At 40.2% G+C, this 286,672-nt stretch overlaps 2 protein-coding genes across 13 annotated transcripts; both read right to left on the bottom strand.

Annotated features, from left to right (window-relative positions):
- Positions 1 to 49,088: 49,088 nt before the first annotated feature.
- Positions 49,089 to 197,408, bottom strand: mast2 (microtubule associated serine/threonine kinase 2). 7 transcript variants are annotated; one of them, XM_031743846.2, is made up of 32 exons: positions 196,549 to 197,408; positions 174,545 to 174,695; positions 173,624 to 173,808; positions 120,297 to 120,328; positions 98,055 to 98,146; positions 87,139 to 87,214; positions 86,137 to 86,157; positions 84,868 to 84,946; positions 83,578 to 83,732; positions 76,714 to 76,789; positions 74,667 to 74,876; positions 69,249 to 69,350; positions 67,610 to 67,742; positions 67,429 to 67,496; positions 67,052 to 67,155; positions 66,753 to 66,961; positions 66,533 to 66,671; positions 66,130 to 66,262; positions 65,647 to 65,812; positions 63,876 to 63,977; positions 61,793 to 61,915; positions 61,600 to 61,709; positions 61,118 to 61,272; positions 60,195 to 60,343; positions 59,669 to 59,848; positions 59,201 to 59,443; positions 58,782 to 59,008; positions 57,242 to 57,364; positions 56,824 to 56,960; positions 56,347 to 56,534; positions 55,632 to 56,182; positions 49,089 to 54,721 (listed from the first exon to the last, which is right to left on the bottom strand). In XM_031743846.2, the coding sequence occupies exons 1-32, from the start codon at positions 196,627 to 196,629 to the stop codon at positions 53,171 to 53,173; spliced, it is 6,051 nt and encodes a 2,016-aa protein (XP_031599706.1). In that variant the 5' UTR covers positions 196,630 to 197,408; the 3' UTR covers positions 49,089 to 53,170. The 7 variants fall into 7 exon arrangements, with proteins under 7 accessions (XP_031599706.1, XP_031599708.1, XP_039456646.1 ...); XM_031743848.2 differs by having other exon boundaries at positions 59,201 to 59,440; XM_039600712.1 differs by having other exon boundaries at positions 120,297 to 120,325.
- Positions 197,409 to 199,992: 2,584 nt separating this feature from the next.
- LOC116320837 (phosphodiesterase 4D interacting protein) lies at positions 199,993 to 286,143 on the bottom strand. 6 transcript variants are annotated; one of them, XM_039601064.1, is made up of 44 exons: positions 285,678 to 286,143; positions 279,838 to 279,881; positions 278,288 to 278,355; positions 250,992 to 251,102; positions 248,083 to 248,159; positions 244,860 to 244,983; positions 244,622 to 244,773; positions 243,961 to 244,075; positions 241,695 to 241,730; positions 233,184 to 233,321; positions 232,709 to 232,828; positions 232,470 to 232,562; positions 232,088 to 232,297; positions 231,820 to 231,978; positions 231,420 to 231,518; positions 231,087 to 231,224; positions 230,815 to 230,994; positions 230,516 to 230,710; positions 230,178 to 230,432; positions 229,863 to 230,028; positions 227,920 to 228,005; positions 227,617 to 227,783; positions 227,025 to 227,319; positions 226,698 to 226,878; positions 226,409 to 226,525; positions 225,297 to 225,750; positions 223,401 to 223,636; positions 223,204 to 223,249; positions 211,929 to 212,197; positions 211,514 to 211,651; positions 211,195 to 211,389; positions 209,898 to 210,182; positions 208,947 to 209,078; positions 208,647 to 208,766; positions 208,300 to 208,489; positions 208,008 to 208,132; positions 206,755 to 206,871; positions 206,518 to 206,622; positions 205,886 to 206,073; positions 205,474 to 205,605; positions 204,510 to 204,648; positions 202,782 to 202,828; positions 202,468 to 202,591; positions 199,993 to 201,746 (listed from the first exon to the last, which is right to left on the bottom strand). In XM_039601064.1, exons 1-44 carry the CDS (start codon positions 285,701 to 285,703, stop codon positions 201,598 to 201,600), a joined length of 6,543 nt encoding a protein of 2,180 aa, XP_039456998.1. In that variant the 5' UTR covers positions 285,704 to 286,143; the 3' UTR covers positions 199,993 to 201,597. The 6 variants fall into 6 exon arrangements, with proteins under 6 accessions (XP_039456998.1, XP_039456993.1, XP_039456995.1 ...); XM_039601059.1 differs by lacking the exons at positions 241,695 to 241,730; positions 243,961 to 244,075; positions 244,622 to 244,773; ... (4 more) ...; positions 279,838 to 279,881; positions 285,678 to 286,143 and adding an exon at positions 235,450 to 238,179; XM_039601061.1 differs by lacking the exons at positions 241,695 to 241,730; positions 243,961 to 244,075; positions 244,622 to 244,773; ... (4 more) ...; positions 279,838 to 279,881; positions 285,678 to 286,143 and adding an exon at positions 235,450 to 238,179 and having other exon boundaries at positions 205,886 to 206,070.
- Between the last annotated feature and the right edge of the window lie 529 nt (positions 286,144 to 286,672).

The following is a 286,672-nucleotide window of genomic DNA, read 5'->3' as shown; positions in this document are numbered from 1 at the left end:
GGAAAATGTATTTGTGCAGTTACAAACCCAAAATACAGGCCTTTCTGTACACCTGGGGTTACAGTGACAGAGGTTAAGAGGGTTAATGGGACAAACCAAAATATTGTCAAGTTTACTTTTAATGACTGTTTGGTTGAGTTTACTTCAGAAAACTCAGCATCAACTTATACAACTCCAGGGAACAGATTTTAGGTTCACCTCTCAGAAAATAAAGGTACATTTTGATTCTAACAAAGGTGCAGGCTCAGTAACAAAAAGGAACAATAACTCCACTGTTACCTTTTTTCTGAGTGTTTATACTCACTATCATTGCAGGACTGTTAAAACAGCAACTGTCTGTTATTCCTCTACTACTATTATTAATACCACTAGTACTGCTACTACTCATCCTTAAGCAGTTCTGCAAAGTTTTATTTGCAGCCAGGTTTTAATATGTTTTGTTCTTACAGAGGAGTTGTGTTGTGTTCTGACGAATGCTTAACTGATCACAGCGCCCAGCACAGCTTTGGGGAGTATCAGTTTCTTTAAAAAGAAAAAAAAACTTGGAAAAAAAACTTTTAAAAAATCATTTTTAAAAAAAGGTTATACAGCATCCCCTCCTCCCTTCTATGCCTTTTACCCCTTTTTGGCATACGTACAGATCCAGCATGCATATTTGGTACTATTGACGGTTTTCTCTTGTGTATAAAAGAAAAATGGTTTAAAAAGATGTCTTTAAAATCAAATGTTATTTGTCTGTTTATGGTGTATTGAGATCTGAATTTAATATAGCAAATTTAACATCACTGCTTACAGCTGTAACAAGTTATAGTCCTTTTGTGTTGGTTGTTTAATGGTATAACAAAACTGAGAAAGAGAACCAAAAATGTGTGCCGACCATTGGTACATCACATGAATAAATAATAAGCTTTGAATATTTTCAGTCCAAATTACGGCATTAACTGTAGCCCAGTGTTCTTTTACAATAAATGATCAAAGATTTAAAACATCCAGTATGTGTCATTCATAAGACGTTTGCACAATAAAAGAAAAAATGACAAAGTGCTGATTTACATAACAACAGAGAACCACAAACTTGTACCTTGACTGAATGAAACCGTCCCATTCAGTTCGGTTGACTCAAACTGGTCTCTTTCTCAGCGTTACCCTCAGCCATACCTGCTTTTGGCTTCTCTTGGTATTCTCTTTGAAATGGTTTTTGGTCCTTCACCATTACACTACTTTCTTGTGTCCGTTGGAAGAGTTTGATTGTTTATGAGCCATTTGTTTTATGAGCAAAACCCACATATGATTATCAGTGGAGTTACAACATATTTGATTCTCTTGCAGAATAAAGGAAATATTTTGTTCACTTACAAATATGTGATTGTCTTTTTTGTAACTGTTTCCATTTCAGAGTGTACTCTCACTAGGTGGTTTGTAATGTGCCTGCGCATACCCCAAAATTCATTTGATTAGTGTGATCACTACATGCCATATCTAGTTCAGTTTGACCCTTGCACATAACACATGCAGTGCGGCCAGTATCATTGCTAGCCATGGATTTGCAACCCTTACTCAATAATAGCTACCTCTGTAAAAGTTGTTTTAAGTAATTAAGACAGAGACACCTTTCCTGATATATCATCCTGATGATACTGCAGCCACGCGAGCCGGGTTACCTAACAGTTCATATTGGCTTCACCAGGTCGTGGCATCCAGTTCGCACTGGAACAGTTTGCAGTCAAGTGTGAAGTGGCAGGAATGAGAATCAGCACCTCAAAATCTCCGCCGGAAAAGGGTGGAGTGCCCACTCCGGGTCAGGGACGAGTTGCTCCCCCAAGTGGAGGAGTTAAAGTATCTCGGGGTCTTGTTCACGAGTGACAGAAGAGGGGAGCAGGACACTGACAGATGGATTAGGACTGCAGCTGCAGGTATGTTTATGCACAGTTTATGTTTTGGTAAAAAGGGACCTGAGCAAAAAGTGAAGTTCTCAGTTTACCGTGTGATCTACGTCCCTTCCCTCACCTATGCTCATGAGCTCTGGGTAGTCATAGAAAGAACAAGATCACAGATGTAAATGGCGGACATGAGCTTTCACCGAAGGGTGGCTGGCCTCTCCCTTTGAGATAGGGTGAGGGGCTCAGAGTAAAGCCGCTACTCCTCCGCATCAAAAGGAGCCACTTGATGTGGTTTGGGTATCTGACAAGGATGAGGTAGTCTGGACATGTTCCACCAGGAGGAGGCACAGGTCATGCTGGAGAAATTATAACTCCCTGCTGGCCAGAGAACATCTTGGTGTTCCCCCAGAAAAGCTGGAGGAGGTGGTTAGGGAGGAGGTCTGCGCTTCTCTGCTAAGGCTGCTGCCCCTGCAACCTGGACTCTGAGAAGCGAAATAAAATAAATGGATGGATGCCATGTTGCTCCTCCACGTAGGAAACCTACTCTGAAAAAGGACTAAACCTTCTCCAGCTTGAAAACTAATCAGTTACCATTCTTTCCATAACTTTACACAGTATAGCTTGGCCTGTAAGACCATGCAAGACCATGCAAGCAATGCAGCCTTCCCTGATTTTAGTGCTGGAATGACTATTGCTTGCTTCTATGAACTGGGGAGAAATCTCTCTTTCCATATATTATTCATAAGAACCAATATTTAGTCCAACACTGGTTCACTTATAGTCTTTTCCCGATAATAATTATTAATGTCATGTTATCATGCTGGCTTCCTCTCTTTTTTCAATAGCCCTTTTCAATTCTTCTAGCAATATTACATTTGTGTTGCCTTCACCAGTTCCAAGTTTATATATGTGTTCTTTTAGTGTTTCTTTTCTTTTTCTTAGTTCTTCCTCACCCATGTTAGCACCTCTGAGAGCAGATTTAAATTTATTATTAAATAGTTTTGTACCCCCCAAGTATGGAATTGTGTGGACTACTCATAATTATTTCACAAAGACTCTCTAACACCAGCTGGTATTGGTTCTGCCCAGCAAAATACTGGGTAGAACCAAAAAATGGTAAATAAAGAACTGGGAACTGAGAGTTCCCAGTTCTTTAATTACCATTTAGCCTTTCCAGGCTATTACTGCCAGTGGTCTTCATAGCTGAAGATGCATGCTCACTCACAGCGTGCATCTTCTCTCTTCTCCCAGCATGCAACTGAAATAGAGGAGGCATGAATAGATGGTGGCTGCCTGCTCTCTGTAAACCTCCTTCCCCTCCTCCCTCTCTCATGAATCTTCACTTTTCGCTTCATGAACTTGTGTAACTGCTCTGGACCTAGATTAATTCCTTCAAGGAATCTTTCTGCAGCATCAGCTACTACTTTGATTATATCTGTCCTGTTGGATTGATTCCAAGCAGCTGACAGCACATCGACCATAAATGCAAAAAAATAATTGAGTTTCTATGACTTGCTGAGCTGCCAGTGGCTGTGAAGAGGAGAAGAAGGGTTAGACATTTCCCACTACTTACCCAGTTGCCTATTGCACTCCTTTAACTTTCCTCAGTTCATCTGCACATGTTATTTGACTTTTAGGTTGAAGCTTTTCCTCTTGAATAGCTCATATTCGCTTGATGAAGACATATGGTTTCTTCCACAGTTACATCATCTAATTTCTTCAGTTTGAGATTCAAGAAAAAACACAATCTCGTAATCGCAATCAAGATCAAAAAGGGAAGAAAAAAAAATTATTATTTTTTCAGTCAACAGTTCAACATCCACTTCTGGAATCAGTTACCACTTTCACTTGTGGTAACTAACACATTTCAGTTCAATCTGTCATTTCAATTTTATTTATATAGAAACAAATCACAACAACAATTGCGAAGGGCAATTTGTATTGTAAGTTAAATACCGTAAAATAATACAAAGACAGTGAAAACCCCAACAATCATCAGACTGAGCATAACATGACTCACTAGTGCTTCTAAAGTGTGAATTAGCTCCTATGTCTGTTTTCTGTTTCAGCCGCAGTTTCCTGAGCAAAGCTGACCTTTCAGTTTGTGTGAATCTTTCTCTGGAAAAATACTGAACAGTACAGTAGCAGAGTACATGTTGTCCCGAAAAAGCCAGTGTCAATTTTATATCTATCCTGCTATTAAGTATGTTGTATTTAGCAACATTTATATATGCCTTATTTGGGAGTACACCTTACATGGTTACCAACTGAGTTAAATTAGAGGTTCAGATTTGGTCATACACAGTCAAGAATACATATTTATTGTCCTAATATAAAACTGAAAAAAACAAACATCTGATCTTATTTTTACAGGTACAACATTGTCACTGATTTTTTTGTTTTTTGTTTTTTTAAATTAATCAGTTATGTTATGGTTTATAATAGTATAAGGTGTGGCAACAGTCGCTATTTTCAAACTTTTTCCAAAATGTGACTAATTAGAGTGTGTGTTTATATTTGACTAAGGCAAATAGTCCTTGAGGTAGGTGAAGAGGTTGTAAGTAAATGACAGGATGTGTGGTCAGGCTGATTCATGAAATCTTAGTAACATTGGGAAAGAGAGCTGACCCAGTCATCACCATCAATGCCCCTCCTGTTAACCACCACACACACAAACACACACCTGAATGGACGCCAGTGTACTGCAGGGTGGAGATGTGCACCGTTGCACAACAAAGAGAGAGAGAGAGAAATGCAGAACGAGCAGGAGGCAGATTAAATGCGTTTATATCTACTGGAAATTCTATTTTATGACAGAACAACAAACAACAGTCTTTTGCTGACACACAGTGCTACACTGGTGAGCATTGTAAGCTGGTGCAACTTAAACAGACGTTTTCTGCAGCAGGAGAATGATGGCATGCTGCACCAGATGGCCTGGCCTCCACAGTCACCTGACCTAAATCCAATCGAGATAGTTTGGGATGAGACGGACCACAGTGAAGGCCAAAGGGCCAACAAGTGCTCAGCATCTCTGGGAAAATGTTTTGGATTAAATGAGAAGGTGTGCCAAACTTTTGACTGGTAGTATACACTGGCTTTGAAAGTCCTCCGTGCAAGTTAATTTTTGTCTCTTGTAACTTAAGCAGAATACTTACTGACATGAGCTTTTTACATTTTCAGAATTGTAAAAAGAGAGACAATTGATATACACTACCGGTAAAACGTTTTCGAACACCCCAATTTTTCTAGTTTTTTTTATTGAAAAGTATGCAGTTTAATGTCTCATTGCACTCTGAAATGAAAGCATACTACAAATATAGTACAAATAAGCAATTGGAGTTAAAAAAAGAAATCATGGAATCAATTTATAGACCAAAATGTATTCTAAACTCTTGACTCATCAACGTACCCTCCTTTGGGAGATATAACAGCTGAACACACCTGTGGAATTCTTTCTACATCATCATCATTTATAAAGCACTTTAAAACAACCACAGCTGACACAAAGTGCTGTGCATTGTAACTAAATGATAAAATTACATAAGATATAATTAAAAGCCAAATAAAAGAAAAAAGTAAAATAATTAATTAATTAGTTCATTATAACTAATTTAGGTCAGGTGACTGTGGAGGCCAGGTCATCTGGTTCAGCACTCCATCACTCTCCTTCTTGGTCAAACAGCCCTTATACAGCCTGGAGGTGTGTTTGGGGTCATTGTCCTGTTGAAAAATAAATGATGGTCCAACTAAACCTGATGGGATGACATGTTGCTGCAGGATGCTTTGGGAGCCGTGCTGATTCAGTGTGCCTTTAATTTTGAATAATTCCCCAACAGCAAAGACACGGCGGGTGAAACCAAAGATCTCAAATCATCAGACCAAAGCACAGATTTCCATTGGACTAATGTCCATTCCTTGTGTTTCTCGGCCCAAACAAATCTCTTCTGCTTGTTGCTTTTTCCTTAGTCGTGGTTTCTTAGCAGCTATTTGACCATAAAGGCCTGATTCACGGAGTCTCTTCTGAACAGTTGAGCTAGAGATGTGTCTGTTACTGGCATTTATCTGGGCTCTAATCTGATGTGCTGTTAACTTGCGACTTCTGAGGCTGGTGACTTGAATGAATTTATCCTCAGCGGCAGAGGTGACTATTGGTGATGATGGACGGTTGTTTCTCTTTACTTAGCTGATCTGTTCTTGCCATAATATGAGTTCAAACAGTTGTCAAATAGGGCTGTCAGCTGTGCACCAATCTGACTTTTGCACAACACAACTGATGGCCCCTCGTGTGCTGAGAGACAAAGAAGAAAACTGCAGAGAAATTGATTTTCTTTTATACAACGTAGAACTGTGACCACTTGTCAGTTATGTTGAAAGTCAGTCAATAATTAAAGTGATCCTGGGAAGCAGGATCAAGATAACAGACAAAAAGCTAGAAATTGTGTCTGGCCAAACATTAGTTGCCCCTATGCATCCTTGCATCTCACTGACACCACAAATCTCAACACAAACATACCCAAAATGTTTGGGTGATAGCATCACCTGACAACAGAGACAAAGACAAAAACATCCTGAGAAATAACTGCACAAAGCCAAATGTCTTTCTTTTCGTGCAAAGAAATATAACTATTCTGAGGGTGGTCAGGTGATTACATCCATTCTCTTTCGGTTATAGGCTGGAGCCCATCTCAGCTACCATAGGGTGAGAGGTGGGGTACCGATCACCAGCCTGTCACAGGGCTAACACAGAGACAGATGCTTACATTCACACCTATTGGTGGCAATTTAGAATTAACAATTAACCTAACCCCACTAACTAGGAAGCAAGAGTACCTAGAGAGCACAAACACAGGGAGAACATGCAAACTCCACACAGAAAGGCCCCGAGCAGGTGGTGGAATCGAACTCAGGACCTTTTTGCTGTGAGGTAACAGTGCTAATCACTGCATCGCCTGTTTTTTGTCTAGTTTGTGGATAGTTGATCATTTAGTTCGTTTATACATCATGGAACGTCATACAGGAGAAGAAAACTTGTTCTGATTTTTAATGTACAGCTGCTGCTCAAGCCTCTTATAGTGAAGTTAACATTATATAACATCAGATGTGGCCTGAATCCTCTCCTCACTGACTCGCCTCCATCAACTTTTCACTTTACTTTTAGTTCATTAACTCTCTAACCGCTTGTATACTCCCACAACCTGGCTGCAAGATTCACACAGGCACACACTAACACATACATTCACACTGCTCATGATGAAATCTGCACACATGACAGTTCTTGCCCATATATGCCCACAGACTATCACAATCGGTCACAGATTAACTACATGAAATGTTTAAATAAAGATCTGCATCGTTAATATTTTGCTAATCAAACTGACACCTCAGTAAATTTATGGATTGATGGATAATATGGTTAATTACTCCTTAAGGATAAATTGAGGCAGCAGTTTGGGAAGGCCTCAGAGCGGATTGGTGACAGCTCCCAGGCCAGGCAGATCCTCATGTTCTGATGAGAAGTGAATTAATTGGAAAAAGGAGGGACATGAACAGAGAACAGGAAAGCGTGTGTACGGAGGTGTGCACCCACTCCTGAAATTCAGATAAATTTTCTTCAATTAAGAAAACTTCATGCTTCGCTGTGCTTCAGTCTCTTAAATGGTAAGTGCAATAACAGCAGTGAAAAGAGACTTTAACAGCAGGCAAAGAAATGAGCCTATAAGTGCACATAATTGTGTGTCCTCATTTTCTTTTCTTGTTTTCTCTGTTTGATTTTTGGTCTTTGATTATGCTTATTTGAAGCAATCATTGTAAAAGATATAAAATAGCTTAGAGAACTAGAGAAAGGACCAAAGTTAAAAGCACTAAGGCTAAGTTTTAAACAAAGAATGACAGGCATGTACAAGACTGCTGTTTGACATTCACTTTCCTCTTCTCCTCTTGTTACAATTGTTGTAGAAGGAAGGAAAGCATTTCTCTCGCTGTCTTCCTTTCTCCTAGAGTTCATTGCTCTGCAGGGAGCTACAGGTGTACGCCCAATGTCCTTGTGTGTCACCCCATGAATGTCTGAAGGATGAAACACAGCATCACAGCAGGATTTCTGCCTTTGCATTCTGGTTCAGTTCTGAGCTCAGTGAGAAGGTGCTAAGTGCTTTAAATTCTACTTGGTAAACAAGAACCATGTACAGTATGTTGCAAAATCATATGTTGATAAAGGATGGGCATTGTTTTTATAACTAAAACTTTTAAAACAAAGTAAAGGTGTCTTAAACTTTCAAATTGACATTAGGGAGGTCTATATGCTTTAATGGAAAATGCTTAGATTGGGCGTAGGTATTTTGACACATATGCATATGACTATTATATAGACCAAAGTCTGAATCTGCCCCGATCTATTTCTTGTGTGTTTTCTAAGGAAGATAAGGGAAAACATAAAATGGGTAAAATGTTGTTTTCCTGGTATGTAAGCCCACCTCCATCTCATCAGAAATACCAAAACCACATGTTGTAAATTTAATGCACAGTGCATTAAAAACTTCACTATCAATTCCATTTATTGGACTTTCATTGAGAAAAAAATCAGTGTGCAGGTAGTTGATTTAAAACATAGACCAGATCCATAACTGCCTGTTGTGCCAACTTGACAAAGCACAGTAGCAGCAACACTAGTCTCTCCTTGTTGTAGAAAAATAAAGCATGAATGTCTCAATTACGGATTATGTATGTGTGTGCACCAACACTGTGTTATGTGGCAAAGTTTACCACTGTCATTTTTGTTGACGTCTGCAGCTCCACTCAGTTTATGCCGTGTTGTTCCATGTCTTAGCTATATTAAACACAGGATTCATGTGTTTGCAGTTAAATGTAGGAACGTGCTAAAGGTCTGAATGTGTGGTTGTGATGCATTTGAATAAATGGTCTGAGCTGACAAGAATCCAATACAGTACATCCAGAAGTCACAGCATATAGAGCTGTGGTTTATTTTAATAATGTTGTTTTCAATTATTAAAATACTCATATTGCAGCACATAGAGATACATAGAGAGTACATATTCTGAACATGTGTGTTACACAGAGAGGTGTGGAGTGGAAAACAGCAGACATCACTCTGACTTGACTGAACAGTGTGTCTCCACACCTCTCTGCATAACAATGTGGATGACCATAGTGTGTAAAAGCTGACCATTTATCATTTTAACAGCAGAGGGAGATATTTTATATCAAGCCAACATGAAAATAACCAGAGGAAAACAGAAGACATTATAAATACATTTACATATAAATACCTATTAGCTGCCTAGCTTAATTGTTTTTGGTGATTGAATTGTACTTCAAACGATTTTGCTCACTACTGACGTCTTGGTTTTAAATATATATAATCTCTCTCCTGCTGGTAATGCAACTTCTGCATCCACCACCATCTGTCACCTGAAGAGAAATTCATTCACTCTACACTTGCTTGTTTTTAACTAATCTTTCAACATGATCTGACCCTAATACAAGTTGATTTCGATTTTCCAATGAAAACCAACTTTCACAGTAAAATGTGTGCTATTGAATGGAACAGCTCTGAGTAAGGTCGCCTCAGTTGAATCACACTTACTAACAGATAACACAGCATCTTCTCTCACTGTCACTCTGAATGCTGAAAGCTGATTGATTTTTGCTCTGCATTGGTCTAACTGCTGAAATTTTACTTAAATCTGTAGAAGCTGATGAATGCTTTCAATTGTACTGCAAGTCAATTGTCATAAAACCTGAAAGCCAACGTTTATTTGCACAGAAGCAGAAAAGCAATTACATTTTATCTGCATTTGATGGAAAATCTCAGACATGTGTTGAAACATTTGAATTTCAAAATAATTTATATATTTTCAAAACCCTGTCACTCATACAAAGACAGCTAAACAGCTCTATACAGCAAAGACACAATAATCCAAAAAATCGAATGGAGAGTTATTTGAACTTCTGGAGCTTCATGAATCTGCAGTAAAATTTGTTCCACCTTTTAACTACAATCCGAACTGTTCTGGACGCTTTTGCTCCATTAAAAATCAGGTGGCCAAAACCCAGATCAAAGCCTTCAGACGAGAGTGTAGAAGAGCTAAATAGAGGTGGGAAAAAAACAGGTTGCAAGTTTCTTTTGAAATGTTAAGAGAGAGTTAGTGCTGTATCAGAAATGATGAAAGCTACTAGGTCAAAATGTTTCTGATATCACTGATTCAGTTTTTAATAATAATAATGTAATTCTGTTGACTTTGTTGCAGGATTGCCTCCTGCAGACACTCAAGTGTGAAGGGGTGGAGGAAAAGGGCGGGAGGATTTACACCCCTACTCTCACCTATGATCACAAGCTTTTGAGTAGTAACTGAAATAGATGCATGGTGGCTGGCTTCTCCCTTACAGATAGGGTGAGGCATTCAGTCATTCGAGAGAGGCTCAGAGTAGAGCCACTGCTCCTCCACATTGAAAGGAGCTAGATCTGACCTGGATGTCTCATGGGCGTTTACTGGATAGGTGTTCCGGGCATGCCCCACAGGGAGGAGGCCCCAGGGCAGACCCAGGACACACTGGGTCTGCCAAACATCTCGTTTGGCTCTCAGCGAAGGCGGTCGCACTTTTCTCCTCTCCTCCTTTCCCCTATCTTCCCTGCTTAGCTGCTTATGTCCTTGTCTTGTCTCGTGTTTTTTTTTTTCTCACTTCCCTGGAACACTCTCTCACAGTCTGTGTCTAAAACCTAAAGAGAACTATAGATTTGATCAACTGGTCTCTGAATGCTATTGACACCCTTTTCTCAACGAGAAGTCTGGGCTCGGGAGAGCCCGAGTGCCCTGGAGGGACTTTCCCTGCCGGATACACGATGGATGGGTGGCAGAAATGGAGGATCGTGTGCCTGGCGGGACTGTCGATCGAGGACGCTGAAGATATCTACCTATTCGGAACCATGATAACAGGGTTATTGCTGATCAGAGCTGGCTTGGCCCTGGCTTATCGGAGAATTAAGAAAGCGGAACCGGCCGTTCAAACCCCCACAAAGCTGCCCGCTGAGATTGAATTGACGGGACGACGTGCGGTTTTTCAGAAAGGGCTCACAGACGGGGACATGGTCAAGAGCTTGGAGGCAATTGCGGCTGCAGTGAATACTCAGAATAACATCTCTGAGGGGATATTGGGACACATCAGGGAAGAATCCGCTCAAATCAACACCTGTGGGCGGAAGCTGGAATACATCACGGATCAGTTGGCTGCGGTCGTGAGGTCTCAGAATCTGCTCTGTGAGCAAAAGAGTGATAAGACCACGGAATTGAGGGTAAATAACATCATGGAAAAACTCGCAGCTATCCAACGGGAGATGGAGAGACCAGTGTTGGAGTGCTAAAAAAACAGCTTGAAATTCTCATGAGTTGTTGGAAGAAAATCGCCATCATAATGCGGCTACCCCTCCAGCGCCAGCCGTGGGCTCAAGGCTGGAGCCGATCAAAACACTCCGATAACGACTATGTTGAGACTGTTCCTTCCCATCCCATGCAAGGCCACCTGGGTTGGCTGGTAGACTGTTTACTTAGCCTGGCAGGGCGAAGGACACTGTCTCCGCTGAACTATGGACACGCACACACATACACATACACTGATAAGCACACACTCATCCCCCTCCCTTTCCAAACGCCTTCGATGCTTGTTTCCTGTGGGGGAACACGCCGGGTCTACGTGCTGCGCTGGAAAGATAGCACTGTGCGAGGCGGCTGCTGGGTTCGCTTCAGATTACTCCTCACCCCCCACCCAACCCTGTGGCTTGTTATGTCTTCACAATGTTGTGATGAGGACATTTATGTGCTTTTCTGTGCAGAGGAGTTTTTTTGTTTCCTGTTCTCATGCTGTCCTACCATGGAAGCACAGCATGAGAAGGGGTCTCTTTTTTTCCTCTTGTACTTTCCCATTGTAATGTACATTTCAATGTTTTTTTCCTCCAACGCTACCAATCTCCGACTTGTATCCCCATGTAACGTCTGTGTTGTGTATGTAAAGTCGGGGGGGGGGGGGTCCCATTTCACTGCAGGGCAACCTGCATGTGACGAATAAAGCTTTGATTGATTGATTGATTGATTGATTGATTGATTGATTGATTGATTGATTGATTGATTGATTGATTGATTGGAGAAAATACATCTATTGGCTTTCCTGGGAACACTTTAGTGTTCACCTGGATAAGTTGGGCAAGGTTGCTGGGGAGAGGGAGGTCTGGGCATAATAATAAACATTAACTGTTGAGGAGTACTTGGGGAGGGCTAGTTCTTTTAGGTTCAGCAGCTAACAAGATGGTGTATCGGTCAGGATACAGGAAGGAGGACAAGAGGCTTCCATTTTGCTGGATTGTCACCGCCAGCTGTTTTATTGCCACTTAGATGCTCAGTGTTGCCAGCAGTTTCCAGTCATGAACTTAACACTCGGAGCATCACCGTGAAGGATGGCAACCAGGAACACAGCTCGCGTGACGAGGCAAAACAGAACTAACACAGAAAGAAACAATCTCCCCTTCTGGAGTAGCAGCGTGGTACCCCCAAACTTCTACCTACGTCATTTCCTACGACTCCACCCCTCACAATATTGCAGAACATAGACATAAAATCCAAGAGCCTTTTATACAGCCACCCCCAAATGTGGTTACACATTTGCTCCGCTCCAATGCCAGGTTGGTAGGCAAACTGAAGTGGGTCCAGTGATGAGCTCACCAGGCGCCGAAGCTGAGCCAGGACCAGCCGTTCCAGGGTCTTCATCAGGTGGGATGTCAGAGCCACCGGCCTGTAGCTGTTGAGGTCCTTGGGGCGTGAAGTCTTTGGCACTGGAACAACACAGGAGGTTTTCCAGAGCTGTGGGACTCTTCCCAGCCTCAGGCTCAGGTTGAAGAGGTGCTCGATCACCCCACACAGTTGGTCCGCGCAGGACCTGACGACCCTTGAGCTGATGCCATCTGGGCCCGCTGCCTTCTTGCCATTAATCCTCCTCAGTTCCCTCCTAACCTGGGTGGTTGAGAGAGACAGGCTGGAGCCTTGTGTTGATTGTGTATAGGATGCTGTTGTTGGGGGTGGGGAGGAGTGAGCAGGGTGAATAGAGGAGGTGTTCCTCCACCTCAAAAGAAGCGCGTATTCTCTGACTTTCCGGGAATACTTTTATTTTGACAGCGAATGCACACCTGCAGACCACTTATGTGCAGCCCTGACTATAAATCATGTATGTTACTGTGTAAAAATTAATTCTTTATCCATCAGAAGTGTAAGTGGGTCAGTCAGAGTTCCTAAGAATGAAAGTTTCATAGAAGATTCCATAGGAACTGCTTGGGGTCATTTTTGACCCCACGTGTGGAAGAGTGGGGTAGTGATACAAAAACTGCATTTTTTAAAAATTAATGAAAAAATAAATAAAAATGCAAATGGCCTCATGTTACAAACATATTTTATGAGGAATACCTGGAATATGAATATATTACAACTTTGCATTTTAAAGATTTTGAAGAAAAACAACCCGTGGGGTCATTTTTGACCCCACATGTGTATCTAAGGGTTAAGAGCCTCCTCGCTCTCCTCCGTCCATCTCTATACTGTGCGGGTGGCTGGTGGCTCCCTGCGCACTAAGAGCTCATACACAGGGACAGGGTGCATCAGGTTGTGATCAGATCTGCCCAGGGGAGGGAGAGGTGATGAACTGTATGCCTCTTCAGCATTGGCATACAGTAAGTCCAGTATTTTATTGTCTCTGGTTGGGCAGGTCACATACTGGGTGAAGGTGGGCAGTGTGGAGTTCAGTGAGGCATGATTAAAGTCCCCTGATATTATGAGAAGGGCTCTCGGAGATTGTGTTTGCAGTCTGCTGACCACAGAGTGGAGAGAGTCACAGGCTGCATCCATGTTGGCTGAGGGGGGGACATACGCTGTTAACGCGATAACATGCGAGAATTCCCGGGGCAGGTAGTACGTACGCATGCTAACAGCTAACAGCTCAATGTCTCTGCTGCAGAGTTGTTCTTTCACAGTGATGTGCCCGGGGTTACACCATCTGTCATTCACAAACACTGCCAGTCCCCCTCCTTTCCTCTTACCGCTCTCTCTCGTCCTGTCCGCTCGCAGCATCTGGAATCCCGGTAGTGTCACGCTCGTGTCCGGAGTTAGCGGTGTTAGCCACAACTCTGTTAGCATCATGATGCTACATTGCCGGTACTCCCTCTGTGACCAGGTTAGCGACGTGAGCTCATCCATCTTATTGGGCAAAGATCTTACGTTTCCAATAATTACAGAAGGAAGAGATGGTCGATAACGTCTCCTTCTCGGGCGACGGCGCTCCTTCCCAGCACGACACCCCCGTCTTTTCTTCCTCAGCTCGCTTGGAATGTCGAGTCTGTCCGCCGGCAGTACCGCTGTGGGACACATCGCTAACAGCTGATCCTTACTGTAAACAAAGGATCCCTGCTCTGGGTCCCCAGACACGGATGAAAAAAGTAGAAAAAAACTAAGAAAAATGACCAGAACTAGCACAAAACGGTAGAACATGGTTGCAGAGTCTAATTACTAATACGTTAGTTATAAAAATTACAAGAAGAAAAAAGATAAGAAAGAAAGAAACTCAGAATGAGCAGAGCTGCTGTAACAGGCTGCCACACACGGGGGGGCGCCGGCAGGTAAAACCACCAACCGAGCAACTGGTCTGGTGTAAACCCGTCCATTAATGTTCACATCAGCAGATCTGACAAGTCCATCATCACTATGATGAATCTTGATCACAGGCCCGAGGCAGCTGCGGATCTGCAACCATAACAACTGCCTTGTCCAGAAGTTCAGGAGGAGTTGACTGCCACTTCTGCCTTGCCTGTAAGCCAGGTAAGTATTCCTTGATGAATCTTGCCCAGAACTGATCAGCAAGAGTCTGTGATAGCCTCCAACGTCATCGACTGAGGTTCTCTGTCTCTGGGTAGACCACCTGGGGTAGTGATCCATCAGGCCGCCCCATGAGGAGACTATTAGGTGTCACAGGGTCCACATCGGCCACGTCGGTGGAAACGTAGCCTAAGGGCTTCACGTTAAGGATCAATTCCACCTTCAGCAGAACTGTAAGGAGTACCTCCTCGTGAAGAGGTTGGGAACCCACACAGGTGCGGAGAGCTGACTTCACTGAACGGATCTCTCTCTCCCATACACCTCTGAAATGTGGGGCTGCCGGGGGGGTGAACTGAAATCTGATCTTCTGACGGGCGAGCCTCCCTTGCAATGTCTCTGACATGTTGGCAAAGGCTTCTCTGAGTTCTCGTTCTCCCCCTTTGAAATTGGTCCCACAGTCAGACCATAACTCTGCCGGTGTCCCTCTTCTGGCTATGAATTGCCTTAGGGCCATGAGGAATGCATCTGCGTCTAAGCTACTTAAGAGATCCAGATGTACCGCCCTTGTCGTCATACACTTGAAAATGATTCCCCAGCGTTTCTCGTGCCGTCTTCCTACCTTCACAAACATAGGCCCGAAACAGTCAACACCGGTTGAGTAAAAGGCTGGTTTGTACAGTCTAAGCCGAGCAGCCGGAAGGTCAGCCATCTTGGGAACCGAGGGTTGTGCCCTCCAACGCTGGCACTCAGGACAGGTTCGCTGGTGCTTGCGAACTGCCTCTCTTCCACCCAGTATCCAATAAGACCTCCGCACCTCCGCGAAGACCCATTCAGGGCCTGGATGATGCAGATCAACGTCGTATTTCTGGATAAGCAGACGTGTGAAAGGGTGTGAAGGATCCAGGACAATCGGATGCAATATAGGTCCGTCAAGACCTTCTAGACGTCGCAAACGACCCCCTACTCTGATGAGGCCCGCTGAGGTATCCAGTTCAGGTGCCAGGGTAAGCAAGCGGCTTCTGGATGAGACAGGTTTCCTTTCTGAAAGCAATGTGCACTCCTCTGGAAATGACTCCTGTTGAGTCTGCCGAAGGATGGCCTGTTTGTAATGACGAACTTGAGCTCTTCCGGAGCTCAAGCTCGTCATTACTGGGCTCGGAGCTTGGGTTCTCTGGCCATGTATCAGGACTGTTGAGCAGAAAGGGGGGTCCATTAGACCACCGATTAGGCACTTTGAGCTTGGCCAGAGCCTTCCCTCTTGTCAGGTCATCCGCTGGATTACTCTCTGAGTCTATGTAGCACCAGGTACAGTGTTCCGTCAACTCCTGTATCTCAGCTACCCTGGCTCCAACAAAAACCTTGTAGCGGCAGGACTGTGAGCTCAACCAGGTGAGAACAGTGGTCGAATCAGACCACAGGACTGTTCTTTCAATCGTTGAGGTGAGTTCCCTATTCAGGGCAAAGCTCCGCAGAGCTCGAGGCGGGGAATAGAGAGAGCTCGTTTGGGGGCTACATGGGAGCGAGCTAGGATGAAGGTGAGGTGAACTTGCCCATCCTGTTCTACAGTCCTCATATAAGACACCGCTCCGGAAGCATCCGCAAAAATGTGGAACCTCACGGATGGCCCCCTTTGAGTTAGCACTGGCAGGAACATAGGCACGTAGGAAGGTAAGGTGAGGTAAAAACTGAAGCTCTGCCTCCCAGTCAGACCAAGCTTGCAGGAGGGTGGAGGGGAGATTCAAGTCGTCCCAACCATGTCTCCAAAAGTTGAATCTGTTCATCTGGACGTGGCGTTTTGTGGGAGAAACGTTTCGTCACTCATCCAAGTGACTTCTTCAGTCTCAGCTGACTGCAGGTTTCCTGAGTCAGGTTTCCTGCAGTCAGCTGAGTCAGCTGAGACTGAAGAAGTCACTTGGATGAGTGACGAAATGTTTCTCCCACAAAACGCCACGTCCAGATGAACAGATTCAACTTTTGGAGATTTACTTTCCTGGATGATTGAGAATGCATCAAGATGTCCCAACCATGCTTCTTATCCCATAGCTGCCTGAGGAGGAGCTTGGCCCGAGTGGTGAAGGGTAACAGATAGCCCAAAGGGTCGTACTGTGAGGCTAGGACTCTATAGATGTTTCTGAGGGTTGGCATCTCATAGGATACGGGCCTGTGCTTATAACCCAAGGAGTCAGTATTCCAGTCCCAGCTGAGCCCGAGCGTGGTCTCTAGCGGGTTGGATTTGTCCTCGGCTAACCACAGATCCAGACTCTGTGATCTAGCTTCTGGAGGCAAATGGCTCAGGACACTTGGATCATTACAAGCCCACTGACGTAGCTCGAAGCCAGCTGATTTCAGCAACTCTCTTAGCCGATCCACCAGATCTCGAGCTTCTTCCGGTGAGCCAACACTCTGTAGGCAGTTGTCTACGTAGAAACACCTCTCGATGGAGAATCTCAGGCTGTCGTCAGGCTGTGTATGCTCCATCACATGACGCTGCAGGGCGAATGTGGCGCAGCAGGGGCTTGAAATTGTCCCAAATGGCAGGACCTGCCACTCGAAGATTTTAGGTGGTTCATTCACCTTTAAGTCCCACCAAAGGAACTTCAACAGGGGCCGGTCTTCAGGGAGGAGCAGTACCTGATGGAACATCCCCTTGATGTCTCCACTCACAGCTATGGGGTGTTCACGAAACCTGACCACCACCCCCAGCAGGGAAGCTCCAAGAGTAGGGCCAGGCAACAGGAACTGGTTCAGGGACTATCCAAGGTATTTATGGGAACAGTTAAACACCAGGCGATTCTTCTCATTATGACTGACAAGATGATGCGGTATGTACCAGTTCTCCTTGGGCAAACGCTCATACGTAACTTCCTTCACGGCTCCTGATTGGATCAGCTTCTGCATTTCTGCCCTGTAGGCATCAGCCCGACTATGATCCTTTAACGGGCGTCTTTCTGTGCTTCGAAGCATGGGCATGACTGATTCCTTTGGTGCATTCAATGGTGGCATCTGTGGGTGACGGAGTAGAGGTGTAGCATACCTGAAGACTCCATCGACCATCCTGCGAGTTGTTCTTGCCTCGAGCAGGGCCACAGCCTGCTGATCCTGTTTTGACCGAGTGACCTCTTTCTCGGATCGGTAAGGCACTACGTCCACCTGCCAGAGCCGCTCCACATGCTTGAGCAACTCATCTGATTGGGCAGATGTATACAGGGATAGGACAGGCTGGGTCTGCCGCCCCATGAAAAGACTTGGCCCTTGAAGGGTCCAGCCAAGCCGGGTGTGGACTGCTGCTGGGCCTCCAGGTGGGCCGAGGCGGACTGGTTCTATGGGGGTGATCAGGTGTGGCTGGTCTGAACCAATAAGGAGCAGAGGCTTGGCTTCCTTCAGGGACGGGATCCAATGCAGGTATTTGTACTTCCTTCTCAGCTGATCGATAGGATAGGTATGGTGAGCTAAGTTGAGACGATCAGCTGTGAATGCTCCGTCAATCTTGTAGTAGGATCCAGGGTTGGTAACAGCAGAGACGCTGAAGGATACGGTATGTCCGTGAAGCATCTGAATATCTTGGCAGACGGTTCGTAATGGCAGGTCCTCCGGGATGCCTGTCAGACCAAGAGTCTTTGCAACAGCGGGAAGCAGCATGGTCCTCTCTGAACCGTCGTCCAGTATAGCAAAGGTGTCTAGAGTCCGCTCTCCATGGCTCAAAAGCACAGGTACAATCTTTAGCATGACACGATTGCCAGCCCCATGGCGATCAAGGTAGAGTGAGCCCGAAGCTGAACTGGTTAGGCAGCTTTCCTCCTTTGCAGCCATGCCAGCGTTGTTTCCTTCTGTCTTGGCATTTAGCTCGTGAAGAGCCAGCAGATGTTTGCCCTGGCAGAGGCTGCAGGGTTTCTTTAGCGTGTGTTACACCACTGAAATGATGGGCCAACTCATCTCCCATGCAACATATTTATTTTTACAGAAAAATGTAAATACAGAAAAATGTCTGATTAATCAGTTCTTTCGGTGCGCGGGCCGTACGCTGCCTCCTCACCACTGACACTACTTCTTCTAGTGTAGCTGACATTACTTTATACAAGTAACTTATACAGTTTAATATTCACATGCACCACTTTTGTAAGCTGCTTAAATCACAAAAATACATTTTACTATACGCATGAATAACATAGTGAACTCTCATTACAGTTTTATCTTGTTTTTACTAATGTTTTAATCTATTTATGAACCTGTCTTCTTAACTGTATTTATTAAACTAGATCTCTTTCAAATAAATGTTTTTCTTAACATATTTTTACAGCATTCACTTTTCATGAACTAAACATACATCAATTCACATTTTCTCTTATTGTGCAAAATATATATCTTGTGGCTTCAACCCAAAAATACACATGCAAACTCACAAACTTTCGGTACAGTCTAACACTTGGATCGGCACAGGCTAACAACTGGACCAACTTGGAAATTAGATCTTTAGCTTAACATTCGCCACAAACAAAACATTTATCATTAATCTCCACTGCTGTCTGTCACTTTTATAACATCTGTTTTATATTATCAACCACCCAGCTTACCTGTAAAGACAGAAAAATGTCTGATTAATCAGTTCTTTCGGTGCGCAGGCCGTACGCTGCCTCTTCACCACTGACACTACTTCTTCTAGTGTAGCGTCAGCTACCCATGCGTACAGGACTGAGCGCCCTCTGCTGGTGGAACTTATACAACAGTAAAATTGACATTACATTGGCCTTACTAAAAGAAAGTGTCTTTGAGTATAAAATAAAATGGGGGCTACTATTTTCATGTCTCTGTCTTTAACATAGTGCCACACGTGCACTGAGCAGCTAAATGAGTTCGGGCACAGCGCCAGCATCGTTTGTTAACCTGTATCCAGTCCTTTATTTCCTCTTTGGAGAGCTTGACTACATCATCACATTGGCTAAAATAGTGTTCTGTGCTCTCACAGTAGGCACAGTAGGCTTTGCTCTTGACCTTCCCTCTAGCTCAACTCTCCTTCGCTGGTGGAAAGGTGTGTTCTGATGGCCCCTTTAGGTTATGTAGGACTGTCACGGTTTGTCGGCCTGGGCGGGCCTCAGCCTTTACACTGGTCCTTTCTCTACTGTTTCTTACGCCTGCTTGGCCGTCAAATCCTTGACACCAGGACTCCTGACGAAGCCATGCAGATAATTCATACAGAGTGTAGGTGCTCCCGAGCTGCTTGAACTGGTGTCGACGAAAAGCAGCTCCCTGTTCGGCAGGGAGCTTACTTATTAGTCGGGCAACGTGGGAACCACAGTTCAACTCCACTTCTCCTTCCAATTCTAATGTTTGTAACAGCCCAACAAGTGACTGCACCTGAAGGGAAAACCTTTGGAAGGCTACTGTGTCACCTCGCCTTATTTCAGGACCATCCAGGACACTTGCTATCTTTCTCAAGGCGAGCTGATGAGGTTGCCCAAATTTGTCGTGGAGGGCTGCCATGGTGTCAGTATACGGCTTGGGTGAGTTCAGGTAAGCGTCGGCGATAAGTCGAGCTTCATCTAGCTTGAGGTGGTCCACAAGTATCTGATACTTGAAGAGCTCAGTAGCATTAGGAGGAGGGAGTAGGTTCTCTAGAGCCATGCGGAGCCTAGCAAACTCAGAGGGATCAGGATGAATGAACCTTGGAATGGTTGGGTTGGGCCCCCTGTACACTAGCTCAGCTGAAAGAGGAGCAGATGGGTTATTGCAGTGCCCACTGGTTACTCCAGTGACCGGAGAGGGGGGACTGGCTGGAACAGGCTTGGTTGGGAGCAAACCTGTCTTACTTGGTGCCCAGCAGGGGGGTGGCACAGAGTGTTGTGAAGGGGCATAAAACGTGTTTCCATCCTTAACCACAGGGTCCTGATATGGGGTGCAGCGTTGACTTGGCAGCGAAGGCTCACCAGCGAAATATGCTGTGTGGGGTAGAGGGTGGTACTGTACACCATCATCAGAGAATTGTTCATCAACCTTCATTTGGGAGAATCCTGTGTGCAACTCTTCCACCGGTTCAGGCCATGGTGGTGGGTCGGGCCACACCTCCTCATCCTCCTCCTGTGGCATTGTCTCAGGGGTGGTGTATACCTCTCCTGAACCGCGCTTGGGGGGCTGACTGGTGCTATACTGTGAGGCAGTCAGCTGAGCCATATCCTTCCTCAGCAGGTGAGCCACTTCAATCAGCTCTCTGAGGTCACTCTTTGCCTCCTTCAGTTCTCTGAGGCCCTCCTGTAAAACTTGCTGTGATTGGAGTGGCTTCTCTCTTTCGACCTGCAAGGCTTTGAATTCTGTATGAAATGGGTGTATTGAAGAGCCTGGCCAATTGGAAGGTGCAAATTAAGGCGAGAGGCTCCTATTAAGGTCCACATCTTGTTCACTTCTTCCCAGTGGAGGGGGTGTATTGTAATAGGTCCCATCCCTGTCGCTGTAGAGGGGTGGCGTATGACTATACTGAGGCTGAACTCTCCCGCTTCCGGTGTGAGGCGGTGGGGTGTCCCACTGCAGCATTCCCCTAAAAGGGTGGCCTGTATAGTTAACATCAAAGTCCTCAAACCGGCTTGGTCGACGTGTGTGGCGTTTAGGCCTTACATCAGGACATGTCGCTCCATCTGGCTCCATCTTGATAACTGCATCCGGCTCGAAGGACCAATGTTGAGGAGTACTTGGGGAGGGCTAGTTCTTTTAGGTTCAGCAGCTAACAAGATGGTGTATCGGTCAGGATACAGGAAGGAGGACAAGAGGCTTCCACTTTGCTGGATTGTCACCGCCAGCTGTTTTATTGCCACTTAGATGCTCAGTGTTGCCAGCAGTTTCCAGTCATGAACTTAACACTCGGAGCATCACCGTGAAGGATGGCAACGAGGAACACAGCTCGCGTGACGAGGCAAAACAGAACTAACACAGAAAGAAACAATCTCCCCTTCTGGAGTAGCAGCGCGGTACCCCCAAACTTCTACCTACATCGTCTTGATGCATTCTCAATCATCCAGGAAGGTAAATCTCCAAAAGTTGAATCTGTTCATCTGGACGTAGCATTTTGTGGGAGAAACGGAGTCAAGGAGGCCATTTACGTGAAAAGGGAAAGACCATCTCTGAATCGAGGAGGGGGCCTAAGGGTACATCCAGTGTTGGGAAGGTTACTTTTAAAATGTATTCCACTACAGAATACTGAATACATGTCCCAAAATGTATTCTGTAACGTATTCCGTTACGTTACTCAATGAGAGTAACGTATTCTGAATACTTTGGAATACTTAATATATTATCATGCTGTTTACAACTACATGAATGTCCTATTGCTGTGATTTATTACTGTTACTGAAGGTCCGCGGCTCCGAAACGTAGTAAAGGGACCTCTGGCTAATACGTCGGGTTCGTGTCGGGCTGGTAGCCGAAAACTAGCTTTACTTTGTTGTCTGGGTCAACTTTGCTTGCGGGAGACAGAGAGAGGCGTTGAAAGGCTTCTCCAACGGAACTTATTTTTTCCGGAGGAAAACACGAACACAGTGTACAGTTGAGTCTTAATAGCTTACTTACAGCTGGGCTCGTCAGGCACTCTTCTTGGCTGCTGTGGTTATTATTATATTTACAAGCTTCCAGCTCCCGCTTTTGCTCCGTGACAGCTCGGACTTTTCCTTTCTCTCCTCCCTCGCTCACAGACACATAACGGGTATGGTAGTCCATTCTCCCTGCAGCACGGACTACACTGCCCATCAGGCTACATGCTTTAGGGCCATGCCTGTAGCATTCTGCCTTTAGCTTAGCACAACAACAACAACAAAAAAAGCGCTCTCTCACCCAGGAAACACGCAGAGAGAGAGCGTCACCCTGTAACCATGGCAACCGTAACGCTGCCGCCTGGAACAACAGAACGTAGCTGTCAAACAAACCCAAACAGTCCTGACCCGCGACAATATGAAACAGGGAAGTACCGCTGTGTATTCCATTTATTTCAACAAAGTAACTGTATTCTGAATACCACCTTTTTAAACGGTAACTGTAACGGAATACAGTTACTCATATTTTGTATTCTGAATACGTAACGGCGGTACATGTATTCCGTTACTCCCCAACACTGGGTACATCTTTCGCCATCTTACAATGCTGTGATTGCAGCCATTCCCCAACTCTCTGTGAATGGTACTCATGGCCATTGATCAGCGTTCTTTGATCAGTGGGTTTTGGTCAGTGATTGTTGATCAATGGTCATGGGAATTTGCATAATTATGATTAAGGAACTGACCTCACAGCCCATTGTTCCTTCAGTGGGCTGGTTTCAGTCATTATGCAAATGTACTGTTTATAAGGTTTGGGGAAACCTGCAGTCAGCTGAGACTGAAGAAGTCACTTGGATGAGTGACGAAACGTTTCTCCCACAAAACGCTACGTCCAGATGAACAGATTCAACTTTTGGAGTTCTACCTACGTCATTTCCTACGACTCCACCCCTCACAATATTGCAGAACATAGACATAAAATCCCAGAGCCTTTTATACATTAACAGCAAAACATGTATAATAAATCCCTGAACTCAATAGAGAAAGGTTTTAAGAACATAACCAATAGACATAAATTAGAATTCAACATGCCTTTTTTAAGTCAAACTTAAACCCAAAGCGGTTTATTGTTTTTTGTTCAATTCATCATTCTTTTTTTTTGTATTATTTGTCACTGTTAAGGAATAAGGTAACACATTAAAGATAAAATTATGATAAAGACATATTCTTGTTTAAAGTGGCTCTTCATTGGTTATTTATATTCACGGTCAAGCACTTTGGCGACAGTGGGAAGGAAAACTCCCTTTTAACAGGAAGAAACCTCTGGCAGAACCAGGCTCAGGGAGGGCGGCCTGATAAATTCATAATTTGTTCAGTGATGACAGATATTAGTTTGACTTTCAGTGAGAGTATATGAACGATATATGAACCAAAACATGCCTTGTGCAAATAAACTATTTCGTGCTTCTTTATTTGTAAACTGTAACTGTAATGTCTGGCATGGATTTGGAGCGACATTAAATGGGGGAGGGAGGGATGTAATTTTTACAGATTTTAAATATGTGAAATACAATTACAAATATCAGTCTACACATTTCTTAATATATTTTTTTTCCTGTAACTGTAAATATAAACCACAGTGTGTGAAAAAGAAATCAAGTCAAAATTTAAAACAAATACCAACAACAACAACATTTTCTACACATTCTCACATTTTGCAACATAGTTACCTTCATACATTTCTCTCCTTTACATCATACCAACCCAACACCTCCTCATGACCCCAGTTAGTTAAATAGAACAGCAAAAGTAGAAATATAAAAGCGTTCAAATTCAGGTGAGTGCTGACACAAACACACGGACAAATTTGCATGTCAATCTTCCTTTAAGCTTCCAGCATAAAAAGATCTAAATATTCTATCCCTAACCCATCAGAACTTTAAACAACCCCCTGTGCTTAGAGTCGTGCACATTTGAGAACCCTACAGGAGAAGTACTTATAATTACCTGACTTCAACCCTGGGCCCGCTCACATGATGACTTGACAGTCATCCTCATTATGCAGACGCCCTGTCACTCACTGTGACAGATGAAGAGAGCTTCACTGCAACCGCCAGCACTGTCACTGCCACAATGCATTCACTGCTGTCACATCCTGATGTCACCAAAACATCAGAAATATTTTGCAGCAAGTGATGTGTCATGCAGCTTTTTAGCCACCTTTGCCTCAGATGTGCCTCATAGAGCTAAGAGTTGAATGCCTAGCCAGTATGTGTAGCATTTTTGTCACTGTGTGCTCAGAAGTCCTATTCAGAGTCTGGGTCTTTTGGTGAAGAGAAGGATGTTTTTTTCTGTTCACAGAAAAAATAGAGCCAGTGGCCGAACACTGAGAGCCTCTTGCCTTAGAGAGCCCCCAAGCTTTGGTCTGGTCTTCTGTCTGTGAGGGGTTTATTGTCAAAGAGTGAGGCCTTTCATGTCTCCATCTGTTAAAGGAGAACCAGCTTCAGCACTGCTCTGGTTTTATTTCCTGTGACAGGGGAGCAGCCTTGCACCCAGCTGATTAGGTCTGTCAGCAGGGAGGAGCAGTAACCTGCATTAACCCCTGCCATGTACGTTCCAAACTAGTGTCCTCATCCTTTCTATTCTAGCGCCCATCTCTGTCACTTGGCTCTCTCTCTTTCAGCATTCTCTGTCTTAGCCAACCATCTCAGGATTTCCCATTGTCACTCTCGAGATTCCAGCATTCACGGGCAGAGCTTGTGAAATAAGCCAAAACAAACGAGGTTCTTGTGATGAAGCTATAGCCCCAAAATGTACATGTGTTGTTTTTGATGGAAGAAGTCAAAAAACTAGATACAGTTTCATTTCGACTTTTTTATGTGTTTTGATTGTAACAAAGGACCTTTCTGTAAGTGTCAGGGATATCATAGTTATTTTAGGAATTAAATCAACAGCAGTAGAGAATTTCTAGTGGCAGCTTTGGTCTTATATACACACGGAAGTTCCTCCTGTAGTATGACTGCACTTTTATATATTACTACACTAATATTTATTTATCATTTCAAAACAAAAAAATCAAGATATTACAAGAAAAGAAATTGCGTCTGTTGTGGCCTCTGTGACATTTATAGATCAGTGTTGGTCCTGAAATGTTGAAAAAAGTTGATGGTAAGTCATTGTCCTCTACACAGATAAAAACTGCATAGCCTTGTTGATTTTGTTGCAGTCTGTTTCATCACAATCACCCCACAAACACACCTATACCCAGCAGAAACTCACTTTACACAAATGTCCATGAAGTCAGCCTGACAAAAAAATTCAGTTTGAATTGACTTCATATCCATGAACACACACACACATTAAATGTCTTTCTTTTTTTTAAATAAGAGGCTAAGACAGTTGCATACAATAACATTTACAGCCTCAAATATCTAACATATGGTACTCCACAGGAAAACACACAAAACAAATGAGACAATAAAAACGTTTTTTCATTATTTTGTTTCCTTTCAAGATACAGATGCTAATGTTTTGAAACATCGTGCAGAACATTTTGGATTCTTTTGCATTATTTTTTTGTATTGGTTGGATTTTGGGTTCACTTTCTAGTAAACACATTAAAGTTATACTGCAATGCTGAAGTGCTTTTCATGGTAAAACTACCTTTATTTTTAATGTTGTTATTATTTTTATAAAATATGATTACATTCTAAAGTGCATTGCATTCCACTGTTTTTGTTGTCTGTGGGCAAATTACTCATTTTTTAACATCGTGTTTCTATATATTGACATAGATCGACATTGCAGTGGAGAGCACTGTTGGAACAAAATCTCCCATAAATATTCAGTCAGGTTGAGATGCGCAGATGACCACAGCATTTTATTTATATCATTCTTATACTCAGCAAATTCTTCAGTGAGCTCTAGTGCTAAATGGATGAAAGCAATATCATCCTGAAAATCATCCTGTGAGGTCAGACTGTCTTACTTTGCAATGGCAATATCTTCTGAGTTAGACCGTTCTTATTGAAACAGTCCGATCATATCCTGCTTTGATATTTCTAGTCACATGAGGAAGAGTTATTCTTTTTTCATTACATACATTTACGACCACTGGAGTTATTAAACATGTGTGGAATATTCTCCATGTGTTGCATTGTGTAGCTTGTGTAGCTATTAAATATATCAATTTACAGATTTTAATTACTTCAACCGAGTTTGAGCAGATTCTCTGTGGGCAGCATCATCAGGACATTTAGAGAAGAGAACAGGTGACTGTTTCTTGCTGTATAACATTTGTCATATAGTATGCTCTACTGTAACTGCTGTAATCTTCATTAAAATGATATTTTTACTGGCTATATAAATTTGTAAGTCTATTGTCCCTTTTCTAAAATTGAAAGATGACCAAAAGAGGGTGGGAGGACTGCTCCTTTGTCCCAACAACAAGAAGCACTCGTTGTTGACATGGTCATTCAAAATAATGCCATCCGACCCTGTGAACTCCAGCAGAGAGTGATTGAAGACAATGTCAACTTTGATGGAATCCACAGCGTGTCTCTGTCAACTATTGACCGTGTCCGCCAATGCAACAGACTTAGCATGAAACAAGTGTACAGAGTACCCTTTGAGTGAAACAACTCAGCAAGAGTGTCTGGCCAGTGTCACCAGTGACATAGCCGTGGAGTCTTGTCAAGGCTGGGTTCAGCACACACTGGGTTCAGTTTCTCCCATGTTGCCTGGCAAGGTAGAATATTGCCTCTGATGTAGATAAAGTCCTCTGGACAGACACTGACAGACACGATGATGTGGAATCGATCTGTGAAATACACTAATGTGCATTTCATTTAGGTTTTCTTATAATTTTATTTATTGTTGTCTACATTCAGCACTTCATGTCACTCTAATCATGGTAATTTTATTGTAATACACTTAAAATTGATATTTCCTGTTAACTACATATCCTAGATTCTGTGTCTTTAATTATTTGATGTTGTTTCTTTTTTTTAATTATATTTTTATTGAAGAAAAAGGAAAAAGAATTGTTACAATAAAGTGCATCGACACCATTCAGTCAAAAAAACAAAAACAAACAAGCAAACAAAAAACAAAAAACAAAAAAAACCACCTTTTTCTTAGTCCTTTTGTTTTACAATCTAATAACAAAAAAATAAATAAAAATAAAAAAATAAATAAAAATAAAATAAACTCGGTGGTTTGACAGTGTGTTACATAATGCAGCATGTTTAACTTATTTACAAAGACTACATTAGGTACATATTATGAAGTTGAGGGTCAACCTGACATTGTACATGGGAGATACACCAATTCAGGGCCGGTCTTACCTAAATTCAGGGCGGATGGGGGACACAAAGCTAATCCATTTATTCCATATTTTGTAGAATTTGTCTTTTCGAATTTTTAAAAAGAATGTCAATTTTTCCATTTTAAATATTTCAAAGACCACATTAAACCAATCCTCAAGTGTTGGCGGAGTTGGATTAAACCACTTTCTGGTTATTGATTTTTTGCTGGCCGATGTTGTTTCTAACAAATGTTCTTCGGTGTAACAAATTTTAATGAAGATTTTATGATGGATAGGGCATAAACATGAAGAAAAAGTGTAGCCTATTAGTATTATTGGAAAGGGGGTGGGATTAAATAAGTTTATGCTTCTTCCTACTCCTTTATGAACATCTAAGTTATTTTTAATTATTATTGCTTGTTTTCCTTTTGTTTTGCTTTGTTTGTTTGTCTCTTTTTTCCTCTGTTATTGTTATTATATTATTTTAACATGCTCAAAATAAAGATACAGCAAGTAAAAATATATTCACGTATTGTACGTATTGTGTGTATGATGTCAACACATTGTTTGGTTTTGAACACAGGATAACTGATTCTGAGGTGATAGTTTGATTTGAGAAGCTTGAGAAGTCTGCCGTTTTGTGAATGTAGTTCAGATTTGTGGATTTGTGTTTAAGGTTTTCAGAAAATAAGTGGCGGTTTCAAGACATGTGTTTTATCAATTCAGAAAAAACTTTTTCTTTTTTTGTAGAAAAGCTAAAATATTTTAGATCCTTCTATATATTCAATCTGTCTATAGAGTACCTTGTTTTCCTTATGCATATGAAATATTAATTTTTCATTTTACAACATTATTGAAATCAAATGATAAAAGATCACTCCCTTTTTTAAAAGTCACATTAATTATTTAGAATTGTAATTATCTGAAATAAAATGACTCGTATTCCAATCAGATTACTTCAAGAATTATTAGAAATAGAAAAAGACAGAAGAGCTTTTGTTGTAATGAAATGTCTTGTACACTGTCTTGTTCTACAGCTCTCATCTTTTCCTTCTCTTTGTAAGAATCAGTTATTTTCAGGATCTGACAAGTGCAGAAGTCAAACTCCGGTCACCAGCTCCATGGCTGTGGGAGCCTGGGAGTGCTGCAAGAGCAAATCCAATTCACTGCGTTTCATTTCATCTCTCCACACACTGCGAGAAATTTTTGACACCAGGCAAGAAATAAAAAACCCTTTTCTTGGTGAATGCTGTGTATGTGGGTTCATCCTGAGGCCAGTGAGATAACGAGAGGAGAGAGACCGTTAGCGACTTGTTGATTATAAGCTCTCTCTGCTGCTCTGTTTTTTTTTTTTCCTGATAGTCTCAAACTCTGAAGTCTGAGTAAAGTCTGACAGGGGAGAGCTTGAAATAGCAATTAGAGAGGAATCATTGCTGTTGTCAGCGATTCACAATAAAATAATACAATTTCTCAGGTTATTAAACAGGCCTTGCTTTTTATTGTAAAAACCCACTGGCGCCAGTCAATGCAGAGTGCTCCAGACATTGCTCTCCATGATTAAATTATTCTTCTATCAATCAATAGAAAACATTTTCTTTTTACCAAAGCCAATCATTAAGAAGAGATAACTGACAACAGGGATTGTTATCTGACCGACTATCAGATGTACTGAATGACAGATGCTATAATGAAAATGGCTGCATTTACCGGGATGCAGGACAAATTTTCCAAACATAGCCCTTTTCTAGTTTCTTTGATGCTTCTCTTTCCAGATAACCATCCTTAAATAAAACATCTCTTCTGTTTAAATTGATCCCTTGTTGTAGAAGATATAGGAGTAAATTTCACAATCATGGTCAGGCAAAAATCATTCACAGTGCACGTCTACTTCAATCCCTCTAACCCAGCAGTTTTTAAGCAGACCTCAAATTACCTTCAAATTCTACAAAGTCCACAAGATTTTGTGGGAGTGGCTTTTTTATTTTATTCACTACAGGTTCTGATCCACCAAGCTTTGTGTCAGCTAGGTACATGGCATGAATAATAAAGAGCCCTTTTAGTAAGGCTTGTTCCCGCAGGCAAACAACTTATTTGGTTCTTGAACTGAAGAAGTTTAAGAACTCTGGCATCAAATCCTCTCTGATATCACTGATATACATTTATAAAGTTATTTTACTTTTACAGGACAGCAGAAAAATACCTAAACTTTATTCACTACTTCTCTAGTTAAGGTCTCAACATTAATAAAATCCCCTTGACAGGTTCCCTTGTAAGGAAACTAATTACTATGAATTTTTATAGAAAATTCTGAGTATGTGTATTTGATCTCAGTACGAGCAAGTGTTGCTCCGAGGTAAAAGAGTCATTCAAGCTTGACATAAGAAAGTAAAGTAAAGTTCTGAGTAGTAGAAAAGAGTAGTTAAATTTCAGAAGAAGTCTAGCGTTTGGTTTCTCATTTGAGATACTCATTTACCACTTTCATGAAATTGAGCTGACAGCTGTAACTCAGAGAAATCCCTGATTTTCAGAAGAAATTTGACACTTGCTTCAGTGCAGACAGGATAGTGAAATAACTGCCAAAACATACAAGATACTACCTGACCTGTTTCTCAGTGAATCTCCCTATCAGGTTATCCCCCAGTGTACATGACTCTGTGTGCTAAAGGCCTGCAGTTTATGCAAAAATACATTTCTGGATTATTTGAAAAAGAGCCAATTAACTGACTCATTGATTGGTAGATTAAAAAAATCTTAAATCCAGAAGTCTGTGAAGGGAGAATGGTGAATGTGCATTTTATCCTGTAAACTGCTAAAGTGAACAACAACTAAGTTGAGCTGAGTACTGCAGGTACACAGTGTATATATGTTGCGCTGTAAAATCCACTTCAATAAACAAAAACAATGACATTAATAAGTGATAGAACAATGTATGTTTAAAGCCAAGTGAGGTGAAGTCCCTCGGTGAACACTGGAGGAGGTAATTCTTTGATCACCTGCTGAATATGTAAGTTTGCTCACAAAGGGACTTAAATCAAAATGCAAGCTCTAATTCTTATACTAGTTTCATTTTAATGGAGAGCAATAGTAAAGTCAAGTCAAGTGGCTTTATTGTCATTTGAACCATGTGCAGTGGTACAGTACACAGTGACAACGTTCCTCCAAGACCATGATGCTACATATAACAGACAATCAACACGGGACTACATAAATTGTACGTATGCAAAAATTGCACACAAAAAAACAGTGCAACAGCAGACAGAACAAAACGATACAGACACAAGACAGCGCAGACACAACAGTGCAATAGAAGTGCAACAATGACAGTGGATTGTGCAAAAAGACTGAGCATTGTGCAAAAAGTAACTTCATGTATGAGGATGTGCGCGCGCGTGTGTGTGTGTGTGTGTGTGTGTGTGTGTGTGTGTGTGTGTGTGTGTGTGTGTGTGTGTGTGTGTGTGTGTGTGTGTGTGTGTGTGTGTGTCAGTCCAGTCACTGAGTGCTCAGCAGTCTAACAGTTTGGGGGAAGATACTGTTTCACAGTCTGGCTGTGAGGGCCTGAATACTCCAGTACCTCTTGCCAGAAGGCAGCAGGGTCAAGAGTCTGTGTGATGGGTGCACTGGGTCCTCCACAATGCTGGTGGCTTTGCAGATGCAGCGGGTGCCATAAGTGTCTGTGATGGAAGGAAGAGAGGCTCCAATGATCTTCTCAGCTGTTCTCACTATCTGCTGTAGGGTATTGCGATCCTATGCGGCGCAGTTACCATACCAGACAGTGATGCAGCCGCTCTCAATAGTCCCTCTGTAGAAGGTGAGAGATGGGCTTTTTTCAACTTCCTCAGGAAGTAGAGATGCTGTTGGGGTTTCTTAGTTATGGAGCTGGTGTTAATGGACCAGGAGAGGTTCTCCGCCAGGTTGACACCAAGGAATTTGGTGCTCTTGACGACCTTCACAGAGGATCCATCGATGTTAAGTGGACAGTGATCTCTCCGTGCTCTTCTGAAGTCAGGAGATGCTGTTACATATTCAGGCTGTTAGAGGTCTTTCTGTCAGAAAGTCCAGTCCAGTCCGGTTGCAGAGGGAAGGGTTAAAGTCCAGCAGGCTCAGTTTTCCAATCAGGTGCTGAGGAATGATTGTGTTGAATGCTGAACTGAATGACAAGCCTTTTGAAGCACTTCGTCATGATGAGTGTGAGTGCAACAGGACGGTAGTCATTGAGGAAGGACACTGAGGACGTCTTAGGCACAGGAACAATGGTGGTGGCCTTGAGGCACGTTGGAATGACAGCAGTGCTCAGGGAAAGGTTGAAAATGTCAGTGAGGACATCTGCCAGCTGGTCTGCACAGTCTCTGAGCACTCTCCCAGGGATGTTGAACCAGCAGCCTTCCATGGGTTAACTGTGCAAAGAGTTTTTTTCGCATCAGCTGAGGTCAGACACAGAACCTGGTCGTTGTGTTTGGGTCCACTCCTTAATGAACCTCAAGTTCATGACAGATGTAGTGTCTTTTGCACAGGTTTCTCTGTGTTATTTCGAGAGAGTTGGGAGTGAAAGAGATCGAAGTCCCTCCTTCTAACCTCTAATTACATCTAAAAACAGGGAAAACACAGACAACCACACTTCAGTGGCCCACAGGCTTACACGAGTATCCAGCAAACTGAATCCCCACTGGTCCCACAAGCAAAACTCCAAAACACACCAACAGGCTCTCCTTTTCCTTGACCTCAGTTTTACACAGTGAGCATGGTTCCCTTTTTGCTATTTCCACTGGTTATAATAAAACTATCTTTTAATAATTTTCTAAATAATTCCTAAAGTATAACATTTGACTCTATAACTAAATGTGCAATTGCATTTGACAGTTTGCATAACTTACAGAATTTGTATTGTTAAAAGAAAATTCCAGTCCATCACAGGGGTAAGACCACAGAAACAGATGAGTTTTTGTCATATTATTTACAATTTTATTTATTTTATAATACATACATATATATATATATATATATATATATATATATGTTGTATAGATTTCTTTTCTCATGTATATGAACAAAATGAACTCGTTATGCACACTAGCAACAACAAAAATCTCTTGGTTTCAGATGTAGTCAGATCATCTCACAAGTTTTTTCCATCTGATGATATGAACCATAACTGCAATACATAACTGCTGAGTATGTTGGGCTTAAATCCATAAGTAATGTAATTACCAAGAATGATTTAAAAACCTAGTAACATGAATGATTCATATCAACCTCAATGATTAAAGAAAAACACAAAAAAAGAAAAGCAAGAGTCGTATAAATGACTCTTTTTTTTCTACAATATTTCTCGAACTAGGAAACTGTGGTTAATGGTTCTTATTTAGCACTTTTTTACTGTACATGAGCATGTGATACAGCTTGCTTCATTCACTGAAGCATTCTACACTTTTTATATGTAAATTAGGGCTGTCACCGTTAACACACCATAACAATTAATGCAATTAAAATTTTTAACGCATTTAACCCATATGGCGCACAGAATAGACAAACTTTAGACAAACTGCCCGAAATACGTTGACAGAGACATTTCAAGGATTTTGAGTCATTCTGCGCTCCAGATGGGTTAATTGTGTTAAAAAATTTAATCGCATTAATTGTGATGACGGATTAATCCGTGTTAACGTGTTAAAGTTGACAGCCCTAATGGACAGCCCTACGGTATGATGGATGCATCAAAGATCAACTTGGGGTTAGTATCTTGTCTAAGGATAATGATTAGCATACAGACTGGGAGCAGCCAGAGATCAAACCACCAACTGTCCGATTAGCAGATGGCGTGCTCTACCTTCTCAGCTCCAGCCACCCTACTAGCTTGGTAGATACTCCATGTTGGAAAAACTTGGCCGAGTGGTGCAGAGTGGTGGAAAAACACCACTTCTCCGGTAACAGGCAGTGGAGTGAGATTAGGTTAGTGACTGGGATAAAACTAGGAATAAAGAGATCACTAAAAAGATTCAAAGTTCTCAGTAGCATGAGCGTTGATAACTGTGATCATCAGACCATTGGTGGAGCACGACTCTAGACTGGTTTTAACATGGATTTGGTTTTAATCCAAGAATGAGCTAAGGACTCATTGAATCACCAAGTTATTGACCCTGAAACATTTTCCCTGTCTGTCTGGTTATTTTAAATAAGTTAGAAGACCATAGGTCGAGTGTTAATGTTAATGTTACATGGGATGTTGTAGGGTTTAAGCTTGCAAAGACATAAGTTGTTCTGATGAAGCTCCTTAAGATCTGGAGAAAACTTCTTGACAAAAGCCATTTAAATAAGCACGGCAATGTAAACCTACCAAAGTTAAAAATGAGGTCATGAAAGATTGAGTCCTTTACTTTACAGCAGGGGTAGGCAACTCCAGGCCTCAAGGGCCGGTGTCCTGCAGATGTATCCTTGATCCAACACAGCTGATTTAAATGACCTCCTCAACATGTCTTGAACTTCTCCACAGGCTGGTAATGAACTAATCATTTGAATCAGGTGTGTTGACCCAGGGTGAGATCTAAAACCTGCAGGACACTTGAGGCCTGGAGTTGCCTAACCCTGCTTTACTGCATAGCAACCATTTATGCTTTTACTTAAAGCTTTTTCATTTACTACATCATCTAAACCAAAGACTTACTTAGAATAAACAATCTCTTTCTTTTAAGACATGTGGATGGTTTTTATTTTAATGACAGTTCCCAAAACCCAAAGATGTATTCAAATTAAAGTAAAAAAGTAGGTTCACAATCTTTTTTCAAAAACAAGAACATTTCTAAGAGCCCCCAAAATGTTGTGCAGTAGTGTCTGTATCCCAACAATAAATATAAAAGAATTTAATGATATATATCAGACCTGCTATGCCTTTTGGTTACATTGGTAAACATGACCCAACAGACAGATTTTATAATAAATCTGTAACTCATATGATCTTATCTTGAATAATTAAACTCCTGATACCCTAACAACAGTCTTGCCTATGTAGTTCTGATTGATTCAACATGAGCAGAACATACCTGGGCAGGAATGTTCGCTCTTTTCTGTGCTGCTGTAAGGAAGGTCATAGTGGTAAAAAGCATCTTCAATGTATTTGTGCTGTGGAGCAGGGATGCACTCAAGGACTCCATACACACTGTTAACAATAGAAATATTTTCAGGCACACATCAAACAATACAGAACAATCATGCACAGAGCACCTTTTATATAACACAAAGCACTGAAGTTATCATAGAATCCAGTTTTGCAGACTTCTGTTCAACATGTGAAGGAAAATAAGAGCTGAAAACATGTCTCACGGTCTTATGATGTAACACAAATAATTGGTAAACACTTGTTACCTTTGAAATGCAGCACAATAATAGCTGCTGGAGTTTACCGCACTCTGTCCATCCGAGACATAGTATTAAATAATAAAGACAGCTTTTATCTGTACTGCACTTTCAAAGGATTTCAAAGGAGTAAAATACAAGGACGGCACATCTCGCATCACAGACGAGCTGACCAGAGAGTGAGCAAGTACTTGTGAACTCTCAGAGTTCAGCACATCAAAATCAACTCCACAGCCAAGCACCTAGAAGAACAACACCTCCACACACACACCTACACAAAGACACATACACAGACAAGTATCGACAAGTGCAACCTCAATCTCACTGCCTCCACACCGGCACCGCAGAGATCCAACCTCCCTCACATGCCCTCAATCTACAGATTAACTGTGTTAAGTACGTGTGAGAACATTTTGGTCTTCTTTTTAAAGTGTGGAAAGTTGCTTTAAAAACCCTGCTAATGGCTTGAAAAACTGTGTGTCAGTATGCTGATGAGAACTAACACAATTTGAAATTATTTTTCTGTCAACTGCACAAAACTGTTCTTGGCATTACACCTAAAAGCAGTTTACTTTCCTTTTAGAGCGGAGGAATGTACATCACCAGCGTTTTAGCATTTCAACTTCCTACTTATTAACTGTGAGACCATTTCTAAAATATTAAATACATATATAAATCCTTCACAGACTCCTTGAGTTATGCTGAAGGCCTATGATAGGCCTAGGCTACTGGGGGCTTCCCATGATGCAATGAGTGTTTCTTCTTCACTCACTCTTTCCCCCTTTTTTTAACAGATTGTTGGGGTTTTCTCTGTATTATTGATGGCTCTTTCCTTTTACCTGACTCATTAAAACATGAGGTGACTGTTGTTGTTGTACTATAAATAAAACTGAATACACACAGGTGTAGTTTCATATGTACGTATTGATGGTAAATGGACTGGTTCTTATATAACGCTTTTATACTCTGAGCACTTTATACAGCTTGCCTTATTCATTCAATCACTTTTTTCCTATGCAGGTGCTTTCTATCTAACATTCAGACAACGGACACATCAGAGAGCAACTTGGGGTTAGTATTTTTCATGCAGACAGGAGCAACCAGGGATGAGCCACCAACCTTCCAATTAGCCGATTACTTGCTCCTTACCTTATGAGCTACAGCCACCCCATCTAGCCATTCATAAATCAGTCAGTACCGACAGGTAGTGGCCATAAATGAGTGTGTAAATGCAGATAAAACACTAAATTAACAGCTTTCTCTCAATCTAATTTAATTCAGTTTAATTTATATTATTTTATTCTATAGCATCAAATCACAACAACAGTTGACTTCTCCACTTGGGACAGCAACTTGTCCTGTACCCAAAGCTTGCATTACACACTTTCCTGGCTGAGAACCATGGCCTTGGACTTATTTCTTAACATAACGCAGTGGGATGGGAGAAAACACAGGACTAGAAAGGGTTGCATTAGAAAGAGGATCCAGCGTGAAATCTCTAAAAAACAAACAAATAATTCAGATCCATCCACTGTGGAGACGTTTTTAGAGAGAAAAGGAGTAACTGAAAATAATTACCTGCCAAAACTTGCTCCTAGAACAACTTTGGTCAGTTTCAGCTCCAGTCCTGCCAGAGCAGCTGATCGCAGAGCCGGGTCACACTGGCTGAACTTTTCTCAGGGATCCAATTGGTAAATCCCACATCACATAGTATGCACAGTTTAAGCTGCACCTCTGCAAGTTGCATGCAAACCACTTCACACAAGCTCTTTCTTTCCATAAGTGTGAAAGGAGCAGTAAGATGAAATCAGAATAGAGTTATATTGCCAAATAAAAATGACCGCTTATAGAAATGCTTTTAGGACCATAGCAGTCATGACTGAATTATAGTAACTCATATGTGGGATGATTTCTGGGTTCCGGTTCCTGTTTCATCACTCATTTTAGCTGTGTGCCTAAAGTGTTGATGGAAAGTGCTCATTGGCGAGGTATGTGATATCACTCTAATTAGGAAACAAAAGTGAGGTGTTTTCAAACTGAATAGGTTGGATTTGGCTTGTTCAGCTGCTAAAGTATTTCCGTAAAAAATCTGTAGAGTATTGCAATGCTTGCGTGGGCTGACTGGGCTCGAGTTTAATAAGCATAAAAAGGCAGAAACAAAGAACAAAAGCTGAAGTTAAAAGCAGAGTGTGTATATATTCTTTTCTGAATGTACAGAGGACAAAACAAACCACCATTTGGGACAACAGGAGTAGAGAAGGGGCTGTTTCATTTTGGCTGCCAAAGAGCCGGCAAGTTTTCCTGCTGATCAGAGCTCATCTCTCCCCTGCTATCTCTTTATCACTCCTTTCAGCTACTCCTCACATCTTTTTGACAGTATAACCAACTCCCCAGAGCTCCAGTTGGCGAAGCAAATAAGATATTCTGTATAATGTGCTGATAACAAGAGTGAGAAAAGTTCTCATGAACTGACATCCAAATAGATATTTTTGACATCCCAGAGTCTGTATTTTACAGTCATTAACTTTAACTAGCACTGTACCACCACTGTAAGCCTTTTTTGTGCTGGGCAGGAGTCACCACAGGCACTCTTGTTGGTTTGCAACTATGCAAGGTTTTTATGTTTTAAGTTTAGAACTAATTAATTCTAAATGCCAATTTAATCAATGAAGTGTAACTAGAAAAGGATACGTAAACCACACAGGGATCTGTTTGCTTCACTGTGCATATCCAGGCAAATGCCAGGATTTTAAGTCTGAGACATTTTGTCACTCTGGCATTTGCTCTCTGTTGAATGCCATTTCAAATATTTCATATATTTTTGCTTTAAGAGGATGTCTCGTCATTTCATCCATGAGTTACACGCTCTTTCTCTGTAGCTGGCTGAAACTTTTTAGGTGTCCTGACTTGATATTGTTCTCATATTCAGATGAATGTATGAAATAAATAAAGAGTCACTATAGCCCCAAAGAGGAAAATGTAAAACATGCAAACATATAAAATGAGATTTAGAGTAGACTAAAATAGTTGTGGGTGTTGTTATTAAATAAATATGACTAATCCACATTTTTGTCACAAGCACCTTCTATATCAGGGGTTCTCAAAGCATCCCCAGCATCTTACTGAGGGCTGCACAGGGAAAGAAGCACAAATGAAAAACTTTTTGTGACTCCCTGAATCTGGACCAGAATGACATTTACATAATACTAAATAAAGTTTCACTGACCTTTCAATGAGCTTCAAAAGACAAGCCGCATTCGGCACTTTATTATCCTTTGATAAATTATTTATCTGGCTCTCAACAACACTGTTAAATCACCCAATAGGCTAAAATGCATATCTTTGAACTACGTAACCCAGAGGAAACCCGCACACATACAGGGAGAACATGGAGAGCCCAGACTATTTCATTTTCACTATATAATTAAAATTGAATTGATAATGATGGTTTATTTGAACCATCATCATTATCGTTATTTGAAATGATGGTGATGATGGCTTATTTCAAATAAACCATCATCACCATCATTTCGATTCAATTCAATTTTGTGCTACAAGAATACGATGAACATGTTTGTGATAGATCAGCTGCCCCAATATCATCTCTGTTCAGATTCTTTCTTTGGTCGAGCTCCCGATCACTGTAATTGTGATTCCTCAGTTCACGATGTACTGCAACGAGGCCACCTAGTGAATCTAATCTGCACATGAATAGCCTTTACTCTGACATTTTAATGTAACCAGCGTAATTTTTCGCTGGGGAGTTGCAGCCTGAGTTTTGAATAAGCTGCATCACGATAAATGTGCCTCGTTCAGTGACAGTGAATCTCAACATGCACTACCTTTAATATTCTCTTTACTTATGGGTAGGGGAACAAATCTAATTGTCTTTGTTGTATACGTGTCTCTGTAGGGATAAAAAAGGAAGACTTTAAGAATACAACAATATGAAGATGATGAAGGTAATAAGATGTTAAACTGTGTTCAAGTTCATTTTGTCATCTTCAGGTCTTTATCAAGAGCAAGCCTCAAAGTACTAAATATATATAATATATATATATTTAGTACTAAAGTACTAAATACATATATATTATATGTGTGTGTGTGTGTGTGTGTGTGTGTGTGTGTGTGTGTGTGTGTGTGTGTGTGTGTGTATATAGAGAGAGAGGGGGGACTATATAGATTAAGTGTGTGGATCCTAAAGATCCTGTCTATTTTTAATGTGAATGTCTAATCATTTGTGTAGCACTTTTTAAATAGCCATCAGAGATTTAGCAAGTAATAGTAAAATAGGTAAATCTCAAAGTGTTAAATCACAGAATCCAGAGAAAGCAGACACGTGAGCTGACATGATAACATGTCTATGACTGCACCTGCAGGTTTTTGCAGGAAATTACCCAATAAATCATATTTAATCAAAAGTTAGGCTGATGAATTAGGTTTTCAGTTTAGGTTTACAGAGCTTCTATATATAAAAGTGTTTCAGTTTCTCTGTGTCACCTAAAGAAAGAAATAAAAGGCGAATTTGGCCACAGAGCATATCAGAGTCAAAGACCACTCCTGTGTCTCTTGCTTTATGGCTTATTTCTCTTGGAGTTTTAGAACCTCTTACAGTGTCCTGATAATTGTTGTATATTTACAATTTTGCATGCATGTCTATGTATGCAGCTTACTAAGCAAGCTTTAGCTTAGGTTGGGACTAGCATTAGCTGTTTAAACCCTTGTACAAAAATGTTCACTTTTGGCTTCAAAAATCTCACACGGTGTCACTCAGAATACTAACACTGAGTCCAGAATGCACCGAATGAACATGTGATTTGAATGTGATTCCCAAATATTAGTATAATCATTAGTACCTTGATGCACTTTACATATTAGAAGATCATTAATTTACTCCAAAATGAACCGAAATGTCTTCACTCCCTTGGGAGGGGTTCTTTTTTATTTATTCTAAGCACAACTGGTGCGGTAAATTTGAATATATCACCAAAATAAACTAATTAACAGTTTAGAGCTTGAAAAGTATTACAAAATTTTTATTTTTTTTTTAAAACAAAACACTTGTGCAGTGGTGTGTGCTCAGCTCTTTTTTGTAATAATTTTGAGAAGTATAATCTATAATCTTTATGAAGATCTGTGTGGCACCTAATGTAATCTAACAGTGCCCTCCTATGGCTTCATTTGGCAATCTACATTTTAATTCTTTTTTTCCACCAAAACCCTGCTGGTAATTTAATATCTACTTGTTTTATTGCTCAGTGAGTGACACTGATGAAGCACTAAGGTTGAGATTTGAGATTTGCCACACACTGTTACAGTCAGAGGACAGCAGCAAGCATGGATGTAATGACTGGACTGCCAGCTCAGCTGAGGAAAAACACAGATCTGAGCTGGGGCAGTTACAGGGAGACAGAATAAAGATGCTGATGTGCTGTTCTGATCCTGATGTGTTTGTCTTGCTGTTTATCTGATGACACTCTCTGACATCAAGAGAAGGATGGTGAAGAGAAGTGACCAAAACAGCAGGTGGAGAGATTGACGGAGTGGAGAATAATTAAGTTTTTTGTTACTTATTAATATATTTAAAACATTTTGACATTTGAAGCCAAAGTGAGGTCCACACAACCCCACAGGATTAATGATTAGTGTATAGATGGTCCTGCCAGAAAGGTTTGCAAGCCTTCAGTAAATCCAACAGAAATTCCTACAGCATATTGTACACAGCGTTGCAACATTCCTGGAAGCCTTGCAGTATTCACAATGCAGCACATTGTTGTAAATATGTATCTACAACTGACGCAAGTAGTATAAGATGTAACAAAACTTCTTTATTAACCCAAAACCAGAAAATTGACAGTGAAAACCGTCAGTCTAACTTTGGCTGGACGAGCCATGGCATCGTCATCCGCAATATGTTTGGGTCAAAAAATGTGCTTCTCCCATTAACAACGTCAGGGTAACTGTAGCCTACATATCAGCATAATGTGGCATGTGTAGCCATGACACATACCAATTTAAACAAACCTCTCTTCCCCCAGTGAACATGTTTTATTCATGTGGTTTTGCTGTGGGTTTGTTCACTGATAGCTTTGATAGAATTAATTTTTCTTTTTTTTCCTGTTAAATACTCTTTAAGATGTGTCTGGATCAGATATCACCAAAATATTTACTTTTTATTGTGAAAGGAAAATATCTCTAATAGCGGGCACTACTTTGTTTCTTCATGCACTCTCAATGTCCCTGTGAGTCAGATATGATTAAAATGTTTAATTTTCATTTTTAAAGTGGGAAAAAGGTAATGCTACTGCTGCACAGACTCGTTAGTCATGGCTCATTTTCAAACTGATCACACCCTGCTGTAACTGACTGATAACATTGCTGGTCCAGCTAATTTCTTGTTTTGAAAATCCGGCCCAACACACTTTATAATTGAATAGCTCTGCCCTAAACCAACAGCAAAGTCAGATCTTTGCACTGTGTTTTGTGAGGAATGAGCTTTGTCATTATGCTTCGAGTGAGGTATATACAGCACGTCCTGGCGGACGTCCTTTTGTTTCCTTCGCACCACCAGCTCACCCTCCACCTCTTCTTTTTGTGTTTATGCTGCTTTTCTATGGATGCATGTTGCTTCTGCAAACATTTATAAACGTTTTTAAAGAGTAACTGGCAATCAACTTATTCTATCATTTTGGTGTGTGAATGTGTTGGTCTATCGGTAGCTAGTTGGCTGCACTAACACGAATATGCATAAATGTTCTTAATTTTAACAGATGATTTCACTTCAAACTTTCATAAAAACTTACTTTTATAGAGTATTAATTGCATATTTCAAAGTCGTAGAAAGAAAGCAGAGTTCAAACACATGACACTAGAAACACATGAGGCAACCACTCAAGCAGACAAACAGTAGGACGCAGCAAAGAGCTAAGGAAAACTGAGGGCTTAAAAATCCACGAGGTAATCAGGGAAAGAGAACACAGCTGGGGAAAACAAGACACAGGTGAAGAGAATCTGGCTAATGAGACAAGGGAACACAAAACTAAATGCACAACAAGATTAATGCGCTAACAAATTAGAACAGGAAGTAACTAAACACGGAACACTGGAACATGAACTTTACATGGAGAACACAGATGGGCCGGAAACAACCTCAGTGAATAAACATTAACAAAACTACAAAACTAAATTTAAAAAATGTAAACCTAAAATATAATAAAAAACAGAATGTGAAGAAAATATAATAATGAAAAAACTGAAACATAAACTTGCAGGCTCAAAGACCCCACATCATGACACCTCCGTGTTGTTCCAGTTATGGACTTTGTCACTACCTAGACTTAGAGGCTTTTCACTATGTTGGAACACACTATATCCAAACCTTTAGATGGTCCTGTGTATATACTGGCATATAAATTTAATTGTACAATCTTAAGCATGTGTGAAACCTTCTGATGTATGTATACTATCTCTGCAGATGAGACTCTCATTGCTGTCTGATAGAGATGTCAAAGACATCAAACAGCTTCTCCTCTACACGATCACACAGAGATGAGGGAGGGAGTTTAAAAATGAATGGAGCAATGAACAGAAGTCAGAAAGACTGAGTGGGAAGAGGAGGGGGCAGATGTGAGAGTGGGAGACACAAGTGCGAATCAGTGAAAGCTCTGCTGTGAGACTTCAACAAGCAAAGCAGGAGTTCAAAAACTGAGAGAAAAAGAGAATGATAAAGTAGGTCTGAGAAAAGAAGGATTAGATGTTTGGATTTTGGAAATGTAGATAAGGAGAAAGCTGAAAATACAGATACAGCAGCAGCATCCCCTACAGGTCAAACAATGAATTAAAACATATATATGTGTGTGTGTGTGTGTGTGTGTGTGTGTGTGTGTGTGTGTGTGTGTGTGTGTGTGTGTGGAGACAGGTTTACACTAGCTGATGATTTGTAATCATAAATTTGCACTTCCTTAGTGTTTGTGTTTATACACATGTACAATGTTAAGCACATATGCTGCTCACATATGTAGATGAGGTTATGCTTACAAACTGAATACATGTTATAATACTTATAACAATACTATTATTATTTAAATATATTTAAATATATTTATATATATACCACACTAACAGATATTTTACATGGACTTATTTAAACAACCATGAGACTGCTTACACAATTTATTTATCAGTTTTCATAAGGAAAGCTACAAGTCTTCTGTCATAAAATCATTATCACTGGAGGGAGCTGTTAAGAAATGGGTGATTTTATACACGTGATTAAAAAAAAAATACTGAAATAAAAAACTTTTACTAACAAAAATAATTTTTATGCTTTACAATCCGATTAATAATTAATAAACGTATCCCTGAATCAAATTGAAATCTTCACAGAGAATATGGCCACAGAAGTGTAAACACAGCCAGGAGAGCAGGAGGCAGATCTGTATTCATTACAGGTATTCAAATCTGTGTGTGTCTGTGTGCTACTCTCTCCCCAAGGCATTGTGTGGCCGTGTAGAGAGGATGAGATCTTTTATCTCGGTTGACGTCCCAATCAATCAGCCAGACACTGATGGAGACCATTGTGCCCTCACTCTCTCTCTCTCTCACACAAGCGCGCGGGCACGCGCGCGCGCGCGCGCGCGCGCACACACACACACACACACACACACACACACACACACACACACACACACACACACACACACACACACACACACACACACACACGCACACACACACAGTGGTTCCTAACCCCTTCCTGTTAGTCCTTTGTTTAAAAGCATCCTTGTTCTTCACAGAATCAGGAGGATGTTCTAAGCCCTGATTGTGGGTCTGTGGTGCCCCTCAACGCACACATCTTAGAGTATCACACGCCTGATGAGGTAATTAGGTAAATCTTCAGTGAGGTCTTTGTGATATCTGCAATAGTGATCACATTTTGTAAATTTAATCTTAAAAGAATAGACAAGAGCAGGAAATACAAAATTTAGATCTGAAAAGATCTCAAAATTCTGAATGTAATGGAAGAGACCAAATTGCCTGCACCTGTTTGAAAAAAGAATTACACAAGTTAAAGCTTTGTCCCAAATATTATTGTTAAAAAATATATGCAAATGTTATTTTACCTGTCATCATGTAAAAAGTGGCTACATGAACTGACAAGCAAATATTTGCATCCCGCTAAAATGTGAAATGCTATGAGAGCACTGACGCCAGTTTCAATGCTTGTGTCTATAAAATGTGGGAAATGTAATTAAAATATTTGGATTTTGAAGCTCATTATGAATGTTAGAAGCAGGTTCTGTGACACAGTGAACATAGTGTAAAACTAAGGGAAAAACAAGGACTGAACAAGTTAATTTCTCTTAAACATGGCCTATAGAAACAAGGGTGCAGGCTTCACATTTTGAGAAACAGAAGTGGGCTTAGACCCTGGTAGACTCCAACAATGCTTGTGCATTTAAGAAATCATACTTGAACAATACCATAAAGAAACAAAGTTGCTGAGAGGTAAATCTGTCAAAACAGACAACAATATCCCAGAAAGCATTTAAATGAAAAAGTCCAACAGATGTGTACTTTCAAAAGAACAAAAATCATAACAAAATTTTATTAAAAAAAAAACAAAACAAACTGAATTTCTTTGGCACCTCTCATTGTTTTCAAACTATATTGATTTGAACCATCCATCTCTGTTGCTTCACGCAGTGGCAGCAATTTCATGCACTATTAGCCTCATTCGCATTATCATCGTAGGTGCAGCAGAAGAGATGCTAAAGTAGCCATACATCAGCCCACCACAGGCCTCATTAAGTACCTGGCACCTGCTACCTACAGAGACCAATTAGAATTCAGAGTGTAATGGGATGTGATCTCTCTCTGCCAGGCCTTAACCAATCACAGCACAGATTTAATAATGTCGGTCTCCTCATTAACGGTGATAACTAAAGTACAGAGAAAGCACAAATAATTTTCATCTCTTGTGGCAGAATGGGAACAGTAGCTGAGGGGAGAATGAGGAAAAATGTCTTTACTAACTGTTACTAACTGAAAAACAAACTCATCAAGCTGTCAATCACTGGAGCGCAAAGATTGAAATGTGGGTGAAGCAGGAAATGTCCCTAACAATGATTCTGATAATATTTTTTTCAGTTCAATTCAATTTTATTTATATAATACCAAATCACAACAACAATCACTGCAAGGCGCTTTATGCTGGAAGGTAAAGACCCTACGATAATACAGAGAAACCTAACTAGTTTTTGAGTTTCACTCTAAGACAGGATGTTTCTAATTTTAGAAAATCCAAATAGAAGAAAGCAGTTCTACAGGTGTTTAATATGTGCGTTGTAGGAAATATCTTGGTCAAAAAAGACTCCCAAGATTCCTCACAGTGTTACTCGAGGCCAAGGTAATGCCATCCACAGTAAAAACCTGGTTAGATACAATATTTCTAACATTTTCTGGGCCAAGAACAATAAACTCAGTTTTATCTGAATTAAGAAGCAGAAAATTCAAGATCATCCAGGTATTTATGTCTATAAGATATTCCTGTGGTTTAACTAATTAATGTGTGTCATCTGGCTTCATGGATAGATAAAGGTGGGCATCATCGGCATGGCAGTGAAAATGTATATTGTGCCTTCTAATGATACTGCCTAAGGGAAGTAAGGGAAGCATGTACAATGTAAACAGAATTGGTCCTAGCACAGAACCCTGTGGAACGCCATAATTAATATGTGTGTGAAGAGGACTCTCCATTTACATGAACAAATTGGAGTCTATTAGACATGTGATTCAAACCACTGCAGCGTAGTACCTTTTATACCTACAGCATGCTCTTACTCCTAAAAATCAAATATTATGGTCAACGGTATCGAACACCACACTGAGGAGTCCACTGTCACAGACCATTAAAATATCATTTATAACTTTCTTTAAAGGTACTGAGATGAGCTCTGAAACCTGACTAAAACTCTTCAAATTTCTAGTATATTAATGATTAACAGATTTTGTTTTGCCCTATATCATTAACATGATTGCCATTACTTGAGAAACCAACACAAGTATGCTTTTCATGAGTATGCTTTTCTCCATTTCAACAAATTTGTTAAGATTCAAATAAATCCTTCATGGGACCAGATGGATGGTAGGACTTTCCATAAGACAGTCAGATGAGCTCTAAAACTGCTTTCGTGGGTTCACGCTGGATTTTCTGTCAAGGTTTACTCCCTTAGCATGAAGACGTGTAGGTGGTTGGGCAGCAGGTGGGTTTGATTTCTGAGTCCCCTTGTCCTAGCCTTTCCCTGTAACGCCTTGCCCCATAAGGCAGTAGAGAAATTAAGAGTAGAGTAATGATAACTGAGGGGTCACTACACTCCTTCCCACAGGTTCATTTTATCTCAAGTGTTAGGGGGCTCAAAATCTATTTAATTTCATTATATGTGAGAACGTTTGTTTTAAATGGGGTTTTTCCCCCCTCTTCCATTTGATTAATAGTTAATTTAGAAAAAAATATAATTCCTCTTTTATTTTCCATTAGCTTATTAAATAGACTGAGGTCACTTGGACTAGTGGTGAAACGTTTCTCCCACAGAAAACGCTACATTAAGATGAACAGAATCAACTTTTTGGAGATTATTAAATAAATAATTATTTTATTCATTGAAAACCTGAAGGCATCCTATGCCTGACTGGACACAGGAAGTCAGTATATTTGGGTCTTGTTTGTTTCTGTTCACATTCCCCTGGCTACCCTTGTCTCCATCTCCCTCTCTGGCAACCTGGAATGAATTTTCTAACTCATGTAGAGTTGTGTCAGCGTAGGCTGAAGCTGGCAATTCATCACTGCCTGTCACTACTGCTGCATTTTCTTGTGTGTGTGTGTGTAGGACACCATTTTCCTGCTGTCAGAGCTTCTCTCCACTATGTGTACCTCCATCCACTTAGCATGTCTAGTGATGACTGAAAGGGGCCATTTCTCTCTCCTCTGCTCTGTCAGCTTCCTTTGGAATCAAGATCGTGAAGGAGATTGAGGGAGGAGGGGAAAAGGGACCCAATTATCCCACAATGCAGTGGTAGGTGGTGTTTAAATCAGGCGGTGCAACCCTTGACCTCACTCGACTGGCGGGAGACTGAGGTCCTTTAGAGAGAGGCTGTGTTAGCATAGAGCAAATGGAGATCCATTCTGTGGCAGTTTCTGCCTCAAATCGTTGAAGCCCTGCAGCCCATCGCAGATTAGTCATTACCCTCTACAAAAGCATTCCAAGGCCAGGTGAAGCTTTCTCCCAAGAACATTAAAATGTCTGAAATTTCCCACAGAGACAGAGTGAGATTAGGTACACATCCATAGCCGGTCGGGCCATTTGAAGCCCTGTTAGGGAGCTCGATGCTGCAAAACCACAGCTTAACTGAGTGGATGAAGCCACTTTACTGATAAACAACGAAACTGCTGGCAAAATGAGTTTACAGATAATTTACTGCCACTTTCCTGCTCACTCTTGGTCTCTAGATACACACCAGGACTTGAGGAGAACAAATGACTGGGAATCAACTGGCTGGCATGGAGACTCTGAGAACAGAGGGGGTAATTTAACACGTTTATGTGAAGCGGGAAAAGCTACTCTCACCCCAGTGAACAAAAATGTGATACACTGTAAAAAAAAAAAAAATCAACTCAGTTCTGTGTAAAACTTGGTTGGTTCAAGTCACTGCACGTTTTCTCAGATTTATCCATAGACTTTAAAGACCGATACAGCAGATATGCATCACACATTTGTACATTTCGTATTGTGAATCTCCACGGTTAATGTTGGGCCTGCCACCACGTGGCTATGTTTTGGAGCCAGAAGTGACCAACAAAGGATAAAAGGCAGAGTGCTAAATTATTTGCTAGCTTGGTGAACAAAGACATCTGTAAATGGGATGCATAGAAAAGCATACCTGCTAATTTAGTATGTAACAGATTAAAACACTTTATTTTCACTTGACAAAATTTAAACATAAGCTTGGTGGATTACATTTACAGGGATGTCAAACTAATTTTACACCGAGTCATATACGGCTCCCTTTAATCTTAAGTGGGCCAGACTATTGACCAGTAAAATTCCCATTAATGTCAGTTTGCAAAGTTTCTCTGCACATTTAATCTTAGAGATAGCACAAGTAAAAGTGCTGTTATAACCGCTGTTTTTCTACATGATAGACAAATGCTGCTGAAAGAAATGTGAGAGTCAGCACAGCTCTTTGGGTTAAAAGTCTAAGAAATAAATATGTGAAACTACAACTACTGAGTTCAGGTAGGTCATTGTACACTTACCTATAATTATAAACATGAAGTGTTTCGCTAATTAACAGAAATTGCTATCTTTTTATTACTTTGTTTTAAACTGTTTAAAAAAGAAAACTCAAAAAAATAGAAACTTTTATAGCTGACAAAAAAAGGACCATCCTTTTATTTAATTAATTAATTTGGTCACGGGAGTTTTATCAATAGCAAAAGCTTTAACACTTATGAAAATATAGTAAAAATAGAATTAATTTTGCTTGTTTTGACTGCATCACAGACAGACTATAACAGAAGGCTAAAGTGGCCATGACATCATCAGTTGGCTTATTAACATTTTGAAGCCTCAAGTTTCTGTTGTCCAAGTCCTCACAGTAAAGTCAGGCCCTTCATTACTTACTGCCCATTTCTTCCAAACTTCAAGAACTGACTCTTCACTTCCTGTCTAATGAATTCCATCTCTTGGCACCAGATAATCAATCTCATTCACTTCACCTGTCAGTGGTTTGAATGTTATACAAGTTCAAGATCAATGACATTACCCACCTAATTTTTTTTCTTTTGTTTCTAAAAGCAATCAGCAATTTAGTATATTAGAAACAAGATACATTCTAACAACAAAAATGATTTCATTTAACAAACATAAAAAATGAATTTTCTTCCGAGGACTCAGCCACAAAAATAATTTAAGATTGAGACTTTTTTGCAGTGTAGCTGTTGCCAGCAGCTTGGGGCATTGTTTAAACCTGGGGTCAGTTGTCATTTATTGGATGTGACTTTATGTGAGTTCAGTGGGAGAACTCTCCCTAAAAATCTGCCTTAATATAAAAAGCGTGATGCACCACATAAAAGAGAGCGAATCGTAAAAACACAATCAATCAGTGCACAATGCAAGCGTAGATTATGAAAAAAACTTTATTACTGTTGCAAGGTAACATTGACAACAACATGCTTTTACCACAATAAAAAATAAAAAGATATTGCACTGGTTTTTATTCTAGCAATGTTTTTTTCCCCATCTCTCCCTCTTAAACCCTTTCTGAAGCTTTTACAATACACAGCTAAATCTTCTTTCTCATCTTCATCACTCCTACAAGACAACACAAAGCGTGGAAATACTGCCCTTGTCTACAAGACTCGAGGCAATAAAAGTATTTTTCTTGCTTTACAGAGCCAACACAATCCCTTAATATCAGTTTAACGGATGTACGTTGAAACAGCACTGAATCTCATGAAGTGGTGGTTCAGTGGTAAGAACGCTTCTCCTCGTACCTCGTCATACCCAAAGTCACATGTTTAAATCATCTATATGCCTCATAGTAAAAGCTCGTCGATCCTTGTGATGCTCGTGAATCAGAAGTGCAGGGAAGCTCTTCAGTGACTAAATCACAATTCCACATGTTAATCAATCCCAGGGCTTGGGACGAAACGTGGGACACCATTAACAGGTCAGTATGCTCAGTTCGATCTGTGGATCTGTCAATCGGGAACTAAACTGCCGCATGAGAATAGAAGTTGTAGAGCACACTTATATTTTGTGGTCTGGAATCTCAACACGTTTATCATCTGTCATCTGTGGTTTACAAATGATGAAACTACAACATTTGTGTTTGCAATCATAGCAAAATGAGCTTGCTTCTTGCCAGCGCCAAGAAGTGCCCAACTTTGATGCCTATTTGTGAATGCTAGCTTTCAGATGATCAGAAGTCTGTTAACTGGAATTGGAATACAGTCTTTGCCAAAGACCGTTTTTGCAGATTTGTGAGGCGGCAGTACTCATATTTGACTGATATTGGTCAACATTTGTTAGTTGATATATAATGTAGATTTTTAATAAGGATACATGAAAACATGCTGTTGAAACGGACTCTACTCTAGTTCCAGTTTTTCTGTTAACAGAAAAATCCCAAACTGAGAACACAGTTAAAATAAATCCAACTACTTGTTTCTTGCTTCAGTCCACAGACAGAACAGTTTTTGGGCTCAAATCTTTACACATGCTTACAATCACGTGCTCACTTGCTCTAAAAATTAATCAGTGGTTAAAAATCTGCCCACAGAATCATTTCTGCTCAAGGCTATTCTCTCTCCCAACACCATTATCTTGATAATGCCACAGAAAGAACCAAAAGGTTTGGACTGTGTATAAACAACATCCAGTATGGTCGGATAATCTCATTGACACTAAACAGTTCAAGTTTGATGACGTACAAAAAGTTATCAACTCCCCGACTCTCGTCAGATCGGCCAGAGCGTTCTGACCCTCAGAGGGGAACGGCTCCGTGCCACTGATGCGTTCCACAGACAGCAGAGAAATGTGCTGAATCGCCATCATTTGCAAACACTTCATCACATGACACAATGTGAACCTATCACATTATGCTCACCTTGCTGATAATCATCCTAGCCTGTTAGAAGCTTGTTAGAAGTTCCATTGACACTCCCACCCCCCAACACATACACACAAACAAACATAATCAACATGTAAACATAATACAGATTACCACAGTCACTGTCAAAGTCACTTTTACGGTGTCCTTAATATGCAAACTGAAACGAGTGAACTCTGCTGCTCCCCCTGCAGTGAAACAAGCTCCACACAAGACACAAAACACTTTAAACTGACGAGAAGAGGCCATCCTGTGGGTTGGGCTATGTGTGCTTGAGCTCACTTTGAAAGATCAAACTAAAAACACTAAGAATCAAATCAGTTTGTCATTAAAGTGTAATTCAGAAACAAAAAACTGAAATCACTGAAATAAACAGGCTAAGTGCAGTTTTTGCTTTCACCTGCGAAAACAGTAGTAGCACTCTGAATCAGTGGTCAAACATCCAGACCAGCTCTCCTTTCAGCGACAGTTTGCCTTTCTTCCCAATCGTGCGAGATCAATGCAGAGCCTCATGCCTGACACAGACATGTCGACAGCCCAGCACATATACACAGGTAGGCTGCAGGGAATTCTGAACACACACCCACGCAAACAGTGTATAAAACACAACATACTTTGAAATATTCTACACAGACGATCATGCACAGATTCCTCCTTATGTGTTACAGAAAGAAAACTTTACAGGATGAACACAGCGAGTTGGTCCTGATACCAAATAAAAGCAGTGCAGCCTTCAGAGGCAGACGGGGGCCAAAAATAACCAGATGGAGACCCAGCAGAGCAGGGTTTCAGGTGGAAACTAGCCATGTTACTTTACATCACCTGAATTCTTTTATTTTTAAACGGTGCATCTCTGAGTGTTTCTGCTTTAATTGAATTCTGGTATAACTAAATGAGGTTTTTGTAGATGACTGAGTCAATCAAAGTCAGGCACATGATCAAATCCTTTGCATCTGCAGTGCCGTACAGCGGCAATCTACAATCCTATCTCACCACCAGGACCACTCACCAAATCTGTCTCCCTGTTACTTTGCACACAACAGAAAAATAAAAACGGAGTTGGAGGATCACAGTTTTGCCACAATGGGTGAGATCCACTGTCCATTTTGAAAGAGCAAGGGCCTAATGGGACAGCCGCTGACATCTATAAATAGCAGCGTCCAGGGTTTCCCATTTTTAAAACCTAATCCCACTTCATCTAAAATACTCAACCACTGATTATGGGGTCACGACAGTTAAAGGACATCTGAAGCCCAGCTAAGAAAACCTGCAACAAATTATGACTACGGCACAATCCTTGTAAAGAATACATGTATTTGTGTTTTCCAACAAAGCTGTTGGAAAAGGTAATCGTCTAAAACTGACACAATGTATGGATGTATATATCTGGTAAAACAAGAGGGGCAATATTTCAGTATTTGTACACATCCTGTACTTCACCCTAAATGGGAACATCTACTGGAAATCAGGACATTTCAGGGCTTAGACTATGTGAAAATGATTAGTTCAAACACTGAAGAGACACTGACTTGGCTGCATTCCTGTCCTGTCCCTCCAATACTTCACTCACTGTGAGCCAACACTGCTGTACAACAGCTGTGTTTCACAAAGTCAGCAAAAACCACTGCAAGTTTTCATTTTATTTATTAGATGCTCTTATTTTAAGCAGTTTTAAAGTTAAAAAAACAAACAAACTAAAAAACGTAACTGCGCATGATAGAAATAAAACTATTAAAAACACTGGGAACAGAGTGGGTTCTGAAATAATCCAGGAAAGCGATGAACTCTGCAAATGTCCAGCAAGTACACAATTTGCTGTGCAATAACAGAATAAAAGTTTCAGAGTCGGCTGCAGAGGTTGAAGCAGACCTACAGGGTCCTGAAGACCGACTGTGTTGGATCAACAGGGAGCACAGTGAAAGCAGAATTTGGCCTATTTGCAGGGTGCTGCATGTACAATGACGATGCTTGACTCTTACTAACAATTCTAAATGCATTTAAACAGATTACTGAATATAATGTTGTACTTTATTGCTCAGATACAACTTTCTGTCAATCATAAGTGGATGCTCAGAAAGGAGGGATGTGAAGAGGAATCGAAAAGACAGGGAGAAAGAGGAGTGCGTTAAGTAAGGCACGTCCTGATCTCTTCGAGGAACGTGTGTGGAGGCTCTGCTCGACATCAAGGTGAGATAATGAGGCAGCACAAGATGAGTGAAAAAGCTGTGCGTGTGTGTGTGTGTACTTTTTAAAGTAGTGTCTCCTTGGACTGCTGAGCAGTACTGTGTTTCTAGCCCCTTATATGTTTGCAGAAAAGCAAAGACCCCCAAACTCCTCATCACATTCTGTCAAGCAGAACTCTCATGAACATAAGATAAACATAAAGAGCACAGAACAGCTGGATTAAAGCTGGGACTACCACATCTGGCTCTGCTCTCCTGCTGTGTGTTTACTTTGCTTTCTGATTAGTGTGATGCTGTAAATGTGTTTTTTTCCCGAACATGCAGTTTGTCAAAGTTTTAAAACTTGGAGCCAACACTGAGCCCTGTGATCTTCATGTTTTATTCTGGTACTGTGGTAGGTTTGCTGCTACGTCTTCTTGCTGGTTGCTTTGTCTTGTTGCGAGGCAGCAGTGGTAGCTGTCGTCGTCTGGGGGTCTGACCTCTTGCGCTGAGGCTCAGTTGCTGCAGAAGTGGGTGGGGCTGTGCTAAGAGTGGACTGAGTTGCTGCTGCTGTTGTACCGAACCTCTGTGCAAATGCAGAGGTGGCGGTGCTGTCTCTGCCTGCAGACTCTGATGCTTGCCTTTCTGGAACATCTGTGCAGGATCGAGGTTGAGAAGCTGTACAGTCTTTCGGGGTGGTCAATTTGGCTGGTCTCATGTGGTTGGTGGTGGTTGGTGAAGCAACACATTGAGTTTTCTGCCTGTTTGGGGAGAGTTGAGGTGACTGAAGGGTCGGGACCTGTTTGGAGGGGAAAGGGACAGGGTCAGCAGGTGGGACTTCTGAGGCGCCACCTCTGGATGGTTTCTGCTCCTTGGTGTTGAATTTGACTGGACCCAGAACACTTTTAGCTACTGTTGCGAGCTGGGACACGACTTTGTCGACTCCACTTTCAGAAGGGGGAACTGGGGATCCTGAACTTGAATTAGAGCTGGAAGTGGATGAAGGTGAGGTGCTGAGACTTGCAGCAGCAGCTGCAGCTGCACACAGTCTCCGATTGTCAGCCTCCTTCTTCTCCTTAGGGATGCCAGGAGATGAGCAAGAAGTGCGAGCAGTATCGTGGGTGTCAGTGGTTTGGCACTCTGCAGTACTTGAGGTGGTCTTGGAGTCTGTGGTCTTTGGAGTACCTGTGGAGCTCTCTGTACAGGGAGTGGTGATTCTGGGGCTGCCGATCGTTTGGCCATCTGCTCTGCGTTCTGATGGTACAGTCTTCCCCATGACAGTCTTTGAGTCTTTTGGAGGAGCTGGCTTAATAAAAGTGTCCTTGCTAACTGAGATGAATGCACTGCCTGGTGTGGAAAAAGGAAGGGGACCCTGAATGGTATTTGTTGTACTGCTGGGCTCTAGAACCTTCCTCTCTCGTCTTGCATCGTCCTCTGTGGACGGGGCCAAGCTTCCATCTGTTGATCCTTGAGAGCAGGGAGTCTGACTGGGCTTAGTCTCTGCAACAGGTGGTAAAGTGTGCGAGGGGCTGGGTCTGCCTACCTGAGAGGGCCCTGTATGACTGAATGTAGCGTGAGGAGTGCAGGGGGAGAGGCAAAGGGATGGCAGAGTGCCTCCAGGACCTGTTCTCACAGTGGTGGGTCTCAGAAGAGGAGGTGGAGTGGACATATTCCCCCTGCGTCCATCCTGGCTGTCCTCTGAGCCTTCATCCGTCTCATCCTCAGATGAATCCACCTCGTGGATGGCATCTTGCTTCTGCAGAGACTCTCTTCGCTCAGCTCTGTCTTGCCTGATGGCTGACAGTTTGTCCTTCAGCTTGCTCTTCCCTGCTGACAGACCCAGCGAGCCAGACACCACACCGAGTGTGCCATCTCCTTCCTGCCGCCCTAACTTCCTGGATGAAGAAGAGTGTTTGTGCAGACTGCCTTTCTCCACACCACGTCCTGCTGAAGACAGCAGACCCTCGCTGGATGACTCCTAGTGGTCAATAAGCAAACAGACACAGAATATCCTTGTTAAAGCACTCACTGTTCTGAAAATCCCACTCTTTGCACAGTGAAGCGAACAGTTATCCTGAGATCTGCTGTCTGGGAAGCTAAAAAATGACTGTGTTGTGGATTCCACTGTTAGAATTTAATCCATTTCTGCAGTGTGCTGTGTTCAAAGTATAATGTGTTTTGGGGAAAGTTAAACCAGGTTACAGGCTTGACTGTGCTGGTATATAATACAACCTCTGCAATAAAACTTTATCTGCTTGTGTCTAAGAAAAAAAATGAATCTGAAACCCCACAGAGGAAGCAAAGCTCAGTAGAGCTACAACATTTCATCACCAGTTTACACACATTTTATTTTAGCTTTAACTCAGTTACCATTTGGGAACAATAAGTTCTACACATTTTATGAGTTTTCTCTTATTTATGCAGTTTTATTAAATTATATTGAGGTTTTTGTGTCATCTTTTGTGATGGATGTTTTACTTGTGTGAAGAATTATTGACTCCTACCTCCATGACATCACTCACACACACACACACACACACACACACACACACACACACACACACACACACACACACACACACACACACACACACACACACACACACACACACACACACACACACACACACACACACACACACACACACACACACACACACACACCAAATCAAAGGAAAAACCTTTGAAGACTTCTTTACATTTTAGATCTTATTTGGATCTTTTTGCCTATTTGTTATATCAAAATAAAAACTCTTTATCTCCCCCACAACAGATCTATTTCCAAATGTGAGAACCATAATACCTGCATGTCCTAAACAGACTCTCATTATTATGATTATTATGTTGATTATGTGTTAGACCCAACTTTGTGTGAAGGCAGTATCTACCTGGAGGCTCTGTAAGCTCGGCTCCCTCTGCAGAATCTCCTTCTTAAACTCAGAATGCGAGATGTCCAGGCTGTGTTTACGGCTCCCCACAGCTGCGCCAACTGCCAGTTTCTTTTCTGCTGCTGCTGCCATGCCCGAAGATGAAGGAGAGTTGGTGAGAGAGGCTGCTAGTTTCTCAGCTGACTGCACCCTCTTGAGGAGCGGAGAACGTGGAGGCTCTGCACTCTTGGGTCTGGATATCTGCCTCACCAGAGGAGGAGAGGAGTGGAGCTTCACAGGGAATGACTGACCCATGGAGGACTGGCCCAGAGTGTGGCTGGAGAGTGGTGAAGGAGAGCGCTGAGGAGAGCTACTCTGAGGGGTGGGAGAAGGTGTACGGGCCAGAGGGGAGAGGGGAATGTTGCCAGCTGACTTGCGCCGAGGGGAGCGGTACTGGCGCTGGAGCTTTGGGGCAAGTCCATGCAAGGAGCTGGGTCGAATGTGGCCGGAGCTTGCTGGAGAGTTTGGGACGCTCGAGCTGGGTGAACTGCTCTGGGAAGAGTTCCCACCCACTGTGAGACATAAAGGAAGAACAATAATGTAGCAGAGATATACCAAATATGATTCATTTTATTTTTGAATGTGTGTTTTGCACATGTAAAAAAACAAAACAAAAAACAGACATACACACACAGATTAAAAAGAAAACAAAAAACTATCCAAATGTGTGTCTCACCTGAATGCGTGGAGTCTGGGGTGGACCTGTAGCCCTGAGTTGGGCTCCGAGGTGACAGGTTGTGTGTTGGTGAGCCGGGCCCGCTTTCCCCTGAGGACAGTGAGCGGTTTAAAGAGGACAGACTGCGGCTAGTGTGGAGGAGAGATGCCTGTTTGGTGATCTTCCGGAAAAGAGATGTCCTCTTCTTACTGTCGGAGGAGAAACAATTAATTGATCAAGAACTGCGCAAATTGTCATGACCATTCATAAACAACCACTGATCAAAGGGCAAAAGGTGAAGAGTCCCACTGTCATTGTCACAACATCCCTGTTCTGGGACTGTTTTTAAACCAAAGAAGCTTCTTGGATGAGAGGTGAAATGTCTTCAACAAACTTAAACAAGTCCAACGGGTCTTCTTTATCTCTTAAGATTGTTCAAGAATTCTTTGCACAAGCACACTTGTTATTGCTCGACTTGTGTGTGTGTGTATTTCCCACCTGTCCTGTCCCTCCTTGTTCTTGGTTTTCTTATTTCGTCTTGCCATCTTGGATTTGTGGGTAGTCTTTCGAGCAGGGCCAACTTTGATGGACGTGTTCTCAAACGGGGTTGCAGAGATGGACACTTTGGCACCACTCTGAGTGACGACCAAGCAATAGAAACATTTCTTACTTTTAGAAAAAGATATCTTTACAAAACATGTTAAGTTGTGTGTATGAGGTGAGAAGTCAAAAGGTCTCAACTAAAATTCTGTTACCACATGTAAGGTCACAGAATTTTTGATCAGCTTGACTCGTATCTTTATTTTGCAAAGAATCAATTCAAACAGAAAGAATACAAAGAGAAGGAGAAGACTGATGTTTTTGCTGTCCACTCAAAAAGTTACTTTAGTGAGTACAAAAGGTTGTGATCCCGTACCTTTAGAATAAGCTCCACTACCTCTGTGTGAACCAGGCCATGGACTGGCTCCCCATTAACATGGGTGATCAGGTCACCCTCTCTGAGCCCTGCCTCGTGGGCCGGTCCACCTTCCTCCACATGCTGGCAGTGAGCAGAGAGTTAGAGGAGTGTAAGGGAAAAAAAGAGGAGGGAGAAAGTGAACGAAAAAAGGATGTAGAAATATTTCAGTCACTACTATTACTGCCACCTTCTGTCAACAACAAGACTCCTGCAAACACAGGGATACTATTACAGAGTCCTTTCACAGACATCTATTAAAACAAAGTGATAATGGGGAAAGAGCTACCAAACATGAAAGACAGTTTGGACAAATAGTTCAACAGCTTAAAACAAAAAAAACTAATTTTCATTGTTAAATCTGATACAAATTTCGTTTTCAGATATCTCAGTGAAAATAACAGCTGCATCCACAAACGTTAGTTAAAACTCTGCTATGCACACAACAAACAAATACGATCCAGAAAAGGAGCTACCGTCTCTGTGCCCACGCTAATTTAAGAGGAAAAGTTCAAAACTATCCTGTGGTCTGATCAATGGTCTGTCCTGTAGCAGAGACAGACCAACCAGCTTGTTATCTGCAAGCAGCTGAAAGCCAGTTGGGGTACATTAGTGCACATAGGATGGGTAGTTTCTCACATCTGTGAAGGCCATAGTGTATACAGATTTTGGAGCAATGTATTTTACCTCGTTTATTTCATCAACACAAACATGACTTTATGATTATATAGTAATAAAGCTGCAGATGCAAAACTGGCCTGCCTGCAGCCCGGACCTGTCAACTACAAACATTTATAAAGCCAAACACAATAAAGGGGGGCACTGAATGTTGAACACCTGAAACACTCTATCAAGTAAGAGTAGGGAAAACATTTAGCTTTCAGAACAACTTCATTTGTTCTTCTCAGTTTCTGAACTCTTACAGAATTTCTCTTAAAGAGGAGGATTTGCCAAACAGGCCTAAATGTGTCCCTGCCACAACTATTTTAAATGTGCTGCTGGCAGTTTCAACGAGTAGCCATTCATCTGCTGATATGTTTGTTTTACTTGATATACTTTATCAAGTATACTTTCCTTCATATCCTTAAAAGCAATGGCTTACAAATCATTACATTCTGTATTTAACTGACATTTTATACACCTAGTGTTCCACACTGAACACTGTTGTATTTTTGTAGCTTTAGCTTTATCCTTTTGTCCTATAGTCCACTGTTTTTAATTCAATATATATATCACAAACTTACAACAACAGTTGTCTAAACACACTTTATGGTATAGGTCGACCCTGCAGTATTTGAAAGTAAAGCCCAGCAATCAGACAAAAAGCAAATGAGCAAACACCTGGTGACAGCAGGGAGAAAAAACTCCCTTTTAACAGGAAGAAGCCTTAGGGAAGACCAGAATCAGTCAGGGGCAGCTATCTGCTGTAATCGGTTTGGTTTTATTTTTAACATATGGTATTTATCATCAGTATCATTACTAAATCTGGTGCGACACTCACCCACACCATGTGATGTACAGTGTAGATGTCAGAGTCACCCATGTACACTCGGATGGCTCTCAGAGTAAAGCCATACTTCTTTCCAGCTCTGTGGATGATGATGGCGGGTTTGACATTAGTCACAGCTGGAGACAGGTCCCGGCTTGGTGAAGAGTCTCGTGATGATGGATTGGATGACAGTGAGTGGGGAGACATCGGGCTGGCCAATGGGGAAGCGCCATGATGGTCTTTAAAAAAAAAAAAAGAACAAAACATGACGGATTATAGCTGATTTCATGTAGCATGGTTGCAGATTCATTCTACTCTAGTGCAAAGGACAGCAGCTGTCCACAATAATTCAAAAGACTATGACCAAGTTAATGCTGTTCATGTTGTCTTTTTGGTTTTAAGAACTTCATTTTTTAAATGTTTGAAAGTACCTGCAGGAATCATCAGCGACAGCGTTGTAGCCGAGGCCGACTTGATGACCTTGTTGAGTGGCCTGGTTGTTGCGTGTCTGTCTGCATCTCCAGACAGCATGCGATGGCGAGCCCTACGAGCTGCCAAGTCACTGATGGCCCTTGGAATCGAGGGAGAGTCGCTGTCTGCTGCAGCTTTGGCACCTCCGCTGGCAGCACCGTTACTGCTGTTGGCACGTTCGCACGCATCGCCTGAACTGCCTGCTGTATTTACATGGGAAAATTGAGAAATAACACCAAAAGTAGCAAATTAGGTCAGATCTGAAAACTTCAAAAGATCTGGAAACAATCTTTTTCGTTCACATTGATCTTCACGTTTGTAACATTTTCATGTGACCCATTTAATCCCCCTAAAAACAACAAACCACATTAGTACTGTTAGCATTAACATTTTTGTCTTTATATATAAGGTGTATAAACTACACTGACGAGTGAGTGTGGCTTTGCTCAGTTGGCTGGAGGTGGAGCTTGGTGTGGTGGGAGACTCGTCAAGCTTCAGCTCTCTTTCCACTGGAAGCTCTGGGATGGCGAGGGGCAGCTCTTCACATCGCAGGCCCCTCACTGCATTTGGGCCAAGCAGGCTGGGACTCTTTCGACTTCCAAGTGCACCTTAGAAATCAGCAAATTAGAGGCACAAATGAGCTACAACTTATTATATCTTATTACATCTTTTTGAAAAAAGAAAATAAAAAAATTATGAGTAACTTCTTTTGGGCTAAGCTACTCGCTGTGCTATGTGTACTGGACAGGCACATGAAAGAGCATGACCGATACAGCATATTTATCATAAGAAACTGAGGAATTTTGTGGCAGTCCTTCTTAAATGCAGATGCTGGTAAAAATTAAAAACTTCAGCAACAACTTGTAGGCAAACAGTTGTTTGTAGACTGTGCTGAAGGACAGTTTTGCCCTGAAATTTGGTTATTTCAGTTTATCAGAGCCAGCCTTTCTTTACCTTGCCCTTGGCCTCCTTCCTCCTCTGAGGAGATAGCAAAGCGCGGCATCTCAATAATAGCAGAGCAGCAGCGTCTCCTGACTGTCAGTGGTGGGCTTGAATCACTCTCTGTGTGGGAAGACTCAGAGACTGACAAACGCTTCCGCAGGCTGTAAAGGTGAAGGACAGGACAGAACAAACACATGAACAGCTATAAATAAAGCTGACAACATCATCATAATAATAATTTTTAACTAGAATAAAGCAAAAAGTACATAAACCAGCAAACATGCTCACTTGGGGCATGCAGGGGAAATTTGTGTAAATCCATATGGACCACAGCCCACTGTGGCCGCAAGAACTGGCATGAAATGTGGGGCCCAATTGGACGACAGTGGGAGATACCCACAGTATGCCCATTGTTTATGTGTGGGTTTAGCTACTGGAGCCACTAAAGGGCAAGACTGCTATGGACCATGAGCAAGCGGGCGATCGTGGCTCAAGAGTTGGCAGTTCGTCTTGTAATCGGAAGGTTGCCGGTTCGAGCCCCGGCTCCGACAGTCTCGGTCATTGTGTCCTTGGGCAAGACACTTCACCCGTTGCCTTATGGTGGTGGTCAGAGGGCCCAGTGGCGCCAGTGTCCGGCAGCCTCGCCTCTGTCAGTGCGCCCCAGGGCAGCTGTGGCTACAATGTAGCTTGCCGTGAATGTGTGTGTGAGTGGGTGGATGACTGAATGTAGTGTAAAGCGCTTTGGGGTCCTTATGGACTAAGTAAAGCGCTATACAAATACAGGCCATTTGCCATTTTTACCAAGCCTGGGGCCCACGTGGGTTTTTGTGAACAAGACCACACAACCACACAGCTCACCCACAGTTACCCACTGTGGATTTGCACAGACATGTCTGCTGGGAAATATCTGTTGTCTTTTGTGTAGATGAACTCACATCTCCGGAGATCCCACCATCCAAGATCGATCTCTGGACTTGAGTCCACTCAGGCTGTCGATGCGATCTCCTCCCTCCTCACTGAGGCTGCGTTTGGTGGGAGGAGGAGTCCTCTTTTCCTCATGCAGAGACAAACGTTCCATGCTGCTGTACACCTATAAAAACATTTCTCTGCATCAGACATCATCTTTAGAGCAGAGACTCTTAATCCTTTCTGACTCTGAATATATATGCAATGCCAAAATGTTTGATGGTCCTCAGGATCAAATGGTAAATGGCATTAAGAATATCCTCCAAGTGTATCAGTTCAAACACACTAAAACAATCAAAAATATGTCAGTATCTAATATTAAATTATCAAAAGGTCATTTATTTCACTGATATCTGTCATTTGAGGGTTTTGGCTTATTTACTGAGCATAACCTTCCAAATGAAGATTCAGTTGATTTAAAAGTACAAGACATGGATGAATCAATGAGTACCTTGCTGAAGCGAGGCGAACAGGAGGAGAATTGTCGTATCTCTACATGTTCTTCATCATTGGTATCTTCCTCCTCCTCTGAATCCACGTGGTGGTAGCGATCAGAACGAGCTGAGACAGACACATATTGATTGTAACGAGACTACATGACTTTCAAACAGCAAACAATCTCTGTAAGGCACTGGCAGACATACTGTCAAAGTAACTGGTGTCATCCTCTGACTCCAGTTGGGGGATGAACTCGGCTTTCTGTCTTAGCAGGCTGTTCCAGTCCAGATCTGTGAAGAATTGGTGCTGCTTCACCTCAAAGGCACTTCCTGTGGAGTTGAAGAATGAAAGAGAAGATAGAAAGGATGGAGATAGATATGGTGGGTAGGTGATGGGGGTGAAGGTGGAGGGCAGTAAGAAAAACAACACTATCTGTTATGGTGGAAGGTTGTCACACTTAAATTTTGAAGCTTTGAAGAGCGGGGAACACAAGCATCAAAGAACAACCTACAAGTTAGCAGAACGCATGCTGACAGCGTCTAACTGAACAGCTACAAAAAAGCCAAAGACAGTGATGCGGAACACAAAAGGCCTCTGAAACATGGGAAGAAAGAGAATTACATTCCAAAATTTTTTTTTTTCACTGTATACTACCAGTCAAAAGTTTCCACACATCCTCTCCCTTTGCTTTGATTACTGCTTTTCACACTCTTGGCATTCTCTCGATGAGCTTCATGAGGTCGTCACCTGAAATGGTTTTCCAACAGTCTTGAAAGAGTTCACAGAGATGCTGAGCACTTGTTGGGCCTTTGGCCTTCACTCTGCGGTCCATCTCATCCTAAACCATCTCAATTGGGTTTAGGTCAGGTGACTGTGGAGGCCAGGCCATCTGGCGCAGCACTCCATCACTCTCCTTCTTGGTCTAATAGCCCTTACACAACCTGGAGGCGTGTTTGGGGTCATTGTCCTGTTATAAAATAAATGATGGTCGAACTAAACCACAAACCGGATGGGATGGCATGTCGCTGCAGGACGCTGTGGTAGCCATGCTGGTTCACTGTGCCATTCAATTTTGAATAAATCCCCAACAGTGTTGCCAGCAAAGCACCCCCACACCATCACACCTCCTCCTCCATGCTTCACGGTGGGAAGCATGCATGTAGAGACCATCCGCTCACCTTTTCTGCGTCGCTCAAAGACACGGTGAGTGGAACCAAAGATCTCAAATTTGGCCTCATCAGACCAAAGCACAGATTTCCACTGGTCTAATGTTCATTCCTTGTGTTTCTTGGCCCAAACAAATCTCTTCTGCTTGTTGCTTTTCCTTAGTAGTGGTTTCTTAGCAGATATTTGACCATAAAGGCCTGATCTGGGCAGTCTCCTCTGAACAGTTGATCTAGAGATGTGTCTGCTACTGGAACTCTGTGTGGCATTTATCTGGGCTCTAATCTGATGTGATGTTGGTGATGATGGACTGTTGTTTCTCTTTACTTAGCTGATTGGTTCTTGCCATAATATGAGTTCTAACAGTTGTCAAATTCTACAAATGAACCCTGACAAGGAACACTTGTGAAGTGAAAACCATTTCAGGTGACTACATCACGAAAGTCACTGAGAGAAGGCCAAGGGTTTGAGGCACTGTCAACAAAGCAAAGAGTGGCAAAGGGTGGTGGCTGTCTCTACAATGTGGAACGTAGTGAAAATAAAGCAAAACCATTAAATGAGAAGGTGTGTCCAAACTTTTGACTGTGCAAATTAAATAAGGATAAAGCCAGACCCTGATCCTGTCTCCTCTGGCTCAAAGTCCTTTTTATACATGAAATGGAGAAGTTCAGCACGACATACAATGTCAGATAAATCCTACACTTTCTGTCACCTTCAAATCCTGGATTATTTATTAAAGAGTTGAATATGTGCATGCAGCAACGTGTATAGTAACAGTTATTTCTACATGACTAAAATGATAAGGGAGTTGAGATGAATGAGTTCCAACACAATATAGCAATTTCACCCAGTGGCAAAGGCAATGCTACTGATTTCTTTGAAGGTAACTTTTCAGCAACCAAAGCAGTTTTACTGACACACTGCCAAGGTCAAAATAAAAATCTGGTTAAATAATTCACACAGGAATACCAGCACACTCCTATGGTCACATAAATTTGTATATTTTATATTATATTTATATTTTATATTTTGTCTTGTCTTATCTTAGTGTAGCACTTCTTTGTGGTAATGTTTATCTAATTCTTGAAAAACTATTTTGGTAAGAGTTGTTTTACAGTGCATTACCTGTGCCCAGTCTCTCCAGAGGATTTTGTCTCAGCAGCTTGGAAATAAGGTCCTGTGCATCCTGAGGCAGAGCTTCATCCCCCTCAGGCCAGATGATCTCATCTAACACAGCACAAAGACATGCACATGACACTTTGATCTTACCGAAATTAGTCTGCATTCATTCACTTTTAGAAAAAAAAGATCAAATTCCCTCGATTCTCAGACTTTTTGTCAAAAGTATGTAAAAGTATGTACTTTTGTCTACCATTCAACCAACGTTATCCAACAATGTTGGATAATACCTCCCACCCACTCCATGACACGCTGGTCAGTCACAGGAGCATGTTCAGTGAGAGACAGAGCACCACAAAGCACCACTGAACCACACAGGAAATCATTCCTGCCTGTGGCCATCTCTCTGTACAACTCATCCACTTAACACACTGTATACTGCAATAGCTACACCCTTTTTGCACATGCCCTTCTTGTTATTCAGCTATTTATCAATAAGTGACTTATATGTATATATATATATATATATGCACGTATATATTGTATATATTGTGCTATTTCTTACTTAGTGTACTGTCTGTCTTTGTTACTGTTTGTACTGGAGCACTGTAAAGTATTCTGATTCTCATTCATTCCTGTTTGCAACAATAATGACACTAACTCTGAGCACTAACCTGGAAAACGTTAAAAGTATAGATCAATCAAGAGTCATGTCTTTCATTACAGCCCTCTATCACCACTTTGTATTAATGTGGGCAGAAGTCAAGAAAAGAGACGGTGGGATCAATACAGGTTTATGATCATTGATTAGGCCTATCATCTGAGGGAATTCAAAGGGGAAAAGGAACACAGCAGAAATCACAATTGATTTTAGTCCTTGCAGAGAAGCCTGGGCTCCTTTACTGCAGAGCTGCATCTAAACATTTCTGAAGTCTGCTGAGGCTGGGAGCCATCAGGCTCAAATGTTTATTATTCTGATTACAAAGCAACACCGTTATTAGACCAGTAACTACACAAAGGTTTTGAAGGGTTAAAACCCTTTAAAGCATGTCTGCCTGGAGTGACTTAATACTAAGTCATTATAGGGATATCGAGCATTGAGTCCTTAATGCTAAGTCTGAAGTTCAGTTTTCAAAATGTCACACTTATTGGATTCTGAACTTCAACAGGTAACAAAGGAACAAACAGACAGGCTGCTGCCTCCATTTCTACATGTTCATATTTCTAAAGCAGAATCACTGTGGCGATCACGTTTAAGTGTCTTTGTGCTGCTTTTTAACTTCAATTTGTGTTACTGACTTTGTGTTCATACCTAGAGAGAATCGGAAAGGAATCGAAATTGCTAAACTCTAATTAATGCGCATCCCTAGTGATGGATTAATAGATTAATATGTATTATATCTTTTTATCTATTATGTAGGAATATGTAAGTGAAAGCCAGATTACACTCTGCATGTATTTCTTCTTATACTTTAATTCTTGTTTATTGTGATGATCATCATTAACCTTCACCCTCTTTCTCTTTCAGCCTTACTAACCACCGACCGTGAGGCTCACTTATAAGCATATTAAGCTATGGGAGCCTGGCTGACTCTCCTCCTCTACTGCCCACTTTTGCCTTCACTCCTCCTTTTTCTGTTTGGTTTAGTAAATTATTCTTGCATTATTAAAAACCTTTTTAACTATAGCAACTTTGTGGCACCTTATATATTGGGATACTCTTGATTTTACAAAGTACAACATTAATAAAAATCCATGTGGCAGGTGATGTACTCACCACTGATAACCTGACCAAAGAGCTCCTCTGGCGTGTCTCCGAAAAAGGGAGCGCAGCCCACCAGGAACTCATACAGGATGACTCCCATTGCCCACCAGTCCACCGGCTTGCCGTAGCCCTGACGGAGAATCACCTCGGGGGCGATGTACTCTGGAGTGCCACAAACCTGCAAAAGCAGAACGTTAGCTCAGCACATGAAAAACACACACAAAAGTATTTATTCTGTGTTGTTAAGGAAAAGATAGGCATAGCTTCTGGGTCTGAAAAGTGAAGCCAACACTATGCAAACATGCAAACACTGCCCTTGGGCTTTCTCTCTGCAAAACCTTTCTGCTGAGTTTCATACGGAATAAAACATCAAATTCATTTTGTAAACTGAGGTAATTCAAAATTTAAGAAAGGAATCGGGGGTATGCTCACTGACTAACAACTTCTGAATGACAAGTACATAAGCCTTAAAAAGGAAAAGAAATAAGCTCATACCTGTTTATCCAGAAACTCTCTGGTGTCTTTCTCTATGTGTCCTTCATACAGATTTGTGGTCAAACTCATCAAACCGATTTTAGAGAGGCCAAAGTCCGTCAGCTTGATGTGTCCCATAGATGTGATGAGAAGACTGCACGAGAGAAAATTGAAAGTTTCTGTCCAGACAGCAAATGTTGGAAAAACAGTGCACTATTTCTATTAGTTTCTAACCTTAGTAATAACAATAATCAACAAAATCATAAACAAAGAAAACACATATGAGCAACTTATGTCAAAGTAATTACTGCGAAAAAAAACTGTGAAAAAGGCTTCAGACTGCTCCAAACACTCAGCTTCAGGCAGTATTGTCTAGTCATGGTACAGTGTGATGCCATGCCTATTTTAGTTATCTGAGTCTTACTTGTCAGGTTTGAGGTCTCTGTGCACGATGCCATAATTGTGAAGATATTCTAAGGCGAGGACAGTTTCAGCAAAGTACATACGGGCCATATCCACAGGCAGGGCTCCGATATTCTTCAGGAGTGTGGCACAGTCGCCACCTATAGATGACACATGAGAGTTGCAATATTAGACAACATAATACTACTACCACCACTAATGACAACTAGTAATTATCTTACCCTCCACATACTCCATCACCATGCACAAGTGTCTCCTGGTCTCGAAAGAACAGAACATTGAGACAACAAAGGGGTTCTCAGCAAATGTTAGTATGTCTCTCTCTACAAAGGCCTGCTGGATCTGGTTCCTCAGGATCAGGTTCTGCTTGTTGATCTTCTTCATAGCAAATCGTTGCCTGGTCTCCTTGTGACGCACGAGAAACACAGCCCTGCACAGGACAAGAAAGGTTTTCAGGTTTTACAAAGAACTTAACATATATTAAAAATGAGACACCAAGATGAGTTGAATGTTGTTGTACCCATAGGCTCCATTACTGATGAGCTTGATATTTTCAAAGTCCTCCTCTCGAGGGGTTTTGGCTTTAGTCTGTGGTGATCCTGCTGGGACTGTGGCTACTCGAGTCTGAAACACAAAAGCAAAAAACATGAAAGGTTTTCAACCCAAAAAGAAGAACCATGTCTAGTCATTGAAAAAAAAGAACAATTCAAAATATCTTTACTATATTTTCATAAATGATTAGTAAAATTTACCCTTTTGTATGTTTCTGAATCTACAAGTTGCTTGAAAAGTTACTTCAAATTGATTAGATGATTAAAAATAAAGTCAATTAAACTGATTACATTTTTGGTCTACTTTCACAGATTCCTATTTAACACTCCTTCATTGTATACTCACGTCAACTGAATCATCTGTCTCTGGGGTTTCTGGGTTTCCACTATCATAGCTGCTGAGCTGAGTCATTTCTACAACGAGACACAAGGATCAATGACCAGGAGAAAGAGGAACCGAGGGGGCCAAAGAAAAAGACAGCAGTTAACCAGTTAAATAAGAAATATTTGACGCCTGCTGATGTTACCCTCCAGAGGGTCCCTGGTGAGGCCCAGCTGGCTGATGATGTATCGGGGAATGTCAGACTTAATGCCCTGGCCTTCTTTTGCATGGCCTTCAGCTGCTTCCAACAAGTGGTAGAACTCCTCAGGATCAAACTCCTGCAAAGGAGAGAGAGTGGAAGGAGGTCATGAAGGAGGAGTGGCATAAAGAGAGAATGGAGGAGACAAATTAAAGCTTAAGGTTCAAAATCAAGTACTAACAGAATGAGAATTTATTCTCAGGCGTGTAAGTTGTTATGACAGCCATGACACATGTGAATTTAAAAGGTTACAAGCCTTGATCTGTCCAGACTTTCATTAGCTGTTCAGTCTTTTGTCTTGCAATAATAACAATAAACAATAACATATAATATGAAGACTTATTTGTGTAGTTCTGTATCTGTGATGATTCTCTGGTAACAAAATCTCATAATTTAGCAGAAAATGCTCCAGTCCTGTTTGAGTCTAGACACGGAGAGAAACAGAAATTCATCTGGTTATTTTATTAGATCAAGATATTCAACTCTGATTTAAAGTGCGTTGCCCCAACAACAGCGCTACACAGAAAAAAACATGATCTACACCTTCTGTGTGATTCTAAAGCAATCACAGAGTGAAGACTTGGACGGAGCTGCAGATGGGACAGGAGGTTTTGCTGGGCAGAAACTTCGGTGTCCTCTGACTAAGACATACTGCCTGATTATTCCCTTCTTGTGGACACGTATAAACACATCCTTCCCCCTCTTCTCTCTCTGTGCTTTCATTTGTAAAAATCCATCCTGTCCAGTGTCACAGCTTCAGCTGCATGCAATTAGTCAAAACTACTGATGTGAGGACTGGGGAAACCTCCCCTCTTGTCCTCCTCTTCCTCATCCTCTACTGCCCCTCCAATTATCCCTGTCTTCTGCACTCCACATCCTTCTTTCTTTCCCCTTTTCACAGTCTTTTCCCTAATGTCTAACTCCTGGGCTCACAAATGGCTGGTTCCATCTATTAGCCTGAAAATGTGAATCATTTCATCCAGGGATACAAATTGAGAACCGGTTCTTGTAGAGAACTGATTCCCAGTAGTCCAATTCCTTGGAATTGTTAGCCTGCCTGCCTGCCTATCGATCCCACTTATCGGTTTTCGCACTCGCACTACAATCCGCTGATTTCAGTTCACGTGTCAGAGGAGGAAAATAATGACACAGTTTAGAGTGTGGATATGGACTTTTTTTTTTTCTCATCCCAAAATCATGGAGGTCCTCTGGGAGAAGTTTGAATAGGTGACAGACAGACAAAGAAAAGAAGCTCTGCTGTTGTCTAAACATAATGTTGCTGAGAGGTGTTAATGTGTGAGCATGTGTGTACATTAGACTGTTTTGAAAGACCCATAAATTAATTTCTTGGCTTAAATTTCCACCAAGGAGCAGAAAGCTCTAAATTGCATTTTTCAAGCATTCATGGAGTGAATCTGAACAGTATGAAAAAAACAATTCCAGTTAATACTAGTAACTGAAATGCAAAAAGGACTCAGTAGCTGTTGAGGATAAGCAAGCAGGGCAAGGTTTGGTGAAAAAGGTGAATAAGCTTCATCTCAGATAATTAAAAATAATCTGGAAGGTCTGTGAAGGTCTTCCTTACCAGACACTCGAGGAGACGTGCGGGCCGGGCGATTATGATCATCAGCTTCTTGACAAGTTGTGTGACAAAGGTAACCTCTACGCTTTCAGAACGCTCATGAGCCTTAAAGAGAACACAAGAGGATGCAGGGTTAAAGCACAAAGTATATAAAGAATAATTATTACAAATATTCTCTGCGATATTAAATTCAAATAGGCAAGAAAAAAAAACAATAAGAACAAAAAAAACAACAACTAACAAACAAACAACTCGTATCTGTCAGGACAGGACAATAATTCATCAGTGTGAACTTTGATGACCTTGGACTGTATTGAAAACATCTGTGCTGTATTTGTCCTTCATAAACAAAGCAGAACAGTCATGAGGATGAACAGATGGTGGAGTCCTTCTTTCATTGACACCTGAGAGGTAATCTAAATCAGAAATGACCTCTGCCTCACTCCATCGTATCCACCATGAAATGTCTGCCAGCATGGAGACAGAGCAGTTTACTCAGCAATCCGTTGTAACTGACTGGAGATGCAACTGGAGCAAACACTGACCCCTGGAAAGAAATGGGGTGGAAATAAAGTGCATCTGTGTGTGTGTGTGGTGACAAATTCGCCACTGTAACAAAATAATTAAAGAAAAACTGTGTACATGTAGTTTCATATGCGCACACATTTATGAATGTGGCATGTATGCATGTTTTTATAATGTATGTATGTGTCAGGCAGGGTAACACAGGGGAGGCGGCTGCTCATAAACAAAGCGTAGCTGACAGGTTGCTGTTTGCCTGACAGATGCAGAGGGCCCGGGGGCCACTATAACCCCACCACCACCCTTGAATTATCTCTTGAATTATTTATAACTGTAATGAAACCTGGAGGGAGGGAGTGGATATCTACTGTATGGGTATTCTACTATATGTATGTAAGTATAAAGGACATGGAATATTATGTATGTGCATGTGTGTGTGTGTGGTAACTGTAAGGACCAGCGATCGGTGGTAATGGACAGCTGAGGGATAGACTCCCACTACATAGAGACTAATTATCCAGAGACTATGTGAGAAAGAGACAGCAGGCATATTTTAACACTGTGTGGTTAACATGAAGCGACTCCCTGGTGGGTACACAGCATACATACAAGTCCTTTAACATCCTGAATCCACACGCACTGTGTGATCTAATTTATAGATTTTAGTGTATTACAAATTTATTCTATTATGCTAGAATGACAAGGATTGGACTTTTATTTTTGGTAAAAGCATAGCGATTAACCATGCTAAGCAGTACACACAGTTATTGCAACTGATGCCAGAAACTTCATCTTCAATATCCTTTGTCTTCATCAGCGGAGCACTGCTCGTCTCGTCAACAGAGAAGAAATTAGTGGATCATTTCACTTTTATTGAAAAAGATCAACTAATTTTTATTAACAAATTCAATTTCTCGTGAATCATCAAGTCTGGTGTGAAATGAATACTGTAAAACATGCTATTATTCAGATTAACAGTGAAGCATATTATGTAGCCCTGGAGTAAATATACTTAGTAAGACTTAATTAAACTAATTTAATCCTAATTTAACAGTGAAATTCAGGAAATGCTGGAAACTGCTGGCAGTGAAAGTGGTCTCACCAAATGTTTAAGGACTTTTCAGGTTCATTTATTTATTTTAACTAATGGCACAATAACCGTTTTTGATCAACTAAGCTTCAGTTTTATTTAAAGGGAAGTACATATAAGTACATATAATTTGGCAGTATCTTAGTGTAAAATGTTCATAACCTTAGCTGCATTTCTGCAAATATAAAATAAATAAATTATATTTATGTCTTTTTTATTTTAAAAGTGCAAGTTTTTTTTTTTTTAAGCTCAGAGGTAAATCCATTAAGTCTAACAGAGAGACGTGGGGATCACAGATAACCTAATACAACAATATCACAATACATGGTGTACAGAAATGATGTCACCACACAGCAACACTCAGTACAGTGGAACAAAGTCACAGATCCCTGTGAGCTGCTTTTCCTTCACTTCAAATTCCATTTTCTTTGCTTTTATTCATTTGAAAAGTAGCACCACAAGCAGTCATGAAAAAGTGAACGAGAGATGTTTAAGAATGATTTAATGCGAATTCCTGGTGTTAATTCAATTCAGTTCAATTCAATTTAATTTATTTAACACCATAACATATGGAAGAAAAGATCTTTTTCTCATGCTTAACAGAGAGCATACATCATTTCCTCCAAGCAGGTCACATTTGTACCTGAATTCAGCTAAAAGACTATTAAAAGCAGATGTTTGCAGCTGTGTATGGCTTGTGGCAAATCTGTTGAAGGTTCAGAGTGAAGGATGGACACTTAGTGACAGATCACTAGAGCTGAGATAGCTTTCTACAACCCTCTGCCCTCAGGTGACCTCCAGGAGTCTAACAGGGTCTCCCAGGGGTTCCAGGAGAGGATGTCCTGGATGGAGGTTGCCATAGTGACCGCCAGACAGGTCACTAAGGCCTCATGACAGGGATAGATGACCGAGAGGAAGTGAGTATGAGCCAAAGGAGAGGGGTGAAGGTGGAGGAGAGAAAAAAGACAAGAGAAGGACAGGAGGAGGAGAGTTTAGTCGGCCTCCTGTGAATTTTGTAATGAGGTCATGACACAAGGAAAGGAAAGAAAGGACACCAAAGAAGGGGATAAGGAATGATGATAAAGGAAAAGGACTGATGGTTGCAGAGACCAAAAGGTGTAGGCTGGTAAAAATGAAAAACAGGGGAAATTGTTTTACCAAACCAGCTTCTCAAAAATGAGAAAGGCTCGTTTCTCACAGTTACTCTGTAATTGGCTCGTGTAAAGTGCAGTGGAGCATACTAAAAAGCCACTGAGAGAACATACAAACTATTAATTTTGTTACCATTATTCCTGTAAAATTACAGGGTCAGTTTATCAAATGGCAAGTTTCTGTTGAGTTTTGTCATTTTTCAGTTTCAGCTGATTAAATTCCACTTCACTCACGCCCACTGAGTGGCACACAGAAATCTCACTACAGGGGAAAGTGAAACCATCAAGCTTCACGCAGTTTGTTTTTTAGACTTTTCTACAGTGTTTCTCTGATTTTTAAGGGTAACAAAGTTAGACAGGCAGGGTTGAGATTGTTTTAATATTTGCACTGATGGGATAGTAGCTATACTGGACAAAGGATGTTCAAGATGGAGTCACCAGGCAGGAGGAAAAGAGGAACCACAGAGAAGATTCATGGATTTAGTGAAGGAGTGTATGCTGAGGGTTGGTTTGACAGAGGAGGGATAGGTTGAGATGGAGGGCCATGGAAGAAGAAGAACGCCTGATTTATTTTAGTGATCAAGTTATCTCAGGATAAAAAGCCTTCATTTAAGGTGAGTCACTGGATCTGTGATGGTCAGGTCACCTGTCCAAGGCGTACACTTCGTTTTGCCCAATAAAGATGGCACTGATTCCAGTTGGATAAGCAGTTAAGATGGACAAGATGAATGACATTCACTACATCAGGCAAAATGATCAATTCTGATTTAATTATATTTACAAATATAATGAATGAAAAACTAGATTAACTCTCTGTTGAGATCTCTCCTGTTAAAATAGTAAATATCAGATAATGCATCACCTTTCTGAGCTGACTTTTGAGCCAACAGCAGCAGCATTTGGGAAGAAATGGCTCACAAAGTCGCACTTAATGCCACAAAACACTAGTTAGAGTCAACTTGCAGATAAGGGTAAGTATAATACAACCCTAGTATTGTCTCACACAAAGCAACTAGCTGATTACAACAATTAGAATGTGGGTGTATTTGTCATCATCCTCTGAAGCATGCTCACTTCCCTTTTATGAACCTTTCAAAGGCTTTGTTTGTAGAACAATTTACATTTATTTAAGTTACAAGCTACTAAAGCCAGAGAAAGTAGTGCAGGCAACTCCTGAGGTATGACATCAGATCAGCTACATTCACTTTACCTTCCAGTCTGATCCTCAACAACAATGTAACCGAGTCTCAACGTCCCAATAAAGCTACACTGAATTCAACCGAAATTGACTCAACTGTAAAGTCGGCATCTGCCCCTTCCTCCTCCCAGCAGTCCATGAACACCTTCCACTCGCTCCTCCTTATCACCTCCTCCACCTCCTCTTCTTCCAGCCTCCTCTGCCACGAGGTGCGATACATGTCTCGGACAAACACCCACAAAAATTACGAGGAATTCCCATAAATGAAACACGTGCTGAGGTTGTCTTCACACCTGCATCCACCTGCTCACAAATTCATTTTCTGAGCTGTGGGTCTGCTTCACCTGCTGCTGCACTTGGCTATATTACAAAAAACAGAAAAAAAAACAGTCTAATGTTGCCTAATTGGTGATGTCATCATTCAGCCCGCATTGCTGCATTGCCATCTGAGCTGGGAGCGCTTCTCCAGATGTGCACAACCCGAGTTCCTCGCACCCTCCAAAAGCCTTTGAACAGGCTTCATGCATGTACATCCACCTCCCCTTTCCTCTGTGAACCTGCTGGCCAATCGAAAGCAGAGGAATCCCCTCCAATCCTCAGCCATCCCAAAACCTTTCCACTGCACCTCCTTGTGTCTGGGAGAGTCATCCATCAGTCCCCAGTGACCACTGAAGTGTGAAATTAAAATCGGAGAGTGTGTGTGTGCTTGCCTGCATATATGTGTGTGTCTATGATTGAGATATCTTGTGTTTATGTGTCCCAGTAGAACAGAAGGTCAATAAGAGGCCTGTGGGAGCCACAATATCACACCCTCAGGCCCCCGAAAACTGAGCTAATAGAGATGTCACCACCACTCACACATGTGTAAGTACATTTCTGTGCTCTGTCATGTTGATATTCGTGTGTAAACGGACATGAGGTGTCTGAAATAATTTTGTCACGCCAAGCGAGTAAATTTAAATTGATTGACAGAAATATACAAACTGTTTATGAAGGAATGTGTGAGAGCCCAGGAAGTCTTAGGTCTGTAAGGAACGGCAGCCTCTGTGCATTCATAAGACATGTGACGGTACCTGCAATCGTAATGAGTGAACAAAGGTGTGTGTCACACTGTAAGTTGTTGCACAGTAAACCAAGCACGGCTGGGATGGTACTAATCATGTTGTGTCTTTATTTGTGTATTTTTTAAAGAGAAGAAAATAATGAGAAGAATTAAATAATTAAAACATTTAGAGGTCTCTCAAATCAACACTGCAGTCTACACCTGCTGGTCAAAAGTGTCTGAGCTGATTTTTGTGCCTGTTTGTTGTTTTTTAGAAGTGCATGAGGAACACAATTGGAAGCAAATGAAGTTCTTATATTTAGATTGCTCTTACACGCTTTATTCAAAGGAATGATTAAGAATTGGAAGCAAAAGTGGCTTATTGCTGGACTGTGAATAAACTTGGGAATCAACTTACATCTTGCAGCAGCTTCTCCAGATTCTCCTGGAGTTCGTAGAAGTAGCGGGAAGTGATGAGGTCCTCTCTGCTTTTCTCCAGGCAGTCTCTGGACAACTCTATAAGCTGATGATGAATGAAGCTCAAGACCCCGTCGGCCAATGGGCAAATCTTCTCTGGGGCCGAGGAGGCAAGCAGCTCGGCCAGACGCTCCTCCATTTGAGCTGTTGCCTGAGGGGAGGAGGAGGAGGAGGCGGAAGGCAATTACAGGGTGGGGAGAAGGATGAGTCACACATAGGTACGCTCATGTGAGACACATGGAGAGACAGTAAATGGCACGGCTATAAGATAATCTCATATGTAAGGGAAAATCCCTTCTAATTGAAAAATTAATTATTCAAAAATGATGTTTGATACAGGCCTGAAATAATGTACTCAATGAAACACTAAACTTCTAATCTTTAACATAATACATCGTCTATGTCACAGTAATTGAACAAATACTTTAAGGGACAGGTCGCTGTTAAAAAAAAAAGAAGAGAGAAATATGGAACAGAGATGAACACTAATGTCACATATTAATAAGAAATAAGAGTATTTTATTTCAAAATGCTGCTCATACAGCACTTACTGCAGCTGCTTCATTGGATAAAAACATAAATAATATTTCAGTTGTGTATAAATCCTGTATTAAATAGAAAATAGAAACAAAGCAAACGCATCGATCTCTTAGGCTTCCACATATTGATCAGCCAGATGATTGGACAGCATTTCTGGATCTTTTTTTACGCATGTGCATTTCTCTGCATGCTAGAGTCTTAATTTGCACTTGTGGATGTGCAGCCTTTCTGCACAGTAATGAACAACATATTTTTTTAAAGCAGTGCTGCATTAGGGCTTGAAAATATATGTTCATTTTGAATATGTTCTTAGCACCAATTTTATTAATCACTGTGGTGCATCTTTTTTGTTTTTTTAAGTTATGTTCTCTACTCAAATTCAGACAAATGCTGCAAAACTGATGGTGCTGGATAATGAACAAACACATACTGTGAAAGCAACCCAAGTTTCTCTAGGCAAAGACATGAGATATTTAACCAAGTCAGTGACCTGATATTAGCCTAATAGAGCATGATTTTCAGTTGTTAAACTGAATGCACAAAGATTCACAAACATGCAGCAACTAAAGCTGGCTGAGTAAAGGCCTGGCAGAGCATCTCAATGGAGGAAATGCAGCATATGGTGATGTCTGTGGGTTCTAGACCGCAGTCACTGACTGCCAAAACTTTTTTTTTATCCACTTCTTAAAAACAATCTTAAAATATTGAACTACGTATAATGCAATTCACATTCTTTAACAGTTAACCCAATATATTAGCAACACGCCCTGAATTAAAGCCGAACGTCTACACTTTAGAAACATCTTGAAAGACCGATTTAAAATCCACCGGGGTGGTGTACAGAAGCAAAATGACAAAAACCGTGTCAATGATGAAAACCTAAAAAAACACAACTAATATTCCAAATACCATCATAGGTATTAACTTTATACTGTGAATTGTGAAATGACAGGACATTTTCTATTCTCCTCCAGTCTTAATCTTAAATGAGCTTAGGCTCAGAAAAGTCATCTGTCATGTTTGTTGTTGTTGCTTTTATAGGACTGTTTGAAACTGTATTAGTGGCTATAGAGATGAAATGTGTTCACTGACTAACTTAAGCAGAAGGTGTCTGAGCCCATGCACTTATTACAGAATCAGGTGTGTTTTTGATATAACACTGCAGTTCAGCACTACTTCTCAGCCTGGTCCCTTGCTCACAGAAACATCTGTAGATTCTTTTTTTTAATACATTGTGTGCTAAAGATGATGAAATCCCCAAATTCTTGCAGTTGTCCACACAGTAGTGAACTCTAAACATTTTTAACTGCTTGTTATTTGGATTCTAGACTAACTTTGAAAGCAAAGACTTAAACTGAGGTTCTTGCATTGTTGTTCTTTTGTCCATCCCCTTTTTTTTTTAGCACTTCCTTTAGTTTCTTTAGGAACTGTTTGTCAGTAATACAAACCTTTGGGAATCTCTCCTTGTACACATGGTTCATCATCATAATCTCATGGTCGAAGGACACAGGAGAGCGCCCAGGGCTGAAACAAAGCAAACGGAGATAATCACCAACTGTAAGCCACTAAAGTCTTAGCATGCCTTTAGTTAAATGTGCTGACAGGCAACCATTATTTTCAAAAAGCCTAAACTGTTTTCCAGGACAGTCACACGTTACTTTTGATGTAGCTCATCAGGAAATTGTTCTGTGTATACTGTGGAACCAAAAATATGAGCATGTGATGCACAAACACTAGCATTTGAAGCCAAATACTTGTGAGAAGGGATCATGTGAGCATGCATAAATAATTCCACTAAGTCCACCTGTTCACTATATCAGAATTTATATAGTAATATAGTGATAGTCATGGTCCTCTAGTGTATAACGTGGTAGACCCAAACTTTAAATCATATTTCCAGATGGTAAAAATGAATATAATTTCTTTAAAGATTCTCTGTAACATACATAAAAAGCACAAACTAGCATAAAGCAGAGAGATTTTTTTTTCTCCATAGACGAACATTTAGAAAAGTTCTGGTGCTGGCTTGCATTCTGAAAAAAAGATCTACCCTGTCAGAAACAGGCCTGAGGAAACCGAAGTGACAGACAGGCTCGGTCAACTCAGAGCAGAGGGGAAGAGAAAAGGGATGGTGCTCACACACAATAACAGGACCTGGGGGTCTTCATCATACGTGCATCTTCAGCAGTGTCAACCGAATACCATGACATCCTCTAGACTCACATGGTTGCACACACTGAGCAGCGCAAAGGTAACACCTCTGGAGGCTGGCAGACCAACGGACAGCACGTGTGCGTCAGTAATAAGCCAGGCCTCTTTACTACTCGTCCAGCTCCGTGCAGCGAGTCTCCATTAGTCCTCGGGGGGTTTTCATGCCCTGACAGACTGACAGTGATGTCTCCTTTAGTTCATACTAGCACCAACAGTGGACTTCATTTTCTCTGTATTGTGCTTCTCCCGGGACTCATCCCTTTTCTTATTCTATCATGAACCAACCCCCACACCTGACCTCTCTCTACAATAACACAAAACAGCAACAGTAGCAATACCCTTGACCTTTCCATGTCTCACTTTCACAATATGAGATGGTGACAGGCAGTATGTGTGCGTATGTGTTTTAGTCACGGAAGACACATTTAATTCTGAACAAGGCTTTGATAACCTTCGGTTTTATTTACTATCACATATGAACGTGAAAACTGCTCTCCAAACGATAAGCGTTTTAGGAATTTTAGGAATCTGGCACACAACATATATTCATCTGTTTTAAACCATTAGTTTGGTTGTTATTAACAGTTTCTGGAATGATTTTAAAGATCCTTCCTGAAGATACACTGTCAGTACATTTATTATAAACATCTATCACATGTAAACACGGCCATAAATTCAACTGTTATTAAAATAGTCTAAGCTTGCCTTTGTGTCACTCAGAAACAACTTGAATACATGTTTATTACTAGGAGGGTGATGCCAGTTTACTTGAGCACATGCTCCCCCTTGTATGTAAATGGACTGAGCAAAAGAAGAAAAATTAATGAAGGCATCTCTATAACGCAGCCCACTTCCATCCATTCATCCATTTATCCATCCATCAATGTACATCGACATCTATGGTCAATTTAGTAAGTGCTAAGCTATGTACAGGGCGTCTTTTGTCCTGTTTTCCTCCCATCACCCCCAGCCTGGCTGGAGTTTTGTCTCTATTATTGTAGGGTCTTTACCTTACGTTATAAAACACCTTGAGGTGACTTGTTAAGATCTGAGGTTATATAAATAACAATTAATTGCCCTGAGTGTATATTTCCTTTTCAAGAGGCCTAAAATGACTTTTTATTGCTCTCACAACTTAACATGTCATGAAGGGTCATCACATCAAGGGGGTAAAACATTTTTTGTTAAACTCAAATATAGTAAAATATCTAATTTTACCAAAAAAAATTATTTGACCTCAAGGCCAACCAACAAGTTACTCGTTTCCAAAATGAATTGAAATATTAAGAAAACATTAAAATAGGATGTGCAGAAAAGACACCTCACAATTTCTGCAAACTTAAGAGACTTAATATGACTGAGGTTACAAACCCCCCAAACAAACACAAAGACATTTTAGCCACCACACATCTGTTAGTATGAGTCACTGATAAACACACAAATATACCCGTGCACACAAGCACATACATGGTGACCTGTACCATGAGGTAATGCTCTGAGTCATCAACCGGCAGCTCAAAGTCCAATTACGAGCGTAATAGGAATGAGAACAGCCTGAACGTGACAAACATGCTGAACGTCATGAGCGCAGTTTATCACGCTGACAGATGACCATACACACACACACACACACACACACACACAGATATGTATATATACAGCGCTGTGAAAAAGTATTTGCCACCTTCCTAATTTCTTACATTTTTTTGCATATTTGTCATGTTTCAGATGATCAAACAAATGTTAATATTAGGTAAACACAATCAAAGCAAATACAAAATGCAATTTTTAAATTATTATTTCATTTATTAAGGATAACCTTGGCAGCAATCAAGCATTTAAAAAAAACTGGTAAGGAGTTTTTTTTTCTTTGCTGTGCAGGGATTTTGGCTCGCTATTTGCAAAAATGTTTTTAATTTGGCTACACGTGAGGGTTTTATGGTCATGAGCACCTTAATCAATCAAATTAAGTGCAGACCCCTCCCAAAAATCTTTTTACATATTTTCTGATCCAACTCTACGATAACGATGTTCAGTATTTCAAACTTAACTGAAAAGGACCTCATCCTTTCTTTTCACTGCTTCATTGTGAAACATCTGACTTTTGAATTTGTTAACAGCTTAAAATTGAAAAAGCTAGAAGGAAGATGTGTTTTCAGCTAGTTGGTGAAAGAAAACTGTCTTTGTGACATAACAGCACAGCAATAGGACAGAATTTGGGTTTACTGATGCTTTACAAAAATGCTGTGCATGTGAACATGCAAAGGCAACTGTTAGTGATGTACGTCAATCACCTGATGCGATAATATGTTCAACTTTAAAGCACTTCTTTAATGTCCGTGTGCCTTAAAAAAATTAAGGAAAGAGAAAATCAATCAAAAGCTGTGCAGCTTTGCCACAGGGCTCAGTAAGTAAAGGAGGTGGAGTTTGTACAAAACAGCCTGAGGCACTTTCTTAATTTTCACAGTATATCATTGGTGTCTTCTTTGTGTTCTTCTTGTTGGACGCTCATGCCTGTGAGCAGCCTGAGCAGATATTAAAATAAATCTCCCATTCAGTGTGCGGTAGCGGACGCCGGAGTGAAATCCTCTGGATGAATAACATAAGAAAGCCAGACAAAGGCTAATTAGAACCTGGCTATATTTCTGCTGTAATGGGAAATAAAAACTGCCTTGCGGCAATCCCTGCGAAAATCGTCTTAGTCATTACTCTGAGAAATGACCTTGGAGAAGAGATATTGGAGCAAACTGTGGGACAGTTGTTTTAGTGTGGGGCTGCAGTTCGAAAGTTAGCACTTATACTTTCAGAAAGATATGAAATTTGATAATTAAAACATTGGGTGAAGGCCCATTTTCTTTCTAAGTGGTCATGCCACATGTGACAAAAGGCACTCAAAATGCAAAAGAGCTGATTTCTGCAGAGGATAATTGAAGTAAATCAGATGAGACAGGGAATCAGACGGTGATGGTGAGGCTGGGGGGGAAGGCTGAGGTGAGGTGGGAGGAGAGATGATTGGTGTGTGTGTGTGTGTGTGTGTGTGTGTGTGTGTGTGTGTGTGTGTGTGTGTGTGTGTGTGTGTGTGTGTGTGTAAAAGAGAGAGCGAGACAGAGAAAAATAACATTGCTGCTTCACAACTGAGGCGTCTGACTTGGGGAAATAAGACGCCTAATTGAGCGTGACAGAGAGGGGGGCACATTGTGCCTTCACCACCAAAAATCATCGATGATGTCATTAAAATCCTCCCAGCTAAAACCTAATGAAAATATAAAGGAACAGTGAAGGTATGTTTGTTTAGTGAATCCTACAACAGTGGTGCAAATTCTGTTCAAAATTGATGTAAAGTGTAATTTCAGTACTTTGTCTTCATTTACTTTTTGGCTCTGTTTCCAGTCACAAATTCCAATTTGTGTTAAGCTGCTTAAACTCAACTATTAAAAAAAACATAATTATAAAATATTTTCTAGCTTTTTGTGTTTGCATACAGCCTTCCTTAGGAAGTACACATTTCATCTATAATCCGCAATTTGTTTCTATTGCGTGAAATCCGTTAAAGTTAAAATTGTCAGATAAATTAGTCAGCTACCATTTCTGACTTTGCTGTTTGCTCAGCATAAAGCACCAGAGAAAAGTCTGGACACACAGTGTAGAAAAAACACTGAAGAAAGCAAAGCTGTCAGGTGTGCTGATCCAAGCTACTGCTAAGATAAGAGCAAAAGCCCTCTTAAGACGTTTTGAAGTGCAGTCTTAAAAACAGCAAAATGCTGTTATGAAAAAGGCTCAGAAAAAGAGGAGCAAAGAAGGGAATCAGTGCCTGCTGAGTAGAAGCTCATTGGAGTTACCAGCCTTAAAAAGGTGTGGAGGTCACAGAGATGCTTCCCGGAGATCAAGTAGTGCACACCTCCCCTCATCAGTTGCTGTGTCTTTGCCAGACACTGAGAAAAAGAAGAGATGGTTTCTGCCTGTGACATTCCCACCATGAATCATTTAGAAGGAGCTGTTATTGTGTGGGGGCTTTGCTAGTAACGGTCAGATTTAAGGTGACACTTTAGTAGCAACCAAAAGATCCTGCAGTGACACATAGTCCACCTGGTTTGAGCTTAGTGGGACCATCATTTATTCAGTGAGCCAGACCACATCTTCAGGTTCTGTAAGGACTGATAAAAAATGAAGCAGCAATGATGGAGTGCTGCATCAGTTAGCTTGACCTCTGCACTCACCAACAGAAATGGTTGCAGACTGTAGAGAGAAAGGGAAGAGGACAAGAGATGCTGAGCCTTGAAGGAAGGTGATGGAAACTGTCCAGGTGATGACATCATGACTAACAGATTGAAGAGTGTATAAAACTAATATGAATTAAAAAATGATGTTTTTCTGTATTTAAACATCCTTGTTTACTACATAAATATGAGGCATATATATATTTTTTAAGCTATGATGTCTTAAGAGCCCAACAATACAAAAGGATCTATGATCCCATTTTGCTTCTGCAAAAAATGGGATTAATAAAGAAGCTACAGAATGACAAAAACAATGGTGAAGGTCATTCCTTACAACAGAATGATAAAATATATGATCATATTATTATATATTATTGCTTTGCAGCTCATGTTCACTATATGGCCTCTCTTATCCAAATACACATACTCTTCTTCTCTTGTTCCTTCTTTTGTCTGATGGGTCCAGTCAGTGACTCCAGTTAATTTCTTTCTTTGCTCATCATTCTTTCATCTTTTTGCGTTTCCTTTTCAAACCTTTAAACTGCGTTTACTCCTCACATTATTACTGCTTTCTGTTGGCTATTCCTCTGAACTAGATTAAAAGCTCATTAAAAGCTTTTTAATGACACTCACTGCTGGTAGACTAATATGATGTCAGGGTTTTGCTGAGGCTCACTCCTCCTTCATACGAGGGGGGCTGACAACCAGCCACAGCTGAAACACTTTTCAAAGTCACCTCAGAGTAAAGTAACTTGCTCACAGTCAGCAAGTGCTCTGTGCTTGTCAGCTCTTCTTTTATCTCTGATAGAAGCAGGTACATTTTATTTTAGCTTGGTCTTCACCCTTTTAACTGTTGGTGCTAAAATTTAACATCTAAGATCTTTTTATTTCATTTTATTTTCTGACTGGAGAGATATCAAGGTTATACAGGGACACTGTTGATGGTGGATTACCCGAGATAGCAAACCACACAAACACACACACGCCACCAAACACAGCGGGATTCTAATCAGATACACACCATGTAACTTGGTATTGCCTGCCTTCATCTCATAGGATGAAAGCATTCGATATCTATCCATAAAGAAACAGGGATAAAGATAAGGAGAGCGATGCAGAGACGAAAAGATGAAGGGGTCAAAGCAAGTGTGTGATACAAGGAAATTTTAAAGAGGACTGATACAGAAAATCTGTAGATGATAGGATGAGGTGAAATCTGAAAGTATCTCTTGACAACCAGGAACAGAAATAGAATCACAAAAAAGCAAAGATGGCTGGAGACGGCCAAAGACAACGAAACACTGACAGATCTACAGTTTGACAGGTGAGTGTCACAGTGAGGACTACTCTCACTTAGACCTGTCATGGGTAAGTCAGAGGAATATGCGTGACCTTTTTAAGACTGACAAATACGCACACAATCTGGGTCTGCTAATGTTTGTTCATCCATTGTGAAATGCTATTCTAGTGCTATGCTGTATTTAAAAATCAGACCTCCACAAGTGAAGGGGCACAGCAGTGTGAGCCTCCTCTACAGACGAATGAAGGCGCAGCAACTTTACACTCAAAATGAACAATCTTCATCCAGGACTGACTGATAAAGCAACATTGGTATATGCTATATGCTCCCTTTGAATGTAAAAAAAAAAAGTTTAGCAGAGACATGTGTTGCATCAACTCTTCTTTAAATAGCAAGCAGGGTTTGTGCGTCTGGGCCCTACAAGGGTTTTTCTTTTGCAGGAAGCCTCTAGCAGCTATAGAAAAATGCATGTCATTTGCTTTATCGTTCATTTCTGCTTTCCGCTAACATGTAGGCTGGGTTTCATGTTGCATTTTGCTGGATCGAATCACAGTATATCTTGAGAGCTAGCTCAGAGCTCCTACCTTAGGCTGCGGGACCGTGGTCTCATGGCGGGGGAGTGTCGTCCCTCCTCATCCGTGATGCTCTCAGAGCTGAAGTGTTTGGTAAGGAAGTGCAGCTCGTCAGGTGTGGGCTGGAAGGGCAGCTGGTGCAGCTTCTCCTGGGATGAACAGGAGGACTGTGAGAGGAGGAGCACAAACGGAGTATAGATTACAACCAGCACTGAAGCTACAGTGAGGAGTTAGGCCGGAGCTAAACTGGGATTAGAAGAACTCTGGGTTGAGTTTGTCTTTGGAGTAAAGTTTAGTCCCCTTCTCATTAGAGGAGAAAGGCACAGGGAAAGCAGATTACTCCAAGCTGGAAACTCCTGCGAGGTTTGAAAGGAGCTAAGCTAGGATTATACTACAGGCTAAAACTATTTTTGCTTGTATGATGCATTTTTTGAAAGTTAAAGTGCTCTAAATGGAAATTGGCGCAAGGAAATTTTAGCATCATCTCTAGCTGGAATAATTTGCGGTAGTCTGTCCTTGCAGGAATTCCAGGTGTTAAGGCTCGTTTCTACACGGAAAAACAGAGTGGAAAGACTCATGTAAAGAATGAAGTGCTGCTTATCTGTAAATCTGTGTGTCATCAAATTATAATGTATGTATTTTTATAATTCCACTACTGGAAAGGTTTTCCAAACAAGTTTAAGCTGAACTTCAGTGAATGTGAGTTTCTAAAGCTGACAAGTGAAAAGTCCCGAGTTTGATTCCAGTAGGAGGCACAAATCCTCTTGGGGTCATGACAGAAAGGGCATACAGCATAAAAAAACCCACCCGTTAGGGTGAAATTCACACAACAAAGGTCTTATTTGTCCGAATCAGATAAAAGGGAAGGGGGGCTTGGTTCTCTCTTAGTACAATGATTGTGTTAGTCTGGATGCTCAAGTTCACAGCTTCAGACAACTAAGTCAGCCTGCTGCCTTCGATGCACAGCGAGGCTCATTTTAAAGGCAGGAGCCACAGAGGAAGTGTGCACTTTTAAAAAAGGGAGATGAAAGAACAGCAGAAGGTAAAGGACAAGGAGGAGAATAGGACCAAGTGGGACAGTTGACATGTCCCTAAGAGAGTAAGAAAAAGAAAAAGAGTAGGACGCAGAAGTACACTTAAAGGTATCAGAATGAAGGAATCAGCAGTGGACGCTATGGCAGTTTTGCAGCTTTGTAGTAAGTGAAATAAAGTATCTGTTTCTAGTTTTCGTGGATGAGTCTATAGATCACTACAACAGACATACAAATACATGCAGAGACAGAGTATAGTGAATGTATTTACCGAGACAGTGGAACTGGGAGTGTTGGTGCCATATCCAGAGGAAGGCAATGAAGCGAGAGACCAGCGTCTGCCGTCAGTCCTTAAAAACAAAGAGTGAACATTAAAGAAAACGAATGGATGAAGACATCAGCACCCAATAATCATTTTCAGTGAAATACGACATATTCTCCACAGCCAGAATAACAAGATGAAGCAGTGTCACATACAGTGGAAAAGTATTACAGTAGGTGGAAGAAAAGGTGAAGCGGAAAGATAACATGGAACCTACTGCATACAAAAAGCATCCACTGAGACTGTGCACGCGTAAAGAAAAGCACCACAGAGTTCACAGACTCGACAGCTCATCCTGTGTCAGAAAAGCCGGATTCTTTACTTCACAAATACCTTCTGGTTATCAAACATTAGCCAGCTTTTTGTCACTTTCAGTAAATATTCATCCCAACAAACCTTAAGTGCCTCCTTACCCCTTCAGTGTCTCAGCTCCACATCCAATTAAAGATGTCCCACTTTAAAAACATCTCGCAAGTATTTCATTTCTTTTTGTTTTACGCTTTCGGTTAAAACGAGTGAAACTTCTTCTGGAGATTTTTGAAGAAATTTATAAAAAGATCATAAAAGCATTTATTTAAATATCTAAAAAATGATTTGTTTTTCTTCTAAAAAACCCCTGTGGTGTTCATTACGATATTTGTTTATGGATGTAATTCTCTCTTTTGTTTTTTTTCCTCTCTATTGCCTATGTGTTCTGGGGGGGGGGGGTCTCCATTTTCCTCGTGTTACCTTGTCTGTCTACATATTCCTGTTGTCTCTGGACTGTCCCTCATTCAATTTAGTTCCACTTTTATTTTGAAGGTTAGTTCCTCTTGTGGTTCTCTCTGTTATTCCTTCCTTCTTCTGCCCCCCCATTGGTGTCTGATTGACTTCACTCCGTATTACCCTTCTTCTTCAAAAGGAACACTCCTGGTCTTGCTATTTAGGATGTTTGAATTCCTAAAATACAGCTGGTGAACAGAGGAGATCGTACAGGAGAGGCTAGCCTGAAGAGCCGTAACTGAAAATGTACTTCCCCTGCAAAAGTGTTTTGTGAGAACAACTGAGAATGTTTGAGTATTCACCGATAGAAAATAACAAGAGGATGCTTTTTCATGTTATTCTTATCTCTGCTTATTAAAAAAGCAGAGATAAATGTGTGTGTGTGTGCTGAGTCATGCAGGACAGAGGGCAGGAAGAGGCAGGCGGAAAGGTCAGAGGTCAGAATGGAGACATTACCTGTCAGCCCTGTGTCCATGGCTGCGAAGAAGACAAGACAATGGTTTTCTTTTTATTTATTAATTATTTTTTTATTGCTGACACACAGACTGAAATATAGATGCAAATTGCCTCAGTTGGTTTTCCAAACAAAACACATCTGATAAAGAAAAAAGTTTAACTCCTGATACTTTGTTGGCAGTGCAGAGTGGCACAGTTTTTGTTGCCATATGTATTTTTAATGTTATGACAACAAGCACAATTATTTCATGCAAAGCCAAATGAAAACACATTTCAAAAATTACATTTAAATGAAAGAGTTTCTGGTAAAATAAGGCTTTTATGTAAGTAGGAACAGTAGACCCAAATCAATGGCCCGTCATATCAGACTCCACCACACGGTGTCCCTCTCGCCCCACAGTGTGCTGAGCAGCGGCAGCTCTGAGGTCAGTGGCTGGACAGAGAGGGATTTCCAATTCAAATCAGCACTAATGCTCCTTTTTGCTGCTGCACCTCACACACACGGTGTCTCAGTGTTTGATGATGTCGTCATCAACCCTCCCCCCCCCCCCCTCGCCACAGCTAGGGACGACGGTGTCTCACAATAGTTCCCGGAAGTTAGCAACATACGCTAGCCACGCCACAGATATGGGAGCACAGAACTTTTAAAGATATGTAAAATACTATTTACAAATTTGCCTCCTCATCAGCTCACACACTCATTTACATCAGCAGCAGCTCAGCTCTCATAGGGCTCTCAAAGGTCACTGAGTTGTTTAACACTGTTTCAAAGATACGGACATTAAAAGATGAAGTACACCTTATCTACTTGGGCTCAGCATCTGCAATCTATTACTTTATTTCTATTTTTTTCCTGATGTACTGTATAACTTAAAACTGAAAAGAACTGGTAAGAGCCAATGATTACTAATACAATCGGTTTATTGAGACAACAACGCTTCTGTGTTTTTACATGTGTGACTGCAAACACAAACATCCTCAGCACATAAATGAATGTCTTACCTGCGAGCAGGAACAAAGGAGAAGTGTGCAGCTGTGTTGGGAGAGAAGTTGCGAGGACTGTCCAGTGGGCTGGTCCCTGAAAGACAGAGAGAAGTAAATGAATAAGCAGGAATGACAGTAAAACAGACAGAAAACAGAAAACCTACATTTGTCTTCACATGATGTGGTCAGTCTTTAACACTATGAACACTGATGTGGCAGCTAATTCAGGGAGAATCACAGGGAATGAAAATCATATCCGATTACCTTACTTCATCGCTGATGAGAAGTTAATTAACTGATCAGGATGTGTTTTGTTAACGTGTCCCATTTTCATAATAAAAGACAATGTGTGAAGTCTTAATCCAGTGAATTTGCTCAGTGAAAAGAGATTTAAGCAAATGAGACCACAGACTATGCAAATAGGTAAGAAAAATGTTGTGGTTTTTTTGTCATCTCTAGACTTGTCATCTCATGTCATTGTTGCTCAGCAACTTGGTGCTACTATTGTTTATATCAGGGATCAGCGCATCATGCTGATGCCAGCGAGCATGCCAACCAACCATGATCACGGAGAAGAAGATGCAAAGATGCAGAAGAGAAAAAGGGGATGTCTGCAAACACACAACTGGCAACTGAGACTGATGATAAAGATGGGAGATAAGATGTTTTTAATCAAATTAGAGAAGTTCAAGGAAATAAAAAATCCAAGACAAAATAATAAGGAAAGAGGCAGAGGGACTTCTTTTATTACCAAGTATTACTACTCTGATCAAAGCCCAAGTAACGGCTCCCAGTAATGATATCATTATATCAGTAATAAAACATAGCAAAGCTATGTGCTTACTCAAGACAGTAATCTCAAATACATCATAATATCTGTGCATCAGAAAAAAGAAAACTTTGTCTTTACCAAAAGCTAGTTAACTTCCTTTTACTTTATCCTCTTAGCTCATTACCTACTGACTAGTAAGATAGAGGTAAACCTGTGTCAGAGATTTGTTCTATGCCAGGACTAATATTTTTCACCTTATACATACTTTGCTTGAGCAGTATTACTACAAAACACTGCAAACATTTCCATCCCAACCCAAACCAAATACTCAGACTATAATATACTATTATACTTTTATGAATGTCTTCTTCTGTACAGGCTCTAACCAGAAACTTACTCTCGATGACATCACCAAGTTATTTTTGACCAGGATATTTCCTATGACGCAAACATTAAATAAATATGCCATCTTTCATCTGTGCAGTATTGTTCATACTGGGGTTCTTAAAAAAAAAATAATCAAGCTTTACAGAATGAATTATTTGTGCTACAAGACATCTTCCTGCTGCATGTACCAACCTGAAAATATGAATGAGAAGATAAAAAGGGCCTCATTGTGAAAGCAGAGCATGTGTTAAGTTTTCTGCTCCTTCGTTTGTTTTCTTTTATTCTTCATCACTTTAAATTTCTGACCTTGAACAAGACAAGAGCAAAATGAGAATGCGAATGTAAGATGTATGAAGAGAAGAAACGTGGGCCATATGCAGAAAATAAATTGGAAAATAAATAAATAAATAAACAAACAGGGGAAGTGGCTGTAATAGAAGACAGAGAGGAATGAAGATGGGCTCTCTCACAACCTGATTGAGTGTCTCATTAAGTGAACGAGCACACGGGGGAAAGTAAAAGGTAAAGAGCTTAAAGGAATGACTAATCTGTCTTCTTGAATCACACAGAAAGGTGGAGTTTAAAATTTAGATTAAGATAAAGTATTTGAACCACCTGCTTTTTACATTTACTATTACACTGTTGAAAATATACAAATATAAATGAATGCAGTTTAGTTAACTCCTTTTATATATAACTACCACGCAACACATCATACAATGATTGTGGCAATCAGTGAGTTAACTACTCTAAATTGGATAAAGGGGAAAAAAAACAGCGTCCCCAAACAAAATCATGTGTAAGTCGCTAAACAATAACGTAGTTTGAGAAACTGGGGACACAAACACTCAATTTCTGCTTCAAGTTCAACACTGAAGGGAAACATTTCTCTTCACTGAACACCAAGAATCTCCAGAACAGCTTAAATTTACTGTGAAGCTCATAATGCAGCCACTGCCACAGAAGCCACAGATGATCCTCTGTTTAATAAAGCTGACATTTTTTAATTAAATATGCTGACATATCCATGCAAAAGCAGTGGAATGGATATTCACGGTCAGTATCTGCAGGGAGAAACAGCACTCTGATAATAATTCAGCAGAATGAGGCTGAAGGAAGAAAGGGTGAACACAGATGAATAGCAGAGGAAAGGCTGGCAGCCTCAAAAACAGGAGGAGAGATTAAGTAGTCGGACATTTCCACATCAATTATGCATTTTTCTCAGCAGCATGTCTGGACAGAGCAGAAACTCCAATATTAATGCGAGCATTTGCTTGCCGTCAGATGGGAACCTCTGTCTGTCTAGTTGGCTGTGAAGAACATGTATGCACATATTGGAGTGAACAGGTAGGTTATTAGTCAGACAGATTGCTTGTTAGTGTACATCTTACTTGTGTCAAATGTCTTATACATGATGTAGTATGGCTGCAAGGATGCTGCTGAAGTTGCATTTAAAAGGACATGGAGTTGTCCCTGGAGCTGTTAGCAGGCTCACCCACTGCACCGATCCTCCCTGTTCATATATTATACTATACTTAGAACTGTGTGTGCATATGTGCACGGACCATTATTTAAGACAAGGATCCATCTCTCTCAGCAACGAGAAATCAGACACATCAGCGATGGGTCAACTGGTGTGTTTGTGTTTAGAAAGGATGGTTCGGTCTCCTCAGACGTTTTTGCACGAGAATGTGTTTGTGCTCACAGGTTTATGACAAGAGTACCAGATACATGCACAGGACATGCAGTCATGTGTTTCACCACAAAAGAAAGTCACTTTAATCCTTTTTTAAATCACCAAAGACCGAACAGATTGTCATGAAACATAAAAACTAGACATTCCTTCACTGTTTGCTCTCCCAACTTGTGGTATCCTCTTTTATGGGGAAGACACTCACAGCACCCGCAGGTTTTTGCTAAATAATATATTGATACGTATTTAATACTCGTGTGTCTTAACAACTTCACAATTCTAAGTCCATGAGCTAATGGACTTACTGACTTATAATGTATGTTCAACACAACATGAAAATCATCAGTGCTGAGTCGATGGCTTGCAGGTATTTTGGACTGAACTCTCCACATTTTTTGACAGAGATTAGAGCCGACTTGAAAACTCAATCTAAGATCACGTCTATGCTTTGTGGATCTCCCATTACGATAATAGCAGCGAGGAAAATATGTGTGGCTTTATATGTGCTGCAGTAAAGTGAAATAGCAGCAATGTGTCCATCTGCTGATCGTGCAGTCTCAACTGACACCACAGTCAGTTATTATTTTGCCACAATCAAATAGATTCCAGAGAAAAACCACTATGCAATCTATTGTCATGAAAAAACACTGTGGCATGAATTTTGCACCTGAATAAGAAAAAGTGAAGTGAAATGTAAATTATAACTGAGTGCATGTAGTATGAAGTCTCATCACGCCATATATAGAAGCTACTTTGCTGTCACATTTTTAGGTTTCCTGCAGTAAACTGCAGTGACAGTGACCTACTTTAACAAAAACCAAGAAATATGCTTTCATATCAGATACATGCAAATGTGATATCTGCTCTGTGGCTCTTCATTTTCACTTGCCTGCTCCCTCTCCAGGGAAGACGAGGTGGGGAAATCAAAATAATTGGGAAAGGGGTAAAAAGATATGTTCAATACATGCATATGTATGTATAAATGTATAAGCCTCGAGTCTGTGACATGAAACTGAAGAAAAGCCATCTTTCTTGCGGTCCTTCATTACAATTGCAAAAATGAGCAGTGGTTTGACAGTATTCATCTCGACTCAGAGCGTATAGCTGCCAATCACAAGCTGACCTTTACCAAATAACAGCTTCCTGTCAGCCAGGAGCGGAAACTACGGGCTTGTGAAGTGAAACAAATAGAAAGGATGGAGATATTCTGTATGAGTAAATGGGGGAGAAGAGAAGAGAAAATGAAGCTTGATGTTAAAACATTACAAAAATATCAAGAGAGGAGAAAAAGAGATCATGAGAGGCAACAAGGGATTCATGCAGACCTCCAACATTTAATAAGTCTTTTTTTTTGGAGAGGATTGGTGCTCATCAGACCCTCAGGATATTAGACTGAAGAATTTCCATCTGATTAGCAGCAAATGGCTTGGTGATTGAAACTATGATGAAATTCAGGATTATGGCGAGAGCGAGAGACTGAGAAGGGGGAAAAGGGAACGAAAGGACAAGGCTTAACCTCCAGTGGTTCATATTAATCAGTTCGTGTCTACAATGAGATATCACAGCCTGGATTAGACAGTTACAGTGGAAGCGTGGAGCTGTGTTCACACTCGATATAAAACCAAAATTCACGGTATTAAAGTAAACAGATTCAAACTAAAGAAATTGTAAATTGTCCTGCGGCTTCACAGCTACAGGACAGAAAATAAAAAACAGCATCTTTAATTAGTGGTATTTAATTAGAGGTATTTAATTCCTGTGCAGGGTCTAGGACACACAGACAGCACTGCAGGACTAGTGGCACAGTTACCATGGCAATGCAGCAGCTGGAAGATGTAAATGGAGGAAGGGAAGATAGAAGAATGGAGCAAAAGAAGTGTACAATATTAGTAACAGCAAACCACACTGAACACCAACAGGCTACCACAGATCACTTCTATGCACCACAGATGCCCCGTAGGACATCCATCCAGTCAGATATGAAACTATGAAAAGAAAATCATCATGTCAAATACGTAATGTATGATGGTGAATTTGATTTTTCTTTTTTTATCCTCTCAATGAGCAGTTTAAAACCTCCTCCCAAAAACAAAAACAACACCTCTTTTATTTCCAACCCTTCCCGTTGTCTTTTGTTAACTTCAGACATCACAGTATTGTTCCTATGTCATTTCATAATATAATGCAATACAGGAAAATCTGATTAACAGATCAGTGCTTCAGCATACAAGTAGAATCTGTGCACCTTTTAGTCAGAACAGAAACCAAACTCTAACCACAGGACTACAACCTATAGATATTCAGCTGATCTTCAGGGAAGACAGCAATTTACTTTATGGTGAACAGCAGTTCTTGTATAAAAGATCATTCACTGACACCAAGGTCACCAGTCACACAATAGACTAGGGTTGCTCAATTAATCGAATTTTAATCTAGATTACGATCTGGGCTTTCAACGATCATTAAAAATGACTGAACCGATTATTAGCACCTCCCTCGTGCTTTACTCTCGCGCTGCTCCGTGCGGCAAATCGAGCGCACCTCTCTGCGTTTCGAACACGCATCACAACAATTAAGAGGACCCGAGGGAAGCTTGGAAAGCTCGGAAAGCTAAGCAGAAGTTATTTGGAGAGGAGAGGATAATGGCTGCTGAAGAATGAATGCCGTTGGTTGAAAAGAGAGATAAAACGACTTCAGTGGTGTGGAAACATTATGGGTTCGTGGAGTCAGACGTGGATCAAGTGCCGGCGGAGCTCACGGGCACGTCACTGCAACCCCCCCCCCGGCTTCTGCTCCGTGGCTGCTGAGTGACCCCTCATCTGGGACTCTCCTCAGCTCTTTCTGGGATAGTGGCGCGGCTGCCCCTCTGTTGGTCTTCCTTGGTCTCTTGTGTTCTGGGGGCCTCTGGATGTCTGGAGTTTTGATCTCCTCCATACCTGCTTCATGCCCTGGAGGACGGGGCAGTGGCCCCCCACACCCTCTAGCTAGGGCTGCCACAAACGATTATTTTGATAGTCGACTAGTCACCGATTATTTTTGCGATTAGTCGACTAATCGGATCATGCATCCATTGGACGTAAAACGTACAGCTTATTGCACCAGCAGCATCTGCTCTTATATAACATTAGCTTACAGTTTTAAGTGTTTAGGGTATGTGCTAACTAAAAATAAAGACAAGATGATAGTTTATTAAATTTAATGAGATTTACAGATTGTTTCGGTAAAGTTTAATAAACTCCTTGCTATCTAAAATATAACGGGACACCGGAGTATATTCTCGAACATCTCACACTTCTGATAATCAGTTGTCTGCTTGACGTTTATTCAGTCGTGTATAAACTATAACTTTAATCTCAGCCAAACCGATTTACTCAGGAACAAATAAAATACTCAAAAAAAGGCCAAACAATAACATTTTTAAGTTATCTAACTGACTTATATATGTTTAACCTGAGTAGCGAAAGACAGTGGTGGGTTTGAAAACGATTTGCCGGGAGTCCGGTGTTCTCACGGGCTCTAGTGAGCCTTGCCCCGGCTAGCTATCGAGCTAGTGGGTAACAGACGTCTCCGAAAACGTCGGAGCGCTTTTGAAAATATGCAGTGTCTTGATAAACTGAGCAAATATTTGAGGTTTACACAGCTACATTCTCGCCTGAAAATATGTTAAACGTTTATTTTGTGACCCAGAAAGATTAATAAGAGTAATATTAAAACTAACTAGCTGCCGCCATTGTTGAAAACTGAGCAGGGCGCGCTATGAATTCTGGGACACTGCTGCTTCTTCTTCTTTGAGTGTAACGGCAGCTGGCATCCTTGTACATGCAGTGCTGCCATCTTCTGTTTCAGTCCGTTATTACACTCTTAAATCCTACTACTTATTCCTGCGTCTTTTGTGATCTTACAAAGCTTCAAACGATGCGTCGACTATTAAATCAGTCGTCGACGATTTTGATAGTCGACGTAATCGTGACTAGTCGACTAATCGTGGCAGCCCTACCTCTAGCAGATCATTACATGAAGGAACCTTTTAAAAACAAGCGCGTTCATGCTCACAGGTGCACACACGGGTGATCACACACACAAACTACACCCTTTTTGGCTCCTACCTCAAAGCACACTGTGCGCTGTCGATCTCACGTGCTGCACAATAATGTTTAATATTTAGTATTTACTGTCATATTCCCATATATCATTGTGATGTTGTTTATTACTCTCGTTTTCTTCTGCTTGCTTTCTTTTTTTCTTTCTCAACAGGTGATCCAGGTGATCGATATATGTATTTTTGTCTGCTTATTCTGTTGGTTTTGGTTTTGCCCTTTTCCCCGTCCCTCTTCTCAGCTGTTTTTCTTTCCTCTTTCTTTCTCCCTTTCTTTCCACCAGTCAAGTCTGTCCCGTATTCAGCAAGTGAAAATAAAATAAACAATAAAGGTGAATCAAATGGACCATTACGGCAAGGCTGGGATGGTCCATTTGGTAAAAAATAAATCCGTTGGGCATCTTTCTTCGCCTTTAGACAATAATTCTGATGGCAAAAGAACCAAACGGGACAGGTTAAAAAAAAAAAAAAAAAAAAAAAAGACGTGGATCAAGTAGACATAGTGTGTAAACTTTGCTACGGTGTTGTAGCTGCACCACAGAGCAACACTACAAATTTATTCAATCATTTGAAGACCGCTCACAAAGTGACATACGATCAAACAATGAAGGAACATAAAGAAAAACTCTTGACAACACCTGCTTCATCCTCACAGACCTCCATTCACACTACCCTGTACAACGCCACTAAATATCCCACCAGCTCCCAGAGACACAAGGAGATAACAAACGCGGTAACGTTTTCCTCGCCAAAGACCACTGCTCAATTAACACAGTGAACAACCAGTATTATGCAGTATTTTGAAGTTCACTAAACATAGATGTTTACATTTTCATTTATTTTTATATTGCAAACATTTGCACTGTTATCAGTATTTGCACACTATTTTATATTATTTTTTGACATCTTTAAAGCCATTATTCAATACATTGTTATTGTTAAATAAATATCGTCAAATAATCGAGATCTCAATTTCAGTGAAAATAATCGTGATTATCATTTTTGCCATAATCGAGCAGCCCTACAATAGACTGGTGCCAAAATAAAACAGTGTTTGTGCTACGCTGTGGGGCGTGGAGGATGACAAAGCTCCCATCAGTAGCAAAGGCTCTCTGATTGCTTGGCTCTAAGCCTGTGTTTCATAGTTCACGAGTAGTTTATAAAATCAGTATCAGGATATCAATATTTAAATATATATGTTGGGGTCATCAGAAAATGGTTTGAGATCAGTGTCTGAGAAAGAATGTTATAAGATACAGAGATGTACAAAACCATCATATTGCACCAGTAAAAATAAACTTTACATTTACAAAGTGGCTTTTAAACTTAATTTGACTGACTGACCAAACAATACTTGTTTAAACGTCTTTCCACTAAAAGCAAAACAGTATAAACCAGCAAAGATTCTCTAACTGAGCTGAATTTAGTTTATTCGCAAAATTTATTTGCACTAACTTTTAAAACAGTTTTCAAATTTAAATTGTTGCTGGTTTTGTTGTTGTTTGTTATTTTACTTTTTGGGAATTTAAGTTTATTTTATGGTGTTAAGAAAACTTTTTCCCATATTGTCCGAACTATTGTTATTGCCAATATAATTTTGAGGCGATATCACCCACCCAAGGAAACACTACTACCACTATCGGGTGAGGGCAAACACAACATGGTAATGAGTGTTTCTTTGTGTCACACAGCCTCTCCTTAATATTCTCTCCTCAATATTTTACCATCTTTCCATCTTTCATATTCATTCAGCTCTCGCTCTCTCTCCTCCCATTCAGTTACTTGCACCAATAATCCTTTTCTATTCTGCCATTTCAGTCTATATTTTGATTCCTTCGCTCACTCCCCTTCAGGCACCATCAATCATAGTTTTTCTTTTTTTAATCTCTTTTCCATCTATACATTTGAAGGGTGGAGGAGAGGATGGGTGGGTGTGTGGGTTGGTGGATTTGTGCGCTTGTCTTCCTGTCAGATGTGTTCAGAAGACATTTTGTTAGCACGCATTTCATCTAATCATTTGGTGTGTGTGCATACAGCTTCTAATATCAGCACACACTTTTTCATAGCGAATGCATGTATGATGGCATGGTGGGTGGAATCCTTTTGAAGTGACTCTTGCCTGCTTCTTCTCAGGAGTATTTCAAGAGTATTTTATAAGGGTGAAATAAACATTTTTGCTATAAATATGTCCGTTTGTCAAAGATCAAGGCAAAATCTCATCTTGATGTATTTCCTGCTGCAAGATCAGCTTAAAGTTAAAGACACTGAGCTTACACAGGAAGACAAGAAAATGCAATAGCAATTTGTCAAATGTGAGAAAGTGGAAGCAGCTTCCCAATCATTTTATGTGCTCTAGCCTCTATAAGTCACCCAGCAAATCAGTGGTTATGCAAAATTATTGTCAGGGTGCTTGACTTCTCTTTATCTGATGAGATTAAGCAATCAAAATTCTGTCAAGAAACTACTGCTAAGTCCAGAAAAATTATACACTATCCAAAACAAAAACAAAATTCACCCATATTGGGTAACTCCCCTGCTGTGCCAAAAACAGTTGGGACTTGGATTCAAGATCTTTAGGGAGTTGTTGGATGGGTTTGGGGAACTGGATGCTGACAGGTTATTCTCTGTGTTATGTGGGTTTCAGAGCGACTGGATCTCACAGAGGCTCAGTCAGATTGTGAAGTAAGGAGTCTGGAGACTGTGCCACTTCAGACTCTTTGCTTTGTAACCTGAAAATAGCAAAGAACGACGAAGGTGTGGTGCGACGTACTATCCTTCTGTTATCAGCAACTGCCTATGAGAGATGTGTCTCGTCTTCAGCAGAGTGTTTGTGGGAGAAACAGTAAGTTACGTTCGCATGAATGCCTGGACCCGAGGCTTCCCAGAAGAACATTGTATTGTAACAAAATAATCACCTGCATGCTCAGTATATATGCATATGTTTCAATGATTTTTAAAGCTATACAAATATTGCATACGATTGCATACGAATTCTAGCCAATCAGCAAGGACAACCATCAGTCTGTTTTCTGTCTAGCATTACTGTAACGATATCTTGATGATGTCAGTTTTAAAAGTGTGAAAATCTAAGTAATGCATTGGTAACAATCTATCCAATAATTAAGATGAAGTAAATATTTCATCTTAATTATAGTAACATGGTGTTACATTACAAATAATAATATTTACTAATCAGTAATAATGGCAACATTTATTTAAGGAGTAGGTTTGTTTAACAAAAAAATACTTATTTTATAAATATGTTTCATATTATACAGATAAGAGAAAATTACTTTAAAATCGGAGAACATTTTGCTAATATTATTTGCTTATTATTTGTCAAAGATTACATTTTAAAATAAAACTTTCTTTACTTACCCAGGCATTTAAATGCTTTTGTTAAAACCATGAAGCAGTTTTACAATAAACAAAATAAACAATGAAGTAATTTTTTTTATTTCAGATTTCAAACTAATTAGTAACCAATGGATGAACATTATAAGTATTAAATATTCAACAGCAACAAACTATTACCTAAAGCATCATTATAATAAACAATGGTTATTAATAAGTGTTAAAAAAAAAAAAAAGTCTGTCTGCGGCAGCTGACCGTATGTCAGCCTGTGTATTCATTCACACAATCAAAAATCTCACTGTGCCATCTCAGTGTGCTATCAGAGCTGTTAATGGAGCTTCGTTGGTGTGTGATTGTAAACAACATGACTCCATGTAATGCAACTTGTCTGCTGTTGTTAAACACTTTTTAGCAGAACAACAACACTTGAGCAGGGTCAAAATTGCCAATACAACAACACCTAAATTATCGCCTTTTCATCATAATTTATTCAGCAACTCTTGCTGAGAGTGGATTTGCACTACTGAAACTGGTACTATGGATACTGATGATATTACAGTATTGAGTATATCAGGTCTATAGTTTGAAACATCAGAGGCAGTTATAAGTTATATGCAGGAGTGTGTGTTACCTGTGTGTCCATGCAGAGGTGAGTGTGGTCGTGGCAAGGTGGGTGAAGTGCTGGACGTGACAATCAGGCTCTTCCTGTTGCTTGCCCGACAACTGAGAACAAAAACAAAGTGACTTCAGCTTAATCTAAGTTCAGATTTGAAACAAATAAAGTCAGGATAATTAACTCTTTACATAAGTACAAGGATTTCATAGAACTTTCAATGAAGGACACAGATTCCTTGCATGGAATTTGCTTCTATAAATGTTCTTTGGCATTTCATAATCACCAGTCAGAGACATTATGAAAGCACATCATAACCTCACACACTGTTATGAATGTTAAGTTAGTCATTTGTACTTGTTCAAAGATGGCAAAAGACCCTCTGCACATCTGCGCCAATAACAGCAGGTGTCCACTTTGTCGTCAGATGGCCTACGTATGTGGAGCTTTCATGCGTGCACTGCCAGTGAGCTCGCAGATGTTACAGTTTCAGTGAGGCAAGAAGTTCAGCAAACACTCTAGCCTTCAAACTGCTGGACAGTGAGGACACACAAATACATCAGACTATCACAGCTGTGATCACACACACAACCAGAAGTAACCACAACTGATGAAAATGGCAGAACAATTGTGTCCAATTTAATCCAAACCACCTATATGCAATACCACCGATACAGCGGAAGGCCTAACTCAACATTTGCTATTCAAATCAAGTGGACAAGTGGACAGTTTAAGAAAAACTGTTTGAAAATACAACATTCAATGTATAAGTAATATAAGTAAATATATTGTGTGTGCAGGAGACCAGGGAGAAGGAAGCAGACCTGGAGCATTGGAGGTGAATCGAAGTGTTCTAATACGGTGTCGACAGGAAGAGAAATGGATTAGGAATAATCTCGAAGGAACATGAGTCTGAAGGTAGAATTCAGAGGGGTGATGTTGAATTTCAGTGCATATACACCACAGGTTGGTCAGTTAGAAGAGAAAGAGAACTTCCAGTGGGAAGATGGTGGTGAATGGAACAGACTTCATTGGACATGTAGATGAAGAGAACTGGGGTGGTGAGGAGGTGTTCGATAGCTGTTAAGGAGAGGAATGCAGAATGCCAGATGGTAGTGGAATTTGGGAAAAGGACTGAAATGGAAGTCGTGAACTAGGGGTGGGTGATATATTGAATATACTCGATGTATCGCAAGTTTTTCCACTTATGATGGTACAAATGGCTTTATCGTAACTATCGAGTATAAGTTATCATGGTAATATTAAGCTGTCTGCATGTAATTCACTGTGAGGTTTTTTTTCCCCACACGCTGGCAAATGCATCATTAATCCCCTCCCTACCAAGCGGAAAAGTTTCTACCCGCGCTGAGCATGCATGTTTATATATTACCTGATAGGGAAAAATATTGCATTGAATAAACCAGCTGTGATACATATACATTGTAATATATATTGAATGGTCGATTTGAATGAGTATACCACTGCAATTTTAGGCACTATATGGTTAAATATAACATTTGTTTTTGGAGGTTATTTAAACATATCGCAATATATATCGTGTATCGTGATATAGCCACAAAATATTGTGATATCAGATTTTCCTCATATCACAAAGCCCTATTGCGAAGAAGAAGGAGGAATATAGAGAGATCTATAAGAGTAAAGGTCCACTCAGCTGAATTACATCTGATGCAGAAGATGTAGTTTTAACAAAATAAGAGACTGAAAGGTTTGGGCTGGGAAAAAACAGATAGGCATCGTCAGATGGTACTCTGTAGAATGACTTCGGAAACCAAGATAAGAAAGTGAGTGAAAGGTAAAGCCAAGGATTAAATGGTGGAAGTTGAAGAGGGAAAAATGTTTTCAGGGAATTCAGGGGGGAGTTGAGAGAGGCTCTGAGAGGCGGGGAAGAGTTATCAGAGGACTGGAAAAGCACAGCTGTAGTCTGGGGGGAACCTGCCAAGGTTTCTGGTGTATCCTGTGGACACAACATTAAAGTGAACCCAAATAATGAGACAATCCCTTGTGAGAAGTAGTTGGTGGTGGTGGTAGGGAGGAAGAATTCCTATATATCCGGAAGGGACTTGTAGCAAAGCCAGAGTTATCTAATCCAGCTCTAACTATAAAGTTTATCAAAGGAACGGTAAGTAAGCCTGGATGCTCAAAACAAAGTTGACTGTTGGGATAGTATCAAACTATTAAGTCTTAAAAATATTCATGAATTTGTACTTGAGGAGAAAGATTCTAAATTTCATACCAGATTTAAACTCCAAAGGTCACAACAGACATAATTATATAGTTGTGACTAAAATAATTACACTGCACGTTTATACAACGAATTGAGATTTGTTTACTGAATAATTTAGGTTTTTTAAAGAAAATACTTTTCACATTACAACAGAAAATGTGACTCTAAGCTCACGTTTTCTTACATGAATACCAGGTCTGCAGCCCAAAGGGGAGACTTCAGCTCCCCTTTGGGCTAAGATGCTCACACGGATGTGTACATACTGCTGTACCAAAGATACTCGTCGAGGAAAGAGCAATCTGCTTTAAAGCTGTGACATCTGTCCCTAGACAGAAGTAGAAGAAGAGGAAATGAGGGGGCAGTCTTCACAGCTAACACCTCCAACACAAGCTCACAAGATTATTCGACTTTGTTGTTTACTCTGAAGCTCCGAGCCAAGTGTGCCTATAATGACTTGAGGAAGGGCTAGCTTCACTCAGGGGAAATTACAGATGGAAGAGGATGCTGTGATGTGGCATCCAGGCACGCTGATATGATATCTTTCTAAAGTGACACATTTGCTCAGCAGCCACCTCTCACATTCAGACAACACTGGCTGAGAACAATGCATGTTAAGGCAGATGCCCCTGTTGTTTCCAATGAAAATGCAAACATAGTGACTATATTTTAAAAATGAGCCTTACACTTATTCTGTCATGCTTTGAGAGTGAGAGAAAACCAGCTGTATGCTGTATGTTGACAAAAGATGCTGCACAATAACTGCCAGGACTGCTAAACAGTATAAAAGCTAACAAAGCACAGGAAGCTAAACTCAGGCTATAGTGATAGGCACCGAATGTTATGAAAACAGGTGAATGAACAAGGGGGAGGACAGGACCGACTGGGTGAATTAACTGGGAAGAGGAAATATATGGGAAACACGTGAAAATCTCCACATGTGAGAACAATTAGACAAACATGAAGTAAAAACCAGAACAAACCACAAGAGAAAATTCACAGTCAAACCAAAATGGAGACTAGAGACCTGGACTACAAAGCAGGATGTCTTTTATCCAGGTAACGTCATGGTCAATCCTGGATTTTATCTACAATGAAGGTGGCTCACTTTTTGCTGGAGTACATTGTTTTGGTAGTTTTTGCTGCAAACCTAACCTGCTCAGGTTATTTTCCAGGTTAGGGATCAATTGGTGCAAAATCAACACCTACTGACCAATTAATTTTATGGAAAACAGCGTGACTATTACTGGAAGACCTCGTGCGAGGATGGTAATTCAACATTGTAATGTCTTTGCATTTGCCTGATGAACATCAGTAAAAAGTAGAGATTCTTTGACATAATTTTATTCCTTGATTTTTATTTGTGTTGCCTGAAAATCTACAAAATGTTTATTTTTTTAGCCTTAATATAGCCTTCTGAGAACCAGCCTATTCATTTATGTCCTGTGTAATGGACATTTGTTTTTGGTCAATATCTTTTGACTTATTTGAGCTACAATACTAAGCCCTGATGTGCTTAATAGAGGACATCCTGGGCTTTCCATTGATATCTCATGAGTCAGGTAATCCTGTTTTAGTGGCAAAGAGGACAGAAATCACAGAAATGTTCAATGGGAAGACTTTTCTTTCCTCGGTTCTCAGAAGATATGGTCCTCAAACAGTAAACCTATACTGTACTTAGAGATCTTTATTTTAAATTTGCATGTAAACTAAGCATAACTTTGAATTCTGATGATCTACACTGACAACTAGGTTCTACCAGGGCTATAGCTGAAAGAAAATTGTTTTGTTTTTTGCTCTATTTTAAATATAAACTTAATGAAATGCTTGATTTTAATCCATCAGATTCTCTCGTGTCTCAATTTGGTGACGTAGTTGTAGTCAGATGTCCCACCCCTTTCATGTGAACGTGCAGAGAAACCCAGAGTTAACTTAGCGAGTTGATAAGCAGCTTTGTATGACTGCTTATCTTGATTTCCAATGTTCAGTGAATCCAGATAACAGAAAGATAGCTGGGGTATGTTGAACTCTGCTCATAGTGCATGCCTCAGAAGGTTCACAGTAAACCTGATAACAGACGCAAGAGGACAGGCACCAACAGAAAGAGGAACAGACGAGGCAACACCGAGGAAACTAAAACAACTAAACATGAAGACATGAACCAAAACTAAAATGAAAAATGAAAATTAAAAAATTAAATTAAAAAAAGTCTGAAATATTGAAAATACTTAAAGTTACAAGACACATAATAAAATCTAAACAGGAACCAAAACTCAACGTGAATTATATTATACTCCGTTGCAGACACTGACAGTGTAGTTATTCTTGTTCTACTTCTTTTTTCTCTACTTCTTGTTCCACGGACTGGGATGCATGTGCAGTTGGCCCGTCGTAATGTAGAGTCTCAATGGCCAAGTCCAACAGGCAGACTAACAACAAAAACAATAAGGTATTTGTACATCCGCACAGAACCTTGAGCTCGCTTTCGGATGATTAGGACCTGAGTGGAGTCTAGCCGAATTGTGGACATGAAAAGCATCATGAAGGCTGTAAAGGATCTCCATACTGCAGGATAACTAATTACCTGGAGCTATTTTAATCCACACACATGATTTATGGCATTTACTACTATTCTCTCCCTGTGCAGCTGACGCAGGCTTATATCAATCTATACAGCAGCCTGTTGAACTGCATCTCTCTGAAAGGAACCTATTTCAAAACTATGTGTGTGCCAGATTTTGACGACTCTGTCTTTTACTGTGGTTTTTTTTGGCAACTTTAGCAGTGGATAAAAACAGTGGTTCGTTAGTAAAATGTTAAAAACTATCAAAGATATTTCGTAAACTTTAAGGTTCTTGATCATGACAGAGCTTGTATATTGAAACAAGGTCCTGATTATTGACTCATTATCAGCAACAAAGCTAAAAGCAGATATAAAAAAAGGGGGGGGAAAGGGTTGATGTACTTTACCCTTTATAGTTAAAACAGAATGAACATGGTTGGTATTTGTTCATCTTTGAGTGAGTACAAATCAAGCAATCTTGTATTATGTCTGTACAGAGGACAAATGCTAAGTACTTCCTTTCAGTCCTACTGTGTGTATATTATTCTAAATTGTAGGAAAATGTCTTTAGAGAACAAATGGACAGACAAATTGGGACTCTCCTGACAAATTGTCTCGATGCCAGCAGGTGTCGGCACAGTAACAGCATGTGTGTGCTGTGTTAATTGGCCCATCACATCTGCTGGCTGTAATTATGCAGTTGTGTAGTGCAGTGTTTTTGACAGGCTAAACGCGCCTGAATGATCACACAACACACGTTTTTCAACAAAGAAAAAAAATAGTTTGAAATCGCTCTTAAGTATGTTTTTAAATTTTCTTGTCAGATATGCTCTTAATCTTTGTTTTATGATTTATAGGCCTAAAGTTTAGGAACTTTAGTAAATCTTGCCCTAGTCCTTTAGTCTGGCTTCAGAGTTAATATATTAGAATTGATATTTAGGTAATGGTAAAGGTTATGTAAAGGGAACAAAAAGCGCATCTGGGATTTTAAAAAATATATATATTTGATAATGGCAAAAAATACTATGTGTAATGGAGATACGGTATTCTGTCTGCAAATGCGTGTATCTTCTACCATCTGCTGAAATGTGCCACTTCAGCAGTTTGTGGCAGCATGTAGTCGACACACAAACCTAAATGACAGATGAACTGCCAAATTAAAGATTCAGTGATGTGTGTTCATGGAATCTTCATCTTATGAAGACACACATATACACCATTTATCTTTTTGAAAATTTTCCCCTAAAGCCTGAAATTTAAATAGACACCAAAAACACAAACAGAAACACCTACACAAAAAGGCCAAGTGACCTAGGGGGCGGTGATCATTAGGAAATAGTAGAAGAGATGTACAGAAGGGGTCAGCTGGAAAGAGAGAGAGATGAACTGATGACCAAGATTCAGAGTCTGCAACAATGACTACAACTTCAAATATGAAAGTAATGGATTGAATGAACAACAGACCAGCTAATTACACAGTTACATGGCATAAAGGTGCTATTAGAAGAAAGGTCATGGGGTTTGTCATCAAAAAATGTTAAGCTGAAGTCTTGATGCTGCAAAGGAGAACTATTTCTTGATGCATGCTCAATCATCCAGCTAAGTAAATCTCCAAAAGTTGATTCTGTTCATCTGGACGTAGCGTTTTCAGTGGGAGAAACGCTGAAAACGCTACGTCCAGATGAACAGAATCAACTTTTGGAGACAAAAGTCATATTAGAATTTTTCTGGATCTGTAAATGCCATCTAAGCCTTCAATGAAATCAGGAATGGTTGCTAAGGTAATTTGTAAAGTTTTAAAATGGAAATCTTGAGGTAAATGTGGAAAAGGTGATGTTGGTTTGACAAATATCTGCCAGAAGGCAGAAGATTCAGAGTAACAACAAGGGATGGGAAGCGAAGAGAAGAAGATTAAGAGAAGCAAAGGAACAAATGAACCACCTTCGCCAGGGGACGACAGAAGGATGACAATTATGGTTTGAGGCTCTGAGAGTCCCGCTAAAACAAAAGAACTGTTCAGCTTGTAAAGGTTTCTTTACAGCAACTGTCACTCAGTCTGCTGCTGTGAACAAAGTTAATGAACAAATCAAAGTGACTGTCTCAACAATATGGAATAACACCCGAGTCACGCATCAGAAATGTTTGGGGAAAAGAGGAAGTGAGCAGGTGCCTTCCAGTAGAAGTTCATTTACTGAGGCAGACGAGTTTCCTTTAATGAAAAAACAATGTCAGCTTCTTTCATCTGTTACTGACCAGAATATAAAATGAATCTATAACATGATGCTTTTAGAAATCTATCAAAGCTCTTCTACTATATTGCTGAAATGAGATGAATATAGTATGAGTGATAAAAGTGTTATTATGATAATTATGACTCTTCTGCCAATCATTTTCTTCTGCTTATACAGTTGTGGGGCATTTGTCCCAGCTGCCATTGGACAATATAGAGAGAGAATCCTGAGGCTACAACAAGGAGGATTTTATTTGTGGTTTTATCTTATTGTTTGGACTCTTTCTAGCCTTACAAGATCCAAGCCCACACTTCTGTCCTGCATACAACAGGAATTATGGCACCTATGAACAATTTCTGCACACATGAAGAGAGTGAAACTCTTCCGAAGGCAGAACAAAACATAATGAACTTCATGTTTAATTACTTCAAGTAACATAAAGTCATGTTTCACAATTACACATATATAAATGGATCGGCCATCAAACACTGACAGTAATATATATATATATATATATATATATATATATATATATATATATATATATATATATATATATATATGAAATTAGCCTGTGTTTTGTATTTCCTTCTACCCTCATTAGTTTTGGATCACCAGCCAAGGTACCAAGGACATATGATGGTACAAAGGCGCAAAGGATACAAAGCTGGTACAGTTAAAAATCAAGAGCAACTCCAGTAAGTTGCTGTTGGTTGAACCATTGTCAACATCAGCTTCCTGTATGTTTATTTCTGACTCACATAGACAAATGTAACTTCAGTACCGAGACTACCAACCTACCTTCCTTCTTTCTCCTGCAGGCATTTTGGATCCCTGCTGGGAAACATGCATTCATTATGCAGAACTGACTGAAGGCTAGACACACTGTCTGTGAGTGTGTGTATCCATATGTGTGTGTTTGTATGTGTGTGTAGATAAGTAAGCTTTTGGGTACCTGGTATCATCAAAGCAGCAGGCTGTCAGGTAAGAGCACCAAGACTGAATTGCTTCTCTGGCTGAAGAAGCATTTATGGCTGAATCTTCAGTCAACATTACCACAGTTTACCCAAGTTAGAATGGCCTTTTTTCTATTAGTAGTAATTATCCAAGTTGATCCACCCGCCCATTTAATAGTATGGTGGAAAGTGATTCAAAGATATCATTTACAGCAACAGAAAAAAAGGCTTATTTGTGTGTTTCTTTAATATGAGTTTAGGGGATTTATGACATGTCCACCACTTTGTTCTCCCAAATCTGTAAACGTTCCCACACACGTTTACTTACTTTATGTCTCTAAAAAGACAAACTGCATGAAACATTGAGATCCAATAAACTTTTTCACTATAACACGCAAAAGGCACAGTTATAGAAGTAGAAGTTTATGTGGATAAGATCTATAGCTAAACTCATTTCCCACAGCCCACACAATAACTTCGTCTGAGGGTTACAGCCACCACAGGAAATCAAAGTGATAACAGACTGTGTGGCGGCATGTGTGTGCGCTCCTGCGGCAAGAGCTTTAGGGTTAATGATCTAACAAACGAGAAAGGATTCAACTCCGTATCGTTCTTGTGTCATTGTGAACAGCTTCTAACAAAAAATGCTGCATCAAAATTTTGTTTTCTTTTAAATGAAAAGGGTTTTTAGAGGAAACATTTTTTATAAAGCACCTTTATTAAAGTGGCATCAGAAAAATTAAAGGTACTCATCTAGATCACTGTCACCGTCACCAACACTGTAAAGATAAAGAAACAATGAAACACAAACCAGCCAGTGTTTCTGGGGTTCCTATTCAAACAGTCAGTAAATTACAACAGAAGCCAAATGGTTCATGCAGTCATTTATTAACTTAGTGGCAGGTCTTAACTATTGTACTATTTTGGTTTTGACGTCATGTGCACATTGCCCAAGAGCAGGCGGCAGTTTAGCTCACTGGGTGAGCAGGCGACCCAGGTTTGAGTCCAACCTGTGGCCCTGTGGTGTTTGTCCTCCCCCTCGCTTGCTCTCTCCACTGTACCACTATCCACTAAAGGCAAACATGCTCCAAAAATATAATAATAAAAAAATCTTGCTCAAGAGCTGCCATATTGGACAGGATACAAGCACTGGTTGCTAGGGGAAAATGTGGTTGGTGGTTCCTGAAGGTTGCTGATAGTCATTGGGTGAAAGTGGCTGCAAAGAAACTGCTGGACCAAAAATCTCCAGATGATTAATTTGCTTGCTAGCAGATGGTTGTCTGTATTTTTCCATGTTGTAGTAAACTTAAAAACAACTATATACACAGTGGACACTAACAGCATTTCTCAGAGAATATAAAATAGTATTTTCACCTTAAATTACCATCCCTAGTTCCTATAGGTTAGTTTTGCACAGCCAGCACAGCTTCACTGGTCAATCCACCGATCGTGAATTACAGAAGACCTGAAGGATCAGCTGCAGAGGACAGCCCAGGGATCTGGTGTCTGTGCCATGGTTTGCTGGCACAAGGTGGACATACACATTTTCAGGCAGGCAGTTTAAATGTTTTAGCTGACTGGAGTTCCCATTGTGCCGATTTAATGTCAAATAGCAAGTATAAAAGAGGAAACGATATCAAAGAACAGTGGAGCTACAATCTTTTGAAGTCTAAAACTGACAAAAGAAGCACACTTTTGTTTTAAGCGCAGGCTAATGAAACAATAATGCAAAAATAGAACCATTTTGCATTTGAAATGATGTTAAAACTATACGGCTAACTTAAAGAGCTTAAAATAATCTGCATGTAGATGTTTCTGAAAATGATGGAAAAGTAAAATGTATTATGCTTCTGATCTGAATGTGATAAATGCTGCTACAAAAAAAGAACAGTTTATTTTAAAACCTTCAGATCACCTTCAATCCGTGCAAATGATGACTGTTATGCCTGATTACAGCTTAACGTCATCTGTCGACGGCATCCACTCCAAAAACTGCCAGAGCCTGTTGCTATGCAGGAGTTTCATTACTGTCTCACTTCACAAGCATTCTTCCCTGAAAAACACTGCTCTGGAGCTAACAAAAGAGCAACACACCACAGGACATGGTGACACGTGTGTGTGTGTGTGTGTGTGTCAGCTGCTACCCCTGTTATTACAGGGAGGCGGAAGAAAATTGCTGCTTCAAAGTGATAAGTACAGCCCTGTCTCTCCCTCTTGTTCCTGTTGGAGAAGCTACTTCTGCTTTGACTGACAGAGAGGAGAGAGCAGGGAAGAAGAAGAGGGGTCAACTGAAAGAACGACAGATGAAGGAACATGATGCTCGTTGTCAAATCACACTTAGGTATGTCACTGTAAATATGGTCATATCGAGGAAATAGAATAAAAAAAGAATTTGACAGCAAACGTGCACACTGCAGATGCCAGCACCATATGACAATAACTTGTCCTCAAAAAGCACCCTGTTCATACATCAAAACACACATCCAGTTAGCTGACCTTCATTTTGGAGCTGCTCCTGCTGAGCATTAAGACATGCAGGGAAGAGGAACGATAAAGGAGAGGAAAACACAGCAAAACACAGGCAGTGGCAAGAAAATAAAACCAGCATATATGAAAGAGGGGAAAAAACTCAATGAAGGTAAGATAATGGAGGATAATGGAGAAATGAAAGAGAAAGGATGTGTTTGTACCTTTTGGAGCGCCGCAGCATGCTTCTCTCAGGCAGCGAGAAATTGGAGAGCACCGTCCAGAAGGACTCAGACATGCTAACACTAGTGCAGTGCAATCATTGCTCTGACACGGCGACACTCGGCAGAGGACGCGGTTAACGAACAGACGCTGGCTTCCACCTGCCACACCGGCAACATCAAATGCGTGTGAGAGCTGTTAGTGTCTCTCCTCCCGCCTTCCCTCTTCTTATTCTCCCTATTCTGATCCTTTCTCTCTGCACAGTGCTGCCTCCTCCCTTCTGTCTTCTAACCCCTGTGTTTCTAAGTGGAGCTCAGCTGACTTCAGTTTCAGCAGAGACACACTTGTCATCAGGTCACAGATGTTCACAGATGTTCACAGACAGATATCTGAATGCAACCAATACAGAACTGATCCAGAAAAGAAAAACACTTTCTACTTAATTTAAGCACTCAAAGCATTTTCTGCTACAAGTCTCATTTATAGTTATACTAGTTATACTAAAATCGTGAAGCTATAAATGATTAAATCACACACACATCCATGCAAAACTTTGATTTATACCTAAACACTTGTGTAGGTACACACTCCAACACATCAGGAGCAACTTGGGGTTCAGTATCTTGCCCAAGGTTACTTCAATACATGGACAGGCGAAGCTGGAGATCAATCACCGACGTTCCGGGTGGTACAGTAGATGACCTGCCCTACCAATGAGTACGGGTGATATAATATCTATTTTTCAATTCTGCCATATTGTTTATTAAATGGTCTCCATCCCTTTAGCATCGCTCAGCAAGACCATGAGTGTTTCTCCCAAACTCGTCTCTGTGTTACGTTGACGGTTCAATCTAGTGGAACAGAAGTCTGAACAAAGACTAATCAAGCATTCTTCCTAATGGCCAGCAGAGGACAACTCCTCTGATTGCAAAAGAAATCTAGCTGATATGGGAACATAACCTGGACTGAGAATAGTCACCCTGTCGTCAGAGCATGTAGGGAGAAAAATGGCCCAATACTTTTCACCAAATTCAAGGTAAGTTTTCTTTATCTCAGGGCGTGATCGGAGAACTTTGGAGAAAGAAAACACTTTGGAATGCTAAACTGTTTTCCTTAAAAAAATGAAATTAGCTTTTTCTTTTTACTTGGGTTATGTGCGCCTCAGGAGGTAGAACAAGTCATCTACTAGTCAGAAGGTTGGTGGTTCAATCCCTGGCTGCTGCAGTCTGCATGACAAATATCTTTGGGCTGCTCTCTATCGCGTTCATTCATCTGAGAATGTTCGATAAGAAAGCACTTATGTAGAAAAAAGTACTTGCATGAAAGGGTGTATAAGGATGAATGTATAAAGTGCATACACGGTTGACCGCTGGTTATTTCATACAGTCAAATTCAATGCAGAAGATTGTGTGTTGTTGTGTTTGTGTGAGTGTCTTTGTTTTCCAACATAAAAGATGGATTTAAACTAAAATTAAGAAGCTATCAATGATCAAACGAACAACCCTGCAAATGGAAGCTGCTGAACAAACTGAGTTGCTCTTTAAAAACAGCAAAAGAGTGTTGTAAGTGCTTTCTTGTGTCACCAGATGAACACAGCTCATTAGTGCCGTTTGCTGGATGCTCTCAGCGGTCTGTCAGCTACAACACCAACAAACAGGTCGGCAAACTGAGTAATGGGGACAAAAAAAAGAGGAGAACACAAAACACACCCCAAAAGACCAAACAGTTATGGGATGACACGCAGGGTGGGTCTTACCTCCAAAGGAAGGGGTTTCCCCATTGGTAAACAGGGGCTGACAGAGGGCCATCACAGTAACAGAGGGAGGGAGAGGAGGACGAAGAGGACAGGGCGAGGTTGACTACGGGGGGCTGAATGACAGAGGGGTGAAAGGAAGAGGGGGAAAGCAGGTGCTGGAGGAGGCTGTTGTTGCCGTGGCAACGCAACTGAGCTGGTGACCAGATTCTGCCAAAAGAGGAGGGAGGGGAGGAAGATGAAGAGAAAAAGACGCAAGGAGAGATGTGTGACGAAGGCTTGTGGGTGTGTGCTGGGTGGTTTAACACCAGTCGTATGCTTTTTTTTCAACTCCCTGCCTGCTGTGCCTTTAGCTGGACTAGAGGAGCTACACAGTGACAATTTTTACACTACACTGAAACAAAGTTTAGCAAAACCTTCTTTGGTTCCTACTCATGGCTAATACTTGGTCTTCTTTGTCTTAATAGTTTACTGACATTGTGATGGTGCTCTCCATACTAATGACCTAAATGTGTCATGCAAATCTATTCTTAATAATGATTCATTTAGAATTCAAATTTGTGCTTTAAAACTGTTTGTACTCTGTAAAGAAATTCAGAAATACCTTAGATCGTGCGTACAATCAGTGTTTAAACAACAGTGCTTAAGAAATGTATTAGACTACAACCCAGTGTGAGTTTTATACCACAGCTACTGTAAATTACCAGCATTGCTAATTACTAAAATCATTTGTTAATGTTTCCGTAATGATTAATCCACCAGTACAAGCTCTTTAATCAAAATGATATTTTTAAATGCTGAAATATAATTACTGTTGTTAACCATGAATTTTCAAAGTTACTGTTTTACAATAAAGCAGAAAAAATGCAAAGCACATTATAATTTTTGATTAAGATGCCAAATTCCAGCATTCATAAACAGAAAAATTTGTTTATGTGGTTTAATGTTGAATGATTAATATCTGACATTGACCACTGTACCGGCTCAAATTTGGGTTTAAAAACAATAATTCAATTGTTATTTGCCATATAAATAAGTTTTTTGTTTGCTTTTCTCAGTTATTTGTTTTTATGACAGGTGGTTTAATGAATTTGCCTAGCACTCAAATTACTACTCGTATTCCCTGTAGATGCAAGATTCACCACTTTATTTTTTCTTTAAACCGCCATCATTGACAAAGGAAGCACTTTAGAAAACTGTAGTTTTTCTGTCTTTGAATTTGGACACTGTTGTTTCATTTTGCTCTAAGGAGCTTGGAAAGAAAAGTGTCTGAGGCGTCTAAGAGCATTGGTGGAGAGTCCCAGATCTGGGAAGCTAATTCTTGGGGGAATGCAGGGATTTTCTTTGAGTGAGACTCTGGAAATCACCACAATTCCTGAGTCGGCCTATGAGCCAGCATTTTTCCCCCTGGAAGGCAGATACACAATAAAGAGAAGCCAGTATAAGCATGCATGAAACATGCTTTCTCTTTCTAGTCCCTGTCAGTACTCTCGATGCAGTTGGGATCAACTGAAAGCTTTTCAGGGAGTTTTTAGGACATCCTAATAATAACGAATTACAGTAGTTCAGCCTAAAATTAACAAATGCATGAACTAGTTTTTCAGGCAGGACAGGATACTTCTAATTTGAGAGATATTGCATAAATGGAAGAAATCAGTCCTAAATATTTGTTTAATACACACATTGAAGGACATATCCTGGTCAGAAACAAGATTCCTCACAGTGTTACTGGAGGCCAAGGTAATGCATCAGCTACCACCAAGATTGGCACCAGTAGAAGCCATAAATACTAATGCTCAGCTTAGCTAGCAAATAGCTACACGAGCACAAGCTCACTTGATGTGCTAGCTTGATAAAGTTCAAGTTTTAAACAATTTGACACCAGCTTACCAGAAAAATATCGTCAAAACAAAAATGTAATTACAAAGTAATAATTAACACTGAAACAAAAACAAAAAATAACAATGGTTCAGGGCTACTGAGGAGCTCTAGTGATCCTCACAGGAAAGAAAGCAATAATGCCTGGTGTTGGGCCAAGGGTTATTAAGGGAGGTGTTGAAGACTGTGTATCCTTGAAGTGATATGTCTGATACAGACATGTCGGTAGTGGATCTTCCACTCAGATCACACCAGATGGTATTTCCCATAGAGAAATACAGAGTGACGCTTGAAAGAGAACACAGGCTCCCTCACAGTTAGGGAGGGTTCCTCATCTGAACTATACACCACGAACTTGTGAAACTACATTTACGATGTTTAGTCTTTGTACATGTTTTTACTTATCCTATGTAGCTTATGGTGGTATGAGAATATGAGATGTTATGTTTAAATAAAGGCTGGCTTAAATTGCTGATCAGCCCACTGTTTCAGTAAACTTTTGCTAAGACATTCAGTTAGTTGTGTAGAAACTATACTTTTTTCAGTAGAAGGCACAAACCGGCTGACAGTATAACAATTATACTGTCTGAACATACACCACCCGAGCAGAAGTCACTACTAAGTGTCCCCAACATATTGTCTGACTGCCTGCAGATGTCCCCTGACAGCAGGTAGAAAGCCTCACATAACAACTTATCACAGCCAGAGACGGCTGGACACAGTCTTGGATCAGCTTCAAAGGGCTCTGTAAGTACTCCCAGGGAGGCACCGGGTCAGCACGTAGACTGAGCTAAGTCATAGCACTAATGTGGACAGAATTGGTCTGACTCAATCAGTTTTGTCTAACTCACTGGGTTACAGTGAGTGGTACTGATAAGAAGCACACACTGTTTTAGGTTTAAATTCAGCTGTCAGTTGTCACAGCTATGCAGGGCAGAATGACCTTATGGTGTTGATCTCCACGTCCCCTTCCCCCTGCTGGATGGGGCAGAGTGGGAGAGACCACCTACTGGGAGGTCAAGGGCTGCACACATTTTAGTATCTGCAGTTTTTACCTAACATACTGTAAGGCCATCTGTGGTGTGCCGCTATAGCTTTTAACACACCAAATTTTGGAAGCAAAATTAAAGACAAAGTCATCATCAAATGCTAGACTGGAAACTAAGTCACACCAGCTGGCATAGCAGTGAAAAAAACAACACTGCGTCCCAAATATTAGTGCAGAGCAGTCTGACCAGTAGGTTTTTGGAAGGTTTGTAGTGACAGTGTCACATAAAGATGATTGAGATGAGCTGAAAAATATCACTGCATATTATGCAGTGTAAGATTGCATGTTGCTTCACTATATTAACACAAACATATCAGTCAACTCGAAAGCTGTTTTTTTTTTTGTCTGTGCTTCTTATTTTAAATAACAGCAGTGTGCAAATTCTTATAAATATTGCAATATATTATTATTATTAATATTTAATTATTCTGGAAGGTTTGCGTAAACACAGCTACAATATATTTTCTTAAAGGCCAGCATTGTCCTTAATAATTTGTTCATAAGCTCCAGAGAAAGTAAGAAACACCAACATTAGCACGTATACACATGTGAAAGAGTGCAAGCACACAGTCACAGTAATCTGTTAAGCTGATGAAGGATTTCCCTCCCTGCTGGGATCTCACTCTGATACCTTCTCATGTTCATGGCTCCTCATGGTTTTCCATTTCACTGACTCACTATGTATGTACACTATGTGTGTTCAGCACTGTGAATGTATGTGGGTCACTGATGTGTCACCTACACAAAGTTTCTGTTTTTATCTGAAAATATTAAAGTTTAAATTGATATCGATACCATAAACGACACATCTGACTCATACATGCACTAACTTTAAATTCCCAAAAGCAATATGTAATTTTTGATATTACTTGCAAAACCCAAATGACGTGTAGCTGGATCTGACCATCATCAATGCTTTTAATTCTCTTCTTTGGTATCAATTTTTTGTTGTCTTAAATGGATGATATGAATATTTCCAGTGTAATATATGAAGAGACTTTGTCCAATAATGTCCAGTTTGTGAAATACAGTATGTGGTTACACAATAAAAACAAAAGCTTTGGAGATGTTATTTGTAATTAATGTAAAGACAAAGCTAACCTTATTAAACGTCTGGTTGGCTTGTAGTTTGCTAATATAGGTATCATGTGGTAAAAGATCAGGAAAACATATATTCATGTAACTCAAGCATTTTATTTATCTTGTAACTTTTTTGTTTTAACTTTGTATTTAAGCAGGAAAGCCTCTGAGATTATAATCTCCTTTTAAAGTGCTAAATGTACTTTGGACTGTGGGAACTTGGTCACTGTTCCTATAAGCTTAAGATGAGCACTTTTCTGTTATTTTCCTGTTAAAATAGAGACTAAACAGATAAATCACAATATTTACATAATTGAACTTGAGGTGGTGCTTTTATATAAGAATACCTCCTGCCAATTTTGTCTGTTTAGCACAAATAAAAGAGAAGGAAATGGGATACACAGCTCTTGTTGTGTTGATATGAACCTGATCTTCATTCGCTTTCACACACAAATTTGAACATGCCGTGTACACACACTCTTACTGGAGGCGAAGTTGCGGGGCTCCTGATCGCTCCCTCCTCCTCTTCATCTTGTGTACTGGGACAAATGAATCAGCTGTAATCTTTAATAATCCACCCGGCTGTATCAGCTCATCTGTCGGTCAAATACATACTGACAACTGAGCAGCTCCTCCAAAGCACCAGAAACTCTCATGTAGTTTAGTTTTCCATGGGTCCGACTGCTGACAGCACCTTCATGTATAAAAGAATGAGCTTAGCCTGTGCTACGTCAGCACCTACTCTTATCTCCACACAGAGACTCAGCTGTATGAGGTATCTGGGGTAGACTGCTCTTCCACCGGCAAGCATGGGCTTGTTAATTCACAAACACACACAAACAGAGTGTGGAGCTACGTGCAAGCAACACACATATTTATCTGAGCTGGATAAACAAATTTGGTGTGTGTTACACAAACTCATTTGAGCTTTCCTCCTTCTCATTTTGTCTTCCTCTGATGAATCCAAAGTCTGTTAAAAACACAAAACAAATCCTTTTGTTTCTCTTCTTGCATAAAACGTAATCCCAAAGTCAGAGAGACCGTTACGTTCTGTGTTGTCCCATCAAGTCAGAAAAGAAAAAGGACCAACTCCTCAGTTATCAGCTCCTGTTACTGCTTAGCCACAGCAAAAGTTTGGAGGAAGTCTCCTGCCTGCACGTCCCGAGGAACAGAGTGCCTGCCAGAACTTCCCCGGGTACAGCCGGCCCTGTTAATCTCCCCTCAGTTCCTTAAAAGTCTCAGCCTGTTGGTGATCAGAGCGTCCAAGAGAACTGACTGAGTCCTCGACAAACAGCCTACAGAGGGACGGGTGAACAGAAGGCTCGAGGGAGGGGTCAAACAGGGAGGTGGGAAGATAAAGAGTGGAGTAAAGCCTGACGTCTCCTTCTGTGCCGTTTGGCTTGGCTTATTATGGGAGCATTTCTAGAGAACATTATATCTGGAGAAAATATAATGTTTGAAAGAGTGTTTTAATGTTTTTTAACCTGTTTAAACTTTTGTTCCACATGTTTTTTTGTCTTTGTGGTTTTTTTTGTGGGGTGTTTTGTGTTAGGATATGTAAAATAACTGACAATGACTGGGATATGTTAGAAATTAAACAGTTTAACAGAAAACACTGCGTAACCGCTTTTCAAACTCGGTCTTATTTTTTATTGCTGTCACATTTAACTCCGACAAAGTCCTACAATTTTTTATGGATTCAGCCTAAAACTATTTTAACTGACTCCTCTGCAGATGGTGTTTTTCTTTGGGTCAGGTTTTGAGCGTACGTTAACACCTAAAAGAGAAAAGTCAACACAGGAGACATTTTCATGATGCTATATTAGAGCATGTGCGAGGTGCAGCTGTCCACTTTCTGTCTCTATTCTCATTTCCGAGAAGCTTTGGTACACTGCTAAGCGCGACGGGCTAAATGCAGCTCATAAGCCACATCGCTAAGTCATAAACAATGACTCCAATCACAGCTGGCTTTGGCTGCGTAGTGACACACACGCACACACAGTTCTGTTCATTTGGAGTGATTACTGAGCTAATATAGAAGCTGCAGCGGGACACGAGAATGCCATTAGAAACTATACTGGGTCTTTGTGTTTGCCTCTGGGTTAAGACTTGGAAAAGTTAGAGTAATGGGTCTGGTGGGGTCAGAATTTATTAGTGGAAGTTAACATTAAGGTCACTGCGGATTCTCACAAAATAAAAGTGAGCATGAGTGTCACATGATTTTCCCAGTGAGTTCCTTTGCAAGACCCCTAACAAAGACCACTTTTTCAAAGCGTTATCTTGCGTGTGTGTAACTGACCTTATCCCATCTTGTTACTGACGTTTGAACACAGGTTTAGTATGGAGGGGTGAAGCCAAATTGTAATTCAATTTGAACTTTTTAGTACCAGAATAATAAAATAAAATCAACTGCTTATTCAGTCCACCAGATGGTGGTGCTGAGTTTTTTTCTAGTAAAGTATGCAGAGTTGAGAGTGCTCAACCAAACATGGAGGGATCTGAGGAAGAAGTTAGACTAGCCGTCTGTGTTTAAATTAAACTCATGGGCCTCTTTTGAAAAGGAGCCTGATATTCAGGAAGTGATGATCAGCTCTGTAGATTCAAAGAATTGAAAGGAACAATGGGAGGGGGAAAATGTGTTTTTGGGTTGTGGCTACAGCAACCATTTTAATACTTTGAGTGTTTATTTGTTGAAATTTACCACAATTTTGGTGGGCTGGGATCAGAGAAAAGTTCAAACTTTGGACACAATTTTATACACCACCAGAGCCAGGAGGAACAAAGATCTAATAGGTGCTGGGGAGAAATACACGTTTACATCTTATGCTCTGGGTTTTGTGACATTTTTAGCAGCCTTTCTCAGTACTGCTGATGCAAAATATTCCTTAAAAATTTGGAATTGCAGCCTCACAGGCCTCAAGTACCTAGACAAGATGAAATATACATCAGTAGTTCCCACGCTGCTCATTAATGGAAGTTTTTCATGTGAGACGAGGGTTTATCCTGCAAGATAATGCGGATTGTGAAGATGATTGTGGGAAATCTTTTGATTTGCAAGTAACACAGAAACCATCCAATCTTAGCTAAATGGTGTTTACTTTAACCAAACAAAGACGTAATGAATATCAATGTTCATTGAGAGTAACATCAAACAGAGTCAAGACCTTGTGTGTTAATGTGATTGGCCAATAAAGCTGATTCTAATATAGGGTTTCAGCTATCATAGCAGACCAATGATCCAAATATTTTAGTGATCCTGCGAAATCAGCTTGCAATTTCTCTCCCTTTGAAATGAAAGCTCAAAGATGGGGACCAGGTCTGAGACCACTTGCCATTTTCCAACTGACTTTGGTGCATACATATGTCAAATAAACTGGGAACAAATGGCAATAAGACAGTTTCCGATCAATCTGGGTCAAGCTGGCATGTGCAATCTGTTTGCGATAGTGCTGCCGTGATAAACTGTGATAAATCTCAAATCTACTGCCGTCTGTTACAAATCTGTTCATCAGATGTGTAGTGCTGTACCAAAGCCAGGGACAGACTTCCCCATACCACACTGCACCACACGTCAGGTGTGACTCTATCTGCCACAGACTGGGTTATTTCTAAAGAGGGACGCTTCTCACATGGAGCCTTTTTTCCGTACCTGAACATTACAAGCACTTTATACAACACACCTCACTAACCCAATCACACACATTCATACAAGCATATTCTGTTTCACACCCTGATAAATACACTGATTCTTTGGTATGCAGACTGATGCAGGCTGGGATCAAACCACTGTGCTACAGCAAATTTATAATATACAAGTTTATTAAAAAAATAGATGCCACTAGTACTGTACTTCATTTCCCCCATGTATGCCTCTTGCATAAGGCAAAATAAGACTTGCTTTCTGGTGTTAGGAGCACTGTAAACTACTCTAACAAACCTTAATAGCTCAGATTTGTGTGTTTTGTCGTTTCATGGAGCAGACAAGTTGCACAGACAGATTCTGAGAGACTCAATGTGTTGGGCACTGACTGCTCAACCTCTGGTTGACCTCATGGTTGTCGCAACTACTTCTAATCTGTTCTAGAAAGCCCAAATATTCTGTGCAATCATTTTCCAACCAGTGTTTTCCTGGTCATATGGAGGTCAGCATCCTAATTGTATTCTAGTTTAACTAAAGCTTCTTGGATTACTTTTTAATGAAAGTAGGTAAGAAGCACTTTTAATAGTAATATTACCCAACACTAGTGCTACTGGGGAAAACATTCCCTCAAGACATTTTAGAGATATCAAGTTCTTGAGGAAGGCAAGAGGAAGATGGCAAAGCATTTGATTCCTCATTTCCTAATGGACATGGAAGTTAACTTAACCTCCATCATTTCTGTTGAGACCTGCAAGAAAAAGTCATCATTTTGAGAGAAGGTTCTCTTACACTTTCCAGAAAGACACAAGAAACCCTCTGCAGGGCTGCAGAACAGCTTTAGGATGACTGAGCACATTCTGGCAGTGATCTGTTCTACGGTGAAGCCACAGTGGCACAAATATGACCTTCAAGAAAGACTCGGAAAACCTATAAAATTAAGCAAAAAAGTTTTTCCAGTGAACAGACAGACAAGCCTTATTAATTAAATGACACAGGTCATGTGTCTTTAAGTAATTTAAAGTTACTTCTGGGCTATAATCAGCAAGTGTATGTTTGTCAAAAAAAGAGGCGGAGAAATGAATGAAAGAAAAACTGCTTTGGAGATGTTACAAGAAGAACATTGTACTGGTATGAGGAAGAATGACTGAAGTGATTGCACTAACCAGCTGATCTACCACAGAGTAACTCCATGCTGAAGGTTTTGCCAAGGCTCTCAAACTCCACACTACCTCAACATCAAGATAAATACAGAGAGACCTCAAAACACTGTCAAGGGAATGTGACTAAAGTGCAAAGCATTTACAGGAGGAAAAATAGCTGCTAACTGTTTGGCGATTCGCCAATTTGCTCTCTGTTCACAGTTAAATCTACATGCAGGTTGGCCCTTGTCTGGAAGAGTCAAAGCAGGTGATTGGAAACTTAAATAACATTCATATCTTATAAGACAAGTCAAATAAACAGGTTTGTCCACATTCAGTGTGGAAAGCAGATCCATGAACCATTCCAGGATCCTAAAGTAACACAACAATGGTACACACTGGATAGACTTGTAGAAGGAAAGAGCCAGCTTTCAGCTCATTAATCATACACATCAATACTATTTAGGGTGTTTAAAACTGCACAGAGAAAGAGTGAGTGATGAACACCCCTCTCAAGTACAGTTGTGTTCAGAAGTTTAAATACACTCATCAAGTGCATGAATGTCATGGTAATTTGGGGCCTTTAATAATTTCTCTGAAAATATTTAATAAGTGCTAAAATGCCACTCGAGTGCAATCATCTGAACTGATATGATGACTGCACTAGAATGGCATTTTCCCCAGTTCTCTGGAAGCATGAATGCATCTCTGACTTTTGGTAGGACTTATCAGCATGACATTACATTAGAACTTTGGCACGCACACACGCACAAAAAGATATAAATAGGTGTAAGCACACAAACAAACTTAGTGGCCTCTAAATAATAGCTCTTTATCCCTTCACTTGGAGCTCTGCTCGATACCAATGACCAGCAAAGATGAAATTTAGGATGAAAGATATTGTTTTCCAAAGAAATTTAAAGGACCGTACAGTCAGAGGTGTGTATAAAGTTGACTGCTTTGCACCCTAAAAACTTTCCAAATATTTCCATATAAGGTGGGAATTAGACAAAAGGCAGAAAGAATGATGGGTACTTACAAACTGCCTCTTCTGGGAAGGCTCAGTTCCTTCTGAAAAAAAGGTAGAAAGAAAGACACAGTGTCAATACTTGTAGCATTTTCCATTTGTCATTGAATGTCAAAAGCACTACATCTCTTTAGACAAAATATCAGTTGGATCTTTTTGACCAAAAAGTGTCACTGTGACATAATTTATACAGGCAGCTTCTACATGAGACCCCTGGTCATTGTGGTTCGGTGCGACCAATATAACACCTGCGTAAGGGATTGAGACTTTACTGCTCAACCAAATGTTCTGATTAACAATTTCACTTCACTTCATCGAGGTCTTTTTTACACATTTCTGGAGAGCAGGTCCCTGCTGCCTGCTTTCTTTTTACCGTTTGCTTCCTTTCCCAAGTGCTGAGACAATGTCTGACTTTTGTTGAATGACAGTGAAGAAAGCAGCAAGAACTAAACAACAAATTCAGCATCGCTATCTTGTGCTGTGGATGCCACGCCCAATGGAAAACTGCAGGTTAACACAAAGTCAAAGCTAGGTAAATTTCTGTTTTTATTCATGTTTTGTTCAGTTATTTATGAAGTCTTGAAAAATTGCCTTAAAAATAGAAAGCTAGGTGATTACGAGACATAACAGCAGTTAAAATAATGACAGTTTATTGGTTAATGGAGCTTAAAACAAAAGGAGGGTACATGAGAGTAAGAAGGTTTTATGTGAGATCAAATATGTCCTTTAATTCTCACTGTATTTATTAAACAAAGGAGTTATTATGGTCGCATTCAAAAGCAGTATATGCTTCACATTCTAAATGCTTCTCAGCATTAACAATACATTCCACCTAAACATACCTGGTGTAGCACCTTTAATTTATTAGGATCCTGTCATTGTTTAAACATCTGGCATTCAAACTGAAGTCAAGTAACTCTGACTGCGTTGGTAACGTAAATGTAAAATGAATGCATGCGTTCAAAGATTGAGAAGAGCTCAGTTTACAAAATGGTGAGTTTATTTGTGCAAGTGTGATGTACTGTCAACAAGTGACCACACAGTGGCAGTGCAGTGCTTTTACAATCATGGGTAGGCACCAACACATAAGTTGAAAAGTAATGAGGCAAAACAAAAAAGCAACTCATAAGAAGCAACAGATATTTCCAAATGTGAGCACGTGAGCAGAGTCTTGATTTATATTGAGTATTACTTTGTTTAATGCATGAATGTCAGTATGAGTGAAACAGGACAACACAGAACTCACATGTGCTGCCCAGCTCAGCCCGAAAGCAACATTACAGCCCTCATAGAGAGCACATTTAGTCAATACTGCTAATCAGTGTTTCTGTGGCAGATATCAGGTGTGTAGGTGTGTGTGTGTGTGTGTGTGTGTGTGTGTGTTATTGCCCTACGGCTTAAGCTGATAGACCCCGATGAAGTGTTAATGGTGTTTTTCCAACTACAACGGTTGACCTACTTGAGAACCCGGCAAGCCACAGTTTAAACATCTGATGATCTCCCCTACACACACGCACACACACACACACACACACACACACACACACACACACACACACACACTCAATAGAAAAGTACTGACATGATCATTTCTGTTTGCTTTGAAACCATCCCAGCAAATATTTTACCAACTGATTAGAACTACAAATAAAAAATAAAGTTTATTTCTTATCAATTACTTATCTTACAAACAGTGGTTTATGTCAGAGAGTGTCTGCACCATTTAGAAAATTATACTGCACATGAAACATAACATTTTTTAGATGATTACCTCCCATCATCTAAATGCCCACATCCATAGATGTATGTGACTAAGTGTAACTGTGATTTTCTACATCAGGGTTTTGGTTCAGCCATGACAGGGATGTAAAATGCAGCATCCCCTAATCAGGATCATTTTCATTTCACTTTATATCTTGTTCTTTTAGTTTTAAAGTAATCACTCACTGCCACATTGATTTAGAAGACTTTCTATCTAGAGAGAGCGAGAGAGAGAGAGAGAGAGAGAGAGAGAGAGAGAGAGAGAGATACCTCTTGGCTCTGTTTTTAAACCTGTTTTTATCTTGAACACAGTCCTGCGTGGGACGGCTGTGTGATCTGAGTCAGATAGGCTCTCTCCATATCTCTCTGCACAGATAAGCTTAATGGGCATAATGGAGTTCAGCTGAAGTAGAGTGAGTGGGTGAGTGAGAGTGCAGCAGAAGTCTGCAGAGGTGTGCTATGATAACATCAATCAAAATGTTGCTTTTTTTGGTTTTCACTTAGCCAAGCACAGAACAGAATCACAAATTGACCAATTAGCTTGTTTATGTGTGTGTGTGTGTGTGTGTGTGTGTGTGTGTGTGTGTGTGTGTGTGTGTGTGTGTGTGTGTGTGTGTGGGTGTGGGTGTGTGTGCATGTGTTCGTTCCTGTAGGTCAGGCCGGAACCAGGAATCCTGTCAGTCATGTAAACAGATTTCGTCCAATCCCAGAGGGACAGGAAATGGCTCGAGTCTCAAAAAGAGCAGCCCCCACTTTTTTTAATAATCCTAATCATGTTTCCCTCTTGCCTATATTTGCACTGCTGTTGTAAATACCTCGAAACACAAGATTATTTAAGACCTTTCTTTCCCCTACTTATTAACATTTTCTAAAAAAATTAAAAAATAAGAAGAAATACAAACTCAGATCACCCTTGATCTATTTGGATTCCAAGGAACCATACATCATTTCTTACAGTGGTCTTGAGCAATAATTCCCTATGCTTTTTGAAAGTTTTCTTTGGACACTGACTGCGTCTTCACTCATTTTCAGTCATGCTCTTGTACCTGATTATTTTTCCATTCGGGTATTTAAAAAAACATCTAAGTCAAGGGATCAACCAGTGCTGTGTCTTCATATAACGAACGCCTTGGCAAAGAAATAATTTTAAACTGTATTTTTAGGCACTTAGTTACTAGCAGGCTATGACGAATAAAATTCACATATTTTTTAAAACCTCTTCCCTACCTTTGTTATCCATCTTCAACGTTTCAACCTTCATGTTATTACCATTACATTAGTCTCTACCTCTTTTGTACCTCACCCCCTCACTTTAACTCTCCCGTTTGCATTAACAGCAGAGAGGAAAGCGACAGGAAAACGGAAAAGAGGTCTGTCTGTGTGTTTAAGTACTGTAAGCTCTTATCAGCCATCCACCTACACAGAGATCGGTAATGTGAAATGATGTTCGTCTGAAACATTTGTTTGAAGGTTTATTGCTTTATATTGTATATTTTCTGTGTTTTGCAGCTGTTCATATGTGATAATCAATAAAATAACAGTGAGAGGGAAGACTGAAAAGGGAAAAGAGGTGTGATACTAACTATCTAAGCGACAGAACTGTTAAGGTTATGTTCTTTTTATAAAATGTTGTGTTAGTTTTATGCCACATGTAGTGGGAACTTTCCAAATAGTTCAGCTTTTATCTTGTTCGAACACAGAATATTTTCCCCAAAGTCTTACGGATCGTGGCACTTGATAAAAAAGCCAGCGGGATCAGTTTATGTGTTTGCCTTTTTTGCAGAAAATACAAGTTTAGTATGATAATCTCCACAAATAACACAACTCATGATTTAAAATGACAGAGGAAATGTTAAGCTATAAAGAATCTACACCACTTTCACATGATATCAGTATCACCACCACTAAGGTTCTGTGTTCCCAACAGCTTCTGCAGCTTCATTTCAACTTTCTTCTTGTGCTTCAACCACAAGAAGAATACTAAAACATGTAGTCATGGCCCACAGAGCTCTGATTTAATTATTGCAGACTCAGAGGAGACAAACACAGAGTCAGCCGTAAAACACATTTTTTACTGACTGATTCTACTAATGAATCTATCTGGGTCCCATCTTAGGACTTGCAAAGCTTAGTGCCAGAAGCACCTCAGGCTGGTAGTCTGTGATTCTGCCATTCCAGACAGCTGTGGTAGTCGACAATCATCGGTGTATTCATGGCAGCCTCATAGTGATTTGCCAAGTGTGTGATAGATAGTTCAGGAAATGGAGCAACAGCAAACCCATTACAGCCAACTGGGGCTGAGCTGACACACTGTCAGCAGGTGAGAGAGATAAAGAGTCGAGATTCTCCAACAAACACACAATAGACAGGAGGGCTGACCATCACCACATAGTCAGGTGGGACTGGGCAGCTGTTTTCTGCTGCACCACTCCTGCTGCTTGTACTGTAGCAGTGAGTGAGCTGATTCAGCTGAAACATGTCCCATTCTTAAGTCTTTGAAAGTGTGCTCTCAAATTTGCTCTCAAATTGCACAGAGAGCACTTCCAAGGATCAAAATCAAGTCATAACAGGGCTTCTATCGAGGGATCTGTACTAAAAACTGTCCAGAGGTGCAGAAGAAGATGCCACTGAACATTAGATTGGCCAGATTTAAATCAGGTAAAGCTTTCTGATTGATATGGATGTGTCTTTTAAAAAGAGAATTTCAATTCTGAGAAACATATTTTCTAAATAAAAATAAAAATGTAACTGTGAAAGAAGCAAACAAAACATTTTTCATGTTTTCTTACAATCAAAACACTAGCTCTGTGGTATCATCATACTTGCAAGCTCTGATAACAAACACTCACCCAGACACAAAAGCAGCAGCATTTATTCAAGAAACAGGTCTTTAGTACCAAAGAGTCCCATGAGAATAGCTTTTCTTCTGAGTGTGTGTTACAGTGGGTGTAGACTATCTGCAAAATGTCTGCATCTAGCCAATTTATGTGCACTGCATGCACACAACTGTGCCACCCAAGGGCCTGATCATAATAACATGTTTTAGTTCAACTAAAAACATGCAATTAACTGGAGGATGCAGGGGAGCTGAGCTCCACCAGAGACAATTAGAGCTGCAGCGGCAGCCAGCAGCCAGAATTCATTATCAACACAGTGAATATTGATGACAAAACAGTGACAACAAAGAGACTTCACGATGGCACACAGTGCACAAACAAGACACAGAGCCGAGGCTTAGAAACACACTGATGTTTACCAACTTGATATTTCATGTGAAAATTGTCCAGTCGATGAGGAGAGTACAGACAGGGCAGAGAAGTCACACTCTAAATGTGCTAAAACAAAAGATAAAACATGTTTGATTTTACATCTACTGTCTTTAAAAGTTTCTAAATGAAATCAACATCAATCACAAACTTAATTTCAAGTACTTTAAGTAGCCCGTTACACCATTTGTCCATCAACAGAAATGATGGAAGCTCTTCAGCTAACTACAGTTAATCCTCCTGCCAATGTGGAGGCCTTTAAAACAACCTTTAAAGCCACTGAGTAATACACATGTGACCTGTGAATGTGAAGGACATCTCTGGTCAATCACACACTGTATATAAAAATGCTGCTATTCATATGGAACATGCTGCAGCATACAGTATATCTACTGTATGATCAGTGTGTCTGATCATACAGCAAGATGTTATTGTTCCGTCACCAAATCACTGTAAAGTATCCTTCTGCATGCTGGCCTGAGTACAGCCCAGATGTACTAAACTACTTTGCAATGACATGAGCATGAACATGGTGAGCTGAGACGCGTTCTAATGAACAACATGCTACATGTTTCCATCACTTGTCTGTTGGTCAAAATCTGATAAATTACTTCATTTATTATTAACAGCATTAATAACTTAAATGCATCATTGGCTGCACCAGTCACCTCACTGCAGCCTAATTTTATTATTGTGTAATCAAACCAGCTCAGCTTCTGGTGACTGACTCAGTTTGGCCTTGGTTTGAGAAAACAGCTGTTACAAATCAATCTTAGCAGTAACCAGACACGGACAAGGAAAGGCTTTGTAAACGATTCCTTCATCCCACATACAGCACCATTACAGAGGCATATTTTTACAAATTAAAGTCTAAAGACTTGAGACTGAGTTGGCCGAGTAATCTCTGATAACTACAGTAACATTTGTTTTCTTCTACAGAATGATGGAACAGGTCATCATTCTGGGAAGGATGCGGAAGTGCAAAATGCAGTAGTCATGTTTGTCGGGACACTGCAGTGGTATTATTATTGATGGGTAAATAAAAAAACAATCAATTAAACAAAACAAAAACTAGCAAAATAAAGGCAGACTATCCATTTGTCACTTACTGACTAAATATTTTTTTCTTCATCTTCTAATGGGGTCATTTTTATTATACTGAACATTACTGTACGTGGGCTAATACAATACACTAATAGAACTGGTCAGAATGTTTACTTGTGTGTATTAGGACAACAGGTAAGAATACACAAACTTCAATTTTAATTAAAGAGAAAGTGGGTAAGAAAAATGTAGGCTGTATTAATAAAATGCTAATACTTATACATATACGTGAATACAGGGATGTTTCTATAGTAAAAAAAAAAAAAAAAAAAAAAACTTTTACAAACTAAATGAGTTTTCTAATGAATTATTATTGTGTAGATTTAATTTAATTCTGCAATTTCAAGCAGCAAGCCGCTGGTGAATAATGGTATACCACAGTACCACGGGGAAATTAAGAATGAAAACATAGCATACAGAAATATATGGAAAAAAACTGTAGAAAATCAGAGCATGAATATGTACTTCTAAAGTGAAACACAGTAGTTAGTGTCAGCAACATAAAGTTGCACTAAGTGAATGAGCTAACAATGTGGTCCATTTTGAGGACATGAGCAGAGTCCTAATGATTGCTCTGCTGCTGCTTAACAGCCAACAGGAGACACTCTGAGCTCCAGAAAGAGGCCCGCCGGGACCAGTAAGACTCTAACTGGGGGCTGTGTGGGTACCATGGAAAAGCGTTATAATTTACCTGGGCCACACACACTGACACATTAATTCAACTAGTCTCTCTTCCTCAGAAAGCAAAGTGTCTGTGTAAGTGTCACCAGGGGGATGACATCCATTTAGGATGCCTTTTAATCTCCCAAATGAACAGATATAACTCTCCCAACACTAATGCTAATGAACCCAATTACTGTGTTTGTGCACTAATGTGTCATTACAGACATTTTAAATGCGTGCGTGTGTTTTCAATGATTAACATGACTGAGTGAATACAAAGTGGGATTCTTCTTTTACAGCCTCCTCTCAGTTAAAAGCGCAGCTGTGGCCAGCCACTGTTAAAGTCTTTACGTGATGGCGGACTTTTCTAATCAACACTTTCTAAAAGCAGTATTCAGTACTGTACGTCTTCCATCCGTTAGTTTCAATTTTTTTTTTTAGTTAGCAACAAATGAGCATTTTTAAATAAAATTCATGGCTAATCAGATGAACAGTATAAAGTATAAAAGATTGTAATGTGCTACAGTGCTAAGTTGCCAAAACCCAAAAAAAGGTTAAATTCTAGAGGATTTTTATGATGCTGCAGTTTATACTGCATCTGTAACACATTTCACTCATAGTTTAGCCATGGGCAGATGGCAGAAAGCTAACGTTAGTATACACGTGTAGTGTAGTGTAGAGTGAGCTAAAGGCATTCACCGCTGACTGTCCAGTATAGCACAGTAAGTTCAGTACGAAATCTTATGGTCAGCATGTCCTGAGAACCAAACTGTCAAAGGGTTATTTATGTTGATGTTCAAGTGCTCCTGAAAAAATAGGTAATACTACATCCACCTGGAACGGTTTGGCTGTGCACCAGTAATTGCAACACAAGCTATAACATGCTAGCAGGGAAAAAGCTTTGTCTGTTTATTTAAGTTGAAGCTTTTCTAATGGCTTCTACTTCACTTGTCTAACCATATTTTACTAAATTTATTTCATTTATGTCAAAATGATCTACGTGCTTTAGCTTTCACATTAAAAATTATGGCCATATTTTTTTCCTTTTGTTTTGTTTTTTAAAGTGACTGCTGCATTCATGAACCATGCATTTCTCTACTATTACACATCTATATCTTACATCAGGCTGGTACATGAGAGAGAGGTCTGACGCCTCTTGATTAACAAGAACCAAATTACAGTAGAAATTATGTCCAAGAAAAAGAACACCAAGGGTATTTGTTGTCTGCTCTATTTTGGCATTCGAGTGGTCATCAACTCGCCTATTTCTACAGCTACTGTTTCCTTACAGCTGCACCATTCATTCATCAGATTGCTCTCCACACTTCCTGTAACACTGCTGGATGTGCCTTCATGCACCTGTGGGGTCTCTCAAACAGATGTCCAGAAGTGTACAGTTATCTAGATAGCATGTTGGTACTCCTCCCCTGCACAGAGAAGACAACCTGCTAATTATTTTCATCCACGAACAACATCACCCACCTACCAACACACACACACACACACACACACACACACACACACACACACACAGAAAAGTGCATATCTGGCTCCATCAGCTTGTCGTAAGTTCCCGTAAGCCATCGCTTCCTCCAGCGAGATGCTAAAGCCACTATCAGAGCCGGCAGAGAAAACAAGCTAATCCTAATTGGAATTTACACATTTAAATAGAATCTGCAATGCTTCACTGGAAGGGTTTTTATCTGCAGATAATACAGAGTGGGAGTGGCAGAGTGGAGGGGAGAGGAAGGGTTGAGTGCATATGAGTGTGTGTCTATGCCTGAAAAAGAGAGAGAAAGAGAATGAGAGAGAGAGATTGGCAGGTGGATTGGAAACAAGCTTTCCTACAACAATTAAAACAAAGAGATGTCTGGTGTCTATTTCAACATGCTGAGCTGAGCTGCTCCACACTGGGACTGCGTATTCAGCATTCACAGAATTTCAGACTGTGTGTTTGTGTGTCTGTGCGAGAGAAAGAAAAAGACAGAAACATGGACATATGCTTAACAGGAAGTCAAAGTATGTAAGCCTCAAGTTTTCTTATCCACATCTGTTTAACCCGGGGAAAAAAGAAAGATAAAGGCTTTGACCTAAACCAACAATCTATAACTAGTATGTGACATGGTTTGATAAAACCTTTTGATTATAATGAAATTATAAAGCAGAAGCCATTATAAAGCTCTTGAAGCTTTATTTACAGCAACTAGAGGTCTGGCTTTGAACGTTTCAGCCAAGTTTTTCTTACACAGGTTATCCAGCCTACACCCCATTTTAGGCAGATAACAACTAAGGTGGCCGAAATTACAACAATAAAGCCCAGATTATATACAATACATAAAAAAAAAAATCAAAGACTTGTTGGTATGCATAGATCATCTCACTGGGTTACCTATATAATCAAAGCAGCTCATTAACAGCTTTCTCATAAACATTTTTTTAAATTGATGACTTAGATGAGTGTCTCCACCAGGCAGTTTGGATACTGCAGGTCCAGATGTTGATTCGGCCTAATGGGAATTCTTCCTGACTGACATAGGTGAGATTTTACCTCCGTCTTCTCCTGCATGCACAGACGATCTGATGCAGTTCAGCAGCTTGTTTGTGATAACAGAACCGACATAGCCACGTGCACGGAGGCAGCAGCTTCACAAAAATGTGAAAAGTGGTTTTTGAAAAGGAGGTGAGGCTGCCTCGCCGTGATGTGTGTGACCCAGATTTCAGCAGGGCACTCAGATGATATTGGTGTGAACCTCTCTCTGCTTTGTATGAATACATTAAAGCAGCAGGCTGTGCTCAAGCACATGTTACAGAAATAAAGTGTTCCATATGTACCTTGTGTCTGTTACTCTTTTTATACCTCTGTTCTGGCCTCGCTCACATCTAAAGTTTCACTTTATTATGAAGAACCTTGACAAGTGTGCTCTGCTGCTCAGCCTGCAATTTCATCTTCATTTGGCTGAAAACTACTTCAATTTACATCTTTCTGCTGCAAACTCACTCTTGTCTATCATACAATACATATACAAAGACTCTACTGTCACAACCAGATCAACACCCATGGTACAGGCTGAAACTGTTTTTCAAGATATAAATTATTACATTTCAATAAAATGCAACACCTGCACTGAGGGTAACAGAGCCAAAATTAGAATTCACAACAGAATTTTGTTTGAGTCTCCACTAAATAAAGAATAAAGAATTTTAAAAAGCACTGCAAGCCAGAGGGCAAATCAGCATTTACCACAATGATAACATAAAATGCCAAGCACCACACAAATAGTTCTTATCAGAGAACATTCAAGAAATGTAAAAATCTTTTACATTAAAAGAAGAAGATGGAAGTACAAAAAAGTGGATGATGAAATTCTGAAGCAAGAGAGCAGGAAAAAATGAACTGATGAAGACTTTAATGGGATTAATTAAAATGGAAGAAAATGACAATGACGAGACTGACATTGAAGGAGAGAGACTAACGATTAGATAGTGAGATGAGACTGAAAAAGTGAGACAAAGAACAGTTTGATAGGCAGCTAAAGAGGGAAATGATTCCCAGGAGGGGAACCAGAAATAAGAAAGAGTGACATGTGATCTGTCTGCACGAGCGTTCTTTCAGTGCCTCACCATCCCCCTTCTCTTCCTCCGATATGCTCTCTGGCAACCCCGCTCACAGGTCGCCCTCATTGTTACAGCTGATCTGCTTACAGTGTGTGAGGGGTCAGGGTGTAAAGAAAGCAGAAGTATTGGGGTTGAAGAATGAGCAAATATCAGTGCACACTTGAGAGCACTCAGCCACTAAGGACTTCAGTAATTATCATCACCAGTTAGACAAAGTGCTCAGATTTTGGTTCTCATTTAAATCAGGGCTCGAGAAGGTGACCATTCCCCTCATTTGGGAGTACAAATCTATAAATCCAATTAAGCAAAGCAGCTAAAGGCAGCTAGCTTTGATTTCAGAACAAATACATATAATTCTTAAGATAGCTAGCTGTTTTTTTCCTTATGGGAGTGTTCTCTATCTAACATCACACACATCCATACTCCAATGGATGCATCAGAGAACAACTTGGGGTTAGTATATTGCCAAAGGATATCTGGAATGCAGACTAGAGCACCAAGAGATCGAACTACCAACCTTCTGATTAGTAGCTGAGCTGCCCTACCTCCTACCGTACCTCCTGAGCTATAGCCATAAACTACTGTGATATCTGTGCCCTACAGAGGTTGCATAGACAGTCCGACTCCTCCAGGATGGCACATCAATATGTGGTATTTCCAGAAGTATTGTTTCGTCTCTAGCATGGAGGAGATTCCAGGAGACTTTTAGTTACTATAGGAGAGCTGGACAGGGTCATGTCAGGTCCTTAAAACCATCAGGACTGGTATCTGCCTCTTTGTGCAAGGAGGAAAAGGATAAGCACTACCACAGCCCAACAAAATGACCTCTAGCAGGTGTAAATGTCTGACCAAACAATCAGAAACACACTTCATGAGAGTGGACTGGTGTCCTCTAGTGACCCCTGTGCTTACTGCCTGGCACGAGGGAGCCCGACTGGCATTTGCCATTGGTAGGTCCACCATTGGTGCCCTGTGCTTTCCATAGATGAGAGCAGGTTCACCCTGAGCACAGATGTGAAAGAGTCTGGAGAAGCTGTGGAAAACGTTATGCTGGCTGTAACATCATTCAGCAGTGGTGAATCCGTCATAGTCCCTCCATTGAGGTATATTCAGATTCAGATACACAGATTCTAAAGGTTGGGCAACGGCACCATGGCTGCCATTAAGTATCAGGATGAAAACCTCGGACCCATTCTCAGACCATATGCTGGTACTGTTGATCCTGAGTTCCTCCTGGTGCATGACAATGCCAGCCTCATGTGGCAAGAGTATACAGGCAGTTCCTGTAGGACGAAGGAATTGATACCACTGACTGAGCCTCATGCTTCCTTCAACTGAGATTTCGGATAAATTGACTACCCTGCTGTATTATTTTCTTTTAGGGTGTCTTTGAATTCAGCCCTCTTTAGGTTGATCATTTTTATTTTCTTGATCCTACCAAATTACCCAGTTTAGTATATCAGTACAGATATCCAGCATGATTTTTTCCCCATTGAGATTTGATGTGTTTTATACCCAGGGGTTTCCCAGGAAAACCCAATGATCTGTGAGAGAATTAGAAAATTATTAGGTATAGCTAAAGGCAACTAAGGAGGAAGATCCCAATGTTAAAAAGACCACTTTGAAAGGTTTGTATGAAGGTGTAAATTTCTTATAAATCAAAATTATAATAAATCAAAAATTTAAATAAAATAAATGTTTATTATTTTCTACATGCCACACAAAGTCTGAATGTTGCTCAGTATTTAGTGTAAGAAAAGAAACTGTCCTAAGGCAATAGAACTGAGGCTGTGTCTTACAAGCAGGAACAGTGTGGTGTCTAGACATTCAATTTCACACTCCTTGAAGTTTACTGCCCGCTGGCTTAATGCAGCCATGTAGACTGACTCAACAAAGCGGAGGAGGAGGAGAAAGGGAAGTGCTGCAGGGTTTACATATGTGTAGGCAGATGAGTTGAGGTGTATACAATCAGCATTTTGTTCATATTCGGTGGGAGAAATAATTATTTGGTCCCCTCCTGAATTTCCAAGCAAATCATGACTTAGAACTTTGCAGAGAAACCCTCTTTACAAACTACCATTTGGCAACATGAAGCTTCAGCTTACTCCACAGATTTTGACGGTATGTCTTGGGTCATTATCATGCCCATATGAGACCCATGGTTAGTGTTCTGGCTGAGGGAAAGAGGTTTTCATCCAAGATTTTACAGTACAGGGCTCCATCCCTTTGCCCCTCAACGTGGTGTTGTCCTGCTTTTCAGCAGGAAAACAATCTCAAAGCATAATATTCCCAACTCTGTGCTTCACAGAGATGAGGCTCTTTGGTTCACACACAGCACTTTTCTTCCTCCAAAAATGGCAAGTTAAGTAATGATAAGGAACTTGATTTTGTTTTCATCTGACCACATTACTTTCTCCCAATAAAAATCAACAGATATTCATTGTCAACTTAAGACAGGCCTGTACATGTGCCTTCTTGAGCAGGGACCTTGTGGGTGCCGCAATGTATCAGTCTATTGAGGCGTAGTGTGTCAGTGGCGACTGTGGTCACAACTGCCTTTAGATCATTAACAAATTCCTCCCAAGTAGATTCTCCAAGTTTCTCAAGATCATCTTCATCCTATGATGCTTGAATGGAGCTCCAGACTGAGGGTGACTTATATCTATTATTTTTTGTTTCTTTCAATTTGCAAATAGAAACAAAGTGCGACTTACAAAACAAAGACGTAAAAAAGTCTGAAAGCAAAGCAGGAGAAGGGAGATTTAGAGAACAAAAAATAAAAAAGCTTGCTTGTAGGTATGGAAAACAAACAATAGAATTTGTGTTCATAGTTTCAGCTTCTCCTGCCTGCTTTCCCTCATTCCATCCTCCTCTTCTTCCAGAACAAACAACAAGAGACCCAGCCAACTGTCAAAGTCCAGCTAAGGCTACTAAGCTCAGTTTAACCTGTTCTTGGGGCTGAATGTGGTGTTACAATATCTGCTCAATGAACATTTAAACAAGCTCTGATCCCCAAAGGGGCTCTTAAAGTACAACACATAGCTGCTACACATTCAGCTACACAACAAATCTAAATGTTTAAGAAAAAATCCAGTTCATACAGGGAGCTCAAAACTTCTGATTTTAATCATATTTGCAACATAGTGTTTATCTGGACCATCACATACATGGCTATTCACCCATAATATATGCATGCATAAGTTACCCTATGGGCTAAATCATGAACTCACTTTGGGTTTAGTTTGGAGAGTAAGAATGAAATTTAAAGAAGCTCCCCCCCAAAAAAAAAACCCCAATTGTTTTTAATGGTTATGATTAATGACGTTAATCATAGTCATGGTGTTATGTCACACTGTCCTGCATTTTGTTGCTATATTGCATGCCGTACATACAATACAGCATGCATGTCATGCATGTTGTGCAAGAACAGAGTATATGAATGTCACTAACAAAACACTATATGAAACCACATTACTTTTTGCTTCATCAGCATTATAACAAGTCAATTTTGGAGTCTGTGTTGTGCTAGAAACTGAGCCTTTGTTGAAACTTGTAAGTAATGGATGCTGATGATGCAGAGTGCAATTAGCCTACCAGTCTTGGACTGTACTTCTAATGAAACTCAGTCCCGTCCAGGCTAGGTTTATTTTTATGACGGCTCTTTTTTGCTTCTCATCTGTAAATACTCTGCATACTCTTTCACGTGATTCAGTTTATTTTGAAAAGTCTCAACAGGATCTTGAGCTTTATTGTGAAAGGTTTATGTGGAAAATAAACAAGCGGACACGCAATGGTTTTACCGTCGTTGTTGCTAACGACAACGCATAAAAACAGACGCTTGTCCGTCCATAGGGTGGTTATATTCAATATAAGAGAAAGAGAGAACTTTAAGAAATTAATATAGCCACTACAGTGACCATCAAAATGCTGAAAAAATATTGCCGTAAACAGTTTATTTTGCGACATCACGAAACAAACGATAGCGTAAAATTAAACGATAGACGTTTTTATATCGTCATCCGATATATATCGTTATATCGAACAGCCCTATGTATAAGGTATTTATGCAAACACACTTATTACAAACTTGTACTTTTTTTGCGCTACAGGACCCAGAATCTCCTAAAGAGCACTTCAGTTTGGTAAAGATCCCGGTGGTCTCAAGCTATATTTATATAAGCTGTTTGCTCAACTAGCAGTAATGTCCAAAGCCAGAGCTCATTCTCTTTCTCTTGCCATTTCCAAATATTCAGATATATGCATGTGCGAAGGAAAATAATGCAATGCAGTGGTGCTTCTACTCATCAAAATATAACAGAGGAAAAAGCAAAAAAAAAAAAAAAAAAAAAACTTCAGCAGAGGGTTCCTACGACTCTTTATTTGTATATATTTGAAATGTGTGCTCTCACATGCAATGTGTACTCCCAGTGCCTCATTAGTGGGCTTTTATTTTTCCATGACGCAAAGTAGCCTCAACCTGTAAACTCTGAGCCATATTCAACACATTAAAGCTACTATGTGTAAATTTAATAGAAATGCCAGTACTAAAACTGCTATGTGTCTCATGGTAGTACAGTAATATAGCCATGTGCAGTACTTCAAGTAATTTATTGTATATAATTAGATGCCTGAGAAGTACTACATTTTCATATTTAATTCTTTAATTACTAAAATGATAGATACAATCGGTGCCAGCATCAGTGTGAACCTGAGATAGAAAAGCAGCTATGATTGATTGATGGATGGATGGATGGATGGATGGATGGATGGATGGATGGATTGATGGATGGAATAAGGGGTAAACTCTTTGCAGAAGCATCTTGATAAAGACCCATCTCCAGATGGAAAAGTGCTCTGCATTGTTCCTTCAGGAAGTCTGAAGTTCCTCGGATGGATCAATCTGACATGTAAGTGACAGTGAATGAGACTGACGACTGATGCTGGACTTATTTAAGCACTGTGTATTTGTTCTGTCCCTGTCAGTTTATCACACTCTACAAGTGAGTCAGTGTCCTTGAAGTGTCAACAAAAGAGACATTAGTGTAGCATTTCTTGTAGGAGAAGAGCTGATGTGTGTCTGTGTTTGCGATACATGCCTTTTATGTTCAGATGCTAATCAAGTCCAAGGCTGTGAGTTTGAGTCTAGACAGAGGCAGTGTGGCCTTTTGTTGTATGTCTGTGTCTGTTCAGGCTTTCCTGTATTACGTCTGCACACAGGATTATAATAAACAGCAGAGGCTGGCAGATATAAGAGAACATGACAGCTTTCTGACTGGAATTCAGACAGAAAAAGCTTCAACAATGCCACAAACTTCCACCTATTCACATTCCCTAACCACCCATGTACACAAATCCTTGCATTCAACATTATTTTCTGACAAGAAGCCTCTGTGTGCTGAAATCTGAATCCACCCACACTTGACAAGAAGGACACATCTGATTACGACAGCGATGAGAAACTTCCACACCAGATATCTAAGTCTGGAAATAATTTCCCTGTCGACCTTCTGGTATCATTCCAACTGCATCAGCTGTTGGAATAACAGCTGATTGTCCACAAACACCATCTGCTCTCACAACCCCAGGGACTAACAGGGTATTTCTGCTGGCCTGACACAATGTGCCATGGGTAATTAAATACCAGATTTGTGGTGCATTCTAAAACACAGAGGTTACATAAACAAATATGAGAAGGGGAAAAAAAACAACTTTGCAAAAAGAACATTAACGAAGGTTAAAATGGCAGCATAACCAACTGAGACGGAGCACCAATATAGGTCAAATATGCCTTAAAGAAAGGACACTAGTGCACCAAAAATCTTATGAACATGTTATTAATATAAATGAAATGTTCAAGCTGTGCTAAGAGGTTACTGTGGCAAATAAGGAATAATTCCTCTGCTATACTGCAAAGCATGGCTTACATATAATGATTGGCACAGATTGCAACTTAGTGTTGGATAAAACATAACCTCAGTTTAGTGAAGTTGGGAAAAGAAAAGCCAGACAGCTAATGAGTCACACTCTGCTAGGGAGGTGAGAGACCCAAAGTGCCTGACACCCATACTAACCAATCACTTTTGTTCAAATATTAAGAGTTTAGCATGTCTGATGGTTTTTTTTCTAGACACAAACAAAAACAAAATGGAACTTCACTCTCTTCTCTTCCATAACTGAGATTGTGGATGAGACAATAAGTCAAACAGTGCTCTACATCTCTTTCAGCAGGCTTGCCACCCTCCAAGCTTCGGCTTTTATCATGTTGAGAGGTGTATGCCCGCAGGACGACAGATAAAAGGAAGATGAAGGGCATGGAGGAGGAGGAGGAGAAGGAGGAGGAGGATGGTAAAGCGAGAAAACCAGGGTGGTTGTTGAACAATGAAGGTAAGGAACAGACTATATGCAACACAATAGACTGCATTACAGTGTAGACAGAAGGTTGATGATCTTAGATTCTTACTAACTGTAAGTTAATTGTGATTTTAAATGTAATTAAATAATATCTTTCTGTGTATATATATAGGTTGTTTTGTGTTGTTTTGACATTATGTGGGAGAAAAAAAGGCCCATCATGTCGCCCAATTCAGTAATTTTTTTCCAGAAACTTCTTAAAACAGAAACTAACATACGAATTCTTGAGTTTTAAAGCAATCTTTTTCTTACTTGGCACATAGCAAGCCCCATTAGCTAATGACCATCACGGCATTTAACTCCGGAGGTTCCAGAAGCAGCTATCAAGGTTAATTTGAGGTCACATTTTAGAATAACCGATACGAGTTTTGGAACTAGCACGACTGCAGGGCATGACTGATAATAATGATGCCAATCAGTTGTTAATTGTAACACTAAAGAACTTAAATTGGGAGATTTATGTGGCAATTTATGTATGTCCACAGAGAGCTTTCTTTTTGGTGTCCAAACCAGGAAAATTATTTAAGATGTGTCTGCTTTATTTGCCATAGTAATTTAAGTATGGGACAATGTATCATCATTGATAACAAATGAAATGCTCACAGCATTAAATGTTCTTTGTCACATGTCTTCCTCTGAATATCTGGTTTATTGATAGACCAACAGGAAGCTGGCAGAACTTGTGTCGATTTCTCACAGAGCAGTCTATTAGCAGCTCTGAGGATTGTCAGATAGCATGGAGCAGCTGCACAGTCTGATTTTCTGGGCTTCTGATAAATAGCAGCTGCAGTGATTTCAGCAGCACAGTGAGGCAAGGTCACAAGTTACTGCTCTGCTTAAAAGGAGTACAATATCGATTTACCACCAAGAGCAGAAAAACATAAGAATAAAACAGATTCTGAGAGGGGAAATCAACAACAGCGGGGACGAAATGTTACTATAATTCCAGTGGAATTTATGTGTGCTTGGATAACCCCAAACTGGTGTAAAAACTTCCTCAGACCTCAGGATGGAAATCAACTCTTGTTCAGCTTAAATTCATTGCAAATCATTTCCATCTTTGTACCTATTGTAACTTTGTTTGTTGCTAGTATGTTTTAAATTAAAGAATTATGGCCTAAAATAAGCCGCTACAACCAGCAATAACACTTCAGTGTTAGTTGGCAGTAAGAGGGTTATCTGCTTTAACTTCATTCAGGAAAAAAGCAAGTGGAAGGATATTCTAATATTTATATCACACACGTAATAATGGCACTGAGTTGTAGCTATTCAACACTGGCATATTAGCATCATGGAAAATATCCTAGATGTCTGAATCATACCTGGCTGACCTGTGAAGCTGCCTCATTGGTCTCCTTGATCAAATTCAACCTCAAACCGTACCAGCTGACCGAGCGCCTGCATGCCAGAGACCTCCTGTCCCTGTCTGCTTTTTCATTACCCTGCAGTACCCACAGGCGAGCCATTGCAGAACACACAAGCACTCTCAGAGGTGCTCTTGTAAGACTGTTCTGTTCCCAGTGAAACCAACACCCTTAAGAACTCCTAATCCATAAAGGAGATTTGTCTGTTTACTTTTAATTGGCTGGATTTTTCTGTCCATTAGCCTGATCTCCCTTTGCTTGATTTGTTTAATCTCAGTTTCACACTCTCACCTATCTAGAGTTCCTCAATCCATTTTGGTTTGAGATAGTTCTTGGCCAAAAGGTAAAATTATACACAGCTGGGAAAGGAAAGCAACAACAGATTCTCTCCATCGATTTGAGAGGCACAACCATTAGAGTGTATGATTAAAAGAGAACAGGAAAAGCAAGCGAACATAACAATCAATAAACAGAAGCAAATAAGAGAAAATGTAGAGCTAATCTGAAGAAAAAAGAAAAAAAATCCTGCATTAATCCCAACTGTAGGTAGCAGCGTTTATCACCGATTTATATGAGACACTGAACTCTTGCCAGGTTGGTCTTAAGCACCACTATGGGCCCCCAAATTGTGCATTATGCAGAAATGACTCCAACAAAGTATATAGGTGTCCTTAAAGTAAACAAATCGTCAAACTGTGTAAATGTAAAGAGACAAAACTCGAGCAAAAGAAAAAAGAATTTGACGACAAAAGCAGACATATAACAAGTTTCCTGGATTAAATCTCAATTCTGAAAACTCATATACTCCTCTGACTAAAAACTCTTTGGTGGACGAAAGATTCCTCTATGCAAGAAAAACTGTTCACTCAAAAACCCAACATTGTTTTGGCCTGTTACATATACATAGTGACTATAAATGAGTGCCAAAAATATTAGTATACTGTGTCAACGGTAAAAAATACGTAGTGACTAAAAATAGCCTTCACAGAGAGCCAAGAAACCTTTACTAGCATGCATTGTCTTTACAAGTGCATCATGCACATGGAGCTGGTATCTGTTCATGTAATTTACATTTCTCGGTCGAGATTAAGAAGAATCATGATAACAGCTGTTTTGAGGTGTGATTGTTTCCTTTTAAAAGACATTGAAATACAAAATAAGTGTGACACTACTTTTTAAAGACTGTAAAGTCTGTGTTTGCACTGTTGTCACTCTGGGTCTACAGACATTTTACATTGAGTAACTTAAAGTTATAAATAACAAATAAAAATATTTTACTATCATAGTTCTGCCTACAGTAGGTTTTGTGATATCCGTCGGTGTGATTTGGGGGAATTTATAGGATTGAAACTTACAGAATTACCCATCTGGAGTTTTGCTCTCTGTCTTTTGAATTATTCGATGCTGAAACCTACGAGAGGAAACCAGCTGGTATATAATTTCACCATACCGTCTTTTCTGAACAAGAAGAGCTTATGGTGAAGAACGGTCTTTAAATTCATGCGACAGCAATTTTGAATGGAAGCTGATACCAGCTGATATGAGCTGCTTTCCTAGAGCTCAGACAGGCTGATGTCAGCACAGAGCCATGATAAAGATTCTTAATTTAAGACATAATCAGAGACAGACAGGCTTTTGTTTCAGTCTGCTGCTGTTGGAGTTCTGAATGGCAGAACTAATCCTATTTCTCAAATTACAACAGAACACATGCACACAGGGAAAAATACTCATTCTACACAGACAGAATTTGCATTAAGCGTTACACTGATCATGGTAGAGGCAAGCTCAACCCTATAGGCCAACAGCTGTGGAGCAATAAATAAAACATGTTCATAATAAACACAAACAAATGTACTAAGGAGCATACACACTTTTATTGTGCAGTTAAACCTTACCCATCAACCATCATACACACATTTTACCACAACCATATGTACAGCAAGCCAACAAGGCCTTGCTGGTATTACTGAAGGAGAGACAGCTGTATTAATGGCTATAGCTCACCAACTCCTACATATTCACCCTAGAAAACAACACAGAAACACCAGAAGAAGACAGCGAAAAGAATACCGATCCGATTCGATCCACTAAGCTAAACATGACAGCTATCTGTTTGACCTTTCACCCCGACCACATTTTCTTTTACTATCTCTAACCCAGCAGTCAAGTGGGTGACCTGTGCTCTGTGTTTGGCTTTGAAACATCACACTACCTCATAGTTTCAGGCTGACAGTGCCCTGACGAAAGGCCGACTGCTGACCTCAGGCTATATATCTTATCTGACTGGGAAGCTAATAAGAGAACATGTGCCCTCACAAGTTTCAAGGACAAGCCAGAAAAAGGACGCTGCTCACACAAACCTTTGGTGTGTTTTTGAGGTTAATACAAAGAAAAGTCTTAAAGATGTTGACGAGTCTATCCATCTATTTGTCTGGAAATTTTTAGTATTAATACGATTCATACACTTCTGCATTACATCTATTCAGTTACATTTAAAGACTGTTATCTTGTACTACTACTACTACTACTACTACTAATAATAATAATAATAATAATAATAATAATAACAATAATCATAATCATAATAAACTGCTATACCAAAAAGAACTTCACAAATGTAAATAAATATAAAAATATAAAATCATCATCATTATCTCAAAATCTAACATTTGATTGCTTCCTGAGAAATTGTTTAAGACAGTAACAAATAAGACTGTAGACAGACCAAAGTTACTGTTGTTAGATATCCTTTGTGAGCTCTTATTTCACCAGCTTAACTTCAACTTCTGTATTTTTCTGATGGTGGAAAAAAACGTGCATCTTTATTCCAGTATATATTTCAACAAACAACTTTAAAATGCTTTCCCTTTCAGTGGCCACCCTGACATTTCTTCCAGTGTCATTATTATAAGCCTACAATGTCCCTTTCAGCAACCTTTTGAGCCATGATAGTTTATTTTAAAATCCAATTGCCTAATAGTCTCAAAGAAAGCTCCAGATATTTATCGCTTTAAAAGATGACTGACCTTTGGCCAGAATTTCAACTCATAAATATATCTAAAAAGGCATGGTATTTCATGATATCATTCTTTCTTTTCAGTGGATAAAGGATTTTGATTGTAATGACCCAATTACATTTCCTACAGCACCACAAATCAAATTAACATGTTAGCTTCAGCACTGCTACCATTAAAGAATGAGCAAACACACACTACAGCCTCTAAGGGCCACAGATTCGGACTGCTGGTGTCATTAACACTGGGTTTTGTGTTACTTCCTGTTTCATTTTGATAGTTTTTTGTCCCTTGTGTCTACTATTTAGCTTTGTTTCCTTTATCTCACCATTTCCTGATTTGTCTTACCTGCTCCACTCTGGTGTGCCCTATCCCCTGATTAGCCCTAATTTGTCATTTAGTATAAACAGCCCCAGGCTCCGCACATCCTTTGTTGCGTTGTCTATTATCCTACCAACTCCCAGCCAGGTGTTTAGTATTGTGGATTCAGTTTAAATTCCCTGTGTTTCTTTTTTTGTATGGACTCTGTTGTTTTAAATAATCCACCTTTTAAATAAAGGTGCTTTTTCAGTTTGTTCAGCGAGTCTGGTTAGTCTACATTTGGGTCCATGTCTAGCAATTCATGGCAGCTGGTTGTGCTTTTAATCTGTCCAGCCGACAGGGTTTGTATCCAACTGTGGGCACTCAGCCATAAAGAGATTTACAGAGAGTAAACATGCCAGAGGACATCCCTTCCAATAAATATACCCAGCCCAGACAGAGCTGCTGTGTGCAGATGAACACAAATGAGCAGTTGTCAGTTTTCGGTTTGTCAGCTTGGCAAAATTTTCACATAAAGACAAGCATACAGCACCATTGTTACCCTGTCATTTCCTATGATGAGGCGTAACAGTGAAAGAGTAAATGTCTGATTTTAGGATGAAGCCTTAAACCATTGAACCTCACAAACTATCAGCTCTCGATTTCTGGTGAACATGAGTGCGTAAAAACTGGTTAACTGGTGCTGAGGGAGAACATTATTTCATTAGTATTTGTCAACATTACAACGATGTCAGTATTAGTTATTGATCTCTACATTGAAATACTCGAGTAGTAAATTACGTTGGTCGAGTGTAACACTGTGTGCAGTAATAAAAGCATACTGGTCTTTGAATGTCTAGACATTGTTGTTTTATGTTATTTAGAAAATCCTTTTGTATCAATAATTCAAAACCATTTTAGCAATGTGTTCAAATAACTGATGAAATGTTGTTCACAAATAAAAGCACTAAAAGCTGCCTGTGACCTGACACTACAACGCTGTAGTGTGGAAAACAAAGTTAATCTCAGCAAATCCAGGTTGTCACTCCTTACAAGGTGGCCTCATTCAAGCCCTACTTCCTCTCGACACAAAGCTATTTAAACACCATAAATACAGTACTAGAACACCGTTTCATCACCACTGTATGCAGAACCTTGTGTCCTCATTTCTCCTGGAAATCTAACAGTGTAAAGCAAGACCTGAAGGAAAAGAGCTAATCTTAGACTAAACCTGTCTCTAACACGTGCACTTCTTCTTGGCCTCTCTGGTTTAGGATGTAGATGACACCATCTGCTGACTCAACATTTCTCAAGCTTCTTTTTCAGCTTTTCAGTCGTGTGCGGGAAAGAAGGAAAAACAATGCAAACGAAAAACTGTATCTTGGTTTACTGGATCAATCTATTTTTAAAAATGTTTTTTTCAAGTTGTTGAAAATCACATATCTGTCGTTGTTTACATAGCCAGAAAGTCACATTTAACAGAAATGTGCATTTAATTATTACATTTGCCTTCAGCAACCTTCCTGTTCTATAGCAGCGCAATAAGAATGCAACCAGCTGGCAACCAGATGAGTCGAGTCCCCTCAAGTTATACTCATTGAGAAAGACTCATTTAGCCTCATGGCAACATGCTGGCAATCTGTCTGCTTTTATAAATGAGGTAATTATTTACAAACCTTCAAAAGAAATTTCTCTGAGAGTGACTGCAGTCAGTCAAAGTCAGACTGCAACTGTTTGCAGAAAGGTTGCCTCCTATCAGCCAGTCTGTGCAATCAAACATGGTCACAAGTGTGCAACCCCTTGCAAGCCTTTAGTCACCACTAGCTGCAATCAGTCCCAGAGTGACTTCAATGTAATACAAACACCAAGCAGCCGACAATGTATTTTTTTCTTGTAGATGTCAGGAGGTTGCTGTCCTATTTTTAGTCGCGTGACTGGGCCATTAGCTCGCACTGAATTAGCCGATTTAATTCAAGTTATCTTAGGATGGTGATGCAAGAGGTAAGCCCTCTTTGTTCATAGTCTTGCCAAGGTATTTTCATTTACTGCAGTATCGATATTTGTTGTGCGTGTATCAATACAATATCACCACTCACGATGCTCCACCCCTAAAACGGACAAGGTCATTTGTAGTGGAAGAATGAACCTATACATAATTGGGCTTGACAACACAAGCAGGGATGTTACATGATTTTACATAGTTCTATGTAACCTGAATTAATTTGTTTTTAAAATTCATTCAAACGGATGATACACACTGTCTGGTCTACACTGTAAAATGTAATATTGTGTTTAATTAAAAATATTAAATAGGCTGAACTCATTTTTTATCAATTTGTTATTAGAGCTCGATTTAAATAAGTTACCAGTACTTTTTATGCAAAAACGCTGATAAACTCCATTTATTTGAGTTGTCTTAACTTAGAAAAACTAAGTAAGCTGGAAGTTTTGCTTCTCAGTGCGGAAGGATGAAAGATGTGTTTTGAAAATGCCACGTGACTACCGTCCCCCTCCCTCCCGGATCAGTCCGCATGTTCATGGCGCCAGCATTTGTTATGGAATATATTGAGCAAACCTGGAGATATTATTGTTGTCATTGCTGTGGATCTTTACTGACTTGGTGAGTAAATGTTTACTCTTATTCAAACTGATTTTGTGGCTTCTCTTAGTTTAGCACCAGGTTTATAATCTTGCTAGCTAGTTAGTGTTAGCCTAGCGTTGCTGCTGCCGCTGGGCTCATCTTACTTAAAAATTAACACCACAGTCTTAAAAACCTTACATAAAACTATGTCGGTGAAATTTTCTGTTGATTGTTTGAAATAAATAAGTGAGAAAAGAGCCCAGACAAAATTCTTCGGGAGGTGCAGCCGTTAGGGGTGGGGGGATAACAGAGCTCTCCGAAAACGTGGAAGCACTTTTGCAAATATGTGATATTTTGATAAATTAAGTAGATATTTGAGCATTACATAGCTACATTCTCGCCTGAAAATATCTTAAAAGGTTATTTTGTGACCCAGAAAGGGTAGTCTGGGGAAAAGGAGGATCGCATTTGTCGGCTATGTTTGTCAGAGGAGCGCAGCTAAAAAACTTGTTACTTTTTCTGGGTCACAAAATAAACGTTTAAGATATTTTCAGGCGAGAATGTAGCTGTGTAAATTTCAAATATCTGCTCGATTTATCAAGACATCACATATTTGCAAAAATGCTCGGACGTTTTCAGAGACGTCCATTTTTCATGCTTTGTGGCAGCTTTTGAACATCTGTGGCATCTATTAATGTCAAATCTAGCCTTTATTTAACAACATAAGCAAACTCTATGTTACGATGATTGCACAGCCATTAAGGATCAAATCAATGTTCTGTTTTTTCTCCCTCTGCTTGCTTCTTACTGTCTTTGAGGCTCGGGACCAGCACTCCTGTTGTTGGACAGAAAGACATCAACTCAGTGGTAAGTGTTTTGGTTTTCCAATATATTAGCAACTGTCAGTGACATTTATATTAATCAGGCTGAACTTTAATCATACTTTAGATCAGCCTGTTATACTTATTGTTTTATTTGTGCTTTGGTTTGGGGAAGTTGTTTCTTTACTGATCTTTTCCTGTCTTCTGTTATTAGACTTGAGATATGACTGCACGATGCTGTTGCTGTGACTCCAGTTAATTCTACAAGACATGCTGTGTAAGTAAACAAACAACAACAGTTTGGTCTGCATTTCTTGAAAGATCACATCCCCCAAACTTAGTTTAGAGGGTCTAAACTGTATATAGTGAAGTCTGCAAGTTTTCTAACAGCAAAATTTGTTTTGTACCCAAAATCATTTTGCACAACATTAGAATGAAAGTTATTGGCCATGTTTGCATAGCCCTTTTAAAATGATGCTTTGATGACATTATTGTGTGTTGGGTGGTGGTCACAGCTATCCAGACTGACAATTGGGACATTGAATGTCACCTCTCCGGTGGGGAGGGAGCCTGAGATTGTCTAAATTGGAGTCTGTTTTATACCAGAAGCAGAAAAAAACATGTTTTAAGAAAGCAATTAAGTTAAAATATGATTGTTTGCTTGCAGGACACCAGGAGAGATGAGTCCTCCGTCACAGATGGTGTGGTCAGTGAAGATGGTCGCCTGCAAGTTCAAGCTCATTGCATCTCCAACCATCAACCACCGCCACTGTACTTAAGGGAAGTTAAAGACTTTCTTCTGCACCTACATTTGGATCACCTTGATCCATGACAGTCATTCAGGCAGTAATGCCTGGACTGGAAACAAGCCATCCTTAAAATAATACAACATTCCAGCTCATGTGTTGGAATGGAAAACAAATGTGTTGTTTAAATTAGAGACTGCACTTGTGACAGAACAACAAATATTTTATTTTGATTATATAAGTAATGTAAGTACAAAACAAACTTGTGGTAGGCCTAAACTTATTTTCAGAATAATTACATCTGAGACTTTGTTTCATTGTAAGATTATAACAGCGATGGCAATATAATTGTTTGTTGTTCAGCAGAACAGTGTCCATTTTTGGCTGTTATACTTTGTTGTGTTTGAAAATAAAAGTTGGGCTGATTTTAACATCATTACAAAAAGTGTTGTTAATTATTTTTAATCATATTCAGGTTACCACAAATTGTTTTTTCATTTAGTTGAACTTGAAATGTTTGTTAGGTAAACAATTAGTATTGTACAGTCAGAAATATCAAGTTATTGTTAATACTGCAGACTTGCAATGTCTAAGTTGTCCTAACAGTCATCTTAAGTAAGCTTTACTTATTTTTTTTTGAGGCAACGAGTTTCCATAATTTTTTGAGTTCTGGGAACTAAAAAGGCTGTACAGTGTACTCAAAATGAGTAAGTTGCCCTAACTTGGTCATCTGATGTAAACTTGATCCAATCTTTTGAGTTCTGGGAACAAATGAGCTTGTACAGAATACTCAAAATAAATAAGTTATCCTAACTTAGTCATTTTTAGCTAAGCTTTACTCAATTTTTTTGAGGCAACGAGTTTCCATAATTTTTTTGAGTTCTGGGAACTAATTAGATTTTACAGTGTAACAGCAGGATCAATTTTCATTCCATTTCACTTTGGTAGCCTTAAAGTTAGTAGTTTAGATTTTAGACTGATGTTCTTACTAATAGGGCATGGAGCTAAAAGATAACAAAACTCTTATATAGTCCTTCCGAAATTAATTGCTTGAATTATAAATGGTTATTATTTAAAGGTGTGACATAAACCTGACAGGTTATCCACATTCCGAGTGCTATGATACACAATTGCTTGTTGTTGTTCACTGGGCTGTTGCATCATTTACCGACTTCCACCAGAGGGAAATTGGATAGGCCTGGTGATATGGTTTGCAAATCTATTTAACTGAGTACGAAAAAATAATGGTATATAATGATGTGATAGGGTCAGTCTCTGTGACTGCTTGGGTGCATGTTTGAAGAATGCAGCAGCATCAAAACTGTGCAAAGAAACCTTCATATGCAAGTATTCTGAATTCTGAACCTCTCCTTTCAGTGCAGGACAGTTTATCTCTGCAAACTACAAAAAGATATTATGCTCTAGTCTTAAGTTAAAAAAATGCACACACACATACACACAAAGAGCAAAAAAAAAAAAGCACTAGAAGCCTACCTGCAGGCCCCTGCGTCTCAAAATACTTGAGTCATCCATGATAATTCGAGGTTAGGTATCTTTTGTTTTCAAAGCAACAAAGTTCAGGCACTTTCTAGGAAGTCTGTCCACATGGAAGAGGTGAGATCAGAGCCTCCACCCTTCTTTACTGTCCGTCAAGCCTTTACTCATCAGGCTGTCATCGTTTTCCATTTCAATCAGAAGCTTTACAAGTCCTGTTTTTTCTCTGAGACATCACTGAGGTGATCGGTTTCAGGTTTCAGTGCCAAATAGATGGGATTCAGTCAATAAGGTGGATAAAAATATGTGTGTGTATATATATATACATATATATATATATATACATACATGTATATATACAAAATCCAAGGCTGTTATACTAACTGTGGAGGGAAAATAAAAGCACAGAAGACTGGTCTAATGTTGATCTCTTCCATTTCTTTATCTCTTGTGTGTATTCAAACTTGTTGTAGAGAATGGTGAAACCTCATCCTCGGTATCTTCCCTGCATGTTCCATTCATTTATTCAGCACTGGACACACCCCTCAATTTCCCAGAGTGTACAGTCAGACGCTCAGCTCCTTTTTTCTGTTTTCTGACTCTCCGGTCTCTTCATCTGTCCTCCTTCGTTTGCCTCCCACCCCTAAGGCACTAGTCCAGAGGAAACTCTGCTCCTTCCATTATTCATGTGCAGCTTGCAATAGAAATTAATGATGACGATGGGGCCTCAGGGGGTGGACAGAGGGAGGGGAAAAAGAGACTGAAAGGAGGCAAAACATAAATGGGAAGGCACCAGCTTGCTTGCCTCTGGCTTAATTAGAGCTGAGCTGTAACAAGGTCCCGAAATCACTGCAAAAACACAAGCAGGCAAGCAGGCTTCCAGAGTTTCTTTCTATGGGGGGATCAGTCAGGACTGACAGGCCCTATGTGCTCAACCTGCTAAGTGACGCTCAATCCAGAGTTTAGAGAAAAGCCTGCTTTTCCTCAATCACTTTTATGGCTTGAGATTAGAAAAGAAAGACACACAACGGTGTTAGACTCACCAGACGACACAGAGTGTAGACTAAAAAAAAAAAAAAAGAAGTGTTTGTTTGCTAGCAGTGATTTACTAAGCAAGAAGGCACCTCGCATCCATCTCCATGCCAACCAAAAGGGCCAGATTCCATACAGTTAAAGCCATAGGGGTCTCGCAGACACATGCACACAAGCATCCGCCACACACACAACCCCATCATGCATGTTAGTCATCGCTTCATCTCTGCCGTCCTCTCCTGCACCTTCTCCTGCATCTTTCAGTTTTCAGTGTTTCTCCAAAAGGCTGTGGGGAGGAGGAGATCCAGATCAGCTGAGAGTAGTAGCACAAGGGGACGAACAAGGCAGGAAGGATGAGCGTTTCCTTCTCTGAGATGAACAGATGAGGATTCTAAGAGGATCCCTTCCTTCCTCTTCTCTTGTCTTCTGTTCCTCAAACCTCTGCGTCCCCTCTGTTGTTGCCTTTCTTTGCTCTCTCTGATGTGTCAGTATGCTCACATGCTCCAGCTCCTCCCTCTGTTCTTTTTCCACAAGCTCAACCTCTCTCTCTTTCTCGCTCTCTCTCTCTCTCTGCAGAGGCGGCCTATCAGGCACAAGCAGGAGACAGAGGCTTTGCTCACAATGAATGGAGCGAGGACAAGTGCTCCGCCTCCCTCTCCCTACTCTTGTGCGCGCTGTGTATCCGTCACTATAACCTCGCCTGGTTCTAACCAAAACAAGATGCTGCCTTTGCACCTTGCAACACGCATGCACAGAGCAGTGTGTGCTTAATGTATCATTATTTTGTACATATGAATTAATCATGAATGCACTGATCAGAGGTTTTGGATGATTACTTTTTCAGACAGCTCTCTTTTTAATATATAAAAGAAAAAAATCCCTGATGGTATGTATGTAAAACTATGTGGACATGCAAAAATACATCCGTGTTCACCTGTGCTTAAAGCCATAGGCATTAAAGATGCTGGTATTACAGCCACCACTTTTCTGATCTTACAAGAGCTTGGAGGTACGACCAAAAGCATGTAAGTGAGCCTTTATAAAGCTTCACAGCGCCTTATTTTTCCCTTTAATATTACATAAAAAGAGTTAAAAAGGAGAAAGTATTTTACCTTGTGTTTTAAGATGAAGATGAAAAGAAGGTGGACGTAAGCACACAGCAAGGAAACTTTCAATTTCTTTTCAGAGAAAGAAAATAAAGGTCCAGCCAATCAGTAAAATTGGATCGAATAATTGATTGCAATTACTGTCACTTGTAAAGCTCTGAAAATGTTTACTTTTTCTGGATATATCTTGTTTTGACAGGTTTTGGTGAGTAACACCAGAACACTATTTTTAACTGGTGTTCCTCCTCCACAAACAAGAGAGACGCAAAGAAGCAAAGAAGAGAAAAAAAAAACAGGAATGGGGACAAAAAAGTGATGGAAGCATAGATTGAACTGTAGAGAAGGCAGAGCGTCTGGAGTCCTCCTACACGCCACAGAGAGCTGATGACTCACAAAGACATGAGAGAATGGTAATGAGAATGAATGGATGGTTTGAATAACCAAGCAAAAAAAAAAAAAAAAAAAAAATTGGCCTACAATGGATGCAGAAGAGAGAGAGTATATGTCTGCTGGTGCATGCATATATACTCTACACAGCACAAACACAACACTGACCATGGACAGATTCATCTGTTCAGCCACTGCTATGTGTGTAGAGAGAGATCAGACCCTGAGTAATCTGTATCAAACTGAGCTCCAGCAGCCCTGTCTGGGCCCCCATCCTCTGGTCAAAGCCCTAGTGTTAGTGAGTGCAAAGGCCAAAGGGGCCACACAGAGGAATGTTCACTTAGCCACAAGACTGGTGGACAGTAGCCCATAAAATTAAAACCCATACAGAGACACTGAAATGAAAGTAGTCTAGCATGTGGGCACCTACACTCACACTTACTCAGTCCATAAAAATGTCCCAATGTGAGGTTAGAGGTCAGGGGCAATAAAGGCATGACACGCAGGCCTACTATTATCCTGTTTTTACTATATTATCCCTATAATATTCCGATTTACCGTAACATTGAGTCCAGCACCCACAAACTCACAGGAACATTTTGTAAATCAGCTACAACATGAACATTGTATTTCACCTTCCAACCAGATGCCAGACTCATCATGACGATGAAGATGACATAATCAAAGTGTCTTTCAACATCATACTTCAGGACACAAATTACAATTATTAAAGCTATAATTATTAGCTTTTATTAATTGAGCTAGAAATGTTAAAATTTGGTTCACTCAAGTAAAAAGTCTCACACAGTTACACAAGTAGTAACATTAAGATGACCAAGTATTTGTTCCTATTAAGTATCTGTGAATATGAATATTTTATTACATATGTACCTACCCATTTATTAGTCGGCATGTACTTTACTGGTAAGTATTACATTTTGATACTGGAAAACTGGGAAATCTGCCTTGAACCCATATTTATAACATAATCCAGTGTGTAACAGTGGCTTATGCAGTGGTGGAAAATTAGTAAGAAGTTGCGTAATTATAAATTAAATTAGTGCACCGTTTAGGAAGATTGTTTTATAGAAACTGTTTTCAGTATAACGTCAGATAACAGGCAAAGATTTTTGCACAGAAGGTTCTGACTAATAGCTTTGGGCCACAGCCGACTGTAAAAAAATCTGTCCACCAAATACACAAGATTTAACAAAATGTGTGTTGTCGTCAAGTGAATGGGCCATTGCAGTGTGGCTCAATCAATAGACAATATGAAATCATGCTATTGATACCTGATATTTCGTGTTAAATTGGCATCGACTCTCATTCTGACGTTGAGGGTTTGGAATACAGGCTGTTGTGCCAGACACGATGGTCATCTTCTTTGTATAATAAAGGAGCTGAGATAAAGAGCTCCTGTTTGTGTTGCTTCATTCATCAGCTTGATGGGTTGGTCTACTGTTAGTCAAACTGTCCTGCAGCCAGCTGGCTGGCTGTCTGGTCAGCAGCCTGACGGATATCTCAGAGTCATGCATGTGTATACAGACACGCTGAAATAAAACAATCGGAGTAAATGAGTTTCAGGGGAAATAAAGTTAATGCCAGGAAATCAGTCACAACAATTATATAAACACAATACTACATTTGTCCAGTGCAATAATGGACCTAAAGAAACAGGCAATTGGAAGATTAATAGAAAAAATAAAAGCATTAAAAGAGAGCTGCAGAGAAAGGTAGCAAACAGCACTATGCAACAGCCCCGCCTGAAAAAATGATAACTATGAAGTGTGTACCAGGATGACAGCTGTGTGTGTGTGTGTGTGTGTGTGTGTGTGTGTGTGTGTGTGTGTGTGTGTGTGTGTGTATGCAGACAGGTTGCGTGCTGCTCTGTCTGAGCATTGTGCTGACGGTGTATTTGGATGTGTGTGTCAGACAGGACAGCAGGAGAAAGCTCAGTCTGAATAAATTAAACATGAAGGTGTTTGGCACAGGATGAAGAATGTGAACACAGTGTTATTCAACTCCATCAGTGACAGGAGGCAGAGGGTGCAATTTCCACAATAATAGAGACCAACTAAAATGCACACACTTGAAAGAGCTGCGATCTTACATAACCACAAAGCTCTGAAATCACTTTTCAATCCCGCTTTGCCTTTCAACGCACCACTTCTTTATCATACACAAAGCTGTTCACAGCTGCTGTGCTTGGCTTAATAGCTCTACGTATGGAGATGTGGTTCATTTGGTCCAGGTAAGAGAAATCCGGCTGAACAGTCTGCTTTTCTTTCTTTGCTTAATCTCTTCTGTAATGACCATGGTTTCTTTGTTTTGCTGTGAGAGATGGTGACATCATATTTGGGTTTCCTGAAGTCTGAGTGACAGGTCGACTTATTCTTGATTTTTACAGATGGTTTACATAGAACAATGTGATGATGTTCAAAGCAGATGAAAGCTAAAGAGAAAAGGCGAACGAAGAGAGGGGAATAAGAGCAAGAAAGATGTGGACACACAGCCGTTGCATAAAGCTTTGTCCCCATCGGGGCATTGATAAGAAAATGCTGAGTAAGCCTGAAAAGGCTTTACACTGTGAGAGGGAGAAAGGGCAGATGAAAGAGAGGATAGAGAGAACTAGGGTAGAGGCACAGAGTACAAATTAAGACAAAGACAAATGTGGCCTGTCTTCCCTTCAAGTCTCAACTTTTGCATGTAAAGTGGATTAAATGAAATGTATGATTAGAAAGTGGTAGATAACATAATTAGGAACTACAGAAATGAGCCGGTCTGGGAAACACAGAGTAGCTGTGGCTCATGCATGGCTCAAGGACCATCTGTGTGCAATGCTACAGCTTTTGAGTCGCTTGTGCAACTAACAGTTTCAGGTTTGGATTATTAATCACTGGATAACTGTGCACTGACAATAAGGACTCTGAAACTGATTTTAATTTTATCTTGGCTCTTTTTTAGATGATCTAAATTGAATTTTTATTTTTGTTATTTGTAATTTTCTCTGTGCTACAGTAAATGCAAGAAGAGAACTAAAGATGTTTTGAAAGGATTCCAATATGAATGTTTACATTCAACCACTAATCCCAAGGGAAACAGTAGCACAATATTTAATAATCCTAAGTAAGATCCAGAAGGCTCTGTTCTCTGTCCAGTCACACTCTACAGTTGTTTCAAGGCTCTCAATAAAGGGCAGAGGAAGCCAGACTTCCAGTCCTCGAGATAAGGACTAAAGCTAAACTTGACTATGTCTACTGTCAGGGGTAAAGACATAGTCGGAAACAAGCTCTTGATAATACAAAAATCCAAATGCACACACACAGACACACAGATGAGGACTGTTTTATCAGGGGCTCGCCAAGTCAAATCTTCTCTCTGTATCCTTTTGAATTGATCTCTATCATGCAAAATGTGCTTTGGCGTACTGTGCAACTATAGTAGGCCAAAAGGTTACACTGACGTAAGATATCGCTGTGCACCTTTATGTATGTAAGTAGGTGTGTGCATGTGTGTAAGTTCAAACTCAGTTCAAAAGACTGCTGGCGACTGCAGCAGCTCTGGCTCAATGCACAATGCTGTGTGTGTTTAATGTCTGTTCACTCAAGCCGCAACAAACAGCAACAAACACTGCACCCTGTTTCAAAGTGATGCTAAGTTCCTAAAGACATACATGCTGTTCCATCCTGTTCCTTTTTCAGTGCACACACTGACCTTTTTTTTTGGACTTTTATTACCTTATTGTTATTGTAGGGCCTTTACCTTACAATATAACCTGCCTTGAGGCTGCTGTTGTTATGGGTTGGTGGTATACGGCAGTTTCACTAAGGACCCACTTATCTGTGCCACAATGGTCACTTCGCACGCAAACAGTCATGTCGCCACATCTCTGTACTATTTCTACCAGTCCCGAGGGCGCTAATACTCATTGCTGTATTCGCCTGAATGACAGGTGTCCCCACTCAGACAATTCTACCAAAGGTTTCCTTGTGACATCACTTTTGTCGGCCATAAACCGAAACGTATGTGTGCCCTTTTTCCCCTCAGTACCACTTCAGAATGCAAGCTGTCACATTAATGGACAGGTATGCACAAGAGCGAAAATGCACAACTCTTCTCTCTTCATAGATTTTATTAAAGCACAAGAAATCCTGCTTGTTTATCTTTCCCAAACCCTTCAGCACAGACCAGTGGATATTTGCCATCTTGAGTTTGTATGTATTAAAGAAATAGTTTTTATTGAAGCTCCATCACAGGATCTTCATTTCTCACAGGCTGCAAAGAAGTACTGTTGAAATTTTTACAAGTAGGGCCCGAGCCATATTCTGCACAATAATACTGCTCGTCTGAAAACAAGAAAACACACAATAATTTCTTGCAATTGGTAAAACTAGAAGAGCAGTAGGACTGACATTCAGATGTCTGGCAGATTGAAAGCATACCCCTTTAATAGAATCTACATTTACATCCAGTAAAGTAGGAAAGATGCTTTACTGAGTCGCACTGGACTAAAGTCCTGGGTTGCTTTACTGTTTGGGGCAGACTTGAGTCTGGCATGACCCCGAATTCATGTAACAGTTCATAACAGAGAGACAGAAAGAGAGGATGATACATGAGGCAGGTTGACATATGAGGGAGGATGACAAGATCGCAGGTAACACAACACAACACACAAGCTAAATTATTCTTTGCACATACTTTAACACTGGAATATTTTAATCAATCTGTTGATGACATTTTTAGTCTGTGTATTAGCTCTAATTGGAAGATAAAGAAAAGCCACAAGTAAACAGAAAGAATTAAATACTAACACAGGGATTTCATTCCAGGAAGAGTTTCCAAGGCTCACAGCAAAAAGGAGAGATGTGGAAGAAAAACAGATCAGAGGAGGCAGGCAGGGAGGGGGAGCTGTGTGAGATGGAAACACAATTCAATTTCCTCTCCGTCATCAGAGATGGAAGATACTGTCAAAACTGAATTACCTCATCCCAAACAGAACAGGACATTGTTTGAATGTATTTGTTAATGTAATTGAAGTGCAGGAAGCATCCAGCATAATGCTACAGTGAAGCCTACGTCATTTCTGATCAAATACAAAACCAATGATACTGTATGTTATCTTTACCTACCTCCTCCTGCCAGGCAGCTCCATATCCAACACCCTTTGTCCAATATATTCACTTCGCTCCACTGACCATGTCCAAACCATCTCAGCATTACTGCTCTTTCCTTTTCTCCAAACTGCTCAACCTGAGCTGTCCCTCTGATCTGCTCATTTCTAAGATGTCCTAAACCTTCCCTTTCAGCCTTGCTTCTATCCTTAAATCACAAATCAGCCCCGACATTCGTCTCCACCCACTCACCCTGCCTGGACTCATCTTCACCTCTCTTGCGCAGTGTCCATTGCTTTGGATTGCTTACCCCAGACATTTAAACTCATCTAACTTCATTACATCTATTCCTTGGAGCTTCATTGTTCCACCCGTCTCCCTCACATTTACACACTCTTGCTTCCTCTTTTCTCCAGTGCATACTTCCACCTCTCCAGGCTTTTTTCCACCTGCCTCCTAATCTCAGCACAGATCACGATGCCACTCAACAATTTTGAGTGCCTTTAAGGTGATGCTTTAACTCGATTATCCTTATTGAACTTTTGCTACTTATTATGTTCACGCTGTAACCGAAGCATTGTTATTATTGTAGTCTTGTAAATGTTGTTCGATGTAAAAGGAGAATTAATCGTCTGTATCTTCTAGTTACTGAAGCACAGATTCAGTTAAGGTTTCTGGTTTTCATTTTCGGACTCCTTTTAAACATTTTAGCTTGTAAATGACATAAAAGCTCTAAGCAAAAGAATAAAGTGTGCTATTAGCAGACAGAGTGAGAGAGGAAACCAGATGACCGTGAGGGGTAAATACACCTAACATACCACTGTTGGCAAGCATTGCAAGGCTTTCTATTATAATGAAAATCTAGACAAGAGCAGACACCATCAATCTGACTTATTATAATTGCTGACAAGGCTTAAAAGTTTACTCTCTCATTGTGCAAATGGCTTTTATTGTTATACGGCTGATTTAAAACACCTAAGTACGCACATTCAGAACAAAGAGAAGGAAGTGAACAGGAAAATAACAACAAACTGCCAGCAGACTAAATCTGATCATTGATTTTCTGACATTTTCGGACCCAAAAATGTGACCTGTAGCCCCAACTGTTCTGCAGATTATGTCGTCGTATATGTCTGAACCCTAAAGGGCATGTTAGCCGACACTTAAACTCAGTAATCCAACGCACAGCACTGCTGAACTGTCTGGAATGTGTTTCCCTCTCATGTCACTCTGAAAGAGGACATAGCTCCCAAGAATAGATTTTACCACCTCTGGCGTTTTTAGGACCTTCTGTTCATACCCAAGTGCAAATAAACTAGTTTTTTTTTTTTTTTTTTTTTTTTTTTTCAGGACTTTGTGTTATACTTTGTAAAAGATCTCAAAGTATACCCTGTGAGAAACTACTTCCATAGAATATGTCTGTGAAGGTGTCAGCCACCCACTTCATTGTAATCTCAAGAGCTTGGAGACAAAAGCGACTGGACTTTTTGGAGTTTCTTGAAGACGTTTCACCTCTCATCAGAGAAGCTTCTTCAGTTTTTCAGGCCTAGTTCTGGTCTGGAACATTCAGCAGTTTGTTAACAAAGGCCACAAACTTCCCAGCTCCAGTGAATTCCCCCCAAGGTCAGACCATACAATGCTCAGAGAAACTGCATAAAATCCAAGAGCTACATCTGTGCAGGCCTGAGTTCGAAGGTTAAATGTTTCAGTCATTGAACTCCTCTGTAGTCCAAAGTATTCTCGAGTGAAATGTGTGACCATCTGTCCAACAGCTTGGTTAAAAATTGTGTCACGCAACATCCCGAGCACACCAGAGAATTTACAACAGAACGGCTATAAAAAGAAAAGAATTGAGATGCTTGACTGGTCCAGTTGAACCCAGACCTCAGGTCGACTGAAATGCTGAGGCCTCAACAAATGCTTAAATAAATGATTAAGTAACATTACTGCTGATAAAAACTATGTTAAAAGCTACTGAATGTGTACTTAAATGAAGCCTGAAGCCTGAAGCCTTACGAGAGTGGGAATCGTACAAGAATGATTCCCAGTCTCTTCTTTTCAGTAAGAAATACAACTCTTAATTTATCTGTAACAGCACAGAGCCAAGGCACTGGCACTCAGCCTAAAAGAGTTTCATCATGCAAAATGAAGTGTTTCATTTCCGTCCATGTACCCCAGCTTTATTCTGCCTCATGCTTCTGTTAGAAATGGTTACTATGACCTGAAGGAGTCAAGCAGGATGTCCTTGGACGTTACGCTAGAAACTGATGGGTAAAGGAGTAGTCGATGTTAAGTGGAATTCTCCAAACAAAGATCCTTTGTATGAGCAACATTGAACATATTTATCATTAATTTTTTTTCATATAAACAAAGCAAAAAAAAAAAAAAACAGACCAGATTCATGGAGCAAAAACAAAACAATATGTCATTTTTTTGTCCTCTGACTTCCAAGCTCTTTCATGTGATACAGCCTTTGTGAAGTAAAACAAACTTTAGTCACTTTAAAGTATATTTTTTACTAAAAGTTAGATGGGGAAATCCACGCCTGTGCCATTATTTCATCCTCTCTTCCAGCCCCCCTTATTGTATGAAACGCAGAGCTCTATGAGATGAAGATGTAACCTTGCAATTCCCCTCCAAGTGGCATTTAAATGCCTACTTGTGTATTCAGACACTTTTAGATTTCGGCTGCATGAGTCACTCAGAAAGCATTATAGCTCATGGTGAGACATGACAAGTGTTTCTGAAATCTCTCTAAAGAGGATTTCTGTTCTGCAGTTACATGTGATGGAAAGAAAGTAAGAACAGTCTACGTATATTAAGAAGGACCAAAGGACACATTGGCTCATGCTTAGCTTGGTTTTAAACATTAAAACATTAAACGTTCTTATTTCTAACTATTTTGTGATTCTCAATAAACCCGAAGATGCTAGACAGACCAGTCAAACCACGTAGCACTGCTGAAGTGATACGCTAAATCCCCTTTGAGTGGTGACACCAATCAACAACATAACTGGTCAATGAATCAATTTTATCTCATTAGACAGAAATTAATGCATTTTGCCATTATTTGTAACAAATATACCTGCTACATGCAAGTAAATGAGACCCCAATTAAGAAAGCTTCATTAAATTTGCCTGTTTTTAACCAAACTGCCCAACAACTGTCAGCATATTCAGCATCAGTGATTAAACTTATGGTTATTTTTCATGCTGCACTCAGTCCCTAAAGAACAGGGGGTTTTTTTCCTAATAATTAATGCCTACAGTACAAATCAATACATTGTACTTTGATGGATATCCAGCAACATAATGCACAAGGAGAGAAAAAACACAGGAGGAGCTGGAAGGAGATAGAAAGGGAGGGTAGGAAGAAAGAATCCGTAATAGGATCTTCTTCTAAAATGATCTGGTCGATAGAGATCACATATCTGCTGAAACTGATGATTCGCTCCCCCCTCCCCACCAAGCCCCCCTGTAAAGAAATGGAGGTCAGGTCTGCAGTAAAAGTTTTAAATGAGTTGTTACTGTTCGCAACTAAAACATATAAGACAGGCTTACCTAACAGGAAAGTACCAGGTTGAACAGAAGCTGAAGAATCAATAAAAAAATAAGGATATAAAAGGAAAAGACAAACAGCAGAGGCAGCATGAGGAAACACAAGAGATGGGTAGCAGGGCTATAACCCTGTTAGTGTGATTTATGTTAGACATTAGGTTTTAGACTAGATAAGGGAAGAGGGTCAGCTTAGACTTAAAACCACATTTTAAACTACATAACACAGAATGTCCCCGCTCTGCTGCATTAGAGAGGTAATAGCTCAGTCTCCTAATTAATAACTATTTATTGGTGTGTGTGTGTGCGTGTGTGGGTGTGCTTTAGTGCTTGTGCTTGCAAAGCATAAAAAAGGTGGAGGGTGAGTTAATAAAACTAAGTAAAGCGGGTTTCCATAAAAGCCATTAGGCTATCAATAATTCAACCATGGCACTTTCTATGTAGCCCGATCAAACACGGTTGGTAGTTTAACATACCTGCTCACACAACCTACTAATTGTCTTAGCATTAAGCGTTGAAGAAGACACGAAACAGCACTTTTTAGCAGGTTTTATGCAAAATTAACAGAGTTGGAATTTATTTAGAGAAAATAAATTGATTTAAAATGACTTGAAGTTAAATTAGAAATTAGGTTTTGGTAACTCACCTCATGCTGACATTTGCTCTGAGGCCAGTGAGGAGGAGAGAGCGTTATAGCAGAAAACGAATAGCCAGAGCTTCAAAGTTTCAAAGCTCTTAGAGCGGCCCATCAGCAGCTACTCTTGAGTTTTTATAACAATAGTTTAACAATAGCTTATTACCATCTTAATCAGGACATAGTGATCTTTGAAAGTTTGAATGAAACTGTGGAATTTACTGTGGAAGTCACTAATTTGAAGTTGGCATTCATATCCACAGTTACTGTTTGACTAGTAATCGTTCAAATCTACTATGCCTACTTGTTAGCTAGCAAGCTGCTTTGCTAGCTAGCAGAAATGAGTGACACGACTGAGGTCACGTTACCAGGCCAAAAACATATATTTAGTGTAAGAAGGCTTAACATTACAGGTTTGGTATTAGCTATACTAAAATAAAGACGATATAAAAACAAACAGGGCGCTCAACGTAAAAGAACGAACCAACCACAGTCTGTAATTTAAAACTGACCTCATAGCTAGCTACAACAAAATAAACACATTTTAATAAATTATTGTAAAAAATTATCCAAATCTGCCTGCAGCTTCTCTCTCATTCACTGTTACACTACACTTACACTATATGCACTTCAACCAATAATAATAATTTCATAATAGTTTGCAGATTTTGCAATTTGCTCAAATATAATTAAAAAAAGTCAAAGGAGTTTGCAAAGAAAAGCGTCTGGACTTCTTTAAGTTGCTTGAAGACGTTTCACCTCTCATCCGAGAAGCTTCTTCAGTTCTAAGGTCAAATGGCCGAGAGTCCCAGATTTAAACCCAGTGGGAGTATCCCCCCAAGGAGGGACAAAGGACCCCCTGGTGATCCTCTAATCACATGCGCCAAGGTGTGAAAGCGGGTGTGGGACCTAATCAGCCAGGGTTTCGGGTGAGCCCATTGTGAAACCTGGCCCCACCTTGTCATGTGAATTCCTGAGGTCAGATGGCCCAGGATGTGAGTGGGCATTAAGGCGTCTGGGGAGGGAACTCAAAACTGGATTATAGATGGCAGACAGTTGGTGTCGTAAACCACCGCCTCTGTTCAAAGATGGTCGCTCACAGTGGACATAGATGGCCTCTTTCACTCCTCTTTCAAACCATCTGTCCTCTCTGTCCAATATGTGAACATTGGCATCCTCGAAAAGAGTGACCTTTATCCTTAAGATGCAGGTGGACTGCTGAGTCTTGTCCTGTGGAGGTGGCTCTTCTATGTTGTGCCATGCGCTTGTGAAGTGGCTGTTTGGTCTCTCCAATGTAGAGGTCCGGGCATTCCTCGCTGCACTGTACCGCATACACCACGTTGTTCAGTCTGTGTTTTGGAGTTTTGTCTTTCGGGTGAACCAGTTTGTGTCTGAGTGTGTTGTTGGGTCTGAAGTACACTGGGATGTCGTGTTTGGAGAAAACTCTCCTGAGTTTCTCTGATACACCGGCTACATAGGGGATGACAATGTTGTTGCGTCTGTCTTTCTTATCCTCCTCGCTGGTGTCTGGTCTTCTTTTCTGTGCCTCTTTGCTGACTTTATGAATGCCCAGTTAGGATAACCGCATGTTTTCAGTGCTTCCTTTACATGTGTGTGTTCCTTCTTTTTTCCCTGAGGCTTAGAGGGAACAAGTTCTGCCCGGTGGTGTAGGGTCCTAATTACTCCAAGTTTGTGTTCCAGAGGGTGATGGGAGTCAAAGAGGAGGTACTGGTCCGTGTGTGTGGGCTTCCGGTAAACTTCAATGTTGAGGTTGCCGTTCTCTTCAATGTGCACAGCGCAGTCCAGGAAAGGCAAACAGTTATCCTTTGTGTCTTCCCTGGTGAACTTGATGTTTTATCCACGGCGTTAATGTGCGCAGTGAAGGATTCCACTTCTTGTGTCTTGATTTTGACCCAGGTGTCGCTCTACATATCTGTACCAGTGGCTGGGTACTCTCCCTTTAAAAGAGCCAAGAGCCTTTCTTTCCACTTCCTCCATGTAAAGGTTGGCTACAATAGGTGACACAGGGGAGCCCATGGCACAGCCATGTTTTTGTCTGTAGAAGCCTTCGTTGTATTTGAAGTATGTTGTGGTAAGGCAGAGGTCTAACAGTGTGCAAATCTGATCAGGTGTGAAGTTGGTCCTGTCTTCCAAGGAGCTGTCTTCTTGTAGTCGTTTTCTGACAGTCTCCACTGCTTCCGTGGTGGGTATGCAAGTGAAGAGAGACTACATCAAAGGACACCATGGTTTCATCTGGATCCAGGGTAAGTTTCTGGACCTTGTCGGTGAAGTCGGTGGAGTTCTTGATGTGGTGTGGGGTGTTCCCCACGAGAGGTGCAAGGATGGTAGCAAGGTGTTTCGCAATGTTGTAAGTGGCTGAGTTTATGCTACTGACTATGGGTCTGAGTGGGACCCCTTCCTTGTGGATCTTAGGAAGTCCATAAATGCAGGGTATGGCATCCCCTGGATAAAGGCGGTGGTATTTGAGGCGGTCAATGATTTTGTCCTTTTCAAGGTCTTGAAGGCAAGCTATAACTTTCTTTTTAGTAGCTGCTTGTGGGGTCTCGTTTTAAAGCTTCGTAGGTGTTGTTGTCACTGAGGAGAGTAGTGATCTTTGTGTGGTAATCTGTTGTGTTTAGGACCACAGTGCACCTTCCCTTATCCGCTGGTAATATAGTGATGTTGTGGTCTTTGCTCAGGGAAGCGACGGCCTTCTTTTCTTGTAGGGTGAGGTTAGACGGAGGGACTTTAGCACTGGAGAGGGTGGCTGAGACTTTCATCCTGATTTGCTCTGCTTCTGTCTGTGATAATTTATTAATCCGTATGGCGGTTTCTGTGGCTGTGATGAGGGTCCACTATGGGCAACTGTTGCGGAGAAATGGCGAAATTGAGTCCTTTGGCTAAAACCCTCTTTTCAGGTTCAGTGAGATTCCGGTCTGAAAAGTTCTTTACCCATTTCTCCCGACTGTCTTCAGGTGTGTTTTCTTCTCTGAGTTGTGTGGTTTCAGACTGAGGAGTGTGGGTTTTGAAAGCAAGGTGTGAAATTTCCTGCGTTGTCTTTCTTTTCCTTGAGAGTGTTGGGCCCGCTGAGCCTTGTCCACAAACTTGTGAACCTCTTCTAAGATTGGAGAGGGTAGAAGGGTTTCCAATTCCTGCAGAGTCTGGCTGATCTTGATCTGGAGCGCATCTATAGTGAAATGGACCTGTCTTATCCTTTCACTTAGAAGGTGATTCTGTGTTCTCTGTAGAATCAAGTCTGCTCTGTGTCCCCTGACAGTGGATCCAAGGCGCAAGCTCTTAGGAACAACTCTGCTTTGTCTGCATCTTAGGTTGAAACGAAGGTGGTTCCTATAATCCGCCAGTTTCCTTGATTCCCTTTCATACTCCCGTACCAGTTGAAGGGTGTTCCTCCCAAAATGTACGGCAATATGTCTGTGAAGGTTCTCAGTCATCCAGGTCATCGTAGTCAAAGGAGTTTGCAAAGAAAAGCGTCTGGACTTCTTTAAGTTGCTTGAAGACGTTTCACCTCTCATCCGAGAAGCTTCTTCAGTTCTAAGGTCAAATGGCCGAGAGTCCCAGATTTAAACCCAGTGGGAGTATCCCCCCAAGGAGGGACAAAGGACCCCCTGGTGATCCTCTAATCACATGCGCCAAGGTCCATTTCACTATAGATGCGCTCCAGATCAAGATCAGCCAGACTCTGCAGGAATTGGAAACCCTTCTACCCTCTCCAATCTTAGAAGAGGTTCACAAGTTTGTGGACAAGGCTCAGCGGGCCCAACACTCTCAAGGAAAAGAAAGACAACGCAGGAAATTTCACACCTTGCTTTCAAAACCCACACCTCAGTCTGAAACCACACAACTCAGAGAAGAAAACACACCTGAAGACAGTCGGGAGAAATGGGTAAAGAACTTTTCAGACCGGAATCTCACTGAACCTGAAAAGAGGGTTTTAGCCAAAGGACTCAATTTCGCCATTTCTCCATAACAGTTGCCCATAGTGGACCTCATCACAGCCACAGAAACCGCCATACGGATTAATAAATTATCACAGACAGAAGCAGAGCAAATCAGGATGAAAGTCTCAGCCACCCTCTCCAGTGCTAAAGTCCCTCCGTCTAACCTCACCCTACAAGAAAAGAAGGCCGTCGCTTCCCTGAGCAAAGACCACAACATCACTATATTACCAGCGGATAAGGGAAGGTGCACTGTGGTCCTAAACACAACAGATTACCACACAAAGATCACTACTCTCCTCAGTGACAACAACACCTCTGAAGCTTTAAAACGAGACCCCACAAGCAGCTACAAAAGAAAGTTATAGCTTGCCTTCAAGACCTTGAAAAGGACAAAATCATTGACCGCCTCAAATACCACCGCCTTTATCCAGGGGATGCCATACCCTGCATTTATGGACTTCTAAGATCCACAAGGAAGGGGTCCCACTCAGACCCATAGTCAGTAGCATAAACTCAGCCACTTACAACATTGCGAAACACCTTGCTACCATCCTTGCACCTCTCGTGGGGAACACCCACACCACATCAAGAACTCCACCGACTTCACCGACAAGGTCCAGAAACTTACCCTGGATCCAGATGAAACCATGGTGTCCTTTGATGTAGTCTCTCTCTTCACTTGCATACCCACCACGGAAGCAGTGGAGACTGTCAGAAAACGACTACAAGAAGACAGCTCCTTGGAAGACAGGACCAACTTCACACCTGATCAGATTTGCACACTGTTAGACCTCTGCCTTACCACAACATACTTCAAATACAACGAAGGCTTCTACAGACAAAAACATGGCTGTGCCATGGGCTCCCCTGTGTCACCTATTGTAGCCAACCTTTACATGGAGGAAGTGGAAAGAAAGGCTCTTGGCTCTTTTAAAGGGAGAGTACCCAGCCACTGGTACAGATATGTAGACGACACCTGGGTCAAAATCAAGACACAAGAAGTGGAATCCTTCACTGCGCACATTAACGCCGTGGATAAAACATCAAGTTCACCAGGGAAGACACAAAGGATAACTGTTTGCCTTTCCTGGACTGCGCTGTGCACATTGAAGAGAACGGCAACCTCAACATTGAAGTTTACCGAAGCCCACACACACGGACCAGTACCTCCTCTTTGACTCCCATCACCCTCTGGAACACAAACTTGGAGTAATTAGGACCCTACACCACCGGGCAGAACTTGTTCCCTCTAAGCCTCAGGGAAAAAGAAGGAACACACACATGTAAAGGAAGCACTGAAAACATGCGGTTATCCTAACTGGGCATTCATAAAGTCAGCAAAGAGGCACAGAAAAGAAGACCAGACACCAGCGAGGAGGATAAGAAAGACAGACGCAACAACATTGTCATCCCTATGTAGCGGTGTATCAGAGAAACTCAGGAGAGTTTTCTCCAAACACGACATCCCAGTGTACTTCAGACCCAACAACACACTCAGACACAAACTGGTTCACCCGAAAGACAAAACTCCAAAACACAGACTGAACAACGTGGTGTATGCGGTACAGTGCAGCGAGGAATGCCCGGACCTCTACATTGGAGAGACCAAACAGCCACTTCACAAGCGCATGGCACAACATAGAAGAGCCACCTCCACAGGACAAGACTCAGCAGTCCACCTGCATCTTAAGGATAAAGGTCACTCTTTCGAGGATGCCAATGTTCACATATTGGACAGAGAGGACAGATGGTTTGAAAGAGGAGTGAAAGAGGCCATCTATGTCCACTGTGAGCGACCATCTTTGAACAGAGGCGGTGGTTTACGACACCAACTGTCTGCCATCTATAATCCAGTTTTGAGTTCCCTCCCAGACGCCTTAATGCCCACTCACATCCTGGGCCATCTGACCTCAGGAATTCACATGACAAGGTGGGGCCAGGTTTCACAATGGGCTCACCGAAACCCTGGCTGATTAGGTCCCACACCCGCTTTCACACCTTGGCGCATGTGATTAGAGGATCACCAGGGGTCCTTTGTCCCTCCTTGGGGGATACTCCCACTGGGTTTAAATCTGGGACTCGCGGCCATTTGACCTTAGAACTGAAGAAGCTTCTCGGATGAGAGGTGAAACGTCTTCAAGCAACTTAAAGAAGTCCAGACGCTTTTCTTTGCAAACTCCTTTGACTACGATGACCTGGATGACTGAGAACCTTCACAGACATAATTAAAAAAACAAACAAACGGATTATTTGATCAAATTTCTTTGTGGATTAATATGAGGAAGAACTTTACAATGCCTTATCTGAAATCATCAGGTAAAAATGTTTGGACCAATGTTGTTAAGAACCTCAGAAAAATAAAACAAATTTTCTTCTTAACTGTAGGTGAATAATGTACATAAAGGATGAATGGTGATGTCAACATAATAAGCAAAAGTGGCCTCAGTCTTACAGTCACATGTCATAGAAGCTTACAAGGTCTTCAAATGGCTCATGGATTTAAGCTCTATCAAAATGTTCTAAGTGGGCTCTAGTTTGCGTTCACATTTATTAGCTGGTGTGCACAAAATGAATGATTTTGTGCCTTGCTTTTTGAATTTGTACTCTTTCTCAGATTTATTTATGTGGAAAGAGACAGAAAATAGAAGCTGAGGTAGGCCTGAAAAGGTACCAGAATTTGTTAATAAACATAACCAAGATCCAGTCTCATTTTGTCATTTTGAGAGAGACAAAAGAACTAACTATGAAGTTTGTCTCGTGAGCTGAAAACTAATCTGAGAGAGTGAGAGCACTGAAAAACAAACAGCCTAATGAAAAAGGAACAGTGAGTGGAAACGTGTTTGCTTATGACTGAGCAGTCCTCAGAGCAATGTCCAACATCAAAACAGTGGATGTTCTCAAAGGAATGTGGGAAACATAACACAAATAAAATCAGATTTCTGGCAACAAAAAACAAACAAAAAACTATTTTAATTGATGCCCAATGCCAGTAAATTGTAATTGTGATGCAGCCATCTGCCACCAGATAGAGCAAAGAAAAAACACCATAACTTAATCTATGCCTGAAGCTTTTATTACGCCTATTATTGTCAGTTATTTTGATGGTGAAAGAATGAGATTGCAGACAGAAGCGATGGAAATGAGCTTTCTCTGAAAGAAGCAGCTTAAGGTGGTCTCCTTCTGGGTAAGATGTTCTAGGGTGTGCCCCGGGAGGAGGGCCCGGGGCACACTCACGACATGCGACAAAAACTGCATCTCTGGACGAGCCTGGGACAACCTCAGTGTTGCTCTGGGTAAGCTGGAGGAGGTGGGCTGCGAGAAGGAGGTGTGGGTTGCTCTATTTTACACATAAACTATGGGAGTCTAATACCAGTTAGAAAGCAGAACCCAGGACATAGATGGATGTTACCAAGTTCAAAATGGTAACAAAACAAGAGAAATGTGAATCTACAAATGAGTCTTAAGAACTACATCAGTACACAAATAAGGGAAACATTTAGGGAGGCATGAAATTAAAGCTGAAAAACTGTCACACAAATGTAAATAAAATAAGGCTATGATGAGGCATGATGCTCAAGACTAGCCTAAAAGACGATTAAATGTCATTTTAGAGCATTTTCGGACTTTGAGGAAGCAAAATGAAAGGAAATGAATGAAAGGAATTAGCTGCATTTTTCAGGGAAAGATACCGATTTTTTTTTTGCTCAGTATTAATTGAAGTATGTCGAGATTAAATCTGACTAAAAGCAAAATTTAACAAAATTTAGCAAGACGCCGCGCCCCTCCAGTATATTAGTGACACAAGCCCACGTAGACTTTTCAGATAAAGTGTTAATCATAAAAAGAATGCTGAAGAGGGCCTATAATCCTTTTAATTATTATTAGCCTATCCCATCCTATCCTTATGATTTGTGGGCAAAAGGTCTATTTTTTTAACTTAAGAGGAAGCTGTTCCTCTGACAGAGCTGACAGCAGGTACATAAGACCACACAAAGCTCCTTATTTCACCTCCATCTCGCATTCATCCATCTCCAAGCACCTTCGCTCACCTCCTGTACCCCCTGTGCAAGTTTTGTTATTGCGCTATTGCTTGATTTATTTAGTCAGCCTGTCACACTGCTGCCCACCCCCACACTCCCCCATCCTTCCTTCTACACAATATTTTTCATCTCATCACAGCATGCTCCACTGGAGATGCTGAATCTCTTATTTGCTGAGGTGTGAGATGGGAAGTCAGGCCAGCGGCTGGCCCTGCCAGCGTTCTCTCTGCCCTTCACATCTGACAGCCAAACACTTTGGTTACAAATACTCTACTTCAGCTTCTCAATTAACTACAAGAAATAACTTCACAAACCCCAAAAACACAAAATCTCAAGAAACTCCAGGTTCTCCTTCAATTCTCTTCAGTTCTCCTGTTTAAATTTTATTCTTTTTATTTTAATTTGAATAGTGTAAGTTGAAAATGTCCTTGAAATGCCATCATATAGTTGTTAGGCCATATCACCCACGCTTGTTGTAGAGTCGAGCTAAGCAGACTAAGTGTCGCAATTTATTGTTTATAACATTTATAAAGCAGGAAATATTTCTAAAGCTTCTTGAAGGACGTTCCAAAGCCCTGCCTGCCTGTTGTTCTATTCACCCAGGCTGGTTCTGCGGCGGTCAGTCTGATTGATACTGCTCAATTGTGTGTTTTTCTATCCAGGTATGCTTTTAATGCATTTCCAGTGTGTTTGGGACCTTGTGTCATGCTGAAAAATTAAGCTGTTGCTAATCAGATGCTTTCCAGGCGACCATGCATGGTGGATCAAAATCTGAGAGTATTTTCTTCTGATTTGACAAGAACCCCAACATGACATGGCGAAATGCATTCCCAAACCATGACAAAGCTTCCACCGATATTTCCCTTTTTCCCTTCCTTAAGAATGAAAAGAATGAAAGCCACCCTATCGCTGAGACCGTTTCTGATGAGGCTTTGGTAGAAGCAGTAGATGGATCAACTCAAGGGCCAGATGTACCTCTCAGGTTTTTTAAACAGGTCTTTGCTAGATTTTTTTCCTACTTCTTAAGGATATGGCTTTCAGATGTGTTCGCCTGCTGTAGTTAATTTCATGTCAAGAATTATGCAGTAGTAACAACGTGCCTAGAGACAGAATTTCAAAGTGGTTCTTTGCCAAGTTATCTGTTACAGTGGTCCCTTGCGATAATGTGGTTCATATTTTGCGCCCTCGCTGTTTCGTGAACTTTTTTTGTGCAATTTTGCATGCTTTTTTTTTTTTTTAACAGCGCATTGTGTTCTGCGTCCTGATTGGCTGTAGACCATTGTCAACCAATCTTGTGCCGTGTCTCCTGTCCAGCACAGAATACGTTCAGCTTGTCAAATTTACATAAATCTTCGATCTATAGCAGTGTGACTCTGAAGTGTACTGTATGTTTGTAAGTTTTCTCCCCAACAAACACAACAATGTCGACGAAATGTTTCGCACCGTCAAAGACGCCTGCAGTAGCACCCAAAAGGCAGAGGAAGATGCTAACCATCGCACAGAAAGTTGGACTTCTGGACATGTTAAAGGAAGGTAGAAGTTACAGTATTTTTGGGACCATAAGGCTCACCCCATTATAAGGTGCATTAAGCGAAACAAAACAGTCAGATAAGTCAAACTTTACTCAAATCATTCTTCTTGCTTCCTCTACTTCTGTACTACTGATTCATTAATGTTAAATTCTCTCACAGCTGCTGTATTCCCATGTTCTGGACCTGAAAACAGGGTTTGATCTTTGGTTTCATTCTATAATACTGGACTTATTTTTCTACCAAGGCTTGAACTTTGAAGGTGTGAAAGTGTGAAAATGTTCATGCCTGTCTGAGAAAAGTGTATGAAGTGTGTAGTGAGGGGTTTTACAGCCCTAAAATAACATCTATAATAATTGTAAAAAATAAAGCTCGCTACTTTGCGGATTTCATCTATCACAGGTTATTTTTAGAACGTAACTCCCGCAATAAATGAGGGACCACTGTATATGCAGACATAGCACTCATTCATCCCTTGAGTTAGGTGTTGTTTTATATACTTGAATGATTTATAGATCAGTTTCAAGTGGCTTAAAAAACATTCTTATTATTGTCAGGTAAAAGACTGGAAATGAGTGCAAAAGTAGCCAATGTTCAAAGGAAAACTGAAAGAGAAGTTGCTCAAGACCACTTTTAAAAAATGACTGCAATGTCTGTCTTCTTGGAAGCAAAATATGGAGACTTAAGACTTTTGTACATTACTGAAACTTGATTTGTATATTCTCCTGAGGACAAAAAAAGGTATTTTGAATTAGCCAGTTCTTTCTTTGCTCGTGTTCTGCTTTGGAGGGTTTCTTCCCATTTTCCAAAGACATATATGTTTGTTGTTTCTAAAATGACCGGGAATGTGAGCTAGTCAAAGTGTAAAGAATAAAGAGCTATATGAATGAATGGTTTGTAGTCTAACATACCTTGAGTTCTCAGTAAGACTAACAGAGCTCTTAATACAATCCATTTGCATTTTAAGTTCCGTTACAATACAGGTATGTAATGGCAGTAAAAAATGCATTTAATTAATGAAAAACAGAAGCTTGCTTAGGCAAAGTAGGTATTGTACAGTTTGGGACTTGTTTTGGGGATGTGCAGTTTTAAGCTATAGAAATGCTAAGGAAATGTTATTGTGAAGCAGTGTTAATGTGGCCTATTATTACCTTGACACCAGATGGCGCTATTGACAGCAGACAGACTCCACAGCAACTGAAAATAATATTTTTTTATGTAATAAAATCACAAACTGTATAAGAGCCACTTTTAGAAAGGAAACAATTGCATATGCCTCCAGTACGGCTGTCTATAGAGATACTGTTTACAGTGTATGTGTTTGTTACGTCTGTGTCCTGAGACACAGAGTGTGTGTGTGTGTGTGTGTGTGAGTGAGAGAGAGAGAGACAGAGGGAGAGAGAGAGAGAGAGAGAGAGAAGACTAACAGTAGTCTAAATAAGTCTCAAAGCACTTTACTTGGTGCTGTTGTGCTTTTGAGGAAAAGTGTTTCTGGGAGGCAAAATGAAAAAGTGTTTATTTCTTACACTTGGCCGATATGCTCTAGGATAGAAATTCTTACAGCCACCGGAGCAGAAAGGGTACGGATGATCAGCGTTTACATTCCAACAAGCACCAGATACTGTCGCTAACACAAAAACCTAGCTCGGTTCCAGTTGTTTAAGTTTCACAAAAGAGGTCCAGTAAACTACCTCAACCTTGGCCCCCATCTCATGTGTTTTATATAGCAAGTATTTAGCTCACTGCCTAGACTGTGTATTCTGTACAGCACATGGTCAGGGCAGTAGAGATATTACCCTGTATCACTACTATTGCACTGCAATCCTGCTGCTTCTGGCACCTTGTTTCAAAGGATTAACGCTTCAAATTAGGTAGTGTGTATTCAATGACAGTAACTCATTAGAAAATAAGAACGGATGCCCTTCATTTACTTATAAATGCTGCTGCCTGCAAGCTGCAACTATCAATAAAACATTCTTTGGTTGATGCTGGGCTTTTATATTGTCAAAAATATCTTTACTGCAAATTTTCTTGAAACAACATGATATAGTTTTTTTGAGGCTTTTCTTAGTCATCTTTAATGTCAAAGTTTGGCATGCCACTTCACCAGCCGTCTACGTCACTGTCCCCATTAGTCACGACAGAGGAGATATGGTACGAGCACAGCAATTACTCAACATGTCCTCATGTATATTTAAGATGCAGCTGCCTCAGCCTGTTCCCTAGCAGCTCTAACACAGCAGCATGGTAAATCTCCCTTTAGGCCAAGCCCCAATGTCTGCAGACAGCAGGTGAGCAGCCTATGTGCTGCATGTTGAAACACCACTCTGTTTAATTCTTATCTTAAATATTTGCATTCGTGTATGTCTTGCAGAGAATATCCACCCTGCTTCTAAGATAAATATGTAACAAGATACATGTTAAAGTGTTGAGTTGACTTGGTAGGTGCATTTTTCACTTTGGGCCATTTCCTGCCAAAAGCAATAATACTAGGGATGTGCAAGCTGACCATCATGTTACAGTACAATGTTCTGCTAGAAAAGGCCCTGGACCTTCATATGGATTGTTATGTGACCCACATAAACATTGTTTATGTAAAATATGCAAGAAAACTGTTGCCACACTAAAACTGGTTCAGCACAAACACCACAACTGGTTCGCCTGACAATATTGTGCAGGCTCCGGAAGAACTATGAGGTTAAGTTACTTTATTGTTGAAGTGTTAAGCAGTCAAGTGTTACATTTGCTTATAATTTCCACGGAAAACAATGCATACCCACAACTACATCTTACTACCAATTTATCACCAGGTAACCTTTCATATACGTCTTTGGACTGCTGGAGGAAACTGGAAAACTCGGAAGGGACTCGCGTGAAAACCCAGATCTTTTTAACCTAGAAATTAAAACTGAGGTGTTACACTTGATTACATAGGTGCCTGTAGAAGTCCTAACTAACAAGTCCAAAAACAAAAGGGAAGTATAAATCATAAATAAAACATGGCAGGCCTCAGATGGTTGTCCTATTCCTAATCCTATGACTATAGACTAACTATGAAATGCAACTATAAAAACTGACAGCTGTCAGTCTGATGAGTCACACTGGACTAAAATATAATGTGTGTGAAGCTTGGTTTAGTAAGAGATGCAAGGAAAGTGACTGCAATAGAAGTCAGAAAGTCTGCCAAGAATACTTTAATAAACGTACCCTTGAGAAATAACAACCTGGGATTATTTGCTCAACTAGAAAACTCTGCACATTGTAGACTTCCAGGAGGAAAGGCTAATTACGAAGATATCCAAAGCGGCAAAAGTAAACTGATGACACGATTCATTTTAGATCAGTGGTTCTTAACCTGGGTCCGATCGAACCCTAGGGGTTCGGTGAGTCGGTCTCAGGGGTTCGGCAGAGCCTCCGCCGTGACATGCACGGCTCATTTTGTGCACCAGTAAAAAACATATCTATGTCTTGAATTTGAAAAAAAAATCATATTTTATTTTTCACTAAAGAGGGGTTCAGTGAATGTGCATATGAAACTGGTGGGGTTCGGTACCTCCAACAAGCTTAAGAACCACTGTTTTAGATTAATGCATTTTTCTCCACACTCACTACAGATTTTATAAATGCACTGTCTACACACCTGGCACAACAAAGTAGATTCAGTATGAGATTAATGGCATGCTGAAGTTCTACTTATTAAACACTGCCATCTGTTGGTAGCCTTCAGCTGCAGTCTGTTAAGCTTCTCGTCATTCTCACATGCTTCCCTTTGCATCAGACAGATTCAAACTGCATGTGTAATCATTATGTGCACAGACAAGAAGGCTGAAGATGAATAATAAATTACAATTTAAATTAATAATGGAAGGTACTGTGTAAATTAATAATTTAGTCAATACACACTTCTAAAGCATGGCAAACACAGAGAGACGATATCCATTTCATGAGTGAACAGAAAGTCAGGGTTCATTCAGAAAACGATAAAGATTTTGAGAGAGGTTCAAAAATTATGATTTCAACATATCTGAGGATGTTTTGGATAAATAATAGAGCAGAGGACAGAAAAACCCTTTGAGTCCTTCAATCCCTTCTGCAACCAACAGGGGTCACAGTAGAGCAAAGGAACACAAAAATCAATCTGAGACATGTCAGGAACCTGCCTTTAAACATAATTCATTCATACCACAGTTCTGTGATGTCAGCACGGCACTGTGCTGCATGTTGACCAAACAGATACAAATATACACATCACATGAAAAATCCTCTCTCTCTCTCATTTCAGCTTCAGCAGTGTGCAGCCCTTTCTGTGAATGGGAAGTGTGTGTGTGTGTGTGTGTGTGGAGCTGGTGGCACGCACACGGCACACACACACACACACACACAAACACAAAAGCCTGAGTCATCCACAGTCTACCTCCCTGCAGTCAGCTGGCACAGTTTCAGTCTAACAGACAAAATCTATATTGAGATAGACGAGCTCACAGTGAGTCTGCAGGCTTTACACACTACATTTAGACTACATTCATTTTCCTAAGACCACAAATACATTTAAAACTCTTGTTTTTACACCCCAGTCACAAGGTTGAATATTGCATGTGAATTGTAGGACTCTATATATCTGAACCATTTGTCCAATAATTTTGCATGTGATGTAATCTGAAAGTAATCTGAAAAAGCAATACTGGGCTTGGCTGATATCTAGGATGGCACAGAGAACATTTAGAAGAATCACAATTATCTCCTGATTACTTCTTCAAGACTTAATCTGAGTGTAAATAACTGTAAGTGTGATTTGTTTTGAAGATTCCCTTTCAACATATAGGCAATTTTTTTCTTTGATACTGACCAGTCCGGTGAGAGAAGGGGCAGACTGCCCCAGAGCCTGGTTCCTCATACGGACCAGGTTGTTGGCCTCTCCTGCAGATGCTCCCCCAATAGCCCCAGGTGCTCCAAAAGTCCCAGAGTTGCCTTGACAAGCCAGCTGACTAACTCCAGCATGCAGACTGCTGGACAGAGGCAGCAGCTGTTTACCTGAGGAGGTGGGGGCAAAGAGGAAACACATCTCAAACCTCATCACTTTGACCTTTAGATCAATCTATTGACCTGGAAGGCCAGGTCAAAGGTCAAATCTGACATGATATTTTAACTTCTTAGATGGTACTTTCTATATGTTGATACATTTTCAAGCTGACCTTGAAGACCTTGGTGGTCATAAGCCAAATTTTGGTGGAACGATAGCATGAGACCATTCTACGCCCCCATGACGTTTTATCAGAATTTATTCAAAACTTTTTGACCTGTTGTGTTGAAAGACAGAATAGTGACACATACGCAAGTAAACACTACCAAAAACATGATCTCCATGGTGGGGGGGGGGATTGTCACCACATGACCTCTCTTTGGTGAAATGTGGTTGTAAATGTGAGGTGGAATTTTCATAGATAACACTGGAGTCTGGCACAGCTAAAGTGTGGGCAGCGCCACATTTAACTAGACTTAGAGCTGCTAGTTACGAACAAAAGCTCAATATATAAAAAGTAATATTTGCAAATGAAGAATATTCATATTAGAGAGTAATGCCATAAACATAAATTTATATTTCTTTTAAATATTATAAACTTCATGTTTTGATAAATAAATGCACTCCTAGTTTATTATTTACACATTTCTATATTTTACTAACCTAAAAACTAATCCTACATAGACATCTTGGTCAAGGGATTTTGTCCTGTGTGCAGATATGCAGGTGTGTATACGTGTTCATTACCAGTCATGGCCATGCTGCTACGTCGGGCCCGACTCTCATCCTGGCTCAGCTGTCGGTGCAGTTTGGATTTGGTAGCAGCAGTTGCCGCGGGTGATAGGTCAGGATTACTCAGCTTCCGGAAGAGCAGAGGAGGAGGAGCTGCAAACTCCTTCTGGAAAGAGATGAGGAGGAAAGAAGAACAAGAAACATTAGACTTTGTTTACATGTGTTGGGTCATACTGCTCTCAAATAACCTCTGGTCAAACCAGCACACAAACTCAGCAGAATCAGATGTCATCTCTGCCATAATAGTAGAGTCACAAAGCTTAAAGTAAGACACATGATTCATTTTTTTTTCCCCATGTTTCCTTGATATCTTTTACAGCCACCAAGGTCGAAAATCTCAAGTTCCAGCTGGTTCCAAACCCCAAAAAGAACATTTCCCGATCCCCCTTGCTAATGCCAAAACTGCTCTGAGCAAGTGTGGTGTGGGCTTAACCACACCTCTGTAGGTGTACCTGGTATCAAGTGATATGTGGTATCTACATCCCACCCCCTGACAGGTGCTACTATAACAACATAATCAGACCACCTACTGGTAGTTTTAATGTTGTGGCTAAAGAGATTATGTAGATTAAATAAGCAGTAAAAGACAGCAGGGTAGAGTCTATAGGTGAATGAATTCTTCAAAATCTTGGTTGCAGTACCTCAGTTTATCTTCTTCAGCATGCCTGACTGTGATGTATTTCCACTTTACTCAATAGTCTTTAAACATTACAGTTTCACTTGACTAGCATGTATTCTCTAGGTAATAACAGCTCTACATGGACATCACTGAAGAAGAAGATGCTATTTGTTTGACAACACTGCAGATGTTTGAATAGCAGTTTCAGCCTAACCACATTTGTATTTATTTTACACACAAAACAAAGGGACACACATTACTTGGTTTGTTGCTCATCTACATTTTCTAGTTACTGACAAAGTTTTAGAAGTTAAAGTTGAGGGGTTTTTTAGATATATATTTAGGAATAAAAAATTCGAAAATAAATATTTTGTGTAACTTAAACTCACAATAGTGCAGAAAAAATCCCCATGAATGCAGGCTTACAGCCAAAATTAAAGCAAAGCACCCACTAGCACCAAATCTACTTCTCAAACTACCACATCTGACTCACACACACACACACACACACACACACTGCAGTGTCCCAACAGAACTTTACACACATCTGTTTCCCATGCTATTCAACTGACAGACAGTACAAGACATGCTTGCTGCGTCATTAACACTTACAGCCACAACAGCCTCTCCATCAAAACTCTGCAGCTGCAGAGCAAGTGGACAGCCTAATTCAGTTTGTCAGCTTAATAAAAGAAGGTTCCTCTGGACTTCCTTGAAATCCCCAAGTACAGCCAACACACATAAACACAAACGCAGAAGGTTCAGATGATTTTGGAAATCTCTTTTGTTGCCATGGAAACAGGGCCTGCCTGGGCTCATATCCTCCTCTCCGTTGCGCGCAGCCCAATGCTTGACAAGGCTTTTCCAGAAACATCTGGACAGCTCACAACATGCACACACAGAGCTCCCAGACGGCCACATGTATGAGAGAGTTTTAGTGAAAGCTTCCGTTAGTCTCCTCCAGTAAATCATGAACCAACTGCTTCCCCCAAACCCACTAAACACAGTGACAAACAACCACAAACACACAGTGTAATCATGTGCAACCTGTAACCAATACTTAAAGCTACAGTAATGAATTACAGTAGAGGATGGATATTCAGTACCTCCATGCAGTATTAATATGTAAACCTTATGCGCGTGTTGCTTCACATCAGCCCCCACTCAGCTAGAATGACACATTATACTCAGTCACAAAACACTTTCACACTTCAGCTGTTTCTATGAAGGCCAGAATTCATTGACGATGAGGAAGACTTTTCTGGAAAAAAATTTCAGACATAGTTCTTAAATGTGCATTTATCCAAAGTCTCCCAATGCAAGTTACTTTAATAGCTTTTCTGCCTGTTTGAATACTGTGTGAGATTATAAGAAGAGCTTAGAAGAGCTGTCACAACAGTTCGACAACATATAAGAGGTAAACAGCATATTTTCATGTGGTGCTGTTGGCAAGAATCACACAAAAGAAATGTAGTATACAAAAATATACCCACAGGCAACAATGACTGGGACACTTGAAAATATAGCGCATAAATGCATGCATGAACCGCTACACATTTCTGGCAAGCAGGAGTCAGCCTGCTTCATTTTAATTCATTCAACATGTCAACATGTAGACTTCTGGGTGAAATGATAGCATGTGTCATCAGTATTTGTATCTCTGCACAATACAAGGATGCAGCAATGGCTTAAATACTAATGCTGATGCTTCAAGTCCAATACCAGTGGGTGACATCCCTGTCCATCTTTTAAATACAGTCTGTGACATGGATTCATAACCTGACTGCAACCAAGTGATTATTCCTTTCTCTCTCTCGCCACTTAAAGTGTCTCTTATTTTATTTACTTATTTGTTTTACAGTTAAGAGGCATGTCATGAAGTTTCATGTTTCTAAATCTCATAGGTTTTGTAGAGAGAATTAATGAAGTACAACTAGTATAAGAAAGAAGCAGCAGATACAGAAGATTGATTCTAAAGGGGACAAAGAAAAACAAAAACTAACAGTATAATCGCAGTGCCTTGTTTCTGCTTGCAATGAGAGCACAACTCTCCCTGGCTAACGTAAGACTGATTACTGTGTATCATTGCACCACTGTTGATGGACACCTTGAGTTGCTACAGCCGTGTATGTGCAACTAATGACAGGATGTCTTGTGGGGAAGGAAAGTCAATGATTACACTGATTTTTCTTCCCCGCAAGACACGCAGAGCACTGCAGCACTGGCTGACTACATTTGAATTGATTGTCGCCCTCATTCAACTTGCTGCAACTCCAACTGCAACCAGCAGGTGGCAGACAGAAAGCAATCTGCCGAGGAAGCGTGTAATTACAAGTAATCTGCTGATCCAAGCTTCTTGTAGGGACTAAAATGAAATGTATTAACATAGAAGACAGCAAAGAGGAAAGAGGTGTGTGTGTGTGTGTGTGTGTGTGTGTGTGTGTGTGTGTGTGTGTGTGTGTGTGTGTGTGTGAGAGAGAGAGAGAGAGAGAGAGAGAGAGAGAGAGAGAGAGCGAGAGAGACAGAGATACACGTCAGCTGTGATCCATCACACACACACGCACTGTCACAGAGTCAGCTTTACAAGACTGCTGCTATAAACACATACTGTACATCTCTCACTGGGAAGTAAACACGGATAAGAGCTAGATACGTTTCCAATTGTGATGTGTGTCCAGTTATTAAGGGAGCCAGTTAGTTCTACCTGCTGCAACAAAGGAAAGGAACGAGCAAACACACCCACCTGTCAACTTCAAAGTCTACACCACCCACTCAAAGAACTGGCATGGTCACTGTTTGCAAAGGGAAATCAGTTACGAGACAAGAGGATGTATTATTTACAGTGATGCTACTTCTGCTGCAAAGTTAAACAGCTAGCTTGGTGCTACATCCATAAACTGTACAGGTTCAGAAATGCACATCAGTGCTAACTAGCATCAAGAAAATGATTAATAACATACTAAAATTTCTTGGACAGTCTGTGTATTATTTGACACTTAATTCCAATAAAAATGCTCCAAAGGCACGGACAGTTCAAGTGTGGCAATTCAGTGACTTGAAAAACTGAAGGTGAGACCTAGAATGGAGCTGTCAATCAAATCAGCCACGCCTCTACCTTTAAGCCTTGTAACGTCCGGATGAACAAGTTAGAAAATACTGTATAAATGGACTGACTGTGAAGCTGTTACAAAGGGCAAAGGTATCCATAGAACCCAAAGCTTTTTTGTTTGCTTGTTTCACGCCGTAAACATGTTTTTACTGCTGTAAAGTTTTTACATTTTAACATAGGTGTCTATAGGGATTGACTTTTTGGAGCCAGACTCCAGCAGCCACTGCAGGACATGCAGTTTTTGGCATGTCGTCGACTTTGCCACCTGTTCCTCTTTGAATACAAAACGTTGATGAACAAAGCATTCTGCAGTGGTCACTACCAATGGTGCATTATGCATGTAACGCAGCTCTGTAAGTAGATTCAGCAAGTTTATGAATGAATGTATGAAAGCAACAGCAACAAAAAAGGGCTTAAGTGACATTACCTTTAATCAGCTGGTGGGGACAGAAGTTTGCAGGACAGGAACATTTACTCACTTGACAAAATTACGTAAGAAACTGATTTTGGTATTCTAATGGTATCTGCTATAAAAAGACTAGTTTTTTATTTTTGTTTTGACAAACTTCTATTCAGAATTCAAAGCACCCATCTGTGATGAATGAGCCCCTTTTTTGAAGCTTACTGTACAGTACTGCATAGGTACATGGTAACTTGTATTTCAGGATAACAGTTTGGGAGTAAGAACCAAAGAAGATAAGGAGAGGGCCACTGTTGCCTCTTGAAACCTTTGAAATCCAGTGATATGTACGGTATTAGAGTTTGGTTCTTAAAAAGAATCAACTTAAAATATTTTACACCACAAAGACGGTTAAAACACACATGAACACTCAGAAAAGCTTTCAGAAAGAGATTTTAAAAAGTTTAAAACTAATTAAGAATAACAAATCCTAACGTAATTCAACAAACAATAGACCCATAACCTTAAGGAGGAAGTAAAACCAGTTTTTCACAACCTTCTTCTCCTTTCCTCTCTTCTCTCTTCCTCCTCCAGCTCACAGCTCCCTCCAAACTCATGCTCCTGCTTCACTGCATTTGGGTCGACATTAATCTTTTGTCATGTCCCACGGAGCTCTAAGCCACACTTTAATGTAACATACACCAGACCACAATCCATCACATCTGTCATCAAGTGGGGCTGAAAACAAGCTCCCAGCTTAGCTCTAGGATGATGATCCCTCTATCATTTAGAGAAAAAAAAAAAGTTGTCACAGTGGTACGTGCATCACACGAGTTAAATAAGTGGAACTGTCCCCAGTGGAGCAGCTCAACCGCAGCCTCGTGATTTCACTGAAGCTTACACCCACACAGCAAAACATAAACAAATACATGAAAATATAGATTAATATTAATAATAATAATAACATTGATAATGATGCAATCTTTTGCATGACTTCTCTGAGAGCAAAAGAGACCGACAGATCCAAAACATGATCAGGGTGCCTTAACTGTTCAATGAACTAAGGAAATGCTGCAAAATTACCACAAGCACTTGCAAGTGAAATGCTGCTGATGCAAGAACACAGCACAGAGCAGCGTGCAGAGTGAAGGGTTAAACAGCAGGTTTCTCGCTGTTAATGTTTTGTTTAGTGGGGAAACTGCCATAGCATCCAACATTTGTGGGTGTTCAGGCTGACCACAGCAGAAGTACAAGTGCGCTGCAGTCAACAGTCAAACAGAATTTAACAGGCCAGCAAGTTTTTTCTATTCTTCCCTTCATTTTTAGTTGTTAAGCTTTCCTCGCCAATAGAAAATCCCGTTTACTATAGACATGTGGCACATGCATGTAGGCAGAAAATACAAGAAGATTCAAATAACTGATGTTACATGAATGTTTTTTTTAAGTTTAGTTTACGGGTCAATAAGCTCACTTTAGATTTTGGGTATCTCTAATTTTTAATATAATGTTACATACGACATGTTAAAAACTAAAAGATACCTGTACAGGAATTATAACAGTGAAAACTGGATTTAAATTTAAATTTTTTTAACTCTGCTTTTATGTGCTTAGATCTTTATTTCATAACAAAGAGGTGGTCTGATAAAATACTTGAAACATTTTAACTTTTTGGAGCGACTCTGAATGATGCCAGTGTTCATATTTAGGACCAAGAAGATATATGGTTGAGAGAGGAGTAAATCTTCATCCACTGTGAACGAGCATCACTGAACAGACATTTCAACCCCCATTCACATTTTGTGTCAGGTGACCTCAGTACCACACCGTTCACTGCGACATTTTTCATTGCTTTTAATGACGGTTTGCAATAGTCGCCACGGCACCACAGAACGACCAGTCAAAACAAATGGACGAGCTCCCCACCACAGACACAGACACAACAAACCTTTTCTACCACCTAAGCAAGAATCACGTGAAAGAGCATCGAGAGAGTCTATGAATGAGAAGCAAAAAGAGCCGTCAGGTGCTCAAAATAGACCACAGAGCCAAACAACAGAACAGGCTTTTCTCTGTGGTACGCCGTATAATAAAGACTCATTAAGATAGTAGCGGCCATTTATTAACTTAACTTATTTCTTTAAATATCTGATTTCACGTGTTGGTCAAAACACACAACTTCAGGTACACAACGCCCGGCCGAAAATACTTCACACGGGTTGAGCTGCTTCATTTATATCACCAGTGTTTGGCCAAAGTATCTGCAACGCAGCATACAACACTGCTACAACAGATATGTTGACGAGCCGAACAACGCATCCCTGTTAGAGTTAGACCGTGCACTTGATCCGAGACTGGACGATAATTACCTGGGATAGCTACAGCTATCCCAGGTAATTATCCCTTAGGTAAATACCACCATCGTTTTTTTTAGAACTGAAGAAGCTTGTCAGACAAAACATCTTCACAAACCTACAGAAGTCAACTTCTCTTCTTTTTCAAGCTCCCAAAAATGAACATGAACTTGATGACTGGGATCCTACAATACTGTGTGGACTTTAACTAGCAAGAAAAAAAAAAGAGGTATTCTGATCCCACAGTGAGTTAGCTGGGACACTTGATATACAGCAAAAGGCAAAATGCAAATTTCACAGACAAAATGTATGCAAAAAAGTGATATTGTATCCCTATTATCTCAGTTACATTTTCATAATTGTTTAAAGCCATTGAGATTACAATACAATTAATCATCCGGTCCTTCGTTGTAATAATGATGTTTAGTTGCTACCATAAACATATTTGAACCAGCATTAAAAGACAGGTCGGTAAGCCAGCTGAGATCATTCAGTATGTTGCATCATGAAATTATGCAACAACAAATTCTGTCTGAACAGGATAACGTTGCATCATATACACTTCCCCTCTGTCAGTGGGTGAAGAGGCAGGAGTGTCTCCATAAGAGCTCAGTGTGTGTATACACATGCATTTGTGTGTAAATACAAAGCTATTAATCAGAGTTAATACAAGGTTGATGTAGCTGCATTTGAGCCAGTTGAATGAATGCAGAAATGAAAAGCCAGGAAGAATGCAATAACAGGAAAGAGGAAAGTAGTCAGACAGATGGATGTGAATGATGGAGGCCGAAGCAGGCAATGCAGAGGGTGAAGTGAGCCAGGACAGCTGCTGCCTATCCTCAGCTGTGGTTTGTGGAAAACTGTTTGTCCACATGCAAAGCTCTAACTCCAAAAACAAGTCATAAAATTCCAAATGACAAGCCTCAGTCCCACATATAACACCACGGAGAACAAAAATTAAATGAGCAGAAATACCAAAATCACAAGACTTACTGTAATTAAAGAGAAAAAAAAAACTCATTGAGATCCTGACATGTGAGAAACCTGTCAGGAAAATATATTCTGATTTTTTTGTGTTGCCACAAAATGACAGTTCCAGGCATCACTAACTTCATGCTCATTTACTTCAACATAAGCGAACACATCTTCTCACTGACACTCTATGTGGGCTCAAGGTTCCTTCAAATTTCTTTAAGTAAAATTTAAGGGCTCTTCCCACAAACAGCATTTTGTGTTTAAAAGCTGGTGAGCCCCAGCAGTAAATGAAATGGACAAAAATATTGCTTTTTAAACAGTGCTTTGGAACCAGAAATCAAGGCAAACTGTTCCCAGTGAGACCGCTATCTGTACAGAGGAACAGGGGTTCATGGTTAATCAGTAAAAGCCCATCATCTCTGCCTCTGGGTGCCGTTGTCAATGGCAACCGTGGCAACACAGTAACAAATGACTATATTACAACCTGTGAATTGGCTGCAGGTTCATTCTCTAACAGAACTGCAGACACTGGACTAAAGAAAACGACCTCACCACACATTCCTCTTGCACCGCAGACAACGCCCACACCTCATAGAGCACAAACTGTATTTTCCACACGAGTTTGGACTTTTCAGAAATACTCAGACAGAAAGAGAAAGGGGGAGATAGGGAAACACAGAAAACCCAATCACAGGACACAGAGTGCAGTCCTGCCCGTCAAAGCATCAATAAACCTGTCAGAACGTCCTTCTTTTTTGTGACTCGACATATCTTATTTCTCAAAAACAATCAAATGCTAAACTATGGGTCAGATCCAGCATTTGACACTTCTGTAAATTGGTTCTTTACGTCTAATATAGATAAAACATTCATGTCCTTCTCCCATTGCTGTTCAAGGCATTAAAAGAAACTAATAAAATGCTTAAATCTGAATATTTAAGCCACTTTATACTGCCTATTATTAATGGTAGTAACTGAATAAAAGAATTTAAATTATTCTAAAATGGGATTGGGCTGAAAAAGATGACGTCTGGGGAACAATCGGACGGCTGGACTTTGGAACAGTGCATCCAAAAGTCTGTATCAGAGCAAATACATTAACAGAAAACACAGAATATAAAAATTAGACTAGTATTCACTGCAAGCCACCAATAGCCAATGACTTGTAAATTACAAGTTGTTAGCCATTCAGGAAATATGCAGATTGAAAGCACTTTTCAGGCCGTTGCTATGGTACACACCAGCAGCAGAAGAACTAACTAGCATGAAGCAAGATAAAGGATCAAAAGTTAAGAGGCTTTTTTCCAGCTGCTACAGCATCAGATTTCCCTTCTATGTTTTCAATTGTTTATCACTTAAACTTAAACAGTCTTCAAACTGAGTGGATGACTGCTGAAACGCTCCAAGACTAACTCTCATCGCACTGTTGTTTTGTGTTGTAAGGTGCGCTTGCTGAACAGCAGTAATCACATCACAACAGGAAGCCAGGTCACCTGTAAACTATAAACCCTGCTAAAAGCTTTTCAACATGTTCCAGGACTCTGTTGAGTCACTACTAAACTTTAAAATCAGCGTGAAGATGTGTCCATTGTCTGCGTACACCCAGCCAAACAGACAAGTAACTCCACTGTCTGGTCACCATGAGGTCATACTTGCCCACCCAAATAAACAGTGTGATCAGAAACAAAGAATGAGGAGAAAAAGAAGGAGAAGAAGAAGAAGAGTATGCAAAAACCACCCACAAAAGTTCCACATCTGCACCGTCTCACTAAGTCAATGTGGAGATATTTGAATACATTCTGTTATCTATCCAGTAAACGTGGTAAACTATTATATGAAGTTTGACAAAGGACGAAAGAAACGTCAAAAGATCGCCATCTTTTACCATCCAATATACAGCTGTCAGGAACAGCTCAAATACAGATCAAATGTAACAGTAAGACGTGCCACACTCTAGTTTTTGCAGCTCACAACTCAACAAATAGATTGTTTGACAATATGTTTAAGTGGGCGTGGTCACAAGTTTACAGGTTTGAAGCACAAAAACCACTTACAGATAGATGCATATATTAAAAAGTCCAGTGCACCGTGTGAATAACTCTCCAAATGTCTGGAACGACACTGGAGGAATGAAAGCCACAAGCTATTCTCCTCTGAGTGCTCTATGGGTATATCAGATATATTAGAACTACATCACTGTTAAATGAATCTAATGCAAAGCTGTTTTTGTAAAAGATGATGTGTCACCCTGGGAGAAGTGAGTAAAATCTCTGGATTGCAGCCATGCGACCTGGGTGTGAAGTTAATATGAGGTCAGAGTAGCTGACAGTAACCTTTAATTGTACAATACTTGATACAACTATCAAGATGCAATAAAACAAGACTCCAAAAGAGGAAGGCATGCATTTTAAACCAACACCATAACACTATGACATACCATGAGATTAGGGTGGTAACAAAAAACTATGAAAACAAAGAAAGAAAGCATGATCGATGAGGTGTGCTTTAATCTGAGGTCAGGCTCAGCAGGTCATCTCCAGCCTGCCTCCCTCTCCTAGTGTGAGGTGACCTTCACTGGCCTGCACAGTCGCCCTGGGGGACATGAAGTAAATAACCCACTGTTGAACCACAGGCCAGATAATAAGATGGTTGCTGTGGATCTCTTCATTAGTAGGTGGAGCAGTTTGGATGCAGCCACATTGTTGGCTACAGTGAGAGGAGACAGGAATAAGGAGTGAAAATGTTAGAAGGGGGAGGTTTCTTTGCGAACAGTGGGGTGCGTTCAGAAAATGTCACAATGTAAAATGTCACATCTCACCTCCTCATCCTCTTCTGTGCGCACTGAGAAAATGATTTGTGGGAGGAAAAGCTCAACAACGCTGGAATCAGACCTTTCTTTAGTCATACAAACACACAGATTCATGAGCGTGTTTCAGTTTGGGGGAAAATGATCGGTTATTTGATTATTTGGCCAGGCGATGATCACGGATAAAGTCCAATGATTTTGAACACAATGAAAGTATTCCCTGTTGTCTCACTATCAGATATAATATAAGACACAAGGGGTGAGCTCAGATTCTTGACTCAACACAATGACAATGTGACAGCATGTTTTTATAGATTAAAAGTTTATTTATTGATCTTATTTTTCATTTTTTTTTTCGTTATTTTGCTGGAAAATCTTACTAAAGACTAAAAAGTACTTGTTGAAGAGCCTAACACAAAACACACAACAACAACTTCCATTACAATTCAGACCAGCGAGCCAGAAACAATAGAGTGGTTTGAGATATTAAATAGCTTTTCATATAGCTGCTCTCCTCTGCCACACAGATAAAGCTCATTAAATGTCTGGCTCTCATCCAGCAGCTGAAAGACACAAAATAATGCGTGTGCAATCATGTGTGTTCAGATGTGAGGGGTGTGTGTTATGTGGAGACACCTGGTCTCTAGTCTCTACCCGTCGTTGAAGCTCAATTTGAAAATGAGTGGATGTAACTGACATTATCCAAAGAATCTCTGCTCTCTCTCTCTCTCCACATAAATTGATAGTATTATCACTGGATCATGTTTTATAGCCTGACATTAACATTTGGCTTCTTTGGGTTGCATTTTTGGAGATAATCATACTGAAGTTTATTTTATTTTCTGTAATTATACAAAAAGTATGTGGAAAAATCTTATTTTGTTGCATGAACCACAGTGACACTCACTTTAAGATTTGACAACATAAAAAAAAAAAAAAAATTAATTTTCCCAAAATATGACGCACTCTTGCAAATTCTACTCCGGTCATGCGATTCCATTGTGTCTATATAAATGTGTTCTTGTAATGTGGTGGCTGCTTGAATGAAAAAGAGAGAACTGCATTTGAAATATGTGCAGAAATACACAATAAGCTCTGTTGTAAAACTTGAAAAACACCACAGCTTTTGGTAACTAAGAAGCTCTGAGCCATGAAAACAGACAGAGTGAGAAACGGTCCCTAAAATGGCAGAAAGATGCACAGTCAGTGCTGCAGTTTGGACCACAGTGAGCCAAGCTCCAGGTCGTTAACTCAACGTTTAATTTGCAAGAATCAGAGGATTACACAACATTTCATCTCTGGAAACATTAAGTCTCTGCGTACAACACAGGAAATCCTTAAGTCATGATTTGATTTATTGAGGTGTACCTAAACCTGAACTAGATTTGTCCCAGCAAATAAAATGAATAAATAAATAACTTTGCTGTGTGAATGATGAGATAATGTTGAGATCAATGAGAATGTTTTTATCATAATGTTTATTGTATGTACGCCACTGAGAAGAACAAAATCTAAGTGCAATGAATAAGATCCATCTTTATAATTTAAGGAGTAATGGCAAGTCATTACAAAGAACAATCAGAGTCTCTCAGGCTTTGTAGTACAAAGCTAGCATACTACATTATTTCCATTAGGCATTAGTATAATTACTATAGGCATATGGTCTATTCTCATTCTCAGTCTATCATATTATTCCTGACGTGACATCCCAGTGTCAGAAAAGCTTCAAACTCACTACCGATACCCAGGAAAATATTTTGTATATACTTAATACCATGTTTGATACCACGGGGAAGAGCTTTGGTATTTTCAAGTCATACCTCGAAAAATTTAACTTGTTAATTTTCATCTAAGTTTACCAATTCTAACTTAGATTTGACCAAAAAAAAGTATTTAGGATTAGATTTTAAAATGGCCTGTTTCAGTTCAAGCATTGTTTTCAATAAATTGCATGCTCAAAAAAAAAATTTTTGTCTCGTTCCCATTTCTTCTTGTGGCATGTTTAAGCTCTACATGGAACCTTGTTAAGATCCGACCAAGCAAAATATGATTTTTTGCCATTTTTCAACTGGTCTTAAACTTTTGATCGGGACCATAATTTAATTATTTAAGAAGAACTTCTTACATAGTTCTTGTTTTTCTAATTAAGACAAAAGTTAAAAATGAATTTTGTTTAAAGTATGGTAGCAGTTATGCTAAAAAACAAGAATTTCTTTAAAAACAAAAAAACAGAGACTGAACTGATCACAGGCTGCATTTCATTACTGACCACACAGCTTCTTAGAACAAAATGAGAAACATGTTTAACAAATTATTGTAAAAGTAGAAAAATGACATCTCCAGCTCTGCTCTGCGGGCATGAAACATATCTCATTCAACTGCTCTGTTCCAGAAATTGTTGGTTTAGGGAATAAAAGAGTTCCCTAAATCACCATCTGATGATGTGGCTCATTTGTGCACAACCGTTCCCCACATAGATTCGTGAATGTACTTGACTACAGTCATATGTTACAGATAACTTATATAGCTTATTCAAACACCTGAAAACACATCATTAGCTACAGTATATGATGGACGCATGAAGAAAAAACAGTATAGTGGCTGATATAGTTAATCATATATAGTTTATGACTGTAAGACATGAATGAGGAGGGGTCTCACAGCTGCTGAGTACTTTGTGTCTTATCAAGCAGCCCTGATCTCAGCCCTAATGTTTCATACCTTCCTACACAGAGGCTGAGCCAACATTTAGATCTTTCTATATAATACAGTTGCAAATCACTTACAAATAAAAAAAAAATACATATGAAGGTAATATCATTACATCTTTGCCTCATAATTACACCTATACAGTAAAGCTGCAGCAATGCTGCCAAAAACTCTGCCTGAGTTCTGGCACAGCCTCCAGATATGTGTAATGTGGATATATGGGTATGTGGGTATGTGTGCGCATACGCCCATTTTTGCAACATGTGTGTTCATGCACATGTGGCACCATAAGAAGGCATACTGCATCAGGTTTGGGCTGCAGTTTTCTTGAGCAGCAGCAGAATCATGGAAGCAGCTCAGAATACTGAACCATTCAGAAGCTGCATTTACTCGAGTCATTGTCACACATGAGTTGATGCTTTGTCAGCTGGCAGACTTTTTATGCGATCACTCTACTAATAAAAGCAACAAGAATTGTGCAGGGCTGCCAGGTTTTTGATGCTCTGGCACTAATAAAAGTTTACCATCATCTTTCTGCAGCACAAACCTGGGATGCAAAGGACAGTACAGATTAGGAAGTATACTGCATGCAAAACAGCCTTTTTAAGGCTGTTTTGTGGCTACACCATCACAGCGCCTGTTTTCTGGAGCAGCAAACATTGCATCAGAGCACAGGGCTCTACACCTGATATGACTGATCGTCAGTTCACATGAGTCACTGTATTTACAGGCCTGAGACATGTAGCGATACGACCTATCAGAACACTAATCCCCTGGGCTACTGCTCACAAACTCACCAATTTAATTTTTGGTGGATTAAACTGATATTTAAATGTGAAAGCTTTAATCGTGGGTGTGTTCTTGCTGTGAGGGCTCAGTGGCAAGTCCAGCTTGTTTCTGGTGAAAATAATATTTGCCAAAAGCGATTGTGAAAGAATTGAGGTTAATGTTCAAACGCTGTCTGGGAATCAGACAGTGAGGTCTCATTACTGCCTAACCAGAGTTATCAGCACTGCTATAAAATGAGATCAGAGCCATTTCAGTAAAGATTGTAATTAGTCCAATTTATGCTGATATGAACGCTTGTAATTGCTTTGTAGTTTTTCCGACAGAGCAGCTCTGAATTATGCCTCTGACTCACTGAGGTTCCCACTTCCTGTGGTTCAGGGAGGTGAATTGGAGACTGGAGAAACAGCCGATTGCTGCCATTTTTTAATTTCCCATATGTATATATTATTCAACAATTTTTTCAATTAATATAAGACAGTGAGGAGATTTCTCCTTTTGACCTCTGCCTATGCTATAGCGACAAATACAGTTCTGTAGGAAACTGCAGGTTGTCAAATCGGTTACCCTTTTTATTGTAAACAACATTACAAATCAAGAGGACAACTGGTGGTACATTTCTGAATGACAGACCTCTGACATATTTATGCTTACTGACACACTAAAACAAAAATATCAACCATAACGTGCTTGGTACACTATAATCTAAACCCAGTGGCTCCTCCTTCAGAGTAGGAGAGGTTTATGATGGGGGTGGGGGGGGGTGGGGGGTTTACTAGCTAACCTGACCTAAGTTTAAGTTTACATCTTGCAGATCTTTCCAGTAAATGTGGCACACATATACAGGCATAATAAAAAATGTCTTTACTTTGACTGACAACACAGAACATAAAATGTAACTTTGTAACTTTCGGCACGAAATGATTGCAGTTACATCATTCAACAGTCTGTCAAATCTTCTTGTTTTATGATTGTTTCAGACCTCATTGTTGTGTTTGTGCTCCTATAGTTAGCTGGCAAGGAAGCAGGATGTTTTTCTGGAATCGCCTTGCTGGCCAAGGCCCAAAGGTTAATATCATCCAATCACGACAGGGATGGCCACCCTCAGTCACTTCCAAAAAACATTCATGTATCAAGTTGGCCCACACACACACTGTTTGGTTTAAACCACAGCATGCCGTAAAATCCGTAACGCCCACTTGAACGCAAGCGAAGGACCTCATGAAACGTGTGCTGACACAGTTTTTGTTATCGTTGTAACATAAAAACAGGCCAGAGTAACAGACACCTCCTCTGCAATCACTGATCTTCAACCTTGTTTTCCGAGGAAAAGAACTCATTTAAGTAACGCAAGCGACAAACACCTGTCAAACACCAAGAGGTGGGGGTTGGGGCTGTTGATTGGTTGACCTCATTTCACTGAGTAAGAATGGTGGAGGTTGATGGTAGAGTTCATACACGCATTTCCCTGTTCTGCTCTTTCTTTCACTTAGAGATCCTGCAGAATACTCTAGCTTTTTGATGTATGTGTGTGTGTGTGTGTGTGTGTGTGTGTGTGTGTGTGTGTGTGTGTGTGTGTGTGTGTGTGTGTGTGTGTGTGTGTGTGTACATTTTTATACATCTTTGTGAGGGCAGAAAAATTGGCATGCTACTTATGGGGACAAAAAGCCTGTCCCCACAAGTTTCAAGGCATTTTTGAGGCTCAAAATGTTGTTTTAGTGTCAGGGTTACAATTAGGTTATAGTTAGGTTTAGGCATTCATCTTTGATGGTAAGGGTTAGGAAAGCATTATGTCAATGAGATGTCCTGTGTGTGTGTGTGTGTGTGTGTGTGTTCTCCTCCTCAGTGGACAACAATGTGTTATCACAAGAGTCATTCAGACTTAGTATCTACAATATGGGGGAAAAAAATACTCCAACTTATTCATAATTTTTCCACACTTCTGCTATGAAAGTTCAAAAGCTGCCAGTTGTAAGCCCTTTCCATCTCCTGTTTTAGCTCCCTGGCAAGGCCACTGTTGTGGTGGCCCTCGAGCTGCCTCTGTATCTTGTCTCACTGTCAGATGGATTGTGTCAAATTAAGTGGCAGTTATGACAAATGATTATGTCTGTGCCTGCTTTTACATGGACACATGATCGCAATTATTGTACACAAAAAAACTTTAGAGAAGTTTAAAAAAAATTCAAAACTCGGGCAATTATGATAGTTGAATAGCATGTTACTTGTTCAACTTGATATAGCTCCACTTAAGAAAATGTCGGTTTCCAAGTTGGTTTAAAAATGTCATGACATTCTCTGCTGGAGTGCTCACCTCATACTACCTGGTGCTTTGAGGTGACTGTTATGAATGAGTGCCTACAGGAGGCACAGCCATTTGTCGTTTTCTGTGAATTAGGTTAATGTGACTTGATGCTCGAGTATACATTCATTTCTATCAACAACTCGAAATGGAAAATAAATGCCTAGAGAAACACTGTAAGTGTTCATTGCTTTCCTTAGTTAGTTATATATTAATGAAGAGCAATGTTATATCATAATAGGTTCAAATTTATGGGCTTAATGCTAGTAAATTTTCAAATACTAAAAACTTCTATTGAAAATTTCCTAAACACGAAACATTACAGAACAACTTTCACAAAGAAAACTTTTTAACAATGTTTAATATTAAATTGTGTCAAATTTGAAAATACTACAGCAGCAAGCATAATGCAGGCTTTTGTTCACTGCACTGAGTTGTGCCCATTTTCAGGGACAGGATAGAAAAAGCAAAGTTTAAACGAGGTTGTAAATAGCAAAGACAAACGCTAGGAACGTCCACTAAGGCCTTTCTTAGTAAACAGCAAAGCAATGTGCAATCCAGATCAGTGTGAAATCAACATCACTCAGGTTCAGTGAGGGGGGGTGGGGGTAACATTATAAGACATTAAGCTGGAGCAGATGATGGATTTTCCCTAGTAAGAGTGTTGTGCTGGCATTTTCAGGATTTAACAGACCAAAGTTTAATCTAAAGGAAAAAACTTAACAAAATATAATTTGAGAACAGTAAACAGATAACCACAAATACACTGAATATTAACAAAGGGAAACAAACAAATGCTTTGACTTGTGTCCTTTGTCACTTTTTGAGATTTCCCCTTCCTACTCATTGCAGATTACCACAGTAACTAAACCTGCACACTAATACGTGGGATTTTTGTATAGTCATCGATAGGGCTCATCTCAGCTATAATTCTCGTTAATGAGGGCTTTATAATTAATGTCAATCATCCTACTGCATCTGCGGCTTCCCATTATTGCGCTTCTAGGCATTCTAAAATGGCACATAAGCCATTTGGGCTCTATCAGTCTGCCCCCTGGCATCTGCAGTGCAGGGAGGACTATCAGCTGGAGTCCCAAAGGTCGTTCTGGCTCAATGGCTCCTCAGCTGCACTTAACCCATAAGTGGTTAAAGGCTGGGAAGGAAATCACTCTCCCGTATCAGTGAAAGGGAGGGGAGGAGATTTAATGAGTACCCTAAGCACATCTAATGAACCGGAGATCTTAACAGCTACTGCTGCTGTTGACAATATGTAGAGCCAGGAACAGACGAAGTTGATGAGGCTGGAAGTGGTTTGACTTCTTTCAGCATTATCAATACCGATAGATGGACATTATAGTGAGCATGGGGCTGGAAACTATAGAAAGAAATCTATTCTCTCAGAAGAAGAAATGTTCTAAACATTAGCTACATGGTCATATGATAGAAAAAAAATGTTGGTAGTGCTAGATGTTTAGTGCAATGTTTACAAAAAATTAAGGAGCTACAATGTGCATTTTGTAGCTTAGAAATGAAGTGAAAGTGAAGTGAGTGAAATAACAAAACTCCCTGTTCCCAGTCACTCCTATTAACACTCTGCTGTATAGTACACATTTAAGCTGCTGTAGATTTCAGTCTACCTCAAGTCTGCCCTAATTAGCTTGATCCTGTCAGGGGCTTCAGCAAGGAGCAACAACATGTCTGTCTTAAGTGAGAAGATATTACAGTTTATCCTTTCATCTCTCTTTCAACTAGCAGAGAAAGAAGAAATGTTTTCTCTGCAATCTATGAGATCTATGAACTCCATAACATATAGCTGCAATGTTTAGGCTGCAGAGAAAAAGTTATTAATTAATTTAAAACATAATAATATTATTTGCAACAAAAACAAATCAGATTTAAATACCCTTTCAAGAAATCCAAGGTCGCTTTACACAAAAGTCAGAGCTCAAAGGCCTCAGGAACAGGTGGCATTTGAACTGTCTGTTGAAAATACCCAGGGATGGAGCCTGTTCCAGAGAGATGGTGCAGCAGCACTAAAGCCTCTTTCCCTAAAAGACTGGCTTTAGAAGTGGAGACTACGCCTTTATCTGCAGAATGCAGAAGAAAACATGAGGTCTAGAAGAGAAGATCAGAAAAATTCTAAGGAGCAAAAGCATGTTGGGATTTGTAAATGAGGAGATGGATTCGATAAGAGATACGGAAGTTGACTGGTAGCTTAGCCGTCATCATCGCCAAACTCCAGCACGTAAGTGTTAGGGTGATGTGTTTAGGTAAGAACTCTGGCAGCTACTGTAAGTTATCAATGATGGTTTCAGCTGAAGAGTCAGAGAGCATTGGCTAGAGCCTGGACACGTTTAGGTGGCAGTTTTAGAGATGGATTTAATATGTAGTAAAAATTAAGGAGAGTGGAGGAAGCCCAGGATGACACCAAAGTTGTGGAAAAGGTGAGATAGAGGTCCAGATTGGCCACTTTTCCTAGCTGCCACCTGGGAACCACAACCAAAGTTCAGTTTTTTTATTGTTCAGTTTGAGAAAATTGGTTGACATCCAGTTTTTGATGTCTACGAAGAAGCTGACGAGAGACAAAGGAAGACCTCACCAAGGTGCTTCTCTGGTTTGTCTGTCACAGATGGAATCGTGTTCTCCCAACTTCAAGCAGATGGTCTGTGACCCTACCTTTCCTCAGGACCAATAATCAAGAACGCGAGGCTGAAGCTCATGCGTGCCCAGAACACGATGCTTTCCAAGCCCTGGAGGATCCACATTCTTTTGCATACTTTTGATATTTTTTAAAGAAGTGTGTCATGTTACTGGGTTTTGTTGGGACCTGTCGCCACTATATCTTACAACCTGTCTCTATCTGTGCTTGGTCTAATCATAGAAAACTGACCACTTCCTCACTTTTGATGATGTGTGACCTTTCTTTGGTATTATCTCTTCCTGAACAGCGGATACATTTTCCTTCTTGGCTTTACTCATCAGGACATCCTGGTTATTGTCATTTTTTTTCCTCTCAGAAGAGCAGTGTTACACCAACCTTACGTACTGCCTGAGACCAAATTATTGTTTGTCTGATCAAATATTAAAGCCTACATTTATCATCGCCATTGACATTTTTTCCCCCAGCACTACTCACACCATGTTGGAAAGAGATAGAGTTCCAAAAATATTCATTATAAAAAGGAAAGCTACCATTTTTCCATTTCTTACATTCAATGTTCAATGGCATTTACATTTAACCCTAATCTGAATCTGTTTAAAGGATAAAGGAGAAGTTTGATTACACCTTGCAGATTATATATCTTCAATGATGTAATAATGTCCTGTTTGTTTTAACTGTGGTGACTGTTTGCAGTCACCACAGTTAAAACAAGCATTCTTCTTCCAACTGTCAGTATGCAGGTCCCACATTACAACACTCCAGTGGGTGTTTGTATGTGTTTATCCGCTGTCCCTGGCAACATATTGAAATTCACGCTGAAGTTAGAAAATGACATCCATCCTCTGACTGTATGAAATGTTGGTTATTTTGTGGGGGTTTTTATTGTAAAAAGGACAGCATGTAAGTGAAGACATCAGTGACGAGTGATCCTCCAGGAGCAACTGTATGATCTGATAATCTGTTTCTCATAAAGTAAGGACGTTAAGCATAAAAAACAGATATTTGTGTGGGTTTTGTTTACAAGACGGCAACTGGCTGTTATTTTTAAATGAACATGTAGAAATCATCATCAAGCAAAAACAGAAATCCATGCACAGCTCTGACCTCTAGAATGTGCAGCTTTTCTCTGAGGACATCTCTTTGTTTTGTCAGAAGTAAGCTTTTGTCATACATCTTACAGAAACCCCAATTATACATATTTGCAAGAAAATAAGAGCAGCCAACCATGAAGTAATACAGCACATGATTCACAGCATTCCACAATGTAAGCAAATAGGCAGATAAGTCACTTAACATGAAAACGCCCTGTCTGCTCCTTCATTTTGTTACAGTTCACACAAGAACAAATAAAACTGTGGCAGCACAAAAACATCTGTCTTTCTTCCCATGATACAAATATAAAGCTCACTCCCTCAAACTTCCCCAAAACCAAATCCTTCCCCTGAATCTAAACTGCCTGCAAAGAAGACATTTCCTCTTTTAGGCTGATTTTGGGAAACATTTGGAGCTCCACCGATGACTTCATCTTTGGACAGAGGTTTTCTTATTAGAGGACTATGTTTATAGCTTTTACAAACAAAGACAAATAAAATATAAAACTGCCTTAGTACGGCTCCTGAACACACAAGCTGCAAGTGATTTCAATTCCTAGCAGCATTAAAATAAATTTTTACTGAATTCTATCAGGAATTGCACTGTACAGTATTACCATGCAACCATGAGTTATTACGGACTCAAATATGATGTCCTCTGTAATGGCTTGCCCATATCAATAAAGTCTTACATATTTTAATTATTGGTTTAGTGAGGTAAAGTAACCACCCAAGGGGGCATGCAACAAATCTGACTGTAAAATTGTGGGTGCAAATCAATATTTACTATAACAGATATGCTGGGCTGATAGCCGGTGCTATGCTTTTCATACTTCTTACTTCAAAAAGTCTTTATGGAAAATGTTGTAAAATCTTTCAGGACTTCACAAAACATTTTGAACATTTAGCCAGTTGAATATTATTAAAATACTCTGACATATGGTACTGCGAAAGCCATCAATACTGGCCTATACCTGTTTTTAAACCAATATACTGATGCATCCCTTCTAAAGAGCATTTTCCACCAACAGCTAATAACTGGTTAAAGTAGACATTTGTGGCAGAGAGTCGTTGATTTTGTGCTTAAGCCTCTTAACCCTCTAAATGTGCAAATGCACAGACTTTCAGACTTTATATATGTAGAATCAATAACTTTATGGGAGGGATGAACCCTCCCCCAATACCACTTACGTATATCAAATAACTGAACTGAAAAAAATACTACTAATAAAAAATACCTGAAATAAAATTACCAGCTTGGTCGCACAGCTCAAAGCCCCTCTGACCTCCAGTTCTGATGCATTTTTTCTTAAGCTGCAGGTTTCCCAGGTATCCCAGACTGGCATTAAACTACATGTTGAACAAATTGGGCATTAAATAGATTAGCACAAGGCCAAATAACACCAAGTAATGAGCCCACTATGGATAACTTGGTGTTAGTTGGTGGTGGATTACTTCTATTTACTGATAAATTACAACAAATCCAAAATCCATACTCTTTGACAAAGCGCAGATTAGCTGCTAGAGCACACTTTAGTCTTCTTCAGTACATGCCTTCATCTGACAAACCAAAGAATGTATACAACCTACCATAGTAGGAAACAGCCACCATCCACACTGACTGAGCAAAAACTGTGAAGCTCCTGAATTAGGTCCCTTTTCTCCATTAGGGAATGAGTCTTTCAAACATGTAGAGCTGCAGGGACAGAGCATCTCTGTACATGTTTTACTGACAGCATGTATTTCCTGAGAGGATTAACTGTTCATTAGTAGTATGCTGATGAAACAGACGGACATCATAACTGCTTGTTTATTCTATATTGACTGCTTCATTTTTCACACAACCTCACTGCTGTGTGACTGCATGCTTACAGCCAGTTTTATAACTACTAGCAATACCAACTAATTATGATGGCATATATCAACTCATCTAAGCCAAAACCCATAGTTATTAGGACAGTTCTGGAAAAGGGTCTACACTGCAGAACTACTAATAAAAAATGGTTTTGCATAAAGGTACCGAGAGCAAAGGACATCGCTCTTTAAGTGGTTTCCAGCCATTTCTGTGGGCTCATGAATTCACAAGGGAACAAGGACACGAGACACGTCCTCCTGACATAGCAAGGAGTATCGAAAGGCTTTTACTACTCACCGCATCTTTCTCTTCTCCTCCACTGTCGTGCTGCTCCATACTGCAGAGCTTCCTTTTGTTTTTATTCTCCGTCCTCTTCATACTGACTGTAGAAACAGTCCTCGCGCGCGCCGGATTGCACCACTTCACCCGCTTTCCTGTGCAGTTTCCAGTATCCTCTCGGTAACTTCACTTAGCTGGCTAGCACAACGTGTCAGGTCGGCTGCTGTGGTTTTCAGGGACACCTCAGCGCCAAACTGAAATGCATGGCTTGCTGTTGCAGTTTGTTGACTTGCGATTCCACCTATGAGTTTGCTCCGGCCAGCCATTCCCGACTCAGAGCCCGGCTACACTTCTTGTGCTGACTCCACATCTGGAAAACCCGTTGTGACAAGCTGTCAATCAGCCTTCTTGCACGAGCAGCCACCGGTGTCTTCTTGAAAACAATAAAAAGGCAGTATGTGCTTTTCACAGGGATAGCTTTATATTTCTAGAAAAAATGTATCCGTGCTGCGTTTTTTTTTTTTTTTTTTTTGTGCCGTCTGTGGCAACAGTTCATTCAACCTGATTAAAGCTAGCGTCTTGCCGCTGAAACACTAGCTGAGCGGCTAGTCTGGCTGCCTTAAAACGTCTACCTGCCCAGAAAGACCGTGACACCCTGGCAGGTCTACCTTCCCTCTTAACGCTTCCTGATGATTCCCCCAGAGCTCCACGTCTTCCGTCTCTGTCTGGTGACTTCTTAGGCGACATACACCATGTCTCGGGGTTCGCCCATCCTCACATAAAGGCTGATCTCTGCGACCACTGAGTTAACCTCGCTGTTGAACTGCAACGACACGGTACAGCTCCGCTTGTTTCCTGGCTCTGATACGACTGCTGGGGTGTCAGGTTAGCAGGAATACAACATCCGGTCCATTAATACCAAAATAAAAGTATCATTTATTCAATATGAAAAATGCAGGAAAGGACGGGAATCCACATGTAAAAAAGAAAGAAAAAAAACTACCTATCTAACTAACTACTAAATAAATAAATATATAAATAATAAAAATGGAATGACTATTAAAAATAAATATTAGTGATAACCTCTTTGTCCCTCCCAGAGTGTTCAATCTTTGACCTCTTTGTAGTAATAGAAAAATAAACCAGATGGGGAGTAACATTCACTTACTTTGAAGCGATAATAATAATTATTAAATTATATTTATTAATTTAACCAGGTTAGTCTCACTGAGATCAAAGATCCCAGTGGCACTAACCACTGATCTCTTTTACATAATAATTATAATAATTTGGGATTTCCTGATGTGAGTGAAATTTGAACATTGACAATGCAATGTGATATATCGGTAACTGTCGTGGTAAAAGAAGACAAATATACTCTACTGCAGTTTCAAAAGAAGAAAATATGTTTCTGTTTATCCTGAAAGCAATATACTGAAGTCAGTATATCGTTATATTATGTAAGTATTGCATTATTATTTCATTATATTCAGTCATTTTTCGCAATTTGCGCAAGGGCAAAAGGTTTTATTTTGAAATGCTAATCCCCTTCACACCTCTGGTTTCAAGCTCATCTACACCCTCCGCTTGCTAGACGATTTCTTGATTTTGAAAAAAAGATGATGACGATTATAAAAAAAATCCATGCAGACACATGAAAGAAATTAACTATTTTTTTCTAAAATTTGAAAGCACACTCACAGACTCAGACACCTTATATTAATTCCTTTATATATACCGACTTGCTTTTGCATCCTCGTAGTGTTGGGGCTGTGAAACAATTCCACGAGGTTTGTTGTCGTCTGCTGCCACCTATTGATTAACAACTAAACTGCTTCCTATGTGTTTTCTGTGTGTATGTTTAATGAGACAGTGAAATAAACAGATTCAGTTTCATATATAGCTGCATATAACATTTACATATTAAACGATCGTATATTCTATTATCTAATAATATGTATAATTAGTGTGTATTTTAGGCGTATGTGTTGTTTAATAAAATCCCTTTTTTTTCCCAAAGAGGGAATTTTCTTGTCACTTTGAGATCCTTGTATTTAAACTACATGACAATAATTTGATAAATTGTGCCATATATATGACTTTGTGCAGTCAGATTTTCTTTTATCCCCACAGTAGCCTTATTCTATCTTTCACTGTTAAATTTCACCAGGTACACCTGTTCAGTGTTTCATTAATGCAAAGATCTAATTAGCCCATCACACGTCAGCAACTCAATCCATTTAGTCCTACAGTCATGGTCAAGACAACTTTCCGAAGTTCAGGTCGTGCAGCAGCAGAAGACCGCACCAGGTGTCACTCCTGTGCGGATTAGGATGACACTGACTGGGCTGATGGATCTCAAATTCTGCTGCAGCATACAGATGCTTTCATTTAGTTTATCTGGCATAAACAAAATAAAAGCATGCCAGTATCCATCCTATTTGTACCAGTAGTTTAGACTGGTGGTGTAATGTGGGGGACATTTAATTGGCACAGTGTATGCTCCTTATTACCAAGTAAGCATCATTTACTCTAAATGTCTGAATGAGCATTGTTGCTAACCATATCAATCCCTTTCTGATCATAGTGTACCCATCCTCTGATGGCTGCATTCAGAAGGATAACACACTCAAATAACCTCAAACTGATTTTTAAATATGACAACGAGATCATGATAATTTACCCTTTTTCTTTTTTAATGCTCTGATATTTTGAGAAGCAATATGTGATTTTTGTCTTGAAAGGTGCTTTACTTTACTGACTTTACTATCACTTTCCTCAAATGACCTGCCAAGTCATTGCATTTTAATCCATCAAGACACATTTGGGGTGTAGTAGAATTGGATATTTGCATTATGGATGTGTAGCTGGCCTGCAAATTTGTCAGCTGCACATTCAGTTGACCACAACTCCATATTATGGTCAGTATAGACAACAAAGTCCAAAGAGTGCACCTTGTTGAATCTAACCCGGTGTAACTAAAGAAATGGCCAGTTCACTCTTTAGTATAAAATGATTCATAAATTTCAAAACATAACAGGAAACAACTCATATTTACTGTGCATCATGTCTTCTTTAATTTAACATGTATGATCACTTTTTAATAGAGTAAAATTTTAATCTTTAATTTTTATGCCTCTGCTTTTATTTTGTATTTGCATTTCCTGCTTTTATAGCTTTCCTTGCTTATTGTTGATCTTATAATCAGTATTTAATATTGTTGATCTAAAAACAGAAAACCTAGTGACACTTGAAAGTATTCCGTAATTTTGTGTAAGTCACGTGTATAATCTACTGTTATTCTGTTTTGTTTTTATTTTGAACAGCATTTGAGTGCTGATTAAACACTGTTTATGAAGTGTACAGTATAAAGAAACCCTTACTGTACTTGCAAGGCTGTGCTTGAGGTGAACAAAATAAAAAACATGTAGTATAACTTAGGAAAACTACAAACATGACAGATATTTTTGTCCCCTTTTATTGGAAAGATCTTCACCACAAAACATTTTAATAAAGAGAACAGGCTTAAAAATACAAATGGCCTTCATCCAAAGACCATTTCATCTCTCTGATGTACATACTACCGTTAATATGCACATATATGAGGGGTGGCTCCTAAAACCACTCTAACACTACTAACCCCCCCCCCCAAAAAAACAAGTTTGACCTCTAAGGAAAACAGTCCAGAACTGTTTAATCTCTTTTAAACCCAATTTAACAACATGCAAGTTGTCTACTTTGGTTCATTTTATTGCTTCTTAACTACACTCCTGTAGTATAGTGCTGTTTTATGTGATTTAGATAGCTAAAAATGCCTGGGCCAATAAAAGTGCTTCATACTGATTGTCACATGCATTCATCTAACAGACAATTTGCTTAAATCAGTTCAGTTTTAGAATTAAAACAGTTGACATGGCACTTTAGTACTCGAGCTTAAAAACAAAAGCAAAGAAACACAGAGCTATGTATTGCACAGTAACCCCAGAAGTATTAGAGGGCAGTAAAGCCACAGTTCATGCACAAAACAAAACAGGTGACCTACAAAACAGAAAAAAGTCACGAAAACAAACTAAACAATAATAATAATGATAATAATAATAAACACAAGAGGAGCCAATGAAATAAAATAAACTGTGAGTGTCACAAAACCTCTTCAGCTTCCAAAGGAAACGCTTCCAGAGACGTGTTTATTTTTTTTAAATATCGCTGTGACAAAACATTAAAACACACAGATACTGACAAATTTAGCTAAAAACAAAAAATAAACAGAAATTTTTTTTTTTTTTAAAAAGAAGATGACGAAGAAGAAAAAAAGATGCTATGGGTTTTTTTTCTTGTTACAAAAATGAACTGTCATCCTTTCTGGACCATTTATTAAAATGTATCTGACATGTATCTTTTTCACTAAGCTGCTGTGTAACTTGAAAGTAAGAACATCATCTACCAGCTACACGACCGACTGCACGTCTTTTGATAGGTCTATGTTCTTTTTTCATTGGGATATTAGGACGAAACTAAAACATAACTACCTCTGGGGAGTATGGCTTTGTTTTATCACAATGCTCACACCACATGCATGTAATTCTACACACTGACTACAAACATGAGCCTCAACAGAGGCTGAGAGGAAGCACTTGGGATTTTGCTTTTAAACTCTCCCTTTTCCTGCTGGCATTAAACAGATTTTTTGCATTTTAAAATCCCTGCTGAAGTAACAAAGGTGAGGCTCCTTCCTGATTTGTCACTTTTAAACTGTGAGTCAAGAGCATCCTCCAGAAATTGCTGATTAATTTGCTGATAAATCTAAAAGTTTTCAAACTGTTTTAAATTTAGTTCCATTCTTATTAAAATTTGTTTTAATAGTAATAATGCAAAAAGACCGCATCAGACAGATGCTATGAATCATAAACAAATTTCAGCCAAACTGAGACTTGAGAAAAACCGAGAAACTGAGAAAAACCTTTGAGTTCCCTCCAGGAAAGTCCTGCAAACATCCACACAAATTATACCATTGATACAATTAATAAAATAACACAGACGGAGATGACAGTGATGATGAACTCTGAGCTACAGGAAGACTTCCTGCAGGGGGAGCTGGTGGTGAGTCCATCCCTGGGCAGGAGAGGAGGAAGAGCTACAGGGTGAAGTTTGGGGCTTCATGACACTCCAACCAGGAGACATGTTGAGCTCACAGAAGCGTCCGCCTGAGATTTCACCTGAAAGACAGTTGACAAGAGATCCAGGAGGTTACTATGGAGTGGATCTTATTTATGCACCACCTGTTAAATGTAAGTTGTATATAATTTAAAATGTTACACTTGTAAGTAACTTTGCTATTTCTTTTTGTTAACACCAGTTTCCCTTTGTCCCCTTAAAACAAACGTATGCAGAGCACGACCAACCTATTGCTCAGCCGGTGATATTAGACATTTATATCAATTTTAGGTCATAAAAATGCATATGTATAAAACTAAGTATAACAGTAACAACATATAAAGTCCAATAATGTTATTTTTTGGTTTTTCTCTATCAGACATTGCATTTCTTTGCACTTATTACTTGATAACAGAATCAAAAGAAATAGCAATCCTGGATAAGGACTAGAGGCCACATTCTTAAACTGGTTAGTATGGTCTCACTGCACTATTTGCTTTTCTAGTAAGCAAACTGACGTTACTAGTTATCGTTTATGTCCAAATGATGATTAGCAAGAAAGACGAACATTAGGAAGGAAAGCAACGTGTTAGTGCTTGCTTAGTCTTTTACATACAAGTATGCTGTTTACCTGTTTAGTAGTATCTCAGTCAGCCTTACATGCTGCATGATTATGTAGTATTGAAGTGGCTTTATTGGCTACATGCAAACATTTTTTAATATATACTGTAGGTTCTTAATCGAAAAGCAAGCAGCTTTACCACCCAACACGCCAGACTGTACCTTTACCAGGCCAGAGTTGTGAGGATGAGGATGAGGAAGAATAAGAGGAGGAGAGCAGTGAGGGAGGAGAAGGAGGAATGGGAAAAGGAGCTTGGTGCAGGGAAGAAATCCTGAGTTCATTCTCCTGAGGACACTCAGCAGGAGACAGGAAAGAGGAAGAAAGGTAAAGAAAACAAACATCTTTTTCTAATGACCAAAAGTGTGAGGGATGTCATCACCCACCCACTTAGTTGTTCTCACTTATGGGAATACAACACTTATTGTGGATAATGATACCGAAACCAGGATTAATATGAGGTAACGAGTGAACTGACCTGTAAGTTGGTCTTGGCTTTTCTCAAGACATCGCGTGTTCTCAACACTGTAAAAAAGAAAAACATACAGAATCATTATCATTTCTTTTTCTGAGACAGACTGTAACAACGGTGAAAACATTACACATGACCATGATTACACATGATCAAAATCTCAGACTTTTCATAAACGCTCCATTTCAGACTCTATGAACAACAAAGGCATGCCATATGAGGCACCTGTGGCTCAGGAGGTGCAGCAGATCATCACTAATCACAAAGTTGGTGGTTTGATCCCCAATTTAAAAGTATTTTCCAAGTGCTGTTAAATAGAGCAAAGATTTTTTAAACACAGCTTTTCCAAACATCCTCATTTTATTATGGATGCTTACAATATTTTACTTTTGGACCAAATTATTTCGCAAGTTCAAAACTATTCAATGCTAATAGTCAATCGTGCATCCCTTTTGCTGGATAACAGTCATTTGTTGTTTCACACACATCATCTGAGCAAATTTCTCAAGTTCCTCCAGATTTGATGGTCTTTTGCCATTAACCTTGGTCTTCAACACCCCACAGTTTGCAGTGATCAAGTTTTTCTGCCGACCGCTTGAGGTTTTCTTTCAAAATCTTCACATATGCTTCTTTCTTCATGATTTCTTACATTCAGATGATATTCCCACGTCACCTACCCTTAGGAAGGCTGGCTGTTCGATCCCTTGCTGCTTCAGTCTATGTACACGCAAAATATCCTAACTTGTAGAAAAAAAGTCTTTGTGTGAATGAGGCAAGTTTTGTAAAGTGTTTTGAGTGCTCAGGTGGAGTAGAAAAGCACTATATAAGAAACAGTCCATTTCCAGCCCACCGAGTGTTTCACTGTGAGGACGGTCTTCTTGGGTTGTACGCCTCTTCAAGCATAAGCAGTCTCTAGGTTTAACTCATCTGACCAAAGGATGTGCTTCCAGTATGTATAATCTTTCTCCGGGTTGTCCTGGAGTTTTCCTTGGGCTGCACCCTTGCAGTCTGTTCCTGTGCATGGTTCTAGTGATCGTCTTCTTCTTGGTTAAGTCATTCACTTGTATCTTAGCAGCTGTTCGGGAATCTTTAGATACACCTCTCACTAGTTTTCTTTGAATTTCACTTCCTACCTCTACCAGGCTTGTTCTGTACCGTGTGCCACTCTTTGAACTCTCTCTTGTCACTCCAGTTCTTGACACTTTAAAACACCATGTATCTCAGTGTCTTCCATCTCAGTTTTAGACGAACTTAGTCTAACCCTCAGTTTTAACTTGATTTTACAAGCTTTGAGCACTGCATAGGTGAAGAACGTTATTAGACAGGAATAGTTTGTGCTGAATAAATAGAAATTTTGTATGCTTTATTAAAAAAACAAGCATATTTAGAAATGCTGTGTTGAAAATCCCTTTCTCTGTTAAAAAATGCACTAAAGAAAATTTTGACAATAACTTGTATGAATGTGTGTGTGACTCGGTGAACGAGGCTTGTAGTAAAAAGCACCTTGAGTGCTTTATTAGAAATGAGAAAGTACCAGAAAGTATAAGTACCAGACAATCTGCCATACCCCTTTGGCATGCAACTCTAGCTGTGACCACAGAAGCCCCGCCCACAATCTGTTCATACCAAGTGTAGCCAATAAAAAGAAATCTCCCTTTAAGGGACGAGAGCCTCTCTACACTTAACACATGGTTTTATATGTGCTATTAGAGTTTTTTGGAAATGTGTACTCACATTGGCTGACTATAAAGTGCTCCATGCTATCTTTGGTGCCGCTGGAGCTCTTCACTCTCTCCATTGTGTCCTTCAGAGCCTGTTCTTGCTCTGAGAGCTTCAGACGGAGAGAAAGGACCTCCTCCCTCAGAGACTGATTCTAAATAGCAAAAGACAGGTAGATGGCTCTTTAAGCTCTTGGAGATGCATACACTGACATGCAGAACATGCGAGTACAACCTGAAATAATAAAGGCAGCTGCAGCAGTTGCAGTAAATGATACATTTTTGTTCATTTACTGCATTACATTTCATTTGTTCATTTTGTTCATTTCATCCAGCTCGTATAATCTTTGGGGAAAAGTTAGTAAATCTTTTACTTCTAAGTAAAGTATGTGCACAGGCACCTAACAGGGTTCACCTCACAGGGGGCAACTGTATCACCCTCATGTTTTTCTATCAGAACAAGCTTACTTAGTGACACTTACTCTGTGTAGGGTGGTGTGATTCTTTCTGAGAGCCTGAGGAAAAGGAGCAGGATCATTTAGCCCTGACAGATGTTTAAAAAAATGATTTTGAGCAGAATGTTTTTGTTATATAAACTTCAAATTTAATGGGAGTTAGATCTAAAAGTGGCAAATTAGATATATATATATATTTTATATAGGTTTAAAACACTAATTGATTACATATTATAGCAGCAAAGTCTGCTTTTATTTGAGTTTTTTCAGTGATACAAATGCCCTCATCCAGTGTTAAAACTGGTCCTGTTGTAACACACAGTCTTGCATTAAACTGAATATTTTAGTCAATTTTAGTAAATACGACTATCAAGAAATATTTTTTCCACTTCTCTTCTTATGTATTAATGCTGAGAAAAGAAATTATGCGTGGCAAGAAAAAAATAGTAATACAGTGATTTTGGTCTCTCGTTTTTAAAATCCCAAATCAGATTTTCTCTGTGACACCAGGAAATACTTTCTGACCTGTTGGACTTCCTCAGATTTAGGCAGAGCTGCTCTCCAGAACACGCAAAGCAGCGACTCAGCCTCATCCAGTATCTGCCGCAGCGTTTTGGTGTCCAGCAGCAGCTTCTGAACAGAACCCCAGTCTGAAAGCTGGAACACAAAATGCATGAAGTCAATATAATGCGCATTAATTATGAATATATTTATTTCTATTTATGTATGAGAGGTTTTTGCCAGGGCGGCGGCACTTGTTCGTGTCGCTTCTGTTATGAGAAAAGTTATTTACAGACCTGACAGCACATTCCAGAGACCACCCCCTCTTACAAGGCACTAATAATTTTTATCTCATCTGCTCTGGACTTTAATGAGGACCATAATTTAGTAAATGAATCTCAAGTTATATTGAACAAAAAGGTTTTTGAGCTCTTACCTGATGAAAGGAGAACTCCTGTGAGGTGCTCAGAGAATAAAGAGCAGTCTCCATCTTAAGGAGGAGCGCACTTCCCTGGAGGATGTGCTGCTGCAGAACTTTGAAGTCATCAATGTGGCCAACTGCATGGCGGCCATGACAGTTATAAAAACAGCCATCTGTGTGATGTCCATGCAGGGTTGAGGCTGCTGAAAAGGAAAACGAGAGAACTGTGTCCAGTGCAGTCTTCTCTCTATAGATGTCACTTATTTGATTTAAGAGTACAGAAATCCCACATTTTAAAAAAAAAAAAGAACCTTTAAATGCCATAAAGGTACAGGTTCAAACTTAAGCCAGGAAGATGTGCAATAACCACACATTATCAGTGACATGAGGCAAGGAGTTATTATTTGAAAGAATTGTGGATTTGTGGATGTGGACTCAAAACATACATGATTACTGTTATTTCCTTTTTTGCTCAGACATAGTGTTCCCCATAGCCAACTGCTAATAGTTTCTGGTTTCATGTAAAATTATTCACACTGAGGGATACCTGAACAAAGCTTGCGGAATAATGTTTTCATGCTTAAAGTTATGATTATTATGGGTAGGATTGCATCGTCACAGTGCAAGTGCTGCTTGAAATATCTCACCCAGATCAGTTGCTCCAGTTTCCTCTGTGTGTTTCTGCATAGCATGCAAAGGAGAGGAAGGACTGAAAAGTCCAGTGTCTCTCACAGGTGGAGAGGGAACGCTATCTGTGGAGACAGATTCCCATCAGTACTGACCTTAAAGTTTCCTTGTTGATACATTTTTGTAATTCTAGTGCTGTGATCTGCCATATTTGTCAGGATTTTCAGAAACAGTCCAGGTGTTTCAGATATACTGACCGCTGAAGAGCTGCCTCCTGGCTTGAGGCTGCGTGTCAGCTTCTCTGCTCAGCTGCTGCTCCAGCTGAATGTGCAGCTCTTTGGGATCAAAGACTGTTGTGCTGTCACTGCCCTGACCTGTTAGAGAACACACAAATACTGGTGATTAACAAAGAAAGCAGACAATGTGTCTTCTGTGTGGGAGCGAGAGATTAAGAAAAGAAGCAGGTCCTCATTGTAACTTCAATGTGAAAATCATCTAATGTGTCACTTTTCTGAAGAAATTTTTAAGTTCACAAACTCACACACATGGACCAGTTTTCATATTACTGCATCCCTAAACAGAAACATAATTCCAGCAGCCGTCTTTTATGAATGGCAGCTCATAGAAAAAATCCCACTTGGAAAATAGTGATTGATGCCAGTGGGGTTCATTTATTAATATATGTAAAATAATCCAAACAAAATAAGTGTGCATGCAAAATTTTTTGGCTGATTAATGAAACGTGAAATGTTTTTCATCAGAGATGAAAAATAAGATATAAGAAGGAAGCAGGTGGAGGAGATGAAGAGCCTCCAGCGCAATGGAAGTAGCAAACTGACAAGAAATGAATGCCATTGATGACATCCAGCAAATATGCAAGTCTTTTTAGTAAATGCAGCTTTAATATGCTAAGCATTTAGGCTTAGGTATATTGGCTAAAGCTTGAACATACACTTTTTCACTCAATTGTTTGTGTTGTACGTTACATTTAAATTCTTTATTGTTATTTAACTCTATGATTTTTTTTTTACATTGTTCAGGAAAACAAAATAATTGCCAACATAAGTTTAAAACATAAAACAGACTGGTATACATGTGGTCTGGGGAAGTTTTAAATTGGTTTATAAAGTATTAAAAAAATTAATGTAGGAAAATACTGATGAATTCTCGATACGTGCATGTTTCTATGCACTGTTTAAGCACAGTTTTGTGTGTGCACCATGTTTAGAATTAAAAATATTACTTCTAGAATACTTAGAGAAATTTTGCATTACTCATTTTCCTGCCCTGCGATAAATTGGCCACATGTCCATAGTGTATCTTGCATCTTGACTGCTATGATAGACTCCAGCACCACAATGTCTCTGAATTCAGTAAAGACAAATGGATGGATGGATGGATGGATGGATGGATGGGTGGATGGGTGGATGGATGGATGGATGCTTTTCTTCACTACATCGAGTTAAAGCCGCTTACTGATCTGAACAGGTGACTGTGTGTTGATTCTTACCAGTGGGCGCATTTGTGGTGACTCTCCCCTTTTTGCGATACACCTGCAGCTCACATTGAAGAGAATGGACCAAACTGCGGCTCTCACAAAGCTGCTGCCGGAGAACAGTCAACTCATGCTGGAGCCTGAGGTATTTCATAAAACGCATGAAATCATGTTATTTATTACCTACGATTTCTTTAAGATATGTGTTTCCTTCAAAATAGTCCCACTAAAATGTCTAAAAAGTGTTAGACTCCAAGTATTCCAGTGACAAAAATTAAGCACAGAGCTAGAGAAACAAACAGACTACCTGTTGATGGTTTCCTGGTTCCTCAGTCTGTCTTGTTTCAGGTGTAAAATCTCCTGACTCTGAGCTTCAGCCTCAGTTTGGAGCTTCCTGGTTTGCTCTGCCCACTTCTCAGCCTCTAGCTCCACCTCCTTCACCCTGGAACGCTCCTGGAGCGCCACCTCCCTCAGCTGCTCTGCCTCCTTAGTGCTCTCTGCATGATACATAACAACAGAGCAGAGTGGATATTTTGAATTTTTTTGTCTGATTTCAGGCAGTGATATTTAAGAAGAATCACATTTACATTCTGAATAAATAATATAAATAATGACTCTTGAGCTTATGACATGGTAGTAACCATTGTACTGTACCTTTGGTGACCTGCTTCAGCTGATTTTGTAGACTAACATTTTCCTCTTTTAGAAGTCTAATCTCACTGGCAAGCTGGTTGACTGATTCCAGTCCCTGGATGTAAATATTGGTAGGAGCACCTTTGGAGGAGATGGAGACAGAGGAGTGAAAAATAAGTGAATGACAGAAGAAACCATCTTTGTAAATTCAATTTAAAGCAATAAAATTTCTATAACATATTTTGTTAGAACTAAATTCAATGCTTTTCAAAACTTTAAGCCCTGCAGATAACACGAACAGTGTTTGTTTGTCTCTGTTACCTTTCTCAGTGGTGGTTCGGGCCAGTTTCTCCTCCAGCTGTTGTCGGAGACGGTCGTTGGTGTGGATGGAGTCCTCCAGTCTCTGCCTCAGACTCCTGATTTCCCTCAAGTGCTCCTTCATCAGGTCTGAACCTGTAGCAGACAAAGTGCAGAGTGAGTGTCCGTTGTGAAATCACCATCCACACTCACCTAATAAACTAATAAGGCAAGAAAAAGATCATTAATTGTCAAAAACAGCGACTGATTTTTGAGTATTTTAATTCCAAACATGTCTGGATGTGTGTTTAACTAAAACCTTTCAAATGTTATTGCATATTTAATCCATGTTCAATAAAATAAAACTTCCTATACATGATTTAAAATTTCAGTTCATTTGCAACACAGCGCTCACAAAACATTCAATATGTTTCAGATCAATTTGATCTTATTTATAGCGCCACAACAAAAGTTGCCTGAAGGTGCATTCACAGCCTGATGTATTGAATGTTTGATTCGTAAAACAAAACAAAAAATCTACATGTCTTTTCTGGCTTTGATCCCAATACATCAGCAAAATGAAAGAATAATTCAGAAGCCGAGCTTTTATAGTATTCATTTGAAAAGTCTGCAATTTTTTAAACTTATTACAAACCTATAACATCTCGTCTTTGACCATTTTGCAAACAAATATTCCAAACTAATTTCAGCCCAGTGTTATGCAATTTTTGTTGTTTTTTTCTTAGTATTTCTTTTAAGGCTATAAGAAAATAAGAATAAGAATATGCATTTAATGTCCCAGCTAAGGAAATACAGTTTAGACTATTTTACTCCACCAGTTTGATAAAAACATATTACATAAGCATACCCAGGCCCTAGTGTCAGTACGGAACTTGTACATACAAAACACTGAACAATTTTCTAAACATAAACACCCATAAATCAAAGAACCCATCAGGCACATTAAAGCTTTACCTGTGTGACTGTTGCCTGACTGGTACCCTGAGGATCCTGATGACAGGTCAGCCCCAGTTCTCACTGCTCGATTTCCATAGCTCACATCCCACAATGCACTGCTCTCCAGGAGGCTGGCCCCAGCTTTCATTGTCAAGCTGGCATCCAGACTACTGTTGCTAGCAGCACTGCTGAAAGGAGAAGGTTGGAGTCCTTGGTAGGAGAGAGGCAGTAAGTCAAAGGAGTCCGGCTGCTGGTAGACAAATGGGAAACCCTGAAGCGGTTTGGCTTGAGGAGTAGAAAACCCTGCAGAGGATGAGAAGATTTAATGAAACAACTAAAGGAAAAGCGGATAGCTTATATATTGTGCAAATACATGGTCTGTTTTTTGTGTGTGTGTCTTAGAGAGACCAAGAGCAAGATGAAGGGATTTCTCCTGACATCGGGAGCAAGTTTGTTAATCAGCCAAATGAAATCTGTCTGGTTGGGGCTTTCTGAAAGCTCTAATTCCCATCAGTGTTTTAAGATCACAGCGAATCCCTCTCCAGCTGGAGGCTCTGGCTTCATTAAACATCAAGTGCAGAACAGTTGCTTAATGAGTAAGAAAGTACAGTGTGTTAAAGATAAAGGCAAAGGGATGACAGTGAGAAGAAAGAGACAAGGGCAGTTGGGGAGAAATGAATTATTAAAGCTGGTCAGCTCCCTCTCTGCTTAACTACAAGAAGCCATCTTATAACTTCATTATAGTGTACAATTCAGAGGTAAATATCGAGAAATTAGTAGAGTACAACTAAATGCAACATGTTATGTGCTCTAATTATGTGATGCTCTTTATTAAGACACACAAAATGTCAGAAATTCAGGATCTGCAACCAAATCAGAGCATAAAATCAGCCTCTATGCTGATCTAACAAATCCCCCACATATCTTTTAGAAAGTAAACAATACAAAGTAGTTCATTGGTATCATGCCCCAGTATTTTATGGGGCACTAATTACCATATAATGCACCAGCACAAGCATAAATGTGGCCAATGACATCGCCATCTTATGTAGGTTATGTCATAGGGTCCAAAAAGATGCCCTGTAGAAGTCTAAATCGATTCTAATGATTTAGACTTCTGAAGCATTCAGCAATTGTTGAGTAATCGTTACTCTTAGGCAGACTAAATGCATTTTATTTCACCAGCAGCTGCTTAATTTTGTAAAGAAATTCAAAGGATTGTTTCTGGAAGGAATCAGTTCTTGGTTGCACACTCCATTTAATTTGTTAAGTTTGAAGTGGGTCAAACACAAAAGCATGCACAGACATGACGCACTGCCTTTGTCTGCCAGCTGCCTTTGTAACATCTGCAGCTCCTGGTGCACCTCAGTCAGGGAGAAACCCATACCCCCACTGCTTTGGCAACGGGTTCGCAGGTTGGAAGGGCGAGGATGGAAGGGCAAGCGTGTCTTCTTGGTGGAGGAAGTGGGGGAAGTGGGAAAGGAAGTAGGGCTGAAAACTGAGACAGGAGCTGGGAGAAAAGGGGAAGGTAAATATGATAGACAGACACAAAAAAGCAAAGAATAAAGAAAGATACAGGAAGGAGCAGTTGCAATCTACACGAGTTGAAGGACATTTTCTGGGGTCCTTCCTACCTGTCTGACTCTGCATGCCTGTGTGTTGGGAGCTGGTGGATTGCATGCTGGAGCAGCTATGACAGGACTGGGTTCTGTGAGATGAGGTGATAGATGGAGGGATAGATGGATGGCGTGACACTGTTCCATGGTGACAATCTGGAAATGAAAAGACGTACACAAAACACTGATTCTATGCATTTTATGATAAAGAGTTGATACTGCAAAGGTCAAATGGCAAAACTGCAGTGCGGGACTTGCTCATTTTGTTCTCAAGAGCCTTAAAATGTATGTAAATGCTCTGCTGGAAACAGATCATCAATTGCAATTTCCTCACAAATGAGTAATATTTGCATGGAATTACACAAATATTCATAACTGGAATTCCCTCTGGATTGTGTTGGTTAAAAAAAGAAAGAAAGAAAAACACTCCCACCTGTGCTCACTTTGGCAGACGTCCGTGATTCATCCCGACCAAGCTCACTGGCAGCATCCACATCAGAGCACAACTCCAGGTCCTCAATTGTGGATCCATGCTCATCGGACACATAAGAGATGCGATCTGATTGGTCGGTGGTATCAGAGAGGGCGTGACCGCTGCAGGGTGTGTCAGAACGATGAGGATGATGGTGCTGCTGATGCTGGTTTAGTCTGGCACGGAGAGACTCAATGACCTTGTCCTTCTGCTGCAGCTCTTTACTGAGCCTGTATGCACGTGCACACACACACACACACACACACACACACACCATGGTCAATGCGCAATATATTTATCGTGCCAGATATAGCTAAAATGCAATCCTCCTCTGTACTCCCTAATTATTAGGCCACAAATAATGTGCAGATAACAATCTATTGATCAATTCTGCCAAACCAGCATTTATAGCCCCCCCCCGCTTCCCCGCTTCCCCGCTTCCCCACACACAGACACACACACAGAGAAACACACACACAAATTAAAATGAAAGGTAAAATGTTTAAAAGTACTGAAGCCTGATTTCTGTGTGCTAAGGAATCTGAGAGTAGTAGCTGCATGAGCTGTCTCCATGTGACTTAAAGGATAAGTATTATTAAGTAGTGCTGTACCAGGTGTGTGAGTCACCTGCCTGCTCTTCTCACAAAAGGCTTTGCTGACTGCATCATGTTGCTTTGGGGAAGCCTCTTAGTGACTAACACATACATGACACTGCATCAGATCACATGTGTAAGAATCTAGACTGACATTACACAAGTCACTGAAGAAAAACTAGAAAGGGTTTATGCAGCTAGAAGTCAAGAAGGAACAACAGTAGCACAACACACAAATAATAACACAAGTTGCATATGCACAGTTATAAGAAATAAATTATGCATCCCTATATGCCTCACATCATCTGTTTCTCTTGAATATGTGTTCTTGCATAGTCCATAGAATGCTGTGAAAAAGTATTTGTCCCCTTCAATATTTATATATATATATATATATATATATATATATATATATATATATATATATATATATATATATATATATATATAAACACCCAGCACGCCCCTGCGGGCGGTTTTTTTATCCTTCAAGCTCGGGTCCTCTACCAGAGGCCTGGGAGCTTGAGGGTCCTGCGCAGTATCTTAGCTGTTCCCAGGACTGCGCTCTTCTGGACAGAGATCTCCGATGTTGTTCCCGGGATCTGCTGGAGCCACTCACCTAGCTTGGGAGTCACCGCACCTAGTGCTCCGATTACCACGGGGACCACCGTTACCTTCACCCTCCACATCCTCTCGAGCTCTTCTCTGAGCCCTTGGTATTTCTCCAGCTTCTCGTGTTCCTTCTTCCTGATATTGCTGTCATTCGAACCGCTACATCGATCACTACGGCCGTCTTCTCCTGTTTGTCTACCACCACTATGTCCGGTTGGTTAGCCACCACCATTTTGTCCGTCTGTATCTGGAAGTCCCACAGGATCTTAGCTCGGTCATTCTCCACCACCCTTGGGGCATCTCCCATTTTGACCTCGGGACTTCCAGGTTATACTCGGCACAGATGTTCCTGTACACTATGCCGGCCACTTGGTTATGGCGTTCCATGTATGCCTTGCCTGCTAGCATCTTGCACCCTGCTGTTATGTGCTGGATTGTCTCTGGGGCATCTTTACACAGCCTGCACCTGGGGTCTTGCCTGGTGTGATAGACCCCAGCCTCTATGGATCTTGTACTCAGAGCTTGTTCTTGTGCTGCCATGATCAGTGCCTCTGTGCTGTCTTTCAGTCCAGCTTTGTCCAGCCACTGGTAGGATTTCTGGATATCAGCCACCTCCTCTATCTGCCGGTGGTACATACTGTGCAGGGGCCTGTCCTTCCATGATGGTTCCTCGCCTTCCTCCTCTTTCTTGGGTTTCTGCTGCCTGAGGTATTCACTGAGCACTTTCGGTCAGTTGGGGCCATCTTCCCAATGTATTCTTGGATGTTCGTTGTCTCATCCTGGACTGTGGTGCTGACACTCACCAGTCCTCGGCCCCTTCCTTCCGCTTAGCGTACAGCCTCAGGGTGCTGGACTTGGGGTGAAACCCTCCATGCATGGTAAGGAGCTTTCTTGTCTTTATGTCAGTGGCTTCTATCTCCTCCTTTGGCCAGCCTATTACCCCAGCAGGGTACCTGATCACGGGCAGGGCGTGGGTGTTGATAGCCCGGATCTTGTTCTTACCGTTCAGCTGACTCCTCAGGACTTGCCTGACCCTCTGCAGGTACTTGGTGGTTGCAGCTTTTCTAGCGGCCTCTTCATGGTTCCCATTCGCCTCACGGGATCCCCAGGTACTTGTAACTGTCCTCTATGTCTGCAATGTTGCCTTCTGGTAGTTCGATCCCCTCAGTTCTGACTACCTTCCCTCTCTTTGTTACCATCCGACTACACTTCTCCAGCCCGAATGACATCCCGATGTCATTGCTGTATAACCTGGTGGTGTGGATCAGTGAATCGATGTCTCGTTCACTCTTGGCATACAGCTTGATGTCATCCATGTACAGGAGGTGGCTGACAACCGCTCCGTTTAAGTAGTCGGTATCCGTAGCCAGTCTTGTTAATGATCTCACTGAGGGGTTCAGGCCTATGCAGAACAGCAGTGGGGACAGAGCATCTCCTTGGTAGATCCCGCACTTGATGGTGACTTGTGCTATGGGCTTGGAGTTGGCCTCTAGTGTTGTGCGCCACATCCCCATTGAGTTCCTGATGAAGGCTCTTAGGGTCCTGTTGATCTTGTACAATTCTAGGCATTCCAGTATCCAGCTGTGGGGCATTGAGTCATAGGCCTTCTTGTAATCAATCCAGGCTGTGCACAGGTTGGTCAGTCTGGTCTTGCAGTCTCGGCTGACTGTTCTGTCTACCAGTAGCTGGTGTTTTGCGCCTCTGGTATATATGTATATATATATATATATATATATATATACACATACACATATACATATATACATATATATATACATATATATATGTATATATATATGTCACACGTTTCAGATCATCAAACTAATTTTAATATTACATAAAAGTCACGTGTCAGAACTACCTTGACCTATGTGAAAAAAGTAACTGCCCACTTTGTTAAATTTATTAATTAAATGTGATTGACACAGTTTTTGGAAAGCTATGTTCAATTTCACCAGCCACACTCAGGCCTGATTACTGCTACACCCGATGAATGAAGAAATAATTTCAACAGAACCTTTCTGACAAATTGAAGTAACAAAGTCATTGACATCTATCAGTCTTGTGAGGGTTAGAAAGTCTAAGGCTTTGGAACTCAGGCCCATGGTCCTCCACAAATGAATAAAGTCGGAACAATTGTGAGCCTTCCCATGAAATGCATTGATGGCACATCCAGGAAGTCACAAAATAACCCAGAACAATATCTAAAGACCTGCAGGCCTGACCTGGCTCAGTAATGGAGGAAGGTCAGGTTCACAATTCAACAGAGGCTGTGCAAAAATGGCATCCATGCGAGCGTTCCAAGGAAAACCACTGCTCACCAAAAAGAACACAAAGGCTCATATTTGCATCTTGATGAGCCTCAAGACTTACGGAAAGAGATTCTATTGACTAAAGATACAAAAGTTGGACTTTGGACACAACACTAGTAACCATCAGCATACAGGGCAAACTGGGTAGTTTTGTTCCATTCTCCTTGTCCAGGTGGTTTTTGAGCAGCTCCTCCTCTGCCTCCACCTTTGGACTGAGGTACTCTCTTGGGCTCTGCCTGCAACCCACTATCCATCAAGACTGCATACTGTCAGACGCTTTGCCTTTACTTAAGCAGCGGTACGATCACAAAAAAGAGGGGAAATACCTCATGCACAGGTATTTAACCACACAGCATGCAATTAATTTGCACAAACGTAAAGTCTTTGATATGCTGCTTAGCTGCTTTGGTGGTGACTCTCAAAGTGGAACCAATGAGAACCAATAATTGAATCAATAAGGAATCGAATCGATAAGTGATATCAATAATGGAATTGCAATTGCTGAATTGGTATCAATTCCCATCTCTAACTGCACCCCATGGTCACTGGTCAGAACGATTTACCTGTTCAGTCACAAGGACCTTCCTGCTCACAGATGGCTTCACTCCTTGTGCTCGCCTCCTTCCGACTCACTCCTGTGAAACTCTCCACCCTCCACTGTGCTCGACTCCTCAGTTCTGGAACCCAATCTGCCATCATCAGCTAATGAAATGTCTACCTGTTCACAGACCCTTTCTCACCGCTGATGTTGAATGAAACTCCGGCTCACACACCCTCGCTGATCCTGAACTATATAGACAAACGTTTGCCCTTCGTCTGACACTGTTCATTGGGTTTCGTATTCATGTAATCATGACAAACACAGCATTTCATAAAATGTCACACCATTAGACAAACACAGTGGTGGAAGGGTAATGGATGGAGGTTGGTTAAAAGGATGGATGGATGGAAGGTTTTGGAGGGCTCCAGGGTGCAGCAACTTTCTCACATGGTTCCATTTAGCTTTGCGTAGCTTTTTCCCTTTAATAAATGAAATCATCAACTGGGCAGCTCGGTGGCACAGTGATTAGCAATTGCCTCACAGAAAGAAGTTACTGAGTTCAACTTTGCCTTTCTGTGTGGAGTTTATATGTTCTTTGTATTTGCGTAGGTACTCTCCGGGTACTTTGGCTTCCCCCCACATGGTTAACTCTGTATAAAGACAGGAATTTGATGGGAAAAGTACTCTGTCCAGTCCAGTAAAGAGTGAGCTCTAAAATCTTTTTGAGCAAGCCCACAGCTGTCAGGAGCAGACATTTATATCCTCCCACAGCTTTTTGGGGTGCATTTTAGCCTTTATTGGATAGAGACAGTGTGGACAGACAGGAAAGCAACCCAGGCTCTTACTTTCTGGCAGACAGGGCTGCCTGCTCACCCACTGAGCTAAACTGGCCCCATCCATCCATGGTCTTTAACCAGTAATTAGGGTGGGCACTGTAATGCACTAGGAGGATCCCAGCACCCACTGCACCAGCAAGGTTCATACCCAGTGGCAGTCAGGGTGCTGATGTCCAGCCTGTAGACGTCTGCGTGTCCCTCCAAGGATATGTCTTTCCAGACCATCACTGACCTACCACCAATATCTCTCACATGTGCTCAGGGTGAACATGCTCTCATATGAGAAAAGCACAGGGTCCTAATGGTGGACTTGTCAATTATGGTATTCTATGGCAAATGGCTACCGGGCTCCATGGTGCCCAGAGCTCACTAGTGGATGTCAGGCCACCCTCATGACCCTATCCAAATGTGAAACTAGTGAAAGAAGATGGATGAGGAGGAAAAAAATGCCAGTGTCCTACATCTGTGAAACTATTCTTGATCTGGGGCTTGTCTCATAGTTGCCATTTAGTATGTTATTAATTTAATTAACACCAAAACAACTGAAACTGAATAACAACACCTTCTCCTACGTAACTGACCAGAACAATATCCAAGAAGTTTTACTGATTTCATGCTATACTCTGATGGAAAATTATTCTTTTATTTTTTTGAGCAGTGTTATGAATATTACTTCTCAAAAACCACAAATTATCCTTTTTGACCTTCATGTTTGTTTTTACTAAACTACAGACGAATTCAAGAAATAGCCAACCAAGCAGATTAGTAAGGTGCTGGAAGACTAGAGCAGCTAGAACAGCACTGATTGTCCAAACCTGCTGAACTCTAATAAAAGAATGGAAAAAGACGAACACACTGGTCAACAGCCATCAACGATAATCATCTGAGATTAGATTTGGTGAGTGTGAAGGCCACATTCATCAGATGATGAAGGCAAACACTCAGAACAACATATTGATCTCTTATGATAGCAGTAGTCTGCCAGTTTCCCCCACTTCCAACATTTACTCTAAACAAACTAGATGCTTTGCTCGTATAGTTAATGCATAAACATGACTGTAACTAAAATAACAGAAGCCTTGCTATACTGTTTCAAATTGATAACATGTTTCTTTTTTTGTGCTGTCTTACTTGTCGAGCTGTGTGAGCATTGCTCTCCTCTCCCTGTCGGTGTGTTTCTTCAGCAGCAACAGCTCTCTCTCCTGAGCTTTCCACTCCCACAGGGAGAAAGAGAACAGAGAGTCTCTGTACAGTGGGCTGCTTTTAGACAGCATGACCTTCCACAGAGGAGCCATCACCCACCCTCAGTCACCCTCCGCTCCTAACACCCTCCACCAGGATGAGCGACCATGCCTCCTCTGTCTGCACCGTTTCTATTGAACTCTGCTGCAGTTTGTTCTTCTCTGCCGGGTCTCCAGAGGTAACAGAGAATGGTTCACTGGCATAGATGCAGAGATTCCCAAAATGTGTGTGACAGAAGGTACATTAGACAGGCAGGGCATAACACAGCAGCAGGAGGGATGACAGAATGCGCGGGTGATAAGGTGAAAAGCACAGAAAATCCTCATTAGGTTTGGGCTTCCCAGGGAGGGGTGTGGACCTTTCACAAACAGATCCTGCGAGTGTACTCAATCTGTCTATAGGTGATAGACAGACAAGCCAAATAACAATACTTGGATTAAGAGAGCAAAGAGTGAAGTCTGAAAAACAGAAAATGTTGTAAATCGACCACAACAGCTGAGCCTGATGATTAGGTGAAAGAAGAAAGAACAAAAACTTGCATGATCAACAAATTGAAAGTAGGGGTAATTGAAAAAGAAGAAGATAAGAAGATGAGCAGAAATATAAAAGTTTAAAAGTGGAAAACAGATAAATTACTCCACTCCCTGAGGAAATTCTGCACTCCACAGCTCTTTCCTTTTCTGATGTTGTTGCTCCTAGGTTCACGACCGCTTGAATAATTCCCTGAAAAGAAAGCCTCTTGTTGCTACTCTTGGCACAATCTTTCACTCCACCAGCAAATGCACAGCTGCAGCAGCAGCAGGCCTGAGGCAGAGATGTAGTGACGAAAGATTTAGAAGGAAACAGAGTTATGCATCTAAATCAAAGTCCAGATCCTGAGGGCTTATATGTTCATGCTCCAGCAACCATCAGAAAAAAACAGCTGAATGAAAGATCACGCACAAAGCATTGCTTCTTCTTTCTTCTGCTTGCTGATGTGTTTTCTAGCCACACCAATCTATCCATAAAAACATGTAAGCGTCGTCTTAGATGCAAACATGCAATCACAAAATGAAAATGTATTTATTTCAAGGTCTCAGAATATAAAAGTATCCTCCACTGGAATTAAAAAGCTTCAGGTTGAAGGAAAAATCCCTTATGCCCAGCCTTCTGTCCACAAACACAAAAAAATCCAGGTTTATGGTGAGTAAATCTTACATAACAGAAATCGGTGCTCTGCTGGATGCATAGTGTCACGCGCTGCTCCTGATACACTGAAGCAAAATGACGCTCTCTCTGACGGGCTTCATTGCTCACGTTTTCTCTCTTTCTCGCTCACTCCCTCTGTGTGTGTGTGTGCGCGCGTGCGCACGTGTGTGTCTGTGTGTTTAGCTCCTCTTGACCTATTTCTGTCCCCATTTGAGGTCTTAATAACTTAACCTGATTAGAGGCCATGCCCTGAGCCAAATGCAGCAAAAAGCCTAAGCAGTATTACGCTATCAGTGCAGTCACTCATGTTATGTACTGTACATTTGGCCTGCTATCCATGTTATGTAGATACTGTTGTCCCTCAGAAAGACCACCCCAAGTGTAAGTTCTTATTACCTGTGGCTACACTTTAACAACTTACAGCAGCCATGTGCATAAGACCATGCAAAATATGTACTAGCGTCAACGCCTATAAATTGGTGGAACCTCACAGCCTGGCAGGAAATTCATTTTCTAATATGAGTTTAACACTGTGAAAAAATGTGCTGTATTTTGAATGAAAGTAGATTTGTTTTTAAACCTAAATAAACACAACATAACTCTACCTTCCAGCTAACATGGACAATGCTTTTAAAGACAACCAACTTGTACAGGATCGTCATATTGGTTCAGGAACAGTAAATATAATTGGTTTGCGTTTTTCTGTGTTGTTCTGTTAAAACAGTGTAGGTCAGTATTTGCAAATTTAGATCCATTTAAAAAGCTAATTGGTCATCAGGCAATCAGTGCTTTCTTTAGATTGTATTTTAGCAAACATGTCTGAAACTTTGAGTGTTTAAACATAATCGTACTTTAGTAGCTAAAATAGATACTGTAATTTATTCTGTGTTTATTACACATTCTATGAAAGGGGTTCTGGATCCCTGAGGCATTGTGCTACTTTCAAAGAAACAAAATCAGTGGTAAACAACACAATTTTCACACGTCTCACCTGTTTTTCTTGATATCAGGACATCTTGTATGCAAATCTGTCTGATTATTCATGCATTTACAAGCTGACAAACATAACTGACCACACAGTTCAACAGTTCAATGCAACCCCATACACACTGTATGTCCACTCATAATCAGAGGGAAGGCTAAATTTCTGCCACAGAAAACACACTCGCTGATTCTCCTTCACATCTGGTCAACCATCTGTGCTGGAATAACACGTTGGCAGATTACTGCAGGCCTCCCCCTGTTTATGTCTCCCTTAGGACGAGCTCTAATTTTTCATATAGCACTGTTTGTTTTTCAAGATTTGACCCAGCACTCACTTTTATCCAACAGCAGTGGTGGAGCTCTAAGGACCAAGCCAGTGTTTTAATGTGTTTACGGTAATTGACTGAAATTCATGTAACTGTTCGTACTTTTTAATGAGCATTAAGTATTTTTGTGACAGATTTACAGTCTGTGCTTTTGACCTCTCGGGCAGCCATGTGATTCTTTTCTTTTCACTCATGCATGAAAATCGAAGAGCTGTGTTATGAAACAAAATTCAATGTTGTGTTACAAGTGATTGAACATCCAGGACAGTCATTGCTCAAGCAAAAGAAATGAGCTGCCAAAATCTGTGCTTATAGCTTTTGCTTAATGGAGCCTTGTAAAACTGTGTTCTTTCCTCATAAAGCTGTGATGATACATTAAATGGCATTGAACACACTAATCAGGTGCCTGTGTGTTACAAATTCTTTAAACTAAACAGCTTTCTGCTGAAGAAATATTAAAGATTTGCACTTGCGCTTGAGGTTGTGGATTATTAAAGAGAAACTAAGATTTGATATTTGATTAGCAGCACTGTGTCAAATTAAAGCCAGTAACCAGATTCTTACTCTGGATGGCATTACCTTGGCCTCCAGTAACACTGTGAGGAATCTTGGAATAATTTTGACCAGGATATGTCCTTCAATGCACATATTAAACAAATATGTAGGACTGCTTTCTTCAATTTGCGCAATATCTCTAAAATTAGAAACATCCTGTCTCAGAGTGACGCTGAAAAACTAGTTCATGCATTTATTACTTCTAGGCTGGACTACTGTAATTCATTATTATCAGGATGTCCTAAAAACTCCATAAGAAAGCCTTCAGTTGAACCAAAATGCTGCAGCAAGAGCACTGACAGGGACTAGAAAGAGAGAGCATATTTCTCCTGTATTGGCTTCCCTTCATTGGCTCCCTGTTAAATCCAGAATTGAATTTAAAATCCTGCTTCTCACATACAAGCTCTTACATAATCAGGCCCCATCTTATCTTAATGACCTTATAGTACCATATCACCACATTAGAGCACTTCTCTCTCGCACTGTCCTTGTTGTTCCTACAGTATTTAAAAGTAGAATGGGAGGCAGAGGCTTCGGTTTTCAGGCCCCTCTTCTATGGAACCAGCTTCCAGTTTGGATTCGGGAGACAGACATTATGTCTACTTTCAAGATTAGGCTTAAAACTTTCCTTTTTGCTAAATCATATAGTTAGGGCTGGACCAGGTGACCCTGAATCCTCCCTTAGTTATGCTGCAATAGGCATAGACTGCTGGGGGATTCCCATGATGCATTGAGTTTTTCTTCTTCAGTTACCTTTCTCACTCACTATGTGCTAATAGACCTCTCTGCATTGAATCATACTTGTTATTAATCTCTGTCTCTGTTCCACAGCATGTCTTTATCCTGTCTTCCTTGTCTCACCCCAACCAGTAGCGACAGATGGCCGCCCCTCCCTGAGCCTGGTTCTGCTGGAGGTTTCTTCCTGTTAAAAGGGAGTTTTTCCTTCCCACTGTCGCCTAAGTGTTTGCTCATAAGGGGTCATATGATTGCTGGGGTTTTCACTGTTTTATTATTGTAGGTTCTACCTTACAATATTAAGTGCCTTCAGTCGACTGTTGTGATTTGGTGCTGTATAAATAAAACTGAACTGAACTGAATTGCAGCAGGAAATCAGACTTGACATAGATTGTAAGAAAAAAAAAGACATGAAAATGCACACGGCTGCCGAGAGGAAGTGGAACGTTCAGCTTTTAAAATCTTAGTTTTTGTTCCCAGTACACACAGAAATAGATGGTTTTGTTGACCCTCCCCAACTCAGAAACATGTAGCTATTGATTAGTTCTTATAACAGCTTAGACTCGTCTTAAATACAAGGAACTTGAGTTTAAAAACTCACCATTAAGCATTATAAATGTATAACTCTACTTTAATACACAGAACTAGTAACTGTGATTGCATGGATTTATATTTCATTTCATGTCAGAAAGAAATGCAACTTCTTATAATTAAGCTTGTCTGCTTAAACAGGAAAGTATGTAGTTACTTTAGATTTCATATTTTAGTATTGTCCTACATTCTCCTGTAATGTTAATGGACCAAGCTGCTATTTCTATAGTTATTTCATTGTTATGTAATTATAGCTTAGTTATGTTATGTAAATGTATCTTGTGTATTGATGGGCTTTAATCTCTAATAGTGTATTGTGTTGTTGTACAACACAATACACTATTAGAGATTAAGTATCACTCTGAAGGTGCATCAATGTGGTATTTGAAAATGCAAAAGCTGTAAAATGCAGAATGACAATATGGTGGATTATGCCATTTTTCACATTCAGTATTCAGTATAACGTTTGAGATTGACCGAAAGCATTATAGGCCCCCCCAAAATATATTTTATTATGTGAAACATCTTTGTGTAGCTTAACATTTTTGGACCACAATAATTGTGAAGTGAAAATCTGATAGTGGAATGTAATTCATTTTTACACACACACACACACACACACACACACACACACACACACACACACACACACACACACACACACACACACACACACACACACACACACACACACAAACACAAAGTTGTAATGAGGACTGACCGGATGGCAAGTAGCTCTGTCTTATCTGGGTTTTCGGAACAATCTCCTGTTTGAAAACAAAGAAAAAGCATTAATATCATTAACTGTTATCTGCACTCCCTGTTCATGAGAAATCCATGGTGTCATTTGTAGTTTCTGAGACTTCACATCTGGTCTGATTTTAAGGCTGTACAATGAAACAACAAAAACAAACTCACTTCCACCAAATTTGGCATTAACTCTCTGTGCCAGAGCACTGCTCTGAGCTAACTGATCCCTGAAGCTCTGGCCCATGTAGTAGTCGATGTCGTTGGCTCTCAGCAGCTCCTCAAAGGCCTTGGTTGTGTCTCCCAGGTGCTGGGTGAGGATGCTGCACACACCCTGACCCTCTCGTAGCCGCTGGCGGAGGTGAGACAGCTCTTTGGCCTGAGCCTGGATCAGTGTGTCGAATTTTCTACACAATGTAGATAAAGAAGAGTGTAGCACACCTGACAATGTGTAAAATAATACATGAAAACCTGCTTTTTTTTATTGTTTGGCACTGTCTCATTCCATGGTGAAACTCGCTTCACTGTAGGCAGATGCTGATGTTATTTTCTCTCATCTGAGGGTGACAGTTTGGTTCTTCCAGATCTTTGCAAAATGGTGACGCATCTAAACAACTCTTACTTGCACTATTTGAAATGAAGATCTTGAACTCTGCAGTTGTTTACAAATAGCTCCAAGAGACCTTTCCAACTGTAAATCTACAGTTCTTCTTAAACCTTCTTAAAACTCATTAAAGATGTATGCTGTACGATTATTCAACGAGGGAATCTTTCAGAGTCCAAAGTTATCATGATATGCCCATTACTCACACCTGCTCCTAGTTTCTTTGGACTTAGTTCCTATGGGGGAAAGATTTCTATATATATTTTACCTGAGTCAGTGTCACAGTGTTGGAACCGAAACTTCACTGAAGCCTCACAGTTTATTCATAAATGGCAAATGGGGCAGCATGTTCCCAACCTCATGTTAGTTAATCCCCTCACTGTCAGGCTGCCGAGTTTACATAAAAGCATCTGTGGTTACACTTGATTACTAAAGCTTGATACTGACGAGCAATGTTTAAATGGGTTTTTGCTCATTTTAGGCAATTTCTGTCAATCAAACCCCCCAACCCCCACCCCCCGACCCCAGTGAGTCCATATTATGATTTTTTGTCTTTTAAAAATTATTTTCCTGGTTTATTTCTCCATAAAGTTACCAATAGATACAATTTTAATATATCTGATACATTATAAAGTGCATATAGTCATTTCACATAACAGGCTAATTAACACTTTACTTAAATGAGAGCTTTTTTAGATGACATTAATTAAAAACAGTGTTTCGAGAGTAAATGACTTAACAGTAGTCAAAGTGTTTCTGGTAGTTTTTCCCCCTCAGTATTGGTGAGGATCCCCAGAGAAGCTATAATGAGGGTTAAGCTATTATCATTTTAAAATGTAATACATATACAGGACAGACTGAGCTTAGCTGTGGATAGAAATTTTTAAAAATGTAGAGGCATGCTGTACAAAGCGCTTTATTCAATTCATCATTATCAGATGAAGGATTTTATTAATGGCATTCAAAAGGAAAATGATCAGTAAAAGACTGAATTACTGAAATTTACTGGAGGGATTTTACCTATATTTTGCCAATAATAGTAAAAGTTTGATTTAATCAAGTCAGATTTGCAAGCTTGTAGCTTTTTAATGAAGATATTCCTACTCTTCTCCAACAAATGACTGAAATTGGTGATGGGCACTGGTTTTTGTCTGACAACAGGATTGATCTCTAAGCCTCAGGAATTTCCGGAATTTTATGTTTTTGGTCTACGGCAGCTTGGCGTTGTCTGAGGTTCTGCAGAAACTGACTCTTCCTGGCACTATTTAGGGTAAAAAAGCAGCCACTCTAGAACTGTCAAATAATCTGTTTATATTGGTCTGGTTTATGTTCTTGGTGTTGGCACAAACACTCATTGTGTTGAACTGGAAACAAAAGAAACCACCATCCCACCCCACCAACAAAGAAAAGAGTTAGAAAAATAGCAAAACAAACAAAAAACTGCATTGCAACGTCTTTCTTACCCTGGCAAGGTGGCAGACACTCCGTCCTCTGCCGCAGCCTTCTTTCCACCTTTCATCAGCTGGTCCTCCAGTGCATCCACACGAGACGCAAGCCTCTCTAGGTTCTTGTCGGGATGATGGGGTGAACCTAGTTGACCTCCCTTAGATGACTGCCAGCCCTCATTATCCTCTGCCCGGCTCTGTGAAGCTGATGCCTGGATGGACCAGTTGACCTTGTGGGGTATCGAAGGGCCATATTCACTAGAGGTAGAGAGGGAACGGAGGCGGCTCTGGAGCCCGGAGATCACTCCCTGGGAGCGGGATAGCTGTGAGCGGAGGTCCTTAACAAGGTGCTGGAGAGAGGAGGCCTCGTTACCATAACCGGCGCTCTGGGTGGTGGTTTTGCCATTGCTGCTGGCAGGCCACCATTGGGAACCACATTCCAGAGACGTACACATTTCTAGGTCATCAAACTCTGTCAGGAAACATACAATGTGTTCATCAGATTCAGACTCAAAATCTGTTTCCTGTGAGTGACACTGAAATATATGATTGAAAAAACAAAGCATCAGTAACATCATTTAATGTCATCTTAAGGCCCATAGTCTGGGGTACTTTAAAATTATGAGATATGTGTATAAAACCTAGTAGCAGACTACCCTTTCATCCAAATACAACTCTCAAAAACATCCGTGGCGATCACTCAGAGTAGCTTTTATTGATTTGATTTCCCTCTAAGGGGTCAATGAAAACCAAACCATGCAAGCAAAGCACACCACAGTATAACAGAGCAGCCAGGAAAGGCTTCAGGTCAAAGTTTTTCCTTTTATTTGACACCCATCGAGCTTTTAAGCTGGTAATGTAAACAGAGTGCTGAGCAGAATGCACTGGACGGTGAAGAGAAGGCTACTGTTTGGCACAAAGGCTGCACTTGGCTGCCCTCTGCTGTTTCTATGATACCCCGACAAATAACACTGACGAGTTGAATTTCAGGATATTTACGGACATTGTATGATTAGAAAAAATTCCTAATAAAACATTAATCAGAATTGAATGACATTACTGATATAAAATTCAAAACAAAGGGTCTCAAAGAACCACAGAGTCTTTTATATGGTGATAATAATACACACCGGGGCTGCTGGTGTCTTCTCTCTCAGCTTCATTTTCACTGCGGCCGCAGGTCTCATAGCCCAGATCCTGAAGGTCTACCTGGATTTGCTTGCTGTCCTGCTGCACTGCTGTCTCTGCTGCAGGGATACAGAAGAAGAAGGAGCTTTATTTCATTATGTTTGACACTGCTGGATCTACTATCCTCGTCAACTTCACAATTTTGAGGTATTATCTTATTATTGACATCACAAATTCAGTAGCACCACCACATTTGTTAAAAGGATAAGTTTGAAGTTTGTGTCCACTCACTGAGCAAGTCCCTGTAATCTTTGAGCTGCTCAGCCTGAGCCTGCACTGTGGCCTCAGAAACCATTAGCCTCTCGTGCAGCTCTTTGCTTTTCTGCTGCAGATGAACTGCCTTCTCACAAACTGCAGAGGACACAGTGGCCTGTTGTGAATCTGCGAACAGCTCGCCACCCTGGTCATTGTACTGGTAACAGACAGGGGGGAAAGATCGTGACTGTCAAAAACAATTTTAAACACCAAGTTTGCCTTTTAAATTTATACTTTCTTGTTTTTAATTTACATCACACGTTACAAAATGGAACAATAATAGTATATTTAGGATCCTCCCACCTGTGACGATTTAGAGTCCAGTGGCAACGTCTGATGTCTGCTGGCTCTCCTTTTCCTTTGTTCATCACTGGTCTGGATATTGGCCTGGGGCAGGCAAAGCTCTCCTTCCCAGGCATCCCACAGTTCAGAGTTTTCCTCCTCTTCTTCTTCTATGGTCACATCCAACTCATTTTCATCCTTGTCTTCACCATCCAATGCATTCTGCTCATCACTCTGTTCACTGGCAGACTCCAACCCTCCATTCAGATGACGCTTTACTTCTTCATTCTCTACTTGCAAACTGAACAGAGCTTTCCTGTAAAAGAGGAAGGTTAAAATAAATAGATAGCTATATGGATAGATAGACTCTATTGTCCTCTAGTGGCCAAGAATAGATTAGTGTTGTCAGAAAAAAGTAAGCTACTTTCAGCTTTGCCACAAGGTGTCGCTATGTGTAGCTCCACAGGCTTTGATTTGACAGAGTTTACATCAGAAGCCCTTCCTGATTAACTCCAAGGGCGATTTGTGTCTTCAGCTGGAATCATATGCATTAACCGTTACACCACTGGAGACAAAACATACTAATCTGGAGTTTAAAATCTCTAAGAATTACCTCATCTGTGATACTGAAGAGAATCCTGCTTTCTCCAGCTGAGCCTTCAGCTCTCCCAGCTCTCTCTCAACCAGCCTCTTCTGCTCCACCAGCTGCTTGACTTTGATTAGCCCCTGACTTTCAAGCAGCATGCCGTGGGACAGATTCTTCTCTGGACCATCAGAACTCTGTACACACCCAGAAGTAACTGAATACATAATTCTGAGCAAATGATTAGAAACAGTACATTGTGCGTAATTTTTATTCTGCATGATTTATCTGTACAAATAAAATGAACAGTACAGCTGGAGGTTGCTCTCATACCTTGGTGTCGGTCTCTTCTTCGTCAATGCTTTCAGTGTATTCAGTGTTCAAATCATCAGCCTCAACATCATCCTCAGCGCTCAGCTCTGCAGGAAGCAGACCAAAGACAATCAAATCAGAAGAAGATCAGTCTGCTTTTTCTTTTCTCTTCAGCTTTAAGCAATTTAGAAATTTTCCAACTGAGTGTGAGACTATCACTTGCTCAATTCTTCTAATATTATTCACCCTCAGAATCATGCTGGTAATTTGTAACACAGCCTTGTCTAACAGTCTGAGTGTTAGGCTGTATGAGTTTGATTTTCTTGTTTATTGCACTCTGCTGTAGTTTAAAGGGGATTAAACCCTTAGACTGGATCTCAGAGATAGTCATATAGAGTTTAATCCAGAATTTAAAACCAGCGAGAAAGACTTAAAGGATGGATGGAGAAGGTTTAAAAATTCCTGAAGATGACAGGATGTTGAGTGTTCCGAGCCTAGGAAATAAAGTTGTAACTGATAAAGAGCTAAGGCAAGACTGCCTCACAGTCTATGTTTAAGACGGGTTACTGTTATGAAGTCTTGGTAAAAAGTAATTATTCATTTTAATATTGAATTAAGATAATGGAAGAAATCTGTATTTATCTCACCAGTAATGATTACTAGCATTACCAAAAATGTCTGTATTTGCAAATATAAGTATATCAGTTATATATTAAGGTATGCAAATTTACCAGTATCCAGATCAGATACAGGGACTTGTTCCTCCTATGTGACTGATGTTTCTGCCTATTATTTCCTGACAAATAATGAATTTAAAAATAAATAAATAAATGTGACTTTTTTTGTGGGGTCTAACAACCTCATTCCCTGGGGATCAACGTAATCTCTATATGCTAAATTTCAAATTATGACATTTATGCATATTAATCAGATGTTTCAGTCTGGCACAATTTCACTCAGTGAGGGGGAATGAAGGAGATATTTTCCTCTGAAAGGTGGACTGTGTGCTTGTGCTACCGTGTGTTTTATGTGAATTAATATTGAACATTGCACATTAAACAAGGGAAAAAATGACCATTTTGGCTTTTGCAAGTATTCAAGTGGAATAAGCTGAAACCTCTGAAATCACAAAGGCATTAATCAGGTACAGTATGTTTATTATTTATTACAAACCACTTTGAGGGTGTTTGGCTCTGGAAGGGAAATTCAAGGGAAAGGTGCAGAAATGCCTGCAATGCAACAAATGTGGCTTCCCGTGGTGTCTGTGCAGACGCACAGCTTATATATTATTCAGTTTGATATGATCAACAAACTTCATACTTACTGTGTTCTAGTGTGACATTTGTTAATTTAACAACAACAAAGCAACTGGACCAATAGTTGCTGGAATGCATAAAAGCAAACATACAAACTAAATATACACAATCACTGTACTAAAGACAATGTGGAATGTGCTTAGATTTCCATGATCTTCAGACAGCATGTGACTCGAGTTAAGTATACAGAAATCTCAAACTTGCGGCAAAAGCATGCAAAGGCACACAAACACCGTCATATAAAGGTTACATTCTGAAGCGCACACTACAACAGTATTTGCAGTTATAATCATAATGATGATGTGTTATTCAAAAAATTAAAAATTAAATGCCTTGCTATCATTTCAACGCAAAAGAAGCAACACTAATTGTGCAAAATCACAATAACCGCACTACAACATTTACAAAGTTATTAAACAAAATGTTCTTTTTTGGGAAGCTACAAGCTCAGGTCAATATCCATCCATCCGCTTTCATCTACTGGTTAGAGAGTTCCATGTTAGTATTTTCACCCCAAAAAGTTTCAGCTGATAAAGTTATGGTACATATCCCATCACCACAGTGCAGTAAGCCATTCTACAGTCACCGCTCCCCAGTGCTAGAAGTGCTGCTGTTACAGATACTGTCCCATGCTTCTCTGGTGCCCACCTCCAAAGTCAGGCTGCCTGCTGTTAGGCCGGTCACGGCCTAGGACAGGGCCTCTCATTGGGGGGCTATCCTCCTGACCCAGTCTCTCCCGCAGCTCCTGAACCTCCTGGGTCAGTCTTTCCACCAGAGGGAGGGCTGAACGATCCACCATCTGCTTCTGAAAATCCTGCAGCACAAACAAACATGAACTCACACGCATAGAACTCATGACATGTATATACATACAAGCATAGGCAAAATACACACACTATCGGTTTATTAGACAAGAGGTTCTACTATACTCCACAGATACCTTCTTTATTCTCACACACTAACCCTGATGATCTCCTCCTTCACATGCAGAGTCCTGCTGAGGGAGTCTAGCCTTGCAGTCTGACTCCTGGTAAGTTCTTGACTCTCCTTCTCCCTCCTTAGAGCCAGAAAAAGTTCCTCCTGCACTGCCTGAAGCTCCAAAGCCAAGTCTGCTCCAAAGTCAGGCTGTGATCCAAAACCTGAGCTCAGCTGTTTGCGAAGTTCCTGAAGTCTTGACTTTTGCTCAGTTATGACCTCACTGAGGCGGATTGCAGAGTCCTGGAGGGAGAGTGTTGTCAGGTTTTCTGTATATTCAACCTTTTCTTTTCGCTCTCTGATTTGACCTGCTTTATCTGCTCTACCTTAATATACTGGTCTCTGCTGTTGATGCTTCTGAGGAGATCCTGAACTTCCTTCTGATGCTCCTGAGCTTGATGGGTCCGGTCAGCCAGTACTTCCTGGAAGAGGCGGTCTTTGAGATGGAGCCGGACCTTAAGCTCTTCCAGAACATCACCTGGAGCAGACTGGATCTGAGCCAGCAAGGAGCAGCGCAGATCCTGCAGATGAGAGAAGAAACAAGAATCTACTTATTGGTTAACACGATCCTGGGAATATTTCTCTGCAGGAACATATGTTACTCTTCCTGTCGATCTCTCTCTACCTGAGCCTCCTGTGTGCAAGTGTGCAGTGCCTTCTGCAGCTGGTTGATGATGGCATCTCTCTCTCTCAGGATGCAGCTCTGCCTCTCCTCACTCTCCTGTTGCTGCCTCTGGACGTTCCTCCAGGCATCACACACCTGCTCCAGCTCCAGAGCCTTACCCCGCAGCAGTACTTCCAGGCTCTGATACAGACACAAACATTCCAATAAGGAAGCAGGATGAGTCAACATATTGCCAAGAAAAAAAGATGAGTTTATTTTGTATGTCCTCTTACAGTGATGGTCTCCTCATTGCTGGCCAGGACGCAGCGCTGTCTCTCTAGATCTCTCTCCTTTTCTCTGAGCAGCAGCTGCAGGCGACGAGTCTCCTCGTCTTTCTCCTCCATGCAGCGGAACTTCTCATCCACTATTTTCTGCAGGATTGTGGAAATAAAGTTGTTTTAACCTCCATCTAACTAAAATGACATGTTTTTAAACCTAAGCCCACAAACTCAACCATCTTAGACGACTAACAATTAACATGATATAAAGGAGTTCACAGGACATGTTGTGTTGGTCTAATTGTTTTGGCTTTTGTCATGTGTTGGCGTGCGTACTGCTGTGTTTACCTCCAGAGCTCTGTCTCGCTCCTTTATACGCTGGCGAAGTTTCTGAAGCATAGAGTCTCTTTTCTCCATTGGATCCTCCAAGAACTCACAGCAGTCCTGCTGGACAGCAAACAGACCGTCAACTGCAGAGTAATTACAATCCTATTTATCCACAAAGACAAAATAGAGCTTAAATGGAGCTGAAGTTTTCATAAAGCGTCTAGGGGCTGTGAGAGCAACTGCAGCTCATCTTACTTTTAGTTTTGTTGTTCTCTGCTCAGATGCGGAGCATTTTAAGCATTAGTCATGTGCACTTCTGTGTTTATTATACAATATTGACAAGAATGAGATTGGTTTGTATTTATTAGCGTTGAACATGATGGTGTTTTTACTGTTTACAGTCTGTTTGATTGTGTCCGACCTCCACCAGCTGTTCTTTGGTCTTCAGGGAAGCCTTCAGCTCACTGATGATCTTCTCTCTCTCCTCCTTTTCTCTCTGTCTCTCTCGCTCACCCTCTCTCAGTTGCTCCTCTCTCTCCTGGAGAGCTGATCGAGCCTTTTCTAGAGCTAGCTGCAGCTCCTGAGTGTCGCAAATGCACGACATGATAAAGTGAAAAGAACCACAATGCAATTAAAGAAAAGAAGAATGCCGAAAACACCCTCATTAAAAAAAAAAATCATTTTCTCACCTGGTTGTGTCTCTCTGTCTCCCTCTTGTGTTCCAGCGACCCCTGCAGCTCTTTCTCTTGTCTCTCCAGGGCCCGGTTCAGGTTCTCCTGAGTCCTGACTGCCTGACACTGGGCTCTCTGTCCAGCCTGCAGCTCCAGTTGAGCCTGGAACAGAGAGCCCTGCAGAGCCAGGACCTCACCCTGACCTCTAATAGTCTCTGCACCAGACGCCTGCAAGTAAAACCAGTCAGGGAAGAAAGAAAGACATAAAGGGGCAGGTGAGGAACCAAACAGGAATGAAACTAAACTGAACTCTGAAACATGTTTTTATTGTATGCTGAAAAATTATTTTAGATAAGCAGCTTGGTAATTAATAAAACAAAACTGTGTGTGGAGGACCAACCTGCAGCTGCTGCAGCTGGTTGCGGTTGGCAAGCTCTTTGAGTGAACACAGTGTCTTATTTTGCTCCTCAATCACTCTGTACAGCTCTGCAACCTGCACAAACAAAGGCACAATTCATGTGTGAAACTGTGGGGTTTTCACCACTTTCACCTCTGACCTTACTTTCATCCTCTCTGCAATGTTCAGATTTGGAATTCCCTCCTTTATTTACTATCAAGCCTTATTTATCACTACTGTACCTCTGCCTGTTTGGAGTTTACAGTATCAGTGAGGTTCTGGATATTTCTCTCCTGTTGCTGGGCATCCTCTTGGGCCGATCGCAGCTCCAGCTCCATTTCACCTAGACGCTCCTGCAGCTTCTACATACACACAAACACCCATACAGAAATTCCACATTATCTGGAATATATTATGGCATGTGTTCGTATGTTCTCACCCACAGTCCAAAGATATACAAGTTAGATTCATTGGCAATTCTAAACTAACTGTACGTATGAATGTAAGTGTGAATGACTGTCTGTCTGTGTTGGCCTTGCAAAACACCAGCGATCTGTCCAGGGTGTGCCTTCCCATTGGCCAAATATTAGCAGGGATAGGCTTCAGCTCTCCTAAGAGCTGTATAAGTGGATATTTTGACAGTGTCATGTTTCAAGCTCAAAGTATATGAAGGCAAAAAGAAGATGAAGCTGTAGTTTTGGAGACTGGTGTCTGTACCTGGTTCCTCGTCTCGCTCTCTCTGATCTTGGCCTGTAGTGAACGCACCTGGTCCTGGGCCTTCTGCAGCTCGCCAACACACTGACCTGCAGCACTCTCATAATAACTGAGCTGACCCTGCTGCTTGTCAATCAATCGCTGGAAAAAAAAACAAACAGGAGGAAGCAGGACAGATTAGCCTGTGAGGAGAATGTGTTAGAAGATTATGATGAGGTATGGAGATGAAACAGTACATTTTTATCATAACTGCTGATTCATGAATACAGTTGTTAAGTCTTAACATTTGCTGACTACAACGTTATAGTAGCAGTCTGATTAGTCTGCTTTTCTTTCCATCACATGTTACGAATGTATACTTGTGGGTTATTATGAGCTATGACAAACCTAAATTTAAAGTTTGGTTCTGAACCAAGGATTAAAAGTTATAGTCCTCCAGATAAACACAGTCTTCTATTATTGCTGCAGCTGTCATGTGGATGATGGAGTGAAAGTGGAAAGTGATGTCAGCTTGGTGTTGGATGGCTTCCTCTGGAAGTGGGTGTTGCCATAGCAGCATTTTGTTGACTTCCTTGTTTTTGTTTTTATGAGACTGTAATGATGTGATGTCACTCAGCCCTCGGAGACATTATTAGCTCTGTGCGCAGCCTTTTCTAGAGTCATTTCAGCTGTGTCCCAGAGCAACACTGTGTCAAGCAGTGCGGTGAAAAGAAAGAAAGCGTAAACCAACTGGATTTGTACCAGAGAAACGACCGCTTCATTTTCCATATATTAACAAATTACACTAGAATGGGGCTAATATTTACATGACTATGTTGTCTGATGTAATTAAATAATCTGATATGCAACATAATGCAGAATAAGATACTTGCAGGTGCTTAGAAATTGTGTCATCCCAGGTTCATTTACTGAAATGTGTTTTAAAACAGCAGTCGGGAACATTGGAAACATTGATTTCTGGTCAAAACCATTCATCAAGTCCTACATACACTAAAATATACTTTTCAATAAATGTGAAGTAAACCTTTTTTTTTCCCCAAACATGGTCTCAGTAGTCAGGAATTTAACAACAGAATTCCCCATTTGTGAGCCTCGGGACAGTCTGTATTGTAGTAAGCAAGTATCAAATAACAAAAAAAAATCACCAGATATTTTCCTGATTTGACTCGGTGAGCCTCCTATTTGCTTCAGAAAACAGTATTTCTGTATGAACCTGGTCATAAATTGCACTGTAAGACAGCTGCTCTACATCTTTGGAGGTCATAGAGAGAGGAAACAGAATAAGACCCAGAAAACTTCTAACAGTTCTGCTGATATTACACAATGAAGAGAAGCTTTGAGTACTTTACTGCAAGTGTACATAAATCTCAGCAAAATAATCCAGAGTTTAGTTCTATGAATGACATATTTGTTTCTTCATTCCTGGACTAATGTGTGCACTGTGCAGTTTTGTGTATTGCATTACAATAGCCGTGTATATTTGACAATAAGAGACTATCAGATAGCTGTTGTGTGTCTGTACGCTCCTTTCAGACTGAACCACATTTTAACTGTTCATTAACATGACAATAGAAGTTATGAAGCTGCAGTAGACAGAAGAGCCTTTACAGAGCGATGGCTGAAGACCTTGGAAACGGTTTCCATAGCAACGGAAGGGTCGCTAAGATACCGTAAAAGAGGGTTATTTATGCTTCCTTTGAGGGTAATCAAGGCGGTGAGTGTGTTCAGCTTTGTCAGCAGTGAAGGAGACAAGCAAGACAGAAGATTCAGAGGGGTCTGTCCTCACTCAGTGTGGATGCTGGTCAGAAATAGTTTGCTTTATTCTGACCCCCCTTCATCTGATTCTAATGTGGAGCAAATCTGACACTTGTCTCCTAGTTTGTACTCACTTTTTTGATAAAAAAAAAAAAAAACTTCAGTGCTTTTTACTACCTATAATTTTTGTACAAAGTTCTCCATATTATTATATTATATTTATTTATATTTTTTATTTATATATAGTCTGTTTTAGAGTTTGCAACTAATTTAAGGCTGTTTACAGGTGCAAGAAGTCGGCACTTTGACTGTAAATAAGATTTTAAAGCAACCCAACCCAGACAAGTATTTTATAAAGTGCAACCCAAAAGACTATTACACCTTTCAAGCCTGAGAGGCACCCAGATCTTTAGGCTTTGGAACATGCTTCCCATTAAAAAGCTATAACTATTACTGCTGCAAATTGAATGAGCTAAGTTCAAAGGCCATCCAGCATTCACGGCTTCTGATGTACCTGCTGAAACTGAAATGGCCCACACAGAACATATTCATCCATCCACTGCTCCTCCATCTCTTCCAGCTCAGCCTGCAGCTCCTGTTGGGGACATGGGGTGACGATCTCTGGTATACTGTGGTGGGTGTGCAGCTCACAGTCTGCCGTCTCTGCATAGGGCGACCTCAGTGATAGGTGCAGGGGTAGTGACAGGCCTCGCTCCGGTTTGGTTTTGATCAGAACTGGGATCTTGCTGCCCCTTCGGGATTTCACTGGTCGGTGCTCACAACCCCGCAAGAGGGTCAGCATCATCTCAAACCCAGCGAGGAAGCTCTCACATGGGGTCTTGTCCCACTGAATGTCTCTTCTCACCACTGCCTCACTTCCATCTTTCTCTGGGTCAGTTTCTTCCTTCTCTTTATGATCTGAAGGAAGGCAACTGACATCCACAGTGGTGTTGAGAGACTCCACAGATGATGCAGGACTGGAACTCTTCTGCTCACAAATGGTCTTTTCAGGTTCCATCCCAGCAGAAGGTGACTCAAAGGTGATGGCTGTATCAGCTCCAGGGCCTCTGGCCACATACTCCACTTCCTGTGTGGCTGTTGAGCAGCGGGTAGTTGGGCCGCAGGATGTGCTTCTGCGCCCGAGCCTTCTAGGAACCTTACATACAGCCTCATAATCAGAATCGGCAACTCGAAGTGCAGCACAACCCCTACATCGCCTCTGCTTGTGACCAGAGAGGGAGTCTGCTCCTGTGCACTGGTGGAGGTGGTGGTGATGATGGTCCAGGGCAGGGTATTCCTTATCAGCCCATGACTCATACACGGAGTAGGTCAGATCGTCCTGGATCATGTCCGAGTATCTTACATCCTGGAGTGATGACAGATCCACCACAGGAGCGTCTTCAGACCCCATCTCAGTCACGGCTCTGACACTGGATGGAGCGGGGGCCACGCTACACTCCTCTGAGTTGTTCTTCCGGTACAGGCCTCCAATACACTGCCTCAGCCGGTCTTTCTCCAGCAGCAGCTTGTGGAGACGCTCCAGAGACAATGCCTCCACTCGGGCGATCACTGTATCAAAGCGGTACATGCGGTCCAACATGAAGGTGCACTTTGAGCACGCGAACTCACCACGGCCATCCCGGGTCAGCTCACAGCCCAACGCGTGGGAAAGCAGCACCTGCAGATTGAGCTTGGCTGTTGGGTGGAAAATCCATCTGCGCTGGTTGCCACAGAGCTCACGGGCACAGATCCTGCAAGTCTCCTTCATCTTTACCACGTCTAGCATCACAACATGTGGCGAACTGATAACACAAAAGAGCTTTAAAAGTCACTTCCTTTCAATGCATGTAAGAATTTCATTGCAGGGCTGGATAAAAGACGATGTTTCTGTCCCGAGCTACTACGTTTTTCCAAGTTATCCATTAAATGGATAAAGGAGGAAGATGAATTCAGAGTCTAGAGTCACATCTGAACCAAACTGAATCTTGGGCAGAAATGTTTTATGATGGACTGAATAACTGCAGGGGGAAAAAAAGAGGCGGCAGTCTATTCAGACATTTTATTTATCTATTTTGTCAGATCAAAAAATGGTAGGCCAGTTAATGGAGACAAACAAACTGCAGCAGCATCCGTATCTGGCCACGTTTCCCTGATTACTCAAACCTTTCGATCGGGCTGTTACGTCTGAGCAACGTGATCAGCGCCTTTAATTGAGCCAAAGACATTTCCCCTCGGAGCGGATGTGAATGAATCTTCTCTGTCATGGGTTTCACTTCCTTGGTGGGGAAGCTCAGACGTTCACTCAAATCTCACTCCTGCGCAGAATTTCAACCCTGCCGTTTCCACCTGAATGATCCCGTTAAGTGTGCCACAACAGCGGTTTTTTCTGCCTTTGAAATCAATGACGTCTCTTTATATGACAGCATCTCTCTGCCGCAGCTGCTACAAGGTAACAAACGGAAACGAACACGGAAACAAAAGGCGATTTCCTTCCTTTGTCAGCGATTTGGATGGTCGAAGGTTTACCGGCTCCCGTCTGCGTCCCCGTTCAGCTGTGTCCACTTTATCAGCGGAGGCTGTCAATCGTCCGGCTGCTTTCAAAACGAGACAACGAGGCAACGCGGACTGAAACCAAAGATCGTGTAACAAAGAGAGGATGTCTCACTCTGAGGCTCGAAATAATCTCGTTTGCCAATCCCGGGGTTCTTTTTTCAAACCTGCCTTTTCCCTCTTGTGACACTAGTCCACTTTACACAATTAATCTGGCCACAGATATGCTATGGAAACAGTACATCTTTGGTAATAACGACGACGACGGCAACGAGTTTCACTACTGAATTCTTTTCGACACCAAAAGCCCATAAAAAAAATTACGCATTCAAATCAAGCCAAATTATTTTTTTTGGTGTCTTTCTGTACTCTAATGTAATATTGAATGTATCTCCTGGCTATGTCTAGTTAAACCAGTAGTTTTTAATAAATGACCCCCCCCCCCAGTCCATATTATCAGCGTCAGAGTGAGACCTCGTGTAGAAGGCAGGACTGAACCATTTTCTTGGCTCGGCTGAACGGCGGGGTGGGGTTGGTGAGCCCTTCCCTTTAAATCTAGTGACTGTCTTTCAAATGAAATTTCTGGATTTCTTCAGGCAAAAGATGACGCCTCTTAATTCACTCTTATCCTAACCGTCAACATAAACATTTATGTTTCTCTGTAAGTAAAAGTTCCTATGCAAATATGTTAAAAAATGGTTAAGCGAACAGTAAAACTGACGTGCAGATGCAAGGTAAACAGTCTGTTCTTACAGTTACAAAAATAGTAATAACACAATCAAAATAAACTAATTTGTTTTATGACTGTTATTCCAGTCATAACAGGTTATTAATATTAACGTAGTCGCTGTTCATTTGTATTGTAAAGAGATTTTTTGAAAGACAACCATACGGTTTAATATGATATTTTGATCTCTCCATATTTAAAATGACGAAATATAAAAATAAATAAGATGTGATTTTTTTTCACTGAAAATCTTAACCCGTTTACCGTTTTTATTTGGCTTTTAATCATCTCTGTGGAAATCTATAAGCAATCAAATGGCAGTAACAAGGACTAACACTACATATGATGTTCCATGTGCAAAAACCTCTGCTAATTCCCTTTCAGATCATCCATATTAAATCAGGGTGTGACAGCTTGTTTAATTAAAAATCTAACTTTTCATTTCCAGCTTGTGTGTGTGTATGTGTCAGTAAAATTAGCCCTGTGTGTTTTCCATCGGGTTCATTAAATCTAAATCTAATCTCTAAATTGTCAGCATGGAATGAGTTCATGCCTTTCCCAGGGGCACACACTCCCAGTCTGGCCTTGATATGTGTGTCACACAGCATGAAAGGAGAAAGGAGGGAGGCAAATGGGCTGTTATTTCTCTGGAATTGATGTCAGTGAATCACATGACACTTTAATCAAGAAGCAGCCCACTGTCCTCTTAAAAGAAGCCCCTCCAATACACATACACACACACACACACTTAAAAAGCTTCATCCATCTTTCCTTATTGAAGCAGGCTAGCTGTGTTGTTGATACAACTGCTCTCACATGTGATTTATTTTCCTCAGAGTGTGTGGGCCAACACAGAACTCTATTCTGGCCCTTGCTGCATCTACATTTGTCACCCTACAAGCCACTAGAGACACAACACTAAAAACTGATCGGCTAGAATGAGGCACGCAATCAAAAATCCATTAATCCTAATCAGAGATAAGTACCAAACAGTGCTGACAGACTGCACCCACTGTTTACTTTTTTTTAAGTGGCAGAAATACCAAAGGGTGACAGCAGAAAATGAACACTGATGCAGACAGAACAGATATCCCCGCCCAATTTTTCTCTCTCAGATGTGTCAGTTGTTGCTGTGCTAGTTAAACAACCGATTCCTTCTGTGTGTTGAGCCGCCAGGAAAAACTGATTTAATTATAACTGGTACTGATGAGGAAAATGAGACTATATTCGCAGAAATATACTGTACATGTGACATGACTCTGCACTGACACTGATCCTTGCTGATGCTCTTTAAGGAACTGTGTCTCCTAATTTTAGAAAGAGAAACATAAGCCTTTGTTCCAGCTGAAGATTAGGATACAATAAAAATTGAAACATAAACTGAATGGAACTTAAAATAGGGCCAAGGCTGGAAAACACAATAACAAGGACGTGCAGATGGACGGTGACCTGACATTCTAACAAGACACAAAGGGAGACTGAGAAAATATCTACATACAGGAGTGTGATTAGGGAAGTAGAGACAGCTGCGGTAACAGCAGAGACAAATCAGGAGTAGTGAAAAAGGGGAAGCAAAACTGAACGCACAAGAGACACAGGCTATCAAAATAAAAGAGGAAGCATAAACACTGAGACAGAGACAAAGACACATGAACCTGACAAAGAGGAGACAAAAGATGAAACCTGGGCAAGAGACAAAAGAAGCAGGATAGGAAATAACTATATAACTTGGACACAGAAAGACCGAGGCCAAAGAGAACTACAAGAAACACGAGATGAGGGACTGGCAAAATACGATGGAAAGTATAGAACTCGACACACAGACAGAAAGGGGAGTCAAGACTGCCTGCATACTGGGACACTAGGGAGGACACAGGGATGAGATGAGTCTGGACATGAAAGGGAACCAAATGGAACAAGGAACTGAGAAGTAGAAACATGAATAAACTAGGAAACAGTGAAAATACTAAACTAGGAGACTAGACAGTGAAAACTAGAATGTAATCATAATAAAAACCCAGACTGGTTTTTATATAGCGCTTCTCTACACAACTTGCTTCATTCACACAAACACATTTCCTCCCCTCCATGCTTTTTCTACCTAACATTCACACACTCATTAATGGCATGCAGACTGGTGCACGAAGAGATTGAATCACCAGCCTTCTGAGTAATACATGATCAGCTCTACCACCTCAGCTACAGCCACCCCAGAGGTGGATAAGGGGAATATATACTCAGAACACAGGGGAAAAAACTAGGACCCATGTCAGTGTTTCACAAGATGGTAAATGGTAAATGGCCTGTATTTATATAGCACTTTTCTAGTCCCTAAGGACCCCAAAGCGCTTTACACATCCAGTCATCCACCCATTCACACACACATTCACACACTGGTGATGGCAAGCTACGTTGTAACCACAGCCACCCTGGGGCGCACTGACAGAGGCGAGGCTGCCGGACACTGGCGCCACCGGGCCCTCTGACCACCACCAGTAGGCAACGGGTGAAGTGTCTTGCCCAAGGACACAACGACCGAGACTGTCCGAGCCAGGGCTCGAACCGGTAACCTTCCGATTACAAGGCGAACTCCCAACTCTTGAGCCACGATCGCCCCCCACAAGAAACAATATTCAAACAGTTAAAATGTTTTTGTTGATATTTTAATTATGAACGTGATATTACCCTTTAAAGGGTAAATGTGCAATACTCTTGAATGTATTTTTCTTTTACCTGGACCTTTTATGATGACAAAAATATCAAGTGTAGAAACTTCAGTTTTAAATGATGACATTCCTAAAATCCTAATTTTACTATCTAAACAAGCAGTGAAAGCGTTGAACATATATGCTTGGGTGTTTAAAAATGACAGGAGTATTAAATTCCGTTGTTTCGTAGGTTTGGAAATTTGTATTTTATAAGTCAGCTGAACATGGGAAGAAGCACATAAAGGAGGACCGAAATTAGGAAATACTTGAGAAAAGTAGAAAGGACTCGTGAAATGTCAAAAGAATTATTTAGAAAAAAAGGAAAAATATAGGTAATATAAGTAAAAGTATCCAAGCCATAAGTGTAAGATTGCACAAATGTCCTCATGAATCAGAAAGAAATGTGCTTATAATACCTAATCGATTTTTTAGACATAAATAAAGTTCATATATAGGAACATATCTGAATATTTCTTTATCTACAGATTAATATCAGCTGGCAACAGTTACAGTTGGAGAGGGTTCGTGTTTACTGTAAATGCTACAGTCTGATGCTACAGTCATACTGTATGTGCAGTGTGGATTAAGTAACAGAAGGTGGAGCTACTTGTCTATGAACGGAGAACATGGGCCTCCTTGTCTTACATGCACACCACCAACAAAAGCTGCCAGTAAAACTGTAGATGTGAGATTGGGTAGCTATCAGAATATAAATGCAGAATATGATGCAGTGGGTAAAAGTTAAAAGATCTCACAAGTAAAGTTTTGTCCTACCTGCATCTGTGCATGAACTCTGCACTCGTGCTCACACTGTAAAGAAACAAGTGCAATAATGTCACACACAAACCGTCAACATGGTTTCTTATTACTACTTTATAGCTCTCACAGGTCAAAACTTTGATTTTGAGCTACAAAGGCAGCTGTCCCCATCAACACCTTCTTAGTCCACCTCATTATTTGTTGATGAGGTGTGTGTTGAGGCTCAGACTGAACATTTTAGGAACTGCATAAGGTTCAAAGTACAGTATTTGTTGAAAATAAGTAGAGATGGTAAAAATGATATATTCGTTCAAATGCAAGCAGAAAAACATAACCATACAGGGGTTTACATGGTCCTAATAAGGTGCACATATTTTTAGCTTGATGGTGGCGTGAGCTGTCTACTGTGCCAATGTTCCACTGACCCACATGCAGATATAAAAACAGTTTCATATCTTACTGGGTTGACCTATCTGCTGTTTGAGCCAGAACAAAGTGACAGAAGATGAGAAGGGGGGTTGAGGCAACCAGTAAAGAATTTAGACCAGGACTGGCACACGTGTCTGGATCACAGTCAATGTCTGGAGTCCGTCTACTAAGCAAAAGACCTTTGGATTTTTTGAAAGATGAAAAAACGTTGGAAAATATTTAATATTCCATATCTAAATATTAAATGCCATTGGACCATATGAGTGGGAAAAAATGGATAGTTGTAATGCTGCGATATAATTCAGAGGCAAGTCCTATTTTGAGACAAGCAGTACAATAAAGGGTCGGCAAGGTTGTGTGTCGATCCTACACAGAGCCTCAGTGCAATTGTCAGATGGTCATTTACAAACTGTAGCTGTTTACTGTCACCAAGGAACAGTGCCAAACAGCTGGTTGTGGACTATTGCAGTTGTTGCTCTTGTGCAGTTGTTGGTCCTTCAGCCAGCTCGAGTGAAACTGAGAGCTATAAACAAAACTCTGTTGCTCTATTTGTGTGCCAGCTAACCCAAAGACCGTGCAGAGCTCCTAAGTTGGCTAATTCAGAGACTTTGTTTTTTGCCTGTAGCCTGTCAACCCTTTCTTCTGAGGTGGCTGGATTGGTGCAATCAAGTCTGTGTGTCCTGCATTTTTCTTTCCTCTTTCTCTGGCAAAGATTCCAGAGAATCTCCCATCGCTGGTGCTTCCTGACTCAGATCTTGGACTTCTGCTGTCAAAGCCCAAATTACCTGAGCCAGAGCGAGAGGGTCCAATTTTGCCATAGTCATTATCGTCTCACTCCTTGACCACCTGACAAGCTCCTCCTCCACTGTTGGCTTCCTGTGCGCCTTCCAGTGGGGATAACACCTATACTGGTGTTAGAATCTTTTCCATCTCCTCTGCCACCAGGTCGACCCCCAAAATTAAGCCTCGGCTCTGTCCTGCATTTGGGTCAACTATCTGTGCTTCTTTGGTTTGCCCTGAACCCACTTCCAGATCACTCCCTCTGCTGTCCCTGGTCCAACCCACAGAAAATGAGTATCACTTACAAAGACCGTGACACCACAGGTAATTAGCTGCTTGCACATGTGCGCTTAAGGGCTACTCTTCCACTTCGTTCTAAACTTAGCTATACCCTTACAGCCGAGGGTGTATTGCTGATGTGAAAACTGAGGAGCAGCAGGCTCTTGGTTTACTCCTCATAAATTATTTAAATATACACGAGAGACTCAAAACATAGTTTAAAGACCTTCAAGAAACCTCTGAAATAGCACAGAAATGTAAGTCTGCAAAAGTTATTTTGATTATCACATCTTATAATTATTTTATTTGATAGAGACTGAAAGAGATAAGAAAAAAAATTATTTAAAACCTAAAAGAATTAAATGTCTTGTTTTTGTAATTAGTCGTTAAAACCAAAAGATATTTTAGGTATATTTTACTAACTGTAGGTGTTTCTCAAGTGACTTAGATAAATAAACAGCTTGTTGATTGCAGCCAAAATATTTTCTTTAATGTCTCTTGCTTACTGGTTGGGCTCTAACAACTTAATAAAACTGACGGGAATACTGTGGAGCACTGGGGCTCAACAACACCTGTCTAGTATAGAGCACCTCAGATAATCACTATGTGCTTTCAGCTGCACATAATAGGAAAATAAATCACTTATTAGGGTCACCTGAACTCTGTCATTTCTTCTTCAGTTTTATAGCAAAAGAAGCAATAAAGTATAACAATATTTGCAATATTAAGATTGTGTGTGCATGCATGATCGCCTCACCCTCTTATGTTGATGTAAGGAATATGATGAAAATACCTCAGTTTCTCCTTTGTCTTTGTGCAGAGAAGAGGAAGGGTTTTGAAGTCTCACTTCAAGCTCTTTGACTCGAAGATGCAGTGAATGTTTCTCCTGTGTCAGCTCCTCAATCACTCTGGTAAAAAGAAGAAACAGAGACAAGCATTAATGCAGCTAAAGCTGCAGTTTACCCCAGCTGATATGGGGTAAGAGACACGTCACCAATCTGTTACTTGTCTGCAACAGACCAGAACACGCAAAGTCCACAGAGAAAGACCCCGACTAGATGGTGGAGTTGAACACAGGGCCTTCTTGCTATGAGCCAACAGTGGTAACCGCTGTGCCACTATGCACAGGTATTCATGTGCCACCAAAATGCAGTCACATCAAAAATTGAAAAGCTGGTGTTTTCAGGTGATAAATCAGACACTGTGCAATGATTTGTTTTTATGAATTAATTATTTATTAAAATTAGCACAACACATGTATTTAATTCATTGTACTAAATACTGATTTGCCACAATGATAAAAAAAAACAAAGTGAAATCAATCAAATTAAACACATGGTGAGGTTCATCAAACCCCCCTGAAAAACTCCAATGCACTCATAATGTACAGTGCAATAAGCTGTATAAACTGGGATTTTGGTTGTAAATCTGTGGTTAGCTACATATTAAATTACCTGTCTTTGTCAGTCAGGGGTTGCAAGTTGAGTATTCCACCAGAGGCTTGACTCTTCTCCACCATCTGTTTCTCAAGAGTGAGGTAGCGCTGGTTCTCGGAGTTTGCCAGTGAGGCCATCCGTTCAGCCTCAACTCGTGCCAGCTCAGCCTCCTGAACATATGCATGTTCTCATCAGAATAAATCTAATTTTGCCTGTTAGTACCATGACGCTGCTTAGCCAGTGCTGCTATCTGTACCTCTTGCAGTAGCCGGACTTTGGTTGCCATGATTTCATGTAAGTGGTTGATTTCCTCCTGCTGCACCACCAGACGCCGCTGCAACTCTGCTTCATTTTGATTAGACAGGCTCTTTGCCGTCGATCTGTATGAGTTGAAATGAATAACAATTCACTTGTACACGAAGTACTAAAATAAAACAATCCCAAACGTATTCAGCCTTCCTAACCACACCACAGTTTCACCACAGTTGCATCATCTTCGAGCTCGGGTCCTCTACCAGGAGCCTCATTTGAGAGATTGACTGTAACTCAGGCGGTAGCGCAGGTCACCTGCTAATCAGAAGGTTGGTGGTTCAATCTCCAACTTGGGTAACATACTAACCCTAAATTATTCTCAAAGTATCTAATGTGTACTATTTGCAAACCTCAAATCGCACCCCTTGTCTTTAAAAGCAACATAATCCATTGGATTACCTGTTGCAGTGTCTAAGAATAATTCAGAATGAATAATCAGTGATTTTAATATACCACACTGGTTTTACTGGCTAGCTGTTAGCTATCAATCCCAGAGCAAAGACTCCCTCTTTGCCATCTTCATCCTGTTCTCTTTCTCTCCTTCTCTCTGCAGTATTGGTGCAGTCAACAAAAAGTTAAATGTTACAGTGAAACAGACTTTACCATCCATTAAAAGGCACACTGATCTGTGTTATTTATAGAAATATTCAAACTGAATATGGGCTGCTGCTGGCTGTTGACAGGTAACATGCTTTTGACTTGCGGTCACCTAAACTGGAGCCATACTATTAAATAATGAAGCCCAATTTGACCAGAAAAGGAAAAGAAATCTTTAACTAACTGAAATATTAAAAGAATAAAGAACATAAGCTCCTTGGCTGACAATGTACGATATGGCAGCAGACTAATGGCCTGGAAGCTAAAATTAGCGAATAATATCTGCTGATCTAGCCTACATTAGCTAACAGAATAAGCAGCCACTTTATAAGTCACAGCATCGCCCCCCACATAATTAGAACAGTTTGCACATTTGCTATATTTTATGTTGCTGTGTTTTAAATCGGCAGCGCTGAGTTGTGTCATGAAATGACCTAATCATCTTCTTTCTGCCACAGCAATGCAAGTCTTATTTGACTATATTTGAAACCTTACAAAAACGTCACAAAAATGCCATTTAATAATAAATCATTGTAATAAATCATTATGTGTTGCTTAAACGGGTATAAATGTATTTCTGGCGAGGGGTTTGATAACTCTGATTTAAAAGCAATGCTGAACTACATTTAGCTGTAACAGTTATTGGTTAGCTTGATTTCTCCCTCAAACTGGGGTTACTCAGTAAACAATGAGGTGACCTTTATAGGCTTAGCAAGGAAAAATAAATTCAGACATATTTCCCATACAATGAAAATAACATTACAGCTTTATATTGAGCTTTTGGCCAGTAGAGAAAAGCCTTTAATACTTTAATTTTTTATATGAATATTTTTCCCAAATGTAAACATACACACATTCCAGTACATAGCAAAAGCCTACACCAGGCTTCTATACTCAGCTTATCAACAAACTACTCGTGCTCGTTTTGGGCTTTCATCTTTCACTGTCATGTGACTAATTTCACATTGTTCACACTATGGTGGGCCCCGACTGTGGGCAATCATAGAAAACTGTCTCCTGATATCTGATAGCACCGTTCACTACTGCTTTGAATGTATCGTAAAAGTCTTCAGGTTACTACGTATCGTTGCTACCATCTTAAACAATCCATGAAAACTCATTGATGAGTAAAAGATTATGGATTTAGCTATATTAGACTCATATATATATATATATATATATATATATATATATATATATATATATATATATATATATATATATATATATATATATATATATATATATATAGACAAAAACACATTAAATAAATTAAAATTCTGAATTTTGGAAAGTTTCAAGATGACAGAAGTTTGTTCTTATGCCATTTATATGATGACTAGAGGTTGCTTTTATTCTTTTATGCTCTTATTTTATTGATTCTGATTTTGAGCTACAGTTGGTTCCTCAAATGTCCGATTTTACTGACAGTCTCATATTGATAGAGGTGTGAAATTCGGGTGAAGTTGGTTTGGGTTAGTGTTAGCTCTTTTACAATACAAGGTGTAAAATGGGAATAAGTGTCCTTGCTCTGGGTCCTTGACCCAGTGTTTTATATTTATATTATATTTATATTTTGAGTTTTTGCCTCAGTGTTTCATCCTCTGTTACTGAAATCTTTGTTGTTTTATTTTCTGTGTTTAATATTTATATTCCTCATTTAGTTCTCCCTCTTCTTAACTGAGGGAAGAGTAGCCACTTCCCTCAGTTACCTCATGTGTATTTAAGACCTCCGATTGTCTCAGTTCTTTGTTGTCTTTAAGTTTTCTTTTTCTTTTTTCTTGTTTATATTATCCACACGTGATAACAGCAACAAACTGTGCTGTGATAACAGGAAATAAAAATAATAAAAATAGCCTTTTCCTGAAAAACATGGACCATCTTTCCCTTTAGGGAAATTTACAGAAAAAGCATCAAATGCACATTGAATGGTGTAATCTGAGGTTTGCATCCTGATCTCAGTATTCTGCTCCATTTATTGTTTGGCAAAGGAGAATGCTTGAAGAAAGAAAGGGAGACAGCTGGCTTGTAAACAGGTGCTGGAGCTCATATAGTTCCCAACTCAGCAAACCATAAAACCTCTGCCCTTTACTCAGCCTACTCCCATATTCTAATCACCCTCCCCCTTTAAAAAAACAAAAACCACCCTTAGTAAGACCCTCACTTCTTCTCCACCTTGTCAGTTTCCTACCCTCTTTGTCCTCTATCCCAGAACTCAGAGGGACTTCATAAGCATTTTCGTGCTGAATCCATGCATTCCTTAGAGCTTAGTTTGTGTTGTGATAGCTAGGTTAGTCTACAGGCCAGCAGGCTTGCGTGTGATGAGAGGCCGTGGGGTCCTGAGCTTGCCTTGGCGCTGACGTACTGTTGGACTCATGGGAAACAAACTAGTGATGAAAGGAGTGTTTTTGTGCTTCTCTCAGAGGTTTCCCTAAAGGGATTTCAACAAATCTGTGCATAAGCAGTTGAGTATTCGAAACCGCTTTGAATTTTAAAATGTTCACGGGATGCTAGCGAATTATTTGTTTGATAATAGTGGAAACGAAAAGTACGATTTTGCAAATACTTACTGTGCTTTGTCCAAAAGCTCTTGTTTCTCCTCGAGTTCCTTTTTCAGACTCTCAACTTCAACCTTGAGTTCAATATTCTGGAAGAAGATCATTGATGTGAATAAGAAGAAACAATAAAAAAGTTGCAGGTCTGAAATTTCACATGCATCATATTTCATGGACAGACTTTATATTATTGCCAGACTAAATTTTAGGCGCTACAATATTCTTTTCCTGGAAGAGCTGGACCACTTGTCCTACCTCTGTAGAGTTTGCATGTTTTCCCCATGTTTGCGTGGGTTCTCTTCAAGTACACTGGCTTCCTCCCACAGTCCAAAGACATGCAATGAGTGGGGTCAGGCTAATTAAGGATCTTAAATTGATCATAGGTGAGAATGACAGAGTGAATGGTTGTCTGTCTCTCTGTGTTAGCCCTGCATCAGATTGGCAACCCCTCCACAGTGTACCCTACCTTTGCCCTATGGTCGCTGGAGTAGGCTCCAGCAATCCTGATAAAGCTACGTGGAAGCGAATGAGTTACCCTGACTTCAAGAATGAAGAAGTACTAATTTTACTTTTTCACTCTGTTGCACCCAATTTTAAAAAAACAAAAAAGAACCCAAAGTTAGAAGCAGTGATAATCAAATTGGCCTTATTTCTGCACTGATTGTCATTCAGTCAGTATAGAGTACAGTAGTATGCCACATGAAACAAGCTTCCAAGTCTCACGTGCTATTCAATATCTCTGTAGCTCAGTAGGTCTATAAATAGGTGGTAGAAATAAGAGCACCTGCTGTATATGTCTCCTTCTGACCCCCCAAAAGTGTAACATCCACCACTCCACCCCCAAGTACCCAGCAACAACTCTACTTTTAACTTTTAAATCTTAAAGCAGGAACCAACTGGATGGGGACTGACTGTCACTTATCCGTCACAGTATCTGTCTGCAGTGATTGATGTTTTCTATACACCAACCTGGAATTGCAGTTCAGCACTGCTGCAGTAACTGACACACAACACAGGTGCTGGACACAAGTGTTGTTGCTTGTATGTGCAAAACCAATTCAGATGCAACATACACACGTGCATATACTGTGCACCGACAAAAACAGTGAAACATGAAGTGGGTCATTGGGTTTATAGCTGCCACTGGAACACAGGTCAAGCAGTTAGGGCAGTTAAAACAATTATTCTCTAGAAGATATGTGGCTCTCTTTAGATATACTGTGCAGCTTCCACTGAGAGCAATAAATTAAAACCTCATTTTTATATACTAACCTGGATTTTATCAGTCTTTTTTTCTCCCCTCGGTAAAGAGTTCTTAGTCAAAAACAGTATTTGGATGCTCTTAAAAAGTCAATTCCAAAATTAAGACTGCTGCAGCCCAACAGCAAATCCCACCAAATCATAAATATTCACTCTAATCAAAATACAATAGAAAGTGATGTATTTACTTTAAAATGTTATTCAAAAAACATCAACAAAACAGGCTGTTGGCTAGAAATTGTTAATGCTACCCAGTTACCAGTAAATTTAGGTCAGAGTAAGCAATATCACAAACTAATCACCTCCTATTACCAGTTTTAATTCACTTTTTAGATAAATAAATACACTTATATGAAAATGTAATTGTACATATGAGTAATTTCAAACTGAATTTGTACCTGCAGTACCTTCACGGGCCACCAGGGGACCCTAGCCCACACTTTGGGACTCACTACTCTATCAGGTTTACCTTAAAATGTGAAATGCCCTGAAATACCTTTTGTTGTGAGTTTGGAGTGTACAAATAAAACTGAACAGAATTAAATGAATCTGTTTTCAGATAGAAAGCACAGATTTCAAGAGTGGATACGTTTTTAACTTTTCCTCTGTGTTTTAAATTGTCATACATTTCAGGATTGACGGTTTTCCTTTTGCAAGAAAATAATCTTTTGGATTTTGACTTTGCTGTAAAATTATTCTAATGTTAGAATTAATAGATACTTGCATTAGATACTCGCTGGTGCCTGGTAGCCACAATGGCAAGTATTCACTGTGGGTCATGGGTAGCAGAGAATATTTGATCAAACATAGATATATTGTAAAAGATTGGTGTGGAAAACAATGATCACTATTTTCAGAATCATGTACAGCCCTCTGCCCTCATGCAGATCAATTAGATGAAAAGAAATTACATATTGTTTTATTTTGAAAGACTGATTTGTGAAGTGGCAGAAGAAGTTTTATTTTAGTCTCAAGTATATATTATTATTGAATTACAAAAATAGAGAGAATTACATTTTAAAATTCACCACTTGTCTAATCCATGAGCTCACCCAACAGTTTTGGACACTGTAAGATTAATTCAATTATATTTTATTTATATCGCACCAAATCACAACAACAGTTCTATCAAGATGCTTTATATTGTAATGTAAACACCAAGTCCTATAGGCCAAAAGCACTGATGTGCGGAGTGAGGGCACAGGGTATAGGGAGGGATAGGGAAGGAGGGGGGTGTAATCATATTTCTGGGGATCAGGGCCAAAATGCAAATATTCAGGTAAAAACCATATATATAAAAATGTACTTAAGTATTTAGTTACTAAACACTGCTGCCAGAGAGAGTGAACAATTTCAATCCTTTTTCTTGTGACCCTTGGTGCCTCAGAAGGTTGAGGCCCTCCTTTATTTCTGACTGCAGCACTGAGACAACTGTAGTCACTCTAAATCAGCTTCACAAGCAGAAATGTTTGACAGACAGTTTGAATGAACTGCTGCGCAGCAGCCTGAGACCTACTGTCAGTATGAGTTACTGTCAGACACAAACCTGCATATCTTTGCATAGCATATAACTCCACATCAGTGCATGCAAGTACAGAACTTTTGGAATAACTTGCATGCGCGTGTCACAGTTAAATTATACACAGACTGTTTTTCTTACTCACCCACTTGTGCACGTCATCACTGCTCTCCTCATATTTCTGCTGGATCTTCTCCTCCAGGAAGTAGATACGCAGCTTTAGGCTGAAGTTCTCCTTCTTCAGGTCATTCAGGTGCTGTGAGATAGTGCGGTAACCACGGAAGCCAGAGTTAGACATGATGACAGGCTGCTCCTTTGTAGGGGGCACCGCAGCCCCCCATTCAGTACAGCATAATGTGGGAAAAGACAGGACTGCAGAGAAGCAAAGCCCTGTCTGAAAAATCTAACTGTTCTGATGTTGTATAGCAAAAATCTGATGCTCTGATCTCTCCCGCTAGTACACTTCAATAGACAAGCGCAAGATCAGAGTGCTGGTCAAAACAAAAAGTGGACATGAGCTCCTCGCTGTGTGGATTTGTTACAGAGGGGCTCAGGAGTGGCACGAGAGGGGAGGATGAGGGGATGTTTCCTTTTTTACCACGAGGAAGGCATTACAAGAATCTGAGACAGGAGTGAGTGTGTGCTGATAACTGCTACAATGCTGAGCTGCTGTAAAATACCCTTTCACTTGGAAGTGTGTGTGTGTGGAGTTTAATTGGGATTACATTAGCCTGACATCAAAATAAAATCTCCTTGAACTGAACTGAATATGGGCATTTGTACGTGAGCTACTCTTTGTATGTTCTGTACTGACAAGAGCTAAATGTTTACAATACAAGTCATGCAAAAACATGTGCTCTACTAATACAAGTTTAAGATCCACAAAAAATAACAGTTGACTCAAAGCACTTTACACTACAAGCACCCTATGCATTTATCCTGTGTTTTTTATTCTAGAAACTTTAAGCGCCTTATCTACCTTAGTTCAACAGCCAATCCACAATCGCCCACAATCTAACATGCATATCTTTCCACAAAGACATATGGAGAACATGCAAACTCCATACAGAAGCTATGAGGTCAGAGTGCTAACCACTACACCGCTGTGCAGCCCGACAGGGGCAAATGTGAATTTCTATTCCATTTCAAATTTACATGTGGAATTTGGTCACTGAATCATAAAAAGGCATAATTTGGTCATACGCAGTTAAAGGGTGTCCTTTGAAATATGTACCATGCACGTAGGACTTTCACTTTAACACTTTAAAAACAGATTCATAGAACCAGAGAGTACCACAGGGAGGCACTAATGCTCTACCAAAATTTCGAGAACCAGACGTCTCAGAGTGAACTTGAATCCAGAAGCTATTTAAAGAAACCTTTGCCCCACGGCTGTCACTGAGGAATGCTGAAGTGGGAGACAGTGATCACACATGCAGGGCTGTCCGATGCCAGCACTTCAGATGGCCCCGTGCCACACTGACTGACTGCATATTAAATTACATATGCCTGAATGCATGAACATATATACACATACATGTACACAACATCTATGCCGAAAAAGGGGACGGCTGTATGCAGAATGTTCATAACTGAAGGCTTTGAACATAAAATGAAATCACTTAGTCAGGGCTATTGAAACTTCACAGGGACTTTGTGCACTTAATTTTAAAAGAACACAGTTTGTTTGAGGTAATGTGTTTCTACTTCTCCTTTGTAGCATATTTTTCTCCTTAAATCTCAGCTCACACCGCTAAATGGCTGTGTATTTGTGTAAAACACACACATCTGCTTCTCATAGGGCCCACATCAATCAGTAAAGCAATGATGGCAATGATAGAGTTTCTATTTTTAGTATTTCTATTTCAGTTACAATGTTATAATATATAAAGATAAGAATGAAGATAACTATAATGTATGAGCACTGTAAAAAGTATTATTAATGCTGAAATGTCACAATCTGACAAAACACAGAAAGAAGCCAAGTTAACCATTTCAGTCCATTTTTATGAATTCATGTGTAAGAACACTGAGACCCTGGATGCACATTGAGTGTGTGCATGTATTTATGTATATACGTACTTATGTGTGTACTGCACTACTCACAGCTATTTCTCCTTAATCAATCCTTGCAAAGACAGAGCTTGAACCTGAAATATATTACTGATACAGTAAATATATTAGTGATGACAGTGGTAATCTTATTCTGACAGTCTGACAACACAAAATAACAAAGATTACATCTGAGAAATTAAGCACATGACCACTTCACTTCATAAGAGTTTTTCATAACTGCCACAACTACACTGCAAATCAATCTGGAGTTAACAAGAACTGGAGAAGAAATGTAAACCTGAGGCCATGCAGAGAAAAAAGACTAAATTTATTGCAAAGCGGCATGCCCGTGAAATGAAATCATCCTAATTCTCCAGGACTTTTCCAGCATCAGAGCATAATCCAATACAAGAGAAGGAGGGGAGAAAAGAGAACATTATAACTTTTTTTCCAGGCTGTTGCACCTCCAACTTTTACCACACTATGTTTCATGAGTCAGGAACAAACTCAAAGTCCCATTATTAGAATCAGAAAGTATTAAGACCTGAAATTTCACAGAAGAAGATCCATTTTAAATGTTTTCATTGTCCCTTTCCACATTTCTTTTTCTTTAAAAAAAAAAAAAAATCTTATGCCTTCATTAGAAGTTGTTTTGTTACCATGGATGGTAGGAGGGAAGCAAAACAGTTTACTACCCTCTGCCCTCTGTTTAACTGGGAGGTTGCATGTGAGTGTATGAGTTTGTGTGTCCTCCGGATTGGCAGATCATTGGGAGTTTTCCCCCTTTACCGGTAACAGGAGCTCCTTGATGCCAGCTAGCTCAACATTTTCCAGCCATACTCTCTGGCAGTGCCAGGCCGCTAATGCAACTCTGCAGTGGGAATGTCTGATTGTGTTTATTATGCTGCCATGGTCCATGCTTCACGGTGGTTAAAAATTATAATTTGTAAACCTACTTAAATCATCAAGAGAGCCACTAAAAACATCCCCAGGAGCTAATTAAAATTATGGACTAAAAAAAGAGGGATTAATGCTTGAAGCATTCTAGAAACCAGATAACACCTGCATGATGGCTGCATGCTGCAGAGTGGTTCTTTACATATGACATGCAATTGCATATGCAGCTGAGTTCACCATACTAGGAAAGACACCAAGCAATACAGAGAGGCACAGTTCGCACTGTCACCTGTTAGCAAAAGGGTTCCTGCCCCAAACCCCAGCTGGGGTCTATATATATATGTCAGTCTGTGGGTTTCCTCAGTATGATTAATAAGTATGTAAACTCTGTCTTGTAGTCTAAATCACTTTGAGTGGTCAGTAAGACTAGAGTAGTGCTCAATGAATGTCAGTGCATTACATTTGAATGTGCTCGGTCTAAGTGGTGGGTATATTGATATTTAAGACATTAAATTCGCCTTCATTTGATTAGACACATCAGGGTTGGATTAATTAAAACAAACAAACAAATAATAATAAAAAAAATTCCCAGCACAAAGTAATCTCTTTGTCACTCTAATATTTCTTGGGATGATTTGAAACAACATTAAACAACAGAGACCACTGGTTATTGCAAACTTTAGATACTGGAGTGTTGTTATTAGTACGTATAGAACAGACAGTGAAGTCATGAATTTTGAATCCACAGAATTGTGGTTCAGTGTGAATGTACTTAATACTGGAAGCAAAACTAAAGTCCCTCCAAAAGATTATATTACACTTAAATTTTAAGAGAACTTAACAAGCAGGAGAAGGCCATGTGCTACTGTTCTCACACTAAAAAAGTGAAAACCTAGCCTTAAAAGTGAACCTAATACACCTAGAAAACTTTTACAAGGTTGTAAAAAAAACAAGAAAAAAGAAAAACTTCAATGTATTACTCTGAGATAGAACTATATACAGTTCAACTCTATTTTCCAGTGAATAATCATTTCTTCTCACACCACAAGACTCATAACACTATATCCAATGGTCTGGCCAACCTTCAGAGAAAATGTGACTCAATGTTTGAGATTTATTTACTGGGATAATTCATCAAGAGGAAAATTTAAAGATTGGCCGTCAGCAGAGCAAAGACGGCTGAGGAGAGCGACTCCAAACTCAAACCCAAACAAAATACAGAGAATATCAGTGTCAAAATTCTTAACACAAAGTTAGTTAAGAACACAACGTATATTGATTTGATTACTACGTTTAATTCAAAATAAAGGACAAAATGTATCTCTGTGCATCAACCACATGCTGTTTTATGGTCTATCTGGCTAGGTGTGATCTATTAGGCATTAAACATTAAACCAAATTTAGCCTTTATGCTCTTAATTGTTAGATAAGCTCTCTAATCAACAAAGGAAAACAAAACCTCAGTTTCTAATCACAAATTTATTCATGATTCAACAGGGATGAGGAACCAAATGCAAAACATGTTAGTGGAGGTAAGGGCTGGTGTACTAGGCAGAGGTGCCATGATCCTGAGTCTTGACTCATAGTTGACTTTTCCTTATTTTTACTTCCTTTGTCTTGTTATCCCTGATTAGCCTCACCTATTCTACCTAACTGTTTTGTCTTGTCCTGGTTAGCCCTTGTGTGTCAGTTAGTAAATACTGAAATGTCTTACCGTATGTGTTCCCTGCCTGCTTGTTTGTTTGTTTGTGTTTATTTGTTTGTTTGCTCTTGTTTGTTTATTTGTTCCTGTCCTTTTTGGATTTTTTAAATGAAACGAAACAATAAATTTTAGTTTATTTAGACATAAATTTAGACATAAAGGGAATTTTTAAGGGCTAAAATTTGCTTTAATTTTAGTTCAGGAATGAGAGCTGAAATATATGAGAGTTGTATGAGTTTAGTAGGTGTCTACATGACTCCCATCTATTGTTTTTAAAAACTGCAAAAGCATACACCTGGTTTCAGTTTTTTAATGGCACATTTGATCCAAATAATATTTGACTGTGATGACCAGATAGAGTTAATAGCATTACTTAATAGTGGTTTTATAAATATAAACTCTGTCTGAGATTGAATGAAAAAGCCTTAATCCAAATGTTGTTCAAACTTCCCATCTGCAAAATATATATTTTAAGTTCACCAGCAACCTTATGATCCAAGCACCATCAATGTGCCTCATAAAGCAATCATTCAAGAAAGACTTATAGCTGCAAAATCAACAATATTTAAACCTCGAGGCAGTAAAATAGATCAGAGCTAATAAGGAGCCTGTCAATAAGTTTGATGGAATCTACATAAATTCCAAAAAACGTACTTTTAAGTACTTACACACCTCTTCATGTAGCTATAATTATAGGCAGAAGACATCACAGGGTTAGGAGGATGTCAGACTGAGGTCTCATCACATCCTCCTCCTCACACTGTCTGTCTCTTTGGGTTTGACGGAAGCATTCCCAGATGTGGTGGCAGCAGCTGTGTATGAGTAAAGAATGGTGTAGTGCTAAGGAGGTGTCAGTCGCCCATCAAGGTCTTGGAGTAGAATGGCACTGATGGGTGGAGCAGTTCAACTTAGAGGGCTTCAGTGGCTTTTCCAACCCATCTGCCAGATTTAATGCAGTGAGTTGGAACAAGCAAAACAAAATAAAAACAAAAAACTCCCAAAATACTGTAACGTTTTGGCTTTGCAACTCCATTTTTAAGCATTTACAAGCTGGAGTGTTTATTTTTCAACCCTCTTCCATGCATTGTTTTGGCCAAAGACATACTGTATGTAAAGTGTGTTGTATGTCAAGATGAGGTCGAGGCGAATGTGCTGCATGCAGCCTGAGGGAGCAGTGTCAGTGTGGAAGTATGGCTTGCATGACTCAAAAACCTTGGCTGGCCTCTGTGTTTAGCTGCAGCAATCTCTGTGTTTCCATGGCTATTTACCATGCATGCCATTGTTTTCCTTTAATGATGCCAAGAGAACAAGAGGCATGAAGCAAAACAGGATCTAACTCTCTTTAACAGCACACACTGTGTCCAGACGCTCAGATACGGACTACGGATTATTGGTGGATTATTTACATCTTCTCCACAGCAGGGACAAGCAGGCGCCTGGGCCAACTCCATGTTATAATACAGGATCAAAAGCACTCAACATTGTAAATGAAACTGGAGCCTGTTGGCAAATCATCTCAGCTGACACATAGTTCTTAATGAAATCACATTAAAGGTTATTTCAGAGGAAGCAGAGGACATAAATAACAAGTAAACCCTATTTTATCACTGTGCAGCTGTAGCAGGAATCACAGGTGGGGGGTTAGGATTCATCTTGGAGCTGGGGTTTTTTCTGTTGCTACATTACCTGAAGAAAACAGAGCATTTCTGCATTGATTCAAGAGTTTGCAACCACCTTCACAGTTGAAGAAGAACGATCAGTCCTTTTTCCCTCCTTCCTTTCCCATTTCCAAAATCTACTTTTACACGTCGATATTTCCCTCCATCATTCATATGCCAAGATGCTGTATTTCCAGCTTTTATACCAGCCCGCTTTTCATTGTACAGCCTCTGATTTGTTGAGATTATTTTGTCTTCACAAACTACCCCGTGCGGCTGTTTCAATCTCATTCACAGTTTTATGTATTTTTTTGACCCAACATTTCTGTTATTTGTTTCATCTTATCAGATGTTGGCTCAATTATTTGCCCATTTTCAAGAAAAGAATACAAATCTAAATTACTGCATTACTAACCATCAGTGTCAACTTGAATTAATTTAAAACTACTGCCTTTTTGCAGGTTCTTACACTCATTTAATTTAATAAGGGCATTTAATTTAATTTCTACTATTGTTTGTGTTTCTGTTGCCAAAATATCATAAACATTTAGCTATTAAAAGGCTGCGATTCCTGAGACAGATAATGTTTCTTAAACTATTTTTAAAGTAGGCTATATTTAACTTTAAATTAAGAAGAGCTTTTAACTTAAGGCTAAATCAATCTTTAAATTGACTTATCTAATTATTTACTACTCATGAGTCAACTTATAATCAAGTTAAAAGCTCAACTATTCCTTCTTTATGTACTGCACATTCAAAATAAGGCACCAGCTTTGCCCATTTGAGTAAAGCAACCTTATCAAATTTTATAGTGCAGAAACAGTAGCTTTTTAAAATGTTTTATTTTTATTGGGAATCACAGAAAAATAGTGAGCCAGGAAAAATGCTGTGGTCTTGGCTTTGTTTAGGCCTGGTTGGAACCACAGAGAGTTTACTACTCTTGACCAGTCATAGGCTAAAAGGTTACAGCTACCACGAACTTAACAGTGTCTTTCAGTTTAACCCACAACTGATGTCGTGTATTTTTAGGGAGGAGGGAATCATAAATACTATATCTAATACATGTCAGGCGAGATCATTTATCATTTCTGCCTGACTGAAAGGCCTTCTGGAGCTATTTAACAAGAAGGCCCATCCATCGTTATAAAACTACAATTTTATATGATACAGAGACATACGAAGGTCAGTATCTGCCAGGTGAAACACAAGCTGGACACCTACAATTTTAAATTTTACTGGATAAGTGACTTTAAAAGGCTGGAAGTGACAACAGGCCTGTGAGAGTCCACTCACAGAATCGGGATCAGATGTACCAACATCATTTTCCCTCCTAACCCAGGCTGTCTGAGATATCTGACCCCCGGAAGTGAGTGGAGACTGTGACTGATGCCCCAGAGCATGGAGCTTGGAGCTCCAGCTGCTAATGCAGCATGATACTCCCATAGAGAGAAGGAGAGCAGGGAGCAGGGCCTGAACTCAGGCAGCTTTTGGGGTTAAAACACAGCTGCTGCTGATGGCTACGGGCTTGGTTGCTCTGCCAAAAAGGAAACCTTATCAAAGGAGCACCAAGGAGTCAGTGTGTCGATGTCCAAGTTAATAGAGTGAAAGAACTCCTGCCCTTTGGTCACTCTGACAGAGCTATTGTGTGTCTTAATATGCGTAAAGGATAATCATATTTAACCATGTTTACTGGTTTGCAGACTGTGCACCAGTAGTTATGATGTCACTTTTAGCATGTGAAAGCAAGCATAACTGTTGGTGAGTCATTGGGGAAAAAGGCTATATCGCTCAGCTTCTTGTATAAGAAGATAATAATTTAATGTCAATTTGCAGAGGACTGTAGTGGTCACACAATGTAAAAAAGTCTAATCTGAGAAACGTGTAGAATTCTATTCCGTTAGGCGACAGGAGATAGACATAAAATAAAACAATCTCTCTCCTTTCATCTCAGACAGCGCTTAACATTATTGTCACATCGTGGCCCCAGTCAGTTATTGTTGCTTAAAGCTCCGCTTGTTTTGTATTTATAGGATAATGTCTGCCTCTTGGACTTGAGCTGGCCAAGCAGAGAGGACAGCAGCTTTTTCTGGTGGCTTATGCACATGCATTGTGGATAAAGCTCTGTTCTTTAATGGGAAACTGATGGGAGACCAACATGTGAGGCCGCTGGCGCTGCTTTCACTGCTCTGAAGTCACTTATGATCTGCACTTTGTGTGGAAACACAGCTAACATTAGCATGTAAACAAGCTTAAGTGATTTATCATCATAACAGATCCGTTTCCGCTCGCTAACCACCTTGGCCAATGTGTGATGAAAAGAAGATTGAGTGTGGAAAAAGGTTATTAGTAGCTCCTTAAGTACATTGGCAAGGAAGGCTCTGATGATGATGATGGAGAGGTGACAGCAGCTCTTAGTATGTCCACTAAAAAAAATAAAAAGAGGCAAGTTGACCAGGTACAGACACTTTCAGATAAACATCTATGAGAAATCACTTCTTTGAATGAATGTAATACATTTAACCAGCTGTGTTGCCAATAATCCACCTTCATTTTTCATAACTATTTTTTTTGTTATTTTATAATTATTTTATTTTTGATATTTTTGTACAAGTTTCCAATAATACTGTACAATTTATCACTGTAAATCATATGTTGGGGGGTAATATATAACAGATATTATTTTAACTATGGACATAATTTTACAATTTTCTTGTAATTAATTGAGTACTCGTTAACCAATCTTATAGACTATGGACATAATTTTACAATTTTCTTGTAATTAATTGAGTACTCGTTAACCAATCTTATAGAGAGGATAAATGGAAGATCGTTGCATTTTACTGTCACATTATTGCCCCTTCTCCACAGCAGTGTGCATAATTCCAACCTTCAAAAATTGTAGGTCATTCGGCCATATTTGACTACAAATAGGACTACTGTAGCGTGCTTTATGTCGTGTTTGATCCCCTATATTTTTCTCACATTTCATTGATACCAGCCCTCAATGTTTTCATCACCATTTGAAAAATATATGTAAACATCACATTTGTGACCAAATGTATATGCCGTACATGTTACATACACAAATGTTAAGTACCCAAAGATAAACAGGAAGAGCTTCAGTTTCAGATATTTGGCCAGATATTTAATTCTAAAGTTTGCATGGAGAATTCAGTTTTTATTTCCAAAAGCCTCGACTGTTTCTGTTAAAGTCATGCAATAATCATCGTGATTACTTCTGAAGGCCTAAACATTAAAGATAACTCTGCTTCCCTGCTTTCTAAATGATTTACACTCAGACACTTGTCTATTAAAAAACATCTTCACCACTGTCACCTCTGCGATCATAAGAGTTATACTCTGTGAGTCATACAGCACCCAGTAACCTTAAAACATTGCACTGACTTTATCTGCAGGCTTTGGTATTGGCTGCTTGACAAAAGCATGTTTTTAGTTCTACAGAGCTGGGAAAAAGTTGTCAAAGATTCTTCAGCCTCTGCCTGTGTTTGCTTAGTGCTATTAACTCTCAGTGGAAACACTTGAGGTCTACAGATAGGAAACCTTCCTGCTAAGCTGATTTTGCTCAAATCTCCCTTTGCTCTGCGGTGATGCCAGGACTTATCAGAAGAACTCATTACATGTACACATTCTATAATGAGCAAATAAAGACGAGAACACACACTCTCCACTGTATTTTTAAAAGTTGAAACTATGATTGTCCTCGGATCATAGATTCCCCAATACTTGTCTGTGTGTTAAGTGGCTCCCTTTATGTTATTTCCTGTATTATTTTGATATTCTCTTGTCCCATGTGCCTTGTATTTAGTTCCTGCTCTTGTCTTGTTATTCCTGATTTGTTCCCACTGCGTTTCCCTATAGTTTCCCTAGCCTCATTACCTTGTGTATCTCATGTCTACGTCTCCCCTTGCCCTTTGTCATGTCCTCTCTCATGGTTGTGTGTTTTTTCAATTTGCTATGCTCCTGCCCTGCTCAATGCATGCTTTGGTTTGTCTCCCATGGATTACCAGCAATAAAGCTAAGTTTGAGCTCATTTCTTGTCTTGTGAGTCCTGCATCTGGGTGCTAATTCTGCCTCTTACATATCCGAAGCTTGACAGAAAGAATAATTCTGACAGTTCATTCATCTTCAGATCAACAAAAGTGCTAACCTTCAAGGAAACACAAGCAGAGAACAAAGAGAGTCAGCATATTCCACATGTCTAAACAGCAAGTCATTTCGAAGCCATCTCCTTAACACAAACTAATACCTGTTCCCATGCCTCTGCTCTGCACACATGCAGGCAGCCTGAGCAAGGCCAAGCAAATACTTTCCATCAGTTTGTGTAAGCAATGATAAACACATTATGTCTAATCATAAGTGTATTTCATGTTACAGTTGGGTCAGAGCCCTTGCAGCCAAAATGCCCAATTTTCCCATGGTTGTATTTCAGAGGGAGAGTAGGTCTGTGTCTCATTTCTGTGTTTATGGCAAGTCTAAATTATGGTATCAAGTTCAGCTCAAATCGAAACAAGTGCCAACTGTCATGGCAGACCATCCCATGCAGGCCACTTCTGTCTTTGAGATGCAGTGTAACTCAATCTATCCCTGAATTTCAGGCTCTCTGCTTGGAGTCATTTTCACTGTACAGGGAGAGACAGAGCAGACAGATCAGAAAAAACAAACACAGACCTTCAGAACAAAGTTAGTGGTTCTTTTTTTTTCAAAATACAAAGCAGAAATAGAAACCACGTTTTGTGAATGAAGCCCAGCTGACAAACAGAGGAGGACTTAAACGTTAAGGACCTCCGTGCGCACGTTTGTCTCTGTGTGTGTGTGTGTGTGTGTGTGTGTAAGTAAACCTGAATTTCTGCAGTTTTACAAATCTGTATTTCTATGTTTCTATAACCTATAATGGATCCTGCTCTTCAGTTGAATCCTGTGTCATGTCATTTCACTAGTTTGCAATGTGATCAAGAGATGCTGATGTTATACGGAAGAGTCGAACATGAAAAGATGTGAAAATAGGTTTTAGACCACACTGAAGGTCAAATGAAAATGAAATTATTCGTAGGAAACAATGTTGAAGGAATATAAATAAATAAAATGTAAAATGTGTTATGTAAGTTTTGACAAACTCATTTTTTAAAATTCCGTACTAAAGAACAGTTATACTTTCTTTGGATATGATCCCCTGTATATGAAGACAAACTAATAAATAGTAATAAAGGTTGCTGAAAGACTTTAAGACTGTTAATTATCTTTATTCATTGAAAGGCACTTCTAGCAGGTCTATCACTTCACTCCATGTTAGCTGACTCACTTCATCCAAACCTTTACTAGAAGCTTTGTTCATTGCGCTGTGATTGATATTAATCTGACAATGATGTACATATTCTCATTCTAAAATTTATAACTATGTATTATCCCCCCTCTAAGATCTAAAAATCACATATCCTTCATATTAAACAAAGAACAGACAGTAACAAAGTGGCACAAGGTTGTACCTAGTTCTTGCAGATGTATAAATGAAGAAATGGCTAACAGAAAGCATGCGCAAAAAATCAGGGATAACGAGACAGAGGAAGTTAAACTGAACATGACATACAAGAGACAAAACAACACTAGGACAGAAACTAAGACATACAAACTTTACACAGACAAAAGGTAAAGATACACAGAAACAACTCGTCACTGAGGTCATGAGACTAATTACAGAGACTGGGCATGGAGAAACCAGACAGAAACAACTGAATGGTGAACAAGGGTAAACTTTACATAGAGGAGAACAGGATGAGAAAAGATAGGGAAACCTGGGAAGACGAAAGTCCAAATGCAGATGAGACTGTGACACAACAAAGCACAGAAGGGAATAAATCAGGAATAACAAGACAGCTGGACTTAAAATATAGATAATAGTACTGGAGACAAAAGACTGCTAACATAAAACAGGAAGTAACAAAACATGGAATCACAAACAGATAAAAACTTGACAAAGCACAGAGAACACAGGCGAAACGTGATGAAGAGAAAACGACCTAATCACCTAGAACACAACCTGGATATCAAGAAAACCTGAGAAGATAAACACGAAACATAGAAGGGGACAGCACCAGATGCAGGGACAAAAGGGATGTGAGAGTACATAATGTCAACGTGTGCTGTGTGACAGGCAGGATGAGGGACCCAAATGCAGGACTCAAGATGGAGGAATAAACTCAAAACGGCAGCTTTTATTGCTGGAAAAAAACAAACACTAAATACAAAACAAACCAGAAACTACCTTGGCAATGGCTGGAAACACGGTGGGAAACACACAGCATAATGAGAGTGCGACGCAACAACAAGCAGGGGAAGATAAAATACAGGTAGGATAACGAGAGGATGGGGAATGTAATGAGACGGGGGAGCAAGCAAAACTCAAAACACTGAACACAGGACAAGGACTATCAAAATAAAACAGGAAACACACGACAGGCACAGAGGCAAGACAAGAACTAGAAATCAAGAAATACTAGAGAACTTAGGGAGCTAGAAATACAAAACAGAAACCAAAACACTAACAGTGATAAACCATGATGAAATCAAAGATTAATAATAACACGAAACACTGGGTCACCGACCCAGAACCGTGACACAGAGGGACTCCAGGAATACAATATAAACCGAAATCAAGAACAGAACTAGAAGAGAGCTAAATTCTTTGAATAGCAACACACAAAGAAGCCAGGAAGCACTAAAAGAAAACAAAACTCTGTGCACTGGGACCTAAAACCAGGGATTCAAATATGTGAGTGATGGCAGTTGGTATGAAGTTGTTTACTACTCCTCAGCTGGCTGGTGAGTGATTGCAGGATTTTGCTTGTGGATGCTAGGTGGAATTGGTTACAGAGAGGTATACAGCACCAAAAACCTCCTTATGGTTGTTTTGATTGCTAGCAGATTACCACAGTTGCCTTTAGTTTGTATAGAAGGCTCTGACAGCAAACACTTGATAACTAACCACAGAACAGTAACGACACTTGAAAAAGTGTAACATGGAAATGAAGACCATGAAGACAGTTTGCTTTTAAAGTAAAAGTCACTGACCACTGAAACCAGTGAAACCAACATGATCTCACAACTCTCAGTGAGTGTCTGTACACACTAATAACAGTTTCCCTTTCTAAGAAGCAGAGAGTAAACGCACATTGGTAATTTCTGTGATACAAATATTTCAAGTACTTTCTTACATGGTACAGACTGTACACAATGAAGTTCATGTCTCCAGGCAATGCCATTATAGGTACATTACAGTTTAAATTTGCACAAAGTTAATGTATAAAGAATGTCTGTAAGAAGCAGGAGCATGTCGTGTCTAAACTACGTATATTACTGCCAATTAGCTGCTGGAGGCTTTTTGTGAGCAATGTAACTTTTGAGCTTTAATCCAACAGAACCTCTGAATACACACAGACACACACACACAGACACACACACAAGTACAGTTACGTGCAGGACTCTGTTGAGGAAATTCTATTAACAGTGTGACCAGAGGATGACGAGATGGCTCTTTAGTAAATGTACAGACGCATGTGTAGATGTTTTCAAGCACCACACAGCTATTCAATCACACATGAATGCACTGGTGTATAGCTGCATGTACTATGTACACTGGATGTGTGCCCTCTTTTTTGTTGTCTGTGGATGAAAATCAAAGGGACAGGAAGTGTAGCTAGAGGGCCTCACTGCACTGGACCATCAGTTGGCAGGATGAGAAGCGACTGCATAATCAGACAAAGAGGGGGGGGGGGGGGGGGGGGGAGCTGGAAAGAGGAATGCATCATGTAACGAGGGAAAGACGAAAGGGAGGGTCAAGCAACAAAAAGATACAAAAAAATAAAATAAAAGCGGTGCACAAATGAATCAGTGCAGAAGTCACAACAAGCTTATTTCAGAATTTTAGCCAACTAAGACTTACTAGCCTTCACTGGGTTATGTAGCTGTGGTGTACTGTGTTTGCCTCACACACAAACACGCATGCGCAAAAGCACATGGAAAGCTGTAACCTGGATTCAGTAATTCAGACTGTCATGTTTGTGAAAACATTTATCGGCAATGATATATTCCCAAGTCTCTTAGGCCCTAACCTTAACCATCACCACATAGTGCCAAACCAGCCTAAATCTAAAGGCAATTATAGACGCGTGTTGCGTGTATAGGTTTTCATATCTGAACATATATACACACACCAAACACATTGCATTTTTACAGAAATGTATTGTTAAAAAATGCACAAGAAAGGGGGATTCAGGCTTCATCTCATGCTCATGAGAAGGCAGCAGAAGGGAGAATTTCATGAATTGATTTAGGAACTGAAGCTCTATCACAACTGCTTTCATTCATATTTCAGGTTGTCACTGGGACAGTTTGACCTCTTGTTGGCAAAGTTGGGACTTGGGACCACATCTGAATAGGCAGAGAAATAATTTCATAGAACCAGTTGACCTAAAGCAGTTTCTAGCTGTGGTTTTGAGGTAAAATATGCTCGTTTTGAGCTATGAACGCACACTAATCCGAGTGGTCAGATCTGCTTGTTTGGATCCAAAAAAATCTGAAAAATCAAGCTTGATTAAATAAAATAAATGCCCCATTTTTCCAGTAAAATAAGGTCAGTGTGAACAGTTGCTTGTGTAAAGGCCTTAACTTTAAATATAAACCTATAAAGTCCTGAACAAATTGCTAACAAATCTACGAATTTCATCTAATAGTATAAAACTCGATGAATTGTATTTTCATATCTCTATTGTCATGAATTTCTTTTATTTTCTTTTTTTAAGTTGACAAACATATGAACAGCATAGAAATGCAGCAAATTACTATGCCATGTGTGTCAATCTTATTATTACAATGTTATTACCAATGTATTAACAAATTTTATTTTTTATATGGTATTGTGCAATTTGATTAATTACCTTTAATAATGTTTTTTTAAAAACTGTACTTATGTACAGTACTCGAGTACATGTGTTTAGTGTTTGCAATAAATCTTTAAGCTAATGGTAAAAAGTAAAGCCTTTTAGATTAAATGAAAATGCATTTTCTCAGTAAGCTATAGATAGCTACACTTTGTCACTGGTTTTATTTCCCACGTTGCATAACCAACAACAGCTGAACATAATTGAGAGTATCTATGTTTGTGTTGTGTGTAAAGCTCTGGCTGACAGCTACCACAGTGTCAGTCAGTCTGTCTGTGTGAAGAATCCAAACATATAATCATTCTGAGGACAGAGGGGACTTCAAGACAGCTCAACACTTTGTGGCTTTGAGCTATGTGAAGGCTTTAAATGTTTCAGATATCAGCGTTCAAAACTGTTTTGTTTGAATTTTCATGGCCGCATGCACCGCCTGCTAGTCTTCACACCTCTTTTTTAAGTTTAAATGAAATACAGTACGTCGCTTAATTGCCAAATAATATTTTTTTTTCCTCTTTGGACTTACTATTTTTGATACAATGTTTCTGCCGCGTTAAATGAATATAAAACTGCACACATGGGAAAACACCGTGGCACTGCCAGGGAATTATGTTCCCCCAGTGCCTGGTTGCATGGTCCAATGTTGCGGCTGTACTTCATTAGCTATCTCCTCTTTACCTTTCTCTGACAAATTCAATAAATGCTCATCTGGTTCCAATTAGGCTCTCGTTAGCAATAACTGGCCTGGTATTTACTAACAGCATTACTCAACACTAGCTGGCTTGGCTTGGCTATACTAATCTGAGACAGGCCACGTAGCCTTCTGGGCTTGTTAGTAACTTGCCAATCAAGTCTGCCCTTCAGAAACCCGTTATCTCTAAAAAGCCTCCACATGAATATCCCCTAGTATTTATAGTAAACAGTTATTTTCTGTTTAGTCCCAAGAAAATGCTAGTTTAGCTTACCAGCAGTTATACATGTATCTAATGCTGATACATTTCTATTTTCTCTATGCAATGAAGTACCTTGGAAGTGCCATATAGTTTTAACGAGGTACTACCAAAAGACAAATCAAATAGCATCCAGGGTAGATATAAAATACAAACTGGGAAAAGGTGTGGGTCTTTAAATTCAAAGATCCTCTGAAAGTGCAAAAGACTGCACACTGCACACTGTTTTTCAAAGCTCATGAAAGAATGTAATTATTTTATGTAAAAAACCTTTAATAAAGTATAGTATATGTGGTACTGGAAAATATTTTTCCATGTTCAGCTTAACGTGTTTTTCAGAGGTTGTCTTGGAGTTGTGAGGTATTTGTACAGCACTCAGATTCATCCACTGTGGGTCAAAGCTTCTTTTTTCAATGGAGAATTTGATGGTCTAATTCTAATGTTTCACTGGCAAGAGAAAATATTTTCACAGGGTGGAAAGGGTACTCTTACTTGGAATTCCAATATTAGGGAAAAAAAAGAAAAAAGAAAAGAGTAGCTTTGAAAACATGTACATTGTATACACACAACAGATTTTAATAGATGTTCCGTATTTGTATATGAAAAATGAACAGATGTACTAATGACTGTTTTCAGTGACGAATTTATTCATATTTTATTTGAGGCTGCCAAGTTGCAATCACAAAAGCTGAAAACCCAGGACAAAAAGGGCAGTTCTTTGGAGGTTAGCTCAAAAAGAAAGTCGAATCCAAAAGACTCCCATGTTAAAATTCACAACTTTGAAGAATTAAAAGGGTTTAGCTTCTCAATTTTTAGAAACTAATTTATGTGGAATGAATTGCCACTTTAGCTGACTGTTGTCAGGAATTTTTAGGTCTGTTTCTGTTATTTCTGTTATTGGTGTTGTTTGGAGGACTCATCTGTTAAACAATTAGGCCTGCTATGTAGTACAGACTGTTCAAGAAGTCTGTTCTTCAGTTTTGTTGACTGAAATTTTGTCTGTTACTAATTAATACTCATTAGCAGATACCTGTGCGCCCCTGCAATTTATTAATGCTTCTTGTTGGTCACTTCTGGCTCCATGACAATATAAATACATATGACCAAATAAATTAATTACAGTTTGTTTATGGTAGTGAAACAACAGTATAGTTCACTGATGTTTTTTTAATAGTTTTTTCAGAACAGTGGAGCTCTCTGGTCCAGGGGAATGGGATGTGTTAGCTTCTAGATATTCACACTTGTTAGGAGGATACAATCATTGTATTCATCCTGTAAAGGGTTTTTCAAAATCTAATCAGGTTTCAACATGTTGAAATAGTCAGGAGCATGATGAAGAGAAGCTGCTGAGTAGTACTTAAGCACATAAATACTATTGAGAATGTCAGTGACAGACAATATAAGAGCAAATGGAAGAGTGTTAAAGAGAAACAGAGACAGATAAAGCAGTGTGGGACTAATGTAGACAAGTAGAAAATTTCAAATAGAAAAGCGAGCAACTGATGAAAGTCAGGAGTTTCTTTAGCTGCTCCTGGTCTTCCTTTCCCCCCTCTGCTAGTAATTATTCCATTTCAAGGCTCCCTCAATCACAGATAAGTCAAAGGGTTTACCAAAAAGCACCTGTCCCCAAAGCACAGAAGAAAAACTCTCAGTTTCAACACTCCATTCTAATGTGCTGATTCCAGGAACCTTACATTGGAAATAAATGATGACACATGGGTGCTTCGACCAGTTCCAACTGAGGATTTTTTTTTTCTTTTCAAACATACATTTTTCCTCCCTTTTTCTCTGGCAACTGGATAAGTTTTCTCTGGTATGTGAGGGGGGAGGGAGGAAAAAGAAGGTTGTCTGTACTGAGGTCTGTTCTGCACATGTTCCTCTTTCACAACCTTTTATAAGTTATCCCAACTGAGGAAAAGAAAGAGATTTAACAGTGGGAAAGAAGAACAACAACAGACAAAGTCAGAGTCTGCAGAATGTGTCTGAGGAAAAAAGAGAAAGATGGGTGGAGGAGAGGAGATGACGAGACGGCTTTGATTACACGCAGATCTGGTTATTACCAGCCTGCAGAGAGACTCTATTAAACAATAACAAATGGAGACCATCAGTCAGTCCATCAGTAATAGGCTACAACAAGAAGTCGGCTGATGGGAAACACACATACTAATAGTCAACGCAGGCAGACTAAAAAGATATAAAAGCAACTTCTTAAAAATCTAAATTAAATTTCCACTCTTAGGTGTTTTTGAAAGAAAAGTGTCACATTTGCCAACTCTTTGGCAGTTTAAAGGAAAAAAGCCTGTTTGGCTAACGTGTCTGTATTGCCTGAGTCTATGGTAGACGGTAGTGACGCATTGAAACTTTTGCACCTTGTGGATGTTTGGCATCCAAATTTTTTATCACTGCAATCTTTTCTTTAAGGTTTCTGAGATTAAAGTTTACCTAATTTGCATAGCATTTATTAGTTATGTTGTCTATGTGTTATACAGAAGCATCTTTGCTCCGAGTCCATCCCAAATGACTAAATTCCTCACCCAGCACTAAGGAAGAGCCCAGTAATCCTTCTGAGATGGCTGAGCCATTTGTATCCAAAAGTTTGTTCTTCAGTACTCACAGCTCATGGCCATATATGAGGGTAGAAATGTTCACTGGCTGGTAAATTGACAACTTTAATTTCATGTTCAGCTGTCTTTTCACCAAAAAACACTGGTACAGCATCTACATAACTGTGGAGACAGCACCAATCCTTTTGTCATCTCCCATTCTCCACTTACTCATGAACAAGACCCCAGGACATGTCAGCTTTTCTACTTGGGGCAGCAAGTCGTGACTTGAAGTAGACACTCCACCCTTTTCCTTGGTTTCAGATTGGGAGGACTAATTCTCCAACATGCAGAGAATCAACCAAGTATATCCACCCCTGTCCACTGACTCTCACAAAATTTCAAATCAATTCAGAGCAATTCAGTTTTATTTATATAGCACCAAATCACAACAACAGTTTCCTCAGAGGATGTTATATTGTAAAGTAAAGACCCCACAATAATACAGAGAAAACCCTAACTATCACATGACCCCCTATGAGCAAGCACATTGGCGACAGTGGGAAGGAAAAACTCACTTTAACAGGAAGAAACCTCGAGCAGGACCAGGCTCAGGGAGCGGCAGCCATCTACTGCAACCAGTTGGAGGTGAGGGGAGGAAGACAAGACAAAGACATGCTGTGGAAGATTAATACTAACTAATAATTAAATGCCGAAAGGTGTATAAACACATAATGAGTAAAAAAAGATGACTGAAGAAGAAACATGGTAATCCCCCAGCAACCTAGATCTATTGCAGCATAACTAAGGAAGGACTCAGGGTCACTTGATCCAACCCTAACTATATACTTTATCAAAAAGGAAAATTTAAAGTAGTCTTAAAAGTAGAGATGGTGTCTGTCTCCCAAATCCAAACTGGAACCTGGTTCCACAGGTTAATTCAAATATGTAATATTCATACACTGCTCAAAAAAATTAAAGGAAAATTTTGAAAACACATCAAATTTGAATGCTGAATTTCTATAAACGACTGGATAATATGTTAAGAGCAAAAGGATACCGTATCATTTGTTGGAAATAAAAATGATCAACCTACAGAGAGCTGAATTCAAAGACACCCATAAATCAAAGTAAAAAAATGATGTGGCAGGCTAGTCCATTCTGGAGAAATTTAATTGCAGCAACTCAGAATGGTACTGTGTAGTCTGTATGCCCCCCACGTGCTTGTATGCATGCCTGACAACATCAGCGCATGCTCCTAATGACACAATAAATGGTGTCCTGGGGGATGTTGTGCTTGATCAGGACCAGTGAGGTCCTTGCAGTTAATGTTTCTAGCAGTCTTTGTTGTTATAATGAAATCGTAGTCAATAAAATTTTGAATGTGTTGGAAAAAAATTTTTTTTAGCTTCACAACAGTTTACATGTTTGTTGCCATTTCCTGAACAAGCTGCTATGAATTATGGTCTTGTAAACCAGCTATTTTCCTCAGGTGGTGATTGTTAGGATTTGTGGAGGGTATTCAGACTGTGGTTTCTCTGCCTCTCTGACCCCAGAATGAAAGACTGGCTATACTATTAGAGTAATTGCAAGATATGGCCTTCCACTAAGTTTTTTTTCTTTTTTGTGCCATTTTGTTTGTAACTGTTTCCATATGATTGGTTGGGCTCATGGGAGGACAGATGATGAAATATAACACACAAATCCCATCTAAATAACAGAAAAACACACAATAGAGCTTTCTGTATATCAAATGCACACATTAATATATACAAGCACACACGCACACACACACACACACACACACACACACACACACACACACACACACACACACACACACACACACAGTTGGGGTTGTGATCAACTGAGTTGTTTAAAAATGATTTGTTGACATGTAAGAACTCCAAAGTAAAATGTTTTAATGCTTTCCAGGAACGACATAAAATACAAAACTGTCAGAAATAAAACATAAAAAAGTTATGATTATGAAGGGTGAGTCAGTGTGGTTATGTTGCTGGTCGAAGGGGTTGGAAGCAGATTACTGTGCATTTTTACTGAACAATTATCATCCATGACCAATGCTGTGATCAACTCAATATGTCTTCTTTGACCCAGTGGAGAAGATCACAAATTGCACAAGCCTGGGACCAATTAACAAGTTATAGGCGTGCATGGACTACCAGTATACTTTTCAGAGTCGATTTGTCTCTCTTTCCAGCTGGTGGCGCTAGTGCATCTCACTGAAGCCTGTCCAGATTTACACTGACTAAACATGCTACTCTTTCCTATGGCCCACAGGCAATACAAGGTCCTGGTCTTCTGGTTAAATAAAAAAAAATGACACTGTGTGTGAACACCAATGCATATACCAAAATTTTCAAAGCAAATAACAAATCAAAAGAGAAATTCCTTCCACCTCATTGTTCACACAGAACAGACTGAGACATTTCTGTTTGTCAGTGTAGGGCAGCTAATTCAAGTTTGAGTAGATCTGCTGATTTGCTCAAAGCTGAGCTCCTGTTTATTGATCTGCTGCATGTCTGAGTACTGCTGCGGTGAAAAGTGACTCCTCTGCTGTCAGCATGTCTTAACACTCATTAGCTCAATCAGCGGATACCCTGCAAAAAATATGATCAGGACCTACCATCCTTGAAATGCACAGAGTCAAGCAGCAGAATTTCTTAGCAGTTTATCATAGAGGGAACAGGCAAGCAGAGCTAACCAGCGCTGGCAGTATTTAGAACAAAACACACAGCTGTTCACAAGAACAATCAACTGATTAAGAGGATGTATGATTTCATATTTTTAACTTCGAGGGTGCAGACAGACAACAATAGTGTCAATACAATAGTGAGAGATTTGAGAAAATCAGTTTTGAGCTCTGTATCACAGTTCAATATCACTGAACTAATACAGATTTGGATATCATTTCCTGAAATACAGACAATACTCTGACATTTATTTATTTATTCATTTATTTATTTATTTATTTTACAAAGACTGCAGAATGTCCATTTCCTGTTCTGAAGGACAATGCTCTGTAAACTTTACTTTGATTTTTAATTTTTGACAGAACAACTAGGTTATGTCTCAGTGTGTGCCTCTTGTATCTAAATAGAAGTCATGTCCTAATTTGTGCAAATGACAGCAAACAATTGAAATATCTCTGAAAGCATTTAGATTTAATGTCCATCGATTTATTGGAATAATATGAATTTTAAAAATCTAACACCACTACCACTTTAAAAATGCTAAATTTTATCTGATGTTCAGTGCTCACCCCAAACAATTGAATAGTTTATGTTTTATCATACTTTCTTTTAATGGAGGGAGACAGCGCATCAATTAAAGACTCATAATGTCTTAAGTAAAGTGTAGTTTCTAAACTGATTTCCATGTCATGTGAAATTAGTATCACATGACCCGCTTGGCATCTTTCTTGGCCTTCAGACAACAATTCGGATGGCTAAAGATCCAAACGGGACAGGCAAAAAAAAAGAAAGAAAGAAACAAAGAAACAAACAAAAAAAAGACATGAAAACTCCTTACAAAGCATGGAGGTCACTAACCATTCGTCCAGCACCCTGAGACTCTATGAGCAACAGAAAGAGGGAGGGGGAGGAGGAGTGAGTGTCAGAGCCACAATACAGGATGAAACATGGAGCATTCGGAAATACCTCAGGAAGATGGGCCCCTGAGATGAGCCGTTCCAATAGTGCCTCAGACACATGAAGATAGATGGTGATCAGGAAGAGGAACTATAATGAAAGACCAAGCCTCTGCATGGCATGTACCATCAACAGATCGAGTGGATCAGAGCGCAGAGACTCTGATGACAGCAGCACAAGAAGAGACCTGAAGCACCAGATCCACAGAGGCAGCAGTTTACCAAGGCTGACAGGACCCAAGCTGGCCTGTGTGCAAAGATGCCCCTGTGACTAACTAACACATAGTAGCAGGATGTAAGACGCAAGGTTGGGCCATATACACTGAGACAGGTAACGAACTCGCCAGTGTAGCCAGTGAAGCCAGCAACCTTGCCAGTGCAGCCAGTGACCTCAAAAAGCAGAAAAGCACAAGAAGCAAAGAGAAGATAAAAGACTCAAGAGATGAAGGCAATTACCAGAAATGTTCCATTTAAATCACACACAGACCTGGGTCAACTGCAGGATCGGCTGTCTTTTTTTTGTCTCTGTACAATATTGAACGCGATCCATTACTGCCACTCTGGTAATGGTAATCCATCTCTGACAGACCTTTCATAGCATATGTGGCTTTTTAGAAGTGAACACTGAGACTGAGGGCAAAATAACAGATTAACAACCCTAATTTGTCCTGAGGTTTTAATGGCCAAAATTATATGCAATCTTCCCCCTGTCTTCTATCAATCTAAGCGTCTCCGTGGTCGGTTTGAATTTACATTTATAGTCAGCCATGTGCTTTCAATTTCTTCTGTGGACTAATAAAGGCCATTTGAGAAAGGGGCATTTTGATTGGGTGATTTCTCTTTTTTCTCTTTAAAAACCTCTGGACTGCAGAGTGTGAATGTTTGACAGTTACAAATGCTGCTCTGGCAGGTTCACATTTCTTTCAACCAGCCAGCGAGAGGACTGATTCTTTAAGCTGACGCAAATGTGGAGAGAAGACAAACTGTGCACACACACACACACACACACACACACACACACACACACACACACACACACACACACACACACACACACACACACACACACACACACACACACACACACACACACAAAACCTGGATTCAATAATCCAGACTGCTCTATTAAGATGAGAGGCCGAACATACATAACCACTGTCAGAAAAACTCAATGTAAAACTACGGAGGAAATGAAAGTTCAACAAAGTTTAATGTGATCCATCAGAATATTTAAATTTTTCAGACAAGAACCTGACTGTACTGTCTCTGCGCCATACTGAAAGTTAGTTGCTTCCGTTTCTTATAGTTTGAGAACCTGAACTGTAAATACTTCTGCCTGACGAAATTCTGATAAATCATTTTCTTAAAGTCTTACACTGTGACTTTTACAGTTTTGTGCCAGGTTTCTGAGATTTACCACATCTGAAAATATCCAGTACAGTGAAACTTCCGCGTGGTATTGTATAGTTTGCACATCCATACTAGACTAGTGTAAGAGTGGGACATCAACAGTTTTTGTAAAAGACATTCCCACTGTAAAAAAAAAAAAAAAAAAAAAAAAAGTATAGAAATAACAGACAAAACATTTGTTGCACAATTTATCAATCAGAACTACATTCAGAGTGAATAAATCCCAAAGTATTGCAGAGTCCTCACAAAGTGTGGGACAATTTTCACAATTTTAAAGATTTGCACAGAAATAGGAATATCTCTGCAAAGGCAGATTTCTTTATCAGTTCCAGTGAAAGAGAATAACACCCAAATACAGCAAAATCCAAAGTCTATAGTCTATATAGCAGGGGTAGGCGACTCCAGTTGTTTTGAAAGGCCAAGACAGATTCCAAACCACTGCTTTTTAAAGACATTTTTTATAAACATGTGCAAAACAAGGCACTTCAGAAGTTTTCACTGTTTACTCTAGTTTGAGTAAAGTTACGCAATAAATTATTAATGGCAGTACCTGAAATCTTAAGTTACTGGCATTATATAATATATGCAATATATAAAACTAGCCTGGTACTTTACATGGCAGCAGTTTAAGGAAATAAACTTATATATAAAATCTGTTCTCTGGCTCACTATAAGAATGACCAATCAAAATGTCTGTGTTAAAATAAAACAAAATCAAATCAAAAATAAAGCAACCTGAAAGGCAGTTCTTCCATCTTCAATACAGTTACTTTTTACCATAATCATATTATCATATTTAATCTGCTAAGTCTGTTTTCAAACTACTGTGTTTATCTTTAATTTTACCACTGTGCAATCCTCCCTCCCCCTTTTTAGTACCCACAATTGTTCATTTAGAGTAGCAGAAATGTTACTGACTAAATTTTGGAATTATTTTAGATGAAAATTTAAAAAAGAAAAGAAAACATCAATTAGTGCTCACCAGGTTCAAATTTAGATGATTGTGTAAAAAGTGTAAAAAAAACAACAACTCTTTGCTCCTTGAAAGGATTCTTGCAGGTCTGCAACACATTGGCTGTAATTCCAATGGCAAGCACTAGTAGTATCATCCCACTTTTCTCATCTTTGCAAACAAAACCAGTATTAAGTTGACTCCTAGTCTGCTCTATATGTAGTACTATGTGTGTACAAATAACCCGACTCATCCTTTCATCCCTTCATGGGACCGTCAGAGTGAAACTTCAAAGCTACCCACACACTGTAATGTGGCCTCCAACCAACCAGCCTCTTCCTGTAGCTTCAGAGAAAACACAGTGTATATGAAATGCACAATATGACAGTTACCATGGAGATGTGACGTTCTTCTTCTTGAAATCTGAGACCTAATTGAGTTTTTTCTGCTCTCTACTCTGTACCTGTTATTACGACATAATTATGCAATTCTGAACTTCCATAAAAGCTATTAGAGCTAATCTCATTAGCAGTGTATTGCTCAAGGACGTTTTTGATATTTAGAAAGCCTGAACCATAAATCGAGCAAACAGCAGTGATAAAGAGACAACCCACTTCCACTAAGTCACATATTATTTCTCTGAAAATGTTAGATTTCTCTTTGTACTTTAGTTTTCTTAGAAGTAGAAAAATATAAACTTAGTAATCAGACAACATTAAACATGTTTAATGAATAATCAGAATTATCTCATTACACTACAATGCTCTGCATGGAACACTGCGGTCCTTCCATTTATTTTAACCATTCCTACAAAACAGCATTTGTTCTTATTTTTAAAAAGGAGACAATCTGGTACAGGTTTAACACAATAATTAGGCCTGATCTGTAATCTGGTGTCCCTGAACAGCAACACTGGAAGTAGCATGATACTCCCATAGCCAGCCACTTGTCTGTCAGGCCCTAATTTGAGTCACTGAACTAGACTGCTCTACCCTATTTGTGGTACTGGTATGGAATCATTTAATAAATATTAGGATTTACTGTGAAGTATAAAGCATAGAAGGAGATGGTGGTTCAGTTTTGGTAAAAAAATCTAGGATTTAATTGCAGGTATCTGTGTGTTCTTTGCACACGTACAGTTTATGGAAGTAGTTTTGCAATCATTAGTTGACAAACTTAAGATTCCACCCACTCATCTCTTTTGGGTCAAAAAGCCGATGTCACTGTCTCACAGTTGTGATTAAAAAAAGCAGTAGTAGCATAAAATATAAAATGAGGTCTTTTAAATCTTTTAAAATATTGACTGTTTATTTGTTACTGCCTGTTTATACATTCAGAAATAACCTTTTGGAGAAACAAAAATTAATCAGGCAGTTTGTCCTGTGAAAAAATATAGATTCGATCTTCTCTGGCTGTAGTTTGAACTTTCATACTTCACTACAGGCCAAACTCACCACTGTTCAACATTATTACAACCAGCAAATCCAGCCTGTTTTTCATCTATATTTCTGTCCTTCAATAAATGGGGTAATTGCAGCAAGCACCTACAGAGTTATATCAGACCCATAATGCTAGTGGCAGAGATCCCAGAATTCATTACTGCGGGATAGAAACAGACCTAGAGGAGCACCATGCCCCCCATTTCATTGGTGTTTCATACAGACTGTTTAATTTCCAACCTCTAAAAATATTTTGTATATGCAGGCTTTTAAAATGCATTAATCTCTCTTTTTTTTATATGCGAGTCTGTATTTGTGTTAACCATCTGATCATGGAAGTGGACAGCAAGACTGAAACGTTTGACATTGGTGTTAAATATATCAAATGAAAATGAGCTAGAACGCATGAAGTGTTGGTGGCATCAGCTGCAGTAAGTAATGTGAACAGAGAATGCTTCAGATTATAAGATAATAATTTCATTGCAGTGGCATTTTGTCAGGCAAATCTAAAGTCACACTGGTGAAAACTGTATAGAAACTAAATGTAGAAAAAATAGTGGCTATATCATTCAAAAAGCACCCACGTCATGTCCAAAGGATCACCAGAAGGGATACGTTTGATACCTTTTAATATCACAGTTTTAAAAATGTGCTGGCACTTGTTGTTGTTTTTGTTTTTTGGACCTTACTGTAGGCAGTGAATGCACAGTCTGCAGTTTTTCAGTTTCAGTTAAAATATACCCCAACACAAGACTCACATACTCCAAACAAATGACACCTTGTGCACTACTGTGGCACACCAGCAAACCTGACAGAAATAGTGGTCGACTGAGTAAGAGGTCCACAAATTAGAAATAGTTTTACAGTCTGTCTAAAAGTGGCAAGACTGTGGAAAACCAGCTTTAGTAAAGGGAACTCTCTAAGTCATGAGGACTTTCAGTTGCCACATCAACTTCCTGAACACACCTAAATAGTAATTAACAGTGGGCAGAGGCAAGCCTGGGCCTGTCTGACACACAGTAGATGACTAACATTAGTGTAGTCTCATCAAGTTCACAACTCAACAGCTATTTTCTTGCAACACTAGGAGATATTTGTTGTTTCTATCAGCTTGTTTCTATCTACACCAAACAGTGTGACATATCTGGCCTCGGTCAGTATCAAAGGAATGCTCTGCTTTCTGCACAGGTTCGTATCTGAGCCCATATCCTTACCTGTTCAAAATCTCTGAGGCTGTGCATCTGTACTGGGGGTCCTTTGTCTGTTTCGTCACCTGAGAAATCTGCACAGGTAGAAGAAGAAACATGTACACATCAACTCTGTAAGCTTACGGCCATTACTCTCAGAGGAGCTATTCTGCTGCAGGAATTTAATATCCTTAGGGTTTTCTGTGTTTATAGCTTTATAACACAGAACACGTCTGCTGTATACAATGTGTTTAATAGTAAAAAACAAAAAACATTTGATCTGTAAAATGCTGATTAAATCTCCTCATGAATGCTTTCTATTTACAGTAAATTTGCTCTAGATTCTGAGAATTATCAGTGCAACAGCAACGGGTAAAATTTAAACACTTCAGGGTTTTCTGAGCAACATCTCTGAGACGGTGTGATCAGCAATCACCTCGTTATAAACCCATTAAACCTAGTTACAAATGGGCTGTGTGTGTCCTTATACACACACTCATAGAATTGATATAGTAAATTGTGGTCCAATTGAAATATTTCCAGAGGTCTAAAGACATTGCAAAGCCATGCTTATCCCCTGTAACAGGCCAGGAGTTTTCCAAGAAAACTCCACGCAATACTTAGAATTCGATTCGTATAATAGTTTGAATTTTATTCCTTTAAAAGCAGGGCCAATTATCTGCAGGAGAAAGGGGGTGGTGGTGGTGAAGGGCAAGATCCCAAGGGGTGTAATCACGTTAGCTTTGGCAGAGTTTATATTTCTAACGGTTCTTTAAAATTGCAGCACATTAAATATTATTAAAAAGCTGTTGTGTAAGAAGTTAGAAGGTATCCTGGATCAAGTGCTGAGATGTTAGCTGCTGCAGTGCCTGCAGCAAGCCAGGCTACAAAACACTACAGATCACCGATATATGAATGACATAATAGTGGAAGTATGCAAGCACAGATTTTGTTTGATTGGACTTTTCAGAACCATCATTAACATAATACATTACTTTTGTCCAAATCCTCATCACATTTAAATCACACTTGGATGGCTAGTCTTAAATTTAGAATTACATTTTAGGAAACATTTATCTTCCTTTCAAGCGTGGGATGATTATATTTAAATGGTAGATGTCATTGTGGTCGTATTAAGTTAGCACACCTTGTTTTATTTAGAGTGACGCCTCAGGTTTTTACTGTCAGCAATTAATACTGTGAATTTTGACGAGTAATTTCATGTCATAGTCCTGGTCTTTGACCCAGGACGATGATGAAGCTAGAAGCCAGAGAACAGTGATGCCTGAGGTAATCAGAGCACTCAGGGCAGTAACCAGCAAACTGGGTGAATGGATCCAACAGATCCCAGAAATCACTTTGGAGATCTGTCCTAGGAAGTGCAAAGATACTTCACAGGCCATCAAGCTGCCAAGGTAGGAGTTTTCTTAAGTTATAGGACCCAAGTTTGAAGGATAAAGGCAGCTTACTTACAAAGAAATGAACCTTGTCTAATTTTTAGAAGCAGGAGAAAATGCACATTTAAAAAAATAAGACAAGCACCACTTTGCATTTGTAATAGATTAGGAGACACTTACCCATCATGCTCTTTGGTCTGGCCCGTTTATCTGCACCACAGTGCCTGAAAACAGAAACAGCTATCAGTAAAGTCCCTGAACATTTTCCCATGCGTCTTCACCAGCAACCACATAATGATCCTTATCTTTGCACTAAACCTGTTTCCTGCTGGAGTCCTGTCTGCATGATGTATGAGTGAAAATGTGGTAAGTCGTACAAAGCAGTAGGAATGAGCAGAGCTGCTTCACACTGCCATGTCAGAGAAACTGACACTCACATGCTGCTGGTGGAAAATGAGTCAGCAAATGCTTCAAGTCACACAGCCATCAGTCACCAATGGGGAAACAGTAAACAAAGACAGCATGGAATAATCCAAGAACTCCTTCCACCAACTGGCCATGAAACTCTAAAGGGGCTTCTTAGAGACTTCCTCATTTTTGGGACCTAATGTTAACTAACCTGTGCACCCCTGCTAATATACATGAATTACAAGCCACCATATATAGGAGAATACTGTGATTGGTTGAGGTTGGTTAATTAAGTTACACTCCTGAGACATATCCTGTAACTGGTAATTTTAAAATACTTTATGAGCTAATGTTATAAACTACCTATCAACAAATCCGTGCAGTGATAGCTAGATGGCTAACTTTTTTTGCTAACATTGCATTGCCAAATTACTTCACCAGCTAATATGATCTGTTAGAATAACTTGCGTATATCAGATGATATTTATTCATCAGTAAATGATTTATTATCCAAAAGCAAAGACTGAATTCATGTGAATTAATGGTTGGCAAGCTAGCCAATTTTGCTGTCATTATACCGTTATAACCTGGGGTCAAAGCAGCCTGGAACACTGAGGAATGGTGTTCCGACACCTTTAGTTGAAGAGTAAATAAATCTGATTGACAGTTTAAAACAAAATACTGTAAAGCAATTTCATTTTTTAAGAGCTGCAGTCTAACGGTCCTTTTAGCTGTTTTTTTTTTTTTGAGACAGTTAAGCCACTAAATAATCCCACATGCACACATCCTTTTCTCATCTCATTCTCTTGATGCGTTCATGGTTAAGATATAACCATAAGTTATATAAGTTGTGTCCAAGGTACTTCAGCATCTAGCTAGCGCCACAGAAGTGGAGTGAACAAAATCCAACTTTTTTGAAGTGCCGGGTAATTTCAAATTCATCATTTTAAAAGGCTCAATATATGATATATGACACACAAACTGTTTCTGTGCAATTTGGCACATAACTTGACACAATGGGTGCAGTGGCTGTATTTCCAAGGGAAGAAAAAATGTTAATGCGTGATCATTTTACTCTCTGAGATGGAGAGTAATATAAGAAAGAGGAGACATGAGAGGAAGATGAGAGATTCTTTTCTAAGGTAAAGACTGCTCAAGAAGTGGGGTCACTGTAGCTCAGGAGGCAGAGCAGAGCATCTACTTATCAGAAGGTTGCTAAAACCCAAATTGCTTTCTTATGCATCCACTGGAGTGTGAATGATTGTGAATATTAGGGAGAAAAAGCCCCGAAAAAGTGGTTGTGTGATTGAGTGAATGGGGCATGATGTTTAATGTGCTTTGAGTCCTCAAGTAGAGTAGAAAAGCATTATGTGTAATTGCATTGGCTGTATTTTTAGATAAACAGTTGTATATAACTATTGTTTACAAAATTTGTGCATAAGTTTTCAAAATTTACAATTTATATTTGCATTTCAAGTCATGAAAATAATTTACTAAACATGTCTGTGGTTTTTACAGTAAAAAATATATAACTACTACTAGGATTTTATGTTTTTTGTGTGATTTTATATGAAATGTATACCTACTGCATTTGAATCATCTTAACCATATGTAACACCGGATTATGTGTTGCTTTTTTTTCTTTTTCTTTTTTTTTGATTTTGCCACCCCATTTGATTTCCATGCCAACCTAAGAAAATTTCTCCTGATGCGCCCCTGATCAACCAAGATTTAGGGTGAACCCATGAGACCTTGCCTGACCCTATCATGTGACTTACTGAGATCAAATGACCCAAGATGTGAGTGGGCGTTAAGGTGTCTGGAAAAAAATCTCAAAACTGGATTATAGATGGCAGACAGTTGGTGTCGCAAGCCACCCCCTCTGTTCAAACACGGTCGTTCACAGTGGACATACAGTGGCTTGCAAAAGTATTTGGCCCCCTTGAACTTTTCCACATTTTGTCACATTACAGCCACAAACATGAATCAATTTTATTGGAATTCCACGTGAAAGACCAATACAAAGTGGTGTACACGTGAGAAGTGGAACGAAAATCATACATGATTCCAAACATTTTTACAAATAAATAACTGCAAAGTGGGTGTGCGTAATTAATCAGCCCCTGAGTCAATACTTTGTAGAACCACCTTTTGCTGCAATTACAGCTGCCAGTCTTTTTAGGGTATGTCTCTACCAGCTTTGCACATCTACAGACTGAAATCCTTGCCCATTCTTCTTTGCAAAACAGCTCCAGCTCAGTCAGATTAGATGGACAGCGTTTGTGAACAGCAGTTTTCAGATCTTGCCACAGATTCTCGATTGGATTTAGATCTGGACTTTGACTGGGCCATTCTAACACATGGATATGTTTTGTTTTAAACCATTCCACTGTTGCCCTGGCTTTATGTTTAGGGTGGTTGTCCTGCTGGAAGGTGAACCTCCGCCCCAGTCTCAAGTCTTTTGCAGACCCAAGAGGTTTTCTTCCAAGATTGCTCTGTATTTGGCTCCATCCATCTTCCCATCAACTCTGACCAGCTTCCCTGTCCCTGCTGAAGAGAAGCACCCCCAGAGCATGATGCTGCCACCACCATATTTGACAGTGGGGATGGTGTGTTCAGAGTGATGTGCAGTGTTAGTTTTCCGCCACACATAGCGTTTTGCATTTTGGTCAAAAAGTTCCATTTTGGTCTCATCTGACCAGAGCACCTTCTTCCACATGTTTGCTGTGTCCCCCACATGGCTTGTGGCAAACTGCAAACGGGACTTCTTATGGTTTTCTGTTAACAATGGCTTTCTTCTTGCCACTCTTCCATAAAGGCCAACTTTGTGCAGTGCACAACTAATAGTTGTTCTATGGACAGATTCCCCCACCTGAGCTGTAGATCTCTGCAGCTCGTCCAGGGTCACCATGGGCCTCTTGGCTGCATTTCTGATCAGCGCTCTCCTTGTTCGGCCTGTGAGTTTAGGTGGACGGCCTTGTCTTGGTAGGTTTACAGTTGTGCCATACTCCTTCCATTTCTGAATGATGGCTTGAACAGTGCTCCGTGGGATGTTCAAGGCTTGGGAAATCTTTTTGTAGCCTAAGCCTGCTTTACATTTCTCAATAACTTTATCCCTGACCTGTCTGGTGTCTAAATCCAATTGAGAATCTGTGGCAAGATCTGAAAACTGCTGTTCACAAACGCTGTCCATCTAATCTGACTGAGCTGGAGCTGTTTTGCAAAGAAGAATGGGCAAGGATTTCAGTCTGTAGATGTGCAAAGCTGGTAGAGACTCACCCTAAAAGACTGGCAGCTGTAATTGCAGCAAAAGGTGGTTCTACAAAGTATTGACTCAGGGGGCTGAATAATTACGCACACCCCACTTTGCAGTTATTTATTTGTAAAAAATGTTTGGAATCATGTATGGTTTTCGTTCCACTTCTCACGTGTACACCACTTTGTATTGGTCTTTCACGTGGAATTCCAATAAAATTGATTCATGTTTGTGGCTGTAATGTGACAAAATGTGGAAAAGTTCAAGGGGGCCGAATACTTTTCACTGTAGATGGCCTCTTTCACTCCTCTATCAAACGGTCTGTCTCCTATGTCCAAAATATGAACATTTGCATCCTCGTAACAGTGACCTGTAACCTTTAGATGCAGATATAGTCTCGTCTTGTCAAGGTGGCTCTTCTATGTTGTGCCATGCGTTTATGAAGTGGCTGTTTGGTTTGTCCAATGTAGAGGTCTGAGCACTCTTCTCTGCACTGTACAGCATACACTATGTTGTTTAGTTTGTGTTTGGGATTTTTGTCTTTGGGGTGAAACAGTTTTTGTCTGAGGGTGCTGCTGGGTCTGAAGTACACTGGGATCTCGTGCTTGGAGAAGACTCTCCTGAGTTTCTCTGAAAAACCTGCTACAAAAGGGGATGACAGTGTTGTTCCATTTGTCCTTCTGATTCTCTCTAGTTGGTGTCTGACCTTCTTTTCTGTGCATCTTTGGTGATTTGATGAAAGCCCAATTAGAATAACCACATGTTTTAAGAGCTTTCGTTACGTGTGTGTGTTCCTTCTTTTTCCCTTCTGGCATAGAGGGAATGTTTTCTGCCCAGTGTTTCAGGGTCCTGATTACTACCAAGTTTGTGTTCCAGAGGGTGGTGGGTGTCAAAGAGTAGGCACTGGTCTGTTTGTGTGGGCTTGTGGCAATGTTGAGGTTTCCATTTTCCTCAGCGTGGCAGACTGTTATCCTTTGTCTCTTCCCTGTTGAACTTTAAATTTCTGTCTAATGAGTTGATGTGAGCAGTGAAGGATTCAACTTCTTGGGTTTTAGTTTTGACCCAGGTGTCATCCATGTATCTGTACCCATGGCTAGGTGCTGTCCTTTTAAAAGAGCCAGGAGCTTTTCTTTCCACTTCCTCCATGTAAAGTTTGGCTACAATAGGTGACACTGGGGAGCCCATGGCACATCCATGTTTTTGTCTGTAGAAACCTTTGTTGTATTTAAAATATGTGGCCTTAATGCCGAGATCTAACAGTGTGCAAATCTGACTGGGGGTGAAGCTGGTTCTGTTTTCCAAGGAGCTGTCTTCTTGTAGTCGTTTTCTGAGAGTCTCCACTGCCTCAGTTGTAGGTATGCAAGTGAAGAGTGAAACCACATCAAAGGACACTATGGTTTCATCTGGATCCAGTGTAAGTTTCTGGTCCTTGTTGGTGTAGTCAGTGGAGTTTTTGATGTGATGGGGTTGTTCCCCACAAGGGCACAAGGATGGTGGCAAGGTGTTTGGAAATGTTGTAGGTAGCTGAGTTTATACTGCTAACACTGGGTCTGAGTGGGAGTCCTTCTTTGTGGATCTTTGGAAGTCCGTAAATACAGGGTATAGCATCCCCTGGGTATAGACGATGGTATGTAGGGCGGTCAATGACTTTATCCTTCTCAAGTCTTGTAGCCAACTGTTGACTTTTTGTCATCAATTTAAATTTAACGTGAATCTGAATCTAAAGTGGTATTAAGCTTTTTAATAACAGGTGCCAAATTTCAGCTTTAAGGTGGCCACAGGTTTGATAGTGGCAAATGTAACAAAGGCTTCTAAATTGTAATATAATGTAGTTGCTCCCTGGCTGCCCTGAACTTTGTGTCCCCCTTGCCAAATTCCACTTTAACCCCAGACAATAACATGTAGAATATTTCCATTTGTTGGACCGCAGCAGCCACCAAATCGTTAAGTTTTCAGTCATCTCATCAGTTTTAAGAACAAGCTGTAACTGGATGACACTATATATTACACTGTTAGTGTAATAGCATGAATTACTTTTAGCATGAGAAATAAAACATGACTAATGGGCCCACTGTTTTGTAACATGCCTGAAGGGGTTAAAATAACAACAGTGGACACAGATAATTCAGCTGTTTACTTTGAAATGACTGCAGTTGGCTGAGCTAATTTCAATGTAATACTGACACAACAGCTCTCTTTTCTACTAAAGGTAAATGAGACTTTCAGAACAAAACACATTTATAAAAGCACACTCACACATGCCTATACAGAACAAAGAAATACAACACACTCACACTTCACAAACCATGCACATTCATTAAACTGACTCATCATAAGCGCAGTTGCAAAGGCTTACCTTCCTCTATAAAGAAATCCACTCATTTTTCAGCTGTATCATTTAAAAACAGCACAAAGGCTCAGCACATGTAAGTATGTCCTCATCTGTCAGGTGAATAGTCCTTGGCCTCAGCCTTCGGAGACCCGAAGATATCCGATTACCTCTTTGCTGCCATTAGAGTTTCAGTAAACAGTCAAACCCAGGCATATTACAAACTGCAAATAGCAGAGTTGCAGAGAATCTTCAGAGTCAAAGCAGAGTGACCACAGTCAGGCTCTTCGGCCACGAGGCTCCCAGAGGAGCGAGCCAAGCACCCAGGCAGTCATTTGACGTGGCAGCGAGAGTCACAGAGAGACGTGGTAAACAGCACCGTGGAGCAAAGGTACACAGAGACTGCCTGGTTCACCATGAAAGAGTGATCTGTCTCAGCATGCTCCACAACAGCCGCTTCACCAGGTATGTGTGCGCGTGTGTGTGTCAGTGGGTGTATAAACCACACCAACGTTTTCCTGCCATTTCTAATAAAATACTCACTGTCTGTTGACTATTTGCCCCTGGTACTTTTTAAAGGCAGGTGAAGCACAAGGAGGATACCTGTGTGTTTGATAGTGTGCATGTGTGTTTATGCACACCTCCTTCTCCCTGTAGGTGTGTCTAACATGTTGCAACAGGTAAAAGGTGGCATTTAGACACTAATTTCCTCCAACACAAAACACTGAACTGCTTTACATTTTTTCCTGGAGAAAATGTTCAGATCCTTCACATAAAAGCAGCATTAAGCGCCTCTATTATCACTCTGTTGAAAATCAGTTTAAAAGAATCACAGTATAGCTGTGCCGACTAGATCTGAACAAACAAGCAGCACATTGAGGTTGGCCGAGGGAGCTCAGGATCAAAGCTAGACAGCTTTAGGCTAGGAGTCAAAAACAGTGGTCTGGATCAACGTTCGTGGAAATTCTTATTCAGTGCTTCTCCAAACAGGAGGGTGTGGTCTTTTAAAGTGTGAGTCTGTG

This window comes from Oreochromis aureus, linkage group 17, assembly GCF_013358895.1.
Source record: "Oreochromis aureus strain Israel breed Guangdong linkage group 17, ZZ_aureus, whole genome shotgun sequence".
Taxonomy (NCBI): domain Eukaryota; kingdom Metazoa; phylum Chordata; class Actinopteri; order Cichliformes; family Cichlidae; genus Oreochromis; species Oreochromis aureus.
Note: the sequence above shows the minus strand (reverse complement) of the source record. Positions and strands in the feature narration are given on the sequence as shown.

Excerpts from the sequence above, each read along its gene's own strand:
- mast2 (XM_031743846.2), bottom strand. The coding sequence starts at position 196,629 with ATGAAGAGGACGGAGAATAAAAACAAAAGGAAGCTCTGCAGTATGGAG. Across the intron at positions 67,743-69,248 it reads CACGTCTCCTCGAGTGTCTG|GAGTTTGATCCTGAGGAGTT; the intron begins GTAAGGAAGACC and ends TCTCCTTTGCAG. Across the intron at positions 61,710-61,792 it reads TGACACCAGTTACTTTGACA|CTCGTTCTGATCGCTACCAC; the intron begins GTATGTCTGCCA and ends TGTCTGTCTCAG.
- LOC116320837 (XM_039601059.1), bottom strand. The coding sequence starts at position 236,721 with ATGCTAGACGTGGTAAAGATGAAGGAGACTTGCAGGATCTGTGCCCGT. Across the intron at positions 230,711-230,814 it reads CTTGCACACAGGAGGCTCAG|GATCTGCGCTGCTCCTTGCT; the intron begins GTAGAGAGAGAT and ends TCTCATCTGCAG. Across the intron at positions 211,390-211,513 it reads AGGCATGCAGAGTCAGACAG|CTCCTGTCTCAGTTTTCAGC; the intron begins GTAGGAAGGACC and ends CTTTTCTCCCAG.